We start from the raw sequence: 216,854 nt of genomic DNA on the forward strand, positions 1-216,854 counted from the left end.
ACGATTGAGGTTTGGAGTCAGTATGTATGGGAGTTAGTGAGACCTCATCTCAACCAACTAGCTTGGATGTGGTGGTGTGAGCCAGAGATTCGGCTATGTGGGAGGCTTTGGTAGGAAGATAGACATCCAGGTTGGCTTGGTCAAAAACACAAGATCCATTGGGCACCAGTGGCTTATGCCTGTAATCCTAGCTACTCAGGAGGCTGAGATCTGAGGATCACAGTTCAAAGCCAGCCTGGGGTGGATAGTCTGTGAGACTCTTATCTTCAATTACTTACCAGAAAACAGTAAGTGGAGCTATGGCTCCAAGTGGTAGACTGCTAGCCTGGAGCAAAAGAGCTCAGTGATAGTGGCTAGGTCCTGAGGTTAAGCCCTACAACCAACAAAACAACAACAACAACAACAACAACAGAACAAAACACAAACCCCACAAGATCCTGCCTGGAAATAAAAAGCAAAAAAGACTGGAGGTGTGGTTTCAGTGATAGAGCAACTGCCTGGCAGGTTAGAGGCTGAGTTTAAACTCCAGTACTTTGTCCAAACAAAAGCCAAAACAAAACTAAAAAAGAACAACAAAAAAGAAGAAAAACATCAGGAGCTGCTTCTGTAAGAAGAAAATACAAACTGCTTACCTGAGCCCACTCCTATTTAATCTCACTTCCTGCCAAGACTTCTGCCTCTCCTGTCAGCAACTCTGAACTGCAGGTGTTTCTCTACAGCCAAATGTACTGGTGCCCCTATACAAATACTCATTTCACTTCATGCCAGGTTCAGGCTTGAACTCAGGGCCTGGATGCTGTCCCTGATTCTCTCTTTGTGCTCAAAGCTAGCACTTTACCCCTTGAGCCACAGTGCCAAGCCTTTTCTGGCTTTTCTGAGTAGTTTACTGGAGATAAGTCTCATTGACTTTTCTACTCAGATCTCAGCCTCCTGTGTAGCTAGGATTGCAAGGCTGAGTCACCAGCACCCGCCTTTTGTATGGCATTTTAGATCAAGGCTGGCATGCTACCCCTTGAACCACTCCTCCATTTCCAGCTTTTTTTACTTGATCATTAGAGATGAGGGTCTCTGGTTTTCCTGCCTAGTCTAGCTTCAAACTACGATGCTTGCTTTCAGCCTCTTGAGTAGCTAGGATTACAGGCATGAGTCATTGGCCCAAGTTACCTTTTCCTCAGTCTTCTTCCTTCTCTCTTCCTCCAAGAGAACTTAGCCTCACAGCCTACCTCAGACATCACCTTCTCTTTGAAGCCGCCCTGAGTGGCTGTGCAGGCATAGCGCCATTGACCAGTGTCTGCCCAGGTAACAGGGGTTACCTGTCTGGCATAGCCCTTATCCCTTGGTATAGGTTTGTGAACACGGGTCTACTGACCTCATGGAGGTAAAATGCATCTGCTTATGTCTCTCCCAAAGGCTTACATGGTGCCAGAGAACTACTGTGGCTAGAAACAGGTTTCCTCCAAAAGATGGGCCTTCATCCTCACCTAAATTCAGATCTTGTTGGAAGCAGAGATGGAAGCAGGAAGCCCCAGGCCTCCCTCCCCTTCCCTCCTCTCCCTCCACTCTGTCCCGGCCTGCTCCCACTTCCCGTCCTATCATCGGGAGTCAGGCTAGTGAAGGAGGGAGATTTGGTGCCCTTCCAACACCCTCCGTTCTTTGCTTTCCTCACAGAAAGTCCAGGTCGTGGTCACCGTGCTGGACTATGACAAGCTGGGCAAGAATGAAGCCATTGGCAAGATCTTTGTGGGGAGCAATGCCACGGGCACAGAGCTGCGGCACTGGTCCGACATGCTGGCCAACCCCCGGAGGCCCATTGCTCAGTGGCACTCACTTAAGCCTGAAGAGGAAGTGGACGCACTGCTGGGCAAGAACAAGTAGGCAGCAGCCTGGGAGCCTGGGAACCCGCTCTTCACGGACACTGACAAGATCCAGAGCTATCAATACCTCAGTTACGCAACCTTAGAGGTGTTTTGTTCTTTTTTCCCCTTTCATTTGTTTGTGGTGTATCTGTTTTTCCTTCCTTTCGCTCTCTCTCTTTTTTTTTAAAGACCAACTTCCCTTTGAAGGCTGCTGAGGAGAGTCCCCTAAGAGGTGCAAGAGAAGCCTGGCTCTGTTCATCCTCCCTCCAGCTGCTCTTGCTGAGTGCTCTGTCCGTTTCCTCTCCCGCTTTTCAAAGCCTCCCCTGCAGTGAGGCCCTCTACTGGCAGAAAATGGTAGTCCTTCCTGTTTTCATGCAGGTTCTGGACCAACAAAATGGCAGCACATCTTTTTCCCTGATAGCAAAGGTAGCACAGTGGCCAGTGGCATATGGGTGTGTGTGTGTGTGTGTGTGTGTGTGTGTGTGTGTGTGTGTGTGTGTGTACACAAGTGGGTGTGTTTGAGTTTCTCTCTGCATTCTTGGAATGAGTTATGGACAGCACAGCTGTGTGGGAAAAGTCTTCAGGGACTAAATGGGAGATGTGCCAGCCTGTGGAAAGGCTCAAATTCCTAGTCCGATGTCAGAAGTTCCCATAGTCCTTGTGAGGGACTGGCTGGGTCCAAAGAACTAGGTCCAAAGCCCTGATATCATTATAGACTTCCTCCTACCCGTCCTGGTTTCCCCAGCAGTGGGGTTTCTGGGACACTTATGGAAATAAACTACTACTCACTCGCATTGTCAGACTTCAGTAGGGACTGTGAGTCCCAGGATCTCAGTCTTGTTGACAATGCATATCCTGTTACCCAGAAAGAACAACATTGAACTCCAGGTCCTTCCCCTCCTCAGTGGGAAACGCAGAAGCACTCTCCCTCTCCAGAATTCCTGCAGTGCAGGCCATTTGCATTTATTCGTCATCAAGCTTTTGCTTCTGTTTCTGTGTTCATTGACGTAGAACAACTCTGTCTGAAGACGTGTTATCTGTGCAGAGCCAGAGAACTTTTAAGAGGAAGGATGAAATCTTCCTAGTTCCCCCGAGGTCCAGATAAGAAGGGGGTGGTAAAAGGGGAAGATGGATAGATGGTAGGGGTTTTCTGGGATATAGATGAGAGCAATGGAATTCCCCAAAACTCCCATTTCTTTTTCTCTGGACCCTCTGCACTCCATAAGCCCTCCTTTGTGGGTATATGGATAGCTGGAGTACCCTAGGGAGACCTGTCATTCATTAGAGATGTATCGCTATGAATGTCAAATAATGAAGGCCATTAATTCCAAATGGGTGGTAGAGGAAATATGCCAGGGTTTCTACCCCATGCTTGGTTGTGTCCCATTCTCTGTTTACCTTTTGTCCCCAGCATTGATCTTTTAAAAAAAAAAAAAAAAGAAGAAGAAGCCATATATATGTTAGTCAAGTTTGCACTGAGTCCCCTTTTAAACTTTCAGCCTGGGCAAGAGAGTCAGGCCCCTGTGTGGCCCGAGGCCGACCCTACTTGTCTCCCTTCCTTGGGTATCTCTTCCATCCTTCAAGCCCTCAGGCCCTAGCCATTATCACAGAAAACTCACAGCTTCCTGGGAGCCTGGCAATCACTTTCTTTGCCAGTAAAAAAAAAAAAAAGGTAGCGCTTCCTGTCCCGCCCCATTTGGGCCCTCCAACTTTGTAGGCATGTAAGATAGCGGGATGGTGGTGGAGAGTGTCGGGACCTTGAGGACCTAGCATGGAGAAGGTGCATGCAGAGTGTCTTTAATGAACAGGAATGCCTTTTTTTTTTCTTAATAGGAAATGGGAGGTCCCCTCCACCAGAAACAGACCGGGAAGCAAGTCTCCCCCCACCCTTTCTGGTTGGTTGTGAGTCTTAAACTTGGGGCCAGGGTGCTGTCCCTGAGCTCTTTTTGCTCAAGGCTAGTACTCTACAACTTGGAGCCACAGCTCCACATCCAGTTTTCTTTTGGTTATTTAGAGATGAGAGTCTCATGGCCTTTCCTGCCTGGGCTAGCTTTGAATAGTGATTCTCAGATCTCAGCCTCTTGGTAGGGAGGGTTACAGTGTGAGCCCCCAGCCCCTAGCTTATCACCTGCCTCTTTGTAGAAACTCTTTTTTCCTGCCAGTAGTCCCTGAAGCATGAGAAGTTAGAGATTTTATACTGTGTGTGTGTATGTTCGTGTGAATACAGAAGATAAGACTCAGATAAGGATTATGGACTGTGGTCCTCAGGCCCAGTGTTTATGGTCATGGTAGAGTTATAGGACCATTCAGAGTCTGGATGGCTGCAGGGTACCCAGTCCTGGGATGGCTGTCAGATAATGCTGGGTTCTTCCCATCTCCAGGACTGTGGGATTTTGGTACTTTCTCAGGGTCCCTCGCAACTTTCATCTGTAGAAATCTCATGAATGGAAACTCTCCTCTACATCTGCTCTTATCTCCTCTACCTTCATTCTTTTGCCTTTTCCCACCCCACTTTCCACTGCCTGTGATTCTTCCCAGGAATCTCCTTTAGTTCTTCCAGAGCCCAGCATTTTCTATGCCCCTTCTAGAGCCAGGGAACTGTAGATAACTCTGTGGCTTGGATGACTTGGGCCTGGATTTTGTTACTCCAGGCCCACCTGTAATGGGGGCCTACACGGGGAAGGCACGTTGGTTGAGGTTAACTCCTGACATCAGGTTGGAGCTGCTGTGGGGCTGCAGTTTCGTCTCAGGCTGGTCCTGCTAAGCAGGTTGCACTTGTCCTGAACCAGGTGTAGCAGGAACACAATGAAGTTCTCAGTCTTCTCTAACCTAGCACAGCAAGTAGTCCACACCACAGAGCATCATTCCAAACCCTCAGTGCGCAGTGGATTTAGTTCTGGGGAAGTCAGAGCCCTTGTGGGTGTTAGTAGGATAGTGTAGGGTGTTTGGCTGGTGAGTTCTGGGAGTCTCTGGGCTGTGAGTTTTCATCCCAAAGTATGTTCCCCAGAGAAGAAAGCACTTAGTAGAGGTGATTTTTTTTTTTCCTTTTAGAGAGGGGCTGAGGCCACAAAAACCTAAACCCAATCATGCTCAGAATGGGAGGATGACAGGACGCTTGCTTTCTCCATGAATAATCACTCCGGAGAAATCACCCAGTGTTACCGAGCTTTAGGTTGGAAGCAGAGGTTGAGGCCTGGGGGAGGCCTGGTTGTGCTGCCTCTGGTGCTGGGTGAGGTGAAGAGTGGCTCCTGGAGCCCCTTGGCCATGGCTGGAGGCACCAGGGATTGTGGTAGTTGGTGGCCCTGGTCTTTTCTTGTCCCAGGAAGCCATATGTAGCTATGTCTGTAGAATCAGTGTGGGATGATTTTTGCGGGTCCAAGGCTTCAGAGTGAGGGAAGATGTCTCTTGTTGCCATGCTCCTGGGGGTAAAACCAGCTGTCTTATAAAGCTGCCTCCATGAAGCCCACCAAGTGGGGTACATGGGGGTGGGAGGACTGGTTCTAGCAGTGGGGTCTGAACTAACTAGTTCTTGAGATTTGTGGGTCCTGGGTCTCACTTAACACTGTCTGGAGAGAGCCTTTCCCTGAAGATGTTTCCCCTGCTCAAAGGGAGGAAGAGAACCAACCAGGAGCTGTCCCTCCATCCTCCACCCTGCCTCTCCCTCCTCTGCCTCCCTGCGTCCTCCACCCTGCCTCTCCATCCTCTGCCTCCCTGCTTCCCACCCGGGGCTGGCTGGGTCTTCTTTGGGAGCCATGGCTGTGGCACATAGAGAGGACACCCATGTGCTGGTCCTGGTGACTGAAAGCCCCATGGAGATTGCCAGCTTTGGCAAATAAGAATACTGGATGCCAGTTAAATGTGAACTTCAGACAAACAATCATTTTTACATTTGAATATGACCTAGGCAAGTGTGATATCTTGGTTTGATCTGAAATTCACATTTAGGTGACCATCCTGAATTGTGTAGCACCCTACCCTATGACCTTTATCCCCATTCCCCCTCGGTCCCAGGGGGCCAGAGATTGGTGACCATGAATTTGACTTCATCTGTTTTTTATTTTTATTTTTTTTAACTGCAATATTGAGAAGGGGACACTGTGACTTGAAGATTCTTTATGAATGAATATTCTTTATTTTTGAAGTGACAAGAACCTTCTGAAGCCATTTGAGCCTCATCCGACCCTCTCCACGTGTTCAGTTATATATACAAGATGATAGTTCTCTATAAACCTATGAACAGAATCTTGTTTAATCAAGATGCATGTCTATAACTTTCTGTAAATAGTCGCATGGCCATGCTGAGAGTCCCTTGATCTCCCAACCCAGCCATTTTACACAACTGGTTGAGGCTGCTCCTTTTGATGTGATGTTATATAAAGTCTTTGTCTTTCAGTCCTCCCCACTCCCACGGGGAATCCCTGCAATGGGAGCCATTAGGATGGGAGCAGGTTTCTGGCTCCAGAACCAGTCCTGCCCAAGGAAGATGCTGGAGACACTGAAAGCCTGTCTGCCGCTCATCTGTCTGCAGGGCTACCTTTGGGCCATGAACGTGTCCAGCTGGTGTCTGGTGTCCTGTTGCTTCTGTGTCTGTCTGATGTGGCCCCCCGTCCCACTGTCTGAATTAACTGAAAAGCCATAAAGGGGGTCTCTTGCTGGAGACTTCCCTAGGCTCCTCCCAGGAGCCCCTGGTGTCCCTTCGACTGGCTCCCCGCAGAACACTTGTGAAGGGCTCACCTGTTGTCATCCCCCTCCTGATCTCTCAGCCCCGTGTCGTGAGGACAGATGGTGTCCAGGGCTTCTGGTGGGGCCTCAGGAGATGGCCCTGTTGACTTCCTTGGCCTAGGTTTAATGGTTCAACGCCATCTCTATCCTGGGTGTAGATGAGGGCAGTGGTGGGGACTCATAGCTTTGGAACTTTCCCAAGGACCCTGTAAAGGCAATGGGGATTTTCAGCAGCATTTAGCAGCTCAGTGTGGGGTCAGGTTCCCAGTGCCCACCAGGGCTGAGGTGTTGGCACCCGTGGATGGCAATGGAGGCGGCGTTCCTGTGGGGTAAAAGCCCAGGGGCCTCAAAGGATGATGCTGTTTACCCATGCTTCCCTCTACAGAGGGAGGTGGTTGTGAGAGTACAGTGGTAAGGAATGGCTTACAGTGGGTATGCACTGGGTTTGGACCAGGCAGCTTCAGCAGGTGCCGATTAGACGACAGGTGGGCAGAGGATACAAGAACCTTCTAGGGCCCCAGGTCATAGTGAACCACAGCCTCCAGCCTGCAGACCAGGGCCCAGGGGACCTTCCCCACATGGCCGTCATGCATGGGGATCATGTGGAAGGCCTCAGGCAGGAGAGAACTCTGATATTTGAGCACACAGGACCTGTGGCTGGGACATTAAGAATGGGGTAAGTAAAGGGCAACTGCTTCAGAGCAGACGGATTCACTCTCTGGGACCCCTTCACTTAGCATGGATACAGCGATCGAGACAAGAGGGTGGGGGTTCTGATGAGGTGGCAGGAGTGGTCCGAGTGGGCATGGGGGCTTCTGGAGAGGGGGGTTTCCTCCTTAGAGAAGCTGGCCATTCTGCCCCGATTCTTGCTCATCTAAGGACTTGATTTGCTGCTTTCTGAAAATCCTGGGCCAGATAACTTCCAAACTAGGGCTGGGACAGAACCTAAGCTGTCCCTCATGGTCCCTGGGACGTTGCTGGCCCCACCAGGAGCACCCTGTCTCCACAAGGACACGTGTGTAGCCCTCCTTTCCCCCTTTGCTTGGCAGTGCTCTTCACCCCTTATGTGGACTCTGTTGTTCTTGTCTGATCTCTTGTCAAATTGTTATTTTGTAATGAGCTGCGTCGACTTATTAAAGAAACAGCTGAAAGAACTCCGGGGGTGGGGGGTGTCTCTAGTTGTTTTTACTGGGCTGTGGCATGGGTGGGGGAGGTGTGAAGGTAGCAGGCTGGATCAGAGGCTCTGAATTCTAGCCTAATCTCCCTTCTGGGGCTCAGCAAAAGGGGGCACAGCCCACTCTTCTGTGGGCTGGGGAAGCCCGGAAAGGCACTGTGGTGGGTGGTAGGGCATACAGCACCTCACGATAGAAGACACATGCCAATGCCAGTGGCCTTCATGCCAGGGACCATCTGCTGGGAGGCTGTAGGGATTGGTGACAACCTCGAATCCTTTCCAGGAGAGCTGGGCTTAGGTGACAGCCATAATGAGCTCAAAAGGGGAGGCTGGCCTTAGGGTGTGGGAATTTGAGACTTTCTATAAAATCGTGAATCATCTCATTTCAGATATTTCAGATGTCATGGACTTTAGGAAGCAAGATCAGAGCGGCCAAAGATAGCTTCAGAATGTTTAGAGAGTGAGTGGGACAGATTCTCCTTGACCACGAAGGGGTTAACCTCCTTTCCAGTCCCCACCTCCACAGCCTTGTCATGTTGACAGCAGGCAGGCCTGGTATTTTTGTCAGACTGTCACCCTGTGGCATTGTTGTCTAAGAGCACCACCAGGAGAGCTGTGCTTCCTGTCAGCCTCAGTACTCAAGGGGCTGCCAGGACGGGCAGGCCGTGCGCAGCATGTGTTAGCTTGCTATGCTAGTCCTGGAGATGAGCAGGTGGGGTGGCCTGGGTGCACAGGGCTGAGGTTTGTCTCCAGGCTGCCAATGTGGGCTCTTTCTTGTTCTGCAGCAGGGGCCTGTGTCCTTCCTGGGAGAACTGGCCCACAAGGCCCCTAGGTGACCTTGTCTGTAGACCTCACCCATCCAGTGGGGGACAGAGGTAAGGAATCTGTTTAGGAGGAGCCCTTTATATCAGACGCGCATCTTAGCCTTGGTTTTGGGGCCTAGAAACAGGTCTGAACTCTTCAACCATGACATCATGTGTTTGTTCTGCTGTTGCTTGGGCTAAGCAGCTGGGTGACAACAGAGGAAAAGAATCTTTCCTCTCCAGCTTTTGTCCCCGTCAGTGACCAGGGATTTCCGCTGGGCAGTGCCAGGGCAAGACTTGCTGTGTGGAGAAACCAGACCTGAACCTGGGCTGCCTGTGAGACCTGGCCACTCACCTGCAGGTCCTGCCAAGTGCCCATCTGGCACATCTCAGGGCTCCTTAGGTGGAGTGTAGAGTTAAAACCCTTATCACCAAGTTAGCTGCAGTGGCAGTTTGGAGCGAGAAGGCCAGTGTCATGAGTGCCACGAAACCTCCACTGCTGGACCCTGACTCACCTTACTTCTGAGGGTGTTTGTGTGCTTTGAGATGGGTTCAGTGCTGTGACACCAGCTCTGCTCTCTGCCTTTGAAGAAATAACCACATCCTCAGCTGCTGGCAACCCTAATTTCTTAGGGTCCTATCTATCTAGGAACTCCTCAGTGCTCCCAGAGCCCTGTCTTCAAGGAAGGCGATACCCTGGGACAGACACGTCCACACAGACCAGATGCAGGAGGCTGACGGGTTAAGGCCCATGGAGCTTTGACAGATGTGAGACTATCAGTTCTACTGCACAAAGTTAAAACACAGTTTATTTACTCATTTATAAATACTGTTGTGTTTACAGGCATCATATAGATATGAATACCATTTCCAAACTTCCAAACACAGAACAATACTAAATAACAACCAGTAAAACAAAATCACCATCTTAGGGTTGAAAGGCCACTCAAAATTGCATAAAAATACATTCAGTTCACAAAGTAAGTCTGACTTCCCTTGCAGGGTGCTATCCCCCTTCCCCAGGTATATTTACAATGGTCTGAACTTCATCTATACAACATAGCTGAAAAAGAGTTACACTGATGATTTAAACATGATGGAAGGTGAGAAGTGAAGGGTAGAAAGAAAAGACAAAATGCTGTCAATGAATGAGAGGTGAGGAAACACAGGGTAGTTCTTCTGTGTTCCTTTCATTTTGTCTGTCCAAGGTCAGGACAGAGGAAATATGACAGGAAGAAAACCCTAAAGCCAAAGCACAATCTGAGCCATTCCACCACAAATAGACCATGCCTTCTCCCTACAGAAGAATGCAAATGAGAAACACATTCCTCCCTTTTCAGGAAAATCATGGCCCCCCAAGAGGCTCCAGCCTGGGAGCAGCTGTATTCAAGAACTGCTATCTAGTAAAGGGCTAGGCTGGATGGCTATGTCCTCCTCAAGCCCTCTTCTACCCTGCATCCTGCTTCCTGGTTTCCTTCTCTAACCACTCTTTAGTGGGCCCCTCTAATTTGGAGGACAAGCTGGAGAATGGGAGTGAGGAAAGCAAGGGCAGATAAACTCTGGAAAGTCAAGCTGGTGCTGGCCCTTGCGTGTTCCTTGATCAGAGTCTATGCTCACTGCTCCAGCTCTGGTTTTTGAGTATACCAGAAGCTTACAAGGCTCTCTAGTCAGTGAGCTTCTTCTGGACCCTCTCTCTTCATAGAGCTACGGCTGCTGTTGCCCAATACACCAGCACTATGTGCTGGGGACACACTTGGATCTGAAGCTGGAACTGGTAACATCTTTCAAGACAAAGACAGAATAACCCTGACATGACCACCTGTGGTCTCTGGCCAAGGTATGGAGTCATCATCCAGGCCCATAAATCTTCTGAGAGGCTGTTGGCACATGCAGGGTGCTTTGAAACTAGAAGAGACCGTGTGTGTGTGTGTGTGTGTGTGTGTGTGTGTGTGTGTGTGTGTGTGTGTGTGTGTGTGTGTGTGTGTGTGTGTGTGTGTGTGTGTGTGTGTGTGTGTGTGTGTGTGTGTGTGTGTGTTGGAAGGGGGAGGGTCAAGATTGGTATATGACACTCCTCCAGGAATCTTGGCTGACAGAGCATCATCAGGTCCAAGTGAGGAAGTAAGGCATAAAGAATGTAGAGAGGGGTGAGGGGAAAAGGAGGGAAGGCATGCTTATTTTGGAAGAACATAAGAGCATCCTGATGTCACCTAAGAGGCCACCCAAGTAAAATTTTATTGGAAGCATTAGGAGAAAATTTGGAGGAGAAATAGCAGTGTCACTGGTAGATTCACAGTCCCAAATGATAAGCAGATGAGTAGAGGAATGGCTCAGCGAGAAGTCCTTTGGGGGAACTGGGTGAGAGTGGGGAGACAGGAACAGAATACTACACTTGGATAAAATTGGTTTCTGAGCTCTTATTTCTCATCAAGTTAGAATATGTTAGACTTCATTTTGAAAGATGCAGGCTAGCAAATGTGCATGTGTATTCATGCAGGGCAAGAGACCCTCAAGTTGTCAGGCTTTTTTTTTTAAGCATCTGCCATGGGCTTTAGGCTCACCTACTTCTCTACTATTCTTCTGGAAGGCTCCATAAAATGGTTATAAGACACACCTCAAGACAATGATGACCCTCAACCACAGCTTTTCAAGGACATGATATAAATGCTGGCTAGTCAAGAGTCTTTTTCTTTAGTCCTCAGAAACCATTCCATTCCTTAGCTGTGACAATGGCAGTTCTAGAGATGTAATGAAGTTGATCTATTTTTCCAATCTAATCAGAACATTAAGCAATCGATAGCTATCCTTGAATGGGTGTGCTGCTCTGAAGCAGTGTCAATAGCTATTAGGGAAGCTGATAAAATCTCCCCCAGCTGCAGGCTGAGGGATGCAGTCACTAGTGAGCCAGAACTCCCTTTTTCCCAGTGCTCAAACCTCTATCTCACTTCACATTCAAAGTCTCTGCCTTTTTCCTACTAGAGAATTCAGGCTACCTTCCCTTCAGCTGCGTATAAACCTGGACTTGCAGAAGTCTTGAGAGTCCAGCACTGTTCCACGTACCATGTCCGTGTGCATGGAATACTTTGTGCTTAGTGGGCTCCTCTGCAAACTAGCTTTAAAGGAAAGACCATGTGAATAGCACCAGAAGCTTCTGACAGTCTGCATTCCAGGGAAAAGTGCTCAGTGGGACTAAAGGTGTAAGTTCTTATGGAGGAAAATTCTCTTATTGTTGTAAAGACGGAATTCAAGATTAGGGACCAGCTGGTGCTAAGTAGAAATGCAATTAAGTCTGCTGTTTGGGTCCCGAGAGCCAGTGTGGATCACATCTGAGAAAGCTGGGGAGGGGTGGTAAGGACTCCTACAAAACAGCAGCTCTATTTCCTATTAAAACAATTTGTCCAAAGGCTGCTTGCAACAAATTGCTTTCTATCCATTTCCCCATGAGCTCTAATTTCCACCTCTGCAGGTTTTAATATTCTTATCAAATCTTTAGGAGGAAAGCATTTGCAACACCATTCAATTACCCTCATTTTCTAATAAGGACCAGTGGTCAATCTTTTCATGCTGATGGTAAACACTATGAATCTGGAAGAAAATCACAATTGTGACCTTGAGATTTTGAAATTAAAAGGTGGCAGTTTTGAAGTGGAAATTCCAAGTTGGAGAATCGTTCTGGTTTTCTTAGGGCTGAGTAAATCAGAATTTTTAACACAAAAGGGACTTTACATTGTGCCCAAGGTCATATGGCTACACGGAGAACTGGCTCCCTAACCCAGACATGCAGACTGGCAGCCCTTTAGTACTTATGTTGCCCTCAATGCCACTTTGCTTACTGGGTCAGAGGAACCTACATCCATTATGGTGTCTGTAAGTGACCTGTCTTAAACAGTTGGAATGGTGACTAAGAGTTGCAGCTATTACTGGGCCTAAATTTAGGTGGGAGAACCTCTGACTGGTAACTGTGTGGAGGTAGTGTAGTGTGGTATTGGAATAACTGGCAGAGCCCCATGACTCCTGGTGTTACCAGGAGGACAACACCAGTACCCTAGCTATGGCATGGCTGGGTTGCATTAGACCCAGTGGTTCATCTGCTGACCTAGGCGTTCCCTGCCTTACTGCCTAGCAGCACAATCTTGTAGACTTTTCCATTTAAAGTACAAAGCAGCTGGCAACACTAGTCTTTCTCAGGCTTTTACTCACCTCGGATCTACCTCTCAATTGAGTGCCAACACTGCCAGGACCTTTTCTTGCTCAGGGGTCTGGACAGAAACATTGGTCAGAAATCCAGAGTCCTAGCAGGACTTTGTAGATGGCCATGTGTTTCTTCTCTCATCCCTGGCTCTATGATCTGTTCCTAGTAGAAACACAGCTAGTAGTTTACTCATACTTTTATGGGATCTATAAGCTGTTAAGTGGATTTTAGCCTCCTTGTTGATGGTACTGCCAAATAAGCTTTGCTTTGTTAAGGAGAATGGGTGAAATGTTCAGAGATGTGAAACACACCAGTGGTCTTGGCAAACAACAAATGCACCCAGGTCTCTTTAAACAGGTGAGCGCTGGCAGAGGAGAGGCCCAGAGAAGAAGGGAACATATCCCACAGTTAGGTAGAGACAGGGAGGTTCCAGGAGTTATGAATTAGATGGGCCCAGAAAAGATATGAATGCACTGAGCAGGTCTATGACATGCCTAGTTTTCAGAATTTTTGAGGCAACACCCTAAGACATAACCCACATAGAGACTAAGCTGGGTCTCCAGTCATCATACCCTGGAGGAATTTGAAAAGGACTAGCAGCTCTTAGCCAAACAGGCAAACTCTAGCAAGAGAATCATTGTTCCCAAAGGTGTGGTTTGCTTGTAGAAAAATATCAAATCATTGAGAACAGAGGGTGTGAAACTACAGAGTATGTTCTTTTTCATTCTCTGGTTTCCTGTAAAGTCTTTACCAAGACAAGCCTGAGACCCCACTGTTGGCAGCTCGTAGCTGTTCACTTGCCTTGATGTGCCAGGGGTACTTGTGAGTACACCAGCAAGTGAGGATGGTGGCCAAGCAGCACAAGAAAAAGAGAAGTGGTATGGTAACACCATGAGAGAACAGCCCACTGCCAGAAAGCCTACTACTATCTCATGGGTCTGCCAGACAATATAATTCTGAAGAAATGGTATTCTGTTTTCTAGAAGAGACCAGATTTACAAGGTTATTTAATAAAATGATTGGCATATGGAAAAGTACCTGAAACAACCTAGATGGTTTGTGCTTTCATCAGTTCTTGGTTATAGAGGGCAATATCATTCCTGAGCTTGGAAAAGTCATGTCATTAAGGAAGGAAACTTTCTGGCAAGAAGCATCTTTAACCTGAAAGGGCAGTGTGAAACAGTAGGGCAGAAGGCCAATCTGGGTTCTGAGAGCCTGCCTCCCACTCTGGGAAAGGCACAAGAGCTGAGGGAACTCTGTCACTCCTCTATATGGCCTGTGGAATGGAGGTGGCTCAAAAAGTTTTCCTTTTAATCTAATTTTCAGTTCCTGAGAAAGAGGCAGCAATCCCTTCTAACTCATGCCCAAGATGGGCTGAAAGAATAACTTAGCCAATGCCTTCTTGACTTCCTCTCTTATAATGAAGAAAATGTTTATTATAGATATGGAGCTGTTCATCCTAGTTCAGCATTCCCTGAGAACTGAGCTTGCAGTGAGTGCCCCCATAATAATTCAAAGTCCCAAGGGAGAAGCAGCTTTTCCTGAAAAAAAAAAAAAAAGGGTGGGGGTGATAGACCAGAGTATTATACATTCTAAAAGTGGGGTCATGTCAGAGGTGACGTGGCTTCTATTCTGGAACTGGGATCTTGAATTACAGCTTCTTCTTTAAGAGCATGGCCGTCGATAAGGACATTGCCATTTTCAGAAATAAGCTAGCAGAGGTAGTATATGTTAAGAGAACGGACCCCTATCAACACTGAGTATTACCAGCAACCCTAAAATAGTGAGGCTTTAATTGACCCACACACTCAAAATGAACCAAGGGATGAAACTATAAAAAGCAAATACTGTCATTGAGAACTAATAGTTTTAATTGTGTTGGGAGTACGGAGTGCCTTTATCTATGTCTGGGCATGATATTCTCAAAGGCTGTTTTTGTCTGCAGGACAAAGACATAACAGGCACAAACAGCTTGTCACAAGGACTGGGGGCATAGCTCAAATGGTAGAGCACTTGCCTAGTAAGCATGAGGCTGATTCAATCTGCCAAAACTCTCTGTTTATTAGAACTGTCCAACTTTCAAATGATACATACGCACCTACCAGAGGCTATTTGACCATGGGTGAAATCTACAGTAGCAGGGGTGGTCCCTGCCAAATGACCAGGCCAAATGACACCTGGGCCTTGTCACTCTAAAATTCCATGACTCTTGTCTGGGTTGAAGGTACCACATCCTTTTAAACAGCAATTAAGAAGTCATTTGCCATGCTGGCTTCTAAGAAAGCAAATGACTCTTCCCTAAATCTCATCATCAGAAACAATCCAGTTTACCATCACTGTCACAGCACAGCCATAGTGCTGCAGTGTCCACACACACTCCACTTTCACCACTCCCCGGTCCAGCTTCCAACATTTTGCCTTCCCATTCCTCAGGCTTTCTTGCAATGACTTCATTCCTTGTTAATAACAGGTGTCAGAGCAGTCAGGAGCACAAAGAAGGGTGATGAAGCAGCCTAGAGTTTTCAGAGCCCAGATTTTCTAACACAGAAAATCATTCTTCAGGGGAAGACAAGCGGGAGATGGGAATAATGGTTCTAGCTTTTCAGGGAAAGGGCTCATGGTACTGTCACCAAGTTACCAGGATGATGGCAGTGATGGTTTTCTGGTCTCTAGAGCAATGATTTGATAGTGGTCAAAGACAACTGTTAGGTCTGTTCCAAATTTTACACTATCAGTTGAGGAGGTAGGGAGAAAGGGAGCATAAGAAGATAAAAAGTACAGGAAGAAGTGAGGTCAGAGCTATCTGAGCCTTGGAAAAAGGAGGAATAAGGGTTAAAACCAGTCAGGGATGTTAGTTATGGATAAAAAAAAACCCCTAAAAATAAGTCAGTTTCTGAGATGAAGCAGAATAAAGAACCTTGATGAAGCCATGGTCACCTAAGACCTTAGGAAATACAGCAATTCTTCCCACAGCCTCCCCTTTCTCTTGGCATACTAGACAGGGTTCTGGAGTAGCTACCATAAGACTCACCCATATCAGACAGCACTGTAAAGGTCAGCGTAAAGGCTGTGGATCGAAGCCTTACATGTTTAGACTAAATCCAATGTAGATAAAGCAGCAGTGCAGCAGAAGTTGGGGGTCCACAGCTGAGCTTCGTTTACTCCACAAGGCCTTCTCCAGAAGGCTTGAAGGATCACAATAATGCTTCAATTAAAACTATCATAAAATCTGTGGTGGGGACGTGGAGGGCATGGAAAATCAAGAGTGCAGAGAAAATGTACAATGCAGAGGTGACTTAAGAGTTAAAAAAAGAAAGTCCTTCCACTCAAACATTCACTCCTTTTGGCTGGAAAAGAGGGTTGTACGGCAGTGAATGCTCTCCCTCCTCTCCGAAGTCTGGAGCCTAATCTATTTGGACAATTTGCTGATGACTCTGATGAGGGCACCGTTTTCATCTTTCAGCCTCTGGTTGTCAGATTTCAGTTCTGTTAACACCTGTGGCAAGAGAGGGAAAGGTGTGTTAAGAGTCTGGCATGACTGCCTCTTCTACCCTGCCTCACCAAGCAGGTGAGCAGAGCCTCCTGAGATAGAATGTGATGCATTATCACCACCCTTCACTCGGGGACATAATTCCATTGATATCGACTGACCTGATAATGTTAACATTTAGGGGAGTCACAGCCCTTCATCTTTTGAGCCAGTATACACATAGTAGTAATATAGTAAAACAATATTTCTTTCTATGAAGGCTTCATGTTCCACACTGTTCATTCTTCCACTGAGCCAGTAGCTGGGCCCCTTGAATGCATCTCTAGTGTACAGAAACTGTGAAGAGTGCCAAAGTAGGCTGGTGAGGACATGGGGAAGGAATTCAGAGAGGATTACTCTTTTAAACTCATGAACAACAGAATGCAGGATGAGGGACAGAACTTGAGTTAAGAATCCTTTTTCTGGAATCTTCAGTGAACAGAATCCATCCAAATTCTCACCCATCAAGCTATAAACACCCACTTTCAAATTAAAACCCAGTGAACTGCAAGGTGCCAGCAGCTCACTCCTATAATCCTAGCTACTTACAAGACTGAGATCTGAGGATTATTCCAAAGATGCTTATTAACCAGCAAAATCTAGACTTGGAGGTATGGCTCAAGTAGGAGAGCACCAGATATGGTCAGCCATAGAGCTGCAAGACAAAACAAATACTAGGCATATATTTAGTTTCCCCTTTGTTACCAAGAGATACAAAAGGCTGGGTACCAGTGACTCACACCTGTAATCCTAGCTACTCAGGAGGCTAAGAGCCAGGACTGCAGTTCAAGTACAGGCAGAAAAGTCTGTGAGGGTCTATCTCCAATTAATTAGCAAAAAGCAGGACTGGAGGCATGGCCTAAGTGATAGAGAGCCAGTCCAGCCCTGATACTAAGTTAAGGTCCTGAGTTTAAGACCTAGTTACTCCTTACCTCCTCATCTACCCCACCCCCAATACAAGAGGGCTTTACAAGCCCTCTAAAGTTTTAGGGGATAGTGTTATAATTCCAGGAAACACATACTTATGGAAAGAGGGGCTGGAGTTCTGCCACGTTGGAACAGGGCACAGTATGTTGTCCAACTTGTGAAACGAAGAAAAAGCAAGCTTGGTTCAGAAATATCAGTCTTAGGCACTTGGACAAGTATGCTTTGCATCTAAAATGAGCTATTGATAAGGACATGGGTAAAATCTAGGTTAGAGATTAAGTACTTCTTCACTATGAAGGCTCCAGAAATCTATACCCTCATCTACTCAATGCAGATGTCCTCTCACGACCTATGAGACCCCAGTGCAGGCAAGGCCTCCGGGAAAGGGGTGGCTTGGGCTCCGTTGTTATTAAGCTTGTTTAGTTTTAGCTCTTGACTCTATTTGACCACTTAAAGGCTAACTGTACTTTAAGGAATATTATCTGTTTCCTCAGTCTTGCAAGCAAGATGCAGATTAATCAAATATGTGTGTGCAGTTATGCATGACAGATGCAGAAAGAATTTCCATTAAGGGGGACAAAAGGAAAACACTGAGCATTACAATGCAGGAGGCACTCACTAGAGCCTCAGGAACCAGATACAGATGCTATCCATATTTCTACAAATGACGGGACCAAGTCTTCCATAATTAGGTCTAAGTGCCCAGCTACTTCAATGGTAAAGCTGTGCCCAACTCCAAAGATCTTTCCTTCATCATAGATGGGTGTGGAGATAGAAAGCCAAAGACTTAAACTGTTACAGCCAGAAAAAAATACTAGTATCCACATTACTGCAAGCAAACCATTCAACTTCTCTACATAAAAGAACAATAAGCCCGACCCTACTCTCTTGTGAGGTAGGGACTCTGGGAGGCTGATAAGAGGTAACATATGTGGCAGTGTGCTGATGTTTAGAATGTGCTTTGTGATACTGAAGATTCCTGTTACCCTTCTGACTTTTCCCATGACTGTGCGAGGGCAGCCAAGTAATTTATATACTTCACTAAGATTTAATCCAGAAAATATCAAAGTTTTAGTTTTTGACCCTGCCCCTACTTTTTTCCAACTCAACCAAGGCCACTCTGGCTATCTTCTCTTTTATGCCTCTATTTCTGAAGCCTTGCTCTCGAGAACTGGAAAGATTTTTTAAAAAGAAACAATCATCCCATGGAGGCCTCATGTCATCTCACTTTCCCTTCTTTAGTCCTAATCCTGGGGCCTGTAGCCTGGGTTGAGACCCTGAAAACTGGATCTTGGTAACAGGATTCCATAGACAGGAGGAAGCTTTCTACGGTTACGGATCACATTTCACTGCTTAGCAGTTCATCAAACAAAAACTGAGCTGCATTTAAAAAAATGTACAAACAATTTGTTGAGCTCTAGTGATTTATTTCCACATTTAAAAACTCAATTCCTTGGTGGGAGAAAGTTGGGCAAGGCAATTTCACAGCTGCAACATGCTATAATTGACATCTTAAGGGAGTGCCCCAAAGTATGAAAGTGGAATGTAGAAATCAAGTAGTGGGGAGGGGATAAACTTTACCCTCCAAAGAGAAGGGAAAATCAACAGGATTATCTGGTATTTACTTGAAGTTAAGGAGTGATTAAAGAAGGACATATGTGCTGGGTGCCAGGGGCTCATACTTGTAATCCTAGCTACTCAGGAGGCTGAGATCTGAGGATTGCAATTCAAAGCCAGCCTGGCACAAAAAGTCTGAGAGACTCTTATCTCCAATTAACCAACAGAAAACCAGAAGTGGCACTGTGGCTCAAGTGGTAGAGCGATAGTCTTGAGCTGAAGAACTCAGGGCCAGAGTTCAAGCCCCACAATCAACAACAAAAAAGAGAAGGACATAAGTGACAATTCTCAAATGTATACAGCTTAACAAGGGTTCTTTCTTTCTTTCTTTTTTTTCCCCATTGTAGGTTTGAACTCAGGGTCCTTGAGTTCTTCAGCTCAAGGCTAGCGCTCTACCACTTTGGGTTAATAGATAAGAGTCTCAGGGACTTTTGTACCCATGCTGGGTTTGAACAGCAATCCTTAGATCTCAGTCTCCTAAATGGCTAGGATAACAGGCATGAGCCACCAGTGCCTGGCTTAAAAAGGTTTTACAATTTAAAATCTCAGCTTCTTCTGGATCCCTAGCATACCACAGTTTGATGTTAAGATACCTTGGGCAAATAAAATCAAGTACCTGTTTTCTCAAGCGTCATTTTTGTTTGTTTTATTTTTTTGTCAGTCATGGGGCTTAAACTCTAAGCCTGGGCACTGTCTCTGAGCTCTTCAGCTCAAAGCTAGTACTCTACTACTTTGAGCCACAGCGCCATTTCTAGTTTTCTGGTGATTAACTGGAGATGAGAGTCTCATGGACTTTCGTGCCTGGGATGGCTTTGAACTGCGATCCTCAGAACTTAGCTGCCCAAGTACATAGGATTACAGGCATGAGCCACCAGTGCCTGGCAAGTGTCACTTCTTAAATGTATGATGAAGATTGTTAGGGATGAAGGAGAAATGGATGCTGGTGTTTTAGAGAGTGCCAGGGCAAGGCTAAGCTATGGGTGAGAGGGTCTTGGAATGAGTCTTTGTCTGAGCTGTTTTGTCTTCCAACTACCTGGGAAGTGGGAAAGGAATAATTCCTTCTACTCTGTTGGTAAGTGACTTATACTACACATATACAATTTCTTCAGGGGGATGATGATGATGATGATGATGATGATGATGATGATGATTATTATTTTAAAGCCCAGAAGGGTAAACTTTCTTGATCCTGCTGTCAGGGGTCAGCATGTTTTTGTTGTACATGGTCAGATAGCAAATCTTTTAGTCTACAGGCTATATTGTCTCCATTGCAACAACTCAGTTCTACTGCTGTAGCATGGAAGCAGCCATTGACATAATGGAAAAAAAACAAAACAAAAGAGCATGGCTTATTTTCCATAAAATTTTATTTCTGGGCATTGAAATTTAAATTTCATATAATTTTTACATGTCATGAAATATTCTTCTATTTGTTTATTTCTGATTATTGGTAAGCTCACAAGCCACAGGAGTTTGCTATCTTTGCTGTTGAAAGTCATACACCAGGAAATAGCATTCTTCACAATTTAATGCTTTTTAGAAGCTAGCCTTTCACAAAGGAGTTGAAGTGCTGAGAAGGCAGAATGCTGTCCTTTATCTCTCAGCTACAATGCTGGTGTACACTGAACTTGCTCAATATTCCCTTCCTGAATTGTTTAGGCTCTACTGTGCCAAATATGCAGACAGCTTCTATCACAGATAACTCTGAATTTTGGCTCATTTATTCTTTGAGGGCCTCGGACAAGTTTTTGAATCTATGACTCCATTTAAAAAAAATTCTGGGATCTAAAAGCTCATGCCTATAATCCTAGCTACACAGGAGGCTGGGATCGGAGGATCCCGGTTCAGAGCCAGCCTGGGCTGGAAGAGTCTATGAGACTTTTGTTTCCAACTAACCATCAGAAAACCAGAAGTGGAGCTGTGGCTAAAATGGCAGAGCATTAGCTTTGAGCAAAAGAGCTCTGGGACAGAATCCAGGCCTTGAGTTCAAGCCCTATGACAATAAATAAATAAATAAATAGATATAAACACACACACACACACACACACACACACACACACGCGCGCGCGCGCGCGCGCGGTTCTGAGGAATCAGTAAAAAAGATAAAAAGCACTCAGCCCAAGCCTTAATAAAAGACATCTGTTATCATGTTTATTAACCATTAATCTTGGCCTTTATCCCATACTGCCACTACAACAACAAAGAGGGAGATTAAAAATAATTGAGACATCTTTGGGGTCTTTACCTCCAAGTCACATTTTTTAGAAATATGTGTTTATGTGTATGTGTGTACACATGCTTGTGTGCACACATGTACAGACACATGGTAGAGATTGAATCCCTGGCCCTCAAGCATACTAAATGTAATCTATCACTAACCTAGCTGTGGGTGAGCGGGTCTAAGAATGAGTCTTGCCTGAGTTGTTTTAGTTCGTTTCCAGCAATCTTTGGAATTGTTGGTGTTAAAGGCTACTGTTAAAGCACGCACTCTGGACCTAATGCTGGCTGCTCCCAGGCCATGGTAGCACTTCCCTTTCAATTTCTGACTGTGATAGCATCTGCAACAAGATATTAGCTCATCCCTATGGTAATTTGGGTACTTCAGTTCTATTGGATATTAGTTGCCAGCTATTGACCCTAAAGGCAAAAGCAAATAGGCAGAAAAAAGAACAGACCCTGGTCAGGCCTAATGAGATTGTTACTGAAAATTAAAACTTCATTTTAGGACAGTGGTGACCCCATTACACTATCTCAGGACAGGAAAACAAGCTGCTGTGAACTTGTTTTTCAGATCCACAGCCAGGGAAAGGCTCTAGTTTGCCAAACACATTTTTTGGTGTTCAGTTGAAAATAAATTCCCGCTCTCTGCTCCACTGTCGGTCTCTCTCTTGCAAAGCTTGTCCCATTAGGGAAAGCCATGCTGTTTGAGGGTCCCATTTTCTAAGCTACCTTTTGCCTCACAGCCTACACACTTGAAATGGGAAGGGACACATCTCTGGGAATAAGAAATTTGTGACAAGGATGAGATAAATGCCTCTGAAGGAGGGGGGAAAGAAAGCAAATTATTGCAGAAAGGCAATTCTGTTCCAATGGTGAGATGGAGGATACTTTGGCTGGTAGATGAGATGAGCCATAGTTCTTTTCTACCCAGCAATAACTGTTACATGTGGGTCTCAATCCTGAAAGCTTTGGAGAAAAACAACCCACATATTCTCTGGGGAAGGCCTAGGTTCAGATATGTCAATAATTTCTTCCCAGGTGGTTCTAATGTACAGTCGCAGTTGAGGTCTTGTCCTTGTTTTTCCCAGATCTATCTATAACACAGAGTCCACAATCATCCCCAGTTACTGCAGAAGACCAGAGCAAACTTGCTGATTGAGAAATCTCTATCTCAATTTGCTAAGCCTCTGACATAGAAATGTATACATACATACACATGTGTATATGTGTGTGTGTGTGTGTGTGTGTGTGTGTGTGTGTAGCTGAGTGAGCAAATCCATATTAGGTACCTAGGAAAAGAGATAATCAGGTAGTGGTCATACCAAATATACTGTTGGCTCAGATGAGTCTCCTTCCTGGCTACCCTTAACCCTAGGTAGCTATGCCCCATTCTATGGTCTTAGTCCTGGCTCCTTTTATCTCCAGATGACCAGACTTTCAAGGGATCGGCTCATAGGACTCTGATGAGCACAGGGCTTCTGGAACCAAGAAGAGTAAACCTGCCTGGAGTAATGGAGGAGGGAAGTGAGGTGTAGAAGAAAGGCAAGAACTAGAGCTCCTGGGTGTCCGAAGACTCGATGGATTCCGAGAGTCTGGCCACCACACGAGTCAGGGCCCTGTTCTCAGCCTGTAGTTGCTCGTTCATCTGCTTCAAGGTTTGAATCTGTTTTAGCTGGTGGAGGTTCTGCAGAGAGTGAGACATGGAGGGGACAGACACACAAGACAGAAAGACAAGACAGACCAGAGAAGAAAAAAGGAGGACAAAGAAACCATGTGACTTTTTGTTTTTATTTTAGTTTGCATGCAAAGGAGGAAATGAGAAAGGCAGGCGTAATGAGAACAAATTATGTACAGGATAGAGGTGGAGAAAAGCCCAGGGAGGGGAGCTGTGGTTGTGAGTCTTGGCCCAGGTCTAAGTGTGCTGAAGGTCAGCTGTAGGAACATAACCACCAGGCTCTTAAAAAATCACATCTGGATTGCTTTTGAGAATGACAATCCACCAAGTGGCTTGGGGTCTTCTGAACCAGGGTTGAACCACAGCTTCAGGGAGCCTACTTAATTGTCCTTGACTATAGCTGGAGTATTCAGTGTGATCCTAATTCAGCTGCTACTCGCCTCGCTCTGTCTTCTTTCACCCATACTCGATCTCCTCCCCTGCTTATTTTCTTTATGGATTCTTCTCTTTCTTCACTTTATTAAAAATAAAAGAAAGGATGGAAGTGGGGCTGTGGCTCAAGGGCTAGGATGGTAGCCTTGAGCTAAAGAGCTCAGGGACAAAGCACAGGCCCAGAGTTTAAGCCCCATGAGCGACAAAAAATAAATAAAATAAAAGAAAAGAAAACAATAGGGGAATATTTTAAGTATTCTCTGAATAGGGCATGAACTGTTTAGAATGAAGTGCATACCCAAATTATAACTCTCAGCTCTCTGAATGGGACCTCTAACCTGTTTTGTAGTAAGCTTTATTAACCCTTCCAGATCTTCTTGGCAGTACAGAGATCTTGTTCAGAATCACCAAACTGCTAAGCAGCCTCTGACCCACTATATATGATTATATGCATCATTAAGTTCACAGCTAGCTGTGCTCTCTCTATCCCAGTTCATGTAAAGGCTGCAGGATGCTTAAAGATGTTCACAAGTAGACTCATATTCTGGAAATTGGAACTGCACTTAGTGCAGAAATCATTAACATCCAGTGATAATGGAGTTGGCCAGACCAATATACTAATCCAGCCCCTACTGTCTGTCAGTGTGGCAAATGAACAGAATAACCAGCTCATGGATATTCTTACTAATACTCCATATTCCATAAGGGACTCAGAGACTTCAGTAAATGATATTAGCTCATAGAACTGCATACTCTAACATGTGTCCTTCCTAATTTATCAGTTACACTGACCTTGAAACTAAGACTAAGAGCTCTTCTTAAGGAGGGAAATGATTTTGTTATGCAAATAGGGTTTTGTGATGAGGACTGACAAGCCTGTGGGTTATTATGATGACAAAAGGCTGCCAGGTAACAGAGAAAAGTCTCTCGTACTCACACTGTGAGAGGGATAGAAATCAAAGTTAGTATAGAAATATCTAGGAGTGAAGCAGCACGGAAATGAATGGTAGCACAAGGACAGAAAAACAAGCAGAAACTAACTGCTGAATAGCTCTCTACCCAAAGAGGGAGAATGACCTCTTTGGAAAAAAGACTGGGAAGCCAAACTGTTTATATAGTCACTGAGGGTAGAGATAGTCGGCCATCCTCTTTGCCCACTGTTCAAGTATCTTGGTCATGGAAGGGATAGAGGAGAAAGATCATGGTGTAGCATTAGGAAGAGTTTAAAGAAATTAGCAGGATTCAAATTTAATTACCAATGGAAAGTCCCTGGCTCTCACCCTTCATAGGTGTTGACATTGGACCAAAGCTTTCAACATAATCATTGTCATTGTATGAAGTGATCTTTGTCTCCAAGGAATATTTCAGACATGAACTGTGAAAGTGAGTTAGGCTAACATGTTAACACAAACAGTCTCAGGTGAAGAAATTTTGAGGTTATCAGCATGAAGGAGAGAGGCAGGAAACAATCTGGTGGGATGTTCCACAGGCAGAGAAGTTTAAAGAGAAGCAGGTCACAGAGCAGGTTGGGCAAGCACAGAACTTAAGGGCAAGCTTGGCTAGAGGCATTTTTAGAGTAAGCAAGGTAGAAATCTCAGCACCAATCTGAAAGGAGACTGGCTTCTAGGCTTCTCTCATGCAAAGACCTGGGAAAGGAAGGGAAAAGTTTCTAGCAAGGAGGCCAAAACTAAATGGAGGATGCAGTAGAAATCAGGTTGGGTGTGGACACATTTCAAGACCAAAAGCATAGCTCACACTCACATGCACACCTGTCAGAACTGGCATATAATCCTACTCCAATCCAGGACCTGGGTAGAGTTTCTCCTGAGGAGAATTTGTAAATACTTACCTTTCCAGGTGAAGGTAAAAAAGGCATAACTCATTTATCAACCACAGAGTTCCACATACTACTGCGAGAGTCCATTCCATGATTCCATATTTTACTTAGCTTTTGTGTTTTGTTTGTTAGAGTCAGAAAAACAGGTTCTGGAGTTACTGTCAGTCCTTGGCCGTCTACTGTGCTTTGAGGGGATCACTAGAGGTAACTCTACAAATGCTGTTCTGAGGAGGGAGAGGGCTGAAATCGGTATAACCTGGATATGTAGAAGCACACAGGCCACCTGCCACTATGCTCTATCAGGCCCCAAATTTGAAAAGATTGTCACCTGCACTGTTGGTGAGCTACCCTGTACATAGAGATTTTGGCCACTAATTACAATATCCTGGCTGAAGAATTCTGACACAAAAAAGCATTTTTTCTGCTTCTTTAGGGCCAGTCACAGCCATTTGATAATAATCTGTGTAAATTTTTGCCTTCAAAGAACATACATGCGAGGTTTATGTTTATGACTGGGAGGCTCCTCCTCCTTAATCCCTAGGGGGAACTAGATGATTTGCAAATCAAATATTAGGCTCTGATTTGAACAAATTATGTTTAGGAGCTTTAGAGCTTGCAGGCATTACTTTTCCACTTTATTCTATAATTGGTAATGGGGAATAATGGCAACTGGATTAATGTGGATTCCTCCCCCACCTCCCCACTCCTGAGTTTGAATTCAGGGCCTAGGCAATGTCTCTCAACTTCTTTTGTTCAAGGCTAGCATTCTATCCCTTGAGCCACAGTGCTACTTCCTGCTTTTTCTTGCCCAGGGCCTGCAGGGCAAGCACTCTATCATTGAGCCATATTCCCAGCCGAGTGCATTTTTTTTTTCTTGCGAGTCCTGGGGCTTGAACTCAGGGCCTGAGCACTATCCTTTCTCAAGAATAGCATTATCACTTGAGCCACAGCGCCCCTTCCAGCTTTTTCTATGTCTGTAGTACTGAGGAATTGAACTTGGGTCTTCCTGCATGCTAGGCAAGCACATTACCACTAGGCCAAACTCCCAGCCCCATGAGTGGATTTTTTTTTAAACTAAAAATCAAAACAATTTACCTATTTGTTTGGGAACTAAACAGTCATGATTTGGCTCCACTTGAAAATTTAAACAATTGCCTTTAGTTTTAGACTAAAAAGTACAAACGCTTTAATGCATTAGAATTTCTATTGGGAAAACATGACAGTTTAGGAAATCACAGTTTGGCAAGATAAGGAGAGAAACTTAAGTCTCTCAGCTCATAGGATTGAGAATAATTAGAAGGGAATCTGTACAAGCTAATCTCAGACTACTTTAGGCCACTTGTGTGTGGGTCTGTGTGGATGTAACAGAGTTCCACAACTGGTGAGTATAGCCTGGCTTTTTTGGTTCCAGCATATTTCCTGGGAAGACACCAGCTTTGGCCTCATTTATGTGCTACAGATCAGTATTTTAGGTCATTTCTGTCCCTAGCTCCCCAAAGATAGGGCCTTACTCCAGGCTGTTCATTTCCTTGAACTTATGATCCTTCTGACTCTGCTTACCAAATGCTGGGAATATAGGCAATGTGCCACCATGCCTGGCTCTAGGCCATTTTCAAATGAGTATTACTGACAGCTGTCTAATAGCAGAGTACAGATGGTATAACTCAGAGGGTCTCAACTATAAGGAATCCCCATGCAATGAGAAAACATGGCTATTCATTCATCAAGAACTGTTTGGTAGTTCTACCATATTGCTCTACATGGGAGAGAATATTTCTGTATGGGAAATGAGTTGGGTTTGAAAAAATCAGAGGGTAGAGAAATTTAGTTATTTCTATTTCTTGCTGCTCTAAATCAACTTGGAAGATTTGAGGCATTTGGGATATGAGCTTCAAATTCTATATGAATGTTATCAGTCTTAGTTTGGGGATGGTAAGTAGGAAATTCAGAGTCAGTGTTTTGCATTTTTACTTCCTTTTGAAATTATAAAGAGTAACAGGATTATGAGTAGAGGATCTGACTAAAACTATGATTCTCTCATGTCTTATAAAGCTTTTTTCAGTAAATAACCTATTTTTTAGGCTACTAGAATAAAAGTCTCTCCTAAAGGGCTTCAACTACATATTAGAGATACTTGCTCAGGGAAGTAGACTTAAGAGTCAGCCTGATGCTGTTCTAGAGCTTTGGCCTCCTACCTTAAGAAAGATAAACACTTGGCCTCATATATCTAGCAAAGTAAGGTCTTTGAGGAAAGAAAAAAGCCTAAGCAAGTGCTAAGTGATTGTGGCCCTGTGGCATCCTGTATTGCAGAATTTAGATACTCCAAAAGGAAGATCTATATTTCTGAAACTCTCTAACTTCCCCTTCTATAGCAATGGATTGACCCCTTTAGATAGATTGCTAGATCTTAGTAAACTGCCACGAATGGCAGTGGCCAGTGGAATTGTCTTTCAACGACTATTGGAAGGTCATGGTGAGAGAGAGGAAAGTTGTGAACTCCGAAGTATATATCTGGTGGTATGTGTTTATTCTAATGGGAGAGTGCTGAGTACACTGGAATACTGCAGGGAAAATAGATGGGGACAGGAAATCAATATGTGAATAATTTTTTGTATGTGAATAATTCTGTTGCAGAATGAATCAGTCTGTGATCCTCTCTGTAAGGGGAGGGTTAGAGGGGTAACTAAAGATGAATTGCTAGTTGTACTCAAGCTTTACCGATTAGTGGAGTCTCTGCAGAGCTAGAGTACATGCTCTGGCCTTTTCATGGAGCCTCTGAAGAAAGAAAGTTAGAAAATCTTAAAAGTTCAACTTGGGTTTATTTATAGCCTGCCAGATCTCCCCCCTAACTAAATGCAGCATTCTAGAAAGCTTGTGAGATAGCCACAGTAGATGCATATGAACTGAGAGAGACTCAGAAATGTCTGTTCACTTACTCCTCACAGTGTACATCTACTCTTCTTGACAATGTTCAGTTTGTTGTAAAATTTAGAGATTGCGGGCCTATGTTCAAATATGCAGGGTTGGAGGGCATTCAGAGAACAGGCACACATAAAACGAAAATGTCTTCATACCTTCATCTCTTCCTCCATTTCTGACATTTTCCGCTCTAAGGCTCGCCTCTCCTGTTTAGAAACAACAAACCTGTTGAGTGTGTAGTGGATTTAGAGGTAGTCACAACTCCACTATATAATCAGCATGGTTCTGTCTACTGATCAGGAAAACCTTCCTCAGGTGTATCTACTGTCCTGTCCCTGCCCCGGTGAGATGGAGTCACTCTACTGATCAAAATCATAGTCTTCTAAGTTTCCTACTAAAAAGTTAACGGATACAAGGAGAAGCAGCAGTTTGCTAATAGGCAAACAGACCAGGATACAGTACCGTGAGTTGTTTTTTGCAAATTAAAAAATTCAAATGATTGCAATGACTAAGATTTTCTGCTCTCTATTAACAACTATTGATTATTACCTTCAGTAGTTATCTCCTTAAATTCTCAGGGAACTGCTTCTTTCATGATGTTGAGTAGAGAAGTAGACATCATTGTTTGCAAAAAAAACCCAGCACCTTCTGTCCTCTTCCATCTTCCTCCCTCCCTTCTTCCCTCTCATTCTGGAGCTTTTACTCAGGGCCTGAGCACTGTCCTTGAGCTTTCTCAAGGCTAGAGCTCTACCACCTGAGCTACAGCACCATTTTCAGCTTTTTCTATGTATATGGTACTGAGGAATTGAATCTGGGTCTTCATGCATGCTAGGCAAGCACTCTACCACTAGGCCAAACTCCCAACTCTCCTGTGCCATTTTCTCAGAAACTAATTTGTAATTAGTCTGAACCCAAGGAAGCATCTTTGATCAGATGAGATACCAAGAAAATTGAATGTAAAATTTAGCTAACTCTCCAAATTAACAGGTAATAACAGGAAAAATAGAAACATATATCCCCCTAAGGTCAAATCACAGCTAGGATTCATGAATAGATCTAATTGAGTTTTCCCAAACCAAAATGTCAAATCTAAGAAAAATATGCTGAGTGTACTGGGAGGTCATCAATTGAACCAGAAATCCTCCCCTACTCAGAGTAACTGAAAGACTGATGGCTTAGGTCTCAAAATGTAAGACTTATGTCAATGGCAGAGGGTCCTGATAAAAGCTTCCTTTTTGTTCAAGATCAAAGGAAAGGAAAGGCTCTTGGACCTGTGTGTACGGGATGGACCAAAGTATATAATGGCTTTGTGTGTGTGTGTGCAGTTCTGCATATGGGCAGAATAATTTATGGGATGATTTTCCAAGGACCTTTCTCACCCTAAGACTGGAAAATGTACAAAAAATTGAGTATCTGAGGAAGCCAAAAGCACCAGCAATGAAATTACTGTCCAGAGTCAGACAAAAACAATTTATCACCAAGCTGAGAATGGAACGTGGCAGAACTCCCGACTTCTTAAGACGAACTTTTTCCACTGGCACGAACAGCAAAGTTAGAGAAGGTCAGAAAGAAGAGATGGAGCAGGGAGAAAAGAGATATACACATACCCGTTTCTCCATTTCGAGCATTGACGATCGGTCAGAGGTCTTCTCTTGTTTCTGCTGTTCAAGTGGAAGGAAAACACTTGTTACTTGGGCTGTTTCAGAGCCAGTGTAAAGGCATGTCTTGTTCAGCTTTACCAGCAGACATCCAAAAAAAGATGGCAAGGCTTTCAGTTTAGCATTCAAATAGAATCTGACAGATTGCCAAGCCCCATTATTACCTCTCTAGGGTTTGGGGAGGAAAAAGTAGTGGTTCCTGAGATTTAGAACACTCATAAAGACATTACACACACACACACACACACACACAACACACACACACACACACACACACACACACACACACACACACCTGTCTTCAATATCTACTACCTTCTCATACAGCATCATACCTTTCCCTCTTTTCTTCTATGTATGAGTCCTACCACAACCCAGAGGAAAAGATGCGCTGAACTTGAATGTGTAAGCGAATAGCACTCTATACGGGCTTTCCTTCCCATTCTGTTTGGGGACTGATACCATTCTCTTCCAGAGCAATGGTCTTCACATGTGGACAGGCTTACAGGGATCCCATTCATGTCATCTGTCCTGCTGCTTTTTTTTTTTTTAATCTGTCCTGCTTTGAACACAGCTGTTCTGCTTCTATCTGATTTATAATCCAGACTTTTATTTATGTGGATAAGAGATTCAGAATATATATGGCATGATGGCTCACATCTGTAATCCTAGCTACTTAGGAGGCTGAGATCTGAGGATTGTGGTTCAAAGCCAGCCAATTAACCACTAGAAAACCGGAAGTGGTGCTGTGGCACAAGGGGTAGGGTGAGCTCAGAGACAGTGCCCAGGTCCAGAGTTCAAGCCCCACAACCAAAAAAAGAGAAATGTTTGTTGTGACAATTTGACATGTATACAATGTTTCATAGTCATCTCTGACTTTCCATTTATGTTTTTCTGAGGGGCTAAAAAGATCTATCATAACTAAAAAGTAGAGGAATGGAAAAGAACCCTTAAGTTCCTTTTGGTTATAGCATTACAGAACTGAGTAGATTTTCTTACACTCAATAGACATTTAGTAAGTAAAGGTAATTATTTTTGTTTTGAATCGCCAAGTACGTAGGCATCATTTAATAAACTCAGAAATTATGCTAGCCTTCTTGCAAAGATTCCTCTACTTAATTTTCTTCTTTCTCCTCCCCCACCGACCCCACTACTACTTTTCTTTCTTCTTTTTTGTGGGTCGTGGAGCTTGGACTTGGCCTGGGCGCTGTCCCAGAGCTCTTTAGCTCCAGGCTACCACCCTACCCTTGAGCCAAGCCCCACTTCCCTCCTCCTTTTCTTTCCCTTTCTCCTTTTCCTTCCCTCTCTTCTTTCCTCCCTTCCCCCTTTCTCTTTAGTTTTTCTTAAATAATAGCAAAAACTAGCAATAAAAATTGTTCTCCTGGCTTTGGTCCTGTGCTTTCACTTCCTGTTGTGAAGGTTATGGCTATCTGTGTTTAGTAGAAGGAAAATGAAAGACTGTGAGATCACGTATGCTCCAAAGTCTTACTTTTGGAGTAGCTGTACAAGCTGTGAAGATTTCACTATATTCAAAGTTCAGTATACAAAGAACTAGTTTTTCCTTGCTTTATTTGAAATTTTAGTCTGCTTAGAGTTGGGTGGATTTTTTATGTAAAAACACATAGTCCATGTGTCCATGTGATAACTTCTTCCAAACAAATGTATGAGGTTTACAGGCCTTCTCTCCATTGTTCTATCAAACAAGTCCATTTTTTGGTAAATAGAGTTTGTATTACCACCATTTCTTCTGAATTTCAGTAATTTGTGTTTGGCAAAATTATATTTTGACACACCCCAACAAAGCAGTTGGCTTAGGATAGGCACTGCTCCCCAGTGACTGGGAAAGGTTAATTTGTTTCTAAGGTCTTTGGAAGCTTGTTGTATGTAGCACAGCCTGGAGGAAAAGCAAGAACCCCAAAAGGTTAAGAACTGTCAGGACCTTCTGCTAGGGAGATGGATAGCAAATTGGATCTGGGTCCTTCTAGTGACTCCTCACAGGGACTGTAATAACAATTACCTGTGAGAACCAGCATAATAGATACATAGCATTATTAGAATGAAAGTCAGCCTGCTATCTTCTGAGGCTCTCCCGAGAAGACATTTGCCTGCTCAGTAATATTGAGGGGAAAAAAAAGACTTTAAAGGCTTATTTAGCCTATCTCTCGGCCTTATGGCAGGGTTATAATTGTGCAGTATTTTCCCCTTCCTTTTCTTGCCCCATAAAAATCTCTTTAAGCACAGCTGTTATCTATCTGTTACAACTCAGAAATTTCAGCATTCCATGTTTCACTACTACCTTTTGGCAGAAGGGGAGGCCCTGGCCAAATTGCCAGGCAGTTCTTAGAACAAACCATCCATTATGAGCCTAGCTAAGGCCTACTCTGGAAAGTATGAGTGTACTAGCTGACTTGCTGGTACACATGCAGTTCTGTAATACTGTCTTTCAGTTGCTGATGTCCCCTCACTCATCCTATGTCAGAAGGGCTACACAAGATATTCAGAGGGTAGTCCCACCCTTTATCCCCCATCATATCCCTGGAATTCTACTAACCCTACGTTTTAGTCTTTGCTTTTGATTATATCAAGTTACCACAAGAAGCAGCCACCTCTGTTTTTCATTTTGCACTCTCCTTGTAAAGAATCATTTTACCTCAGTTCAGCTTTTGAAATTCTTAGTCCCCAGGCATTCCAGGAGGGCAATAACTCAATAGATTTCCTGTTAACTCCGCAATAACCTCAGACAGCACTGCTTCAGCTTTTAGCTGCAGGGCCTGTTTTATTGGCGATGAGGTTATTGCCTTTAGCACATTCTCAAGCACCATTTAATGAAATTGGGCCTAGCTATGACAGGAAGTGGTTTATCTGGTCTTCCTGCCACTGGTTCCTAGGCTAAAGAAGGGACCTAGGGAGTCAATATTTGTTATAGGACAGAATCATTGCTTTGGGACCTAGTTCTAGGTTCTAGGTCCACCTCTGTCCCTAATGTAATATGTGACCCAAGCAAACCACTTATATGTCTAGGCACTATCAGTTACCTCTTTGCACTAGTTATGGTGTCTTGCTTATTCCTCTGTAAGAGGCAGTATGCTAAGAAATTGAATGGAAAGACATTAATAAATCAAGAGAAACTGTCTAGGACTCACCTTGGAGTGATGCCATATATTTTCTATTGAGAAATGAGTAGATAATATTATTAGCATTCAATCTATCGGAGGTTGTGCCCTGAATTCTCAGCTCTCAATTTTAAGCTAAACACTAGTTGAACTCTTAACATTAAATTAGACTAAAATATTTATCTCACTGTCACCACAGAAGCCAATTTTGATCTAGCTCATCTTTTTTATTTTGGGGACTTTATTGCTATTGGGGGCGTGGGGCTCAGGAGCTCTTAGTGGGGTAGGTCTGATTCCTCTTCACCATCACAGGCTTCTGGCTGCACAGGATGGCACTGGCTCTGCTGACAGCAGTCATGTGCAGATCATGTGCCTGATGCTGCTGAGGATGGTCTTGGTGGGGGTCTGCACATAGGATGTAGTTGGCTTCTGCTGCCTGGATCTCTGCTTCATGACCACCACACACCTTTGCTGTAAGTGGCACGCTCCATGCCCAGTCTCTTACAGTGGATCGGCCCCTTGTACCAGAAGGAACTGCAGGTCTGGAGTTATTGAGCTCTGTGCTGTAAGTCTGTTTGTTCCTCTTGATGAGGAAACTGGAGCAATTCCTCATGACCATCCATTGCAGATGTGTGGACATATTGTAGATAGAAATAGCCTGTTTCACATCTTGTCCCTTAGATTCCTAATTTACTTTGCATCCTTGCATCTGCCCCTGTCTCCCAGCTTTGTTCCCCTACTGCTCACCTGGGCCATCTTCTCAAGCTTGGATTTTATATCTGCCAACTCTAGTTGGGCCTCCTGAAGTTTTGTTTTCAGTTTTTGGTTTTCAGTGAGGGCACTCTCGTAGAGCTGTAAGGGGAAAGCAGAATCAGGTCACTGGAGCTTGTAGAACTCCCAGCTGTAGCCTATGAGATCTACCCCAAGTCTCCACTGGAAGCTAGTGGAGAAGATGAAGGAATTCTAAGTAGGAAATAGGGTACATTCTTGCTGGCTTCTACAGGCATGATCCCAGGTGCTGGGAGAAAAATCCAGTCACTCATTTTCACTTATAGGGCATTTATATTGCTTAAAAGTGTGACTTCTTGTACAAAACATAATTTCTTCTTCTTTTTATTCTTTTTTTTTTTTGTGGGTCACGGGGCTTGAACTCTGCCTGGGCACTGTCCCTGAGCTCTTCAGCTCAAGGCTACTGCCCTACCCTTGAGCCAAGCCCTCCTTCCCATTTTCTAGAGGTTAATTGGAGGTAAGTATCTCAAGTCCTTCTGTGCCCTGCTGGCTTTGAACCTTGATCCTCAGATCTCAGTCTCCTGAGTAGCTAGAATTACAGGCGTGAACCACCTTGCCTGGCTCAAAACATAATTATTATTATTATTATTTTTGCCAGTCCTGGGCTTGAGCTCAGGGCCTGAGCACTGTCCTTGGACTTTCTCAAGGCTAGAGCTCTACCACTTGAGCCTCAGCACCACTTCCGGCTTTTTTCTATGTATGTAGTACCGAGGAATCGAACCCGGGTCTTCATGCATGCTAGGCAAGCACTTTAACCACTAGGCCAAACTCCCGGTCCCAAAAACATAATTATTTTTAAACCAGTCTCTATGTACATATTGACTTTCATCAAATTTTGCTTAACATCAATAAAGGAAAATTTCCTTAGCCAAAATGTTTCCTCCTGGTATCTCAAGCACAAGGGAAGTTTTCAAGGCCTCACTAGCAAGTGACTAAGGAACTATCAACTAAAAAAATGATTTAAATATTCTCCAAGCTCAGATAGATGATAATAAGCATTTTTTAAACTAACATAAAAAAGTAGGACCTTATTAAAAGTACATGTTCATTAAAAATAGCAGTTTACTCAATGATTTTCAGGGATATCAGACAGACAGAATTACTTGACTATTCTTCATTTCTTAGTTTTTCCTATACCTCTAAATATCAAGGCATATTCCTATTGCAATAAAAATATGCAAATCAGTCTTTTTTTTTTTTTTGGTGGGTCATGGGGCTTGAACTCTGGGCCTGGGTGGTGTCCATGTGCTCTTTAGCTCAAGGCTACCATCCTACTCCTTGAACCACAGCCCCACTTCCCCTTTTCTAGCAATTAATTGGAGATAGGAGTCTCTTGGTCTTTAGTGCCCAGCCTGGCTTTGAACCATGGTCCTCAGATCTCAGCCTCCTGAGTAGCTAGGATTATAGGTATGAACCACTGTGCCAGGTGCAAATGAGTCTTTTTTGAGTGGGTATAAAGGTAAAGCAAACCAAGAAGTTGGCAAGGAATTGCTTTTTTACTGGAGTGCCTTTTTCCCCCTGCTTATTCAAAACCATGCTACATTTAATTTTTATAGAGGACAAGTGAAAAGTTTATCTGCTGTAATAACCCATGGTCAGGAAAACTTAAAAAGATCCTACTCTTTTATAATCCCTGTTGCTGTCCTCTTCTACTCGGCTGGTCAGGCTTGCCAGTCTGGCTTCTCGGGCTTCCCGACGAGCTCTTGCTGAGGCCCGGTCACCATAAGAATCACTGGTTATGGGGTTACTGCCCCCTGATTCCAATCTGTGAGGGACATTAAAGATAAAAGTTGTTTTTGAGAAGTAAAGGGTAGGGGTAGGATAGTTAGTACTTTTCTAAGAAGTGTTGAAGAGTCCTGGCAAGAAGCTATGATGAGCATTCTTTCTTTGAATCTCCCAGCCTGCATCCTGGACCTCAAGGCTAAGCTGCCTAAGTGTGGAGCTTGGGGAGGAAGGCCATCATCTGCTAAGAATGGAGCGTTCCTGAAAAATTAGTGGTTTGGACCCATGTGCTGACTTAAATCTTAGAGCTTTTCAAATTAGTTTACAGTTGTACCGTTTCTCTAAAGAGTATGTTTCGAGAGCTAAAGTTTCTTGGATTTCAGTGGCTCTTGGAAAATGATTATAATAAACTGTAAATGAATCAGAAACATGATTGTTGAGACTGAGCTAGAGGCTGAGTGGGGGAGGCATGACAATCTAGTCTGTTTGTTTGTTTATTTATTTATTTATTTATTTTGGTGGGTCATGGGGCTTGAACACAGCCTGGGCATTGTCCCTGAGCTCTTCAGCTCAAGGCTACTGCCCTACCCCTTAGTCTGGGTGTTGTCCCTGAGCTCTTCAGCTCAAGGCTACCACCCTACCCTTGAGCCAAGCCCCACTTCCATTTTCTAGAGCTTAATTGGAGATAAGAGTCTCAGGTCCTTTTGTGCCCTGGGCTGGCTTTGAACCTTGATCCTCAGATCTCAGCTTCCTGAGTAGCTAGGATTATAGATGTGAGCCCCAGTGCCGGCCTGACTATGCTTTTTTTTTTTTTTTTTTTGCTATGCTTTTTTTTTTTTTTTTTGCCAGTCCTGGGCTTGAGCTCAGGGCCTGAGCCCTCTCTTTGGACTTTCTCAAGGCTAGAGCTCTACCACTTGAGCCTCAGCACCACTTCCAGCTTTTTTTCTATGCATGTGGTACCGAGGAATTGAACCCGGGTCTTCGTGCATGCTAAGCAAGCACTCTACCACTAGGTCAAACTCTGGGCCCCAGACTATCTATTCTTAATTAGTGTACTATTGGTGTGCTAGAGTCCCTAACAGGCCAAGGGTATTATCCCAGTGTTAACACAGCTCGTATTTATTCTCTATTTCATATAAAGATTTGTATCCATAATTAGGACTTCTATTCTATAGCAACAGAGGTCTTAGAGTTGGTGGGAGTTTTATTTCAAGTATGGTGGGAGTTTATTTCTAGTATTGCTATGTGTTAGGGAAGAGTCTCTCAGCTGATTACCTGGTTAAAATATAAGACTATCATTTTTCCCATTTAAAACTGGGTTATATTTTCCTGGACTTTGTTCTGCTAACCAGAATGTGGTGCATATTTAAAGTGCTATGTACCAACCAGTCCTGAAGGATAATCTATATCCAAATTAGGCTGGTTTTTTAGCATTACAGCTGTGGTACTTGAACTTGATGTTTCTATGGTAGTTATTGTCAAGGCTGGGGTGATAAAGTAGGCATCAGAAGAGGTAGGAAAGCCATGAAGATGAGACAGCTAGTAAGGCAGCTACTGACTATGGATACAAATGTTCCTTTTTATAGAGATTTTAAGTCTTCCTTCCTTCTTTCCTTCCCTCCATTCCCATTCTCCCTCTCCTTTTCTTGTTAATAGAAATTTCTATATTGATTTTTTTTCAAATAGGCATTACACACATAGCACCAAGGTGTTTACTCTATAATCTCATTCAAGAAATAACCACTATTAAGAGTTTAGTTCAAGTCAGGTGCCAGTGGCTCATGCCTGTAATCCTAGCTACTCAGGAGACTGAGATCTAAGGATTGTGGTTCAAAGCCAGCCCGGCAGAAAAGTTAGTGAGTCTTATCTCCAATTAACTACCAGAAAACCAGAAGTGGTGCTGTGACTCAAAGTGGTAGAGAGCTAGCCTTGAGCAAAAGAAGCTCAGGGACAGCACCCAGACCCAGAGTTCAAGCCCTATGACTGACAAAAACAAAACAAAACAAAATTCCAAACCAAACAACAAAACAAAGAGTTTGCTTTAGGGTAGGGGGCATGATTCAAATGACAAAGGTGTTGTTTAGCAAATCCAATGCACTATGCACAAAACTTTATTATTACCAAAAAAGACTTTGGCTCATATCTTAAAAAATGTAAACATTATGTTACAATATACTTCCACAGATAAAATCAGATAATACCTATGCTGTCTTGTTCCCTTCCTCCTTAAACTCATAATCACTATGATTATGAGCACCTAAACATATAAATAAAGGTAAGTTTGAATCAATAAACAGCTGGTATCGGTGGTTCACACCTGTAATCCTAGCTACTCAGAAGGATGAGATATGCGGACTGAGGTTTGAAGCCATGCTGATCAGACAAATCTGAGAAGTGAGTGTGTGGCTCAAGTGGTAAAGCACCAGCTTCCAATGAAAAAGTGAAGCAAGAATGAGAGGCCCTGGGGCCAGGAGTTTGGCCTAGTGGTAGAGTGCTTGCCTAGCATACATGAAGCCTTGGGTTTGATTCCTCGGTACAACATACATAGGAAAAAAAAGCTAGAAGTGGTGCTGTGGCTCAAGTGGTAGAGCAGTAGCCTTGAGAAAGCCCAAGAACAGTACACAGTCTCTGAGTTCAAGCCCCAGGACTGGCCAAAAAAAAAAAAGTAGGAAATATTATCTTATAATCTTGGAAAGGCCATTCTAAGCATTGTACCATAAAGGTAAAAATGGTCATATTTAATATAAAAATTTAAATTTTCTTTTAGCAAAAGCACTATATAAACCATTATAAAATGTAACATGAAAAAAATATTTGTAATCTTGTTATAAAGTTGTGCAGGAAAGTCCTCCAACATAACAAAAATTGATCAGATTTCCAAAGGTTTGAGCAGGCAATTCAAAACAATATGAATAACCAGATATATTTAAAACATTAAAATTAGTAATACTGAGACTAATCTATTTGTTATTGGATTGGGAAGGACTACCCTCCCTGGAAGGCAATATGGCTCTATCTATATATCCATATATAGTATCAGCATTTAAAATATTTATCACTTCATTAGTTATACTTCTAAGATTTGTTCTTAAAACATTGTATAGCTACACCAAGATTTATAGAAAAGACTTCTCATTGTAGTAGTCCTGGTAGCTGAAATTTAATTAACAACCAGGAACAGACTGTGCTGTCATTTTTATTTTTAAAACTAGTATTGGGGGGCCAGCAGTGTAGCCTAGTGGTAGAATGCTTGTCTAGCATACATGAAGCCTTGGGTTCGATTCCTCAGTACCACATACTCAGAAAAAGCCAGAAGTGCTGTGGACAGTGCCCAGTCCCTGAACTCAGAGACTGTGTACTGTTCTTGGGCTTTCTCAAGGCTACCGCTCTACCACTTGAGCCACAGCACCACTTCTTTTCTGTGTATGGGTATTGAGGAATCGAACCCAGGGCTTTGTACATGCTAGGCAAGCACTCTACCACTAGCCCACGCTCCTGCCCATCTTCTATTTTTTTTTTTTTTGGTGGGTCCTGCGGCTTGAATTTGGCCTGTGTGCTGTTTCTGAGCTCTTCAGCTCAAGGCTACCTCCCTACCCTTGAGCCAAGCCCCACTTTTAATTGGAGATAAGTTTCAGGTCCTTTTGTGTCTGGGCTGACTTTGAACCTTAATCCTCATATCTCAGCCTCCTGAATAGTTAGGATTACAGGCGTGAGCCACCGCGCCAAGCTTCTTCTACTATTTTTGTGGAAAACTTTTTCTTTTAAAAAAGTTGTAATCCATTTGAAATGGTCCTTTCTGGGGAGGAGTAGTCATGGCTTGAAGGAAGGATACCCCCAAAACAAAATTGCATAAATGATGACTTATTAAAAAATGGTATCCCTACTGAGATGAAATCTCACTTTATGCATATGAATTTAGGAAGGAGGTGTTATGGTATGTTTCTATCAATTTCTTTATTCTTAAACTGTATCTCATTGTTGCTTTAATTACTGCAATTTTATAGCACATGTGAAGTTTATAGGAGAAGTCTCTTCTCTCTATTAATTTTATCATTCATACTTCTAAGCAATACTTATTACATTCTTTGGAAAGGATCTGTCTTCTCCAGTAGTTTTGTAAGGTAATTGTTGGTAAGGATAGGTCATATTCATGTTGTTTCCCTAGTGTCAACTGCAGTGTTACGTAGTAGTGTTTTAGGAATATTAATTACTGATATATATATATATATATATATATATATGGTAAATTGGAGAACCTGGGGACAGGAAGGTTGAGTTGAAAGCTGATCCATTACTTTAGGCAAGTAATAAAAGTCTAAATTATGTGTTGGCTGTGGAAATGAAAATGAAAAGTATGGGAGGAACATTTGCAAACAATTCTATAAAGCTAAATTCAATTAGACATGCATTTACTTACAAGTTAACCTAAGTATGCATACAAAACAGGTAGAGTTCTTACCTAGAAAGTCTTTCATGCTAGAGAAAGGAGACAAAAACAAAACAGAAAAGAAAAAAAGCATTAGTAAGGGACTGATTTTTATTTCCATTCATAATTTTACTTTTCAAATCAGATGTCTTACTTCATAACTAGAGATGAAGATACAATTTAAGGAAAGTAATTCAAGGTACTTAGCTCTAATGCACACTTATTTGCATTCTATGATGGGCCAGATTCAAGGCTTTGGGACCAGACTCTTTAGAATACATGTCAGTAAAAAGCAAAATGATTAAAAAACTCTACCCTTCCTTCATCAGCAAGCCAACCTGTGTTCCAAGAATGACTATCATTGACTTTCTATGTGACATTGAGCTTTTCTAAATTACAATATTTATTTTAATAATTTCTTGCAGTTTTCAACTCCCTCAAGTCTTTCCTGACTAAATAGTATGATTTATGAATAAACTTAGGCCATTCCTGTCTCTTTCCCTTATCTCTAGTAAAAAGGTAGAAGAGTGAAGAGTTGGGGGCAGGAAGGGCAAGCATCATCCTAGAAAATAGGAAAGTGCGTTGAGGTCTCAGAAGGAGTTTCACAGATGCAAATTATAAGTTTAGTCACTGTAAATAAAGCAACAAAAGTGGTTACATGTGCATTTTCCACTTATTTATTTATGGTAGATGTTGCTAAGTAGACTAGGCCAGTTTTCTTAATATTAAAAAATAAACATTTCCTTGCACTGAAAATGGGAAATTAGGATTTTTTAAACTAGGTACTAATCTTAGTAATTACATATATATTAAAGCATGATGAAACTCTTTATATGTCCTATGATTACACCTAAGAAAGTTCTCAGAAACACGTGTGACAGATTGCACAGTACACAGCATAGCCTCCACTGAGGAGGCTGATGTAAATTGCAAACACTTATTGCCAAAACACACAGAAGCCAGGATTGAACATGGAGGTCCCTGGATCATGAAAAGATAAGATTCCACAGTGTTTAAATTATTCTTTCCACTGAGAGCAAGCAAGGTAATCCAAACGGTGCTCAGACCAGTTCTTGTCCCTAGACAGGTTTCTTATAGGTGTTTCCCACAGCCAGCTATCTAACTAGTTAGCCTGCCAGGACTAACTAAAAGTGTCTTAGAAATGTTACAAATTTCTTCTTGGGTGACATTTTATAAAAATTTGTAGAAGATAAGTGATAAATAAGGCAGCAAATACTTCCCCTAGATTCAGAGAATAGAGGAGTATTTTCATGTTAATCTTCACTTTCTCTACCACCCTGAAATCCCATCTACCTACTTCTGGAGCTACATGGAATCCTCTTTTTTATTTTATTTTCTTTTTTAAATTAGGGATAGGTTTAGTAATGTCCACAGACTTCTAATTGGTCAACCTGACCAATTAGAAAGAGTACTTATATCTCCTAAACCTCAGACATTATTCACATTTGGATGTAGGAGAGGTTAACACAATTATATCAGTATAAGCAATACTATTTTAGAATGAAAAAAAAAACTGATTTCTCACAGGAAAGGAAAAGAAATGGTGCCCTTTAAGTTTATAACCTAAAAAGAATATTTTTATGGGCTAGAAGATAAATTAAAAATATACAGGATTTGGTGCTTAATTTTCCCGTTTCTGATAAACTGACTTAGATTTTTAGATCAAACTTCCTATTTTAATTGATAGAATCCTTCTAGAAATTACTGTTTTTTTTGTTTTTGTTTTTGTTTTTGTTTGCTTCTCAATACCTAGATAATTGAGGTTTGATGAAAAATACTGGTTAGATCTAAGGAGAAAGGTTTTAATTTGGGAGTAAGGAGCTGATTAGTGAAGGAATCCTAGCACCAAATTTTCCTTTTCATCCTGCAGTGACTTGAACTAAGCACATTTCATCTGTTAAGTTCACATAGCTTTTCATTCTAGAAAATTGACTGCCAGTCCTACATGGGAATAACTAAGTAAATCAGAGGAAGATGGAGTAGGAGTTTGCTTAAATGGTCTCAGGGGAACAGCAAGCTAGGAAATGACATAGAAGAGGCAAACAGAATCAAGACTAGGGAAAGGAGCACTGAAGGCTCTCCCAGAGTAGTAGATTCCAAGAGGTCAGCCTAGAAGGCAGGACAGAAGGAAAGGCCCAGACCACAAGGTCAAGGCATCTCAGTCCATCTCTGATGCTTTGGACACTGGGAACATGAATGTCTCTCCTAGCTATGTTCTTCTACCTTTCCTTCTCTGAACCTTTCCTCTTGAAGAACAGAACAGAAGCTGGGCACCAGTGGCTCAAGGCTGTTATTCTAGCTACTCAGGAGGCTGAGATCTGAGGATTAAGGTTCAAAGCTGGCCTGGGCAAGAAAGTCTGTAGAACTATCTTCAATTATCCACCAGAAAACCGGAAGTGGCACCATGGCTCAAAGTGATTGAGCCCTAGCCTTGAGCAAAAAACAAGTTCAGAGACAGCACCTAGGCCCTGAGTTCAAGTCCCAGGACCCCCCGCCTCCCAAAAAAACTCACCCCCAAACTAAAAACAGAACAGTAATCTACGATTACTATTTGCAGACTACTCTTAGTCTATTCTTCAGGTCTGCATAATTTATCTCCACATAACGACATATAGTTTAGAAAAAGCATGAATCTTCTAATTTTCAAGTTAACACTCAAATGTGTTATTGTCATATACTTTAATCAGGAAGCCTTAGAATGTTTTTCCCTTTTTGTGTAGTAATTGTGGTACTGAGGATTAGATTCAGGGTCTTAAATTTGCAAGGTAAGTGAACTACCATCTGAGCCATACCTCCAATCCCTAGGAGGAAATTAAGCCTATTTGTTAAAGATCATTTTGTACGCCTGGAGTGTGGCCTAGTGGTAGAATGCTTGCTTAGCATTCACAAAGCCCTGGGTTTTATTCCTTGGTACCATACAGATACACACACAGACACACACAGACACACACAGACACACACGTACGCCCGCCAGAAAGTGGTAGAAAGACCAAGGATAATGCCCAGGCCCCGAGTTCAAACCCCAGGACTGCCCTCCACCCCCCAAAAAAGATATTTTGCTCTGCATTCTACTGAAGACAAATAGATGATGGCCATTAAGATGGGACTCTAGTATGTCCAAACAACAAAAAAAATCTGTTCAGAGGAATTACAACCATAGGTTTAATAGCTGAAGTGGGGGCAAATGATACAGTGAATGGTACCCTGGAGCATAAGAGATTGAATCTGTTTGAAAATCAACATGAATCCAGAGTTGAGGTAAAAAGAATATTTAGCTAGACAGAACATGGCTTAAAAACAGCCCCCAAATTAAGAAGCAGTTTCTTTCCTTTTATACCTCTGGAAATACCCCTATAATAATCTCATTGTTTAGGCCTGCTTCTAATAAAACAGTGAGGCTCACTATTAATTCAGATGGCAATCCTTGAAAGGGACAGGAACCAGGAGGTTTTGATTTGTGAAATGACTAGGGCCTCTTGAAACACCAGAGGCTGGCTTAGAAAATCCCCACAAAAACTTTTAACTTGAAAGTTATCAGGAGTTCAGGAAGGTACATAATCAAAACCAAACTCATTCGACCAAGTTTAAAATAAGATTGTGGCTCTAGAAAGCTGGGCCCAAGGGAAAGGAATGAGACCAAGTCACATGTTTATTGCCAAGACTAAAACTGGTTTAACTCATGTTCCTTTGGAGTCAGTGCCTGACCCCACAGTGATGGGGGAAAAAAATCCCCTATTTATGTTTTCCAAATAAAGGACAACAAGAAGAATATTTCATACCATGTTCTTGTGCACTAGCTGAGCCAGGGGAAATGAACTGAGCTATTCTGGGATGGTCTACAGAGAGCCAGCCTTTCCTTTCAGAGTTCTCAAATTAATGGCCAATGATGAATAAGTAAATGGGAGTAAGGCTGCAGCTAGAGCCCTTCAGACTTTTGCAAGCTCCTACAAACCTAATCACTATAAGAACTTATTGTAACATAGTATAACTTTATAAGTTTTAAGAATCATCTGGTTTCAGAATGGAAGTATTTCTAGCCCTTCTACCTTAGGAAGGATGCTTTTCATAACTCAAATAAATGGGTGAAAATTTCAGAAAATTTTAAATAAGAGAATGATATGTCTGTAATTTTGTTTTGTTTTTAGTTTTGCTGGTCCTGGGGCTTGAATCCAGGGCCGGGGAGCGTCCCTGAGCCTATTTGTGTTCAAGGCTAGCATTCTATCCATTGAACCATGGTGCCACTTCTGGCTTTTTCTGTGTATGTTGTACTGAGGAATTGAACCCAGGGCTTCATGCATATTAGGCAAGCACTCTACTACAAGGCCACACTCCTGGCCCTTTATTTGCTTTTTCTTGGGAATGTATGTGTACAGGGTCCTTCACATAGGAAAAATTTCAGTAATTAAGGTCATAATAATTCAGAACATGCTATAATTTAATAGGTTCTAGGTTGAAGTATATTTATGTGCTAGTAGTTTAAAATTTATTTACAGACCGGAAGTTTGGCCTACTAGAGTGCTTGCCTAGCATGCACAAAGACTCGGATTCAGTTCCTTGGTACCACATACATAGAAAAAAGCCAGAAGTGGTGCTGTGGCTCAACTGGTAGAGCTCTAGCCTTGAGAAAGCCCAAGGACAGTGCTCAGGCATTGGCAAAAAAATTATTTATAAAACCAATTAACAGCATAGTATAACAGAAAAAATAACTTGACTATTTTCAGGATCTGTTTTTGAGTACCTGCAAATGACTTTAGGATAATATCTCACATACAACACAGATACCTTAAAAATCCTAGATCCAAAGCTAGATGCCAGTGGCTTATGCTTATAACCCTAGCCATGACAGAAGGCTGAGATCTGATGACCATGGTTTGAAGCCAGCCCAGGCAGAAAAGCCCATGAGACTCCATTTCTAATTAAATATCAAAAAGGCCAGAAGTGGAGCTGTGACAAGTGGTAGAGTACTAGCATTAAGCAAAAGAAATTCAGTGACAGCACCCAGGCCTGGAGATCAAGACATACACACATACACACAATCCTAGATGCACTAAAATCCTAGCACTAAAATCCTAGCTCTTTCTCTTTTATAAAAGAGGAATCCACAGTTATATTACAGACACTTAAAAATAACAAAACTACCAGTTTTAAAATGATGTAAATTTCTAGCACTTTCCTGATTTAGATTTATTTACCTCTTTCTACATTTTTCTGTAAGGTTTTCCTCTTTCAAAATAAGTTTTGCCTTCTCCATCTTCCTTTCCAAATCAGATCTAACTATCAGAGATACTAGCAACTACTCAGGAGCTATTTCAACAAGAGACGGTAATTTTACTGGAGCAACTACACATCTCACTAGTTAATACCTAGGCTCTGGACCTAGACACAGACAGCTGGCTGCAATACTACTAGTTATGAAATATTAGCTAATTGCCATCATCACTCTGCCAATGTTCTTATCAGTAAAATGGGGACTAATGGTACTCAATGCATAAAGGTTATTGAGAACATTAAATAAGGTAATAAATGTAAGTGTTTGGTACAATACTGGCAGAGGTAATGTTCTACAAATGTTACCCATTGGTGTTACTAAAGTTTTCCCTGAATTTCCATTTTCTCTTTTGTATCTTTTGGTCCTTTTGATCTCCCAATGCTTGCTAGCTACAAGAGGAATCAAATTAAGCTCAAATAAATTCTTTAGCACTCAAGTAAAGGGTTTTGTTGCAGATTTGATTATCTAGGCTAAGGCCTAATTACCTTATCTTATCTACAGATATTTAAGCTCATTATTTAACTGTCTAGATGGTATATGGTCTTCCTAGATATACTCTTTCCAACCATTTGAAGTTGACTTTGGACACAAAGATTTTTCTTATTTTAAATTATTTAATATATTTTAAATTTAACATCATATATTTAACATACTTAACTTTCCACATAAGACTACCTGAAAAATAATTACTATTTCACATATAATTCCTATATGAAAATGTTTTCATAATGAACCATAGAGAATTCAAGTTGAGATACACATTTAGTAGTTAGTCAAATGACTGGTAGGACTCACTGCATCATGTAACCACAGAAGTTTGCTGGGTTTGGTCTGTGATGAGAACTTAAGACATAGGTATAGATAGCCACCACCTACTGCATAATAAGCAGGCCAAAAACAGAACCAAAGAGGAGCTGAGAATGAACAAAGGACTAACGAAAGCCAACTTCAATCATTTCCCTTTGACCTTCTGAGTATAACTCGTTGTCAGCTTACTCAAATATCATGGAATTGGGGAAGGGTAACAAATCAAGCCAATGCTCAATACTCTGGAAAGAATTTCAAATTGAAGGGGGGAAAAAAATCTCTAGGGGCTGGGAGTTTAGCTTAGTGGTAGAGTGCTTGTCTAGCATGCAGGAAGACCCAGGTTCAATTCCTCGGTACCACATACATAGAAAAAAGACAGAAATGGTGCTGAGGTTCAAGTGGTAGAGCTCTAGCCTTGAGAAAGCCCAAGGACAGTGCTCAGGCCCAGAGGCATTAGCACATCTTTGCCTGCTTTTTGCTACTCTTCATGGTTCATGCTTAGTCTTTTCTTCTTAGCATATTTATTCCTTAGACAAGCTCATCATTTCCACAGTTTTATTATGAATATAAATCCTTTCAGCCTATAACTTTCTCATGAACTTCAGATCAACTACAAGTTGTATATCCCTTATCTGAAATGTGTGGGAACAGAAGTATCTTAGATCTTGGCATATTTGCATACAGATGAGATATATCTTAAAGATGAGACAGAGGTAAAAATAGAAAACATTTGTTCTATACATACCGTACACACACAATCTTAACATAATTTTTACAATGTTTTTCATGTGAGGTCAATTATTGAATTTTCCAACTGTGGCACATTTTTAGTGTTCAAAAAGTTTCAAACTGGGGCCAGGAGTTTGGCCTAGTGGTTAAAGTGCTTGCCTAGCATACATGAAGACCCGGGTTTGATTCCTTGGCACCACATACATAGAAAAAAAAAAGCCAGAAGTGGTGCTGTGGCTCAAGTGGTAGAGCTCTAGCCTTGAGAAAATCCAAGGATAGTGCTCAGGCCAAGACTGGCAAAAAAAAAAAAAAGTTTCAAATTTTATTTATTTTTTATTTTATTGTTGGGGTGAGGTACAGAGGTATTACAGTTACATTCTTGAATATTGTTACCCCTTCTCAAAAAGTTTTAAATTTCAGAGCATTTTGCATTTTGGATTTGGGATGCTCAACACAGTACTTTCTATATATCACCATCTGAGTATCCCAAAGTATCTTTAATTAAACCTATCAAAAATTGAAACCATTTCCCTACTCAATATGATTTTGTTTATTGTATTGGAAATTAACTTTTCATTTAATCTTTTTTTTTTGGTTGTGGTGCTTGAATTCTGAGTCTGGGCACTGTCCCTGAGCTCTTCAGCTCAAGCTATTGTTCTATCACTTGAGCCATAGCACCACTTCCTTAATTTAATCTTTTTTTGGGGGGGCAGTCCTAGGCTTGGGCTCAGGGCCTGAGCACTGTCCTTGGGTTTTCTCAAGGCTATCACTCTGCTACTTGAGCCACAGCACCACTTCTGGCTTTTTTCTATGTATGTGGTGCCGAGGAATCAAACCCGGGTCTTCGTGCATGCTAGGTAAGTACTCTATCACTAGGACAAACACATGGCCCAATAAAGCAACTTATAGTTTTTATGGTTTTGTTTTCTGTGTATATGGCACCAAGGACTCGAACTCGGGGCTTCATGTATGCTAGGCAAGCACTCCACCACCAGGTCACACACTTGGCCCTCATTTAATCTTTTAACTGTGTTACCTAAACCAGAGTGCTGGCATTCATCTTTGACTCTGTCCTTCAGTGGTTCTTTCATTCTAGCTCCCATTTTATTAGTTTCCATGTTTGGGCCTAGCTTCTATACAACTGAATGTTTCTTTAAAATACCTGTCATGTTCATCTAAAATATTACAAACAGGAGCCAAGTAACCTGTGTATTTCCTGACCCACTCTCTATCTTCTAGCTTTCACAGTGGCTTCCTCACAATGCGCCTTCAGTCTCAACTGTATATATTTTAAATTTTCAATCATTTATCCACAGAATAACTCCACAAATTCTCAGAATGACAAGGTAAGTCCCATGTGACATGGTCTCTGCTACGTCTCTAGCCTTACTTTCTAGTATACTTCTAAGTACATCTTTTGTTCAAGCCATACTAATCTGCAGCTCTCAAAACAATGCCATACTTCATATATTTTCTGCCTCTATAATGTTCTGTTTTCCTCTTTGCCCATCTAGTTGTTGCTGTTCTATAAATATGAGGTTAATACATTAGCCTCTAAGTTTTTATGGCACTCTGTATCTACATATTTTTATTAGAAAATTCACTTTCCTGTGTTGAAATTCATTTAGGAACGCCAGTGTCTAATATAAAGGCCACTACATAGTAGATGCTCATGCAGTGGTAACTGTGGGAAGATTCAAAATAGGGTAAATTGGCTGGGCATGTTGGTCTAGTACTGATATGTTAACTCTATGGGAGGTTGAGGTAGAAGAATTACTTGAGACTACACGTTTGAGAACAGTCTGGTAACATACTAAGGCTTTGTATTAGGCAAAGCAAAACAAGCAAAGCAGGTAACCATAATACCCACTATCAGAACCAGAAAATTAAGAATGGCAAGAGTTTGCAGGAGAAGAAGGTTTGTTTGTTTGTTTTTTGTCAAGTTGTGGAACTTGAACTCAGGGCTTGGGCGTTGTCCCTTAGCTCTTCAGCTCAAGTCTACTGCCCTACCTCTTGAGCCATGATGCCACTTACGGTTTTTCTGGTAGTTAAAGATATGAGTCTCATGGACTTTAGTGCCTGGGCTGGCTTTGAACTATGATCCTCAGATCTCTAACTCCTGAGTAGCTAGGATTACAAGTGTGAGCTACCACACCCGGCTAGGAGAGGAAGGTTTGTGCTTTCCAAACTCTAAGTCTCTGTGGTCAACAAATCAGCCTTTAGATGCCATTTCATCTCATTCTCTGAAGGACAATGAGTTAAATAGCTAGAATTAATGTAATGGCTCCTAATAGTAATCTTTAGTCCTATAGATCCTATATTATGGCTTAGGAAGACTTGAACTAGAGAATGATTGCTTATTCACTTTTTCTGAGTGGACTAAAACAAATAAACAAATACATTAGTGGCTTTTAATTAGGCAGAAAAAATAATGATGAAAAGATTGCACAGTAATTAGCATTGTTCACCCAGAAAAATGTTTCTTATTCTAGGACAACAAATTATTAAATAGAGTAAAAATGGCCTCCAGGTTACTAGAGCCCCAGATACAGTACCACTGGTAAAAAGGACAAGATGATATGTACAAAAGTATTTGGTGCTTGCTGGAGGTGGTCACAAAGCACAACTGAAGAATGATTATCAACATTGAAGGTCTGTAAGGCAAAGAAGTAGAAAACTCTGGTGAGAACCAGAGTTCCTTTGTAGATTAAAAAAAAAAACCCCAAAACAAAAAACTTTCGGCTAGAAGTCTGACCAGTGACAGAGTGCTTGCCTAGCATGCATGGAGACCCAGGTTCGATTCCTCCGTATCATATACGTAGAAAAGGCCAGAAGTGGTACTGTGGTTCAAGTGGTAGAACTCTAGCCCTGAGAAAGTCCAAGGACAGTGCTCAGGCCCTGAGTTCAAGCCCTAGGACGGGCAAAAAAAAAAAAAAAAAAAAAAGCTTTCCTGCTCAGGAAAGCTGCAAGCTAGCTGCTTTGTCATGCACTTAGCTTTCAAAGGTAGCGATTAGTTTGTAGGACTAGTAATACAACGAAGTAACTGTTCCATTTATGTACATTAATTGTAGAGTGAAAAACATCACTGTGTAAAGTATTTTCTCTTGAGATGTTAGGCCTGAGGGAACCCAAGTGAAATGAGAGAAATACTACTGACCTTGGTTCATAAAGGAAGCTTAATACCTAAGATCACAAATACACATTCAGTGAAAATCTGCATTGCTGGGGGGGAGGGAAATGGGTACCAAGACATGTGAAAGGGTATCAATGTATGTGAATTAATGTACCTTCTATCTGGCAAATATCATGTAACCCTTTTACTAATTACAATAAAAAAAAAGAAAATCTGCATTGCTAAAAGACCCCCAGGGTTTAGATAACTATAGATTAATTTCAAGATGAATTCAGTTTGATAAACATAAAATAAGCACTACAATTTGGACATTCATTACTACTGATTTTCTTTGTATTTATCTTGTATTTTTCTTTGTATACATCTTATATTACTGAACATAATTTGTTATGTCTCACTATATATTCTAGGTGGACTCTGAAGTGGCTGGCCTTGAGCTAGCAATTCAATTCTCCTGCCTTAGCCTCCAGAGATCTGAGATTAGAGGTATATACAACTATGATTTGCACAAAGTATATTTTTAGATAGCAAGTAATTTGAGAATATCAAAGAATGGTTCATTCCTTCAGGATGATTTAAAATGCCAAACCACCTGTCAGGGACTGGTGACTCATGTCTGTAATCCTGGCTACTCAGTAGGCTGAGATCTGAGGATCATAGTTTTAACCCAGAGTAGGCAGTAAAGTCTTATCTGCAATAAACCAAACAACAACAACAACAACAACAACAACAAAAATTGAAAGTGGTGCTATAGCAGAGTATTTGCCTCAAGCAAAACAAGCTCTGGGGCACTGATCAGGTCTTGAGTTCAGGTCCCAATGGGGAGCTGCACACATTCACGTATGCATGCACTCAGGCAAATGTGAAGGTACCCAAATATTCCTGAACTATAAACTTTCATATGATATATAGTGATTAAAAGGGAAGCCCTAGGGATGTTTTGGTAGACTATAGTTCAGATTTTTTTTTATGTTAGAAAATTACTGTTTAAAAAAAAAACTTTTCTAAGTGTGTGTGCCAAGCATTTTATGTTTCAATAGTTTCATGGTGAGAGAAGAGCCTTTAGATTCTCACAAAGAACATCCTAGTGTGGTTCCCATTAGAAATGAGAGTAAATCTGGAAGATGTTCTGTTTTCTTGCAAGTAACAAATCAGAAGTAACAGATTTATTCTTTTCTGAATTTCCAGCCTTTAGAGACAAAGAGATCTTGAATTAATGTGAAAGTAGTTTAAAAGCCAAAAGAAGCTGTCAAATAAGTTGCTTCATTATTCATTATCCCATAGTCATAGCAAAAATAGTCATAGCAAAATAAAAGCCCTGTTGAGGGATAGAGGTCAGGCCATTTAAAGGATAGGTAGATATTTTTCTCTGTTGAAGAGAAGATTTTTATTTTTGTTTGCTTTTTGTTTTGCTGGTCCTGGGGCTTGAACTCTGGGCCTGAGCGCTGCAACTGAGGTCCTTTTGCTCAAGGCTAGCACACTGCCACTTGAGCCATAGCAACACTTCCTGCTTTTTCTGAGTAGTTTATTTCAGATAAGAGTCTAATGGACTTTCCTGCCAGGTGGGCTTCAAACCATGATACTTAGATCTCAGTCTCCTGAGTAGCTAGGATTACAGGCATGTGAGCCATTGGTGCCTGGTAGAAAAAGGTATTTTTAAACTATGTTTAGTAGTATAATTTGTACTGTATCTGACTTTGGTACCTGGTATAGTGTATATATGGTTGTTTATTTGAAAAGGGGGAGATAAGAGAAAAACAGGATGAGTGGGCGCAGTGGGGGGGAGGGAAAGTGGGAGAAAAACATGGGAAGGGGTAACAATGTTCAAAAAGTAATGTACCCATTACCTGATGAATGTAATGTAATCCTTCAAATAAAGAAAAGAAATCCCCCCAAATAGTATAACAGTGCTCAGAGAATTTTAAAAAAAACCATCATTTTTGAACTATGAACTAGAGAAGGCTGGTGAGGACATGGATCATCTCAGACCATCTTCTGCACATGAACACTTTTCTACTAAGGAGTATTTTAGTTACATAATCTCCATTTTTATAGAAATGATATTTTTACATTATTAGAAAGAGTCCTAGGCTTATTGAGTACCGAGAGAGCTGGCATTCTATAATATTTACACTATTAGGTGCTGCTAGTTCAAAAGGAAAATGTATATGATAAAAGTCTCAGTTTTGAATCACTAAAAAAATTATCTTTCCCTTTGCCTTTTCAAGTTAAAAAGAATACCTGTTGAGTTAGTTTAATTTGTTTATAGGGCTTCTTGAACATCTGTGAAAAAGCAAAGTTCCCAAAATACTCTCTTCATGTGAATAGCCATTATTTAAACATTTTCTGAGGACATTTTCCTTATATGGAAGTATTTCATATTTAGTCTTCTAAATCTACTAAAAATAACCACCAACTTTCAAATACCTTTTCAAAATTTCAGCCCTTGGTTTTGTAGAATGTTCGAGAAAGGACCTCCCCCCCCCCCCCCCCGGGCTCTGTTGGTTCTAGGGCTTGAACTCAGGGCCTGTGTGCCATTCCTGATCTTCTGTGTTCAAGACTACCACTTGAACCACAACTCCTCTTCCTGCTTTTTTTTAAATTAAAGAATTTGTTAACATTGATTTTTACGTCATATTTCAAATGATGTGTTTAACAGTTCTTCCTGCTTTTTTTTTGATCATTGATTAAAGATAAGAGTTTTAGGGACTTTCCTGTCTGAGCTGACTTTGAACCTTGATCCTCAGATATCAGCCTGAGTAGCCATGATTAAAGGTGTGAACCACCAGGCATTAGGGGGGCAGCCTATCTTTAACTTCAATCTCTAGAAAACTGTATGTACATATACATGTCACAGAGGTTGGGACAAGGACAGTAGGAGCCTTGCTCCATCCAGCCTTTAATTAAATGTACTAGCAACTTCCCATATCTTTACTGTAGAATCCCAAGCATTTTCTTTCTTAAGAGAAATCTAAAGCCCCAGTAATCCACAAGGTTCCACACTCCGTGAGGTGCATGGTTTCAGAGACTATGACTAGAATCTGAGAGATTCAGTTATAATCTGTCAAGTGCTTCCCTTGATTTGAAAGCACAGTGTTCCTTCTTCCTGCAATTGTTTCTTATGTCCCCATCATGGATAAACTTCGGACTCCCACAGTAAACTACGTTTTTAACTGTAATCATCATCCCTGAATAAGTCCTAATCCTGATCCTCAAAATCTATTTGATATGTACTCCAATGTTGCTGATGGCAAGGATTTTGTACAATGCTGGGCATGCTACTTCTCTTCTGCAAATACTGGCCTTCTTTTATGTGGCACTTGGATAGCTATACCCACCTTCAGGGTGGCAGAAGATCGGACAATAACAATCAGGCATAGGAAAGCCAAAATCCTAGCCCCCCAAAATCAGTTTCTAAAGAGTACTCTAGGGGACAGGAGTGTAGCCTAGTGGTAGAGTGCTCGCCTAGCATGCATGAAGCTCTGGTTTCAATTCCACCGTACCACATATTCAGGAAAAGCCAGAAGGGGTGCTGTGGCTCAAATGGCATAGCTCTAGCCTTGAGCAAAAAATATCCAAGAACAGTACCCAAGCCCTGAGTTCAAAGCCCAGGACTCCCCCCCCCCAAAAAAAAGCACTACAGTTAGTTAGACATGAGAGGAAAGGAACTAGATCACTAAAATCTTAGGAGATGATCTTAGCTTAGTATAAATCAGTCGTAAGAGACAGCCTCCAAACTACTTTGTTAATCTTCTCTGTCTCAAACATTAAAAATATAAATAACATTGAGTGGTATATGAAATCAACCTTCTGTACAGTACCGTCTCTAGCCATTTGGACAATGCAAGCTGGTTATAGTAAGCTGATCTATTGTGCGAATCTGCAGCCACAGACTACTAAAATTGGAAGGCAGACTCTTATTAAGGTTACCCATGTTTTGACGTCCTATAATTTAAATTCTCGATTTTTCCCCCACTGTAACCTCTGTCTGAAAAGAAAGGGCAGGAGGCAGGGCCGGGAGTTTGGCCTAGTAGTAGAGTGCTTGCCTAGCATGCATGAAGACCCGGGTTCGATTCCTCGGTACCACATACATAGAAAAAAGCTGGAAGTGGTGCTGAGGCTCAAGTGGTAGAGTGCTAGCCTTGAGAAGGTCCAAGGACAGTGCTCAGGCCCTGAGCCCAAGCCCAGGCCTGGCAAAAAAAAAAAAAAAAAAAAAAAAAAGAAAGGGCAGAAGGCAGTACAATGTGGGTGAGAAGGGCTGTTAAAGTGAGGAAAGAAAGTAAGATCTGACCCTAAAGAAGAAATGGATAAGCAGAAATCTGTTGACTGATCACAAGTCCACACAATGCACTGAACTATGGTTACAGTGAGTTGGCAAGCGTTAACAAGGGGCTCTCTACACCAAAGGTACTATGAGGTACAAAAAGCGGTAAGGGAGCAAGGGGAAGCATTATTTGAAGTAATGGTGTTCCACTTTGGGGTACTACTGGAAATTACCCAACAGCTGCTGAGAAGCAACAACTTTAAAAAGGAAGGTACTAGCTCATATGTCAGAGAAACACTTGTAGAACTCAGTACTAGTGACCTATACACCAGAGCTTCTCTTAGTTCAGTCACAGAAAAAAACTAATGAGTGAAACAGCTTCTTAACCCTTCCTTTTTATTTATTTGTTTATTGGGCCTTGCATACTCACTTGGCTTTTTAGCTTAAGGCTAGCACTTCAACTTGAATCAAAGCTCCACTTCCAGCTTTTCTGGAGGTTAATGGGAAAGAAGAATCTTATGGACTTTTCTTGCTTGGGCTGGCTTTGAACTATAATCCTCATATCTCAGCCTCTTGAGTAATCTAGGATTACATGTGTTACTTACCACTGCCTAGCTTCATAACCCCTTCTTTTTTTTTTTAAAGCTCTTTTTATTGTAATTAATAGAAGGGTTACATTTATATTTGCCAGACAGAAGGAGCCCTTCTCATGTTTTTGTTCCCATTTCCCTTCCCCCACCCCTCCCTTCATCTTGTTTTCTCCCCTTCCCTTTCCTATTTCAAATAAACAAATAAATGTATATACAATATACCAGATAATAAGGTAAGACACTGTAACAATATGAGAATAACCAAGGGGCAACAAAAGAGATGAGAAATAACATAGTACATTAAGAACAACAATCACACATTATACAGCTCTTAACCCCTTCTTTTTATTTTTGGATTCTGGTAACCAAATAACCCTGGATAAGGTCCCAGATCCATATGTTATAAAATAAACTCATACAATATGATGATTTAGACCTCAAGGAAGATACTGAAAACAGTTATAAAAGTAACTGGAAAGCAATAAGCAGTCTGTTCAGACTTCTTGCAGATTTTCTCCACACAACTCCCCAAATAAGGAAACTCTTCTTAAGCCGTGTATACAATATAGCACAGTCTAATTGCCTAAGAAGGAACTGCTACCTTTCCGACTACCTAATATGCTCATCAAAGTTTTTCCTGGCTTATAGTTGGTAGCATTTGTTACTTCTGTCTGCTTCTCACCCAGGAAAACACTAAATTAGATGTAAATGCCCATAATGCTCATCACTTAAGTAGTAATATTTATTAGAGTAAATGGTAAAAAAAAAAGTCTCAAATGGCTCTGCCTAGGACATTGCAAACACAGCTGGTTGTCAAAAGCCAGACTTATTTTTTTTGTCTTTTAAGCCTGAAATTTTCTCATGGTATCTGGTGACTAAGGAGTAAGAGTTGTTTCATAGCCATTTGAAATACTATTGACTCATAAAACCAGGAAAGACAACAACTAACTATAGCCACAGAAAAGCCTTATAAGATATAAAGTGATAAAAACTCTAAATTTAATCTTTCTGTCAAGTACTCTGTTTACAACTGATTTAAAACTAAAAGGCAGAAGTATATTATCTAAGAAACTGAAACAGCTAAGTCTGCTTTTGCTTAAAACAATTTCAAGCATTATGAACACAGCCACTTGCAGAGACACATACTTTTACTTAGCAATGTTTTCCCCCTTTACTTACTTCTATATGCTCTGGAATGCCTTTGCTGACAACCTAACTGTACAAGTTATACATAAACACATTCCCCAACTTCGATACAACTACAAACATATGTAAATAAAAAAGGCTGCTTACTCGGAGTGTCTTGGCAGTCGGGGAGGGAGATGCTGGGGGAGAATCAGACTGAGATTTCCTATTCCGAGTGAATTCTTTACTTCGGGTATATAAAGAGGACATGACTCTTCAGGATGTAGACACTCAACCTCTGGATTCTTCACACAAAGCTGGGAAACTGTCCCTGTTGGTTACCCTCACAGAATTTCTCCTTTTGAATCGATGCAAGATGACTTTGGGTAGAACTAAATAAAGGATAAAAGCCGCCCTGTAAATTATAGTCTTGAGTTCTGAACCAGTCCACAGTTAAACAGAGTCTGAAAGGCGTGTTCCATCAATATTTTCAATTCAGTCTCAACCACAATGCTCAGGACCGGTAGCTCACAGTGGAGTTACACTGTGCTGAGCAACACCTTTTATGCCTAGGTTGAGTCTTTGATTCTCCCCAAAGGATATTTCTTATTGAAGTTTGCTCGTCCACAAAACCTGAACCTAGATTCCTGATGACACCAGATTAAGTCTCAGAGGAAGGATGACTCTGGATCCTGCCACAGATGAGTCAGGAACAATGACTGTCACTTTATCCAGATGAAAGAAATACAAATCCTCTAAAAATCATGCTGTCTTCCCTTAGTTTCACTCCATTAGATGTAAGGATTTAAAACTGCTGAGATAAATTCAAGCTAAACAAAACAAAACAAAACAAAAAAACCCAAAATACAAATAAGGAACCAAGAGCTTATGAGTCTAAGGAAGTCAAGTTTTCCTAAGTCCTTCCAGACCAAGCTGCTTTTACATATAAACACTCAGTCATACACACATCTTTTCCCCTCCCCTCTCCTATTTTCTGACATTCCGAATCCCTATTCGCTAGCAAGGAATGCTGGAGGCAAGCCAAGGGCAAAGATTCACTTTCAACTCAGAATTCGGGTTGCCACTTGTAGAAGAAAAAGAAAGCCTGCCAGCATCTAGGAACCAAGGGAAATTCTTTGGGGACATGCTCAGGGGCAAAGCCCCACCTTCCAGAATTCACCTTCTCAGAGAGACAGCAGTGGCCTCAGCTGATTGCTCTAAACACTTCTCTAAGGCGTGAGATTGGTGAGTTTTCAACTTTTCAATCTCTTAAGTAACAAAGTCCAGACAGAAACATTAGCCAGAGAACCTTATGGCCTTTTATACTCAATTTTAATGAGATGTCATTTCTGCTACTTTGTAAGGAAGACTCACAGCTTGAAACTGGCCCAGCAGAAAGGAAACTCAAGTGTGTCAGTGGGCTTACTGGCTCAATCGCTACACACATTTCCTCAGATGCCACAATCAGGAAGGAGCAATATTACAAAGGAGGGAGATACAGTGAGGAAGAAAAAAAGTCAGAAATAAAGTGAATAAAAGTAATGAAGACTGTGGGATTCAGCAGCACAGGAAAATTAAGAGTTAAGAAGAAAGGAATTTCTTTGCTGGGTGTTGAAGGTTTTGCATTTGGCTTGAAGAAACTTTTGATTTGATCTTCTGCACTCTGTTGTCATCACTGATTCTCCAGCATTTCCAGGCCACATGCTTTCTAAGCCGATGACTTTATCCCCAGAATAATACCACACTTCTGAGTTCCTAGAAACTATCCTGTCCAACCTTCTTCACAGGACATCTATACTTCTACCTCCAGACCTTTCCAACCTTTCCTCCTCTTTTTTCTCTGATCTGATTTGCTGGGCATTTTTTTAAAAAAAAATCCCAATAACTACTTTTATGAAATTAAGTGAAGAGAAATAATCAGGCACTTAGGAGTTAGTCTAAGAAATATAGTTAGAATATAATTCCAAAAAGGCTAATTATTGTGGTAATCAGATATATGCATCTTATATTATGGATACAGTTAATCTCACAAAGAATGAGACTTTTTCTATGACCTCTTCATTTAGAAAAGAAATATTAATGTGAATCTTGATAATAACTTACTCAGAGCAAGCACAATTGGCTAGAAAGTATTAGGGATACTCTATGAATATGTTGAACAAAACTTACAAGGTTTCATGGTTCCTTAAAGGGTCAGTTAGCATAATTCTAATTAGCCACAGTTTCCTGATTTGGTTTTCTAAAGTTACACAGTGATTTCACAGTCACTAGAGATTGGAGAGGGACTGAAACTCTCTGAAATGGTTCTTTGTTTCTTCTCACTCCTTTCTTGAGGTAGTTCTAACAATGGCAAACATGTGTATCTTATAGTTTTAACAGATACTATCTTGTCTGGTCTTCTCAACTACACTAAAAAATATAGTAGTATACTGTTATTACATAGACTGAGGAAACAGAAGTCCTGAAAGGGTAAATGACTTAGCCAAAGACATATAGTCTAAGAAGGAAGCATAACACAATTGTCTGAGTCATAAGCTTTGGTTGATTAAGTGATGTGATAAAACAGATCTGAAAAGATTCACCAGATCTGAAAAAATTCAAAAGCCTTCAAGAAGGTTCTGAGTATCTGAGATATCCACAGGAATATATCAGTTATGTAAGAACAGAAATAGTTTCTCCAAAAAGTTGTATTTTTCTTTATTCACTAGTTTTTGTATATACTTTATTTTTCCCCAACTCTGTCAGCAGGCATTTTTTTTTGACTCAAAAGATATTAACTTCCTGGTAAAAATGAAAGCATCCTTCATGTCCCAGTGGAAGAACTGGAAGAAGCTGCAAGTATGGCTAGGTGACATAGCACCTGCCTAGCAAGTGTGAGGCTCTGAGTTTAAACTCTAATACAATCACAAAAAAAAAAAAAGAGGAAAAAAAAAAGAAAATAATTGCCAGTCATGTTCATTTCAGTTGCATCAGAGAGCCTAATTTTCAGGTGATATACATTTCTAGTACCATCCTAAATTACAGATCCAGAGATGAAAACAGTCTACGTTTTTCTTCACACTGGACTACCTGAATGAACATCCTGGCTAAGGGCACACCCATTGCCTCCCAGATTACTTAACCATACATTTTCTACTCAGAGACAATCAGCATGGAATAAGAATCACTTTCCTCTCCTCTTCAAGGGAGAGTTCTCCAACTGATAATTCTATTTCTTCTCAATTAAGATTTACTAACCTAAGAACCTGGTAAAAGAAAAACTTGAAAACAGACTTTCTCAGGTTAAGCTTTTGCAAAAACCATATATTTAGAAAACAATTTATTTCAGATAGGCAGAACAGAATTTGTGGCTCATCTGATTTAGTTTTTCTAGGTGAGATAAAAAGCAGGGGAAGCTCATAAATGTTAGGGTGTTATTAATTATAACTGAATTAAGACTAGTAGGTAGTGCGTTTTATAGTCTTCATCAAACACAAACATCCAATGAAGAATTGTATTTACTTGTCTTTGAGACAACACATACTGTGTGACTAAACCAATAAAACACCTTGTTTATCTGAGCTGTGACCACCAAATCTCATCAACTCAACACTCAAAGCTTAAAGGAAAAAAATAATGAACCAGTATGAGCAATTTCTAGTATTTTTCTTTCTTTTTAAATTAGGAGAAGTAAATGCCATGCACTGTCCTTGGACTTTCTCAAGGCTACAGCTCTACCACTTGAGCCTCAGCACCACTTCCGGCTTTTTCCTATATATGTGGTACTGAGAAATCGAACTTGGGTCTTCATGCATGCTAGGCAAGCACTCTACCAGTAGGCCAAACTCTCGGCCCAAATGCCATGGTTTAAAAGTAATAATGTTTAGTAAAATGCCTACTCTGTGATGTTCCCAAAGCAGGTAACATTCTACTATCATGTTCTACATGTGGCTGAAGAAGAGTGTTATTAGCCTTATAATGGATTGCCTGGGCTGATAGTCAAATCTTTGCTTGACTATCTGACATGACCTACTCTTAAACCTTGCCCTCAAATACTGATAATGCATCCCAGTTCAGAGTTATTACATAGTCTAGCTAAAGTTCCAGGTTCTAAGTTCAAGTCTAGTACTAACACATACACACAAAAGGGAAAAAAATTTTTCCTTAAAGCAAAATGTTTCCTAATATAGAAAGCAATAAAAATCATCACTTAGAAATCATCATGACAAAATTAACCCAGGAAAGGAATGTGAGTTGATGCCAAAACTGGTGAGTAAAAGTGAATGAGCAAATGGATTTTACATATTCTCTAAGTGTTACCTTAGAAAATATTTATTCATCACAATGAATGAGAAAACATTTACTGCAAAGACACCTGGCAGATCCTAAATTAAGGAGTGATCGAAGGCCGGGAGTTTGGCCTAGTGGTTAAAGTGCTTGCCTAGCATGCATGAAGACCCGGGTTCGATTCCTCGGTACCACATACATAGAAAAAAGCCGGGATTGGTGCTGAGGCTCAAGTGGTAGAGCTCTAACCTTGAGAAAACCCAAGGACAGTGCTCAGGCCCTGAGCTCAAGCCCAGGACTGGCAAAAAAAAAAAAAAAAGGAGTGGTCGAAGTCATTACCAGTGCCCAGCCAAAGTAACATTTGTAAACCTCATCTTAGAAAGATTTTGAATATGCAAGAATTCTCATATCCCCTTTAAAGGAGGGGATATGAAAGCACAAATCACATATAAATAGGGTAGTTTTCCCTCAAATCCTTGAAGAGATTCTGTCATTTCTTTCACAACAGACTTTTATGTTACCATAAGAAAATCAAGCCCATAAAATGGGAAGACTCATGTTTAAGCTATTTGCTTCCAGTTTTCATTTGGACTCTTAGATACATTTTACAAATTCTATTGACCAGGCCATTTCTGTAATTGCTACCATATATTGAGTGTGACCACATTCCATCCAGGTGCTGGTGTCACCTAGCTAGCTACTTATGAGGCTGAGATGTAAAGGTCAGTGTTTGAAATCAGCCACTGAAGAAAGCTCATGATATTCTTATCTCCAGTTAACCACCAAAAGCTAGAATAGAACTGTGGCTCAAGTAGTAGAGTTTAATGAAAAAGCTCAGGGACAGCACTCAGGCCCCGAGTTCAAGCCATAGGACCTACAAACAACTATCCCCCTCCCACCCACCCACCCACCCCCCCAACTGCAAAAAAAAAAAAAAAGTAACCAGTCCAAGAGATTAATATTTTGGTATTTTATGGCCTTGTAGGATGATAACGTTAGGTTTTCTAAGCCAGTGGAATTATAAAGTTTTAGCATGTTGGGAGTGTGGCCTAGTGATAGAGTGCTTGCCTAGCATGCACGAAGCCCTGGATTTGATTTCTCATTACCACATACATGCAAAAAGCCAGAAGTAGTGCTGTGGCTCAAGTGGTAGAGTACTAACCTTGAGAAAAGGACAGTATTCAGGTCCAAAGTTCAAGTCTCAGGACTAGCCAAAAAAAAAAAAAATGTTTTTAGGAATTGTTTATAAGGGATATCAAGTTTTGCCAGTATAGTCTACCTCTCCTTTTTATACACATTTGTATTTGTATGTGCTACCGCCACAATTTTATTTATTTATCTATTTATTTGCCATTCTTGGGGCTTGAACTCAGGGCTTGAGCACTGTCCATGGGCTTTCTCAAAGCTACAGCTCTACCACTTGAGCCACAGCCCCACTTTCAGCTTTTTCTATGTATGTGGTACCAAGGAATCGAACCCGGTCTTCCTGCGTGCTAGGCAAGCACTCTTACCACTAGGCCAAACTTCTGACCCACTTTCAGGCTTTTTAAAAATGTTTGTGACCCAGAAAGCAGTTTCACAATCTCAAAGTTCTTACAACACCTTTCTAGTTTTTTGTTTGCTTGTTTGTTTTTAAGACAGCAGAATAAAATTCTGTGGGTTTTGGCTAAAGAGATCAGAGGCCATCCCATTATCTTGAAGAATATGAAGATTGAACCTGAGGTATACAACTTCCTTCTTACAGCCTGAGATCTGAGAGGTTTTAAGGCAGTAAGTGTTTGATGACTTTAGACAGAAATTTTATGCCTAGACTATTCTGAAGTATTCTAAAAAATTTAAAACAATTATCTAAAAGTATAGTGTCTGTTATACCATTTTTGGCATGGTTGCAAACAATTTCTTACTATGATATATTTGATCAGATATTGAACAAACAAGTATTGGAAAGTTCCTTGGGAAGGTAAGCATAGATTCCCAACTGAAAGGTTTTCAAGGCCTAAAGGGGATCTCCAACAATTTGTTAGACATTACTTAGTCTTTCAAAAATTTCTTGGCTGCTTTCAGCAAATCAACCTTTTAGTAGCTTAGTTTATAAACTTCTGAGTAACCACAATAACACAGTATCTTAGGTCAGATAGGGAAGAAGGCGATGAGGGGAGTATTACCAGTTAAGAACTATAGTTTAGTTTAAGATGCCTCTTCCTCCTTTTGCAGGTAAGAATTTGGAATAATCACTTTCAGGATTATTTATGGATATAAGGCCCACTGTGTGGGCCTGTCTTCAGCATAGCAGAATATTTAACATCCCTGGCCCTGACCTACTATATGCTAGTACCACTTTATATCATTGAGAAAATACAGGAGTGATAAGGACTATTGCCTTCTCCGCCCTTGAAAACTTCTACCCAGATTCTGACTGGACCCTTTCTAACTTTAGAGCAATTTCTATCCTGGAGCCTATGAAGATAGTGAAGAGAATGGAAAGGGGTGGGGGACATCTGCATAAATTGCTCACATAAATCAACAATAACAAAAAAGATAGCTTTTCACTTTTCACTAGTGTTTGCCTCTTTAAGCTCTTGCTAAATTAAACTTAATTGCTAAAACAGCTAAACTTAGGAACCAATTCTGGGGCAGGCTTGCAGAGTGGTTTTCTTAAAGGGCCTTTATAATCTCACTTTTCAGTGAGTTTCTGAGATGTACCCTTTCATTAACACTATGAATGTTTAACTCTATGAGAAGAAAACTGTGAATATTTTGTGCGCTCTGTTCTAATACACATTGTATGTCCTTGTCTTCCTTTGTCTATTGCTGCCTTATACCTTATTTCCTCCCTTCACTCCCCAGAAAACCACCAGAATATAAGCCCTTTTAGTGCAGGCCTTTTTTGGTCTGATTTTTGTTGCTTTTGTAAGAATTGCATGACCGCTTGGGTCTGCATTTTCATTGCATTGCATGTAGAATGAAGGACAATTCTTCACACTAGAATGATTCATTTCAAATGAGAAGTGAGATTCATCTTGTAGTAAAATCCCTAGTGTATCACCCTCACTCAGGAGCTCTGTGCAGCAGCCATCATTAACTGTGAGTGAGAGAGAGAGAGAGAGAGAGAGAGAGAGAGAGAGAGAGAGAGAGAGAGAGAGAGAGAGAGAGAGAGAGAGAGAGAGAGTGTGTAGGGGGGAGGGGGAGAGGGAGAAGGAGAGGGGGAGAGAGGGAGAGAGGGAAAGAGGGAGAGAGGGCGAGAGGGAGAGAGGGAGAAAGAAAGAATTATTAGGGAAATTAGAAGAAGTGGATGAGTTACAAAAACTCATCTGGGGGGGCTGGGAGTTTGGCCTAGTGGTAGCGTGCTTGCCTAGCATGCACAAAGACCCAGGTTCGATTCCTCGGTACCACATATGTAGAAAAAAGCCGAAAATGATGCTGAGGCTCAAGTGGTAGAGCTCTAGCCTTGAGAAAGCCCAAGGACAGTGCTCAGGCCCTGAGCTCAAGGCCCAGGACTGGAAAAAACAAACAAACAAAAAAAACACAAAAAAACCCCAACCAACTCATTTAGTTATTAATAAAAATACCAGTATAAATGCATATGCTAGTAAATGAAGTCCTTTTGGATTTTGCCTATCTTCTGACTTGGTTCCCTGGTCTTCTTTAAAAACTGCTTCTTTGGGGCCGGGAGTTTGGCCTAGTGGTAGAGTGCTTGCCTAGCATGCATGAAGACCCAGGTTCGATTCCTTGGTACCACATACATAGCAAAAAGCTGGAAGTGGTGCTAAGGCTCAAGTGGTAGAGTGCTAGCCTTGAGAAAGTCCAAGGACAGTGCTCAAGCCCTGAGCCCAAGCCCAGGACTGGCAAAAAAAAAACAAAAACAAACAAAAAACTGCTTCTTTGAGGCTAGGGCTATGGTTTAGTGGTTGACTGCATGTCTATCATGTACAAGGCCCTGGGTTGACTTCCAGCATGGCAGAAAAATGAAGAAATGAAGAACAAAGTGAAGAAAAAAAAGGCTAATAATTTATTTAGTGATACTAACTAGACACTATATTGGAAATGAACTTTACAGCTTGAGGGGGATTGGGGGAGGGGAAAGTGGGAGAAAATGAGGGAGGGGATGACACTGCTTGAAAATAAATATACTCTTTATTTATGTAACTGTAAACCCTAAGTAAATCACTTTTACAATAAATTTTAAAAATTGAAAAATACGTTAAAGAGGGCCTGGTGCCAATGACTCATGCCTCTAATCCTAGCTACGCAGGAGGCTGGGATCTGAGGATCATAGTTCAAAACCAGCCCAGGCAGGAAAGTCTGTGAAACACTGATTTCCAATAAACCCCCAAAACAAAAATAAAAATCTGGAAGTAGACTTGTGACATAAGTGGTAGAGTGCTAGCCTTTAGCAAAAAGAAGCTCAAGGACAGTGTCCAGGCCCTGAGTTCAAGTCCCAAGACTGGCACATACCCCAAAAAATATCTAGGAGAAAGCTGTTGAATTATATTTTGGAATTAGTTTTAAAACAAATAAATTTGGGGCTAGAGCTATTATAGAGTATTTGCCTACAGCATATGGAAGGTCCTGGGTTTGATGCACAGCACCACACAAAAAAATTAAAATGTATTAAAAAAAAAAACCTTGAAATACAAGCTAAATGCTGGTGCCTCATGCCTGTAACCCTAGCTACTTAGGAGGCTAAGATTTGCAGATTGTGGTTTGAAACCTGCCTGGGCAGAAAAGTCCAAGAGACTCTTATTTCTAATAAACTACTCAGAAAAGGCCAGAATTAGTGCTGTGGCTCAAGTATAAGAGGCTCTGGGTCAGTGCCTAGGGCTGAGTTTAAGCCCCAGGACTGGCAAAACAAACAAACAAACAAACAAATCTGTTAGTGCATAAATATACTTATGATAGGTAGGATATAGCTATAATCTCTAGGCGAGGCAAAATATCCTACAAAAAATATTCTAAAATTTAGTATTTAATGATATGAAGGCGAAACCTACAATTACATTAACGATCATAAAAACAGAGCTATGACTGAGAAGGTAAATTATAAACAAAAAGTTATATTTGAGGTCATGCTTTTAAATTGTTATAAACTCAATTTTGTTTCTGTATTTTGGTAGTTATCTTTAAAAGCTAAAATTTTGAGCTGGGCACTAGTGGCTCATGTCTGTAATCCTAGCTATCTAGAAGGTTGAGATCATGGTTCAAAGCCAGCACGAGCAGGAAAGGCTATGAGATTTTTTTCGGGGGGAGGGTCGGTGATAGGGCTTAGACTCTGAGCCTGGGTGCTGTCCCTGAGCTCTTCAGCTAAAGGCTACTGCCCCACCCCTTCAGCCACAGCACCACTTCTGGTTTTCTAGTGGTTAAATAGAGGTAACAGTCTCATCTTCTTTAGTGCACGTCTTTAGTTCACAGGTTGGCTCTGAACTGGGATCCTCAGATCTCAGCCTTCCAAGTAGCTCGGATTATAGGCATGAGCCATCACACACTGCAATTAATCAGATTCTTATCTCCAATAAACCACTTAAAAAATGAAAATGGAGCTCTTGCTTGGAAGTGGTGGAGCACTAGCTCTACTCAAAAAAGTCAGTAACAGTGTCTGGGCTATGAGTTCAAGCTCCACAAATGACAGGGGTGTGATTAGTGAGCTATAAATTGGCTGAATGCTCCATCAGGTGGTAAAAAAAAAGAACAATAATTTCCCATTATTAGTAAATACAGAATTTTATGGAAAAGTTTTCTAATAAGAAAAACAATCTGTGTTTGGTTTATTTATAAATTTAAGCACTTCAATTAGTTTTCATGCTTGTGAATTTAGTTGATTCAGAAGTCTGCTTTGTTTAGATTAACAAAGAATAGTCTCTTCTTGAGAATAAAAATGGGTTTAGAAACTTAACATTTAATTTGCTTACACCAGAACATACCCTGGAAGAGTATATGAAAGAACCCTCCTGGCTAGATATAATGAATTAACATGAAGCCCTTTTTGCTTTGCAGACACTGCTGATGATATAATGTAAATGTTTATCCATATGTTTTATTGTCTATGTGCCACATTTTATGTTCTCCGTACAAATATTTTAAAATAGTTGAAGGCTAGGGTGTAACTCAGTGGTAGAGTGCCTGTCTAGCAAGCTCAAGGCCCTGGGCTCAATCTCTAGACCCAAACAAACATTAAATAAACTCACCAACGAAGATAAAAGATGTCCTTGCACTATTCAATTTTCTCACTTCTCTTATACTGAAATTATTATTATTTTGTCAATTATAGAGCTTGAGCTTGACCTGGGTGCTGTTCCTGAGCTCTTCAATTCAAGGCTAGGGCTCTATCACTTTGGGCACAGTGCCACTTTCAATTTTCTGGAGGTTAATTGGAGATAAGAGTCTCAGAGACTTTTATGCCTAGGCTGGCTTTGAACCTATGAGTTTTAGATCTTAAGATTCCTGAGTAGCTAGGATTACAGATGTCAGTCAATGAATGGTACCTGGCCTGGCCTCAAATGATTTTCTTTTCCTTTTTTTTCCTTCCTTCCTTCCTTCCTTCCTTCCTTCCTTCCTTCCTTCCTTCCTTCCTTCCTTCCTTCCTTCCCTCCCTCCCTCCCTCCCTCCCTCCCTCCCTTCCTTCCATGCCAGTACTGGGGCTTAAATTCAGGGCTCAGGCAACTGTCCCTTAGTCTTTTTGTTGCTCAAGGCTAGCACTCTATCACATGAATTGCAGTTTCACTTCTGCCTTTTTGGACTAGTTTACTGGAGACAAATCTCAAGGACATTTCTGCCAGGGCTGGCATTGAACTGAGACTCTCAGATGTCAGCCTCCTGAGCAGCTAGGATTACAGACATGAGACACCAGTGTATGAATAACTAAACTTTTTAATAGTCAACATTTTCTTTTTTTTTTGCTTTATTTTTTTATTGTAATTAGTAAAAGGGTTACATGATATTTGCCAGATAGAAGGTGCATTAATTCACATACATTGATACCCTTTCACATGTCTTGGTACCCGTTTCCCTCCCCCCCACACCCCCCAATAGTCAACATTTTCCTTTTTGCCTTTCATATGCATACTGGAGATTAGTTTGATCTCTACACTAGGGTTCTTTGAGGACAGGTAGAACCTTTGTTTTTGGCTAAAACACATAGCCATTCCTCTAAAGATGCTATAAAGATTTCTTCCTGCCAGATGTGGTGTTACACACCTGTAGTCCTAGCCATGAGTGGCAGAGGCAGGGGAGTTTGAGATCAGTCTGGACTACATAGTAACACTGTCTCAACCAAAAAAAGGACAACAAAATTTTTTTACCATGCCTAAGATATAGGACAAAACAATACAACGTTTAACATGCACGCACACACACACAGAGTAAAAAAGGCTGAAAGCAAAATATTTCACAGGGAGAATACTATTACTTGATTCAGATATTTTGATCTATAACAGATTAAAAAAAAGTTTGTGGGGCCAGGAATGTGGCCTAGTGGTAGCATGCTTGCCTAGTATGCATGAAGCCCTGGGTTGGATTCCCGGAAACACATACACAGAAAAAACCAGAAGTGGTGCTGTGGCTCAAATGGTAGAGTGCTAGCCATGAGCAAAAGAAGCACAAGGACAGTGCCAAGGCCCTGAGTTCAAGCCCCAGGGCTGGCAAAAAAAAGTTTGTGTACATATTTTTACACATCATAATTCAAAATGAAGCTCCTTTAATCAGCCACAGGTGGGGGGATGGGGTTGCTGGAAGAGACAAAAATGGGGAAAGGGAAACAACTTCCAGGGTACACAAGCTAATGGTCCTATCAGCTCTGTCCTTCCCACATTAAAATGCCAATGTAATTTCACACAAACACAATTTTGCTGAGGACAACACTGTTGCAGAACATGAGAGCTACATGTGTGCTGCTCTAAGAAACACCACTTGTGAGGTTCATGAGGCATGGGGATGTTTGTGGCAAAGACAACCAATGTGGGAACCAAACTAATTAGATTCTCAGAGTCTACTGTTGCTTAGCATGCAAAATAGGTTCCATGACAACAGAGCTGACTGGCATATACTGAGCCATATATCATTCTTTTTTTTTTTTTTTTTTGCAAGTCCTGGGCTTGGGCTCAGGGCCTGAGCACTGTCCTTGGACTTTTTCAAGGCTAGAGCTCTACCACTTGAGCATCAGCACCACTTCCGGCTTTTTTCTATGTATGTGGTACCGAGGAATCGAACCCGGGTCTTCATGCATGCTAGGCAAGCACTTTAACCACTAGGCCAAACTCCCGGCCCCATATATCATTCTTTTAAGAGTGCAAAAGTCAGGTTAGCACTAACATCCCAGGCCCTGTTCTAAGTAATCTGTACTGTGTTACATGCCATATAACTCACTATCCAAGTTGGTGATTGGAATGGGGATAACAATGTGTTGCTGAGTTAAGATAAGAGCCAATCTCTTTTGTTTACTTCGCATCTTTAGACAAACTCCCAAATAAATAGCTTTTCCATATGGACGTTTTTTTTTTTTTTTTACGATCATGGGGCTTGAACTTGGCCTGGGCCCTGTCCCAGAGCTTTTCAGCTCAAGGCTCCCACCCTACCCCTGGGAGTGGGCGTTGTCCCTGAGCTATGTAGCTCAAGGCTACCGCCCTACCCTTGAGCCAAGCCCCACTTCCTGTTTTCTAGTGGTAATTTGGAGATAAGAGCCTTAGTTCCTTTTGTGCCTGGGCTGGCTTTGAACCTTGATCCTTAGATCTCAGCCTCCTTAGTAGGTAGGATTACAGAGGTGAGCCACCCCACCTAGCTGATCTATCTTTTTTTTTTTTTTTGCCAGTCCTGGGCTTGAGCTCAGGGCCTGAGCACTGTCCTTGGACTTTCTCAAGGCTTGAGCTCTACCACTTGAGCCTCAGCACCACTCTGGCCTTTTTTTTTTTGGTACGTATGTGGTACCAAGGAATCGAACCAGGGCCTTTGTGCATGCTAGGCAAGCACTCTACCACTAGGCCAAACTCCCGGCCCCTGATCTAACTATCTTAAAAGTACATACTACTGGTCATAATAGAGACTGAGTTTCCAAAACTTGTCATTACAATTGGAACCAAGGACTAAAGATCCTACTGTTAATCACACACAAGGGTGACAAAGGTCTCATGTTCCAATCTGTGAAACTTAAGCTTTATAAGTATAATGGGAAATGCCTTTTCACTTTTCTAGTGCTATCTGTGGGAAGTACTTTTGTTGTTCCTAAATGAACTGGAAGCAAGAAAAAATAGTATAAATTTTGCTTTTCTCTTTCTCTTTCCCTTCTCTTTTCTCTTCATAATTTGTGTCACTCTGGGGCTTGAACTAAAGGCCTGACCTCTGTCCCTGAGCTTTTATGCTAAAGCCTATTGCTAGCTCCACTTCCAGGTTGTGTGTGTGTGTGTGTGTGTGTGTGTGTGTGTGTGTGGCTAATTGGAGATAACAGTCTCACAAACTTTCTTACTTGGGCTAGCTTTGAACCACAATCTTCAAATATCAGTCTCCTGAGTTGGTAGGATTATAAGCATGAAACAGACTTCTGTCTGATTTGTTCTAATTTTCATCCACACCAAGGCAGTCACTATATTATGTCTCCATTCTTACTTTTTTTTCTCCTTTCTCCCTGTAATCTTCTCAATAGGAAATATACACCTCCCTGCCACCCCCCCCCAAAAAAAACCCCAAAACAAAAACTTTATCTATATTGCCCTTACAAGAGCCACTGGATTTCCTTGCCTTTCTTTGTGCAATAGTTTGTTTCTAGAATTTTTTTTCATTATTTTAAATTCTCTCTCACTGTATCTTAAAATTAATCAAGTCTTCTCTCCCAGTATTCCTAAATCACTCTTTATCAAGGTTACCATGTTGTTGGTTGATGTCAAGGACCAGTAGGCTTCATCTTCTTTGACCTTCCAGCACATTCAACACAGTTGGGAACTGCCTCTTTCTTAATATATTTTCTTCACTTCTACTGGCATCCATCCTAAAGCAGCCTTCTCTGTTGGTGTTGTTTTATTTCATATAGGAACATCTAAGTGCTCCTCAGATTTGTAAATTTTCCAGATGGATATCTAATAGATCTCACAAAACTCAACATCTCTGAAACTGGACTCACAACTTTATCTATGTCAGTTTGCTTCTCCTTTACACCAAAGCAAGCTTATTGTTGCCTCTGAAGCTGCTGTGATGTGCTGAATAAACCCAGTCTCCATATTCAGATAGTGCAATGTGATTTGGTTTCTGGATTCATGCTCTGAGTGGATGGGATCTTGGCAAAAAACATTAGTCCTAATTACCTGTATCCATTTGTAGCTTTCTTATCACAGTGACTTTCCCTTATTGGCCCAATGTGATTTTTTTCCCTTGTTTTTAAAGTATGACTCTTCAGAAGGAAATTTAAAAAAATATTTACTTATCATTTATGTTTTGGAATGGGAAGGATAAAAGTCAGAATGCAATTACTCTGCCATCCTGACCTAGAAACTTCACCATGGCTTTCATTTTGAAATAAAGGCAATTCAACCCTCTGTAAACATTAACCCATATATCCAGAGTTTAAGCACAAAATCAACTGTAATGAAAGAAAATTCCTATTATTTGGAATTTGTTCACATTGATACAGATAACTGACTTACTGGAAAATCAGAAATAGAAGGGTGACTTTAAAAAGGTAGGAAACTTGGGATAGCAGTAAGCTTTACTGGAAACTTTATGTACAAACTCTACCACTGTTTTCCATAAATGGAATCAGACTGAACAAAAGCAAAGCTTCCCTGGCCCAGGGAGAATCACTGCAGCAGAGTCCTGTCATCAGCACCAACCTGCACTTCTGCACCTGGAAGGCAGCCATCTGTTCAGTGGAAAGAATGCTGGACTGAGAACTCAGAACTATTCTAGTCTATTCACTGCAACCAAGTCATTACACAACTCAAGTTAAGCCATGCCCCTTTTAGGGCCCTAGATTCTTCATTTTAAAATAAGAGCTTTGAAATAGAATAACTTCTAAAGTGCCTTCAAGAAATAATTTTCTGGGCTGGGGAGTTTGGCCTAGTGGTACAGCCTATCATACACGAAGACCCGGGTTTGATTCCTTGGAACCACATACATAGAAAAAAAGCCAGAAATACTGTGGTGGGCTCAAGTGGTAGAGCTCTAGCCTTGAGAAAGCCCAAGGACTACAGCTCAGGCCTGAAAGAAAGAAACAAAGAAACAAAGAAAGAAAAAGAAAAGAAATTTTTCTGTGACCTCAACAGCTTGGTAAACTTTGTAAGTAGGCTGAGTCCTCTCTTCAGTTTATTGAATAAACAACTTTCCAGGTAAAGGAGAAATATCATACATTCTTGAAATCAGTTTTCAAATTAAGTGGAAGTTAGAATTACCAGATGCATGTTTTCTCTTGTTTACCACTCTGCAAAGATACAGCATGTTGGATGATGTTTTGGTATGGCATAAACACAATCTAAGTTTTAAGTAGAACAAACAAACCAATCTAGAACAAAACAAAAATCCCACACATAAGTCCAGACAAAAACAGATGTCCACAAAAATGTGTCACTGATAGTTAAGAAGACAACAAAAAATAAATCTCAAACTAATCTGATCAAGTATAGACAAAGAAAAACTAAGAAGTCTAGCAGAATTAATAGGAGGTGAGAAATCTGGCTTTGTGTATATGTAAATCCCACTCCTGGGCATTTACCCAAATGTCCAGACACAAGGCCATACTAAACCTACCAGCACAACCATGTTCACTGCAGCATTATTCACCATAGCTAAGATATGGAACCAACCCAGATGCTCCTGAGGAGTTGAATGGATCAAGATGATGTGGTATATATACACAATGGAATTCTATGCTGCCATCAGAAAGAATAACATTGCCCCATTTATAAGGAAATGGAAAGACCTGGAAAAAAATCATATTAAGTGAAGTAAGCCAGATCTAAAGAAACATAGGCTCCATAGTTTCCTTCATTTGTAACAATTAGTATAAGATTTTCCTAGCAGAGGATCACAATAGCTCAAAAGCTAAGTACATATGCCATATAGGATGAAGCTAAATTAAATGAACCCTAGGATATGGAAACAACTCTTAATGTACTATGTGAAGTTATTTCTTATATCTTTTTTTTCCCTTTATGGTTTATCTCATGTTGTTATCTGACTTTGGTCCCTGGTATATTGTATATATATTTATCTGTTTATTTGAAAAAGGGAAGGTTAAAGGGAAAACAAGATGAGTGGGAGAAGGTTGGGGGAGGGAAAGTAGTAGAAAAACATAGGAAGAGGTAACAATGCTCAAGAAATAATGTACCCACTACCTGATGAATGTAACTGTAAGCCCCTTATATGTCACCCTAACAATAAAAGAAAAAAAAAAGACTTGTGGAATCAAAAATTTTATGTAAACAGAAATGTGGGAAAAAAGAATAAAAATGAAACGATAATGTTGGAATTCTGGACAGAAAGGAGATGTGGATTAAGAATTTTAAGACTAGGGCTGGGAGTATGGCTTAGTGCTTGCCTAGCATGCATGAAGACTGGGGTTTGATTCTTCGGTACACATACATAGAAAAATGCCGAAAGTAGTGCTGTGGCTCAAGTGGTAGAGCACTAGCCTCAAGAAAGCTCAAAGAGTGCTCAAGCCCAGAGCTCACCTGGACTAGAAAAAAAAAAAAAAGACAACCTGAGAGTATTGCTCAGTGATAGAGACCTATCTAGCATGCATAGCCTCTGGTTTCAGTTCCCAGGTAGGAAAACTGTCAAGGCCAGTTGAAGCAAAGTTAGCTTGAGACCCTGCCATAGATTAAATGGTAGAATACTGAGTTTGAATCCAGGTAGCAAGAAGAACTCAAGAACAAATCTCAGTGCTTCTCAGAGCTTGGACTATGGGTCACAGTAAGAATATGCACGAGTTGTTAGCTGATTCAGATTTCATAGATTGAGAGGGTGGAGCATGTAACTTCCAGTTTTCAGAAACCCCTCTAAAGATTGTTTTCCAAAAGGAAATTCACTGAAAGGCATCTTACCCTGCACACTTGCTATATGTGAGACCAGCTTGCTACATCAACATTCCTATATATGTGGGCACAGATGATATGAGGGGAGGGTGTACAATGGATTTCTATTTATTAGTCAAAATTTTTACCTGAGCAAAGTGGGCCATCAATCAGAAGACAGGGATAAAGCTCTCGGGCTGTTCCATTCAGATCATAAACAAGCCACTGAAGCAGTCTTTACTTTCATGTAAACTTCTACTTTTTATAAGTTTTCACTGTCAAAGCATTTATGGGAAAAGTTATGCAAGTGATGCACACAGATTACTAAAGAAAATTCAGAACATAAAGATAAGGAGAAAAGTAAATGACACTGAACACTAGTGGCTTATGGTTGTAATCCTAGCCACTTGGGAGGATCATGGTTTGAGAGGCCCGGGCATATATTGATTAAAAAAACAAAGAATCCTTCTTAACCAATAGCTGAGTGCAATGGTATGGACCTGACAGCCCACCTGTGTGGTAGGCTTAGATTGGGAAGATAAAGGTTCTAAGCCAGCCTGGGCTGAAAAACCCATGAAAGACTGCGTATTAGCAGAAGAAGCTTGGTATAGTGGTACATGCTTGCCATCCCAGCTGTGTTGGGAAGCCTAAAATAAGAGGATCAACGGTCTAGGCATGTTCCCAGTCAGGAAACAAGACCCTATCTCAAAAATAACTAATTCATAACATTTTTTTTTTTTTTTGCCAGACCTGGGCTTGAGTTCAGGGCCTGAGCACTGTCCTTGGACTTTCCTCAAGGCTAGTGTTCTACCCAGAGCCACCGCACCACTTTGGCTTTTTCTATATATGTAGTACTGAAGAATTGAAGCCGGGTCTTCATGCATGCTAGGCAGGCACTCTACCAGTAGGCCACACTCCTGGCCCTCACTCATAATATTTTATTGTAACTATTTATCCAGATCCCATTATCATTGTAACTCACTTTTAAAGACTGCTTTATACTCCACACAAGTCCAAGGAAACATTCCTAAATGGCTAGCAGTCAGAGAACGTTAAGACAAACTATGATTCATATTCCATTGCAAAGATTAATGACTGTTAATTGCCAGAAGATTGGACATTTAGATTGTTTCTAATTTTTCCACTATTATAAGTAACTAAATGGTCTATGGCTGCTTTGTTCAAATATCTAACAGTCTTCCCCATAGTAGGTATTCAAGGTTTTTGTGAAATGACCATATATTTACAGAGCTGCATAATATATATGGACATATGGGTTTATAAAGCTACACATGCACATACATTATATAGACACATATACCTTGTCATGAAAATTTCTGAACATAAGCCATGTGTATATGTGTGTATATGTGTGCATATACATATATATATATATACATACATATATTTAACTCTCCTATAGATAAGATCCCATGAGTAGAAATTCTGAAGCTATTTCAGGCTTTTGACATTTTGATAACTTGCTTTCTCCAAAGGAACTAATTTTCACTCCCTGAAGTAAAATATGAGAAGACCAAATTCACTATATTATCCTCTAAATTAGGCATTATCTTTTCAGTCTTTATTATTAGTTTATAACAACTTACTTTTTTGTGTGTGTGTGTGGGTCATGGGGCTTGAACTTGGCTTGGGCACTGTCCCTGAGCTCTTTAGCTCAAGGATACCACCCTACCCCTGGGCCTGGGCATTGTCCCTGAGCTCTTTAGCTCAAGGCTACTGCCCTACCCTCGAGCTAAGTCCTACTTCCTGATTTCTAGCGATTAACTGGAGATAAGAGTTGCTGGTCTTTTTGTGCCTGGGCTGACTTTGAACCTTGATCCTCAGATCTCTGCCTCTTGAGTAGCTAGGATTACAGGCATGAGCCACTGCACTCTGCAGCAACTTACTTTCATTATATTTTAATTTACATTTTAATATTGTTGATGTTGAATATTTCTCTTACATTCATTGAGTACTTAGGAATAGTTTTCTAATAGTTATTATTATTATTCACATCATATTTGTTCTCTGAAGCCTAGCTATAGGTTTATAAGGAAAAAAATAGAGCCTAAAGAAGCTCCTGAAACATTTTCAGGAAGTAATTCTGGAAGATACTTTATTTAGGAATTAAATCTACATATAAAAAACATGAATAGGCCGGGAGTTTGGCCTAGTGGTTAAAGTGCTTGCCTAGCATGCATGAAGACCCGGGTTCGATTCCTCGGTACCACATGAAGAAAAAAGCCGGAAGTGGTGCTGAGGCTCAAGGGGTAGAGTGCTAGCCTTGAGAAAGTTCAAGGACTGTGCTCAGGCCCTGAGCTCAAGCCCAGGACTGGCAAAAACAAAAAACAAAAAACAAAAAAAACTCCAACCCCCCCCCCCCCCCCCCCCCCCCGTGAATAGCCATTTAGAAGAAACCTGGTACTATGCCATGTGCTTTTACTAATAGCAAAATTGGAAGCTAGGTTTCTCAGTTTGACCAAAGCTTATCTGTTTATTTCATTTGTGAAAATCTTATGGTTTGATGATGTACTTGAGGGGGGTAAGAGTGTGAGGAAAAGCTTTCTATAGTAATTTTTCTATAACTTTTCTTTTAGGAAGCCATTCTAGACTAATATATGGAAGCTCTAAGGGCGGGTTTCAATAAGTGGCAGTCTGTAAAAAACTTCAGCTAAGATAATCCTGGGGTAGTTTTGTAGCAGTTTGTCAATACTGACCTAGGCTTTGTCCTTGAGAGCATTCTGTACAATTTAGTTGTATCCGGAGAGGGAAAAATATGGCCAGACGAAGAAAAAAAATTCAGTCTAGGGGACATTATCAGCAATGAGAACCTGATCAGCAAAGACACCCCTCTTTGTAATCTAACAAAGAATTCATAATTGTAGGCACAATGTGGAAAATGGTCCTCTGAGGTAGAAATATAATAGTATTTTTTATTCCTCAGAGATATTCTTACAGGGGGAGGCAATAATGTTTGGATAACATCAATAAGGACAGAAAGCAGAAACATGGAATAGAGGTAGTAGATGGAAACAATTCATGGATTTAGTCAGAAACTATAAGATGCCAAATGATAGGATTATGAGATCTGTTCCAACTCTTCAAGCTGCCAAGGACTGGTTTAAACAGTAAACTATCTTGGCACTGAACCCACAAATGAAATGGTTACTAACCCCAAGCTAGTAACACCAGAAAACCTATCAAAGTCATTACATGCAGATGAGTCAGAAAGAAAAGACACCATTCTGCAGTGCTCCCAGCTCCACTCCACCACACTGCTCTCATAAGTCAGCAACTTCTTCTTATTGCTAAATTCATTGGATACTCTTCAGTTCTGAAACTGCTGGATGTTACTACAATGGACTGTGGCTAGCTGCAATTCGTCTTTCTAACACTTAATTCCTTTAACAGAATCCACTTCCTGTGGGGAATCTATGCCACACAGGTGGCTATGGGTTTTTTTGTTGTTTTTTTTTTGACTCTAGACCTGAAATTGGCAGCCAGCAGAAACTGCTAATTACACAGTAAGGTAAGTCTGATTTACCTTGATCACTACCACACTAGGACAGAGAAACTCCTTCCTTTGAACTGAGGGCAAAAACACCATAGAGCTCTGATGATCAAATTTCATCTTCCTACATTTAGGTATGCCTAAAACCAAGCCAAGAGCAATATACATATTTCTGGAGTATAGCCTTTTTGCTTAAGCTTTCTGGGGTTAAATTATTGTTGTTTTGGTGGAATATTCTATTCTTTCCTGGTCTTTCTTCCTTCTCTGAACATTTATTTTTGATCTCTTTAATTGGTACCGCTCCTCCTCTGTCTTTTTATCACCAATGTGCCCACGGTTCTGTTCAAACTGTCTACATTTCTTTTTCTTTGTTTTTCCCAGAATGATGGGCCTTTTTACCACCCCGTAATCATTTTGTTAGTTTGTTTTTGAGAAAGGATTTCATTATGCAACCCAGGCTTCTTGCTTTCATCAAGTGCTAGAGTGTGCCACCAGGGCCAGCACCACAATTATTCTGAAGGCTTCTCCTGGGGAATCTGCTCCTTTTGCTTGCCTTGGCTTCAGAATCCTTGTGATAGTGAACTACAATCACTCATCAAAGTGTGTCCTTCAGAATACTAGAAAGGGAAAGAAGTTAATACTCACTGCTTTCCAAGTTAATCTTGGGATATAAAATCATTTTCATAGCTTAGAACAACTATTATCAGCAAGTGATTGGTTTCTAAATCTTAATCTCTAATCTTAGCACTTCCTTATATATCATACTAATTGCCTATAGAACATTTTCTTTCCTATGCCTGGCAAATACCTCAGATTTATCATGTTCAGAAGCACAATTACTATTTTCTCTCCAAACAGATACTTTTTAAAAAATTTGTCAATCTTATTAATAGCATAGTATCCATGTTGGCATTATGATCACTGTTCTCTCCACATAATTATGGGGGGATCAACTTAACATGTTTATTTGTGCATGTGCATCTTGATCAGCCCTGTAGTCTCTACAATTAGAAACATGAGTGCCAATAACTGAATTGTTCTCCAAATAGTACTGTGTGCTTAGGTAATGGGAATGACATATGACAACTCATAGATGGAAAGAAGCCTATAAAGAACCATCAGACTAGTTGTTCTCATTTAGTAAAAGCTTATTAATGCTAGGTACTATGACTATCACTTACTGTTGATTCTTACATGGAGCTAATGGGAATGATAACATTATTTTACAGATAAAGAATTAACAGAGTTCATGGAGGTTCATTTTCCAAGAACATACAACTAATAAGAGATGGAATCAACTTTGGGCATAGGTGCTCTGGCTCTGTAATCAATACTGTTTCTAATAACCTGTGGATCCTCCCAATCACTCTAGATTATTCTTTATGTTTCATCATCCACACCCAGTAAAATAACAAATTCTGCTGTTTTCAGATTCCTTCAATGTCTTTATCTTGTCCATATCCAGCATTAAAAACTTACCTTATTATGGTTCATCTGAACCTGAGGCTCCAAGTGCATGTGTCCTTGGGAGTACACACACACACACACACACACACACACACACACACACACACACACACACACACACAGTACATTCACCCACCACATTAAGTCAAGTTACACTCACCTCAGTTTTCCAAGAAACCTACTAGGTTGTTTGTATGTATGCAACTGCTCTTATCTAGGGCCAGGTTAGTCATGGGTCTCTTCTTTTATTATGTTCCTTTCTTTGGTGGTCTTACCTAGTTCTCCAACTCTACAGTACCATCACTAAGGCAAAGGCTTTGAAATGCTTCTCTCTCCTGCTTTAGTATCTCTTCATAGAAGAGATATTAAACTGATGTTCAACTTACATCTACTGGCATCTCAAGTTGGGTGGCACCATTAAAATCTGAATATTAGGATGTGCAGGAACTTGTATACTAGGTACATTTCTATACCTTTAAAGCATATCGCTTGACATATAGTGGAAATTAATACTATTTCTAAATGGGATCTAGAGTTTTGAAAATTTGGTACTCTGAATTAAATGAACATTTCTGGAGGACAGGAGGGAGAAGGGATTAGTGAGCTCTAAAGAGCTTTAGTGGTGCACAGTAAGTCCCCCTCTTTGATGATCTACTTGAGATGGATGATGGGAATATTATATGTCTATAAATACTACTTGTCAACTTGCCTACTAAAAATCACTTGAGATACTTGTATGAAATTCTCAGGCCTCTGCTACCATGTCCCCATTCAGAATCCCAGTGGAAGAGGCCTGATCGTTCTCCATTATTAGGAATTGACTCCAATGAGTCTTACTGATTGGCTTGAGGAAGACAATGACAGAAGTTTTACTTGCTATGTTAGTATCACTGAAAATGACTCAGCTTGCTAGATATCAACATCCACATATGCTTAGCTCTAAAGTAAGCATTTCAGAAATCAGAATTGATTTGTAAGTTGCTCAAACATTCTATTAGCTGTATTCTAGAGTCCTAGAAGTCACCATGACCTAAGAAAGTCCTTCTCACAAAGCATGTCATACAAAAGGTAGACCTTATTCTTGATAAAGAATTGGTTTTGCTTGTTTGTCACAAAATTAATTATATCACGGGCCAGGAATATAGCCTAGTGGTAGAATGCTTGCCTAGCATGCATGAAGCCCTGAGTTCAATTCCTTGGTACCACATACACAGAAAAAGGCAGAAGTGGTACTGTGACCCAAGTGGCAGAGCACTAGCCTTGAGCAAAACGTGTCCAAGAACAGTGCTCAGGCCCTGAGTTCAAGACCCAGGACTGGCAAAAATAATTAATTGTACCAATCCATGCTTAATCCCCATGCTTTATGTACTGCCAGATTTTACATCTTTTTTTTCCTTTAAGGTTGCAAAAGAATCAAGACTTCAGCTTCATTTTCTACAGTTTACTCCTCTTAACTGATTTCAAGAGAACACAGTTTTGAAGGTTTTGGTCTTCTGTTGTAAGTTTCTCATGTATATACTTAATGGGCTGAAAACTTGACTAATAAATTCCGTAACATCCTCTGACTAAAGAATTCAGAACACCAGCTGGTTACAGTGGCTCATGCCTGTAATATTAGGTGTCAGAAGTCTGAGATCTGGGAATCACAGTTCAAAGCCAAACCAGGTAGGAAAGTCTGTGAGGATCTTACCTCCAATTAACCACAAAAAAGCCAGAAGTGGAATGGTGGCTCAAGTAGTAGAGTGCTAATTTTGAGTAAAAAAAAGCTTAGGGACAGCCAGCACTCAGGCTCTGGGTTCAATCCCCAGGACCAATACACACACACACACACACACACACACACACACAAAACAACTTCAAAATATAACCAGCAGTTAAAGTGAATAATAGCAATTAACAATTGTTTGAACAGCACTCTTCCAAGAATCTATGAGCCTAAAAGGCAAACTCACTTAGTCTATAAATTGTTTAAAAAAAAAAAAAAGCCAGGCCGGGAGTTTGGCCTAGTGGTAGAGTGCTTGCCCAGCATGCACGAAGACCCAGGTTTGATTCCTTGGCACCACATACATAGAAAAAAGCCAGAAGTTGTGCTGAGGCTCAAGTGGTAGAGCTCTAGCCTTGAGAAAAATCCAAGAATAGTGCTCAGGCCCTGAGCTTACGCTCAGGACTGGCAAAAATAAATAAAAAAAATTTAAAAAGTCAAAATAAAAAATCAAGCAACAACAAGAACCAGAAGAGTGTTAAGTGATTATATATTCCTAGTCTGTAATCTTAGTTAACCTCAAATGTCAGTACTTGGGAAGTAAGAAGGAACAGATTAAAAAAGAAAATACGGATACATTGGGACAAGCATTGTAGTCTATTTTAGTGTTCCTTCTCAATAGGTAGTAAACTGAAGCAAAACAGAGATAGTATTTGTTTCGTTTTTGTGCTCATTCTGGGGCTTGAATTCAGGGTTTGGATGCTGTCCCTGAGCACTCTTATCACTTGAGCCACAGCTCCATTTTTGGCTTTTTGGTGGTTTATTGGTTGTCACAGATTTTCCTACCTGACTGCCTTCAAAACACAATCCTCAGATCTCAGCCTCCTTGGTAGCTAGGATTACAGGCATGAGCCAGTGTTGCCTGGCTAGTTATTACTGTTCAAATGACATAGACAAGGGCTGGGAAGGTGGCTTAGTGGTAAGAGGGCTTGCCTAGCATGCATGAAGCCCTGGGTTCGATTCCTCAGTACCACAGAAAACAGAAAAAGCTGGAAGTGGTGCTATGGCTCAAGTGGTAGAGTGCTAGCCTTGAACACAGAGATGCTCAAGGAGCATGTCCAGACCCTGAGTTAAAGCCTCACAATCAGAAAAAAAACCATGATAAGGACATAACTCCTTTCTCTCTTCTTTACTCTTTTATTCTGGAAACTTTTTATTAATGCTCTTCCAAATGATGCCAGAGAAACAACCTATATTTATCCCAAACAGGTAATTCTTATGCCCTGAAAATTGTTGGTAGTAAAGCCTCTGAGGCAAGAAATTCACATGTGGAGTTATATGCTCAGAAGAGGTAGTATAAGCATCTCTACTCTCCATGGACCTCATAAGAGCAGTGGCACCTCCTCACAATAGACAGCAAGTAGCTATGCCCGACACTTGGGCATGAAAAACTTAGCATTTCATCAAAATGGATAGCCCCATAGATTGCCAGTTTGGCATGTCATTTCACCTAAGTAAAATGTCATTTGAGTACCAAGTTTTATTAGGTATCACAATATTCAAAAATGTTAGTTTCTTCTTAAAAATATCACTATCACTTGAAAAAATTTCAGAAGCATGTAAAAAGTTATAATACCCAAGACTATAATAAGTGTTAATTTGAGCTCTGCTATAGTTTTTCGAGATGGGGTTTTGCTAAATGGGCTGGCCTGGGCTCTTCCAGACTACAGGCAAGAACCACTGTACCTAGCTAGACCAATATAGTTTAAAAAATGTCCCTTCTTTCTTCTCTGTAGCCAAAAGTAGGTATAAGAGTTCAGGTTGTAGAACATGCTTTAAAAAAATTCTTAAAGCAGGAAGCTGGGTACAGTGGCTCACACCTGTAATCCTAATAAATCAGGAGGCTGAAATCTGAGGATCATGGTTCAAAGCCAGCCCAGCACAAAAGTCCATGAGACTTTTATCTCCAATTAACCACCAGAAAACCCGAAGTGGCACCGTGGCTCAAGGGGCAGGACGTTAGCCTTGAGCTGAAGAGCTCAAGGACAATGCCCAGGCCCAGAGTTCAAGTTCCATGACTAACAAAAAAAAAATCTAAAGCAAGGCTGGGAGTATGGCCTAGTGGTAGAGTGCTTGCACAGCATGCACAAAATGCTGGGTTTGATTCCTTGGTACCACATACACAGAAAAAGCCGAAGTAGTGCTGTAGCTCAAGTGGTAGAGCACTAGTCTTGAGAAAGCTCAAGGACAGTGCCCAGGCCCTGAGTTCAAGCCCCAGGACCGGCAATAAATAAATAAATACTAAATAAAAAAATCTAAAGCACAACAAATATCAAACATTTTTAAAAGCCCACACTCTATTAAGAAACATCTATGTGAACATTCATATATCTTAACATGCATATCTGTATACGACATTATAGTTTGCCCTAAAGAGATTCATGCCACTAAATTCTTGAACTTGCCAAATTGAAAACTAAGGTGGTATAGAAAAAAAATTGTTAACTTATAATTGTTTATCTTTACATTTTCATCCCAACTACCCTAACTTTTAGGTCTTACCAAAATAATGCTTTTACAGGCAACATCTGTTAGTGCTTGAAGCTTAACATTCCTGCTGGGACAAATCTATAAACACTTCATTTGCTGAAAAGAGGCTTTAAATCCTACACTAAACTTTCTACCTCAATCATGAGGCTAGAGCTCTAACATTAGCTAAGCCTAAGCCATAGTTAAGGCTCACTAGCCATGCTATAAACAGAAGAAATGAATACTTTTTGTAACCAAGGTAACTTTTAGACTCCATTTGGAAGGGAAAAAATTATTCCTGCAGGCTCTCTCATGATCAAAGCCATCATACCACTGTTTTGATAAAAGAGTTGAAGTCAAGTGCTTTTAAGACAAACTTACAAAATTGTCATCAGGTTAATGACAGGGTCTCAGGAATGTTCAAGTTGAAAATGATCCTTTTCTTAAGATGTCATTAGTTGGTATTAAATATATTTTAAAAAATTGAAGAACTTTGGAAAAATATCATCAGGAAATTCACTAGATTTTTAACAATAGTTTCTTCTATAAAGTATGGTTATAGACATTTTTTCTTATTCTTTTTTTTTTTTTTGCCAGTCCTGGGCCTTGAGCTCAGGGACTGAGCACTGCCCTTGGGCTTTCTCAAGGCTAAAACTCTATCACTTGAGCCACAGCACCATTTCTGGCTTTTTTTCTATGTATGTGGCATTGAGGAATCGAACCCGGGTGTTTGTACATGCTAGGCAAGCACTCTACTACTAGTCCAAACTCCTGGCCATTTTTTCTTATTCTTTACAGCAGCTTTTGTAATACTCAAATAGTTTTAACATTCCCAACTTTGCTGTCCTGAAATAATATGCAATGATGTAAAATTTAACTAAATTAATAAAAACAATAAAATAAAAATAATTTATGATAAAAATACATCTATACATATTTATTTTGTTGATCTTGGTGCTCAAACTCAGGGTCTAGGCGCTCTTTTGCTCAAGGCTAGTGCACTACTACTTTGAACCACTGCTCTACTTCCAGTTTTCTGGTGGCTAATTGGAGATAAGAGTCTCATGCAACTTTTCAGCCTGGTTGGTTTTGAACCGTGATCCTCAGATTTTGGCCTTCTGAATAGCTAGGATTATGGGTGGGAAGCTACTGGCACCAAACAAAACATGTATTTTTATATTGAGGGTTGAACCTAATGCCTCCTGTGCTCTTTCTAAGCTATATAATCTTATCTTCATATATATATATATATATTCATAAACATACATGTATTTAAATGTATTAATTCTTGAGCCAAAAATACTAGGATGCATAAGGCATATCTAAGGCTTGGATACATAATGAAGGCAGAGTTCAAGTGTAGAACTGTAGAATTTGTTGAAAAATGTCATCACTACACAGTGGCATTAACTTTTTAGGATGAGTAGAACTAAGTACAGTTTTTCGTAGATTGACATGGTGCTTGGATTTTTAGAATCGTCCTTACCAACTCAGTTTATACATCAAATCAAGTTTGGTTTCAGACAGCTTTTCTTTTAAGACTGCCCAGAGAGGCAGAAATAGTAAGCAAGTTTCAGGACAATAATCTGAAAGGAGATGTCAGAGGAATATGGCATCTCTGGCCTCTTCTATTAAATATATGCACAATACCTCCTTCACAAAGTTGCCTAAAAGGACTCCTATAAACCTCTACTAGAAATGCTCCTACCGCTTTTGACAAGAAGTTGGGGTTTTGGGGGTGCAAATTATTATTATTATATTATTATATTAGTAGTAGTAGTAGTAGTAGTAGTAGTAGTAGTAGTAGTAGTAATAGTAGTAGTAGTAAGAGCTGAGGTAGAACAAAGCAACTTCATCCAGGTCCTCTGAACTTTGATTGACAGGTGGGGTTGCCCCCCTCCTGGTGGCTCCCCTCCTGAGGGGGGACCACAAGGGCCTGGGTGAGGTTAGACCTTGGTATTACCTTGCTTTATACTCGCTTAGAGTTGTTTTATACTTTTTTGTACTTTGTAAGTTTTCTTTAATGAAATGCACTAAGTTTTAAAATCAAGCTCATGAATATCTTTAAAAAAGACAGAAAGTCATAAGTTACTAACAAAAATAGCAACTTGCAGGCAGAAGGAAATGAGGAGAAAGGGTCAAGAAGTTAACTACACTATCTTTAATAGTTGGGTAAGACTTGCACAGTTTGGGGTAATATGTTTAAATGAAGTCCAAACAGATTACCTAGAAGATCCATTTAATCTAGAAACATTTTCTGACTAAAGCAGAATTTACTGATATAATGAGACACTAGTTCCAAACTTACAGGGTCTCCAAGGAATACATGTGATCTTTGATTATTGAGTCCATAAAAGGAAGATGCCAAGAGAAACCTTGTTTTTAAGATGGCTTATGAAGCTTGGGCTGGAGCAAGGCACAATCCATATATAGAAAAATCACAGCATCTGCAGTATTTTAAGAAACTACAGTTGTACAGTAAGAACAAATGTAGTTAGAAAGATCCCTCCAGGTCAGTGCAGTCAACTGCTGGAGAAGATTCTTCAGAACATACCAGATGACACAGATGACACCTATACACAGAGCTAGTTGGCTGCCATTTCTCCATCTCCAGCTCCTTCCTCAGACTGCCCATTGTCATCAATTGTACAAATCCAGGACAGCTTGCTTTTCTACATGTGGAATGCCTGCCAACTCCCACGGGCTGGCTATAAAACAGGCTTGTTTTGTAAAAGCTTATTAAATCTATCCTTATTTTTTAATCTCCTTATGAACATTATCATGTTTCAAATTTCTCAGATTTCACAAACCTCACTCATTTTTTTCCTTATGTCTAAAGAGAGATTGAGTACATGTACACACACACACACACACACACACACACACACACACACACACACACACACACAATTCTTTTAAACGTTAAAAGAGAGGCTTACCAAAGGAAAAAAATTGTGGTAGTTATATGGTATAACATTTTGCTACATAAATGATTAGTATATCTGAAAACTTACCTACCATGTCTTTAAACTTAAGTCAAGCTGTTCTATCTCAACAGTGCAGTCTTGTCTGGAAAATACCTTACCATATTAGGCAATCAGGCCCCATAGAGAGAGAAAAGCAAAACAGACCTAAGATTTTACCTAAAAGGAGAATGGCAAAGAAATTGCCCAGTCCTGGAGAGTGGAAAGAAAATTGCTGGTTATATTCCAGCAGATAGAGAGGCTTCCCAAGATTAAGTAACAAGATTAAAAAAGAATGCTTGAGAGAAAAGAACCAGCAAATAGCCTGAAGCAAAGATGTAAAAAATTAGAAAAATGGGCTGTTATTCAAAGAATGAAGGTATGGAAAAGAATAGTAAAGATCTATATAATTAGAACTGTTGACTACATTGTCAGAGAAGTAAAAATAAGAGGAGCAATTCAGATATAAAAACAAAACCCTGCTTTATCTCCAGAGAAATTTTCAGAGATTTAATTTGCTTAGGAGTTGAGAGGATTCCAAGTAAAATTTCAAACATTTACTGCTTTTCTTTCCCTTCTACCCATTTCTTTTCCTCTAACAGCAAAACCTTTAGAAATTTATTCCTCAAGATTCCTTAGGTATATGTCAGATATGGCTGAGTTAGAGCAATCTGGGTTACTTACCTGATTCTCCAAATATTCTATTCTTGTGAGGGTAAGTTAATAACTTCCAAATTATACAATTTAGAGGTCAATAAAAGTATTCCAAAAACTATACCAACTTAGGAACTTACAGAGTTGGAAAATAATGTTAAGTGGGTATGAATAATCTCTAATGATTTAAATGTAATCAGCTCATTTTTATTTCAGAGTTCAAGAAGATAGATATCCTTTGTTTTATACAAATATATTTTTTTCCTTCGACTTTTTTTTTTTTTTTTTTGCTTGAACTCAGGACCTGAGCGCTGAGAAATCGAATGTAGGGCTTCATGCATGGTAGGCCGGCATTCTACTACTAGGCTACACTCCTGGCCCCATGTATATACTTTTTTTTCCTTTGGTTGGCACTGTCCCTGAGCTCTTCAGCTCAAGGCAAGCACTCTACCACTTGAGCCACAGCACCACTTCCGTTTTCTGGTGGTTAATTGGAGATAAAAATCTCATGGACTTTTGGGCTGGGCTGGCTTTGAACCACGATCCTCAGATTTCAGCCTCCTGAGTAGCTAGGATTACAGGCATGAGCCACCAGCCTCCAGCTTATATATTCTTGCTTGTTTTGTTTGTTTGTTTGTTTATTCATTTTTTATGGGTCATGAGGCTTGAACTTGGCCTGTGCTCTGTCCTGACCTCTTCAGCTCAAGACTACTACCCTACCCTCGAGCCAAGCCCCACTTCCCATTTTCTAGAGGTTAATTGGAGACAAGAGTCTCAGGTTCTTTTATGCCCAGGCTGGCGTTGAACCTTGATCCTCAGATATCAGCCTCCCAAGTAGCTAGGATTACAGGTATGAGCTGCTGCGTCTGGCTCCAGCTTATATTTTCTTAAATGTTCTTTTTGGTGCTGGTCCTGGGAGCTGTCCTTGAGCTTTTTTGCTGAAGGGTAACACTTTACCACTTGAATCATAGCTTCACTTCTGGCTTTTGGTTAGCTAATTGTAGGTAATAATCTCATGGACTTTCCTGCCTGGGTTGATCTAAAACCATAATCCTTAGATCACAGCCTCCCTGATACATAAAATTATAGGCATGAACCACAGGTGCTCAGCTTTCGTTACATTTTATCAATGAGAAAACTAAGACATGGAAATATTAAGTAGTTTGTCCAAAGCAGTCATGTGGCTGAGCTAGTATAACCCAGGGGTTTAGATACCTATATTATTTTGTCTGTCATAAGAGCATAGGACAAGTTATATAGCAGATATAAAGATCCAATGGAAGTTCACAAAGCTGTGGAATGGAAATACAATGGTGTATCTTTATTTATTTATGTATTTATTTTTGGTCAGTTGGGGGGCCTGGGTGCTGCACCTGAACCTCTTTGTATTCAAGGCTAGTGCCCTACCACTTGAGCCACAGCACCACTTCTGGTTTTAGATGGGTCAATTAGAGATAGGAGTCTCACAGGGACTTTTCTGCTTGGGCTGGCTTTGAACCATGATCCTCAGATCTCAAGCTCCTGAGTAGTTAAGACTACAGATGTGAGCCACCAGTGCCTGGCAATGATATCTCTTTAAATGAAAGGGTTAACTAGAGATGGCCTCTAAAGTCTCTTTCAGTTTGAAACTACTGTGTATAATGACTCGTCTAAGTACCATAGAACTAAATAAAATTTTAGTATGCAGTGAGTAGCATCTAGAAACAAACATCTCTCAAAGAAAGTTTCTTCTTAACTGACATACAAGTGCTAGTTATTTAAGCTGATAAAAATTAAGCATGTCAAGGGGACCAAGAAATGAGCCAATGTAACAGATCATCTGTAGGCATGTTACCCAACTGAACCCTCTGATATACTAGTCTCATGATGTTCCTGAGTTCTGTTTTCAAAGAGGTCAGGAGCTGGACTACAATCCTAGTTTATAATCCTAACTACTCAGGAAGCTGAGATATGATGATTGCAGTTCAAAGGAAGCCCAGGCAGGAAAGTCCATGAAATTCTTATCTCCAATTAACCACCAGAAAACCAAAAATGGTGCCGAGCTCACAATGGTAGAGTGTTAGCCCTGAGCAAAGACAGCTCAGAGATAGTACCTAGGCCCCATGGCCAGCGGGGGGAAAATTAAAATAAAATATGTGAAAAGATGCTCTGAGAAACAACATTCTCTTAACTACTTCATAGTCCTCTTACAAGAAGTCTAAATAGGTTCTAAGGGTGAAATCTCTAGATAAGTTGAGAAAAATACAAGAATCATTAGAAACCACCAATCTTCTAATGTTTTGATTTAAAAGAAAGGGAAACTATATTCATATTTCCAGGGTCAAGTGCCAAGGTTTCCTGGTCTCTTATGCTGGTCTTCCCATCTCCTTACTTTGAACTCTGGAATGCCCCCTTGGCTCTGACTTTGGGCCTCTCCTCTGCCTGTAGTAATTGCATAGACATAATTTATACATTTACTGAATGTAGGTTTATATATCCAGTCAAGCTTTCACCTAAACTTGAGACTTCTAAATCCAACTGTTTTCTCCACATATCTATGTAAAAGTAAGTTTAAACTTCGAAGCCTAAAAATGGAACATCTGCTACTCTTCTACTAGATCCCTCCCTCCCCCTTTCTCTCTCTCTCTCTTTGGTGGGTCATGGGGCTTGAATTTGGCCTGGGGTTCTGTCCCTGAGCTTTTCAGCTCAAGGCTACCATTCTCCCCCTGGGCCTGGGTACTGTTCTTGAACTCTTCAGCTCAAGGCTACTGCCCTACCCTTGTGCCAAGCCCTAATTCCCACTTTCTAGAGGTTAATTGGAGTCTCAGGTCCTTTTGTGCCCAGGTTGGCTTTGAACCTTGATCCTCAGATCTCAGCCTCCTGAGTAGCTAGGATTACAGCATGAGCCACCGAGCCAGCTTAGTCTACTCTTCTCATAGTATTTTCCATTTTGTTTGATAAAAATTTATATCTTTTTAGTTGTCTTAATTAAAAACTTAGGTGGCATCCACAACTACTTGTTTTCTCACTCTTGATCTAAGCCAAAAGCACACGTAGGTTGTTCTAACTTAAAAATATACCTTACATATAACAATTTCTTGTACTTTTTCTGTTTGTGAACTACCATCTTGTCTAAACTATCATTAGTTTTGCCTGTATTACTAGAATAGCCTCTTGACTTCCCTAATTCCACTGACATCACCTTAGAGTACAATCTTCAACATGGCAGCACAATGATCCATTAAAATACAAGTATAATTAGGCTACTAAGCTGCTCAAAACTCTATAACATGTTAGGTCTGCCCAGGAGATCAGCCCCTCCCCCTTTCTAAGCCTGGTTGTAAACATTCCATCTTGGGCCAAACTGAAAAGCCCCCACCTCCCTTGGCCTGATGGCTTTTTCATTAACCTTTGCCTCTTTACTCAGACTTCATAAAAACCCAACTCTGGTCCCACCTTTCTTCACACAGTCTTCAAGCCCATGGAAGGCTGTGTCCCCTGCTGCAGTCCTCGCCTGAGGAAGATTGGGTTCAGCCTGTTTCCTTCCTTTCTCCTCCATTTCCTTAATAACCTTGACATCCAACAATGAATAATTCCTTAATATCATCTCCTTTACCAAAAGGTTTTTTTTTTTTTTTGTCAGTTGTGGGGCTTGAACTCTGGACCTGGGCTCTGTCCCTGAGCTGTCTTCAGCTTAAGGCTACTGCCCTATCCTTTGAGCTACAGCGCCACTTCTGGTTTTTTGGTGGTTAATTGGAGATAAAAGTCTCATGGACTTTTGTGCCCAGGCTGGGTTTGAACTACAATCCTCAGATCTCAGCCTCCTAAGTAGCTAGGATTATAAGTGTGAGCCACTGGCACCTGGTTTACCAAAGTATTTTGAGAGATGATTAACAATCTAACCTACTACTTCCATTCAGGACCACCTGATTGTTATAAATGCAACAGGTATACTAAGAGTAAGGGCATTTTCCTATAAGGGTAGAAAATTCTTACTTCTTAACAGATGTAACTACCCACCTATGTCAAGTACAGCAGAAGAATGCTGATGCTCTACCCACTGAATCTTGATACTCAGTAAGCTTTTAAGTTGTCCTTCAAGAAGACATTCCTTCACTCAAGAAGGTGATATGTAACTAGCAAGTCAATTTGACATGTATTCTGATGAGTAAAAAAACCAAGTGAGGGGGACTAAAGCACCACCACTGTAACATAAAAAGGTTACTTGACCCAGGACATCTAACCCAGAAGTCATTTTCCAATAATTATTAATTTCTCTGGGCCTATGTTTTCTTAATTTTGAAATGGGGTTTTCCTAAAACCAAGTTATTCCCTACATTCTTTTCCAAATCTATACTAACACAAGTTGGGAGGCAAATGTCTTTATCACAATGAGTTGGTTTCTTCAACAATTCCTTTAAAAATAAATGAAATTTGTCTTGGCTGGGCTTCTTTAGGGCACCATTCTGCTTGCTTATCAACATCTTTTCTGTTGACCACTTGTGCCCTCTAGTGCTAAAGTCAGTATACCACAGGATTGTTTGGGGAAGTAGATTGCTCCAGAGTAATTGGAAAGAAAACAAGAATGTAGTAGTTTTATAAAAAGCTAAGCATAGTTGTTCATGTCTGTAATCTCAGCTGCTATGAAGGGAATGATCAAGAGGATTGTAGTTTGGGGGCTTCCAGGGCAAAAAGTGAGCAAGACCTCATTTCAATCAATAAGGCTAGAATGGCAGCCCAACTGTCATTCAAGGTATAAGGAAGTTATAGGTAGAAGACCCAGATCTAAGGCTGCTCTAGACACCTGGGGGTCTTAAATGAAACTAGAAACTAAAACTCCAGACTATAACTAAAACAAAGAAAAGGGACAGGGGAATAGATCAAGTAGAGAGCCTGCCTAGCAATCAAGAAGCACTAAGTTCGAACCCAGTATTGCCTAACCACTACAAAACTTTTTTTTTTTGCCAGTCGTAGGGCTTGAAGTCAGGGTCTGAACACTGTCCTTGGACTTTTTTTTCTCAAGGCTAGAACTCTACCACTTGAGCCTCAGCACCTCTTCCAGCTTTTTTTTTTTTCTATGTATGTGGTACCGAGGAATCGAACCTGGGTTTTCGTGCATACTAGGCAAGCACTCGGTCCCTACAAAACATTTTTTTTAAAGCCACCTTAATGAAAAGCAAAAAGAAGGTAAGGCACAAAAGAAAGAATGAAAGAACATGCCTTTGATGGTTTCTTCTAAAACAAACATTCCATGCCATTACTACTACAGAAGCTCTACCTCTGTGTGAGGTTTACCTTATATGATTTTAGTTGCCTACAGTTAGCTGCTGCCTACAAAAACTAAATGCAAATCTATGAGTAAATAACTCACAACTTCAAAAGTGTATGTTGTTCTGAAGAATGTGGTGGAATCTTCTGTGAAATCCTGTTCTGTCCCGTCTGGAATATGAACCTTCCCTTTGTCTACAGTATCCCCACTGCATACACTGCCACCTGTTTGCCACTTAAGAACATTCTCAGGGGGCCGGGAATTTGGCCTAGTGGTTAAAGTGCTTGCCTAGCATGCATGAAGACCCGGGTTCGATTCCTCGGTGCCACATACATAGAAAAAAGCCGGAAGTGGTGCTGAGGCTCAAGTGGTAGAGCTCTAGCCTTGAGAAAGTCCAAGGCCAGTGCTCAGGCCCTGAGCTCAAGCCCAGGACTGGCAAAAAAAAAAAAAAAAAAGAACATTCTCAGTTACTGGGTTATTGTTAAGACATCAGTATTTCAGTGTTTGTGTTTAACCTTTATTTTACTTAATAATAGTCTTAAAGTATAAAAGTAGTGATTCTGGTAGTTCTGTTATATTATTTTATCATTATTGTTAATTTCTTCCTGTGACTAATCATTAGTATGTACCCACAGGTAAATACAGAATTGGTACTTCTTCTGTGTCAGACATTCCCTGAAGGTTTTAGAAAGAATATACTGAAGAGCCATATAATGTGTGATTGTTGTTCTTAATGTGCTATGTTATTTCTCATCTCTTTTGTTGTCCCTTGGTTATCTCATATTGTTACAGTATCTTACCTTGTTATCTGGTACACTGTATATATGTTTATTTGAAATAGGATAGGGAAGGGGGAAAACAAGATGAGGGGAGGGGGTGAGGGGAGGGAATTGGGGGCAAAAACATGAGAAGGCATACCAATGTTTATGAAGAAATGCACCTTCTATCTGGCGAATATAATGTAACCCTTCTATTAATTACAATAAAAATGTTAAAAAAAAGAAATACATTGGATGGCAAAAGACAAAAAATACACTTGGACATGATAAATTATATAGCTCTAGACATTCACACAGTGATACCAAAATAGGATATTCTTAGGGAAGGATCACAAAGACTCAATAGCTCTGTGCATATGATCATATAACATGATATTTGTTGAAATGAACTCCAAAGAAATGAAAACAAGAGCTTTTTTGTTTTTGTTGTTTTTTTTGGCCAGTTGTAGGGCTAGAACACTGGGCCTGGATGCTGTAATGAGCTCTCTTGCTCGACTAGTGCTCTACCACTTTGAGCCATAGAACCACTTCCAGTTTTTAGTAATTAATTGAGATAAGAATCTCATGGTGACTTTTCTGCCTAAGCTGGTTTTGAACTGCAATTCTCAGATCTCAGCCTCTTGAGTAGCTAGGATTGTAAGTGGGAGCCACCAGTGCTGGAGGTTTTTTTTGTTACTTTGTTTTGTTTCATTTTCTTCCTTGTTGTTTTTGGTTTCTGACCCTTTTGTCTTGTTTGTAAGTTTATCTGTCTGGGAGAGCACAGAAATGCTGGGACAAAGAGTGTAGCAGTTATACTCATTAGACACAATGCAGAAAATGAACTATACAACTTGGGTGGAGAAAAATAGGAGGAAAAAATGGAAGAAAGTGAGGGAAGGAGAGATGCTCTTCAAAAAGAAATGTACTCATTACCTGGGCCGGGAATGTGGCCTAGGGTGCTTGCCTAGCATGCATGAAGACCCAGGTTCGATTCCTTGGTACCCCATACACAGAAAAAGCCAGAAGTGGTGCTGTGACTCATGTGGTACAGTACTAGGCTTAAGAAAGCCCAAAGACAGTGCCTAGGCCTTAAGTTCAAGTCCCAAGATTGTCAAAAAAATTAAAGAGGAAAGAAATGTACTCATTACCTGACTTATGTAACTGTAACTCCTTTGTACATCATCTTTACAATTATATATATATATATATATTTTTTGCCAATCGCCTAGGCTTGAACTGAGGGCCTGGATACTATCCTTAGGCTTTCTCAAGGCTAGTGTTCTACCACTTGAGCCACAGTACAACTTCCGCCTTTTTCTGCGTATGTGGTACTGAGGAATCCAACCCAGGGCTTTGTGCATGCTGGGCAAGCAGTCTACCTCAAGGCAATGCTCCTGGCCCATACAATAACAATTTTTTAAAAAGGAAGTCCTCTCTAGATCAAGGGGGTGTTACTATATAGTAAAGAAAAAGAAAACTCTTAAATATAAATGAATGAAATAGATAAAAATTAACATTCAGATTCAGTTTATTTTTCACTTAGAAAGTCAAAAGATATCTTAAAATTTCCAGAAACACTCTGTCATATACTTAGTATGGACAATGAAACAGAATTGTTGGAAACAGGTCTGTCAAGAAGATGCTAAGATAGAAAATTATAGTCTCTTCGTTAGTCTCACTGATAGACTGATTTATTAATGGGGACAAGTTTTGATTAAAACCATGTACTATGTAGCCATCACATTTTTTTGTTCCTTGGGGTCACTAAACAGTTTCTATCATCCATAGACAATAAACATCAGGGCTATCCAAGGCTAAGTAATCTTATCTGTATGTAATTTTGCTTAGATTTTTCTAGGTACATAGAAGATAAAATGAATTTAAATGACATCAATGGGGCTTTAGGTTAAAAAATAGAAAAGCTTGCTAGACTGTGCTATTGTTACTAATATAATCTTCTGAAAACTTTAAGCTAAGAGCAAAAAATTCATACATACTGCTCCAATTCCTACTAGAGGCATAAGATACAAATAATAACCATTGAAATTGCCTTTTTACTCCAAGTTACCAGACAATTCCATACATCTAAAATTAAAGAATGGGGAATAATATTCTATGGTTACAGAAATTTGGAGAATGATTGATTTTCTTGGGACAGTTAACTGATTGGTAAGGGTCAACTTTTAAACACTATGGTAAATTTTGAACCTGATATGGGTAGTGGCTATAATGATACAAGTATCAAAAGTCACCAAATGGGACATTTGAAATCTATGCATCTTACTGTTTGCAAATTATATCTCAGTTTAAAAGACTTCAGAGTTTTGGGAGGAGTTAGCACCAATACTAAGGAGTGGCGTAGGAGAAAGTAAACATGACTCTTTTATACCTTGATGTTCATCCAATCAGGCAATATAGTTGATTCAGAATATGCCAGTAAGGAAATGGAAAGGCACAGAAAAAATCATATTAAGTGAAGTAAGCCAAGACTCAAAGGAACATAGGCTCAATGCTTTCCCCATTTGTCATAATCAGTAGTAACCTTGGGTTCTCCTAGCAGAGATTTACAATAGAACAAAACCTAGATACATAAGGCCATATGTTATGATGCTAAATGAAAGGACCTCCAGGATATAGAAACAAAAGCCATATGAGTGATTGTTGTCCTTAATGTACTATGTTATCTCTCATCTCTTTTGCTGTCCCTTGGTTATCTCATACTATTACAATATTTCACCTTGTTATCTGATATATTGGATATATCTGTATTTGGTTATTTGAAATCGGATAGGGAAGGGAGGAAAACAAGATGAAGGGTGGGGGTGGGGATGGGGGGAGGGAAATGGGGACCAAGACATGAGAAAGGGTATCAATGTATGTGAAGTAATACACCCTCCATCTGGTGAATATAATGTAACCCTTCTATTAATTACAATAAAAATATATGGAAAAAAAGATTAGTGTGGTCCATTTCAATGCTTTGTAACTTATTACACAGATTCTCTACGTAGAGTTCTCCAAAGGAACTTTTTTATATTTGCTCTTCTCCTCGCCAAAAGCCTTTTCAAGTCTTTAAAAAGCTTTAGAGTTGTTGATGTTTATGTATGCAAACACATACACACACTTGCCCCAAGAGAACTATGTGCTATTTCTAAACAATGTACCTCACCCTTGTGAAGCAGCCTCAGCTTCAACTAAGGGTAAGCAGTTCTCATCACTGTTACCATTAATCAGTACTGTTTTGGGAAAGTTACTATTGACTGCTGGAGATTTTTTTTCTTACTTTTTGAGAGATAAGGGTCTTATTAAGGATGTCAGGTTGTCTCAAACTTGTGGCTTTCCTGCCTTAACCATCTATGAATGCTGAAATTATATGCAAGCACCAACAAACTAGGCTACTGTTAGAGATTATGACTAAAATATAGGCAGGTCAACAATAATTTGCTATTTTTATCTTCTTTGTTAGGGTCAGTTCGCTGCTGATTTACCCTATGGGTAATTAAGCATATTCATGACAATATGAAATATAAGAATACATATCCAATAAACTGAAGGGTAGTAAAAGGCTATCGGTTTACATGATTGCCAATAGAAAAACACATTCAATTCATTAAATCACTTCAATTAATTTAGTTAAAACCAAATTCTTTTTTTTTTTTTTTTTTTGGTGTCAGTCCTGGGGCTTGAAATCAGGGTCTGTGCACTGTCCTTGGGCTTTTTCCTCAAAGTTAGCACTCTGCCACTGGAGCCACAGCACCACTTCTGGCTTTTTCTATGTATGTGTTACTGAGGAATCGAACTCAGATCTTTGTGCATGCTAGGCAAGCACTCTACCACTTGGCCATACTTTTGGCCCCAAAACCAAATTCTTTCCTTCCTGCAAGTAGTTGTGAGAAGACACTCCCCACCATAGCATTCTCTAGTGTTTGGCTGTGCTGGATACAGGCAAAAAGTTGAATTACAATACAAAAGAGGCAAGAAGCTTAATCTTATTCCAAAGTCAAGTATAAATCATTTGTAGACTATCTGATGCTTTACATTTTCCACATTTCTTTTCTATTAGTGTAGATCCATAGAGAAATGGCATCATTTCTTTTTTTTTTTTTTTTTTTTTTTTGTTGGTTGTGGGCTTGATCTCTGGGCCTGGGCATTGTTCCTGCCCTTTCAGCTCAAGACCAGGGGAGTCACAGCACCAATTCCAGTTTTCTGATGGTTAACTGGAGATAAGAGTCTCACGGGGCTGGCTTAGAATATGATCCTTAGATCTCAGCCTTCTGAGTAGCTAGGATTATAGACGTGAGCCAATGGCACCCAGCTCAAATGGCTCATTTTTTAGTTTTTTTCCAAAGATTTCAAAGTATTTGATAAAATCCAATAACAAGACAGAAAGAAGTGGAGCCTTAATGCTGTTAGTGATTAGCAGCAGGCACAGACAAATACTAGAAACTTGCTTACGAGTGCTAACGCTGTTATATCACATAAGTATTCCCAACTAGCACTCACTACCCCTCTCAGAAGACTATCTCCAAACTTCCCTTCAAATTTTCATAGGGCTTGCTATTTTATTAAAATTGTATTCTTAAGAATAAAACTGAGCCCTAAGGGATCGTGCCTCACTGGCTTGTCACTTACCCATGTTTCTTTAACCTCTTCAGAGCCATCAGTTTCATCTTCCTGAAAAGGAAAGAAGAAAAACAAGAAAATCATGGTCACTGGTGTCTTTGAAACCAGCAAGGTCAGTTCCTATCAGTTATGTGTCTTACTATTTCAAATACAGGCAATGGGGATTGACAGCCAACTGATGCTCTGTTACTGCCACTTTAACAACTGTCACAAGGAGGTAACTTTGAAATATTACCTGTAGTCAAAAAAATCAAATCAACAAAAGCTGAAAATGAGGTACTTTCAAGAAAAAAGTTATCACCTATAGACAGGTGATGTAGCTTAATGTATAAGCATTTGTTGGCTGCATGTGAAAGGCACTAGGTTTGATCTCCAAGACAGGAGAAAAAGAATTATCAGTAGGAAATATTTATATCTAAAATACAATTTCTAGTAAACAACTATTTTTGTCACCTCTCTTACTTCACTCAATAGGTTAATTTTCAAATGAATCATTGGTAATATGTAACCTCTGGTTCACATTGTTGGGCATTTCATTTAAAATGCAGTAAGATTGAATGAAAAGGATCTAGAATAAGATACAGAGGAGGGTGCATTAAAGTCTTGAATGTTTGTGGTTAATAAGCATTGATGTACTTCTCTTTAAAAATCCAAGACTTGGTTCTTTCTCTCCCTCCAAAAAGTAAAAAGCTAGGTTAACAAAACTTAGATTAGGGGCTAGGAGCATAACTTAGTGGTAGAATGCTCACCTAGCATGCATGGGTTTGATTCCTTGATACCACATACATAGAAAAAGCCAGAAGTGGTGCTGTGCTCAAGTGGCAGAATGCTAGCCTTGAGCAACAAGTGTCCAAGGACAGTGCCCAGGCTCTGATTTCAAACCCTAGGACTGAAAACAACAACAACAAAACAAACAACTTAGACAAACCTACAGATTAGTTAGACTCTCTACTTATGTGTAAGATATTGTTGATTATGTGAGTTTCAGCAGCTATTCAGGAGAACTGCTAAAGTTTGCCAAGTTTAGTCACTTCTTTTAGTTGCTTATATGGTAATTGTAAAAGTCTAGCTTTTTTAAAATTCCTTATCTATTATGTACTGAGTACCTACAATGTGTTAGCATTGTTCTAGGTACTGTGCACTTAGCAGGAACACATCAAATGGGTCTCCTACTAGCTGAATCTTTCTTCTCTTTTCCTCAGTGATAATTCTTGGTAATCTTCTAGGTTCATGGCACTATGTGGGCCTCTTCCTTTTGAACTCCACAAAAAGGATGGCAGCTAAGGGAAATCTGGTATGCCCACTTACATCCTTTGTCCAGAAGTTGATGCCTGTGCCTCTTCGCCGCCGCCTCCTCTCTCGGATGGATAACCTATCAGAGGACTGATCATCCAAATCTTCTTCTTTGCTCTCTGGCCAGAGATAAAATACAGCATGGATTTTAAGAAGCTGGGATATGTGCAGTGGAGAACAGCCTACATCTTTCCCAACCATACATACCACTCTTGTCCATTTCCTTTGCAGTTGCTGAATTTGTGGTGGTCTCTAAACTCTCAGAATCAGAGGCTGAAGATTTGCTTGTCCGTAGCAGATGGGAACTGGTATAGATTGAGGGTCTTGACGTGGAAGGAGACCCTGGTGTTGTAGTCTTGTCTAGTTGAGATGGATATCTCAGGTGATGATAGACAGGCTAGAATAAACCAGAGTGAGGTATTAGAGGTCAAATAGAGCCAAACAGTAAAGATAAAAGTCTTATCTAATAGTAAGGATCTAATAAATAGCAGATGCTCAATAGATGAGCAGAATCAACATTAGTCAGGAAACAATAGCTTGACTCCTATTCTGAAGATACTGTCATTCTGACAGCAGTCCAGACAAATTATTCCTAAAATGACCAACGGGATAACACAAATGATAGTAATAAAAATTCTTTTGATCTTGAATAAAAATGACAGACTTTTTGAGATGAAATGCTGAAGGACAAAGTTTATGTGGGAAATAAACAGCTCAGGAAGATGAAAAACGGAATGAGAGATCATCAAGAACAAGTGTGAACATTTTATTGATTTCTGGATACTCTGCCAACATGTCCTAACAATCTTACTAAAGTATTTATTGTCATTATCTTTTTGGTGTGGTGCTGGGAATCAAACCCAGATACATAGGCATGGCAGCCAAGTGCTCTGACATTGATCTATATCTTGTCCCTTGAAACTTAAGAAAAAGTGCCCAGTTTCCTGTTGGAAATATTTTCTGGCATTAGACAATCACTCTTTTTTTTTTTTGCCAGTCCTGGGCTTGAGCTCAGGGCCTGAGCACTGTCCTTGGACTTTCTCAAGGCTAGAGCTCTACCACTTGAGCCTCAGCACCACTTCCGGCTTTTTTCTATGTATGTGGTACCGAGGAATTGAACCTGGGTTTTCGTGCACGCTAGGCAAGCACTCTACCACTAGGCCAAACTCCCTGGCCCCGACAATCACTCTTAACTTGCAAAAAGATAAATTCTCACAATGCAGGAATTATATACTTTTAAATTCATCAACTATAAAAGATAAAATCGTTTGGGCATGGGAGCTTGTAATCCTAGCTACTCAGGGGGCTGAGATCTGAGGATTGTGGTTTGAAGTCAGCCCTGGCAGAAAAGTCCTCATGAAACTCTTAATTTCACTTAACTACCCAAAAACAGCAAGTTGCACTGTGGTTCAAGTGGTAGAATGCTAACCTTGAGCACAAAGAGGCTCAGGGACAGTGCTCAGGTCCTGAGTTCAAGCCCTACAATTGAAGGGGGAAAAAATGACAGAAGCTATAAAAATAAGGTTAATTTTAGTTGAGTACCAGTGGCTCACACCTGTAATCATAGCCACATGAAGATTGTTGGGACCATGGTTCAAAGTCTGTTGGAGAAAACAGTTTCAGAGACTCCTTTTCAATGGAGAACTACAAGTAGTGGTGCCAGTCTGTTGTTATCATAATTATCATAATTATGATGGAAGCCTAACATACATGGATTGTGCCCAGGTACAGGGTGGGAAGCAAAATCCTATCTCAAAAATAACAAGCAATGCCAGGTGCATGGCTCATGCCTGTAATCCTAGCTACTCAGCCCTGGCACAAAAGGACCTGAGATTCTTATCTCCAATTAACCTCTAGAAAATGGGAAGTGGGGCTCAGCTCAAGAGTAGGGTGGTAGCCTTGAACTGAAGAGCTCAGGGACAGCGCCCAGGTCTAGTTCAAGCCCCATGACCCACTAAAAAACATAATAATAAGCCAGGGGCTTGGAATGTGGTTCAAGTGGTAGAGTACTTGTCTAGCATGCATGAAGCCACAGATTTGATTCCTCAGAACCACATTAACAGAAATGGAAGAGATTTTTTTTTATACTGCTCATGGGGTTCCCCTCCACTCCATTTTGATTTATTCCTTTCTGTTGTAGCTTTTGATTTCTGTACCTTTGTTTTGTATATAATTTTATCTAACTTGGGCATAGAAATGGTGGGATGGAAGGTGAACCATTTCATTAGGGAAACCCTATAGTCACTATGTGGGAAATCAAGTATACAACTTTGGAGGGAGAAGATGGGAGGGGAAAAACTGAGAATGAGGAAGGAGGTGACATTGTTCAAAAAGAAATGCACTCATGTAACTATAACTCCTCTGTATATTACCTTTAAAACAAACAAAAATAACAAAGTATGATCCTTAACTCAGCCTTCTGATTAGCTAGGATTATAGGTGTGAGCCCCAGTGCCTGGATGTTCAGGGTTATTTTTAGGCAGGCTCTTGCTATATAGCCTAGGCTGAGGGCAAACTTAAGATCTTCCTATCTTACATCTTACTTCATCTTCCTTAGTGCTAGGATTATAGGCATATATCACCATAGCTGGCTCAGATACAGTATTTTAAAAATCAGTAGTTCACTGCAAGGTAGAATAACATTATAATTCTCCAAATTTATCTGCTTGTCACACTGTACAGGTCAGAAAAAAATGAGCTCACCTCTTCCTGGAATTGCTGACCTTCCTCAGCTTCCTTTGCTGGGACAGTGGAGGGCTCTTCCTTCTCAGTACTCCCCTGTGGTGCTTCAATGGCTGCAGGCTTCTCTCCAGGCTGCTCTTGAGCTTGTCTCTCTGCCCTTGACCTGCTGAAAGTCCTTTCTGCTTCTTGAAGGTCTGTTAGGGTAACACCCTAGGAAAATATCTCAAGATCAGGACAGTTTCACACTAACTTGGAGTAACCAGAACTCAGAAACTTCCCCCAAAATCAAGTAGTCATCAAATCCCATTAAGGTCCGAAAATGTACAATGAGGACGTTTAAATTTAAACGCAGGATTAAAATAAGCACCTTAGTATGTAGACAACTCAGGCCAGAGTCTAGGAACATTTTGAATCTAATACTTCAGCATTCCTAATTTTATCTCCAGAAATAGGTTAACATTGATGTCTGCCTGTTACAGGTGTACTTCTTCATATACATAGTGTTCGGTATTTTTGACACTCCTATTCTCCCAAGATCAAATGGCTAATAAGAGGTTCTCTGAATAGAAGTTATTGGGGAAAAATTGTATTAACAGAAAAAACAGGCACAATTTCTTCAACAAATTGTGTTGGAAAAATTGGTTATGTAAGCAAAGCACAGTGGCTCACACTTGTAATACTAGCTACTCAGGAGGCTGAGATTTGAGGATCACAGTTCAAAGCCAGCCAGGCATTAAAAGACCATGAGACTCTTTAATTCTAATTAACCACAAGAGAAATGGAAGTGGTGCTGTGGCTCCAGGGGTAGGGCATTAGCCTTGAGCTGAGGAGCTCAGGGACAGTGCCCAGGCCTAAAGTACAAGCCCCATGACTGCAAAAAAAAAATTATCTATATGTAGGAAACAAACTAGACTTCTCTCGCCCTGCACAAAAACCAATTCAAAGTTGGTCAAAGATCTTAATGTAAATCTGGAACTTTGAAACTAGAACAGGAAACCACAAGGAAATCACAGGAAGATATAGGCACAATTATTTTCTGCATAGAACTCCAATTGCCTAGAAGACCAAGGATTAACAAATATTGGATTGCATCAAATTAAAAGTTTCTGTACATCAAAGAAAACAGTTACCAGAATCAGGAGATAACACAAAGGGCAGGAGAAAATCTTTGCCAGTTATTCAATAGATAAAAGCTCAAAAGAGGGCCAGGAGTTTGGCCTAGTGGTTAAAGTGTTTGCCTAGCATGCATGAAGACCCGGGTTCGATTCCTCGGTACCACATACATAGAAAAAAGCCGGAAGTGGTGCTGAGGCTCAAGTGGTAGAGCTCTAGCCTTGAGAAAGTCCAAGGACAGTACTCAGACCCTGAGCTCAAGCCCAGGACTGGCAAAAAAAAAAAAAAAAAAAAAAAAAAAAAAGCTCAAAAGATGATAATTCAGCGCTAGCCTACAACAACAGCAAAAACTAAAACCAAAATAAAAAAAAAAAAGAAACCCTCTTACTACCCTGGATTAGCTTTTCTCTAACATCATTTCCTAAGTAATTCAGGGAATCATATAAAGATGTTTATATTCCCCCCTACCACTTACCTTCATTCACTTATTCAATAAATACAGATGCTGATTATTTATTTACTATCTGCTGTGGGAGAAAATTATAAACAAAAATACAATCAGTCTCCTACTTCATTTCCACTAGGATGACCAAGCCAGGAAACAAGTACTAGCAAGAATGTGGACAAATTAGAAACCTGTGCAACAATTATAGGAATATAAACAGGTGGATCTGCTATGGAAGTAGTATGCCTGTAATCCCAGTACTGAGGAGGTCAAGGCAGGAGGCTCACAAGCTCAAGGCTAGCCTAGGAGCCATAGCAGGTTCAGGCTAGTTTGAATTAACACAGTGATACTGTCTCAAAACTCTTAATAAAAGTAAATTTTAATTAAAAAATTACCACATGATCTAGCAAATTCTAATTCTAAGTATATACCCAAAAGAACTGAAAGTAGGATCTTGAAAAGAAAGCATGGCAGATAGTATACACCATGCTCATAGCAGCATTATTAACAAAAGCCAAATGTCTATCAACAGACAAATGGATAAAGATATATGGCATATACATACAATGGAATATTATCCAACTTACAAAAGGAAATTCTTACACATGCTACACAATGGATGAATCTTAACATTGTGAAATAAGTTAGATACAAGCAGCTATATGATTCTACTTATATGAGAGTCCTAGTCAAATTTATAGAAACAGAAAGAAATGACTGCTAGGAGAAGTGGAGAATAATTGCACAAGTTGTACAAATGTACAAGTTCTAGAGGTGGATAGTGGTGGTAGCTGCACAACAAGGTCAATGTACTTAATACCAATGACCTATACATAAAAATGGTGAATTGATAAATTTTATGCTATGTATATTTATTGCAATAAAACAACCCCCCAAATAGTGAGTCTTGGTCCTCATAGAGGATACATTCTAATAAGTGGAACACACAAATAATCATCAAACAAAATATAATGGCAGAATATTTGACCCACTTGGGAGGTACAGGGAAGACAACAGGACTTTTTGCTACCATATAAAATATCCCTTTCTTAGTCACCAACTTTCCTATTTGACATCTGCAGAGCATTTAAATCTGGCAAACATTTTCTTTTTGCTGGAAGCTGATTTTCCCTTCAATTCCAGTGTCACTGCTCTTTTCTGGTTTTTGTTTCACTTTTCTATATATTCCCTTTTATACCCTGCTACATGAGCTCATCTTTCTATGACTCCTTAAGTAATTAATTATAGCTTTCTTTCCATTATCACTGCCATTTCAACCTGGGTCATAAACTTGTCATTTTCAGCTTGGCCCACCAATAAAAGCTCCCTAAGAAGTCTTCTGGTTTTTTGGCTTGGCAAACATATTCTCTTAACCACTCCCATTAATTCTCTGAATGGAGATTTTTGTAAAATATTATATAGGTTTATCGTATACTTCCAATTGCTCCTGGGCTTCTTTCTGCCTTTATGTTCAAGACTAGTACTCTACCATTTGAGTCACATGTCCAACTATGGATTTTTGATGGTTAATTAGAGCTAAGTCTCATGACAGATATCAGTCTCCTAAGCAGCCCGGATTATAGGTTATATATAAGTTTTTATATGAGCATATGTCTCTAATGTATATACCTAAGAGTAGAATTGCTGGGTCAAATGGAAACATTTAGAGGAACTGCTAAACCGTTTTTCCTCAGAGAACCTTTAAGTGTAATGGGGTAGAGGAATTGTTCACATCCTTTAGTCCAAGTAGAATAATTAGTTTGCTTTGAACTTGGAGAAATGAGTCAGGTACCCAATAGAAATGGTAGTAGGTAGATATAGCTATTCACTCTTTTGATGTGTGCAATGGAAAATTAAACATAAAAAAACTTTAATATAGTAGCTGTAACAAGTCATTTATTATAATAGTATGTTTAAAATGTAACCTAATGGAAAGGTAGACAGACAGAAATACATTAATAAAAAGGAAGTTTCACCCACTTGAGTAGACCTTCGTGTCTGCCGAGCTTGCCTGGAACGTGCTTTCCGTAAAGATTCTGCTTCCTCATCACGTACAGGAGTCAGATAGGATCTACAGAGAAAAGAGAAGGCAGAAGAAGTAAGAGCACTGTTAAGGGAATGACAAGGTGCTGCCACATCCTGAAGGAAGGTCTACACTTCAAGAAGGAACCTTGTCAGAGTCAAAATAACATGGATTCTATTCACCATCAGTAAATATGACAGCACTCAAAGAACATTATTTGTAATTATGTTACTCTTCATTCAGAACCAGGTCATCTGTAGAATAAAAATCCTACTTCTTCCTTCTCTAATTTTTATTTCCTTTCTTGCCATAATGCTTTAGTTGAAGTTCTAGGACATACTGAAGAACAGCATCAACTAAATATACATGTTCTCTGTTCTTGCCTTCAGAGAGAACACTTTTTATCATTTAGTGTAAGTTTTTTTTTTTCAGATTATCATTTACCAAATTAAGGTAATTCCTTTTCATTCTGATACCAGTCAGGCTAAGAGGGTTTTATGTTACATATTTTTGTTTTTGTCCATCATAGTACTTGAACTCTGGGCCTGGGATTGTCCATGAGCTCTTCAGCTCAAGACTATCGTCCTACCCCTTGAGTCACAGCACCACTTCCAGTTTTCTGGTGGTTAATTGGAGATAAGAGTCTCACGGACTTTAATGCCCGGGCTGGCTTTGAACCATGATTCCTAGACCACAGCCTCCTGAATAGCTAGGGTTACAGGTGTGAGCCACCATACCTGGCCTCCTACTTTAGAATTTTTTCAAGTATGTTCTACAACCTGAACTTATACCTATTTTTGGCAGAACTATTGAAAAACCCCATTTCAACCAATATCTGGGTGTGATGGGAATGTGGCCAACATCCCAGCGGCAAAAGATAGTAAGAGAAAGGAGTTTGTGAGATCCCTATTTCAACAGAAAAATATTTGGGTGTGGTGGCATACTCCGCACATCCTGCTATAGCAGGAAGTATAAGTAAGAGATTATTGTTCAGGTAGGTCTAGGCAAAAGCAAGACCCTATCTCAAAAATAACTTGGGTCAGCTGGGGTCAGTGGGTCATGCCTGTAATCCTAGCTACTCAGGAGGCTGAGATCTGAGGATCTCAGTTCAAAGCTGGCCTGGTCACTAAAGTCTGTGAGACTCTTATCTCCAATTAACAACCAGAAAAAACCAGAAGTGGCGTTGTGGCTCAAAGGGTAGGGTGATAGCCTTGAACTAAAGAGCTCAGGGACAATGCCCAGGCCCAGAGGTCAAGTCCCACAACTAACAACAACAACAAAAATAAATAAAATTACAAAACTCCAAAGAGCTTGTTCATGTGGAGGGATACATCTACCTATTAGAAATAAATTAGAAAGTACATACAAGTGCATGTTAACATTAATAGTATAATAAAAAAATATATTTCCCAAAGCATAAACATTTTTGAAGGAAGAAAATATTTTATAATGCTGGCTTAGAAGACATCCAGGTTTTGTTTTTTTTTGGTTGGAGGCATGATTTTATTGTGATTATTAGAAGGGTTACATTATATTCACCAGATAGAAGGTGTATAACTTCACGAACATTTTCTCATGACATGGTCCCCATTTCCTCCCACCCTCCTCTGCTTATTTTGATTTCCTTCCTTCCCTATCCAATTTCAAATAACCAATTAAGCACATATAAAATATATCAGATAACAAGGTGAAATATTGTAACAATATGAGATAACCATGGGATGGCAAAAGAGATGAGAAATAACATAGTACATTAAGGACAATAGTCACTTTCTCTGATATTTCCAATCGGATACTGGCAGAACCCACAGATATAAAAACTGTAGATAAAGGGTAGAGGGTAATAAACTTCATTATACATATCACTTTCATTAGTACTTTCAACAAAACTTTGTACAATAATGGAAATGTCCAATATACAGTCAAATATAGGAGTCACTCAGTCATATAGGAGCTAAGGCTGGGCACGAGTGGCTCCCAACTGTTAATTCTAGCTATTTGGGAGGCTGAGATCTGAGGATCATGGTTCAAAGATAGCTGGAGCAAGAAAGTCTATAAGATTCTTATCTCCAGATGGCCACCAAAAAACTGAAAGTGTAGTTATAGCTCAAGTGGTAAAGTACTAGTTTTGACCAAAAAAAGCTCAGGGATAGTGTCCAGGCCCTGAGTTCAAACCCCAGGACCAGCACTGTTCCCACCAAAAAAAAAAATAGGGAATTGATTTTGTGTGTGTGTGTGTGTGCGCGTGTGCGTGTGTATGCTAGTACTGGGGCTTGAGCTCATGGCCTTGTGATCTCCTTTAGCTTCTTCCCTCTGTCTAGCACTCTACCAATTAAGCCACTGCTCTTCAGCTTTTTGGTAGTTAAGTAAAGAAAAAAGTATTTTTTCTTGTTCTATTTGTTATTTTTTGTGTGTGTTGGTACTGGGGATTAAACTCAGGCCCTGGGAGCTGTCCCTTAGATTTTTTTTGCTCAAGGCTGGCTCTCTACTACTTGAGCCACAGTTCCACTTCTGGCCTTTTGGTGGTTAACTGGAGAAAAAGAATCTCACAAACTTTCCTGCCTAAGCTGGCTCTGAACTGTCATCCTCAGATCTCAGCCTCCTGCATAGGTAGGATTACAGTGTGAGTCACTGGCACTTTCCTGATTTTTAATTTTGTTTAGTTCTAATTAAATTTGAATAGCCACAGATCGCTACCTGACTGCAAACTAGATCCAGCTCATATATCTAATGGAATTTTCTTAAGAGTACAATTTGGATCATTTATTCATTTTCTGTATTTATGTGTGGCTGAATTACATTTAGTGCCAAACTGATATCTGCTGTATCCCTAATCTGTTTTCGCTTTCCTTCATTCTAGCAGAACATACTTCATGGTCTTTCAGGAGGCAAGGAATAAAGTAGAAAAGAGAAATAGCTTGCAAATATTGTTTTTTTTTTTAAGTCTGGATAGCTATAGCTTTAAACAGTTTTATGGCAGAGGGAAAAGGAAGGAAGATGGACATTTGTGGACAAAAGTTGTGAGATGGTTGGGAGTTTGGCCTAGTGGTAGAGTGCTTACCTAGCATGCACAAAGACCCAGGTTCGATTCCTTGGTACCACATACATAGAAAAAAGCCAGAAGTAGTGCTGAGGCTCAAGTGGTAGAACTTTAGCCTTGAGAAAGCCCAAGGACATCACTCAGGCCCTGAGTTCAAACCCCGGGACTGGTAAAAAAAAAAAAGTTATGAGAAACATAGTGGGAGATGGAGATAAGGGAAATCAGAGAATGGCCAAGGAGATCGAGAAAAGCAGAGAGGCTCAAGAATATCTAGGCAAGCTGAGCCAGAGTTGGCCTTACAGAAAACTCTGAAGTTCCCAGGTTATCCTCAAAGGAACAGCAAGTTGAGAATCACACAGCTAGAGACAATACAACTTGCCTATAGCTACCTGTCTAAATGATGACATCCACACAAAAAAAATGGTCCTGGTACTCTGACAGACGACAGAGCTTTGCAATATCCTAGGGATAAGGGACATTCCAGGAAGGACTGGTATTATTATTATTATTATTATAGTTGTTGTTGTTATTACCAGCTCTTGAGGCTCCAGGATCAGAAACAAAGTTGAAACATAATTTCCTTAAGTGGCTTTGGCAGGTGAGGGGTTGGGAGGGGGTAAGTATGATCAAAGTGTATTTTAATACATGTATGTAAAGTCATAATAAAACTCATTTTTTAAAATTGCAAGAAAGATTTAAAAAGGAAGCGTTGGTGAAAAAGATGTAAAAAAGGGGGCATTAATCAAATTACATTGTGTGCCTATGTGGAAATATCACAATGAAGCCTCTCATTTTGTACAATTAATATATACTAATAAATAATGCTTAGGTGAAAAAAGGAATACAGTTTGTTAGCCAGGTAAGTTTAAAAGCAATTGATTTCATTTTCTTTCCAAAGTTCTTATTTTTCGTCTATGCTTCCCAGAGGTAATATAGTTCTAATCTGACATCTTTTTCTATGTGGTACTTTTAAGTTTTATTAGCTAATGCTGAGGCTTCCACCTTTAAGATATTTATAGATATAGCATACAAGAACAAGCTTACAGATGTAGCATACTTCAGAGCTACTTTCTTGGTAATGCACCATTTACACTCTGCTGTCTCCATATGCCTTAGCCCATACCAACCCAGTTTCCCTCTGCCCACTTTGACCCCAAGAAAACAGACGGTTACCTCCTTGCGCAGGCCTGCATGGCAGAATGAAGGTCAAGAGATGTGTGGAGACGGATAGAAAGAAAGGTAAGAGGCTGCTGGGAAAATGCAGTCTCAGCACCCGGTATCCCTTGGAAACTGGAAAAGGCTTGCACTGCCACTGCTATCTAGCAAGCCAGAGGCAAAGCTTTCAATTTGCTAGGAAGCTGCTACTAAGAAGGAGGAGGAGAAGGAAGGGGAGGAGAAAAGAGGAGGAAGGTAAAATTTGGGGGCTCAGCAGAGCCAATGCTGCTTGTTAATAGTTCCCAAAATACCACTCCATTAGATGCATATTTTATACACTGTACCAGAGCAATCAATACTACTTCTCATTAGAGGAGAGGGAGGTAGAATTCTTTCTCAAGTGAAAGAAGACAAAGCAAGAGAAATGTATTATTCTCCTTCTGGATAGTATTTCATCTGCCCTTGGGCTACCCTAGTTGCTGTACCCATCCAAGTGAGCTGTAAATACTGCCTCACTGGGAGCTCTGGCCTACCCAGCTGGCAAATACCAACAGTGGAGAAGAGATAGACTTTAAAAAATTGATAAACACAGGACAGAAATGAAGGCGCAAATTTCAGATCCACTATAAATCGGTTAATAGAGGAAGCTCAATTTGATAATCTAGTTTCAGATCAGGAAGGTTTCCAGCTTTAGTGTGTCATATATCAAGGAATGGTCTATTTCACAGTTTATGATAATTGAATTCAAATGTCTGTGTATCACGCGCTATCCCTGTCCCGCAAGGAAGACATGCGACACAATGCTAGCTTAAGTAGGATCCTTTATTCTTCTTCTCCTTCCTCTCTCCAGGCCGCTATATACAGGCAGTGGGCCAATCAACTCATGCCAGCTCGCTCAGGCCCTCCAATCACGGCTTCACACGCTCCAGTCATGCACCCTTCATGCATCCGGCCACGCAGAGATCAGGCTTCCGCTAACAATGGCAGCACTCCCCAAAATGGATGCCGGCCTTCATCGGGTCATGCAGCAGATATCCCTGAGTCACGCAGCCACCAGCACCGCAGGCGGCCCCACAGTGAAAGGGGGACGCGCGCCTCCAGGTCCCGCCACCGTGCGGGAGGGGCCGGGCTCCCCACATCTGTGTATCATTTTTGCCTCTCTAATTCAACACTGAGATCAGTGTTTAAGGAACCAAAAGCTACAATGTAGGACACCAAAATTAAGAAAGAAAAGAGCCTATTATCCTAACTACTCAGGAGGCTGAGATCCAAAGGATCCTGGTTGGTGACCATGCCAGCCAGGAAAGTCCACAAGGATCCATCTCCAAAATAACCAGCAAAATGCTTTGTTCAAGGCATGGCTTGGCAGTAGAGTGCCAGCCTGACAATGTGAGGCCCTTAGTTCAACTCCAATATTGCCAGAGGGAGTGGAGGAAGATAAAGATAAGGAAAAAGGAAAAAGGGAGAGAGGGAAAAGGAGAAAGGAGAGGGGATTTCCTTCAGTCAAGTATCTTCAGAGGGAGGAAAGCGAAGGAATGTGGGGAGAAGAGGACGGAGGGGTAACACTGTTTGACGAGAAATGTACTTATTACCTTACTACGTAACTATAACACCTCTGTATATCACCTGTACAATAAAATGAAATTTAAAACAAAAAGAATCCTCTAGAGCAGTATTCTTTAGAAGACGTTAACTTTGTGCCCCCTTCAGGGCAGTTGAGACAGAATTATCTGGTCCAAAATGTCAACAGTGCTGACTATATAGAACTTGAGGCTGGCCTACTTTTTCTATAGCAGAAATGAATCTTTTAAGCATTTCAGACCTTGTAGTACCAGAGCAGTCCTACATGATACATATGCTAATAGGCTAGGCTTTGTGCCCTTTGCTTACCACACTGCATTGCAGACAGTGCACAGTGGCAACAGAAACTATATGGCTTGCAAAGCTCCAAATATTGACTCCTGGCTTGTGAAAGATTGTGCTTAGTCCTGCACTAGTCTCTTAAGTTATATAGTAGTAAACTATGATCCTAAGAACCTCCTTTGCTTTACAATGGATTCTGATGTTTCTGTGACCTATCTTAGCTAAGCTATATATCATCTTCAATTTTTTTTCTTCTGAAAGTTTGTTCCATTAAAACAAGCCAGCTTTCAGTGCCAAAGGCACTTCACAAAAAGACCATGTTTTCCTTATGTAGGTCACTTTACAACTAGCTCACTGGTCAGAGCATGTGTTACTGATGCCAAGAATGACAGCCTCTGAACCAACAGGGCCAGTGAGAGCTGCTTTATTTCATACCTTCAGGCTATATCAACTAGCCCTAGCCAACTGTCTCAAATACTTATCAGTAACTACAAAGTAGATGATGATAAAGTCAGCACCACTACAATTTTTTAAAAGAAGAAAATAAAAGAAAGTTAACATACAAAACATACATCATGTATATAATCTAAGTTTCAAACAAGAATGGTGAAATAAATAATAGAATATCTATATGATAATAACTTATGTGGACTATATAAGATAAACAAACAACACTATAGTTACATAACTTGCATATGGTTATATAACTTGTATAATATTTATATCTGCAATATGTAAAGAACTTAAGCCAGTTCAAAATAAATCAACAGCCCAACAATAAAAAAATTAACAATGCCTAATGGAGCAAATCAAGAAATTCATAAAATAGGAAGCTAGAAAAGTTTAGAAATCAAAGAGAAAATGTTGTCACTAGTATCAAGAAATTGCAAAATAGAACATCTCAAGTGTAACCTAGCTAGACCAATATGTACTTATCTTTTAGACACAGAACTTCCATGGAAATACTACACAAAGAATGTGTAAAGTAGCAGCAGTACTGTGTGTGTGGAGGGGGGAAGCAGTGGAGGAAAAAACAAAAAATGTAAAAAAGGAAGAGACAGAAAGGGAAGAAGAAAGTAGGGTGGGAGGCAGTAGGGAGAAGGTGGGAGGGAAGAAGGATGGACTCAGGAAAGAAGGAAGAGTTCCTAGACCTGTAGTTTAAAATCTTTACTTGAGCTGTGGCTCAAGTAGTATAGTGCTAGCTTTGAGCTTAAGAGCTCAAGAGCCTGGGACAGTGCCCAGGCCCAGAGTTCAACCCCCATAACCCACCAAAAAAAAAATTACTGAACATTAAACTAGCATCAACAGTCATATAAAAACTGTTAGCACCCAGGTCCAGAGTTCAAGCCCCACAACTCACCAAAAAAATAAAAAATTACTGAACATTAAACTAGCTTCAACAATCATATAAAAACTGTAATCCCAAGCTATATGCCAGATGGCACATGCCTGTAATCTAAGTTACTCAGGAGGCTGAGGTCTGAGCATCGTCATTCAAAACCAGCCTGGGCAGAAAGTCCCCATGAGACTCATCTCCAGTCACTCAAAATCGAGAAGTGATGCTGTGGCTCAAGTGGTAGAACGCTAGCTTTGAGCAAAAAGAGGCTCAACGATAGTGCCCAGGCCCTGAGTTCAAACCCCACAATCAACAATAACAACAAAAATCCTGTAATCCCTTCTCCACCTTTAAAAACTGATCAATTACATTTTAATAATTTAAATTTCACAGATTTCTGAATTTTCCCTTTAGGTCAGATTAAAATGGAAAAAGTCTCTGAAGGGAAAAATCAGATTTACCTTCAGAGAAAGTCTATGTAGCAAATTTATTTCTTTAGTCCCCAAGACTCAGTAGATAGGACAAGAGTGCTGGAAAGAGGACAGTTAATATGTATAAGATTAGAATTAAATGGAAGGAGTAATTTCTACAGGAGCATAGTAAAATAACTATGATTCAAAATAATCAAATATTTAAACTTGTAGAAAGGATTTTGAATGTTTCCAATGCAAAAGTACTATGTATGTCTGAAGTGATGCGTGTCATGACGCTCATTTTATCATTATATACTATACATTACATTGAAACATTACTCAATACCCCATAATTGTATACAGATACTATGTATCAATTAAAAGTTTTAAAAATAATATTTAAGGCATATTACTTTTTAAAAAGGGGGATTTCCTGTGGTATAATTGATATACAATAAAATTGTCTCTTTTGAGTAAACAGGTCTAAGAAGTTTTGGCTTTCTATTATTTATTTGTAGTGCTGGGGTTCAAACTTCTAGTGTCACATAAGCTAGGCAAGCAGTCTACTACTAACCCACTGACCTACACCCCCATCCCTAACAATAGCCTAAGTTTTTTTTTTTGACAAATTCGCAGTGCTCCATGATTATATCACCATAGTTAAGATAAAGACCATTTCTGTCAGCATCCAAATTCTTTTTATTTTATTTTGTTGGTGGGTAATGGAACTTGAACTTGGCCTGGGTGCTGTCCCTGAACTCTGCAGCTCAAGGCACTACCCTTGAGCCAAGCCCCACTTCTTGTTTTCTAGAGGTTAATTGGAGATAAGAGTCTTAGCTCCTTTTGTGCCTGGGCTGGCTTTGAATCTTGATCCTCATATCTCAGCCTCCTTAGTAGCTAGGATTACAGGCATGAGCCACTTCACCCGGCTTCAGCCTCCAAATTCTTGTAAAGCGTTTTACAGTCACCATTATCTTAGGTCACAGAGGTTTTTTTTTTCTTCTTCTTTTAATTATAGAAAAAAAATTACAACTCACTATTCAAAAATGAGCTTTTCATTCATACCAAAAAGTAGTGTATAAACCAACAAATGCCTTAGTGTACTAAATTAGATGCTAGCTGCTGCCCTAAATTGTATATTACAACAAAAAGAAAGGACTCGAGAACCTGGGAAAAAAAACCAAACACCTGTAACAATACTGGAGATGGATGAAGATATAAGGAGAAAGGAGGATAATGGTCACATATTGCTATTTCTATAGAGTCCCTAGAGAAGTCAGGAACTGCTCAAAGCTTCTTTATATGTCCTATTATGAAGAACAGCAGAGAAGTGTGGGCTGGAGGCAGAGATCTCAGTGACAGCTGGAATATGGAAAAAATACAGCCTGGAAGAGTCCCAAGAGAGATATGGAGGCCTGTGGAATGACATTTAAGGAAATGCATTGGAAATAAGACTAAGAAGGACATTAAAAAGAAGCACCCAGAAAAGACAGATGAAAGCCAGGAAAGAATAGTGTCAAAGAGGTTGTGGTTGAATAAAAATTTTAAAAATCAGCAGTTAACTTTATAAAGTGCTCTTAGAGTTTAAATATGAATTGACTATGAAATCTAATAACTAGGAACTTTGCAGGATTTTTTTTCCCAGAGTAATTTTACTGGTTGAAGAGTGAAAAGGAAGCCAGTAAGTAGACAAATGAAATTAGAATACTTTTTCAAGATTCAACAGCAAAGGGAAAAGTGGAATACAGGAACTCCAGAGGGCAGTATGGAGCCAAGGTAACTTTGTCATCTTTTTTTTTTTGAGATCATGGGACTTGAACGCACTGTCCCTGAGCTCTTCAGCTCAAGGCTACCATCCTACCCCTTGAGCTACAGAGCCACTTCCAATTTTTTTCTGGTGGTTAATTGGGGATAAGAGTCTCACAGAATTTAGTGCCCAGGCTGGCTTGAACCGTGATCCTCAGATCTCAGGCTCCTGAGTAACTAGGAGTATAGGCGTGAGCCACTGTGCCAGCCGACTTCTTTATCTTAGAAAATGAGAGTACTTTAAAGAATCATTCGTTTGGCGGGGGAGGGTAATGGGTACCAAGACATGTGAAAGGGTATCAATGTATGTGAATTAATGCACCTTCTATCTGGCAAATATCATGTAACCCTTTTATTAATTACAATAAAAATTAACCCCCCCAAAAAAGAATCATTCGTTCTTTTACACTGCTTAAGCTTTTCACATTCAAATTCTACCTCCATGAGCCCAACAAAGCCTGTTCTAGCCAACTACCATCCTTTATTTTGAGGGGGGGGGGTCAGTCCTGGGAGCTTGAACTCAGGGCCTAGTCACTGATACTGAGCTTTTGTGTTCAAAGCTCATGTGCTTTTCCACTTTGTGCCACAGGTCCATTTCTAGTTTCTGGTGGTTAACTGGAGATGAGTCTCATAGATTTTCCTGCGTGGGCTGGCTTTAAACCGTGACCCTCCTGATTACAGGTGAAGCCACCAGTGCCAGCACCATCCTTCATCTTAATGGAAGATTCCTATTAAATGCCTGAACACCATTTTGCAAGAGTAATATGTATTCATGATATACTGTACATGTATTTGATGTCCTCAATCTTGAAGGTAAAGGTAGGGCATTTCTAAACAGAAAAATACCAAGCATATGAATCGTAAAGCAGTCATCGATAACTTGGAATACTATGATTTTAGAATGCAGTATTACCAGATGGGTTTTGATTGCTCACACTTCTAATTCCAACTTTTTGGAAAGCAAAGGCTATTGTAGTTGGAAGCAAGTCAGGGCCAAAAAGATCATGAGATCCCCTCCCCACACCTCAACAGAAAAATACTGGTCAAGATGACATGCCTGCCATTCTAGCTTGCAGTGAGAAGTATAAATAGAAGAACCACAGTGCAGACCTGTCAAGATAAAAAGTGAGACTCTAATCTCAAAAATAATTGCAGCAAAAAGGGCAGTAGAGAATCTGTGTAACAAGTGCAAGGACTTAGTTCAAGCCCTACTACTGAACCTACCCCCAAGAATTCAGTATTATGTACAATCTTCTCCTACCTGTCCGGTCCCTAATACGTTAGCCAATTAAGTAACTCAGACAAGAGATATTAAATGGCTTGCATGAGAGGACATCAATTGTGTGCTTCTTGGAAGAGTAAAGTAGGTATCCTGCTTAAAACCTAAGAAGATGTTAGATCTATTTTTGTGCCTGTTGCTCTTCTGTGAATAAAGACCAGAATAGATATCCACAAAAGGACCTTTGATTTTTCTGTCAGAAAATAACTTAGCTTCCTATTTTGAGAGTTCCAATGGAAATGATGTTCATTTGAAAACTGATCTAATCACAACATGGTCTTTGGGATCAACTGACATTCCTCTGCTGCCCTCTAAGGGTATGGATGATTACTACATGAAGCTTATTATTTCCATTTGAGGAACAGTTTTATTCAACAAATATTTATCCAACATTTATGTATTAGACTCTGTACTCCAGAGAGAATTTAATAAAAAGCACCCTCATCAAGTCCACAAATAATGAGGAAAACCAACAATATATCATTTAATTGGTAAAACCAGTCAGGAACTTTCAACAAAAGAACACAGAACTGTATCAACCTAAAGCTGGGGGAGCAGGGTTATCAGTAGTACAGTTTGATCTGAAGGAGTTTTTACATATCTGATAAGATATTGTTAAACAGAAGATGAAGAAGAGAGCAAGATATTCTAGGAACAATAGATTCCACATTCAAGAAGACCCACAGAAAGAAGATGAAAAAGGTAGAACACATTCAGGAAATGACTAAGTTTTCTACCTGGGTAAAGTAATACAATTGCCAAAGACACAAAATGCAGGAAGAAGAGTAGGAAGATACAGGAGGGTAAGACAGTATAGATGAATTTGAAAAATATAATGAGAATTGAGCATGGCGGCACACATCTATTATCCCAGTTACTCCCAAGGTTAAGATAGGAGGATTGAGGCCAGCTAAAGCTACATAGCAAGAGACTGGGTCAAACAACTATTAAGAAATAAAAATAACAGCCATGAATCTGGTGATTAGTGCCTTTACAGAGCTAAAATAACTAATCATTACCAGTTTTCTAGATGGCCTAGCTCAGCATGATTTTGAATTCTGCCCAACAACTGTTCCTCTAAGCATACATGATTAGGAAACACATATAAAGCAAAAACAATTGTCTTTAAGATTCAATCTGGAGCTAAGATTCAAGAGGTTAAGGCAGGAAGATCTTAAGGTCAAGGCCAGACTTGAAGTGGAAAAAAAAAATTCAGCTAACACTGGTAGCTCATATCTGTAGTAACTATTGAGAAAGCTGAGGGAGGGAGGATCAAGGTTCAAAGCCAACCTGGGCAGAAATTTCATGAGCAATTATCTCAAAAATAACAAGCAAACAGTGCTGGAGGTGTGGCTCAAGTAGTAGAGTGTTACCCTATAAAGCTCTGAGTTCAAGTTCCTGATTATCCCCTAGTACCACTTCCCCCATTCAATTTTTAGTTTGCAATAAGTAAACACAATTTACAAACACCTCATCAAACTACTCTCTTCCCTTTATAATATTCCATTTGAAGGCCAACTGAATTTGCAATCTGTCCTTCTCTCATGTAAACCAACTTTTTTATATAATTGTCCTAAATATCTGGTTTCTAAATTTTTACTTAAATTTATATCATGCAATATTTAAGACAAATAAAAAAGAAGAATCAAACCAACCTCTGTGCATTATCATCTACCTTAAGAATAACAGTATTGGGGCCGGGAGTTTGGCCTAGTGGTAGAGTGCTTGCCTAGCATGCATAAAGACCCGGATTCGATTCCTTGGTACCACATACATAGAAAAAAGCTGGAAGTGGTGCCGTGGCTCAAGTGGTAGAGCTCTAGCTTTAAGAAAGTCCAAGGACAGTGCTCAGACCCTGAGCTCAAGCCCAGGACTGGCAAAAAAAAAAAAAAAAAAAAGAAAAAGAAAATTTTCCTACTTTTAAAATTCTTAATTGTCCCCTGTTTCTCCTGACCCTTGGGTCTAATCTGTGGATCGATGCAGATGTTAAAACTCATTAGAAATAGAAACAAACATAACTAGTAGCATAGTGGCTATTCTGAATACTCTTATTTTTACCACCTGCTTACTCAACCACTCCTAATCACACATCAAACAATAAGCAGCCAAACCAGCTTCCCAAAGAACCAGCAGAAAAAGGGGGGTAGAGCAGTACGTGTAGAGAATATCAAAGTAGTCAAACAAAAACTTTTACCTGTGGGTTTAGTCATTCCATGTCCAGTGCTAGAGATGTCTCAACACAGCACTGAGCAAACCATGGCACAGGCATGACTCAATTCCCTGGAACACATGGGCCCCTTCTGTGCCTCTGATTTCCATAAAACTAGGAAGTGCAAAGAACCTATTTACTTGATCAGACCATTGCAGAAAGGTTAAGTGTCCTCAGACTCACTTAACTACACACCTGTGCAGCTGCTTTCCCAGACGCTCAGTTGTCAACAAACAAGTAGTCACTCCTTTGTCTGTCCTTCCTCAGCAAACACCAGAATCTATTTTATGAGATGATACAAGCAACATTTTCTAGCATGGGAAAATGAACTGTGAGGTAGGGGGAAGGGGAGGGGAATGACACAAAATTTTGGTCCCTCCTACATGTTACTAATGTAGCTCTGGAATAAAAAAGAATCACTTACCAGAAGATGATTAAGTGTAAAAACATGATTGATAAGGGCTTTGAGCAGCAGGTGTTAGGTGATTGCTCCTTCACTGTCAAGTGGCTGAGAAATCAGGAGAGAACTACCCAGAGGTTATGCTGTCTGGGAATGGATTCTTACCCTTCTAAATGCATATGTCCTGGGTGAATGGGGCTTTAGCTCCTTCTCCTGCCAACTATTAAGAACTATGCTAAGGAAACGAATGCTAGATGTCTTTGTCTCTGGAAAATGAAATACAATTGTGTTGTGTGGCCATAACACTGTTTCAGAACAGGAATAGATAAAAGATAATAGGCCTTTTACTTAAGGTCCTAAACCTTATAGTCTTAATAGGCACCAACCAGGTGTTTTTGTTTTTTGTTTTTCCTTTCCTAGAACTGCTTCTTAGGGTTAAACAATATAAATGCTATTTTTAAATAGATTTATTGAATTAACTTAGCCATTCAGTATACACGAGCTTTTATTATATTCACAGAGTTGTTTAGTTATTACCACAAAAAATTTTAAATTATTTTCATCACCCTTAAAAGAAACTCCAGTCAAATCCATTTCTTACTCTGTTTTAAAAACCAGATTAGTAGCATCATTCTCACTGGGCAAATAATACCACATTGTATCATATCTAGAGCACTTTTAACTGTGACATGCAATTGCTTTATTAGCTACTAAGAAAGAAAAAGCAGTGTCAATAAATATGCTTTTTACAATCTTATTACTTAATAGTTATTACACTTGATTTTATCCAAATGGCTAAAAAGCAATTAATTGACTTAAAAGTTATTAAAAGATATCTTTTAGGTACAGTTTAGTTACACATTTAGGTACATTTAAGAGCAGCTGTGACTCACTAGACGTTAACAATGAAATTCACATGTGCTCAAGTATGATGCTAGTAATAAGATAGCTCTGATGTCAGAGATGTTAAAATGAAGACAAGTTGTATTCACTCTAACATCAACAATATAAACATTGCATATACGGAGTATGGTTGGCTCCAAAACAACAAAAACTGATCTCAATAACTTGAGCAGGAAAGGAATCTGCGGGAGGGAATAGTGATTTTAATCAAAGAATTTCACTGGGCTATGCAAGAGTCAATTGCTATCATTACCATCATGCTTAGCTCTCTAGTCACTGCCTCAAGTATTGGATTCTTGGACAGCTCATGGTGAGGGAAGAAAAGACAGTAGAAGATACTTGTATATGGCTGTCTTTCACTTGTTACTATGATGGAAAATTTTTCCTGTGGGATCCTGAAAGCAAATCACAACATTACAGGGAATTGTAGATATAGGCACACCTTTTTATTGCATTCACCCTATTGTCTTCACAGATAGGTTTTTTTTTTTTTTTTAACACATGAAGTATTGTGACATTCCCATTTTCAATAGTCGTTTTCCAACAGTATATACTTGATTTATAACACTGTATTATCCTTTAGTAATTCTTAAAATACTTTAAACTTTTAAAATTGCTATTACTTCTGTTATAGTGATCAGTGGTTAGTAATATTTGATGTTCTTATAATTATTTTACAGTATCACTAAATACACACATGTAAAATGAAAAACTTGATCAATAAATTTTGTGTGTTGATTGTTCTAATAACTATTATTCCTTGCTCCTTCCAATCTCTTTAGGCCTGCCTATTCCCTAAGATACAGCAACATTGAATTAGGCCAATGTATAACCCTACAATGGCTTCTAAGTGTTCAAGTGAAGGAATGAGTTGTGCAATCTAGAAATGATTAAGTTAGTGGGAAGTCTTTTTGAGATAAACTGGTCTCTTAGTCAAAGTCTGGATAAAAAAATCAAACAACTCCCAATATTCTCTTAAGCCAAAGTTGAATCCAGGGCAAGTCCTAATTCTCTTCAGTTCTTGCAGGCTGAAAGAGGTGAGGAGACTACAGAAGAAAGATTAGACACGAGCAGAAGCTGGCCATGGAGATGAAGGAAAGAGGCTGTTTCCATAATAAGAAAGTACAGGTTATACAGCAAATGCAGATGCATAAGCTGACATAAATTATCCAGATCTAGATGAGATAATGGACAAATCTGATGTTAAGCAACAGATTTTGGTGTAAATGTACAGCTTTTATGGGGAGATGCCATCTAGAATTTATATAGCTAAATAGGAAGAATCAATGTCTGATTTCAAAGCTTCAAATGACAGGTGGACTCATATATTAGGGGCTAATAAAGCTTTTGCTTCTTTTTTGGTGCCAGCACTGGGCCTTGAACTCAAGGCCTGGATATAGTCCCTGAGCAATTCTTTTTCTGTTCTTTTCCTTTCCTTTTTCCTTTCCTTTCCCCTTTCCCTTTTCCTTTCCCTTACCCTTTCCCTTCCCTCCTCCCTCTCTCTCTCCCCGCCCCCCCCCACTTGAGCCACAGCTCCATGTATGGCTTTTTTGAATAGTTAATGGAGATAAGAGTCTCACTGGCTTTCTTAACTGGGCTAGATTTGAATCACGATGCTCAGCTATCAGGCTCTTGAGTAGATATGATTATAGGGGTAAGCCACTAGTGCCCAGCTGATTTCAAATAGAAGCCGACAGTAATTTACCTTTTTTTTTTTTTGGTCAGTAATGGAACTTGAACTCTGAGCCTTGGTACTCTCCTTGAGTTCTTCAGCTCAAGGATAGCACTCTACCACTTGAGCCACAGCACCACTTCCATTTTTCTGGTGTTTAACTGGAGACAAGAGTCTCACAGATTCTTGACAGGGCTGGCTATGAACCGCAATCCTCAGATCTCAGCTTCCTGAGTGGCTAGGATTACAGGTGTGAGTCACCAATTATTGGCTAAAGACTACATTTCTTTTGGAACAATGTCACCCCTTTCCTCACTCAAAGAAGATACATATTGAAAAATACTAGACAGAGGTGTAATGTATCACACTAAAGGTGTCTTCAACCTGGTAAAGTCTTTTTATCATTCTGCTACTTAAGGGTTAGAACTCAAGCAGAGGATAGCATTTAAATTTTTTTTTCTTTCTGCTACAGCATGGTTTGGAGTCCCACAGCATACTATTTGTATGAGACCTCCAGAATGGCAACTTTCTGGTCATTTGAGCCCTCAGCGAGCTGTAATCTTTTTACTAGCTGAAGGTCTTTTCCTCAATGTTGATGGATCCTGACTGATCAAATGGGATAGCTATGTCAATTTCTTGAAATAAGGCAGTAAAGCTGGGCTCATGCCTGTAATCCTTGCTACTAAGGAGGCTGAGATCTGAGGATTGCAGCTCAAAGCCAGCTCAGGCACTAAAGTCCATGAGACTCTTATCTCCAATAAACTACCAGAAAAACAGAAGTGGGGCTGTGGCTCAAGGGATAGGGTGGTAGCCTTGAGGCAGTAAGATTTGTCCCATGAATGGATTCTTCCTTTCATACAAGATTTCTCTGTAGCATGGGATGTCATTTGGTATTATTTTACCACAGAACAAAATTCACCTACTGCCATATATATTTTAATTTCTTTCTGTTCAATATTCATATTTATTGAAGGGAAAAGGAGTTAGTTAGAGAAAAGGAGTAAATTCAGCACTGCTACAGACTTTAGGATGTAGGAAATACTGATTCAGAGCAAAAACAGATTAGAGTTTGAGCTCTTTTTTGAGGTACTCTTTTGTACAGTACCTTTTTGAACTGACAATTGTCTATACAGAGGGGCAAATCAAATGACTTGAAGTCATGACTCACAATTTATGACTTAAAATTTTAACATTCCGATCATAATGGCAGCTTAATCTACTAACAGCTTTAAGTTAGTAGGGATAACTATCTTACAAAGATCCCAAAGGATTCTAGAAGATTAATATGTGTGGTGCACATGACAAGTCAGCACAGGACACATCCCAAAAGCAATATAGATTGCCATGTCCCATGTAATGTGGATAGGCAGCAATTCCAGCTTCTTTTTTTTTTTGCCAGTCCTGGGCTTGAGCTCAGGGCCTGAGCACTGTCCTTGGACTTTCTCAAGGCTAGAGCTCTACCACTTGAGCCTCAGCACCACTTCTGGCTTTTTTCTATGTATGTGGCACCAAGGAATCGAACCCGGGTCTTCATGCATGCTAGGCAAGCACTTTAACCACTAGGCCAAACTCCCGGCCCAATTCCAGCTTCTTGTGGGGAAAAAAAAAGGTACTTACAGACATCTAACAAGAAAAGGAAGGGTATTCATTATATTAGAAAAGAAAGGGCATACATTAAAATGGTATGAAATTCAGGGTTTGGTGGGGGTGGGAAGAGGAAATAAGCTGCAAGGAGAAACAGAACAAGAGAAGCAAAGGCAGACACTATCAGACTCTATTATTAGCTGAGGGAATTGTTTACATTTTGTTGCTAATGAAAACTTGGAGCTTTGGAAAATGAGCCCAGCAATTACACTATTGTGACAGCTGCTGTTGGTCCCTGGTATCCCTATAGAGTTATCTGCCAACCGCTTGCCACTTGCCATTTCTATCATGCTGTATGCCAGTCAAATCAGCCCCTTTATTACTAGATGATTCTGTTATTTATTTTTTTTTTATGATCGCTAGGACAATCCAAAGTTTGGATGGAAGTGATTGGAAGTGTCATGAGAGTACTCACTATAGAATTACAAATTATAGCATAAGACAGACTGGCCGATGAATCAGACTTTTATTCTGAGTGATTACTTAAATTCAAAAGAAGTAGTAGTTCATGAATTAAATGAGAGTAAAAGGAGGCCTAGGTGTTGTTCTTTACTGTGTGTCTGATGTAGGGTGTGATAAGTGAAAGTTAATACTCTTAAGGGCTGAGAATTCTTTCATAGTAAAGAGAGCACATAACTCCTATCCCCTTCTTTATATAAAGACAGTACATTTCAGTACACTAAGTTTGTGTGTGGTGGGGGGTGAAGTAGCAGTAAGGGAAAAAATTAATAAATCAAAGATTATATCCTTCATAAAAATAGTAAATTTTGGCTGGGAGCATGGCCTAGTAGTAGAGTACTTGCCTAGCATGCACAAAGCCCTGGGTTTGATTTCTTGGAATCACATATACAGAAAATGCTACAAGTAGTGGTGCAGCTCAAGTGATAGAGCACTAGCCTTGAGAAAGCCCAAGGACAGCTCCCAGGCTCTGAGTTCAAACTCTAGAACTAGGGGGCGGGTGGAAGTAAATTATCAGAAGTTCTGCCAAGAGCTTGTATCCATAAGCTCAAATGATCTAGAATCCTCCAAACCTTGAATTTCTATTTCATTTACTTGTCAGCGGTCTTGAACATTTCCATTTCCATAGGCTTACACCATTACAAAACTGTGGTTCTTAGGGTTCATCTTATTTTTTCAAGTTTTCTTGTCCCTGTGCCCCATTATAACACTAATACCTTCACTCTGAAACTCTGGAAAACCCAGAAAAATAAAAATGAGTTCTGAAGACCCCTAAACCTTCAGTGTTAAGGCTTCCATGGTTATTATGTTTGATATCATAAGGTATCATTCTGCATCTAGCTTTGTTCATTTAACAATCTGTAGGAAGCTGAAAACTGATTCTGGCCAATTGGTATGTACATTCACCCATCCACTTTTACTACAAAGTCTAAAAAGTCTAAAAAAGTAGAGACAGCTGTAAAATGTAATGGTAAGCTCTATTCCCCTACTCCCCAGTCTAAGTGCTCTGATTGTAAGATTATTTCTGATAGAAGATCTTACAATGCTTAGGTCTTGCTGTGGCCATTTTCAAAGCCCCATTTATCCCAAAGCTCATTAATTGTTTCAAAATGGACCTGTGAACACAGGCTTTAGGCCTCCCTCAAGCTTCCCCAGTAGGAGTTGAAACACTTTCACAATGAGCTGATTACAGAGAAAGCTGCAGCTTCAAAAGAGAATTATCACGCAACTTGTTCTTTCAGAAGGAAAATTTAGCTGTTTTCAAACATGACTTTTTTTTTTCTTTCAGCTTATGCTTGTCTAGAGGGAGAAACTAAATGGCTTTAATTCTATAATGGTTTAAATGATATGTTTTACTTGATCAAGTCATTCCCCTGCTAAAAATTCTTTAGTTGTATCCCATAGCTTTAAGAATAGAAAATCAATGAGTGTTGGGACTGGTAAATGTTGATTTCATAGATGAATTAAAGTATTTGATAACCCTGTTAAAAAAAAAAAGAATAGAAAATCAAAGGTTTTTGTTGTTGGTGTTGTTTTTGGTGCCTGGGGCTTGAAGTACTCAGAAACTAGGCACTGTCCCTGTGCTTTTTTGTTCAAGATTGCTCCCAGTTTTTGCTGGCTAATTGGTGATAAGAGTTTCTTGGATTTGTCTGCACTGGCTGGCTTTGAACCTGAAACTGCAGATCTTAGCCTCCTGAGTAAGATTACAGGCATGAGCCACAAGTAACCAGCGGTAAAGATCAAGTTTTTCTTTTTCTTTTCATAGTTGTACAAAGGAATTGCCTTTAACAAAGCAGTTTGTGAATACAATATATCTTGATCAATGTTGATCAATGTCACCCCTTTCAACATTCTTACCTGTCCCTCTTCCCACCCCTTCCCTTATGCTTCTTAATTTCGTAGGATATATAAAAATCAAGTTTTTTTGTTTTTTGGGTTTTTTTTTTGCCAGTCCTGGGGCTTGAATTCAGGGCCTAACCACTGTCCTTGGGTTTTCTCAAGGCTAGAGCTTTACCATTTGAGCCACAGCACCACTTCTGGCTTTTTGATGTATGTTATACCAAGGAATTGAACCTGGGTCTTTGTGCATGCTAGGCAAGCACTCTACCATTAGGCCAAACTCCTGGCCCTTTTTTTTTTTTTTTTTTTAAAGCAAGAACAGACAACACTCTACATGATTTGGCTACTGTCTCTTCTTTAGCTACACAGTGAAATACCAGTTTGGAGTTTCCATAGGGGGAAAACCCTTAAAGGGACATACATGCAGCATTCTACCCATTTGAGGCCATACTCGTTACCCTTCCTCCCAGATGGAAATGGACTGAGAAGGTTTCTGGCTAATTCTGTTTAATCCTCTGCTTCCAAATGCATTTGACCACAAAATGACTTTATATCTCCCTTCACTGAAGTCTATTTCATAAAAAGACACTTTCAGAAATGTAACATGGACATAAACTTTTCCCAAATTCAAGCACATAAAGCTGGACTCTTGAATTACTGTGTTTTCTCTAGATTACCATCTTTCATTACTCTTTATTAATTTGTCATTGCTACATACCCCCAATTTCCAATTGCTTTTCAAAATTCAAATAAGGGACCAGAGGCATGGCACCACAGTAGAGTACCAGTCTAGCAAGTCAAAGCCTTGAGTTCAAATCCCAGTATTGCAATAATAAAACAACAAAAACAAAAACACACTCCCTTTACAATTCCAGTCATATCCTAGTCATCCTAATCAGTGCTTCAAGCTTTGCTAGGCAGGCAATTCAACCACTCTTGCCATGCCCTGGGCCTTTTTTACTTTACTCATTTTGTGATGATACATTGATGCCTGGGCCAGCCCACACGACAGTCCTCTTTTTACATTTTCCACATAGCAAGGATAATAAATGTGCACCGCCATGCCCAGCCATTGGCTGAAATGGGGGTTTTCACTAACTTTTTGTCCAGGCTAGCCTCAAACTGTGATACTCTCAATCTCTGCCTCCAAGTAACTAGAATTACAGGCACAAACTACTGTACTTAGTCACAATTCACTAGCACCTTGACTTAATCCATGTATCCTTTACTTTTGTGAGTCTGGGGGCTTGAACTCAGGGCCTGGGCACTGTTTCTGAGCTTCCACTTATAAATATAAACTCTTCCTTTGGATATTCAAAATAAACCAAAGTGAAATCTAAATTTTGATAGAATTTCACATTTTTTCAAGTTTTGAAAAAGTATAATCACAGCCTTAATCTTCAAGTAGATAATGGACTCACAAATGGAGTGCATTATACTGTTCATATATTTATAGGAAGAAGAAATGTATATGCTCCTTTGTTCACATCTTTCAAGGTCTCTTGCGCCTAACAATTAAAAAGTTCTTCTGCTGGTTATCAGTGGCCCTTGCTTGTAATCTCAGGAGGCTGTGATCTGGAGAATTTTAATTCAAAGCCAGACTGGCAGGAAAGTCTCCAAGATTTAATCTCCAATTAATCAGCAAAATGCATGCCTAGCTCCAGTGGTAGAGCACCAAGCATGAGCAAGAAAGCTGAAGGAGAGCTCAAGGCCCTAAGTTCGTTCTCTTTCTCTCTCTCTCTCTCTCTCTCTCTCTCTCTCTCTCTCTCTCTCTCTCTCTCTCTCTCTCTCTCTCTCTCTCACACACACACACACACACACACATTCTTAGAGCTAGAAGTGTAGCTCAAATATTCAAGTCCCTTGTTGAACTGAACAAGTAAAAGGCTCTGAGTTCAAAGTCCAGGATTGTCCCCACCAAATGTTCTTCTTAGATTCTTTTCATTTTTCCTATGCCAATCTACAGATGTTCTAATTTCTCTCGAGAAAAATTACAGAGTCCCTAGATACTATTGGCTTGCCCCTATAAGTCTAGCCACTCCTGAGCCTGAGATCTGAAGGATAGCAGTTTAAAGCCAGTCAGAGTAGGGGCAGAAAAGTGTGTGAGACTTTTATCTCTAACTAACCACTACCACCAACCAGAAAAAGCCATAAGTGGAGGTATGGTTCAAGTGGTAGAGCCATGAACAAAGGAGAAACTGAAGCATACAGGGGGCATTGGTGCAATGCTGTAATCCTAGCACTCTGGAAGCTAACAGGAGGAGATCACAAATTCAAGGCCAATTTGAATTATACAATGAGACTGTCTAAAAAAAAAAAAAAAAAAGACAGGGGTTTGGGATATAGCTCAGTGACAAAGTACTTTGCTTAGCATGTGCTAGACCCTAGATTCAACCTTCAGTATTCAAAAGAAAAAAAGAGACAAATATATGGTCTCTACCCTTCATCCATATTATTTCCTTTCCTTCATATTCATTTCCTTTTCTGATTTTCTTTTAAAATTAGTAGCTTTTTGCTGTCAGAGAAGTCATCACAGACTACCCAGAACAAAAGGTCTTTTTTTATTTTTGCTTCAAGTTCTCCATTACGAAATGCAGAAATAATACTGACAATGGTTGCTCTGATGAGACAAATACAAAAAGTTATGACTAGAGAGTAGATGTTAAGTAACTAGAAATAAAATAATTAAGATCTCTATAAACAACTCTTCCAGAAGAAAATGTAAGAACCCTAAAAAAAATGAAGATCTATTTCCAAAAATTCATTTGAGCTTGGGGGCAAGACTTCTCTCCCACTCCTTTGTCTCCTACCTCAAAGCAGACTATCACAAAGGTATCAGTGAGCTAACATACCTTCTCTTCTCTCTGCCTTCCACGGAGGAGTCTGTACCAGGAGAGGAGGGCACAGAAGCAGCAGTAACCCCATTAGTAGTGCTAGGTGGAGGGCGATTGGTGATTACACAGAGCGGGGTACCAGAAGAAACACTGTCTGCTGTTTTCTCTGCAGAATCAGCTTGGGATCTGTAAGGAGTCCTGAAATGAAAAGACATGAACAGAACAGTCAGCATGCTTTACAACAAAGCACTGCCATAGAGACAGGAAGGAGGCTCAGAGATCTAACAAGAGAATCTTCCTGTTCAGGTTCTGTTTCTTGATTTATTCTGAGTTCTAAATCTTTCCATAGCATACATTTAATCTGATATCTTTTGCCCAAAGACTTGCACTTTGATATTTTTGGTCTTTTTGCATGAGATTAAAAAAACTGAAAGATAAAAATTAGCTATGGCAAAAGGTAAAATACTGGCATGCAAGAGTGTTTTAAGATTCCTCATTGCCATCTGGCCTCCCTCCAAACATGCACAGTCTCTCTACATGTGAAAAAGACACTAAAGTCACTTACGATATTAATCTCCACCTGTCCCTTAATTCTTGGCAGTGACATTCTTTGTGGCAGTCATCAGCCTAGATTTGACAACCATCTTCTTGGATTATCCATTTGCAAAACATCCCATAACCTCAGTATGTTTAATTGTCTTTAACCCAGTTCAATAACTGCAGCAGCTTTCCAATTTAACCAAATGTCTAATTGTCTACATCTCTAACTGCACAAGTGAGAAACTGAAACAAAAACAGAGCAGGATTCTATATGAAACCTTAACTACAGACTTCAACATAAGCGGTATAATTAAACTCATTTATGTAAAAACAAGAGCTTTGTTTCTGAACAAAGAGTTAGAAGCAACCATTGGCTCTCCACCCAAAAAGCTATCATTTGTGATGTCACAGCTTGTTGCTGGGGTAACAGAGATCCAAAATTGATACTCACGAGATGGGAAAAGCAATGAAAAACATGAAGTTAAAAATCTGTTTTCCACATACTCACAATCATTATCAGAAGTGATTACAAGTACCTTAAGTCCAAAATAATTACATTATTATAATAAGCTTAAAGAAATAATCATATCCTAAAAGTGTTATCTTAAATATGGTATCAAGGTATAAATATTAAAATAGAACACTAGGGGCAATACTGGGGTCTGACCCTAGCCTGTTGCTTGCTGGGAAAGCATTCTGCTTGAGCCAGGCTCTCAGCCCATTTTGCTTTATCTTTCAGTGTTTTGAGTTTTTGCCCAGGGCCAGCCATGGACTGCTGTCCTCATACCTATTGACTCCCACATAAACTGAGATTACAAACATGTACTTCTATGCTCAGCTTTTGAGACAGCTTTTGCTTGGGCTGATTTACAACCTTGATCCTACTTAACTCCACCTCCCCAGTTGCTGGGATTAAAGGCATGAGCCATTGTGCCTTGCCTAAAACAAAAACTTTTTTTCTGTGTGTGAAAGAACTCTGGGCCTGGAGTTCTCACTAGGCTTTTCTTGTTTATGGCTGGTATTCTACCACTAAAACCATGCCACCACTTCTGGCTTTTTTTCTGCCTAACTGGAGATGAAAGTCTCAGCTTCAAGCTGTGATTCTCAGATCTCAGCCTCTTGAGTAGTCAGGCATGACAGGCGCTAAAATGGAATATTTTTGAAGACTGAAGTAATATCTAAAAAATACAAGCTATTTCTCTAGAACAATTAATAGCTTAGGATAAAGTGAAATGTTTATGTGCTTTCTTTTTTCAATACTTTGTTATCATAAAGGTGGTGCATAGAGGGTTACAATAAGTACATTTCTTTTTGGACACTAACACCCTTCACTCAAACTATACATTTTCTTTCTTTTTTTTTTTTTTTTTTTTGTGGGTCATGGGGCTTGAACTTGGCCCGGGCACTGTCCCTGAGCTCTACAGCTTCGCTACTGAGCTACTGCTGGACCTGGACAATGTCCCAGAGCTCTTCAGCTCAAGGCTACCTACCACCCTACCCTTGAGCTAGAAGGTTAATTGGAGATAAGGATTTCAGGTCCTTTTGTGCTTGGGCTAGTTTGAACCTCGATCCTCAGATCTCAGCCTCCTGAGTAGCTAGGATTACAGGTATGAGCCACTGCACCTGGCCAACAATACATTTTCTAATTTTAAAAACTGAAGGCAAAGGCTGGGAGTTTGGCCTAGTGGTAGAGTACTTGTCTAACATACATGAAGACCCAGGTCCAATTCCTCAGTACCATATAGAAAAGCCAGAAGTGGTGCTGTGGCTCAAGTGGTAGAGGAAAGCCCAAGGACAGTGCTCAGGCCCTGAGTTCAAGCCCCAGGACTAGCAAAAAGTAAAAAAAAAAGAAAAAAATAAACGTAAGGCAAAATTAGTCTATAGAAAGTACTAATAAGATTAGGCTAAAGCACAGTTTTCATGTATAAAAAATTAAACCATTGTGGTAATATAGTGATAGGCTGAGGCAGGAGGATCACTTGAGTCTAGAAGTCTAGGCCAAATTGGGCAACTAAAGAAACCCTTCAGAAAACTTTTTTTTTTAAAGGTTAAGACATTATACTTATTAAAATATTTTCTGAAGTTTTTAAAAAATAATAACATGCTTTGTCCCATCATTTATTAAGCTCCTGGGATGCCAGCAATTTTATTCAATTAAACTATATAAACAATTTTAGTATTAAGTGAAGTAAGCCAGACCCAAAGGAACATAGGCTCAATGGTTTCCCTCATCTGTAATAAGTAGTACACATCTAGAAGTCTCTTAGCAGAGGATTACAATAGTTCAAACCCTAGATATATAAGGCCATATAGGATGAGGCCAAATTAATGGACCTCTAGGACATGGAAACAAGAGCTTAATTATAAGTGACTGTTATTCTTTTTTTTTTTTTTTTTTTTTTTTTACCAGTCCTGGGCTTGAACTCAGGGCCTGAGCACTGTCCTTGGACTTTCTCAAGGCTAGAGCTCTACCACTTGAGCCTCAGCACCACTTCTGGCTTTTTTTCTATATGTGGTACCGAGGAATTGAACCCAGGTCTTCATGCATGCTAGGCAAGCACTTTAACCACTAGGCCAAACTCCCGGCCCATGACTGTTATTCTTTATGTATTATGTTTTTCTCTCTTCTCTTGTGTCCCTTTGGTCAATCTCATATTGTTACAGTATCCCACTTTGTTACCTGGTATATTATATAGATGTTTACTTGTTTATTTAAAATAGGAGAGGAAAAATGAGGGGAGGGAGTGGAGGGAGGGAAATGGGGACAAAAACTTAAGAAGGGATATCAATGTGTGAGAAGTAATGCACCCTCTATCTGGCGAATATCACTGCAACTCTTCCCTCTATACACTGAAATTAAAAACAAAACAAAACAATTTTAGAGGGCCAGGCGTTTGGCCTAGTGGTAGAAGGTAAGAATGCTTGCCTAGCATGCAGGAAGACCCAGGTTAGATTCCTTGATACCACATACATAGGGGAAAAAAAGCCGGAAGTGGTGCTGGGGCTCCAGTGGGAGAGCTCTAGCCTCGAGGAGAGCCCAAGGACAGTGCTTAGGCCCTGAGCTCAAGCCCAGACTGGCCAAAAAAAAAAAAAAAAAAGTTTAGAAACATTGTGTAATTTTACACGTAGGAAAAGCTTTGTAGCAAAGATCAAAGCTGTACAATGGAGTTAGATAAATTATGGGTATGGAAGAACTAAATTGGCTAAACTCAAGCCAATTTAATGATTTCTTTTTCATCTGTAAAAACAGGAGTGATAATACCCTGAATAAGCAGGAGCCCTACATTTTTTTTTCCTTTTTTCTTTTTTCTTTTTTTTTTTTTGCCAATCCTCGGCTTGAGCTCAGGGTCTGAGCACTGTCCTTGGACTTTCTCAAGGCTAGAGCTCTACCACTTGAGCCTCAGCACCATTTCTAGCTTTTTTCTATGTATGTGGTACCAAGGAATTGAACCCGGGTCTTCGTGCATGCTAGGCAAGCACTCTACCACTAGGCCAAACTCCAGGCCCAGGAGCCCTACTTTTGAGATAACTGATGAAATAAAATAATGTATGTAGAAGATCTAACATAGTACCTAGAACACACTATAGACTCAGTGGAAACTAAACCATGACAAAAACAGAAAAGAGCCCTGCAGTGGACAAATTTGGGTTAAAATCCTTATTTCAGTTCCTCACTCACTGTTGGATCGTGGACAGATGATTAAGCTTTTGTCTGCATCCTCATCTATAAAATCAGACTATATGCTGGAAGCAGCTAGCTGCCTAACTATAGTTGTTTTTCACCCCCTCTTACACAGAATACCTGTATTACCTAGGATGGTAATGTACTATTAAAAATCCATATTTCCTTGAAGTCTGCTATAAAACAGAAGCAAGAAATTAGTGTTTCTTAGAAAATTACCAGTTTAGAGGGATTCCCTCTTTGCCTGTTTCTTACTTTTCAAATGCTTCTTGCCTAGAATATAACCACAATATACAGCTTCATCAATTACTTTAGAACATGAGGCAACACCTTAACCTAAATTATTAATTACTTCTAGAGAAGTTGCTTGTATTTTTTGTTTTGCCAGTCCTAAGCTTAGGCTTAAAGCCTGAGCACTGTCCTTGGTTTTTCTCAAGGGTAGAGCTCTACTACTTGAACCATAGCACCACTTCTGATTTTTTTTCCAGTACTGAGGAATCGAACCCGGGTCTTCGTGCATGCTAGGCAAGCACTCTACCACTAGGCCAAACTCCTGGCCCCAGTAGCTTGTATATTTTTAGATATTACTTCAGTCTTCAAAAGTGTTATGTTTTAGCGCCTGTAATGCCTGACTACTCAGAAGCCTGACATCTGAGAATCACAGCCTGAAGTTGAGACTTTCATCCCCATTTATGCAGAAAAATAGCAGAAGTGGGGGCATGGTTCAAGTGGTAGAACACCAGCGTAATGTAAAGATTACAGAAAAGAATGAACAAAAAAAACCCAGTCCTTTAATGACTCTGGAGCTACTATGCCTCTTTCTAAGAAAGCCTATTTCTTACAAGCAAGGCCAACTACAAACCTTTATCTTTTTTAAGACACTATTATGTAGACTTACTGTGCATAATCAAATCCTAATATAAATTTTATTTAGTACTTAACCCAATGTTTGTCACAAAATAGAGTCCAACAAGTGATAACTATATTCATTTTTTTTTTCCAGTTTCGGCTCTGTGACTTTCCCTCCCAGTGCTGCAGATGGAACTCAGGACCTTCCTTGAGGATGCTAGGTAAGTGCACTACCATCATGCTACATTTTCAGCCCTCTTTGTGTTTTGGTGATAATGTCTATACAGCTAGATTACTTTGGGACCTAATAAATCTCTACATAATTATATAGTATTAGTAAGCAATTGATTATGAGGACCTAATAAATATCCCCATAATTATACATCAGTAATAATAATCATAAATCTGTGCTCTTGGCCAAGAAAATTAAACACTACTTGTTTTAGGGAAGGAAACCTTGAATATTGACATACATCAACTGTCATCATAACCAGAGTTCTCAAAAAACACTATCATCATTAACATTTTTGTTCATTTTCTTTGGATCAGTTATAGGGAAAAGACCTAAAAGAATCTCTGACAACTGCAGCTAGGGCTGGGAGTTTGGCCTAGTGGTAGAGTGCTTGCTTAGCATGCACGAAGACCTGGGTTTGATTCCTGGGTTCCACATACATAGAAAAAAGCTGGAAGTGGTAGAGCACTAACCTTGAGGAAAGCCCAAGGACAGTCTTCAGGCCCTGAGTTCAAGCCTCAGGACTGGCAAAAAAAAACAAAAACAAAACGCAGCTAAAGTAATGCTGCAGTTGCTACCCTTTGCCTTTATGAACCAGAAATCAAGATATTATCACCCCTAGAATACGGTTAGGAACACACACATGCGCACACACACACACACACACACACACACACACACACACACACACACCTCCCCATTTCACAGTGTTTCTAGAAAAACATTCTCATTGATTGGAATTCTCAGAAGGCGATAGGAATATGAGTTTTGGAATATGAGTTAACTTGTCTTTGGATCTGAGCTTGTGTGCCATTTTACAACATAACTAAGTATGCAAGATTTCTACTCATAAGTACTAGAAAACTAATGTATGTAAAATATAGGAATATGCTTGGTATTTGTTTCCTACAACAGGTCTGAGATCCTTAAATTGCAACCACAACTGGTAACATTACTCAGAAATAAAAGCAGTCATGCCAAGTTGACCCGAATGCCAAGTACAGTGAAACATTCAACAAAACATCAAAAACATGTCTTCATTAAGTTGTAGTCATTTTCACAGGGATTCAAACTTGCTTCTATAGTGGTACAGCCTCTTTGGTTCAAATTTCATGTGTTTCCAGAGTATTAACTTAGATGAATGCAACTCAAATGGCTCCAAGAAGCCTTACCTGCCAGGTTGTACAGATGCAGTAGTGTTTGTACTGATTGGTGCGGGGCAAGAAGAGGCAGGATGCCACTGACTGCCCCGAGAAGTAGATGAACCAATGGTAATGGGTGAGGTAGCAGAAGATGAATTGCGATTGGCTGAAATGTAGGGACTTGTGGGGTCACTACTTCTACCAAATGAAGCACTGCAAAACAGCACATAGTCACTTTCTTCAGGACATGCTGCTCATCCACCATTTCCCAGCACCACCTTCCCACCCAGATTGTGCACTTAAAAGGCATGAAGATCAAAGAGAGGGGCAACTGGAAAGTGGAGTACTCAACTCCAGCTGGAGTTGCATGGCTGGCAGCAAGCAGGTAATCATCCAAAAGAATGAAGCAATCATCACTCTTTAAAAGATGATATCTTGGTCAATCATCCAAAAAGAGTGAAGAAATGTAGAGAGATGATATTTAACACAGAAAAGCAGGAAAATAGAATATATGTCAACAGTAGAAAGAATGGAAATAATAGGAAATAGCTTATTTCTGTTAGAAATAATCTTCAACAAACCCAATGCAAAAAATCATGCACCCCCAAATGTCCGTCTGATAGGAAAGTAGTACTACAGAAGCCAGAGCAAGACTAGAGAAATTTGGAGAGGTTTTAGAAATGTAAAGGTAAAAAGTGGTAAAGAAGAAACACTTTGGGAAAAAATGACTTTGAGAAATGCAGTTATTTAGCTTACAATGAAAATTTAAAGGACTAAAAGCTTTAAGTGTAGAAAGTAATACTGTGGGTACTAAAAGCCAATTTTTCCTTATTCCACTTGAAGACAGGTAAGAACTATATCGATGGCAGGAAAAAAATTATCTGGATTAAAATTAAAAATATTTCCTAACTATAATTGTAATAAAACACTTTAGGAGATGATCACAAAAAGTTATGAAACCCTCTCTAGGAAAGAGGCATCTTATTGGACCACAGGAAATTAATGCTTGCCAATAAACAAGAGATGACAGAAAATGGAACACATACCAAGATTTGTGACAGGCAGGGAATAACAAATTCCTATTTCCACTTTCATTTTTAAATGGAACATATAATTATTTCTTGAAAAGATAAGACAGAAATTTATAAAAATCAAAATATGCTTTAGGATTATATAAGATGAGCTTTGAAAATTCAGGTATGAAGCAAGCTGTAGATCTTTTCTCAAAAAATGCTCATATAATTGAGCCTATTTCTACCTTAAATAGAGGGAGCCCTTCCCTTCTCTGTCCACTGTAATTTTGGCAATTACATCTATCAAACCAAATGCCACTCAACTCACTTGCTCATAACTTGGTGTTCATGAAAATCAACAAAATAACTCCTGCCTGGAAACCAAGCATCAGCTTTCTCTCTCTCCTAGATCCAGAGCATTATTTTCCTTGAAAAGTTTTTGATATTGCATTTGACTATAGTAGTACTAAAGTAAATAGGACTACTAAAGCCTTTGCCTTTAAGACAAATAAGGCAAAGCACCAAACTTCTGGTTTCTATCAATGCCAATCAGATCACTAAACCAAACTTGTACAATTTTACTGTTGAGCCCTTTCTTATAGGATGAATCTTCAGAACTGAAGATAGTTAAAAGGCTTTTTCTTTGATAGCTTTTTATTTCTCAAGTCACATTAACTATGTGACCAAGTGCCTTCCTGTCAGGGAGAAATAATTTTTTATTCCAAACAGCTAATCTGTCATACAGTTTATGATCAATGGAAGGTAGCCAATCATCTAGAAAACCTCATGACAAATGTATGAAAGAGGCAGATGGATGCATTAAGTGGGAAGTGAAGAAAGAATTGAAAGTAAGCAATGAAAAACAGATTCTTCCACATCAGCAGCAAGGTTCAAATTAAAACATTAATTAAGTGTATCTTGTAGCTTAATGGTTCTGGCAAAGGTGCTTTGCTTGCTGGCTAGCTTGTGGCAAAGAAAATACTTGCAGAAAAAGGAATACAGATGAAGGAAAAAAAAAAAAAAAGAAGGAAACCCAAGTACCTTCTCTGCACCAAACTTGCGAGTTTCACATCTTGATGGATCTGAGGGCCATTAAAGTCATAAAAAAAAAAAACAACTCAAGTCCCTAAATTAACAGGCTTTAATATGAAATGTCTTTAATGCAATATATAACTATTCCCCTTTCCAACCCCTTGCCACCCTATAAAGGTCCCTCCCTTCCTCCCCACAAAAAATATAACTTGAAATGGGAATGACTAGTTTTAGAAAATGGAAATCAGCTACTGGACAGGATGTTTTTAAATTCAGTCTTTCCCAGATTACTAAAAGTCACTTCTGATAAAAGATTTTACTAGGACTGAGAAAATTGGGTATAGAGTCAGGTCAGTGATGAGAATTTAGAATTGACATACTTTAATTCAGTCATTGAGAACAAATTAACTTTTAATTTTAAATTAGTCAATATGTTAATCCCAAGAAACCTAAAAGCAATTCATTTGTTGATTCACTGGATAATTAGATATAAAAAGGCATGCAGTTATTACCCATGTTCCCATAGCCATAGTGAAGGAAAATCACTGCCCACCCTTTTGCACCAGGTACCTTTTCAAATAGGTTGATACATAGGCGGAAGGAGCAATTTTCTGTTGGGTTTCATTTCTTTTCCCTTCATCCTTCCAAAGTTGCCGAGTGTAGGAGCCACTCCTTACTAGATTAACAGCTGATTCTCTGTAGAAACATGAAAGCAAATCAAACAAACCACTGATTTGTATCACTAGTTCTATCTAGGATAAAAAGCAAAGAAGGAGAAAAGCCAACGGCAAATTGAAATATGGCTAAAGAAATAAACGTATCTTCTAAGTGATTCTATTTTATAAATCTGTTTTGTTACAAATAGAAGACAAGTACTACTGCTTGCTTTCTTCTATCAACTTCAAAGCCAGTTCATTTCAAAAGGTACCAAATTCCATATATCAAAGGTCCCTTTTGTAATGAAGAATTACTTTTGTTCCTTACTTATTATTTTGTAATGAGAACCCAACAGCTGATTTCTATCAATTAAGCAAAGAAGGGATTAGTGGGAGAGGTGAAAAAGTCTGTCTCAGAAGATGGATAGAAGCCAGGAGGGTTGCTCACACCTGTAATACTAGCTACTCCGGAGGCTGAGATCTGAGGATCAAGATTCAAAGACAGCCCAGGCACAAAAGGACTTGAGACTATTATCTCCAATTATCCTCTAGAAAACAGGAAGTGGAGCTTGGCTACAGGGTAGGGCAGTAGCTTTGAGCTGCAGAGCTCAGGGACAATGCCCAGGCGAAGTTCAAGCTCCATGATCCACCAAAAAAAAAGAGGGAAAGAAAAGGAGAGCTTCTGGGAGCCACTTCAGAGAAGACTTGCAGACTTTTGCATCTACACTGATAACTTTGGATCTTTGCTAGCAAGGTAATGGGTATTCATGTTTCACAAAGGTCTCTAAAATAGTCTTCTCAAGTTTTAATTGTACTTGAATTATATAGGAAATTCTTTCAAAAGGTAGATTCTAGAATTTTTTTGTTTTGCTTTTGTCAATTCTGGGGCTTGAACTCAGGGCCTGGGTGCTATCATGAGCTTTTTAGGTTGGCGCTCTGCCATTTGAGCCACAGAACCACTTCTGGTTTTCTGCTGGTTAATTGGAGATAAAGAGTTTCATGGACTTTTGTGCCTGGACTGGCTATGAAAGGCAATCTTCATATCTCAGGCTCCTGAGTAGCTAGGATTACAGGTGTGAGCCACTAATACCAATTCAAAATGCAGATTCTGACAAAACAGTTCTGTGGCATGGCCTGAGCTTCTGTAATTTTAATATATTCCTAAGTAAGGCTGTTACTGCTGCTCAAAGAACTACACCTTCAGAACTATTCTAGATTAGGCCGAGATAAAAATATATTTCAAAGTCTCTATACTCAACTGCTGAGGAAGGCTTTAAATTTATCTAGTTACAAATTAAAAGTTGATCAACTTAAATAAATGATATTTTCAATGTGTACTATGGGGTAGGCAATGTGCAAAGCACTTGGGATCCTTGAAAAACCAGAGAGACATGGACCCTTCTTTTTTTTCTTTTTCTTTTTTTGCGGTTGTGGGGCTTGAACTCTGGGCCTGGGCATGTGCAGCTCACGGCTAGTGTTCTACCACTTTGAGCCACATTGCCATCTCTGGTTTTCTATTGATTAATTGGAGATAAAAGTCTCATGGACCTTCGTGCCTGGGCTAGCTTTGAACCAAGATCCTCAGATCTCAGCCTCCTGAGTAGCTAGGATTACAGGTGTGAGCCACTGGCGCCCAGCTAGATTCTTCTTTTACAGAGCTTCTGAGGGATTAAAACTAACTCACATTTGGGTCATGAACAGTAATATCTAACTATGTTAGAGTTATAATTTGAAGAGTAAAAGAACTGGCAAAACATGGGAGTAAAGGCTAGGAGGTATTCTAAGCTGAAGGAAAAAACAATTCATAAGGTGTTATGCACATTTATGAAAAAATGGTAGAGGAATAATGGCCAGGAGACCACTATGCCCAAAGAATTTAAAAGAAATTATGTTTTGGTCTATCTTATGATTACCTGTTCTCCTTTTCTTCAATGTCACTTGTGCTGCTGAGTCTCCGGGGAACTAATGAACTAAAATAGCCTTTGTTTTCTCTTTCCTGTAAAATAGAAACAAGTAAAGCACATAAAAGGTAAAAAAAAAAAAACTGACAGAGTAGAAAACATTTTGAGTTAAAAAAGGTAGGAATTAATATACCTATGAAATCTATCTAGAGTTAATACTAATACCATTTTCAGTAGTATTATAAAATGTTAGCTTTCAAAATCTTATTCCTAACTTCCCTTCCTAAAGCCCCATACATGGGAATATAATTCTCAAGAGAAAAGCCAAAATAATCCAATAAAGGAACCCGTAGCTGAGCTGGGAGTTTGGCCTAGCAGTAGTGTGCTTGCCTAGCATGCACAAATACTGGGGTTTTATTCCTCAGTGCCACATATATAGAAAAAGCTGGAAGTGGTGTTATGACTCAAGTGGTAGGGTTCTAGCCCTGAGAAAACCCAAGGATAGTGCTCAGGCCATAAGCTCAAGCCCAGAACTGCCAAAAAAAAGAAAAAAGAAAAAAGAGAAAAGAAACCAGTAGCAAAGACTAAAAGACTACAAAAAGCAGCAACATTGCTAAGAGGAAATGGGAATCTTTGAAAAGCCACAAAGAGCTCTACTCTGATGTTCTCAATGAAATTATCCTGATTTAGAGTATCTTTCCTTGAAATCTAGCTTATTAGGAACATGCACAACATGCTGTGCCCACCACTGTGCCTCAGCACGTCAAGAAGTGTCCAGAAATACAAAACACAGTAAGAAGACTATGATCGTAAGACATGTCTGACTATGATCATCAGACAACAATACAAAGTGAACCTGATGAAGTCTGGAACCAAACTCATCTTTAATGACTGTATATATGAACTGCTCATGAAGTTAACATGATCAGATTTCTACAAATGAAAAAAAAAGTTTTTTTCCTAGGCTGGGTATGGGGGCACACACTTGTAATCCTTTACTTGGGAGGTTTGTAGGAGGTTCAAGGCAGCCTTGGTTACATAGCAGTTCCAGGCCTGCTTGTCGCAAAAAAAAAAAAAAAAAAGGAAAGAAAAGAAAGAAAGAAAAGAAAAACAAATTTTCTAAATGCTAATGTGCCTGAACTATATTAAGATTCACAACTGAACTAAAGAGTGTCTAAATATCAAAAAGTTGTTTCTGGTATTGGTTCAGAAGAACCATTTAGGCAATTTCCTTTGAACCATTGTTTTGATCTGGGTAAGAGGGTAAAGAAGAATGAACATAAAGTCAGTCGAAGGGAAAAGCAATTTTTAAAGCTTTATTCTTTTTTCCCCTCTTTCTTTTCTGGACAAGCAAATAATAGCTAATAAATAACTATTTGGTCAAACTACAAATGTGCCTGACTCCCTTTAAACACTTCCTACACCACCATCAACTTAGGAACTAGAAAATAATTTCATTTGTTCCCAGATTTGAATTTTCATAGAAGAAAATTGCCTTAGGATTTCCCCAGACCTTATCTTTATTGTCCAGTAGAGCAGAGATCCGAGGGCTGGATGAAGAGCGGTAGATAGAGAGGCCTCGATCCCGCAAAGCATCCCTTGAATTGGCCACTTCACTTAGCATGTTGTGGCTGCCAGTTTTTCTGAGTCCCAGCCTCCATGAAGAAGGAGATTCATCTTTAGGCTCTTCCGGTTTGCTAAAAGGGTTGGAAGAGAACTATAAAGGAGAAAACAAGAAAAAGAAAAGGAAAAAAGTTCAAAAAGAAGTAGAGAAACAGAAATAGTCATCAAAGCATTTTTCTTCTGAATGCTTATTCATTCTGTTTCCACCTGTTTATCTTTTCCACATTTAACAAAGTTCAGTAGAGCAACATAGAGCAGTTACCAGGAGAACAAACACAGGATTTCCTTTCACATGATAATTGTTAATCACCTCTCAAGGTGCTCCTTTTCTCTATACTAGAAATAGACTGCTATGACAGAATTGCTCTCTTATTACCACTAGAACTGACTTGGTGCACAAGGAAGATGTATTCTAGTGATACATCTTCACTTGCTAGGTACCTGAAAATAACATAATCTGTTTCTCTAGGTCTCAATCTTCATCTGTAAAATGGTGATAAAGAGCTTAATTCTTCCCTATCATATGTGGAGTCTTGAGAGAACAGGATAGCTGATCTATAAATACACTTGAAGAAACTTTATGTAGCAAGTTGATTTAATTTAATGCTACTAAAAATAGAGGCAAATTCTAATGACTACTTTCAAGAAATCAATTTCATATTGGGTAAGAGATCTAAGAGTTTTAGATTTCAGTGGCTAAAAAAATTAAGAGAAAATTATAAGGGTTAAGAATTTCCATCCTTCTTATTTTTGATAAATGGATAATTCATCACCATCATCATTTTATTTGAAAAAAAGAAATTTTTCTTTAACATCAGAAGAGAAAGCTTCAGAGCTGGATGTAATACTTGCAATGCTTTGGGTTCCAACCTCAGTACCTCAAAAACAAAAAGAAGAAAGAAAGCAAGAAAAAAAGAAAGAGGAAAAAAGAATGAAGAAAGAAAAAAGGAAGGAGGAAATGGAGGAAAGGGAAGGAAAAAGGACAAAAGAACTTCATGGAAACTTTATATTACCTTTTAACTATAAATTGGGAAAATATCATACACATAATATAACTGGTCTTGTAATACCAGCCAGCAGTCCCTTCCTAGAGCCTGGAGTTCACTGCAAAATGCTTAGGTCTTTCTCTTCAAAACAGGTTAAGTAGAAGAAAAATGAAATATAAGCACGAACTCATTCATCTCCAGCTTACACTAAGATTTTCTCTTGTCATCAGTTATTTGAATATATAGATTTTGGTGCTATCTACTTTTCACAAGCTATTATATTTTAAGGGCAATCTTTTTTTTTCTCCAATATTATTTTATAGACGTGGAATAAGTACATATATGTGTTTGCATTTTTTTTCAAGTTAGCATTTTTCTTCTTCAAAAGTAGGAAATAGCTAGATGTGGATAGATCATATTTGTAATTCCTACCTACTTAGGACTTTAAGATCTGAGGACCGCAGACTCTCATTTCCAATTAAACACCACAAGCCAGAAGTGGGATGTGGCTCAAATGGTTGAGCCTCAGCCATGGGTAAAAAAAACTAAGGGATGATTACCCCCCCACTCCTCCTCCCTGTCCAGAGTTCAAGCTCCAACACACACACACACACACACACACACACACCACCACCACCACCACCACCACCACCACCACCACCACCACCACCACCACCAACAACAACAACAACAACAATGAAACAAACAAAAAAGATAACAAATTTCTAATGCTTAAGCAGCATAAGCTAAAGGAGCCAGAGTAAGACAGTTAGAATGTATCTTTCTTTTGGAGATAGTGTTGGTACTAGGGACTAAACTCAGGACTTCAGGTTTGAATACAAGACAAGGGCTCTACAATCTGAGCCATTCCCCTAGTCCTAAGAATGTATAGTTAGGATGTTTTCCTAGGAGGTATCTTTTTATTCCTCCTGGCTGTGGGCATGAATTCGGGTCTGGGCACTTTAGATTTTTTGCTCCAAACTAGTGCTCTATCACCTGAGCCACAGCTCCAGTTCCAGTTTTCTGGTGGTTAAATGGAGTTAAGAGTCTCACAGACTTTCCTGCCTAGGCTGGAACAACCCAGCTTCAAGGATATATCTTTGAGGCCTTTCTACATATATTAGAGAAGTAAACTATAATACCCAAATCAATTCTGAAGTACTCACTCTTCTAGCAGAAGAGGCAGAGAAAGTATTCTGAGTTGGTGATGGTATCTGCTCCAAGATGTTACTCTTGCTTTCAGGACTGGAATGGTTGACATTGGCTTCTGGTTTTTTATCTGTTTTTTGAAACAAGAAAAGCAACAAGTACAAGTGTGAAAAATCTTTTTGTGTATATGCCATTTGCTGCTAACAGAAAAGATTTGTTCATATCAAAACAGATTATTAGGGTCATAAATGCCCGGATTCAAACTAAGATGAACTCTCTCTAGCAACTGTGGGCAGAAGAAAATCAACATAATAGTATTCGTATCTTGGTGGATACCAACTCTAATTTTCAGATGAAAATTGCCTCCATGTTACTAGTTATATTGCATAAGCATTAATTAATAACTATTTATGAAGACTGTGTTATGAGGGAGCTTAATAGAACAAAAACATAAAAAGTATAGGATAAGCCATGCTATCTAGATAATTACAATCAAGATAAAGAGATAAGACACATTGCAATAATAAAACTAGATCATTTATACTTTAGGAATTACATGGAGTGATTCAAATCAAGAGCTACAGGATAAAGAAAAAATAAAGAAAGTTGCTATAACAATCAGGGTTCTCCAGAGAAACAACCATGGAGTGAGTGAGAAGACAGCTTGCTTAGCATGCACGAAGATCTAGGCTCAATTCCTCGGTACCACATATACAGAAAAAGCTAGAAGTGGTCCTGGCTCAAGTAGTAGAGTCCTTGAGGAATGCCCAAGGACATTGCTCAGGCCCTGAGTCCAAGTCCCAGGACTGGCAAAAAGAAAAAGAAAAAAAAGAAAAAAGAAAAAAGGGAGTGAGTAATGGCTCAGAGTACATCTGTTGATGATGAAGTGGCTGGCCTAATTTAAGTAATCAGTATTCTTGGAATTACAATAGGACATAAAGGAAGAAAGGATTGCAGAGAAAGGTTAATTACAGGTTAAGCTGAACTCAGAATAGAAATAGTAGTGATCCATTACAATAGGGTCACCAGTCAGAAAGTTTATCTCTTTCATTTATTGCTGCATATAAATAACATGGATCTGGTCTATGTATTTTGGAAACATAACCCCAGAGTAACCTACCTGTGAATTATATAACAATTTTAAGCCTTGACTTTAAGCCTGAAGTCCTGAGTTCAGTCCCTAGTACAAACTTTCTAGTATTAGCAAAGTTATTTATCTTATTAGAACCTGTATTTTCTTATTGATGTATCAGATTTTTCGTTTTTACATTTTCACTTTGATCTTTTTCAGGTTGAGTCTTGCTATACAGCAAACCCATGCTGGCCTTAAACTATAATCCTCTTGCCTGGCCTTGCCCAGTGCTGGTATGACAGGTATATACTACCATACCTGGCTCAGAGATTTTGATTCTTTCTTTATGAAAACTGTTACAAAGAGAAAAGCTAATGTTTTAAAATTGCACGTCAGCCAGATGTTGTGGTGTACACTGTAATTCAGCTACCTAAGAGATAGAGATAAGGAAATCACAATTTGAGGCCAAACCAGGAAAAGTCAGCAAGACATTATAAAACAAGACAGTTGTAGTGGTACATATGAATAATCCCAGGTTCTTAAAGAGGTGGACGTAGGAAGGATGCAATCTAAGGATAGTCCAGGAAAAATTAAAAGACTCTAAAACATAAAACAGGAAAGATCTGGAACATGGGTCAAGTGGTAGAACACATAGGTTCTGAGTTCAACAAAAACTACATTCAAGGGCCACAGTTATGTTTCCTGTGTTATTAATCTATTATTATTATGGTTATTTCCAATATTTAAGGCATTTTTCAGTGTAGTGATAGAGATCAAATCCAGGGCCATAGGCAGGTTAGGGACATTCTGTACCACTATATGGTGAGTTACATACCCAGCCTTCAAGGCATTCTTTAAGCATTATCTAAATACCTTGAGCTAGTAAATACAATAGACTAGCCAAATGTGATAGACTATTATAGCAATAGCTCCAATGTATCATGCCTTCCTGAAGTATTTTCCTACATAAACTCAGGGCTGGGCTAGATGACTTGCTATGGTCACTGGTACATTAGCAATGTGACAAAAGCAGAGGCTTGGAAAGCGCTTCTACACTTAGCCTTACCTTGTCTGTTTTTACAACCCAGCAACCATATGAAAAGGTAGAGGCTATTCCACTTGATGACAGGAGACACATGGCCCATTTTTCCTACATATCCTGACCAACCACCAGAAAGGTGCATTATGCCATCCAGAACAAGCCACTGACTTAATAAATAACTAAAGGCCAAACATGAATGATTCTAGCATTACCATAAGGAGATACAAACCAGCTGATATCTTCCTGAACTCCCAGTCCATAAAGGGTTCACATAAAGGGCTATTTTTTTTGTTGGTGGTGAGGTGGTGGGACTTGAACTCAGCCTGAGTGCTGTCACTGAGCTCTTCAGCTCAAGGCTACCACCCTATCCCCGGAGCCACAGTGCCACTTCCCGTTTTCTGGTGGTTAATTGGAGATAAGAGTCTCAGGGTCTTTAGTGGGTCTTTAGTGCCCCGATTGGCTTTGAACCTCGATTCTCAGATCTCAGCCTGTGAGTAGCTAGGATTACAGGCGTGAGCCACTGTGCCTGGCAGGGCTATTGCTTTAAGCAACTAAGGAATAGTTGTACAACAAATTTAAGTCAAATAAAAAAATTCTAACAAAACGCTTACATTAGCCTTAAAAATTCATATTCTTTTATACAATGTTACAATATTCACATTAAAACTTTAAAAAAATCTGTATATTTAAAAATGGGACAAATATTTGTTTAGTATATCCACATGTACAGGCTAAATCTGGAAATGTCTAGATATAGTCCACTCTTGTACTCTTCCAACATATTTATTAAGCACCTACTATAGAGAAGGTACCGTACTAAGCAGATAGGCCACAATAAGATGAAGATACAAAACTATTCAAGGGATCAGGAGCATAGCCTAGTGGTAGAGGGCTTGCCTAGCATGCATGAAGTCCCGGGTTCAATTCCTTGGTACCACATACACAGAAAAAGCTGGAAGTGTTGCTGTGGCACCAGTGGTAGAGCCCTACCCTTGGGAAAGCCCAAGGACAGTGCTCTAAGGCCCTGAGTTCAAGCCCCAGGACTGGCAAGTGTTCTTAAAGTTTGCCAGTAGGGGGAGAGCAGAAAGAATGGGGAGAGGTAGTAATAGTAAGCAACAAGAGAAAAGCAATATAAAAATCAAATGAGGGACTAAAACCACGTTATCTATCCTGTAAGGCTTCATAAAGGAGACACTGATTGAGCTGGGCTTTGGCACATAAATAACATTTCAGCTGGCAGAGAACTACAGAAATTTGATTGGCAGCTCACTGGAACCATCTGGCTTCTGCCTACACCAGACTACTGAAACCTCTCTCTAGGATTACTAGTTACTTCATCCTTCAGCTCTCCCCTCTCACTAGAACGTGCCCTAATTCTTTGAGAAGGAAATACTTATCCTATTTTTCTCTACTTCTAGATGATACTTTTTCTGCCCCCTTCATTGATTCAGCTTCATTTCCTAAAAACATTATGCCCTGAGATTCTTTCTTATACCTCTATTCTCTAAAATCTCCCCTATTACTTACTTTCCATTGGTCCTCTATCTCTTGAGGAATTCCGACCAAACTAAAGATCTCTGGCATGGTTCATGCTAACTAGAAAGCCTAATTCATTTAACCTACTTCAGTATTAATTTCCCACTCTAAAAAGTGTTAATAATGGGGCTGGGAGTGTGGCCTAGTGCATGTATGAAGTCCCCGGGTTCGATTCCTCGGTACCACATACACAGAAAAAGCTGGAAGTGGTGCTGTGACTCAAGTAGTAGAGCTCTAGCCTTGAGAATCCAAGGATAGTGCTCAAGCCTTGAGTTCCAAGCCCCATGAGTGGCAAAAAAAAAAAAGTTAATGATGGTATGTACCTCTAAGTATGGTCATAAATCATATAAATGCATTGCAAATAAAGAATGAACTATATAGATATAAAATCTGACTATAATTACCTAACTAGATAGAAACCTTCTACTAGTGAATATCACTGATTGTTATTCTGTGCATGTCTTTTTATTCCTTTAGTAGTAGATATATTACAAAAATACTTAATGAATATAAATGCATGTCATGTGCCAGGAGTTGTGCTGAGACCTTCAGTATAATAACATACCCAATTTCCCCACACAAAAATGAAGAGTGCTCAAACAGAAGTAAGTACATAATGTTAGAGGAACACAAAGAGGTAAGTAATAGGCATAGAGAATAAGGAGAATAAGGAAAGGGCCTGCTATGGTTTAAATATGAAGTGCCCTCAAAAATCTCATGTGATAGTACTGGGGGTTTGACCTAGTGGTAGAGTCCTTGCCTAGCATGATGAAGACCCAGGTCCAATTTCTTTGTACCACGTACACAGAAAAAGTCAGAAGTAAAGGGTGTCAATGTTTGTGAAGTAATGCACCTTCTATCTGGTGAATATAATGTAACCCTTCTATAATTACAATAAAAATGCATGAGAAAGAAGAAAAAGCCAGAAGTAGTGCTGTGGCTCAAGTGATGGAGCTCTAGCCTTGAGAAAACCCAAGGATAGTGCTCAGGCCGTGAGCCTGACATTTCTGGTCATAAAAGAAATGCAAATCAAAACAACTCTAAGATTCCACCTCACTCCAGTTAGAATGGCCAGGATCAAAAATCTAATAACAACAGATGCTGGAGGGGATGTGGCCAGAAGGGATCACTACTACACTGTTGGTGGGAGTGCAAACTCGTTCAACCACTATGGAAAGCAGTATGGCAGTTCCTCAAAAGACTAAACATAGAGTTCCCCTATGACCCAGCAATTCCACTACTTGGCATTTACCCAACCATCCAGAAACAAGGGCATACTAAATCCACTAGCACAATGATGTTCATTGCAGCACTATTTACCATAGCAAAGATATGGAACCAACCCAGATGCCCCTCAGTTGATGAGTGGATCAACAAGATATGGTATTTATACACAATGGAATTCTATGCTGCTGTCAGAAAGAATGACATCACCCCATTTGTAAGGAAATGGAAAGACTTAGAAAAAATCATATTAAGTGAAGTAAGCCAGACTCAAAGGAACATAGGCTCAATGGTTTCCCTGATTTGTCATTATCAGTAGAAACCTTGGCTCTCCTAGCAGAGATTTGCAATAGAGCAAAACCTAGATACATAAGGCCATACAGTATGACACTAAATAAAAGGACCTCTTGGATATAAAAACAAAAGCCATATAATGAGTGATTGTTGTCTTTAATGTACTATGTTATCTCTCATCTCTTTTGCTGTCCCTTGGTTATCTCATATTGTTACAGTATTTCACTTTGTTATCTGATATATTGGATAAATGCATATTTGGTTATTTGAAATTGGATAGGGAAGGGGGAAAACTAGATGAGGGGTGGGGGTGGGGTAGGGAGGGAAATGGGGACCAAGACATGAGAAAGGGTATCAATGTATATGAAGTAATGCACCTTCTATCTGGTGAATATAATGTAACCCTTCTATTAATTACAATAAAAATATATGAAATAAAAATCTCATGATGAAGGCTTATCCCAAGTTAATGGATGTAATCTTTGACAGGTGACTGGATCTTGAGGGCTCTAACTTCATCAATGGATTTATCCATAGATGGTTTCATAATCTGATGCTATTAATGGGAATTAGTGAGCAGTAGGACCTGGTTGGAAAAAGTAAATTACTGAAGACACGCATTTGAAAGGTATCTTCTTCTTGTCTCCTTTCTATTTGCTTCTAGATGTCATGGAGTGAATAGCTCTACTCCATTACACCCATCTGCACCAAGATATCTGCTTCACCATAGGCCAAGAAATAGGGCCAGCCAACTTTAGACTAAAACTTCTGAAAACTTAAGACAAAACTAATGCTATGGGCCAGGAATGTGGCCTAGTTATAGAGTGCTTGCTAGCATTCATGAAGCTCTGGGTTTGATTCCTCAGTGCCTTGAGAAAGTGCAAGGACAGTGCCCAGATCCTGAGTTCAAGCCCCAGGACTGGCAAAATAATAATAATAATAATAATAATAATTCTTTTTCTTGCTTCTCTGAGGTACTTGTCACTGTGACATAAAAGTTAACTAATACAGTGTCTCTTTTTTTCAATATTTGGAACCACAGAAACTTCAAGAAATACTTTTTTCTAGCCAGTCTAGGCACTGTCTTTGAACAATTTTGCTCAAGTTTAGTACTCTGCCATTTGAGCCATAGCGCCACTTCTGGCTTTTTCTGTGTATGTGGAATTGAGGAATTGAACCCAGGGCTTTGTGCATGCTAGGCAAGCACTTTGCCACTAAGCTAAGCTCCTGGGCCCCATAGAATCTTTATCTTCTAAGAGAACTCAGTTTATAGTTAAGGAAATCAAGCAACCCAGTTTGGCTACAGTATGTTCTTTCCAGTATATGGCATGGGAAAAGTCAGCTAGATCTGGATTATAAAAGACTTTGAAGGCCAGGCTTTAGGGTTTGAGATTTAGTCTGTAGACACTGATGGACTGAGAAAGATGGTCAAAGAAGATCTCTGATCAGAGGTGTACCTTGATCATAAGGGTTAATATTTGACTCTAACAGCAATATGGGATAAGCTTCAGGGAACAACAGCTAAGCAGGGGTGTACATTATGAAGCAATAGCAGTAATTTGGGAAGCTTCTTCCTACTTTTCTAATATCAAAAGTGATGTGGCATAGAGCAAACCCAATTATTAAACTTTTTTTTGATTGTTGGTTGTGGGGCTTGAACTCAGGACCTAGGTTCTCCCTTTGAGCCTCTTTGTACTCAAGGCTAGCACTCTACCATTTGAGCCACAGTGTCACTTATGGTTTTTGAGTTTTAGAGATAAGGGTTTCATAGGGACTTTTCTGCCCAGGCTGGCTTTGAACTGTGATCCTCCTATCTCAGAGTCCTGAGTAGCTAGGATTACAGGCATGAGCCACTGGTTCCTGGCTAATTCTTTCTTTCTTTCTTCCTTCCTTCCTTCCTTCCTTCCTTCCTTTCCTTCTTTCCTTCCTTTCCTTCCTTCCTTCCTTCCTTCCTTCCTTCCTTCCTTCCTTCCTTCCTTCCTTCCTTCCTTCCTTTCTTTCTTTCTTTCTTTCTTTCTTTCTTTCTTTCTTTCTTTCTTTCTTTCTTTCTCCAATCCTGGAGCTTGAACTCAGGGCTGAGCACTGTCTTTGGGCTTTCTCAAGGCTAGAGCTCTGCCATGTGAGCCACAGTACCACTTCTGGCTTTTTCTATGTATGTGGTACTGAGGAATCAAACCCGGGTCTTTGTGCATACTAGGCAAGCACTCTACCACTAGGCCAAACTCCCGCCCCTGCCTGGATAATTCTTAATACTACTCAATATATAATAAAAATGATAAAAATGCACATTCATAATTTTGAAGATATAACACTAACATTTCTAGAACAAGCTATATCTGGTTAATAAGAGAAATTAAAAATCTCAAAGAATACAAGATCATCTATTGTAAGCCAAACTTAGCTCGGGATCTGCCTTCTTTACAGAACTGGTGGTCTCTAACTTCCTTTGGTGACATTCGATGAGCCTCAGATTTAGATATGAAGAAGGAAACCAGAAACTGAGACCCAAACAACATGTAAGTAACATGTTCCCATTATGAATAAATAAGCCAGCTATGGCAGACTTTAGAGAAAAATATACTCCATTATAATTTCTCCTCTAACTTGGTCTTCTAACTTGGAAACATTTCATCTTATTGTGAACTCTATTCTAAAGGACAATATCAGTCAATGCAATGCATATGTGCTATAAACTCATAGCTTATCATTACTTTCCAATTATCTGAGAACTCTCTTGTTTAGAGTTGAGTCTATTCAGTAAAATCCAGTACTGTTTTATTTTTGTCCGCCTATAAATCAAAACTAATGGTTTTGGTTGACCATATCCAGTACCTAATTCCTATTAGGGTTTCTGACTTGTCAAATAATAAACTTACAAAGTTCTGTATGCTGCACAGCCCTCCATATCTGCAGGTTCCATGTCTGTGAATTCAACTAATTAGGATGGAAAAATACTTAGAACCTGTAATGAACATGAAAAATTTTTTCTCTTGTCGTTCCTTGAATAACATAACATCTATTTATATAAATAACCGACACATGATTTAAACTATTCAGGGGGGCATGCATAAATTATATACAAATACTATGCCATTTTATGTAAGGAACGTGAGTACTGATTTGGTGTTGATTTGAAGAAATTGTGTATGTTTTTTTTTTTTTTTGCCAGTCCTGGGGCTTGAGCTCAGGGCCTGAGCTCTGTCCTTGGACTTTCTCAAGGCTAGAGCTCTACCACTTGAGCCTCAGCACCACTTCTGGCTTTTTTCTATGTATGTGGTACCTAGGAATCGAACCCGGGTCTTCATGCGTGCTAGGCAAGCACTTTAACCACTAGGCCAAACTCCCGGCCGAAATTGTGTATGTTATTAGTAAAAGTCATAAAGGTAAATATGATTTTGTTACTCAAACTCCACACAAAATTTGAAAGAGTTTTAAATAATGAGATGGAAAGAAAAAGATTTTATGATTCTGGTTAAGGAACTAAACTAACTCAAAGACTAAATGTAAAATTTCCTGAGTTTGTTAAAGAATATGAATGAAAATGCTTCTACAAGATTTCTGTCTCTCAGCATACTGACTTTCTAGATCTGGTCTCTATGTCATCTATCATTCAGATCAGAACAACTAGCTGTATATGATAGGTAGAGTTTAGCATAGCTTACAGCTTTTATAACCAAGTTGTCACTAGCAACTTGAACTCTTGCCCTTAAAAACTGAACTTCAAGTTCTTCTGGGAGCCCTGGCCAGCTCTCAGACAAGCAGCAGAAATTAGGATCACTGTTACGGACATCTGTATATTACCTGTCTCCTTCTCAGTTTCTGACTCTGAAGCTTCATCTTCACCTTCTTCTTCCTCCGAGCTAGAGCTGCTGGATTCTTTGTTTTCTTCCTCTATCTCTTGTGATTTGGGTAGCTCTTCCTCATAAAGCATTTTCTCTTTGCTAAATTAAAGGTACAATTTGTAAGTAATTCAGAAAGTACCAGTCTTTTCAAGTTCACTAATGGGAACAAATCTATATATCTCTATATCTATATAAAAGTAATACAAAGCTGGCACAAGTGGCTCATGCCTGTAATCCTACCAACTCAAGAGGCACAAAAATACGTGAGACTTTTATCTCCAATTAACCACCAGAAAACTGGAAGTGGTGCTGTGGCTCAAGTGGAAGAGCGATAGCCTTGAGATGAAGAGTTTAGGGACAGTGCCCAGACCTAGAGTTCAAACCCCATGACTGACAGAGAAAAAAAAAAAAAAAAAAAAGGAATACATGCAGAAATTTAGGTTCTTCTTTTCATCTGTACATTCTTCTAAACCCTAGGTTTTCTGAGGATGAAAGTTTGAGGATTAATTATATGTCAAAAATCATGCTAGGCACTAAAACAAAAAACAAAAAAGAAATTTAACTCACAGTGTAATAAAGGGGAGTCAATGAAATGAAAATGCCCATGCTATAATAGAAGATACAATCCATTTCTATGTTAAAAACATATTAATCTATCTGAGTGGTACTGGCTCACACTTGTAATCTTCACTACTAAGGTAGCTGAGGGTCGTGGTTCACAGCCAGCCTGGGAAGAAAAGTTTATGAGACTCTTATCTCCAATTAACCACCAGAAAACTGAAAGTGTAACTATGGCTCAGAGTAGTAGACTATTAGCCTTGAGCTGAAGTGCTCAAGGACAGCTCACAGGCCCAGAGTTCATGCCAGATGATGGGGGGAAGAAAAAAAAAAAAAAGACATTCATCTGTCCTCAGTGTATCCCTCACCCCTATTGTAGACATCTCTTTGCCTTATAAACTTTCTTACATGTTTGAAAATTACTTGGTTAAAGTCAAACACTGAGGTTTTCACTATGTAAATTCTCAGACTCAGCATGTCACCCCAGATAGCCAGGCTTATCCCATATAGCTTAGTTTGTGCCTTACTTCTTGAAGAGTCTGTTCTGCAATTTGCTGTTCAGGTTTGATTCAATGAGTTTATTCTGTGTTTCCTTTTCACTTCGAAGCTGAAAATTTAAAAAAGAGAGAAAATGAACAAAGTTAACTACTGTTGAAAAATTCACAGTACTGAAAAGAACCAAAATGGTCCTACCCTCTGGGAAACAAATGAAACAGAAAACAGGACCAATAGTCAAAGGGCAATTTGAAGATAATCTGAGAAAAAGAGAATATATTGCAGTTGGGTCTTCACAAAATAAAATGACAAAGGAAAACCCTTAGCCAAGGTAGAAAAAATAAACTACGGCTATTGTATCAGAGCTTTAAGAGAACTATTCCCCTCAAATATCTTGGAAAAACAAGCTGCACATTTGAAGAATTTGAAAAGAAATTTGGAGGAACTTGGAAAGAAATCTTTATGATCCAAACACTGAGATATGTTGGCAATAGTTCTAAGAAATTCACAGGTACCAAATGGAAAATAAGTCCTTAGAAAAAGTCTGGTATTTACATGTATGTGCTAGACAAAATGTATTTATATCCCTGGAGCATAAAGTTACACAAGAAACAAAGACATACAACATTTTTATATATCATTCTTATTGGCGTGTAAAAATTATTTGATAAAGATGTTACATCTACAATCTAGACATCTTAGGTTTAAAAAACTTGCTATAGAGGGCCAGGAGTGTGGCCTAGGGTTGGTAGAGAGCTCTCCTAGCACACACAAAATCCTGGGTCCAATTCCCTAGTACCTCATATACAGAAAAAGCTGGAAATGGTGCTATGGCTTAAGTGGTAGAACACTGGCCTTGAGGAAAACTCAAGGAGGGTGCACAGGTTCTGAGTTTAAGCCCCAGGACTGACCAAAAAAAAAAAAAAAAAAAAAAAGAAAGTATGCCTCTTAGATTGGAAGTGTAGCCAGTGGTTACGTGCTCGCCTTGCATGCACAAATCCCTGGGTTGGATTCCTCAGTACCACAAACAGAAAAAGCCACAAGTGGTGCTGTGGTTCAAATGGCAGAGTGCAAGCCTTGAGCAACAGTGTCCAGGGGCAATGCCCAGACCCTGAGTTCAAGCCCCAGGACTGGCCAGAAAAAAAAACAAGGGGAAAAAAAGTATACCTCTTGTCTGAGGCAGGTAATCCAATAAGTAACAATACTAATTCTGTTTTTGCCAAGTCCCAGTTTTTAGTGATCCTGATTGCTTAAAAATGAAAGCAACATGAGTTGTTTGAGCTTTATTTAATGTTATCACAGAGCCTTAAGTAACAAGAAGCTGCCTTACCATTTAGGCATGTTATTGAACACACCCAAAATAGACATACTCGTCTGTCCCATCATTAATTCTTCTCTGACCCAAAATCACTTTCTTTCCCAAATTTGTCTTAAACTTAAGTTCATATATACTGTGCTACATTCAATTGAAAAACAATAAAGGCAAGCCAATGATTTTCTTCTGTTCTACTCTTTATCATTGATCTTAATTCTCCTTGCCCAAACTCTTATACCTTTTATGGGCTGAAAATGTGACTTATGTACTCTTTGTTGTATACTGGGGGTGGTTTTCTACTCTGCGGTTTGCTCGTGGGCACCATGTTTATGTAGTTCTTCTGTTGAACGCTAAGTAGAATGTTACATGCAACCAAACAATAAAAGACTTAAAATAAAGACGAGAATAAAAAGAATTCTGTGTTTAATAAACCTGAAATAAATATGAACCATTGACCTCCTACTACCCAATATCAAATGACAGTTTTATTATTTAAGGAAAAAAGTTTTTCTTTGTAATCAATGTACTTCAAATAAGAACATCATTTTAGTCAGTAAAAAATGCTATTAGATGTATTCTACTCTGATAGTCCTTATTGGGGAAAAACACTGGTTTGAGCATGAGCATTTTCTGAACCATGATCCTCAGATCTCAGCCTCTTGAGTAACTAGGATTACAGGCATGAGTCACCAGCACCCAGCTATTTGATCTTTGTTGGTAGTGGGACTTGAATTCTGGGCCTGGGTGCTGTTCCTTAGCTCTTCCGTTCAAGGCTAGCACTCTACCACTTGATCCACATCACCACTTCTGACTTTTTCTGTGTATGTGGTACCAAGAGACCGAACCCAGGGCTTTGTGCATGTTAAACAAGCACTCTACCATTAGGCCAAACTCCTGATCTTTTTTTTTCTTTTTTTTTGGCCAATCCTGGAGTTTGAACTCAGGGCCTAGGTGCTATCTGAGGGCTTTCTCAAGGCTAGCACTCTACTACTTGAGCCACAGAGCCACTTCTGGCTTTTTCTGTGTGTGTGGTACCAAGGAATCAAACCCAGGGCTTTGTCCATGCTAGGCAGGCACTGTACCACTAGGCCACACTGGCCCCATATTCTAGAGTATAAGGGTACTTATTAGGTTTCTGTTATTTTTAACTTTTAGCTAATTGAGGGCTATCTTACAATGAGCAATGTTTAACAAAAATGGTTTTTGGAATATAATCTTCTGACTGTTGATAGTTTCTGATGGGAACAAATAATCTTTGGAATGCAGATATGTCTAGTTCAGCTCTTAGAAGTCCTAACTAAAGCAAGTGATTGAGATTCTTAGTGTAGACCAAAAACAACAAAACAACAACAACAAAAAACTGTTAGGAAAGCTTTAAAAGCATCCATTTGAGACTCACCACATTCTGCTTCTTCTGGAGCATCTCCAAGTGTTCCACAAGACCTTCATCAGCCACATCAAAAGGTGTCTGGCCCTGGCAGAGAAAAAGGATAGATAAGAAAACAGAAGTAGCAGTCATATGACTTTTTTTCCATATAATTTTTATTGTAATTAATAGAAGGGTTACATTACATTCTCCAGATGGAAGGTGCATTACTTCACATACATTGATACCCTCTCTCATGTCTTGGTCCCCATTTCCCTCCTCCACACCCCCAGCAGTCATATGACTTTATCTGGAATTACTCAGTATTCACTTTCTGCCTTTGATTCCAATGATACAAGCTGACTATTCCTTATCTGAAATACTAGAACCTAAAGTCTTTTCAGAATTTTTTGATCTTTGAATATTTGCATATACATAATAAGATATTTGAAGGATAGCCCCCAAGGGTAAACACAAATATATTAATGTTTCATATAGATCTCATTCATATAGCCAAAGATTATTTCTGTACGATAGAAGAATTTTGTGCTTTCCTGGTTTGGAATTTTCTACTTGGGCATCATGTCAGTGCTCAGAAAGTTTGGGATTTTGGAACACTTGGGATTCAGATTTTCAGATTAGAGATGGACAACCTGGATCTACTTCTCTAATTAGTTGCCATCCATTATGATTCTTTCATCTAACACAGAGAAAATACTACAAGAAGCAACAAATCCTTTAAATGTAGAGTTTTGTATTTTGTAAAACAGCAGCAAGGAAATCATGCCATTCCTAATGTATACTGCCTTTGGGCAAATGAGAAAAATTTCAGGAATTTGGCCTAGTGGTAAGAGTGTTTGCCTAGCATGTACGAAGGTCCGGTTTTGATTCCTTGGTACAGCACATAGAAAAGACCTGAAGTGGTGCTGTGGCTCAAGTGGTAGAGCACTAGCCTGTGGAAAGCCCAAGGACAGTACTCAGGCCCTGAGTTCAAGCCCCAGGACTGAGTAAGTTCCAGAAAGAGACACACACACACACACACACACACACACAGAGAGACAGAGGGAGAGGGAGAGGGAGAGGGAGAGGGAGAGAGATTCCTACTTGCACTTCTTTTAAAATAGTCTTTAAAACCTCAGAGAAAGGTGTAGGACACATGTGCATTAAAGATTAGTTAACAGAAATCATCTGAAAAGGACAATAGAGAGGTATTTAAGAAACATCAGCACAATTATGGCCCTGGCCCACAGTATGAGAACAAGAGTTCAGGAGAGATGTAAGGCAGACAGCTTCCACTAATTAAAAGACATGTGTCCAGATTCCTAGGAAATCAAGAGATATAGAATGGGATAAGCCTCCCAGAGTTTCTAAGTTACTTGATGTAAGGCTGAATAATATTGTTTTTAGCCAAACTGAAGTATATTTGTTGTCAAAACATTTCTGAATGACTCAATATGAATAGGACTCATATGTCAAAAAAGATTTTGAATTAAAAACAGGTAAACCTTTTCTTATTTTATCATAGACAGTAACTTTAGATCTCTCTTTCTCTATCTCACTCACTTGCTTGCTCACACACACAAGCATGTACACATGTACACACACACACCTGCACGTGTGGGGGTTAAACTCGGAGCCTGGAAGCTGTCTCTGAGCTATTTTGTTCAAGGGTAGTGCTCTACCACTTGAGTCAAAGCTTTATTAACAGCTTTTTGTTGGTTAATTGAAGATAAGAGTCTAATGAAGACTTTCTTGCCTGGGCTGGTTTTGAAGTGCAATTCCCAAAAACCAGCCTCCTGAGTTGTTAGAATTATAGGTGTGAACCACAGGTTCCCAGCGAGGCTTCTCATTTTTTACCAAGTACAACTATCTTTTTATTTCCTCTTAGCTTTAGAGACTTCAACATAAATAGACTCCATTGACTAAGTAATGGAGCTGCATAGCAAACATACCTCTGTATTGATAATAGGGGTGAAGACAGGGAGGCGAGGGTAATACCACAGCTACCAGGGATGGGTAATTTCCTGGAGCAGTCACCTATCTCACTGCCCTCTTACAAGCTCAGGCATACTAACCAGTTTATTCCGGATATCCATGTCACAGAGTGCTTCTGCCAGGATGGAGCAGGCTTCCTTTACTCCCCAGTGTGCAGCAGCATGGAGAGGAGTCCAGCCATCATGATCCTGAACATTGAGTTCATACCCAGCCTGAATTAAAAGTCTGAGAAGAAAATCCCAAAGAACACATTTAGTTCCTTGAATTTATAGTTTTCTATCAAATATACTATTATACAATTGTTATTTCAGATATGGGTTGTAACTCACCAGGGCTACTGGTATCAGCCTTCAATGGCATATAGCTCTGGTTTCACACTACTTTCAAAACCAAAAAATAAGTTATCTTTATTTTCCACAAAGTCACAAATGGAAATATTTCCTATATATGTTCATGCTACAGCATACACAGAGTGTGTATACCTGAGATAATTCTAATTCAATTAGCCAAATCACTCATCTCCATTACAGTATATGATTTTTATTTTCCAGCATAGGGAAGAATTCATGTATATATGAGTGAATTTCTTTAGAGTGCTTTATCAGCTACCTTTGATGTGGGTTTTTCTGGAACATTACATATTTATTGTAGAACCCCATACTTTGAACTTTGTAAAGTATCTGCTAGTAAAAGTAAAATATCTTGCTAACTATAAAGCTATAATTGAATTTGTAGCCATGTTATGCAAGAAGAAAGATGCAACTCTGGAAGCTGTACACTGCACTTGGCTGGCTAAAGCCCATTACCATGGGCCCAAAAGACATCTTTCAAGAACTGAGCAGAGTATAATGTCATAGTCAGGCAGAAATGGAGTACCAATATACTAGAAATTCCCATACTTACTAGAAAGCCCTTATCAGGGGTTAACTATGCAACACTAAGGAGTCCAGTAACAACTGAACATATAGTACCACTAGCAAACCCTATACTGGAGGAAGCCTGTCAACATTAAGCACTAAGAGGTATATAAGGCATTCATATGTGTAAGTGAAAAGGAAATAGGCAAAGTAGTACTGTCCTACTCTAGCTAGACACTGCACACTCAAGATCAATACAGTTGATCAAATGAGTCCAAAGAAATAATTAAAAGGACTAAAATTATCACTGTTAGGCACTTATATAAAAGATTATAAATCAGGATATGGTACAATCACATTTACTACTGCACTATTCACATAGGCAAGGTATGGACATAGCCCAGATGTCCCTCAATGGACAAGTAGATCAAGAAAATGTGGTATATATACATAATGAAATTTCATTTGTCCATTTGGAAAAATAACCTTAACATCATTTGCAAAAAAATGAATGGACCTAGAAAAATAAATCATGCCAAGAGAAACAAAGGACATGTGTTTTCTCTCATATGTAGAAGCCAGAACTAATTTATAAATATAAAGGTAAACATATATGGAATTTATGCAAGTGTTCACATATATATTAATCAAAGTATAATATTTGCAGGGGTGAATTCAAAAGATGTGATTCTTTAGAAAAGTGAACTCACATTCAAATAAAATGAATATCAGGAAACTGGCACTTGAAAGGTATGGGATGGAGGTTAAGGAGAGGGGAATAGAGGAAAGGAATATGCAATTATAATATTCAATGCACATGCCATAAAACTACATAAACTGAGGGGAGGGATTAGACTGGAAGAAATGGAGGAGAATGATGAAAGTGACATCATTCAAGATACATTGTACTTATAAATTTATTGGTTGGCTGATAACTCCTTTGGACAATAGAAGGCTATAAAATTATCATTTCAAAAATTAAAAAGGCTCAAAATGAACACAGATCTGTTCTGTATAACAGGCCACAAGAGGCGACTACAGAACATTAAAGACAAATTCATAGTGAGAAAATATCTTAAAAAGTCTTTCCTATCATACTATCAGAAAAAAAAAAGCTACAGTGATGGTAAGAAGCAGGGGAGACCACCCACAAACAAATACCAGTAAAAATGTGAGGAAAATCAGGACCATACCTGAGAACTTCAGAGTAGCCCTTCGCAGCAGCCACATGCAGGGCTGTGGCCCCTGAGCGAGCCTGCCTCACATCCTCTATTTTCCCACTGTTGAGCCACTGGCGGGCATCCTGCAACATCTGTTGCTCTTCTTCCTTTCTTGATTGCTCTAGATCAACTCCTATAGAAGCCAGAGAGCAGACAGTCAGCATTACTAAACCTTTGCTTATGTTTAATAGGATATTTTAAATATCAAAATTTTACCACAAAGAGTATTTCTAGTCATCAAGTTGAGTATTCATACATTTAGAAAAGCAGACACTCATCTTACAGGTTTTAAATCACCAGGCTAAATATTATGGAATAAGAATTCATTAAGAGAAACACATTTAACCATGTTCTGTTCATTATTTTCAATAGAAAGTAAAAACCAGAAGATTCATTATATGTACTTTATAATATTTGTACAAAGCCATAAACTTCAAGTTGCTCTCAGATATTATATGATAATAGTTTCCAACAATCTTCTAAGGTAAATATAATGGCTATTACTATATCCATTTATCAGAAAAGAAAAAATACAGAAAAATTAAGTGCCTTTAGACTATAAAACATATTAATAACAGAGCTGCACGAAAACTGATATTCTGGGTCTGTCTGCTTTTCTTTACTGATCATTGTACTGTTTTTAGGTATAACATACTTAAAAACAATGCACTATCTCTAAAGCTTGTTTCCACATAGGTAAATACTTACCCAATGCTATCTACAATAACTTAGAGATAAACAGGTGATCTATAGTTAATGCTTTTTAAAGAAAACAGACTTAAAAAAAACAACATGTGAGAAACTGGGGGGAAAACGATTTAGTCTCCTAAGCCAACATTTCTAATAGCTAATGCAGTGAAGAGGAGTTTACCATATTATATTCTTCATTATATAAAATATACCAATACATCCATTCAAAGGGTTTACACTCACTAGTGGGTTTTTTTTTCCCCTTGGCCAATTCTGGGGCTTGAATCCAGGTCCTGGGCACTGTTCTTGAGCTTTCTCAAGGCTAGAGCTCTACCACTTGAGCCACAGCACCACTTCCAGCTTTAACTGTTTATGTGGTACCAAGGAATTGAACCTAAGGCTTCATGCATGCTAGGCAAGCACTCTACCACTAGGCCATACTCACAGCCCATAATTAGCAGTCATCATTATGCCTGGTCTTCTCCCTTTCAGCTTCAGTGAAAATCAGTGAACTCCCTGTTTTATCTGTATGATCTAAGAAGATGGATAGGGTAAAGAGGAAACATTTAAAATATAACTCTCCACATACTAAAGAGAGTTAAGAGTACAGTGGAGGTAAATGCTATATGAAATGCTACTCTAATAGAGAATGGTCTGTAGCAGAAGAGTTAGCAGAGCAGAAAAGGTAGATTTTTCAAACAAAAAATATCCTTAAGAACTATTTTCTTTTAAAATAGTTATTTGCAGCCAGGCACTGTTGACTCATACTTATATGGGGCAGGAGGAGCAGCAGCTATCTGTCAAGAGCATCTTCAGTTAAGGCAGGTTAATATGCCATCTATAAAGGGCCAAATATTAAGTACCTCAAAGTTTGCTGGTTATTGGTTTATCAGAATTTTCTGAATCTGTTGTTATATAAAAAATGTAGCTTTGGACTTTAAAAGCTTATCTGGGAGTTGTAGTATTGAAACACAGCTACCATCATACCCTTAACTGAAAAATTGGTTCTCTTCTATCAGGGAAGGACACTTTCAGCTGAACACACAGCTTACGTTGGGATACCAACCTAACCAATCAGATCAACCAAATCAACCGTGGCAATTGGTGGGTGACAGATGTTGCAGCTATATTACCCCCACACCCACAGCTCTGAATAATATATAAATAAATGGACAAAGATTTGGCCTGATCTAAAAGATTGTATCAACAAAGGTCACTGGAGCTACATCTTTTGGTACAACCTACAAATTGTGATTAAGACTGCTTAGTAAAATACTATTTTGGAAATCACATCCAGTGTTTTGTAATGATTTGGCAATATTCCCTATTCATTGTTTGCAGTTACTTAATGTTTTTTTTGTTTCCTTTTGTTTTGTTTTGTCATCAGGCTTGCACTCTTGCCTGGATGCTGTCACTGAGCTCTTTAGCTTAAGGCTATTACCCTACCCATGAGCCACAGCCCCACTTCCCGTTTTCTAGGGATTAACTAGAGATAAAAGTCTCATGGTGGTATTGCCCTGGCTGGCTTTGAACCTTGATCCTCAGATCTTAGTCTCCTGAATAGCTAGGATTACAGGTGTGAGATGCCACGCCCTGCTTATTTAGCCACGCCCTGCTTATTTAATGTTTTTTAATTAAAAGAACAATGAGGGAAAAATTCCCCAATTGGGAAAAATTCCATCCTAGTAATTCTTATTATTTCATCTAAAACCACAAAAAAATAAGCATTTAAAAGTGTATTTTTCTAAATTAGAGCTCTCATCTTAACAAACTACAAAATATTTGTCATGGTTAGTATGGATAAAGGTCACTTCGGTTGTTAAAATACATTTCTTAATCACTACCTTTAGTTCTCTTTGCATCAAGAAAAAAGATGCAAAATTAAAAAAAAAATGAACTTGGCCACTCTACACCCTATCCTTTCTTTAGATTTCCATAGGGTTTGGCAGATCTAATATAATTTTTACAACATAATAAGAAGTATTTTCATTTCTCCTTAGGACACTCCTAACAATATGATGATTAAACAACCTCAGATAGCAAAAACAAGGAATAACTGACCATTCTTTGGCATTTGGCCTATTCTTTTTTTTTTCCTGAGCTGAGGATCGAACTCAGGGCCTTCCACTTGCCAGGCAAGGGCTCTTCTGCTGAGCTAAATCCCCAACCCCTTGGCCTATTCTTATGTGAGTTACTCAGACTAAAGCTGTAAAAATCTAATCATCTCTTGCCCCATGATCATCAAAAGCTCTATACAACAAATATATTCTATTCTGTAAGGGATAGTATGAGAGCCTTTCCTTGCCCATCCAATTCTGTAGGTTACCTTGCTTCTTTACTTGCTCCAGAAGAAGATCTTTCATGGCTGGCTCTTCTGCAAGATCAGAGGGGACTTCACCTTCACTATTTACAATCCCCACACTGGCTCCATGGTTAATGAAATACCTGTACAATAAGATCCATAATCAATATTATCATTGTTGGTCTATTATCAATTTCTCCTCATGTATCAGGAGTTCAATACGTATCAAGGCAAGTTTTAGGGATTTATATATGATCCAGACAAGGTGCTTTATTACTATTTTCCCAATCTTAGCTAGTACTAGAGGCTTTTCCACCTCCTGACAAGATCAATATCAATACCAGGATTTCCTTTATTTACCATTTTTTCTTTTCTCTTGCCAGTCCTGGGACTTGAACTCAGGGCCTGAGCAGTGTCCTTGGACACTTTTTGCTCAAGGCTAGTGCTCTGCCACTTGAGCCACAGTGCTACTTCTGGCTTTTTCTGAGTATATGAATTGAACCCAGGACTTCATGCAAGCACTCTACCACTAGGCTATGCTCCCGGCCCTACCTTTATTTTTATAAGAATATATTTATTACAAAAGAAGTTTCACTGGCTGGGAGTTTGGCCTAGTGGTAGAGTGCTTGCCCAGCATGCACGAAGACCCGGATTTGATTTCTTGGTACCACATACTTAGAAAAAGCCAGAAGTGGTGCTGAGGCTCAAGTGGTAGAGTTCTAGCCTTGAGAAAAATCCAAGGACAGTGCTCAGGCCCTGAGCTTAAGCCCAAAACTGGCAAAAAAAAAAAAAAAAAGAAGTTTCACTATGATATTTCCACACATGCATATAATGTACCTTCTAGTGTACTTTCTCATTCCCTATCCCCTCCCAGTTTAAACAATTTTGCAGAGAGGTGCAGAAATAGAGTTTGAACTTAGGACCACATGCTTACTAGACAGGTACTCAACCACTTGATCCACTTCACTAGCCCTTTTTGCATTTGGTTATTTTTTAAAATTTAATATTTTTGGTGCCAGTCATAGGATTTAAACTCAAGGCTTGGGTGCTGTCCCTGAGCTTTTTTCTCAAGGCTAGAGCTATATCACTTGAGCCACGCCTCTACTTCCAGGCTTTTTTGTTTTGTTTTTGTAATTAATTGGAGGTAAGAGCCTCAGGCTTTCCTGCCTGGGCTAGCTTCAAACCCAGGCTTCAAATAGTGATCCTCAGATCTCAGGGTCCCAAGTAAATAAGATTAAAACTTAAGCCCAGCTTTGCCTTCTTATTCTTCTTTTTCTTTTTTTGCCAGTCCTTGGGCTTGAACTCAGGGCTTTGAGTTCCTTGAGCTTTCTCAAGGCTAGGGTTTTACCACTTGAGCCATACCACCACTTCTCTGTGTATGTAGTACCAAGGAATCAAACCCAGGGCTTTGTGCATGCTGGGAAAGCATTCTACCCCTAAGCTACATTCCCAGTCCTGCCTTATTACTTCTTTTTTATAGTATCTCCCTTGTCTTAGGCCTTAGGCCAAGATTGTGATTCTTCTCTTGATGCTCCCCTAAATTGCTGGAATGACAGTGCATCACCACCATGCTCAATCACTAGTCTAAATGAAGTCTTTTTTTTTTTTTATTTTGCGCTTGAGCTAGTCCTACCTTAAACCTCTAATCTCAATTTCTTAGGTAACTACAGGTTTGAGATATCATATTCAGCTTTTTAAAAAAACTTTCAACTGGCTACATTATTCCATTTTCATACATGTATATGAAATACACATGTACTTATTTGATCATATTTACCCTGTCTTTACTCTCTCCTTTCGTCTTCCCACTCCCAAAGATGTCTGTTCCCCCTTCCTCACACTGCTATTCCCATTTTATATGCCTGTTCTTTTTTTAAGGTCCAGAGTCTGCCTATGAGAACATTTGATATCTGTCTTTCTCAGTCTGGCTCATTTCACTTGCATGATGATTTCTAGTTCTTTCCTAGAATTTCTTTTATACTCATAGTCCTACCTGCTTCTCACTTCTAGCAGATAACAAGAGACAAATACCATAGGGAAGGATGCAGCACTTAAAAAATTACTCACTATGAGCCAGGAGCCAGTGCTCATGGCTGCAATCCTAGCTACTGAGGAGGCTGAGATCTGAGGATCACAGTTCAAAGCCAGCCCACAGAGGAAAGTTTGTGAGACCCTAATATCCAATTAACCACTAAAAAAGACAAGTATAACAGTGGCTCAAGTGGTAGAAGTCAGGGCAGCACCCAGACCTTTAGTTCAAGCCTCAAGACTGGCACTCATACACACACACACACACACACACACACACACACCATCATCATCCTGAACTCTAATAATCTTTCCAAAACGACTTTCCGTACTTGCAATATTAGGTATGAAAGGCAGCCTCCAGACATTAACCAAATAAATCATTCTCAAGAAAACTTTTCCAATGTCAAGTTTATCAGTGTTACAGGTGAGAAAATAAAGTTGTAACTTAAAACTAGGCAATACCTCTAGAAAACTCTGCAATTCATCTTTAAAGGAAAATAAATTACTGAGATAGAACATTAAAACACTATATAGATGGATTTTAAATCCACATAGAATACTTAATCCTGAAAAAAGTGGTAACAATCTAAATACATTACGTGGATTTTTTCTTATTTTTAAAATGTGTTTAATAAAAATGGCACTATTATGAAGTAGGTAATGTAAGCACTGTTACTCCCTTGCATTAAGAAATCAATAGTCCCAATGGGCTGGGAGTGTAGCCTAATGGTAGAGTGGTTGCCTAGCATGCATGAAGCCCTGGGTTTGATTCCTCAGTACCACATACACAGAAAAAGCCAGAAGTGGCACTATAGCTCAAGTGGCAGAGCACTAGCCTTGAGTAAAAGTGTCCAAGGACAGGTCCTGAGATCAAGCCCCAGGACTGGCAAAGAAGGGAAGGGAAGGGAAGGGAGGGAAAGGGGAAGGGGAAGGGGAAGGGGAAGGGGGGGAAGGGGGGAAGGGGAGAAAGGGAGAAGGGGGGAAGGGGGGAAGGGGAAGGGGAAGGGAAAAAATAAATTAACAGTCTCCGCAACAATGGGACACTTAAAAGTAGGCAAGTTGCACCTCAGGCACAGTTGGGAAGACAGACCCTATCCTAAAAGTAACTAATGAAAAGCAAGGCTACAAGTGGAGCTCAGTAGTATCAAGCCAGCCTTGTAGGCAGGAGGCCCTGAGTTTAAACCCCAGTATTGGGGGGGTGGGGGAGAAACACAAATTCAACTTCAGTTCATTCAAGAAAGTAATACATATCATTTAACAGTGCAATAAACATTTACTTATCACTACTATATCCAAAAAAGAGCATTTTAGATATTACAGGAGATAATAAAAAATTAACATGTCAACAGCATTCAGAGTTGTCAGAGAAGAAAGTATCAATTAAAATTAGATGAAAAACAATTGTTTTCTTTGCTAATGATTGATATACTACACCTTCAGTAAATATTAATATATAGGTGGATTCCACACACAGAAATCTCAAAAGCATTCACAATTCATCTAATTTTCAACTGTCTCCTTCCTTCCCTCCTAGACTTAGAATGATAGGAAGTTTAAAATTCCAAAGAAAATTCCCTCTATCTGTAATCTTATCTCTGTCAAGTACCACTACTCTGCCCATCAAAAACACCTTTATTTGCCTGTATTCAATAGTTCCTTTCTCTGTTTTGTTTTGTTACATTCAACCACACCTCCCCCACCCTAAAAATTCAAAACACAAATAATATACATAGTAAACACACAATAAATATTGGAATGAATTTTACACTCTCACCAAATGAAACCATTTACTATTTCCAAACATACCCTGTTCTTACTCAGCTCTCCTCTTTAGGGAATCAAGTGTCCTCCTCCTGGACGACTCTCTTTGCTTCTCCCTTTCATGTCATTCAAGACTGATTTTGCCATCAAGAACCTGTGCATGTTCTCATCAATGGAAATTTCTTTTCCTCCTTTAATGTTACCCTCGCACCTTACCTCCCCCAAAATAATTCTGGACCTCTGAGTGACAAAACTGTACCTAATATAGCCAGTCTATCCCTGAAAGCTACTTGAGGATAACCATATCTTCTTCACTGTTATCATCACTGGGGCTTCTGACATTTTCTCTTTTCACTTGTCACACCATAAATAACATTTCAGTTAAACAAAATGCAAAATCTCTTGACTACCTTTGCTCTAGCATCATCTATTCCGTTATAGGACTGGATACAAGTCAAATGACCCTGCTTTCCCTTTTCTGATGTGTTTTTAGTCTATAATCAAGACTTTTGAGAATGTAATCTGGGTCTACCTTTTTTCTAGTTTGAAAAAAGAAGCTTTTTATTTGAGCATCTTTGCATGTATATTTGTTTTACATTTTGCTGTTATAAGAGGAAATATCTCCTGACTTTTATACCCTTTTTTTTTTTTTTTTGCTGGTCCTGGGGTTTGAACTCTGGGCCTGGGAACTTGAGCCACAAATCCACTTCTTTTGTGTGTGTGTGCTTAATTTGAAGTAAGAGTCTCATGGACTTTCCTGCAAAACTGGCTTTGAACCATGATCTCCAGATCTCAGCCTTCTAAGTAGCTGTGATTACAAGTATGAGCCATGGTGTCGACTTAGTTTTATACTTTTCCTTGGCAGAAATAAATACCAGTGCATGAAGTACATAAAAGAACCCTTACAGCTGGTCCAAAAGTGCAGAAAAAAGCCGGGCATGGTAGCTCATGCCTATAATCCTAGCTACTCAGGAGGCTGAGATCTGAGGACCAAGGTTCAAAGCCAGCCTGGGCACAAAAGGACCTGAGACTCTTATCCCCAATTAACCTCTAGAAAATGGGAAGTGGGACTTGGCTAAGAGTAGGGCAGTAGCCTTGAGCTGAAGAGCACAGGGACAGTACGCAGGCAGAGTTCAAGCCCTATGATCCACCCTCCCCACACACAAAAAAAAAGGTGCAGAAAAAGCCACTGGGTCAAAATACATGCCCTTCAAAAATAAAGCTTCCTATCCTTACTGATAGCTGATGAATAGTCTTTTCGCTACTATTTTAAGGGAGAAATAAAGAAAATGAAATGTGTTAAGAAAAATGCGAATAAAGTATAAAGACAAATTACTTTTAGGTCAAGCTGCTACTGCTAAGTTAAACACTATTTACAATAAAAATGTAGGATCCTCCCAGATAATTAATGTTAAGCCTACACTCAGAACAGGAAAAAATAACTTCTAAGCCTCTCTTTATTTGATGTACCATACTGAGTACAAATATGAGATTAAAAGGATCTTCATGGAACATGAAGTACTTGGATTCTTTTTGAAAAGCCAATGTATTTCTTATTCATTTTGACCACTCTGAAAGTTAGATTTCCTAATGAGCTTAAAAATGATGGTATATTATGGCTCATGGTTATAATTCTAGCTGTACAGGAGGCTGAGACACAGTATCTGGGTTCAAAGCCTGCCTTGGCAAAAAAAAAAAGGCTTCTAAGACTTTATATTCAAAATAACCAGCAAAAAGCTGGGCTGGGGACATGGCTCAAGTGGTAGAATACCAGCCTGGCAAGTACCAGGCCCTGAGAACCCAGGGATTTTTTTTTGGGGGGGGGAGGAGAGAAATATGGAAATAAGTATAAAGAATAAGGTCTTTAAGACACAAAATTGAAGCCAGACAAGGTAGCATACATTTGTAATACTCCAGGAGCACTCAGAAGGCTAGAGCAGAAGAATTCTGCATTTAAAGCCTGCTTAGGCTAAACAACAAGGCCCTGTCTCAAAAACAAAGAAATACAAAAAAAAAAAAAAAGAGATAAGGGCCAGTGAGTGCTTACCCAGCATGTACAAAGCCCTGGGTTCAATTCCTTGGTACCACAAACAGAAAAAAACCACAATGGGTGCTGTGGTTCAAGTAGTAAGAGCCCAAGTCTTGAGAAAGCCCAAGGACAGTACCCAGGCCCTGAGTTCAAGCGCTAGGACTGGCTTAAAAAAAAAAAAAGGAGAAATAACAAGATCACCAAGAGCTAATCTTATTTAAAACATTTTTTACTGTTCCTGAAAAAAAACTGAATGTGGTTTTTTTCTGAATGTGGTTTTTAAAAAATCATGTTATTTTCCTTTGTATAAAAAGGAATGCTACACATTACAAATAATTATAGTAAAATAAAAACATGTATAATAATAATATTACACATAATGAAAGATAAACTGAAACAAGCTATCCTACAACACTTTACTTCTGCAATGGATTCTGATCTAGATCATCTCATTTATAGTTAATTCATATAGACAATTTCTAATTATTAATATGAGGAAACAGTAGCTTATAGATTTACTTCATTTCAAGTAACATTTGGATAAGCAAAACATTGCTTATTTAACTTATTTTTAGGAGAAACCACGGTAAAAAAAAAGAGCATTACAATAATTCTCCATATTCAGCTTCACAAAGGATGATAACACAAATATATCCTCAGTCTAAGTGTGACTTCTCCTTAGAGAAGTAGAACAAATAAGTAAGTAAAATACTTGGAAATAAAAAGTCAATCACTGCTAGCCCAAATATAACAAATATGCCATGTAAATAAGTAGACCAAGACCAATAATGAGGGGTAAACGTCCTAGACTACTCTGACAAACATTTAGTTAACTCTTGGGCATTAAAGCATTGGCATTAGTAAGGCTGAGAACCAGAGCCTTTCCTATGAGACTGAAAGTGGGGAGCCTAGGAAATGAACAGGAGACTGACTTACTAATTTAGAACATAATTCACTATTCAATTACCTTGGCTTTGGAATCAATATAAAAGTATTCTTTCTTTTGAACCAGCAGCCAGTCAAACACTAATACTGTTACCTGAGGTTTTGCAGACCCCGATTCTCCCTATGTTAAGCTTTTCTGCTGAGCATAACTGGCCCAAAGGAGTAAACTAAACTCAGCAATTCAGGATCTCCCTCATGAAACCTTGGCAAATTAGATTCAGAGACCTCTACATGGCCACTAACAAAATTTTGCCTGCTTTTTGCTGAATAGAGATATGTTATGGCCCTCTAATCATATTATTGAAAGGGGCTTAAAACAACCAATCTGATTTTCAAAGAATGATAGAATATCATCATTTCATTTAGGAAATTTACCTTGTCAATCTAAATTTACCTTGCTCTAAAATATACGAAAAGCTCCATTCTAAAAACAGTACAACTACTAGTCCTATTCCTATTTAAAAGCAACCTCCCTGATTATTCCTTCATAAAACATACATTGATACACAGTACCTTTTATGTCTCAGACAAGCAGTCATGATTCTTCTGTTCAGAAGAAGGCAATCTACTGCCATAGAGGTTAGAAGCTATAAAGATATTTTATTAATCGGACCCATTCAACACATGTCAAGCCCAACCTTACCTTGGTCCCAAATGTACTAAGCACTGATTGCTGAAAAAACAAGTTTACAAAAACAGATCAGGAAAAAAAAAAAAAAAAGAAGTATCTTGGACCAGAAGACTGGCCTAATGGTAGAGTGCATGAATGAAGACCCAGGTTTGATTCCTCAGTACCACATACATAGAAAAGCCAGAGTGGTAGAGTGCTAGCCCTGAGGAAAGCACAAGGACAGTGCTCAGGCCCTGAATTCAAGCCCCAGAAATTATATATATATATATATATATATATATATATATATATATATTGAGAGAGAGAGAGAGAGAGAGAGAGAGAGAGAGAGAGAGAGAGAGAGGGAGAGAGGGAGAGAGGGAGAGAGGGAGAGAGGGAGAGAGGGAGAGAGGGAGAGAGGGAGAGATAGATATATCTTGGCCTGACTACTTAGGTATACTGTCATAACTCTTTAGAACTAACCTAGATAATGCACCAGCAGTCTGGTGACTCACCCATCCCAGCAAATATAAATTATATGAAAATAGAAGCAAATGAAAAGTTTTGACTAAAATAATTGATTTGGCAACTTTATAACATGGTGTCAGTTATTCCTTAAAACTAATCATTTTCTTGGGGCTAGGAATATGGCTTAGTGGTAGAGTATTTGACTCCTTAGTACCACATAAACAGAAAAGGTTGGAAGTGGTGCTGTGGCTCAAGTGGGAGAGTACTAGCCCTGAGCAAAAGCAGCTCTGGGACAGTGCGCAGACCATGAGTTCAAACCCCAGGACTGGCCAAACAGGAAAAAAAAAATTCCCACTTTTGTAATTTGTAATAGAAATTATAACTCCTTATGAAATTCAAGTTCTTACAACCAGAGGAGAAATGAAGGTGATTCCTACTAAATCCATACAGAAGGTCACTTACTCTGCTATGTTGAGATATCCACAGGAGGCAGCTGCATGAAGAGGTGTCCAACCCTCATTGTCCTGCTGGTTTACATTGGCTCTGTTTTCCACCAGAAACCTCACCATGTCCAAATTTTCATCAATACAAGCCTGAAAAGAAAAATCCATTTATTCATTCATTCATGTAGAATTCAGAGATGTACTGAATTCTACTATGTGCCAGACATTGCTCCAGACAGTGACGATACCCAGCAGTTCTAATGAGATGTTTGCCTTTTCTTTCATAGTAATGTTTACAGGGTGACTCTAAACTCAGATGTACTGTAGAACCATTATTTATAGTACTAAAATATTAATAGGATTAATTGTGAAAGTTATATCTAATGTGGTATAAACACGTTTTTAATCATTATGCTATAAAAACATGAACACATTAGAAATGTGATAACAAATTTGCTTGTAAATATTATCTATATTTTTAATTTTTTTTCCAGTGCCTGAGCACTGTTCTTAAGCTTCTTTTGCTCAGGACTACCACAAGAGCCATGGCGCCACATCTGGCTTTTTCTGTTTATGTGGTACTAAGAAATGGAACTCAGGGCTTCATGTATGGTAGATGCATGAAGTGCTTATCTACCACTAAGCCACATTTCCAGCCCTAAATTTTATTTTTCAACTTTTTTTATCCTTAAGTAGTTGTACAAGGAGGTTTCAATGAAATCACCAGTTAATAAGCACAATGCATTTTGGTTATTTAGTTACTCCTTCCATTGTTCACCCCTCATCTTTCCCAACCCAGCCCCACACCCTTGCTAATGAATTTTAAATAACACATCACATAGAATCAATCACACACAATTTCTTCAGTAAGAAGTTATAGGAGTGGTACTGTGGCTCAAAGTAGTATAGCACTAGCCTTGAGCTGAAGAACTCAGGGACAATGCCCAGGCCCAGAGTTCAAGCCCCACAACCAACAATAATAATAAATATATATTATATACATTAACTAATAAATAAAATTCTGGCATTGCCAAATAACCCCTCCAGTACACAAGTAAGTAAATCATTTTGAATGGAAAAAATACATTTTCTGAATAGCTTCACACAATACTTGTAGTTATGGGTGTTTAAAATCCTTATCTGCTCATCTTATGCTCTCAATTAGGGGAGAGTACAGAAGTTTTCTGAGTAAAGGCTTTAGGCCTACCATAAGCCTAAAGGGAACAGTCATATACAATGAGATCTATAAAAGTCAAAATGGTATCAGAACAGAATAAAAAGTTAGAAGGCCCATAGTGAAAAAGATAATTATTATCCAGGCTTAAGACAGAAGCAAATGAGACCATCACATTTTAAAATTTGTCTATGAATCTCCTCATTAAAATGAATTAATAATAAATTAAAATTAAAATTGTAGCTGAGTATTTATTAACCAAAGCAAAATAATGATCACAATAATTTTAAGTTATTTGTTTTCTGTGGTGTGACACTACGTTAAAGCTACCAAAACAATAGTAGGCAAAATCGGTTGTATGTTAGCACCAATCAAGACAACCACATAAAAAAAGCCAAATTCTTAGCTAGGAATGGTGGTTCATGCCTTCATTTGGAGCTACTTTGGGAGACTGAAATTGGGAAGATCTCAACTCAAGGCTAGTTCAGGCAAAAAAAAAAAAAAAAAAGTTTATGAACACAGATCGGTGCTTCAAACCTATAATCTGAGCTACTTGGAAGGTGAAGGGTGAAGGTGAAGCACTTCCTGGATAGCCTGTAAAAGTTCATGAGGTTGGGCATCAGTGGTTCATATTTGTAATCCTAATTACTCATGAGACTGAGATCTGAGAATCCCAATTTGAAGCCAGCCTGAGCAGAACAGTATGACTCTTATCTCCAATTAAGCAGCAAAAAGACAGAAGTTAAGGTACATTTCAAGTAGCAGAACAACAGCCTTGAGTGAAAATGCTAAGGGAGAGACTGAGGTACTACTGAGTGTAAGCCCAGTAGTAGCACCAAAAAAAAAGTTCCTAAGACTCCAACTTAACCAGTGGGTGTGATGATATGCATCTGTCATTCCAGTGTCAAAGGGGAGAACAAATAGGAAGATTGTGGTCCAGGCTGGCCCAGGCATAAAGTGAAACCCTATTTCAAAGATAACAAATGCAGTGGTACTCACTGGACACTATGTTGAAAATGACTTGTGGGTGGGAATTGGAGTAGAAAACTAGGAAAGAGTGAGGGAAGGGGTGACACTATCCAAAAAGAAATGTAGTCATTACTTGACTTGTTTAACTGTAACTCCTCTTTTTATCACCTTTATAATAGTAAAAATTTAAAAAAAAAAGTCTGGCAGAGAGACTCAAGTGCTGGAACACCCGATTAGCCAAGTATAAGAAATCTTGTATGGCCAAAAGAGAGACAGACACAAAGAGAGAACCAATTACACTTGCAAATAGAGTCATTAATATGATTTTTCAATATTCTGGGTGACAAAACAAAGTATACGTGAAGCATGCTGCTGCATTAGCAGTGTGATAGTTGTTTCCAGGGAGAAGCCCTGTACAGCTGATTGAGTTGCAAGATGAACTGGACATTTTCCACAGACTGCTACCTTTTACTTAAGAGAACAACTTATGGCTATTCTGTTTTAAAAATGAATAAAGTGGCACTGGGAGTTTGGCCTAGTGGTAAAAGTGCTTGCCTAGCATATACCAAGACCCAGGTTCGATTTCTGGGTACCACATATATTAACAAAAGCTGGAAATGGTACTATGGCTCCAATGGTACAACTCTAGCCTTGAGAAAGCCCAAGGGCAGCGCTCGGGCCTCAAGTTCAAGGCCCAGGGCTGGCAAAAAAAAAAAAAAAAGTAATAATATGAGCTTGTTAAGGGAAATAATATTATCAAAGATTAAGTTTGACCATGTAATGGAAAACTCTCCTCTAGAGTTTCAGCCTGAATTTCTCCCATAGTAATCTTTTGCTGCTTAAACATTTGTTCATCATCTCCTGCTTTCTTGGTTCCAGAAGCTTCTTCTGATCTCTGATATTCATCCATGCCCTTCTGTCTTCACATCCTGCCTTTCTTTCATCCCTCAGGATGAAACCCTGCCCTGGACCAGCGAGGGCAGTGAAGGACTTTCTGTGTATCCAATACCCAAGGCTTGGAGAAGGATGGCAGATTTTCCCTAGGGATGGAAGAGTCTGGTGACTCGTGCCTATAATCCTATCTATTCAGGAGGCTAAGATCTGAAGATTGCAGTTCAAAGCCAGCCCAGGCAGGAAAGTCCACAATATTCTTATTTCCAACTAACCACAAGAAAACCAGAAATGGCACTGTGGCTCAAAGTGGCAGATTGCTAGCCTTCAACAAAAAAGCTTAGGGGACAGTGCCCAAACTGAGTTCAAGACCTATGACCACCACAAATACACACACACACACACACACACACACACACACACACACACACACACACACTGTGTATTGGGTCTATCACTAGACAAAACTCCCAGCCCCATCCTAGCTATATTTTTTCCATATATTTTTTATTGTAATTAACAGAAGGGATACATTATATTCACCAGATTGAAGGTGCATTATTTCACAAACATTGATAGCCTTTCACATGTCTTGGTTCCCTTTCTCCGTTGCCCTCTCTGCCTCAAGGACTATGAAACATGGATGAGAGAGGAATGGTCCTTGCAAACCTTCTCAAGTAAATAAAGACTAAATTTAGATGTCCTCTGCCCACACCACCTGCAACTGTGCTGCTGACTCATTGAAAACAGCAGGATGGCACATGAGCATCTATAGAACCCTGTCCAGGGCCATAGACTCCAACATTAGTCCTCTGCTCACAGCTATATTAAAGCCTTCCTCCTTTTCCTGGAAAGGAGGCTAAAATGACTTTTGATGTTACTGGTGACAATAATGGTAACATAGACATTGCCTTTAACTTAAATTCCTTCCTTTGTGGTGTAAGTCCATTTCCTCCTATTTTGCATTACTAAAGATACTAAAGTAATGATTTTTTTCAAGCTCCCTCAAGAAATGATGAGAAGGCTCATTTGTCTAAAGAACTGTTCTAAAAGTTGCTAGGTAGATACATCAAAGTTTTCTAAAATAATGTCATATTTCTCTGGTAAAGACAAGTTTTCTCCAACGGAAAATATTTATTTTAGTTTTACCAATTAATTGGGGGAAAAGCACTGTGATCTTTCTACTCTACCTGATATTGCACTCTATCAAAGACAAAAGCGACTGGTGGTGATCAGTGCCAGAGTTAAATTGGGGAGTGCACGCAGGCATTGCAAACAAAGCCTCTTGGTTCCCAGAATAGCCTACAACTGTCACCACCACCAAGTGCTGGCTTTCAAAGCTAACCTTGCTATGTGTCTTAGAATAATACTAACACTACCTGTTTCAGCCTGCAAACAACCCTCCTTCCTATACAACAAGCTCCAGGTAACTTTTGTTACCCTTAAATCAGAGCTTAATTCAGCCAACATCTTCTCACTTGGGGTTTTTCCATCCATGTTTGCTTTGATTTGTTAACAAATCATGATAACAAAAATATTAGGAGAGTATACCAGCTATCAAAGCACCTTCAGAATAAGAGAAAACATTTGCAAACCATGCATCTAACAGGTATTAATATCCAAAATAGATGGGAAATTCTTTAATCTTAAAACAACCAAAAACAATCCAGTTAAAACAAAGGTGTAAGAGGGCTGGGGCAAAAATGACAGAGAAGAAGCTTCTATTGCTTTTACTTCATGAGTGGAAAGATTCTGGTAACAAAGAAAGACTAGATCCTGAAGTGAGAAACACAGGAAGAGAACCAAAAACCACAAAGAAGGTGCTAGGAAGGGGAGAAAAAACCCACAGAGAAACCAATCCAATGGAAGAACAGCAGTGAGGAGTTCTAAAACCATCCCTGGTTCCCAGAAATGGAGGGGAAGCTATTTTACAAGGTAAAAATAGATGGCCCTGGCAACAAACCTGCCAAATCTAGCTGCAGAAAAAGCCTGACATCCCACAATCCTTAACCTCAGTACCTGTGAGAAACTACTCCAGTATGGAAAGCTAGCTTTAGTGAAGAAAGAAATCCTGTAACTCCTTTTGTCTCCGGAGTGGTATGATGGGTCATCAGATAGCTCTACTTTTACTTTTTTTGAGGAACCTCTATACTGATTTGCATAGTCATTTTAAGTTTATATTCCCACCAACAGTGTATGAAGGTTTTTTCCTTTCACCTTTGTTTGTTTGTATTTACTTAATGATGGCATTCTAACTGGGGTGAAATGGAATCTTACTGTAGTTTTGACTTGTATTTCTTTTATGGCCAAGAATATTGAACATTACTAAATGTATCAGTCACTTTTATTTCTTTTGCTGTAAACTGCTCAGTCTATCTATCTATCTATCTATCTATCTATCTATCTATCTATCTATCTATCTATCTATCTATCTCCCTATTTGTTTTGTCAGTCCTGAGGCTTGAACTCAGGGCCTGGGCACTGTCCTTGGGCTTTTTCATACCCCTCTACCACTTGAGCCACAGCACCACTTTCAGCTTTTTCTGTGTATGTGGTACTGAGGAATTGCACCCAGGGCTTCATGTATGCTAGGCAAGCATTATACCACTAGCCCACACTCCCAGCCCCAGTCTGTCCATTTATTAGTTGGGCTAGTTGTTCTTTTACTTATCTTCTTTTTTTAGCTCTTTTTTAATGTTTTTATTATTGTTTAATTATTGTAGAAAGGAGTTGCCATTCAACAATACAGCTTATAAATACAATGTATCTTGATCAGCGTCACATCTCTCAATATTTTCACTCATTCCTCCCAATCCAAGCCTATTTTTTAGCTCTTTGTATATTCTAGAAATGAATCTTCTATTTATTGAGTAGCTGGTGAAGATTTTCTCTCATTCTGTGGGTTGTCTCTTGATTCTAGTAATTTATTTCTTTTGTTTTTATAGGACGTCTTAAATTTGATGTAGTCATTTGTTCATTCTTGCTCCTATTTTTGTGGACAATTGGAGGGTTTTTTTGGTTTTTTTTGTCAGTTGTGGGGCTTGAACTCTGGGCCTGGGTGCTGTCCCTGAGCTCTTCAGCTCATGGCTACCCTGCTACCCCTGGAGCCACAGCTCCACTTCCGACAATTGGAGTTCTATTCAGTAAACTATCTGTGTTTTTATCTTTCATCGTTTCAGATGATTCAATTAGATTTTTGAAACTGGAGCTTATTTTTAAACAGGGTAAGAGGGATCTGTTTAATTCTCTCACACATAGAAAGCCAGTCTTCCCAGCACCCATTTGTTGAAGAAGCTGCCTTGCTTTTCCACTGAATATATTTGGCTCCTTTGTCAATGACCAATGAAATCTAGAGGACTATTAAGTAGTACCTTGAAAAAAATTGTTCAAGTAAACTGGAAAATGTAGAGAAAATGGTGCGTCTGACAACTCCAGTGCTTAATTAAGCCTTTAGCATCCTAGCTGACTCTCATGACACCTCTGAGCCAATCTGAGCACTCCTCTGGGAATGGCCACCACATCTATGTCTCTGCTGAATGTCTCCAAAGGGACCCCCAATCCTGTCACCCATCTCTGCCAGGAGTAAAGAAAAGCAGTAGTAAGGATTTGACAAAATTAAAACCCTTTGCATTAAGGGTAATGTAAAACTCTATGAAAAACAGTATTGTTCTAAAGAAGAAAAGAATAAAAATAGCCAGGTGCCAGCAATTCACACCTGTAATCCTAGCAACTCAGGAGGCTGAAATATGAAGATCTCAGTTGGAAGACAGCCCAAGCAGAAAAGTCTGTGAGACTCCTATCTTCAATAAAATACTCAGAAAAGGCTGGAAGTGGTGCTGTGGCTCGAGTGGTAGAGCACTAACCTCGAGCACAAAAAGGCTCAGCGACAGCACCCTGAGTCAAGCCTTCAGACAGGCAAAAAAAAAAAAAATATATATATATATATATATATATTTACTAAAATTTTTAATTAGGGCATTGGTGGCTCACACCTTATACTCTTAAGAGCTGTTCATGAGGCTGAGAGCTGGAGAATCCTGGTTAAAGCCAGCCTGGGCAGAGAAGTCTACCAGAGTCCATCTCCAATTAGCCAACAAAATGTTATACACTGGAGTTGTGGCTCAACTGGTAGAGTACCAGCCATGAGCAATTAGCTAAGCAAGAACGTAAGATTCTGTGTTTAAGCCCAGTACAAGGTAGGGGGGAGAGGTAGATACAGATTTTGTTTGTGGCATACATTCAAAAGATCTAAAAGCCAGATCTCACAATATTTTATTTTATTTAATTTTTTTTTTTTTGCCAGTCCTGGGTTTGAGCTCAGGGCCTGAGCACTGTCCTTGGACTTTCTCAAGGCTAGAGCTCTACCACTTGAGCCTCAGCACCACTTCTGGCTTTTTTTCTATGTATGTGGTACCGAGGAATCGAACTTGGGTCTTCGTGCATGCTAGGCAAGCACTCTACCACTAGGCCAAACTCCTGGCCCTGATCTCACAATATTTTAAACAGTTGAAATATAGAAATAATTCAGGAGTGGGCTGGGAGTTTGGCCTAGTGGTAAGCTTACCTAGCATGCACAAAGACCTGGGTTTGATTCCTTGGTACCACATACACAGAAAAAGCTGGAAGTGGGGCTGTGACTTAAGTGGTGGAGCACTAGCCTTGAGACCCTGAGTTCAAGCCCCAGGACTGGCAAGAAAGAAAGAAAGAAAGAAAGGAAGGAAGGAAGGAAGGAAGGAAGGAAGAAAGAAAGAAAGAAAGAAAGAAAGAAGGAAAGAAGGAAAGAAAGAGTTTAAGAGTTCATTAAAAAATAAGCAGATAAGCAACATGTAATATAAACACACAATGCAAACACTGCAGAGAGAATATGACTGTACTAACACCTTTGTTTCAGACTCTGGATTCCAGAATAATTTTGTTCTTTTAAGCCACCAAATTTATAATAATTTGTTACAAATGGCATATACAATTGACACAGAATAGAAAGTCAACCCAGAGAGTCTGCTATATCCTCACTGATCTATCAGCAATGACAGATCCCTATTTTGTCATATAAGAAGTAGCCAAAAAATTAATACCAGTCTTTAAAAGTCAAGTATCGTAAAAAGGAAGATTTTATTGGTTTTGCTCCCTCCCTCCCTCCCTCTCTTCCACCCTCATTTTCTTTTCCCTATTTGTGGTACTGAAAGTCTTTACTCTTGCTAGCAGGTGCTCTACCACTTGAGCCATATCCCTCATCCTTTTGTGTTGCTTTTTAAATTTGCTGGTCCTGGGGCTTGAACTTAGGGCCTAGACACTGCCCCTGAGCTTTATTGTTCAAAGCTAGCACTCCACTACTTTGAACCATACTGCCATTTCCAGTTTATAGGTAGTTAATTGGAGATAAGAATCTCAGGACTTTCTTGGATGGGCTGGCTTCAAAATGAGGTCTTCATATCTTAGCCTATTGAGTAGCTAGGACTACAGGTATAAACCACCAATATCCAGTTGTGTAGGTTAATGTTAAGTTGATAGTGTTCTGCTTTATGCCCTGACCAATTTGGCCTACAATCCCAAAGACAGGTACAAGCTACCATACCCAGCCATTGGTTGAGATGGCATTTCGTGCTTTTTTTGTTTTATTTATTAAACCAATCTTTAGCACAAACAGCAAAACTCTTAAATGCTAACCATGGTACTCCCTTCATATTAAAGGTATTCTAAGAAGTGAAACTAAAATTTTGGTAGCTGAATTGATGAATTCCCTGTGAAATCCACACTTTCTAAGCTCAAAATCTACTTGTTCCAACTAACTAATCATATACCAAGAAATTATCCATGTAAATTAAAGGTGATAAAGAACTCAATTAATTTGGAAATCTCCACTATCAGCAGTTCACCACCATTAGCACATTAGTAGTTAAAACTGGCCTATCCAGCACTTAAATCAGTCCTTCCAAGTACCTTCCTCTCTTATTCTAACCATAATACAGTGTAATAATACTTATTCTGTATTATACTTATACATAATCATAATAGCAGTCCATTCCAACATGACAAGCAACTTTAGCAACTGTTAGCCCTGTGTGAAAGACTCACAACACCACTGGCAGAGATAGTTTGATTCCCAAACAGTGAGAACTATATCTGATTATGTACTCAGTGGTCAGGCAGGCTCTGGACACAGATGAATGCCTTTCAGTGGAGAAAGCCAAGAGAGAGAGCAGACGTAAAGAATTTTCCATGGCTTGTCACACTGATTAAGATTTTTATTGTCAGTGAATTGGCATATTACCTCAAGCCTACAAATATTTACAAGCTAGAACTGAGCACGTCTTCCTTCCATTAAGAGCAAGTATCGTATTGCCTATGGGTAAACAATATTTAAATTTCAAAAATATGCTTATTTTAGTTTCTAACAATGCCTTCTCTAAATCCCCTAGCTCTTACCCTTAAAGTAATGTTTCCTTCAACTCTTTCTATGCTCGAGGACTTTATCCACTTAAATGAAGAAAAGCTTATTATCTTACAGGTGTTAAATTGGCAACTTTCCTGCACTACACAAATGTTCTATATGTCTAATCTCATTCTTGTCATGTGGAAGGTTTTTTTTTTTGTTTTGTTTTTTGGTAATGGGGTTTGAACTCTGGGCCTGGGTACTATCCCTGAGCTCTTCAGCTCAAGGCTACCACTCTACCACTTAGCCACAGCACCACTTCCAGTATTCTGGTGGTTAATTGGAGATAAGAGTCTCATGGACTTTAGTGCCTGGGCTGGCTTTAAACCAAGATCCTCAGATCTCAGCCTCCTGACTAGCTAGCATTACAGGTATGAGCCACTGGTGCCCAGCTTGTGTGGCAGGTTTTTAATTGTGTGTGTGTGTGTGTGTATGTGTGTGTATGGTGCATGTACACATATATATCAATGTTAAGGCTTGAACTCATACTCTAGTTTTTCACTCAAGGTTGGCACTCTACCACTTGCACGCCTCTTCCCCTTATAGTTTTTGCTGATTAATTAGAGATAAGAGCCTCTCAGATTTGCTGCCAGAATTGGCTTTGAATCTCCATTCTCAGATTTCAACCTCCTAAGTAGCTAGAATTATCAAAGAAGTTTCAATCTCAAAGGGTAGTTAATAGATCCAGTCCAAATTTCTACTTTAATAATGCTGATAATTCTGATTTAGGAAAACAACAAATGAGGACTATTAGTTAATGGTAAAAATTTAAGTTCGAATATAGTGAAAATGACCATACTGCCAAAATTGATATACGAATTCAATGCAATCCCCATCAAAATCCCATTCTTTGCTGAAATAGAAGGTATAATACAAAGATTCATATGGAACAAGAAAAGACCTAGAATAGCCAAAACAATTCTAGGCAAAAAGAGCAAAGCAGGCCAGGAGTTTGGCCTAGTGGTAGAGAGCTTTCCTAGCATGCACAAAGACCCGGATTCAATTCCTCGGTACCACATACATAGAAAAAAGCTGGAAGTGATGCTGAGGCTCAAGTGGTAGAGCTCTAGCCTTGAGAAAGTCCAAGGATAGGGTTCATGCCCTGAGCTCAAGCCCAGGACTAGCAAAAAAGAAAAAGAAAAAAGAACAAAGCAGGTAGTATTACAATACCAGACTTCAAATTCTACTATAGAGCCATAATAACAAAAGCAGCGGGGTATTGGCACAAAAATAGACCAGAAGATCAATGGAACAGAATACAAGATCCAGAAATAAAACCACATGCCTATAGTCAACTTGTATTTGACAAATGAGCCAAAGACATACAGTGGAACAAACACAGCCTATTCAATTATCGGTGCTGGCAAAACTGGGCAGCCACATGCAGAAAACAAAAAATTGACCCTAGCCTTACACCATGCACAAGTATTAACTCAAAATGGATCAAAGACCTCAATATCAGACCGGAAACCTTGAAACTGCTACAGGATAGAGTTGGAGAGACATTGGAACTCATAGGCACAGGCAAAAACTTCCTGAACAGAATCCCAGGGTCATAACAGATTAGAAAGAGATTTGATAAATGGGACTACCTAAAAATAAAATGTTTCTACACAGATAAAAGCATAGCTACCAAAGTAGAAAGACAGCCAGCCAACTGGGAAAAGATATTTACCAATAATACATCAGACAAATGCTTAATAACCAGTATCTACAAGGAACTCAAGAAACGAATCCCCCCAAAACCCAACAAACCAATCACCAAATGGACAAGGGAACTAAAGAGAGACTTATCAAAAGAAGAGGTTAAAATGGCAGAAAAGCATATGAGAAAATGTTTATCATTCATGGTCATAGAGGAAATGCAAATAAAAACAACCCTAAGATACCACCATATCCCAAATAAAATGGCCAAGATTTTTAACTCAGACAATGACAGATGCTGGTGGGGTTGTGAAGAAAAAGGAATCCTACTGCACTGCTGGTGGGATTGTAAGCAAGTCCAGCCACCCTGGAAAGCAGTGTGGAAGTTTCTTAAAGAACTGAAAATAGACCTTCCCTACGATCTGGCCATATCACTCCTGGGCATCTATCCTGAACACCATAACCCAAGATATGATAAGGACACCTGCTCAGCTATGTTTATCTCTGTACTCTTCACAATAGCTTCAGCTCTCAGCCTCCTGAATAGCTAGGATTATAGGCATGAGCCACCAGTATGCAGCAAGTCCAATTTTCTTTTGGGCCAAAGGAATATAGATAAGCAGAACAACTATGGCATTCTTAGTATTTAAGGAGTAAAGTCCTTTATATGTTACCCTTTTACCCTTCTGCATATAAGAATTGAATACTAAGCAATAGAATGACATCTCTTAGACTAATCAAAGGAAGTCCCTTGGCAAAAAGTCTATTATAGGGGCCAGGAGTTTGGCCTAGTAGTAGAGTGCTTGCCTAGCATGCACAAAGATCTGGGTTCCATTCCTTGGTACCACATATATAGGGGAAAAAAAAAAAAAAAGGCTGGAAGTGGTGCTGAGGCTCTGAGACTCAAGTAGTAGAGCTCTAGCCTTGAGAAAGTCCAAGGACAGTGCTCAGGCCCTGAGCTCAAGCCCAGGACTGGGGAAAAAAAAAAGTCTATTATAAGCAAAGCTATAAATAATGTGGTCACTCAGTCTCCCTGTTGAACACAGATGCAATGCTCCTCAATAAAATACTAGCTAACAGAATCCAGAGACAAATTAAGAAAAACTATATAAACTATGATCAAGTAGGCTTCATCCCACAGATGCAAGGCTGGTTTAACATTCACAAATCAATTAATGTAATACATCATATTACTAGAGATAAAAGGTTAAGAATCATGATAATTTCTCTGGATGCTGAGGAGGCTTCTGACAAAATACAGCACCCATTCATATTGAAAGCACTAGAGAAAATAGGAATAGGAAGCATATTCTTTAAAATAATTAAAGCCACATATGAAAGACCTACAGTTAGTATGATACTAAATGGAGAAAAACTAGAACCATTTACCTTAAAATCAGGAACAAGACAGGGATGCCCACTCTCTCTTCTCTTCAATATAGTGCTAGAACCCTTAGCCAGAGCAACAAAGCAAGAGAAGGGATCCACATAGGGAAAGAAGAAATTAAACTACCCTATTCGCAGATGACATGATCCTATACCTGAACAACCCAATAAATTCCACTCCCAAACTCTTGGAACTCATAAACCACTTTGGCAAAGAAGCAGGATACAAAATCAACGTTCAGAAGTCAGAAGCCTTTCTGTACGCCAACAATACATAAACAGAAGGAGAAATCAAGAAAATGATCACATTTGCAATAGCCCCCCAAAGAATAAAATATTTAGGAATTAACCTAACCAAGGATGTAAAGGAAAACTATGAAAGCCTAAAGAAAGAAATCAGAGAGGATACCAGGAAATGGAAAAACATCCCATGCTCATAGATAGGGAGAATAAATATTGTGAAAATAGCCATACTGCCAAAATTCTGAACTTGGACTACAACAAATGCTAGTGGGATATAGAGAAAGAGGAACCCTATTGCACTGCTGGTGGGAATGGAAACTAGTACAACTACTCTGGAAGGTAGTTTGGAGGTTCCTGAAAAAACTAATAGACCTTCCCTATGACCTAGCCATACCACTCCTAGGCATCTATCCTGAGCATCATAACCCAGGATATGATAAGGACACCTGCACAGCCATGTTCATCGCTGCACTGTTCACAATAGACAAGCAATGGAAACAACCCGGATGCCCCACTACAGATGAATAGATACAAAAAATGTGGTAAGTATATACAGTGGAATTCTACATAGCAACCAGACAAAATAAAACAATGGCATTCGCTTGCAAGTGGATGAAACTAGAGCAAATCATGTTGAGTGAGAAAAGCCAAGACCAAAGGAACAAAAGGTGCATGATCTCCTTGATATGTAAATATTAGATCCAAACAGTATGAGAGCAATGACTTAATACTCACGTACTCAAGGTCATTGACATGACCTTGGAGATATAATTATATAGACACAAATCTATGATTGAATATATATTCTATAGACATAATGATATATAGATCACTATGTATCTATGACATACAGACTCTCAGCTTAATTTTAAGTTTGTTCTTAAATTTATGTGCCAGTGATTGCATATAAAGATTCCATTCTTGAATACTTGTTAAATTTGGCATTTAAGGACCAAGAGCATAGCCTAGTGGTAACATGCTCACCTAGCATGCACAAAGATCTGGGTTCGATTTCCAGAACCACATACACAGAAAAAGCTGGAAGTGGCACTGGGGCTCAAGTGGCAGAATGCTAGCCTTGAGCAAAAAGTATCCAAGGACAGTGCCCAGGACCTGAGGTCAAGCCCCAGGACTGGCAAAAAAAAAAAAAAAATGTGGTCACTGCCATAATAAGCACCACCAGAATTTTTCATTTTAAAGATGGAGAACTTAGACCAGAAATATTAAATGACTTATTTGTGCCTTTTATTTACCAATATAAAGGTGTCCAAAATAAAATTCATAGGCCAGGGTCAAGATACCACTTGGCTCATGGAACATTTTTAATACCTGATACCATCTCCTTAAAAATAACTTCAACGCATAAGGGGTAATTTGATATTACTCTAGTCCTCTAATAATTTCATATGAGGAATATGGCCAATTTTTCAATTTGAGTTGGTCTATCCTAAGTAGGCCAAATGTAAAACAGAAAGATCACATTAAAAGGCTTTGGTTCCTATGCTGTTTATTAGCGTGAGTCTAGATTAGAAACCTCCCTCATATCTTGGCTACCTGTTTTAACCACAGCTCTCCAAAAGTCTACTCTGCTGCCAACTTGGCATGTAGAGTAAATTGCTGTCCCATGGAGAAGGATTTTTCTATTTAACTCCAGATCACTCTGTGCCCATAAACAAATATTTCACAAGCCACAAGAGTACAGCTTGAGAGCTATGTCATGGGCAAAGCTCCAGGGCTGTCAAGTAAGACTGGGGAAAGGAGGAAGGCAATCTTGGGACCTGATTTGGGTAAGGAATGAATGCCACAAAGAAATTATAGGAAGCTTAACTTTATAGAAAGTACAAATCAGTAAAACAAATCTTATCCCCAAAGGGTATTATTAAACAAGAAGTGATTATTATTCTCCCAGCATATTTTCATTAAGAGTTTTGCACAGACACCAGTAATATATTAGCCTATATGTTAAGGCTCCTTAGCCTGTGTGTAGTCCTATATAATAAAAATCGTATGTACAGTATATATGTAAAACACACAGACTAGGGAACAAGTCTTCTTGAGTCTACATCCCAAGATTAACAGTAAGTAATTCAAACTAGACCAATATGTAGTCTGGAAACCAGTTATATCAGTATTCTTCATCTTCTTTGCTGTAAAATTATTTCTTCATGGAGATCCCAATTAGGAGTAAGTTAATAAAAATGTGGGATGACAGGCACATAGTTAAATTCTATATAAATGTTGCCATTATTATTGTTACCCCTATAGTCTCTAAGAGTTAGAAAACAACCTTCATTCACACCAGGGCCATTTGGATATTTATAACATTATTCACAGGCCATATAAAATTATTAATACAAGTACATGGGCCTCAGACAGCCATTAAGAAACCTGTGGGGCTGGGAGCATGGCCTGGCAGTATAGTGCTTGCCAGCATACACAAAGTCCTGGGTTCGATTACTTGGTTCCACATACATAGAAAAAAGCTGGAAGTAATGCTCTTGCTCAAGTGGTAGAGCACTATCCTTGAGAAAGCCCAAGTTCAAGTCCTAAGACTGGCAAAAGAAGGAAGAGAAGGAGGAGAAGGAGGAGGAGGAGGAGGAGGAGGAGAGGAGGAGGAGGAGGAGGAGAGAGGAGGAGGAGGAGGAGAAGGAGGAGGAGGAGGAGGAGAAACTTGTATCTGTCCATGTACCAAATGACTTTAAGAGCCTTATATAGTCCAAGGACCAGAGATTTCTATCACTGTTTTATACCTAAGACAAATTGCCAAACTTAAATTTAAGTATAGTACAAACTCAGGTGCAAACAGATCACAGTCAGCTTTTTGTTAATAAGAGAAAGAAGTGAATTTAAATTAGTCATAATGGAAAGGAAAGACAATGGGTCAGGGCTCCTGCTGCTGACAATCTGGGGAAACAGCATATACAAAGGTCTGAGGGATGAAGACAATGTCAGTTCTTTTTCAAATTTTGTTAAGAATTTGGCATATTTGTACTTAGATGTGTGTGAAGGCATGGATGGAAATCTAAGTAGGATTTTATCAGACTAATAACTTTCCTCTATTATAGAAGGAGAGTAAGCTGCTAGCTATAAAGGTCCTTATTTCCCATGCATGATAAGCACTTTGATCTCTATACTACAGGCAATAAGAGGATATTGGAGTTTTTAAAACAGAGAGTAATTCTATCAGAATTAAGCCAGGAAATGATCACTGACTAGGAATATGAAAGACGAGTCCTGCAGAAAAAAATTCATGGTGGAGACACAATTTAGGAAACTGCAATCCAGGTTAGAGAAGATAAGATATTGATGGAAGAGAGATATGGGAGAGGTGGGGAGGTAGGGTCTGGAGAAGCACTGGTGAAGCAGAATGGACAGAATAGGGTGACTGATTAGAATGCCAGTGGTAAAAAAAAAAAAAAAAAAAAAAAAAAAGATAATCAAGTACCTAGTGTATTGTATATACATTTGTTTATTTGAACCAGGGAAGGGAAGGTTAAAAACAAGAGGATGAGACAAACACAAAGGATGAACCAGTATAACAGTGATATGCACAAGAAAATATATTAGAAATGAACTTTACAATTTGGGAGGAGTGGGGGGGAGGGAGAGTGGGAGAAAAACATGGGAAGGGGTAACAATGTTTGAGAAGTAATGTATTTACTATCTTACAAATGTAACTGTGGACTGTACTACTTAACTACTTGGAGAAGTAATGTATTTACTATCTTACAAATGTAACTGTGGACTGTACTACTTAACTACTTGATTCTTCCTAAAACATAAAACGTGAGGAAGTCTTGAAAGTTTTTGTTTCTGATTTCCCATCTAGTGCTAATTTCTCTTAACGCTTAACTTATTTACATCCAGGAACTATATCTAAGCAGTAAACAAACATGTACTACTGTCCTTTCTATATTAATAAGCCTAAAATGAGCCAGGGAATTAATGACAACAGCTGTTTCCTGACCTACAGCGAAGTCCTGGTTGGGTCAGTGTCATGAACACTGTGGCATGGCTCTGGCAAAGAACAGGATCAGGCAGCAGCTCACACAACAGGAGAACTGAGGTTAAGGCACAAACTAGCTATAGCTAAGATCTCTTTAAAGTCACAAATTAATGTTGATTTTACAGCTCAAGAGAAAACTCCTTTAGAAGTAGAGTATGATGGGCTGGGGATATAGCTTAGTGTTAGAGTACTTGCCTAGCATATATGAAAGCCTGGCTTCCATTCTCAGTACCACATCAACAGAAAAAGTAGGAAGTGGTGCTGTGGCTCAAGGCACTAGCCTTGAATAAAGGAACTTAGGGACAGTGATCAGGTCCCAGTTCAAGCCTCAGGAATGGGAGAAAAGAAGAAAGAAAAGAAAAGAAATGGAGGCATAGCACAAAGGGCTCTACCATGAAAATGTTTTTTCAAAAGGAAAGAAACAAAGAGAGATGGTAAGAAAGAAACCTACCAATTTCTTCTCCAAAATAAAATCCTTGAAATAATAAATTAGTTGGCAAAATAAAAATATTGCTTGATCTATATAATATTTTAACAATAAACCTTCTTTATACAAAAAAAAATTCTAGCCAGGAGCAGTAGCCCACAACTGTAATCCTAACTATTTAGGAGCTGAGATCTGAAAATGGTGGTTTGAAATTGTCCAGGGCAAGAAAGTCTGTGAGACTCTTATCTCCAATTAGTAACAAAAACACTAGCTCTGTGCAAAAAAAGCTCAAGAGAAGCACTCAAGCCCTGAGTTCAGGCCTTAGTAGTGGCACCAGAAAAAGAAATTCCATACCTGAACACTTGCATAATGAAATACATGGGCAATCCAGTACCCAAGAGGTTGAAGCCAGAGAAGCATGAGTTCAAGGCCAGCTTTGGGCTATACAGTGAATTCTAGTCCTAAAAAGAGGGAGAGAAAAGGGGTAGGGGGAGAGAGAAAGAGAGCGAGAAGGGAGGGAAGAAAGGAAGGAGGGATGAATTGAGAAAGGAAGGAAGAGAGGAAGGAAAGGAGGAGGGAGGGAGGGAGGGAGGGAAGGAGGGAGGGAGGGAAGGAGGGAGAAAAGATAGATTTAATAGTCAAAAAAAAAAAAGTTGCTGGGTGCCAGTGGCTCATGCCTGTCATCCTAGCTATTAAGGAGGATGAGAATAGAGGACTGTAACTCGAAGCCAGCCTTGGCAGGAAAATCCAGGAGACTCTTATCTCCAATTAACTACCAAATGCTGGATGTGGAGCTGTGGCTCAAGTGATAAATGCTAGCCTTGAGCAAAAAAAGCTCGACACAATAATCAGGCCCTGAGTCTAGCCCTAGGCCACACACACACACACACACACACACACACACACACACACACACACACACACACTTAGAACACCAAATTGATAACTCATGCTTGTAAACCTGTCTACTCTGGAAGCTAAGATATGAGGGTCACAGTTCAAAGCTAGCCTGGGGAAACAAATCCTGAGACTCTTATCTCTAATTAACCAGCAGCAAGACAGAAGGAGAAAGACTTGGCTCAAGTGGTAGAATGTGCAGCGTCCAGAGAAAAGCTACATACAGAGAACACAAGGACTTGAGTTCAAGCTCCATTACCAGCATAAACACAGACACACACACTCAGAAACAATAAGAAGCCAGGCCCAGTCTCACACCTGTAATCCTAACTACTCAGGAGGCTCAGATCTGAGGATTACGGTTCAAAGTCAGTGTGTGCTCTAAAATAGTTTGAGAGACTCTTATCCCTAATTAACCACCAGAAAACTGAAAATGGCACTGTGGCTAAAGAGGTAAGACAGTAGCCTTAAGCTGAAGAGCTCAGGGCTAACACCCAGGCCCAGAGTTCATGTACACAACAAAAAAAAGACAGACAGACAGACAGAAAAAGAAAGAAAGAAAGAAAGAAAGAAAGAAGAAAGAAAGAGAGAGAGAGAGAGAGAGAGAGAGAGAGAGAGAGAGAGAGAGGGAGGGAGGGAGGGAGGGAGGGAGGAGAGGGAGGGAGGAGGGAGGAGAGAGAGAGAGAGAGAGAGAGAGAGAGAGAGAGAGAGAGAGAGAGAGAGAGAGAGAGAGAGAGAGGGAGGAGGGAGGGAGGGAGAGAGAGAAAGAAGAATTCAAATATAGGACTTTACTAAGAAGGCCAAATTGCCACAAAGTAAGGACTGGCATGTACTCTACCCAGTCTGTTTTATTTATTTACATTAATTACCTGCCCCTCCCCAGTAGACATATTTTAAAAATGCCCCAACATATGGAGAAATTAAAGAATTTCTCAGTGAAGCTTTACACAGCTGAATAAACTGCAGTCCATCACTAACCCTGTATCGTTCTTGCTCTGTCATTCATCTATCCCTTCATTCCTTCATCCTGTTTCAGACACTGGTAATTATTTCTCAAAATATTGCATCATGAATTCATTAACCATAGCTCAGTACTTGTCTTTTTCTTTTGGAGTAAAATTTATGCGAAATGAAAAGTACAAATAAATCTAAAGTAATTATTCACTGAGTGTGGACAAATATCTACATCTTCTAGTCATCACCAGAAGGGTCTGAGTTGACTCTCTCAGGCATTTTACCTGTTGGACAGAAAACTGTTTTTCTACACTGCTCTGACCTCAGCACTGTCCATGGCTAAGGAAACATTGGCTGTGAACAGAATACAGCTGATCTCTCCTAACGGAGCAGCTAGTTTCTACTGGGCTTTAGCAGTCCAAATCTGGGCATAACTAAGCCTATATATCTAATATACATTCACCAATAGGCTAAAAGAAGAATCACTACTGGTGACTAGAAATTTAAGCATCTTGTTTGTTTCTGAAAGCATCAAGTTTAATATTTTAAGAAACAGAGCCTATCCAACCCCAGATTGCTCTGTCCTAGATATGGACAAACAGAAGTGGAAAGAATATAAAGCAATAAATAACACAAATCTCCCTTGAGGTCACGTTCAGAAAAGTTAAATTCCACTCTCCCTGACCAGCTCATTACTAAGGCAATAAAGGAAGCTTCTATGATTTAATTGGTAAGAAAAGGCATTTCTAAATCCAGGAAAAGTTCAAGAATAGCTGAACGGTTCCAAAAAGAGAAGGATTTACAATTCACCTTCCAAGGCAAAGATATGTCATATAGCATGACAATGTGGTAAATCCCTTTATAAAAGTAATACAAAGCTGAGAGACTCTTATCTCCAATTAAACCCCCAACCTCTATTTCCTTTGATGGCAAGTGCTTATTCATCTGCAGTTAAATCCAGGACACCTGGAACACTTTGTGACAGTGGACTCAGAAATGGATGAAGCTTGCCAAGACAGCATTCAGATACTATTGCAAACATGGTGAAGGTTAAGGGAAGACTGTGTGTTACCTTACTTTTTAAATCTATCCCAGCTGTCTCATTTATGAAGTGGCCTCAGGCCCAACCTGTGAACAACTGTCTATCTAGGACAGCGGTAGAGGGCAAATTTCAGAACCAAACGGGGACAAGATACTGTAGAGGCATAAGAGTCATATTTTAATGTAACAGCCCCTCCCAACTAAGTTTCCTGGCTGTAAGATGGAAAGCACCATAGTTAATTTCATTTCAGGGTTGATGTAAGGACACAGGAAGTAATTTCATTTCAGGGTTGATGTAAGGACAGGAGAAATAAATATAAAAACACATTTAAAAAATAACTACTGCAAACGACAGGAAGTATCTAGCTTAGTGCCTAGAATATATAAGGTCCTGAGTTGAATCTACAGCAACTCCTCCTCAAAAAAATAAAAAAGGGCCAGGAGCATGGCCTACTGGTAGAGTGCTTGCCTAGCATGCATGAAGCCCTGGATTTGATTCCTCAGTACCAAATACATAGAAAAAGCCAGAAGTGGTATTGTGGGTCAAGTGGTAGAATGCTATCCTCTAGAAAGCCCAAGGACAGTGCTCAGGCTCTGAGTTCAAGCTCTAGGAGGCAAAAAATAAAAATAAAAGAGTAGCTAAACCGGGGCCGGGAGTTTGGCCTAGTGGTAGAGTGCTTGCCCAGCATGCATGACGACCCAAGTTCGATTCCTCGGTACCACCTACATAGAAAAAAGCAGGAAGTGGTGCTGAGGCTCAAGTGGTAGAGCTCTAGCCTTGAGAAAGTCCAAGGACAGTGCTCAAGCCCTGAGCTCTAGCCTAGGACTGGCAAAAAAGAAAAAGAGTAGCTAACCCGGTTACCAGTGGCTCACATCTGTAATCCTAGCTACTCAGGAGTCTGAGATCTGATGATTGTGGTTTGAAGCTAGCAGGCAAGAAAGTCTGTGAAACTCTTAATGCCAATTAATCCCAGAAAAATCCAGAAGTGGCGCTGTGGCTTAAGTGTTAGGACAAAAGGAACTCAGAGACAGCACACAGGCTCAGAGTACAAGCCCCAGGACTAGCAAAAGAGAGAGAGAGAAAGAGAGAGACTAGTACATAAATCCAAGTGTTGCCATTAACACATGATCTTTTTGCTATATAATAAAATAAAATATGCTAATAAGTAATATAACACATTGATACCTGTATCAATGTTGGATTGGTAAGTTTTCCTGTAAAGTACCAAATAGAAAGTCTTCAGCTTTATGGATCAAGCTCTCCAGATACTCTAGTCGTCACTGTAATGTAAAAGCAGCCACAGGCAGTACTAAACTTGAGTGTAGCTTGATATTTGAAACTAATTAAAAATGTAAAGCCCACTTTTAACTTGTAGGGTGTACAAAAGCAAATGGTAGACTGGATTTGGTCTGTTAGTGATATACTTACTTTTTGCTGACCCTTGATTTACAGCATTAGTCAGAAAGTATAGATTCAAACAGTAGCTATAAAACTTAATAACAATAAGACCTCTAATATAAATTTCTGAACTTGTTTCTGCCTCAGTTGCCTCATCATTAAACTTGGAATAATGACAATAATGACCTCTTAAAACTGTTAGGAGCTAGGCATGACAACATAGGCTTAAAAGTTGGAACAATGCCTGGCACAACTTAATTGCTTCTACCTATTACTACTAGCTCATAACAGTTTTAATCTTAGCTACTCAAGAGTCTGAGATCTGAGGATCAAGGTTCAAAGCCAGGCCAGGCACAAAAGGATCTGAGACTCTTATCTCCAATTAACCTCTAGAACATGGGAAGTGGGGCTTGGCTCTAGGGTATGGTAGTAGCCTTGAGCTGAAGAGCTCAGGGACAGCGTCCAGGCCCAATACAAGCTGTGGGGCATGTCACATCAGGGAAATGGAAACCTATGCTGTAAAAGGATGCCTAACTCATGGCTCAGTGTTCATTCCCTGGTCTTGGGTCTGGCTGAGGTGGTATCTGCCGCCTGGTTGGAAGGTGTGGCTGTGGTTTGTAAAGCCACCTCTGGGATAGAACCCTTCTGAACTCTCAGACAGCACATGCATCCTACTTCCTCAATGAGAGTACCTCCCCCGCCCTGCCCACCTTTGTGCTGATAGGCTCCTGTACCCTATATTAGCTGAATGGACTTCCTCAATAAACAAGCTCCTGCCTTGACTGGTCTCCCTGATGCGTCTGATTGTCCCCCACGAGGGAGGGCTGGGTGCAGGTGGTCAGTCAACCCTCTCCTTTCTCGGCTTGTCCTGGTGGGAGCGTTTTTCTCTCTATCCCTCCTGCAGGTCGGGAGGGACCAAGGACTAAAAATACCGACACAAGCCCCATGAGTCACCAAAAAAACAAACAAACAAACAAACAAACAAAAAGAAAAAACACATCTTCTCCATGAAGCCTAAGCTAGATGTCCCTACTTGGCAAATACTAAGCCCCCACTATCTGCATTTCCAGTCACCGACCAAAGAATATTGCATTTTATTGCAGTTATCTTTGACAAGTCAATTCCCACCCAGACTTGCAAGGCAAGGCAGGGCAAGGCAAGGCATTCACTGAGAACTACTAAAGAACAGGGAGGGTGGGCCAGGAGCATAGCCTAGTGGTAGAGTGCTTGACTCACATGCATGAAGCCCTGGGTTCAATTCCTTAGTACCACATACTCAGAAAAAGCCAGAAATGGTGCTGTGGCTCAAGTGGCAGAGCACTAGCCTTGAGCAAAAGTGTCCAAGGACAGTGCCTACGCCCTGAGTTCAAGCAGGACTAGCAAAAAGAAAAAAAGGGAAAAGAAAGAACAGGGAGGGTTGAAAGCTAAAGTTTCAAGACACTTCTCTAAGGGGAGGAGATAGGACAAGGCTCAAACATTCACTCTTAAGTAGCTAAGAAACAAGTACATGAATTAAAGGTCACACTACGTTCATAGAAACATATTTTCTTCTTTATTCATGGACAAATCTCTCCATCAGGGCAACAGCAACCCTAGACTGGAAGTATTAGACAAATAATGAAACTTACTAAGTCTTCTGCCTGTCACACAGCATGACTTGCTGAAAAAGACCTGAAAAAGTTTGTGAAGGTTATCAAGTCTGAATCTCCAAATATTAATTCTAGCTTATTAGATGTAAATTCATGCATTTAGATGGTAAGTTGGAGCTCTGATCTAGTTTGTTTCACAAAGTTTCAAAATATAACATCTCCCCAGAGATTGGTGCCTCACACCTATAATCCTGGCTAATCAGGAGGGTAAGATCTGAAGATTGCAATTTCAAGTCAGCCTGGGCAGGAAACTCCATAAGACTCTTACCTCCAAAAAACTACTCAAAAAAGCTGAAAGTGGGGCCAGGAATTTGGCCTAGTGGGAGAGTGCTTGCCTAGCATGCATGAAGACCTAGGTTCGATTCCTTGGTACCACTTACATAGAAAAAGCCAGAAGTGGTGCTGTGCTTCAAGTGATAGAGCTCTAGACTTGAGAAAGCCCAAGGACCAGTGCTCAGGCCCTGAGTTCAAGCCCTGGGACTGGCAATAAACAAAAAAAGGCCAACAAAAAAAGGCCAGAAGTAGTATTGTGGCCCAAGTGGCAGAGCCTATGCCTTGAGCAAAGGAAGCCCAGGGACAGTATCCAAGTCCATAGTTCAAGCCCTAGGACAGAGAGAGGGGTGGGGGGAGGAAATCTCTTATTTTGATAGTAACACCTAAAATCCATGGAAACACAATCCAGTTAAAAGGCTGCAGCCAGAGGCCAAATGGAATCTAGAACCTAATAAAACTGCAGAAAGAGGGACTGGCTGCTGAGTATAGTGGGTACATGCTTATAATCCCAGCACTCAAAGACTAAGGTAAGAAGATATGAGTTTGTGAACAACCTGGGCTATATATAATAAGACTCTACTTCAAAAAGAAAAAAAAAAGCCAAGAAAATTAAAACAAAAACAAAAAAATAAATAAAAAACAAAACTGGGGTCAAATTTTATCTAACCTAAAACTAACCAGACTTTACATCCTTAGCATATGATACAGAAATAACAGAACTAAGCCTGTGGAATGACCAGCTATTTGGGCCATCATGGTAGCCTTCTATAAGATCATTAATAACTAAGACAGGAAATTTCTAAATTTTATAAGAAATAAAATCAAGTCTTTCTGCAATGTTTTTTAATTAGTGTGTGTGTGTGTGTGTGTGTGTGTGTGTGTGTGTGTGTGAGAGAGAAAAAGAAAGAGAGAGAGAGAGCGTATCATGGGGCTTGAACTCTGCCTAGGCACTGTCCCTGAGCTCTTCAGCTCAAGGTGACCACCCTACCCTTGAGCCAAGCCCCACTTCCATTTTCTAGAGGTTAATTGGAGATAAGAGTCACAGATCCTTTTGTGCCCAGGCTGGCTTTGAGCCTTGATCCTCAAATCTTAGCCTCCTGAGTAGCTAGGATTATAGGCGTGAGCCACCATGCCCAGCTGCAGTAAGTTATTTAAAGGAGGTTTTTCCCCCTATTATAGGCATGCACACATATTCAAGTTCCCTAACCATATGGTATCCTTGTTCTTTTGAGCAGCACCTGACATATAGTAAATACCCAATAAATACATTTTTGTTTGTAGGCCCATCCTGGGGCTTGAACTCAAGAGCATAGGTGCTGACCCTGAGCTTTTTTGCTCAAGGCTAGTGCCCTAATACTTGAGCCACAGTGCCACTTCCGGCTTTTTCTGAGTAGTTTCCTGAAGATAAGTCTCATGGACTTTCCTGCCCTGGCTAGCTTTTAACCATAATTAACCAGCACCTCGCTAAATATATATATATATATATATATATATATATATGTTTGGTTTTTTTTTAAGTAAAGGGCTGCATGATTTGATGAGCAATTGAACAAACCCTCTTTCCTTAGCTCCCACAAAATATTAATTCCTCGGCTTTCTTTTTTAGTTACTTTCAATTGCATAGAGGTAAATCCCAAAGGGTCAAGTCGACTAGTCCTTTGCTGTTCTCAGTGCTGAAAGAGCTCAGTTTTCAGAATTTACTCAACTATTCCTGTATTCAAGTTGTGTATTAAGGAAAATGATGGTTGAAAAAGTGTCATCAGACTCAGACCAGCATGTGAAAAGTCAACTACAAAGTTGTGTAAGATAGTATCACATATAGTTGCTAAACTAGGAAGAACAATGTGTTATAAGAACCAAGGAAGGAAGAATAACCTCTGGCAGACTTCACAGAGGAAATGACACCTGAGCTGAGCCTTGTAGGATTAGGAGGGTTTATCAAGTATACAAGGGCAGAGGGGCAAACCAGGCAAAGAGAACAGCATGAGCAAAAAGTTTAAGGAGTGCTGAGGAAATAGCAAGTATTAACCATGAGGATATGTAAAAACAAGGGAGGAGTAGGGAGCAAAGAAAATAGTAAAACAGGTTGAAAACAGTTTCAATACCATGTAAGTAGCTAGCCTTTTGACTCACATGTCAACTATTTCAAAATGCAAAACTGTATCAGAATAACCTGGGATGCTTGGCAAGAATACAGATTTCTGGGCTCTACTCTGAATCTACTAAATTGTAATTTCTACTTAGTGGCACATGCCCATATCCCTAGCAACTGAGAAGGTTGAATCCTGCCAGCATGGGCAGAAAAGTCCTCAAGACACTATCTTCAAAATAACTAGCAAAAGGCCAGACTGAAGGCTTGGCTCAAAGAGCAGGACACCAACAATAAACAAAAAAGCAGAGCAAGTACAAGCTTCAGGCCCTGAATTCAACAAGCCCTAGTACCAGCATGAAGTATAGTGCAAGCATCTGTACTTCGGTGAGAATTCTGATAATGCCAGTTTTAGCAACCAGCAAAGCCTTGACTTCTAACCTCAGTAGTACAAAAGAAAAAAAAATCTTTTGAATTCTAGCTTTATAATCTCCCTTCACTTTTTTCTTTCCATTTCAAACTCACAGAGCATAGTTCAAATTCCCTTGCATATGTGAACTGATAGACACCTAGTCAATATTTTTAATTGTCTGTGAATAAATTAAAGCATCATCTTTGTAGTCTACTATAGGCCACCTTTTATATTTTTTTAGTTTCTCACTTTGAGATACATCTTAATTGTACCTTCAGAGTTATCTTTACAATGCCAATCTAATCATATGATTTTTCATTTTAAAAACAACTATGGATAGTTCAGAGCGCTCAAGAGCCAATCATTCTTCAAAAGCTCTACCTCTGAACATGACAGCATTGGAGATCAAACACAAATGAGCCCTAGGGGTAGGGCATTTCATATCTAAACCAAAAGAATGGGTAAATCCCACTTTTTATCATCGTTTTCCAAACTTGGAAGACCATTAGGTTAAAAAAAAAACAAAACCTTCTAGGTTCTACCTCAATATTTTGAATCAGACTTTTTGGAAGATAGGGCTCAGGATTCTATTTTAAACATGTGCCCTTCCCCATGATTTCCAGGAGTCAGCCACAAATCAATCATGGGATTATTAATGCCACAGACAGCAGAGTGGCTAATGATACTTTTTGCAAGAAGAGAATTCCAGAGAAGCAGCAGATAAATTGTGACTGTAAAAATGGTTTTGCTCTGGAAATAATGACTGAAGCAAATCTTCAGGACATCTATATCAGGACATCTATAAGCAGTTGGAAACACAGGGGGAAAAAAATCCCAGAGAAAAGGTAAAATTTAGAAACGTTAGATGTAGATATCATTAGTATACAAGAAACAGATGAGGCCACGGGGTGGGTATGGTTACAAATGAACAAAGGTTAGAAGAAACTGGGGTTGGAATTCTATGAGATAAAAGTAGGTAGTGGAAGAGAACTAGAGAAGCAAGTATAGAAGAATGACTCATGAAATAGGAGAGGATCTAGAAAAGAAAGAATTGTTTTGGAAGCTAAAGAATAAAGTTGTAATTATAAAGAACAAAAGTAGAAAAATATAAAATAGACAAAATGGGTAAAAAGGAAGAATGGTAAGATGTCATTCCAAAAGACTGTAGCACCTTTGAAAAAAGAAGTTTCTGTTGAACCACGGCAAAGCATAACAGTAGGTCATAAGACTTGAGAATTTCGGAAAAGAAAAAGCTAAGTCAATACTGTCAGAAAAATAAGGTTAAGGGGTACTTCTGAAAGCCAATTTTATTCTGAAGTAAGCAGACAACTCTGTGTTCTAGAAAACCAGAGAAAGCAAGGGCGGAAACAATAAAGATAAAACTGAAAAGATATAACCTCCTCTGAAAAGAGGTAGAAGATGGATAGTATCAGCCAGAAAAAGAAAGAAGGAAGGAGGAATGGTAATGTGCATAGTCTGGATGTAGAAAGGAGAATACTGAGTATCATTCTTCATGTATGTGAGGGAAAAGTAGATGATTAAGTCAGCTGTTGACAGAACATAAAGATGGGCTTGGAAGCATGAAATGAAGTCTCAGACCAGTAAAAGCAATTAAAACATTGGTGTTTTTTTTATTGTTGTTTTGTTTTGTTTTCTCAGTTATAGGGCTTGAACTCTGGGCCTGGGTGCTGCCCCTGAGCTCAAGGCTATAAATCTACCCTGAGCATTGTCCCTGTGCTCTTCAGTTCAAGGCTACTGCCCTACTCCTTGAGCTACAGCCCCACTTCCAGTTTTCTAGTGGTAAAAGAGATAAGAATCTCACAGTCTTTTTGTGCCCAGGCTGGCTTTGAACTGTGTTCCTCGGATCTCTGCCTCCTGAGTAGCTAGGATTACAGATGTGAACCACCTTGCCCCAACACTGGTGGGTTTTAAGACCCAGATGAAGATATTTCATTTCATCTAACAAAATGTTTCATTTCATTTCATTTAATAAAATTTTCATTTCATTTAACAAAAGTACCTCTAAAGTTTATTTTGTGCCAGACAGTGCTCTGAGCCCTTTACAAGATGTTAACTCTATAAGTATTTTACCTAAGTTTGAAACTGTTATTATCATCATTTTATCTTTAATGAAGCTAACACAGAAGGGGATTAAGTGATCTGCCTAAGAAAGTCAAGTGACAAAACCAGGACTGAAATAAGGTGGTTGGGCCCAGATTCAGAGCTGTTCACTATTCTACTGCTGCCTCGTTAAAATAAAAATCAGAGATGAGGGGAAAGGGTGGGGGAGGGAAATGGGGACAAAAACATGAGAGATGGTAGCAATGATGATTAAGGAATGCACCTTCTATCTGGAGAATATAATGTAACCCTTCTATTAATTACAATAAAAAATTTTTAAAAATTAAAAAATAGAAATCAGTTTATTTGATACCAAACCAGTAAGACACTAAAACACTTTAGTACTACTCAGAAGTTTAGGAGAACAAAATGGACAATAGGCACGGAAGTACAATGAACTCCACAAACTCAAGGAAATTGAAGACAGTTTTACTAGCTACTAGGCCAGGTTTTCTGACAGAACAGTTTTGTTCACTTGGTTGGGATTTTAGCTGCTCTTGATGTTTAGTTTTGAGAAAGGGGATCACTAAATAGCCCAGGTTAGCCTTGAACTTAGTTCTTCCTCACTCAGCCTCCGAAGTATAGAGAGTACAGGCTTGTGCCACCATATCAGGCTTGGCTGATTAAAAATCTAGCTCATAGCTGGGCACCAGTGGCTCATGCCTGTAATCCTAGCTACTCAGGAGGCTGAGATAGGAGAATCACAGTTAAGCCAGTCCAGGCACGAAAGTCCTTGAGACCCTTATCTCTAACCACCAGAAAACGGGAAGTAGCACTGTGGCTCAAGTGGCAAAGCACTAGCCATGAGCTGAAGAGCTCAGAGACAGTGACTACACCCAGAGTTCAAGCCCCACAACTGACCCCCCTTCCCTGAAAAAAAAAAAACTATATGACTCTCAATTCCAGTTGTTTATGGAGGTAACTATTGCATTTCTCGTTTATGATCCTCATCACCAGCTATCTTTTCTGTGCTCCTTATCTGCATTTAAATTATAGGACAGAACTTTTTTAAAAGTTTCATTCTCAACATTACTTTCTTTCTCAATTTGTATTCAAGGATAGAATGACAGAACAGTTACCTTAATTTGCCAATATGTTATTCTTTTAGTACTACACTTAAACAGCTATTATTTTCTTTTCTATAATTCAAGTAATTATGTCAAATCTCATTAAATAGAGAACAAAGTTCCTGAAGGAGAAAAAAAAAAGCTCGTTGTCTCCTTTTAATCCTTTTGAAACCAAGAAGAACTGTGTTGCTCTTCACCAACAGTCTACCAGAATTTTTTTTTTTTTTTGCCAGTCCTGGGCTTGAGCTCAGGGCCTGAGCACTGTCCCTGGACTTTCTTAAAGCTAGAGCTCTACCACTTGAGCCTCAGCACCATTTCCAGCTTTTTTCTATGTATGTGGTACTGAGGAATCAAACATGGGTCTTTGTGCATGCTAGGCAAGCACTCTACCGCTAGGCCAAACTCTCAGCCTCTACCAGAGTTCTTTTAATTTAATTTTTTATTACGATTATTTTTTTTTTTGCCAGTCCTAGGCCTTGAACTCAAGGCCTTAGCACTGTCCCTGTCTGTCTGTCTCTCTCTCTCTTTTTCCCAGTCTCGGTCTTGAGCGCAGGGCCTGAGCATTGTCCTTGGGTTTTTCTCAAGGCTAGCACTCTACTACTTGAGAAACAGCACCACTTCTGACTTTTTCTATGCATGTGGTATCAAGGAATCAAATCTGGGTCTTCGTGTATGCTAGGCAAGCACTCTACTACTAGGCCAAACTCCTGGCCCTCCTTGGGCTTTCTCAAGGCTAGAGCTCGACCACTTGATCTACAGCACCACTTCTGGCTTTTTTCTATGTATGTAGTACTGCGGAATCAAACCCAGGTCTTTGTGCATGCTACACAAGTCCTCTACCATTAGGCCAAACTCCCAGACCCAAGCAGCACTTTTTTTTTAATCCCAGTAGAAAAAAAACCTGATTTCAATGTACACTGGTGTGATTCACTATGCTATTACAATTTTCAAGATTTATTTGCTGAATATTAACAATTTATAATGTGGGGGTTTTTTTTTTGCCAGTTATGAGGCTTGAACTCAGAGACTGAGCACTGGGCAATCCTCAACGCTAGTGTTCTACCACTTGAGCCACAGCCCTACTTCTGGCTTTTTCTGGGTATGTGGTACTAAGGAATTGAACCTGGGTCTTTGTGCATACTAGGCAAGCACTCTACCACTCGCCCACGCTCCTGCCTAACCTATAATTCTTTTTTTTTTTTTTTGGTGGATCATGGGGCTTGAACTCTGGGCCTGGACACTGTCCCTGAGCTCTTCAGCTTAAGGCTACCACCCAACCGTTGAGCCAAGCTACCTTCCTGTTTTCCAGAGGTTAATTGGAGATAAGAGTCTCAGGTTTTTTGATGCCAGGGCTGGCATTGAACCTTGATCCTCAGATCTCAGCCTCCTGAGTAGCTAGGATTATAGGTGTGAGTCACTGAGCCCCCCCTATAACATAATTCTTATAGAAAACAAATAATTCTCTGTAATGCATGTACAATATATTAAAGGATTATATTTATATGCCAATCCCAACACTACACTAAAAAATCAGTTTGTTTCTATTCTTACTATCATTCCAAATTTCTACCAATCCATTCAATTTATGCTGTGTCAATTCCAGATAATCTCAAAATTGTAACCTATGATACATAGCAAAGAGAACTTGGCCATAAGTGGGATGGATACACCTGTATTGACAGGCCTACTAGTTAAGACAAAGTGTGGACACCATATATTATTGTGGTTGATGGGAGAAACTAAAATCACATGACCGAAAAGATTTCATCTATGAACTAATTACTAATTAAACAAATCACTGTGTTGCCACTATAGTGTTTAGCCCATTCATTAAACAAATCTTTATCTGAAATGACTAAAACTTTATATTGCAATTAACGTAATAATGAATAAGTTAGGCAGTTTGATTGAGGGAAGGCAGACAATTAGGCTATAGTAGATGACAAGTTAGCTATAAGATACCAAGAAAAAAAATAAGACAACAACCTAAAGTGATAAGACAGATAGATGAACAGAGCCATGGGCAGGCCTCTTGGAGGCCAGATCTAAAACAGGTTAGGCAAAGAAGACAGACAGTAAGAATTGGAAAAGTAGATAGGAGCATACTAAAAACTTGGAGACAAAGAACATGATATAACTGAAGAAATTAAAGATGACTAAGGTTATTGTTGGGAAAGACAAGAAATAAGAGTAGAGAACTTAGCTGGGTACCAATGGCTCATGTCTGTAATCCTAGCTACTCAGGAGGCTGAGAGCTAAAGGCCAGCCCAGTCTGTAAATCAACAACTTAGATAAGATTTCAATTCCTTAAGATCTTTTTTTTGGGGGGAGGGGTCGGTCGTGGGACTTGAACTCTGGCCCTGGGCACTGTCCCTGAGCTTTTCAGCTCAAGTATACCTTCCTACCCCTTGAGCCACAGTACCACTTCTGGTTTTCTGATGGTTAATTGGAGATAAGTCTCACAGACTTTAGTGCCTGGGCTGGCTTTGACCCTCGATCCTCAGATCTCAGCCTTCTTAGTAGTGAGGATTATAGGCATGAGCCAGCACGCCAAGCTTAGAATGTATCTTTTTTTTTTTTTTTTGGCCAGTCCTGGGCTTGAGCTCAGGGCCTGAGCACTGTCCTCAGCACCCCTTCCGGCTTTTCTCTATGTATATGGTACCAAGGAATCGAACTGGGTCTTTGTGCATGCTAGGCAAACACTTTACCACTAGGCCAAACTCCCAGCCTTAGAATGTATCTTTTTAAAACTATGAGTTTCACACCAATGTACAATGCCTATGAGCTTATTAATATATTTATTGAAATGAACTCTAGGAAACACACAATAAATATGAGGGGAAAATTAATAAATGCCATTCAATTTTTTATCTATGAAGGTTGTTTTGTTTTGTTTTTGTCTGTAGTGAGGCTTGTACTCTAGGTACGAAAGTCCATGAGAATTACCTCTAATTAAATATCAAAATGCAGTAAATGGAGCTGTGGTTCAAGTGACAGAGTGCTGTCCTTAAATATAAAAGCTCAAGGACAGCATGCAGACCTTGAGTTCAAGCCCCAGGACTGGTGTACGTATGCATATGTGCATGCTCACGGGTGCACATACACACACACACACACACACACACACACACACACACGATGGACTGTGAATCAGCAGTATAAAATTCTAGATCTTAGTTTGAGTTATTTAGTCTGAATGTTATAGTTTTATGTTGAGCCATTAAAGATTTATTGATGATCCCAAACTCCCATTTTTTTACCATCTTTAGGTAGAGAAAGTGTAAGTATGATTATTTTCATTCATAAGCATACAATGTCACAAATACAGTACCCACCCTGTAAGAGCCAGAATGCTGGGCCAGGAGTGAGCCTAATGGTAGAGTGCTTGCCTAGCAGGCACAAAGCCCTGGGTTTGGTTCCTCAATACCACATATACAGAAAAGCCAGAAATAGTGTTGTGGTTCAAGGACAGTACCCAGGCCCTGAGTTCAAGCCCCAGGACTAGCAAAAAAAAAAAAAGAACTAAAATGCTAGACTAGAATATCACCATGTAGCCTATTTCCTTTTGTAAGTGCTTTGCCCATGTGCCCATGTGGTTCTAGTCTGAGATTGCCCCTCTTCTTAGTGGAGCATCTCCCCACTTGTGTGCCACAGAACTTAGTTCTAAGCACTTAAAAGTTTTCATTTGTCTGTCTGCAAACCAAACTATGAGTTGGTTCCTTCAGGGCAGAAATTCTACTTTATATAAAATTCAGCACAGACATATAGCTTATCATTCATCCTTCAATGTAGTTATAAATTAAAAACTTACTATATTGGAACACATATGATTGATGGCTTACAATATAGAAAATGGTTATAGAAAAAAGAAAGAAAGAAAAAAATGTGTGGCTCTAACCTTGTAAACTAATGAAAATAATGAACATTCAGAAAAAAAAATCCTAAAATTATACTATTTATCTCCAAGCAACCTGATTTTGAGTTGTTCCTTTTTTTCCTTAGACTTTTACTTTGTTTCTTTTTTTTTTTTTTTTTTTGGCAAGTTTAATCTGATTTTCCTGCTTTTGTTTTTGTTTTCTGTAGGTTGTGGGGCTTGAACTCTGGGCCTGGGCACTGTCCTTGAGCTCTTCAGCTCAAGGTTACCACTTTACTCTCTACCCCTAGAGCCACAATGCCACTTCTGATTTCCTGGTGATTAATTCGAGATAAGAGTCTCTAGACTTTCTGGACTGGGCTGGCTTTGAACTTGGATCATCAGATCTCAGCAGCTGGGATTACAGGTCTGAGCCATCGGCACCTACCCAGTGATTTTCTTGCTTTTTAAAAACAAACAGAATACAGTCTAATAAGAGGCAAAATAGCAATGTTAAAAGCATGGGTTTGGGAGGGGGTTAGGGGAGGGAAACAGGGACAAAAACATGAGAAGGGGGTATCAATGTGTGAGAAGTAATGCACCCCCACTACGTAATGAATGTAACTGTAACCCCTCTATACATTATGCCGACAATAAAATAAAATTAATTTTTTTTAAAGCATGGGTTTTCTAGTATTCCTCAACTTAAATGAATTCTAGTTCTACTTATCTGGTTGCCTACCTCTAGATAAAAATAACATCTCTAGATGATAACAATATAAGCATCTATCTCAGTTGTTCCATTACATGAGTTAATACATCAAAAGCAATTAGAACAGATTGACACCATTTAAGTGGGAGCTACTGTAACTATTTTTGCTACTATCACCACAATCACTGCTGCTACTATTGTTACTACTAACTCATTTTAATAAAATATATTACAAAGGGATTAAAATAGCTGTAATCAGCTGGGCATCAGTGGCTCACGCCTCTAATCCTAGCTACTCAGGAGGCTGAGATCTGAGAATCAAGGTTCAAAGCCAGCCCTGGCAGGAAAGCCAGTGAAACTCGTCTCCAATTAGCCACCAGATAGCTGGAAATGGTGCTGTGGCTCACGTGGTAGAACAGTTGGCTTGAGTGTAGAGCTCACAGACAGCACCCAGGCCCATTGTAGTTCAGGCACAAGCTTGGAATCCTAAGCATTTAGGAAACTAAAGCAGGGAGATGGTAAATTCCAAGATACCCTGGGAAAAAAAAGAATTCAGTATCAAATGCAGGAAGTATTATAGAGTAAATATTTGTGTTTCTTTCTAATTCTGTGCTGAAATCCTAATCAACATGTTGGTCCTTAATTAGTGAGGGCTTTCAGAGGCAACAGGTCATGAGGTAGAGCCCCAGCAAACAGTATTAGTAGCCAATAAGAGACACAAGAGTTTGACTATGCTTCTAGATATGCAAATTATGACACAGACACATGTTTGAAAATCATTCAACAATAAAGTCCAATGAACTACTGACATGGTCAACAACACAAATAAATCCAAAGTAGCCTGATTCAAAAGGCGCTAACCTTTATGATTCCATTTATTACACTGTAGTTATAGAGACAGAAAATTAATGAATAGGTGCTGTGGACTGGGGACAGAAGGAGTTGTCTACAAACAAAGACAAAGAAACCATAGGAGGAATAGCAATGCTCTATATGTATCTTGATTATAGTGAAGGCTTCCTACCTATATGTACTTGTCAAAACAACGAGGGTAACAGTTAGCTAGTAAAGTCTTTCAGAGGCACAGGTCATGAGGTAGAGCCCCAGTAAACAGGACTGGCGGTCTATAAAAGACACAAGAGTTTGATCTCCCTAAGGTCCAATGATAGTATATAGTTACTTAACAAAACTTTTAAAATGGAAAAAAATGGAAATTTTTCTTTGAAATTTTGAATGAATAAAAGCCTTATGCATCTGAACTTTCAAAAAAATCCAAAAACTTCATGTCCAAATTTAGCTTTGAGGTCTACCACAGTATGAAAACTTCAAACTACTACTCACACAGCCAGGGGCCAGGTTCCCAACATATTCTGATGCATCATATTAGCCAAGTGAAGAAGAGAGGTGACTGTTCTAGTCACAATGAAGGAACCAAGAGGATTTTCTGGATCCTACATCACCATTGGTGCTGCCAAGCAGAATAAATACTCACTTCACAGACAGAACCATGACAGTAATAAATTTAGAATAAAAGAGAAATTTGCTTATTTATTTTTGTACTGGCCCTGGGCTTGAACTTAGAGCTGGGTCACTGTCTCTAAGTTTTTTTGCTCAAGGTTAGCATGGCTCCATTTGAGCCACAGCTACATTTTGACTTTTTAGTGGTTCACTGGCGATAGATACAAGTCTTAACAGACTTTCCTACCCAAATACAGGCTTTGAACCTCGATCCTCAGATCTCAGCCTTCAGAGTAGATATTACAGACATGAGCCACAGGTGCCCAGTAGAAATTCATTTTACTATATGTTAGCCATATAACATACTCTCTTACATTGAACTGACCACATTATCATCTTGAGTCTTGTCTCCTTCTAAACAAAAATTGCCTTACCTAATATCCTCCTCTATTCCTGTTCCCTACTTCCCTTCCTAATAAATATGTAATTTTAACTTCTCTGAGACTACTAAAGCAGCTCTAGAATGGTATATGGCATATACCAACACTCAGGAGTCTGAAACAAAAGGACCAGGATTTAAAATCCAGCCTATACTATATATTGAGAGTTTATCTAAAACACACATACACACACACACACACACACACACACACACACAGATTACTACAAATTCAATTCCAGACTGGGATGACCAAGTCCTCTAGGGCTAGGAATGTGGCTTAGTGGTAGGGTTTCTTACCTTGCATGCATGAAGCACTAGGTTCTATTCCTTAGTACCACATAAACAGAAAAGGCTGGAAGTGGTAGAACACAAGCCTTGAGAAAGTTCAAGGACCTGAGTTCAAGCCCCAGGACTGGCAAAAAAAAAAGCCCAGGCAGGATGGTAGAGTTCTTGCCTTGAATGCATGAAGCCCTGGGTTCAATTCCTCAGTACAACATAAACAGAAAAAGCTGGAAATGGTGTTGTGGTTCAAGTGGGAGAGCACAAAGAGGCTCAGGGACAGTGCCCAGGCACTGAGTTCAAGCACTAGTACTGGCAAATACCGCCTTCTTACCCCCTCCCCCCCAAAAAAGTACCAGGCCATACAGAGACACCAACATATACATTCTTTCCTTATAAAGTGTGTACAGAAATAAAATGTTTTTGTAGCAAATAAGTGCTTTCACGGTTTATATAATCATATGCATACCCTTTTCATTGAGGATTTAAGAATATTAAATGCATATATATGAAATCTTAAGTTATTCAATTATTATACCAAATATTAAATTATTGTTAGTCTATCTCAGTTTTCAAAGTTTTCATCAGAGTTGGTCTAGCCCATGAGACGGTTCTTATCCCATTCTATTTCAAGTATTATTAATAGTCCTCCTAGAGCTTGTTATCTTTGACACAAGCACCTCCTCTTTGGCCTCAGCACAAGCTACCAAGAAAGAAAGGTCTCTAAGACAAAAGTAAAATCTACTGTCCTTGAGGTAGAGGAAAATTGTTCCCAATATTATATAGGGAACATGCCAAGGTGATAATCCATAGTTGTTCACATGGCCACAGACAAAGGAGAGTTAGCATTATCTACGTAATGCACATCATGCTTATATGACAGATGAATATTTTACTAAATTACTCATTTGTTTCACTCACTGTCCATTCTACACAAGGCAAATTAGTGGTCCCACTACTAGTGGCTCCAGCCTTACATGTTATAAATAATCTTTTATGTACTAAACAGTCTTTCAGATCATGGAAAGACACATTGTACTCTGTAAACTTAGCTTATCAAAATTCTTACAGCAATTTTTATTTTGTTTCAAAAAGATGGATTATCTGACCTGATGACATGACTCAAGCAGTAGAGCACCAACCATAAGCAAAAAAGTTGAGCAAGAGCTCAAGGTCCTGAGTTCAAGCCCTAGTTACTAAGCCAAAAAACAATGAGCTAAAGATCAGGAAAGCCATTTAGCTGAGTGCCAGTGGCTCACACCTACAATCCTAATTACTCAGGAGGCTGTCAGTTCAAAGCTGGACTGGAAAAACCTGAGAGGTTGTTTCCAATTAACCAGCCAAAAAAAAAAAAAAAAGAGACCTGGAGGTATGGCTCACTGGTAGAGCGCCATCTCTGAGTGAAACAGCAAAGCGAAAGGCCCTGATTCAAGATCGTGCATGTGCAAACATGCAAACACACAAACACATGCACATATACATTCCTATGCAAAGGTTGTTTTGATCTCAAATCAACCTGAGGTTGATGGCTAAATGACTGAATTTGCCTAGTATTGATTCAATTTTTCCCATTGCCAGCATTGTTAATGTGAAGAAATGCCTCTATTTCACTTGCAGCTTGCTATAGATGGGGAAAAATTTCATGGACCTCATCTTCTTCCTGTCCTATTTCAAGAGATAATTGGTAAAAAGTGAAAGACTTCACAACCAGGAGTGACAATGCAGAGAAAGAAAAGCATCAAGGTATGAGTTTCAAGTGAAGGGCTCAGGAGTGGGTTACTTGAATGAGACAATCTAACATAAATGATATTAAAAAAAAATGAACTCAATGAGACACTCAAATGTGTATGGGAAGGAACAAATTTAGCTAAGAGACATTTTAAAAGAAACAAGGAGGGTCAGTGGTAGAGTGCTCACCTAGCATGCATGAAGCCCTGGGTTCAATTCCTCAGTACCACATACACTTAGAAAAGGCTGGAAATGGTACTGTGGCTCAAGTGGCAGGGTGCTACTTGAGTAAGCAAGAGAGAGAGAGAGAGAGAGAGAGAGAGAGAGAGAGAGAGAGAGAGAGAGAGAGAGAGAGAGAGAGAGAGGAAGGAGTCATGTGCCAGTGGCCCATACCTGTAATCCTAGCTACTCAGGAGGCTGAGATCTGAGGATCCCTGTTTGAAGCAGGCCACCCAAACAAAAAAGGATGAAAAACACATCTCTAATTAAACAATAAAAATCCCAAAGTAGAGATATGGCTCAAGTGGTACAGTACCAGCCTTCAGTGAAAAAGCCAAGTGAAAACAAGCGAGACCCTGAGTTAAAGTCCCAGTTCTGTTGGGTACACACATCTCTCCCCATCCTCCCCGACACAAGCTAAACTTTCATTAAAATTTCATGTGGTTCTCTTAGTTTCTATGATATTTTATATTGAGTCAATTATTCAGTGGGATATAGAGTTCTGTGGTTTAAATCTAAAGATCCATACCTAGGGGCCAGAAGTGTAGCCTAGAGGTACAGTGCTCGCCTCACATGCACAAAAACCTGGGTTCAATTCCTCAGTACCACATACACAGAAAAAGCCAGAAGTGTTACTGTGGCTTAAGTGGCAGAGCACTAGACAAGGACAGTGCCCAGGCCCCAGGATTGGGAAAAAAAAAAAAAATCCATACCTTCGGTCAATTTCTTTTTTTTCATATATTTTTATTGTAATAGAAGGGTTACAATTATATTCACCAGATAGAAGGTGCATTACTTCACATACATTGATACCCTTTTTCATGTCTTGGTCCCCATTTCCCTCCCCCCTCACCCACCCCTCATCTTGTTTTCCTCCCTTCCCTATCTGATTGCAAATAACCAAATATGCATATATACAATATATCGGATAACCAGGTGAAATACTGCAACAATGAGATAACCAAGGAACAGCAAAAGAGATGAGAGATAACATAGTCCATTAAGGACAACAATCACTCATTATATTGCTTTTGTTTCTATATCCTGGAGGTCCTTTCATTTAGCATCATTCTATATGGCCTTATGTATCTAGGTTTTGCTCTATTATAAATCTCTGCTAGGAGAGCCCAAGGTTTCTACTGATTATGACAAATGAGGGAAACCACTGAGCCTATGTTCCTTTGAATCTGGCTTACTTTACTTAATATGATTTTTTCTAAGTCTTTCCATTTCCTTACAAATGGGGGGATGTCGTTCTTTCTGATGGCAGCACAGAATTCCATTGTGTATAAATACCACATCTTGTTGATCCACTCATCAACTGAGGGGCATCTGGGTTGGTTCCATATCTTTGCTATGGTAAATAGTGCTGCAATGAACATCGCTGTGCTAGTGGATTTAGTATGCCCTTGTTTCTGGACGATTGGGTAAATGCCAAGTAGTGGAACTGCTGGGTCATAGGGGAGGTCTATGTTTAGTCTTTTGAGGAACTGACCTTCAGCCAACTTCTGTGTGTGTGCCTGTACCTAGATTGAACTCAGGTACTTGGCCTCTCCTTCAATCTTTTTCTCATGACTGACAATCACTTGAGTCACTCTTCCAGTCCATCAATTCCGTTGGAGGTGGTGGGAGGAGTTCTTTTGCATTTTGGGTTGTTTTTGTTTCTTTTAGGAGGCTTTGTTGGGGGCAGGGATAGTTTACTGGAGATACAGTCTTGCCAATTTTTCTGCCCAGGCTGAATTTGAATATTGATCCTCAGAATTCAGCTTCCTGAGTAGCTAGAATTACAGTCATAAACCACCAGTGCCCAGCACTTTCTAAACTTTAAGTAAACAATATTCTAAGTTTCAGTTTTCTCATCTGTATAATGGGAATAGCAACATTACTGTTACTGGCTATATCTACTTCAGAGATCACAACTAAGAGTCACATGAACTAGGAAGTAAGAAACCATTTTAAAATAATAAAGCATTCTACAAATACTGGTTGCTACCTTAGGTGGAACACTGCTATAAGCATAAAAAAGCAGGGGGTGGGGAGTGTAGCCCAGTGGTAGAGTGTTTGCCTAGCATGCACAAAGCCCTAGGTTTGATTCCTTGGTACCACATACACAGAAAAAGCTGGAAGTGGTGCTGTGGCTCAAGTGGTAGAGCATTAGGCTTGAGAAAGTCCAGGACAGTGCCCAGAACCTGAGTTCAAGCCCCAGACTGGCAAAAAAATAAATAAAAATGTAAAAATAGGAGCAAATGAAAAGTTTCTCTTACCTGAAAGAGACAGGATGGTGAGGGACAATTTTAAACTATTGGCAAAATATATTTAGGGAGCCAGGCACTGGTGGCTCACACCTGTAATCCCAGCTACAAAGGAGGCTGAGATCTGAGGATGGAGGTTCAAAGCCAGCCCAAGCAGGAAAGTCTGTCAGACTCTTATCTCCAATTAACCACCAGAAAAAGTATCACTGTGTCTCAAGTGGAAGAGTGCTAGCCTTGAGCTGAAGAGCTCAGGGACAATGCCCAGACTGAGTTCAAGCCCCATGATGGACCAAAAAAAAAAAAAAAAGATAGAGGGAAATGGTTTGATATACAGTTAAATTATATAGAATTGGGATTCTCATAGGAACATACTCACTTTATCAGAAGGCAAGGGAAAAGTAAGAAAAGGTGTATATTTAGCACTCAGCTTAAAATAACCAATCAAGTGACATTAAAGAGAGTGGAGTTAATGACACAGTATATACAAATATTGTCCCATAAGTAAGAAAAGTAAAGGCTTTTGCCAAGCCCAGAACTACCAGGTAGCCCACAATCTACAATGTGTGTGTGTGTGTGTGTGTGTGTGTGTGTGTGTGTGTGGTGGTGGTGGTGGTGGTGGTGGTGGTGGTGGTGGTGGTGGTGGTTTTTATGGAGGGCTTCAGAAAGAAATGCAAAAGCTATTCCCGATGTATCAGTCAGACAAGAGAGATTCAACCACTTGGAAGTTCTGAGGGAGGTAGCAGGGTTGCCTCGCAGAGGATACCCATAACAATGAGGTCAAGGGTGTTCTGAGAGCTATAGCCTAGAGAAGACACAAACTATTTTTGAAGCATGACATATCAGCAAAACAAGACAGTTTCCTTTAACTGGGGATAGGAATTTACTCTTTAAGTGACCTAAGTTATTCATTCAATAAAAGGACCACCACACACAGACAGAAAGATTGAATTTTTTTAAAGGGCACCAGACAGGGCTAGAAATATGGCTTAAAGGGTAAAATTCCTGCCTAAAAAGAGTGAGGCCCTGAGTCCAAAGTCAATGTCACAAAAATAAGTAAATAGTGTGTGTGTGTGTGTGTGTGTGTGTGTGTGTGTGTGTGTTGACTGAAAGAGCATCAGACAAAATACCAAGTATGCGTTAAGAGTGACCACAGGGTACAAAAAGAAGACACCAGTGAAGATTTATCTATAGGCATTCCACCAGGAGTCAAGTCACTGGTAACCATGACAACTCAAGTAGGAGGAGGGAAATACAAACACTGACCAGGCGTCGAGATGACACTGGTTCAGGTTAGCGGCCCGGGGCCGGGGAAAGCCTTGACTATGTAGAAAGGTGGTCAAGGACAAGAAGGAGTTGGTCGCGGGCCCCGCGTCCACACGGGAGGCTCAGCAGCGACTCGGAGCGAGGGTCCAGAGGCTCGTCCGCAGACGGGGCGCCCCGAAGTCCCCCACGGCACTGACCTGGTGCAGGGCTGTCAAGCCGTCCACGTTGACGGTGTTGATGTCGGCCCCTCTCGCTAGCAGCTTTTTCACCTCGTCCGTGTCCCCGCTGGAGCAGGCGGCCAGGAAGACGGCGCCGTCCTCGAAGCGGACCCGCGGGCTCCCGCGCCTTGTCTGTGACGGCCGCCCCGCGACCCGACGCTCCACGGGCTCCTGCTCTGTCAGCGAACCCCGCCAGCGCCTCAGCTGCTCAGCCCGCCGCACTCGCGCCGACTCTGCCCTCTTTCCGCCCAGATGCTCGAGTTCCGCCATGGCTCGGGCCTCGGCAGCTGCTGCCGAAACTACCAACACTGGACTGTCGGAGCAGTTTGGGTTGCCGCTGCTGCCTCCTTCAGAGCGCTTCAACCAGGAGAAGGCGGAGACCGCTGCGCCGCCATCTTTACTCCTCCCGCCACTAGCGCCGCCTGCAGACTCCCTGGGCCCCAGTACGCATGCGCTGCCCAACCCTCAAAGCATCACGGAACTTGTGGTGAGAAACACTGCCTTAAGGGCACTTCCAGGATGAAAGGGAACTACATTTCCCTGAATGCATAAGAAAAGAGGCGAGGTTGGTCTACTCCCGCCCCAGCAGCAATCCCGGCAGGGTCACCTTTGCCCTGAAGCTGGACGGCCTGCTGAACCGACTGGGCCTCTTTCTCTAGGCATCTTGGGAGTCGTAGTTTATTCTCATGACTACCGACTAATCTCAGCTCCCTAGGAGTCAGACACTTCTGAAGTGTAGTGGAGAGAATAGACACGAAGTACTCAAAAGATTCGAATGCACGTCTTGGTTCTAAGTCTAGGTTTACCGACACATAGTGAAGATCCTCCGTGATGAGGATGTGCCTGGGGAGGAGGCACAGCCACACAGCACTTCATTTTACTCCAGGTCTGGGGAAGATTGAAGACAATTTGCCCTCGTGTAACGGAAAGAGTTTACGTGTTAAATTCGAACAATTCCCATCTGTAGACTTGACTTCTCGGGCCGGCTTCCTTCTTTTCTTTTTTAAATTGTACTGACCTTAGGGCTTGAACTCAAGGCGTAGGTGCCATCCCTGAGATTTTTGCACCAGGCTTCTGCTCTACCACCTGGGCCACCACTCCACTTCTGGCTTTTTGGTGGCTGAGAGAAGGGACTCATGGGCTTTTCTGCCTGGGCTGGCTTTGAACTGTGATGTCCAGATCTCAGTCTTCTGAGCGGCTACAATTACCACCATCCAGCTACTTGCTTTCTTCTTTGTGAAATGGCAACAATATCCCTCAGGGTCGTGTGAGATTAAATACAATGTATGCAATGATGACTATCATTATCCCTGGAACATATCAGCTAGCAATAAATATTAGGTTCCCTCCTGTCTCGTGGACTCTTCATGGATCTTAAATGATCATGAGAATAAATGTCTCTCTCTCTCTCTTTTTTTTTTAAAGCCACAGAAAAATACCATGGAACATTCTAAACTCATAAAGAAACAAGTGAGCACTCTTCTGCTGATGTTGATGTCATCAGAATTTGAACTCAGGGCTTCTACTTGCTGGGCAGGCATTACCACTTAAGCTATACCTCCAGCCCTTTTTGCTCTGGTTATTTCTGAGATAGGGACTCACTTCATGTCTGACCCAGTCTAATCAGCCACCCTCCTATTTATAATTTTGAATTGTAGGTGGGATGATAAGTGCACAGCACTATGCCCAGCAGTATCTGTTGAGATGGGAGGCTCTATATTTTGCCCAGGCAGGCCTGGAAATTCAATCCTGATATCAGCCTACTGCACAGATTAGATGACAGGCACATGCTATCTCAACATGCTTGAGACAGAGTCACACACCTCTTGCCTGGACTAGCCTTCCAACTGCGATCCTCCAGATCTCTGCCTGCTAAGTAGATAGATTTACAAACATGAGTCACTAGCTGCCAGAAAATTCAGACTAGGTTTTAGGGACTGGGAGCAGGCAGTATTGATGTTTTCCTGACAGGTGCTCTAGTACTTGAGCCATGCCTCCAGCCCAGGAAACTTTCATATTCAGCATGAACTTGGTTAATAAAACCTGTCTATCTGACTGATTTAATGACTATATCCTCTATGGCCTTAACATTGGACAAACTGTAATTGTCTTATCTATATGACAGAGAGCATATACATTTTTCACCAAAACCTTTTTCAAAAATGAATAACAGACAGCTATGGAAGGACAAAGACTGAACAAATGCAGCAGTGGTACTCATTAGACACTATGTTGAAAATGAGCTATCTAACTTGTGGGTGGGGATATAAGGTGGTAAAAACAGGGAGAGAGCAAGAGAAGGGATGACATTGTCCATAAAGAAATGCATGCTTTATCTGATATATGAAACTGCAACTCCTCTGTACATCATCTTTATAATAATAATAATTTAATTAAAAACTAAATTAAAAATGAATAGGACCAGGAAATGGAAATAGTGGTTTTTGTTTTTCTTTGTTGCTTTTGTTTCCTTTTCTCTTTGTATTGTTTGTTCCTTTATCTGTCTTTGGGAGGATAGGGAGAAATGGGTGAACAAGGGTGAATAAATGCAGCCAGACACTATGTTAAAATGAGCTATACAAGTGCGGTGGCTCACACCTGTAGTCCTAGCTACTCAGGAGGCTGAGATCTGAGAATCAAGGTTCAAAGCCAGCCCTGGCTCAAAATGACCTGAGACTCTTATCTCCAATTAACTTCTAGAAAATGGAAGTGGGGCCAGAGCCTTGAGTTGAATAGCTCAAGGAAAATGCCCAGGCTCAGGGGGTAGGGCGGTAGCCTTGAGCTGAAGAGCTCATGGACAGTGCCCAGGCCAAGTTCAAGCCCCATGACCCACCAAAAAAAAAAAAAAAAAAGAACTGTACAACTTGTTGGTGGAGACAGGAAGGGAAGAGTTACATTGTACAAAAAGAAATATATGTTTTACCTTACTTATGTAACTCTGTGTATTATCTTTATAATAACAGTAAGTAAATAAATGAATTATACAACTTGTAGGTGGGGGTGAGAGAGAAAAACTGGGAGACAGTGGGAGTAGGTGTGACACTGTCCAAACTATAACCCCTATGTACATTACCTTTGTAATAAAATTTTAAAACACAAAAATGAATAGGGCATTGGAAGGGAAACTGTATTATATTATGTAACTATGTCTCTATTCCTCAATTTCCCCTGAAATGAATGGGTAAACATATGTTGAAATAAGCAACAAATGGAGGGCTCCAAATAAATATGTGAATATAGATATAAATATGTGTATATATACTATGCATATTTGTATGCAATATATACATATATATACATGTATGCTTCTCATTTTTACTAACATAATGATCTTGCAGTAAGAATTTTATAACTGTGATACAATTTTCAAGAACCAATAATACTATATTTCTTTTGGCTATATTCTTTTTACATTAAGAAACAAACAAACAACACTTGATTCTGGCTGCATAAGCAAGCCAAAATTGGCCAAGTGAAAGCTATATCTTTTTCCAACATGAGCTTAAATTTCAATGAGAAGGATTTAGTTTCAATAATAGGAGGTTCCAGGAAAAGTACTGCCTTATTATACTTATTGTATTTGCTTTTCCTACCTTTTTTTCATCTTTCTTATAGTAGCAAGAGTATAAAACTTACTTTGGAGATTTGTAAATGACTAAATTCCTTGGATGACTTCAGTGCATACTGCCTAGGTCCAGAAAAAAAGCATTTTCCAGCTATGTAATTACTATTAAAAGTGCTAAAAAAATGATTATGACTTAATTCATTTCACTATGCTAGCAAAAATTATTCCATAAAACATTCTTCTATCTCAAATGTCTTGAATTTTTTTTCAAAACTAAAACCATGTAAGTTTTATGTTTATTCTAAAATATTTTTCTTCACACAAGACTAAGAATAAATATGCTATCAGCTCATTAAGACAAACTTGGTAGTCTAAATTTCCTAAATACTCTAATGAAAACAGCTTAGGGCTGGGAGTTTGGCCTAGTGGTAGAGTGCTTGCCTAGCACGCACAAAGACCCAGGTTTGATTCCTCGGTACCACATACATAGAAAAAAGCTGGAAGTGGTGCTGATGCTCAGGTGGTAGAGCTCTAGCCTTGAGAAAATCCAAGGACAGTGTTCAGGCCCTGAGCTCAAGCCCAGGATAGGCAAAAAAAAAAAAAAAAAAAAAAAAAGACAGAAAATAGCTTATTTACAAATGAATAAATAAAATATAATTTTTAGACTTTCAAATGTATTGAATCATCTGTGGTATTATTGTATAACGTGAAGAGATTTTTATAAAATAATTTTCCAAGCCACACTTTATGTTTTCATATTAAAATACTCTAAAAAGGAATTACACCGGGTGCTCATGGCTCATACTCATAAACCTAACTACTCAGGAGGCGGAGAACTGTGGATTGTAGTTTAAAGCCAGCCTGGGCAGCAAAAACCATGAGATATTTATCCCCAATAAACTACTCAGGAAGAAGCTAGAAGTGGCTCTGTGGCTCAATGGTAGAGTGTTAGTCTTGGACAAAAAGAAGCTCAGGGATAGAACCCAGGACTATCAGCCAGATAGGAAGAAAACAAGTACACCTATAGATACTTCATGGAAATCTTTCCTCTTGACGTCTATTATCATCAGTTAACATAACTCCCCCTGGTGGACAATTAGAAATTGTACATTTAGTAGGGGGTCTTTCCATTCCTTTTTCTTTTATTCTTTTCTTCTTTGGCCCATTTTTTCTTTCTTTTGCCCCAACTTCAGAGAGTTTTTAGCTTTATACCATCACTCCCTTCCACAAAACATAATACAGTTTGTACTTTTGTGGAGACATTTTAAATACCCATTTATTAGAACCATGCAATCCCCAATCTGGCAAAACTAGTTGAGATACAATTACAGCTAGGTAAGAAGAAGCTTAAAATACTGAAGGCACTAAATATCAATAAAATTAAATATTAGAAACTATGCACACATAAGGCATTTCACTGCTAAACACAAGACTTCAATACCTGAGGGTAACAGGATTCTTTGAATTTTACAATTTCATAACAAGAAATTCTCGTAATAATTCATAAGCTACTTTCGTTCAGTGTTATAACTAAAGTGAGAAACCCAGGAGAATCATGGGATCCTTGTTGATGTGTAGGTGTCATTGAAGAGAGAAAACATACTGTGAAGTGGTCATAGGCAAAGTTGTCAAGAAACATTAATCATTTTTAAACAAAGTTTAAAAATATCAGTGCCAAAAGGGGTGACCTTACTCAAGATGTATTGCATTCATCAAGTGATGTTGAACTGAAACACCTTTGTACAACTACATGAAGATCTTTGTCAGTGCACAGACATACATGTTTCTGTTTGGAAGTGGAGGCACGGTTCAGGTAGTAAAAACAAAAAGCAAACAAACAAGCAAACAACAACAAACCATTCCTGGGTGGGAAAAGTTGAAGAAGAGCTCCAGTCCTGTATTTCAAGCCCCACTACCAGCACCACACCCATCCACCACACCCCCCCACACACCCACAGACATCACCAATTCCAGGGCCGCAGTTGTACTTCAGTGGTAGGAAACATCTGAATCCTAGGATGATGCAATAAAAGCAAAAGAAGAAGAACAAGAAGCCATCGATTCCAAACTTCCACCCAATTGCAAGAAGGTCCCTTGTGCCCCAAGCCCTAAAGACTGAATACCTGACTTGCACTGGATCATCTCCTGGGGTTCTTCAGAGTTGTAATGAGGAGCATGCTTTCTCCGACGAAGGCTGGATCTTGACGTTTTAGCCACTCGGCCTCCCG

The 216,854-nt window shown here is 39.7% G+C and overlaps 2 protein-coding genes, 1 long non-coding RNA gene and 1 pseudogene across 8 annotated transcripts in view; 2 read left to right on the forward strand and 2 right to left on the reverse strand.

Moving 5' to 3' along the window:
- The window catches only part of Syt2 (synaptotagmin 2), a 95,289-nt gene extending 87,550 nt beyond the window's left edge, over window positions 1-7,739 (forward strand). For all 3 annotated transcript variants that reach the window (XM_090341416.1, XM_090341414.1, XM_090341415.1), the window contains exon 9: window positions 1,669-7,739. In XM_090341416.1, the coding sequence (XP_090197542.1) occupies window positions 1,669-1,875 (207 nt within the window). In that variant the 3' untranslated portion in view covers window positions 1,876-7,739. The remainder of the gene's footprint in view (window positions 1-1,668) is intronic.
- An 8,138-nt stretch (window positions 7,740-15,877) lies between these two features.
- Ppp1r12b (protein phosphatase 1 regulatory subunit 12B) lies at window positions 15,878-211,456 on the reverse strand. Of its 4 annotated transcripts, XM_090341418.1 has the most exons (26): window positions 211,041-211,456; window positions 169,582-169,712; window positions 161,300-161,418; window positions 158,257-158,416; window positions 156,287-156,431; window positions 154,245-154,319; window positions 151,563-151,642; window positions 150,437-150,576; window positions 141,485-141,597; window positions 139,223-139,426; window positions 137,722-137,804; window positions 135,723-135,848; window positions 133,138-133,320; window positions 126,681-126,860; window positions 103,768-103,858; window positions 100,251-100,439; window positions 97,755-97,944; window positions 97,563-97,666; window positions 96,264-96,305; window positions 39,643-39,659; window positions 35,082-35,226; window positions 33,420-33,524; window positions 29,509-29,562; window positions 28,057-28,107; window positions 22,542-22,722; window positions 16,160-16,240 (listed from the first exon to the last, which is right to left on the reverse strand). In XM_090341418.1, the coding sequence occupies exons 1-25, from the start codon at window positions 211,329-211,331 to the stop codon at window positions 22,588-22,590; spliced, it is 3,153 nt and encodes a 1,050-aa protein (XP_090197544.1). In that variant the 5' UTR covers window positions 211,332-211,456; the 3' UTR covers window positions 16,160-16,240; window positions 22,542-22,587. The 4 variants fall into 4 exon arrangements, with proteins under 4 accessions (XP_090197546.1, XP_090197547.1, XP_090197543.1 ...); XM_090341420.1 differs by lacking the exon at window positions 22,542-22,722 and having other exon boundaries at window positions 15,878-16,240; XM_090341421.1 differs by lacking the exons at window positions 22,542-22,722; window positions 133,138-133,320 and having other exon boundaries at window positions 15,878-16,240.
- Window positions 32,783-33,399, reverse strand: LOC150058540 (large ribosomal subunit protein eL28 pseudogene; annotated as a pseudogene).
- On the forward strand, window positions 96,285-109,639 carry LOC150058541 (uncharacterized). Its single transcript, XR_016536893.1, has 4 exons — window positions 96,285-96,366; window positions 97,481-97,548; window positions 107,967-108,089; window positions 108,856-109,639. It is a non-coding gene; the product is annotated as an uncharacterized LOC150058541 (long non-coding RNA).
- Window positions 211,457-216,854: the final 5,398 nt, after the last annotated feature.

The sequence above is a fragment of the Megascapheus bottae genome, chromosome 10 (genome assembly GCF_031878675.1).
Source record: "Megascapheus bottae isolate mThoBot1 chromosome 10, mThoBot2.hap1, whole genome shotgun sequence".
In the NCBI taxonomy this organism is placed as follows: domain Eukaryota; kingdom Metazoa; phylum Chordata; class Mammalia; order Rodentia; family Geomyidae; genus Megascapheus; species Megascapheus bottae.

What these genes read in the sequence shown, in the direction of transcription:
- Ppp1r12b (XM_090341418.1), bottom strand. Translation starts at nt 211,331, where the DNA reads ATGGCGGAACTCGAGCATCTGGGCGGAAAGAGGGCAGAGTCGGCGCGA. An exon ending in GAAGGCAGAGAGAAGAGAAG is followed by an intron (nt 103,859 to 126,680) that starts GTATGTTAGCTC and finishes TTTTCTCTGTAG; the next exon opens with ATCCTATCTGACTCCTGTAC. An exon ending in AAATGGAGGAAGAGATGAAG is followed by an intron (nt 22,723 to 28,056) that starts GTATGAAGACAT and finishes CACTCTCTGCAG; the next exon opens with AACCTCCACCAGCTAAAACA.